At 37.6% G+C, this 288,358-nt stretch overlaps 4 protein-coding genes and 1 pseudogene across 17 annotated transcripts; 3 read left to right on the forward strand and 2 right to left on the reverse strand.

Annotated features, from left to right (window-relative positions):
• Positions 1-3,310: 3,310 nt before the first annotated feature.
• On the forward strand, positions 3,311-9,642 carry LOC127988457 (T-cell acute lymphocytic leukemia protein 1 homolog; annotated as a pseudogene).
• A 3,974-nt stretch (positions 9,643-13,616) lies between these two features.
• On the forward strand, positions 13,617-15,382 carry LOC127987387 (PDZK1-interacting protein 1). Its single transcript, XM_052589679.1, has 4 exons — positions 13,617-13,787; positions 13,943-14,057; positions 14,397-14,462; positions 14,738-15,382. The coding sequence occupies exons 1-4, from the start codon at positions 13,721-13,723 to the stop codon at positions 14,808-14,810; spliced, it is 321 nt and encodes a 106-aa protein (XP_052445639.1). The 5' UTR covers positions 13,617-13,720; the 3' UTR covers positions 14,811-15,382.
• Positions 15,383-15,538: 156 nt separating this feature from the next.
• Positions 15,539-142,332, reverse strand: LOC127987384 (inaD-like protein). Of its 10 annotated transcripts, none has more exons than XM_052589673.1 (49): positions 142,073-142,332; positions 141,696-141,836; positions 119,495-119,549; positions 119,222-119,400; positions 115,235-115,408; positions 114,940-115,079; positions 114,510-114,690; positions 109,263-109,391; positions 107,022-107,264; positions 105,825-105,927; positions 105,645-105,733; positions 105,285-105,426; positions 103,479-103,613; positions 99,459-99,538; positions 99,036-99,092; positions 98,335-98,469; positions 97,173-97,343; positions 96,946-97,014; positions 96,399-96,614; positions 90,116-90,325; positions 89,594-89,695; positions 86,652-86,936; positions 86,344-86,413; positions 86,044-86,140; positions 84,886-84,969; positions 84,705-84,776; positions 82,771-82,948; positions 82,312-82,422; positions 80,758-80,817; positions 72,687-72,813; positions 40,977-41,173; positions 36,719-36,810; positions 34,614-34,686; positions 33,574-33,681; positions 33,020-33,097; positions 32,085-32,150; positions 31,688-31,814; positions 31,307-31,413; positions 29,110-29,193; positions 28,658-28,851; positions 27,699-27,846; positions 26,714-26,800; positions 26,309-26,432; positions 25,066-25,103; positions 24,859-24,981; positions 24,568-24,672; positions 19,827-19,930; positions 19,600-19,723; positions 15,539-17,842 (listed from the first exon to the last, which is right to left on the reverse strand). In XM_052589673.1, exons 3-49 carry the CDS (start codon positions 119,514-119,516, stop codon positions 17,696-17,698), a joined length of 5,787 nt encoding a protein of 1,928 aa, XP_052445633.1. In that variant the 5' UTR covers positions 119,517-119,549; positions 141,696-141,836; positions 142,073-142,332; the 3' UTR covers positions 15,539-17,695. The 10 variants fall into 10 exon arrangements, 9 of the variants coding, with proteins under 9 accessions (XP_052445633.1, XP_052445631.1, XP_052445636.1 ...); XM_052589671.1 differs by having other exon boundaries at positions 72,687-72,816; positions 142,073-142,318; XM_052589676.1 differs by lacking the exon at positions 26,714-26,800.
• On the forward strand, positions 121,154-131,622 carry LOC127987386 (TM2 domain-containing protein 1-like). 2 transcript variants are annotated; one of them, XM_052589678.1, is made up of 7 exons: positions 121,154-121,294; positions 121,719-121,792; positions 123,084-123,192; positions 123,293-123,384; positions 126,218-126,291; positions 129,260-129,379; positions 130,922-131,622. In XM_052589678.1, exons 1-6 carry the CDS (start codon positions 121,161-121,163, stop codon positions 129,368-129,370), a joined length of 594 nt encoding a protein of 197 aa, XP_052445638.1. In that variant the 5' UTR covers positions 121,154-121,160; the 3' UTR covers positions 129,371-129,379; positions 130,922-131,622. The 2 variants fall into 2 exon arrangements, with proteins under 2 accessions (XP_052445638.1, XP_052445637.1); XM_052589677.1 differs by lacking the exon at positions 129,260-129,379.
• Positions 142,333-151,769: 9,437 nt separating the features above from the next.
• LOC127987488 (nuclear factor 1 A-type) lies at positions 151,770-275,767 on the reverse strand. Of its 4 annotated transcripts, none has more exons than XM_052589834.1 (11): positions 274,849-275,767; positions 269,995-270,523; positions 204,563-204,628; positions 197,958-198,032; positions 190,579-190,696; positions 188,791-188,918; positions 179,554-179,682; positions 171,978-172,141; positions 170,435-170,600; positions 170,102-170,193; positions 151,770-159,316 (listed from the first exon to the last, which is right to left on the reverse strand). In XM_052589834.1, exons 1-11 carry the CDS (start codon positions 274,873-274,875, stop codon positions 159,302-159,304), a joined length of 1,509 nt encoding a protein of 502 aa, XP_052445794.1. In that variant the 5' UTR covers positions 274,876-275,767; the 3' UTR covers positions 151,770-159,301. The 4 variants fall into 4 exon arrangements, with proteins under 4 accessions (XP_052445794.1, XP_052445793.1, XP_052445795.1 ...); XM_052589833.1 differs by having other exon boundaries at positions 171,963-172,141; positions 274,849-275,760; XM_052589835.1 differs by lacking the exon at positions 179,554-179,682 and adding an exon at positions 186,939-186,989 and having other exon boundaries at positions 171,963-172,141; positions 274,849-275,758.
• Positions 275,768-288,358: the final 12,591 nt, after the last annotated feature.

Here is a 288,358-nt window from a genome sequence, read left to right on the forward strand (position 1 = left end):
GATGTCACCACTGCTAACATATTAGTGCTATATAATCATAAAGCTATATTAGGAATATCAGATCTGTATAATGTAAAAAAATATACATTGTTTGTAAGAGAACTTCCTCAACCACTCCTTAAATTTTTTTTTTTAACGTTTTAACCCCTTTTTTATTTTTACCAACAAATCGTGGGCTAATCGTAAATGTTTTCCATTTTAAAAGCATATCCTGTAGCATGCGCATAATTACAGTACTGCATTGTTTTCACAGAGCATGAGCAGCTACCATTACAGTAGTGAACAATGAGTGTAATGTCATGCAGTGTCTAACCATAAGAGGGCGATGCTGCATTGAGAACATTTGCGCAGACGCACTTTCTAAAAACTCACGCTGCTGCCAATACCAAACCACACCGTTAGAGGGAGTAGTCACCATTATACATGTTCCTCCAATATTCTCCCATGCCTCAAGTTCTCAGTTTGGTTAAACTTGTTCTGTTTTTGATTGTTTATAATGAGCCGGTTTTATAGTGAATAAAACCCGCGGCATCGCGGTTCCCGATCAAATGAACAAATGGCTCTTACGAGCAGGTTCTTTTCAGTGAGTCATTAAACATTAGGCCTACAGCGCGACTAGTGGCAATCCGATTCCTTAACAAATGATTCTTATGAGCCGGTTCTAATAGTGAATCAAAGCCAAAATGAACATTTGAGACAGTTCATTTTACCCTGTCAAAAAAATAAAAATAAAATAAAATTGCAGAGAAAACAAAATTCATTTTACCCAGTAAAAAAATGTAAACAAAACAAAATTTCGGAGAAAACAAAAACCGGTTCGATTCCCAATGACTCTTTCGAGTCGCCCTTTCTTTTCAGTGAACCAAAAACATTTAATTCACTTACAGCGGCTACTTAATTTATCCAGTTCACTTAGCCAACTGAACTAGCTACAAGTTAGACCACTACTTTTGTCAGTTTAGTCTAATCTAGTCTTTTTGTAATCTAGCCTAGTACTAATTTTGAGTTTTGTTGCGGCCTTTAATAAAAACAAACGAATGACGAAATAAAACAAACATCGTGTTATTGTAGCTACCCAATTTTAAGCCTGATCTGTTCTGGTAAATCTCATCAATAGACTGCTCAAGAGCAAATGCTATTGAAGCCTAAGCGTTTCACATTTATCTTCATCCAGACTGTGTCTAGTTATAATGTATTTAAGATACTGACACGATCTGTCAGTATACTGTTCTGCGCCAAATCGGTAGGACTTTTGTCTCGCGCAAACCCAAATATATTTTTGATTCCTTGCACATTTTACTAACCAGTAGCCGAGCACGTTTTCTTGGGCTATAGCCATACAGTGACTAAAATTATGATTTAACGACGTGATTCGTGCAGTGTCGAACAAACCAAACACCCAGGAGTCTCTCACTCAGTTGTGTTTGTCTGTCAGGGAGGTTTGCAGGAAGCTGCTCGTGACATCGGCGTGTTCAGAGACACGACCAGCTCGTCCTCGAGACCGAGAATCGTGACGAGATCATCACGAGTCTGAACAACAACCCTTTTCCGGTTTATGGGGAACGTTTCCGAACATTAAGTCATTTAAAAGTTTGAAGAACTCCAGAAAAACTTCGCCTATACCTCAAGTGTGAAGGGTCGATTTGAGTCCACCGTGAGAAAGAGAGATTAGGTCTGCATCTTGAAAGGGTGAATTTAATGTTCCCGGGCTTGGTGTTTATTATTAACACCTGGAAATAATGCGAGGATTTATAGTGGATTGCGCAAACGTGGGGAAAAGCTTGTCATAGGAGGAAGCTGTCATGGTGGCAGTGTCTGCCAAACAGCAGTAGTGTCTGCACACCCAGTGGCTCTCACCCCGGTCTGACGGATGAACCCGGGGTCGCTGGCTCACTGATACCGTCTTATCGCACTCCGCAAGGTGCTCCTTTGAGCTTTACACCAAATTCTGGCGAGTCTCGCGGGGGCATCCTTCCCAAATCACTCCAAATCCGTGGCAAGGAACTAACAAAGGCCCGAGATCAAAGGCTCTCCGATGATGGAGCTGATTTCCCACATATTATCCTGCGTGTAGGCTATTTCATACATTCATTCATGAAGACATATTATCAACTGTCTGCCTTCTCCTCTATGGCTACCTGACACCCCTCTCCATTGTTGACAAATACAGTTATCTGTGTTAATACTGGAGTAAATGTGTTAACAACGATGATGATGATGATGAACTAATGGGCTATTATCTTCATCATCATTGAAACATCTTCAGTAGGACACGTAAACATGCACGAAACTGTAGAGAAAAAAACATTGGAGTGACCAAAGTATGATGCAGCTGTAGCATATCTTTTTTCTTTTCTGAAATATATAAAAATAGGGGTACAAATATAGCAGATAACTTACGTTATTTATAGTCTATCATTATATAGCTACTAAAAACGTATGTCGAACATCAAGGATGCACATATATTGACATTTTGGCTCATAAATATTTCTTTGTTAAATCCAGTACTCTACATTGTAGCCTATATATATATATATATATATATATATATATATATATATATATATATATATAATTGAAAGAGCCTACATATAAATATCAGACATTTGCTTACAATATTGCCAAATTCTGCTAGATAAAAAAAAAATGCTGATATTGTTCACACACACACACGCACACACACACCCTTAATTATTACATACAATCTGTAAAGGTGTGTAACTTCAAAAAGGTAAATGAGACAAAATAAAATTGAAGAATCAAGTCCAACCACCCCTAAACTAATTAACATAGGCTATCGGGATTAGCTATTTTGTGCATTTTTGGATTGGCCAGAAATGATATAGAATTCACAATTTGTGCCTGTCTACCTTTCTACCCAGTCTGACATGTTTTACTCAGCGAGGGCGGGTTATGAAGCTCCATGATTTCCAGTTTAATCTGAACGCCCGAAAACGCCGAAATGTGTAAAACAAACTGCCGCTAATGGTACTTTTCAACCCTACATCCCCAGCCGATATCACTGAAAACGTGTTACTTTTGGCCGCATAATTAATTTCTGATCGAGCCCTGAAGCAGTTCAACAATATTACGCATTCGCCCCCCACCCCACCAATCTGCTGAGTTATTTTTTATGCATATCCATTCACAACATAAGTCTATATTTTTTTTCTCTTCGCATTTGCCCTCGATAAAAAGCAAAATAATAATGAATCATTTCATAAATAATGGGTTTAGGGGCTTATCGAGCGCGCAGTGGCCGTCACTGCGCTCTTATCTCGCCTGGCCACATTGCGTCCGTGTTCCGCTCCCCATACAGAGAGGCGCGCGCTGGACGTGATGTGGAATTATATAGACCTCACTTCCAGTTCCACACAGCACTTCAGTGCATCTAAAACCTCAGACATGGATGACCCTCCACAAAATGGCTCCATGCACACACTAACATCCACCGCCCGACGACGGTAAGACGAGAATATCGGTGTTTCTGCGCGCCTTTGATACTTACGCGGCTCATAATTAGGCTTTCTATCGACGACAGATGATTAATATGAGGTCAAGTATTATTTATATAATTTGTATTTGATTGTATTCGGTCTTGGAGCAAATAGGCCTTTGAGCCTGCAGAATGCACACATCGATTTGCCATTTATTTTATAATTAGCGCGCGCTTTAGACGCATCGTTAAATCTAAAGTTACGAAATTCGATTCGATTTTTCACACAAAACCTCCCGCCTGCTCTTTTCCGTTTAGAGCTTAAAACAACAGTCCTCATAACACCATCAATAAATGGACGGGTCTCATCGATATTTCACATTTATAAAACTAAAAAAAAAAAAAAAAAATCACATCTCGGTCGGATTATTTGTTAGCTACTAAATATGGTAAACACGGTTTATTTGTTTCTCAAGTTTGTTGACACTCACGTGTCTTTATTATGAATCTATTTGAGACTGTGCAAATAGCCTGCCTTCATCATCGTCAGATTCTGTTGTTAAATAAAGCTGGTTTTAAAGCAACTCTGAGCATAATAATAATATAAATATAAGATGATACATTATTAAATAGCTACGCAGTAAACGGAAAGAGATGAATGTAAAAGAGCATAATTGGGCACGATATAGGCTATTAATAATGATCATATGGAAAAATAAATTTCGATTGTCTGAGAATGAGAACAACATAAAACGAATATTATCGTGCATCAATCTTTATTTTTATTTATTCTTTTTTTTTTTTTTTTTACAAACGATGAAATGGCATTAAACAAACTTTCAATTTTAGAAAAACTAAAATATGTTTTTATATATCTATGATGGACGCAACTACTCACGTAAAATTGTTCGTTTAAGCTCCATGCCTGGATATTTTTTTTTTAAATGAAAAGAAATAAACAGTGCATTCAAATAAATGAAGCCACCATATTGACAGTTACATCATTCCTACAATAAATAGGTTGATATGAATGAAAATATGGAAATAGGCTATAGGAAATTATATTGATTTAGATTATAGTAACGAGCAATGTTAGAATAATACCACAACAACAACAACATAATAATAACAAAGTCGGTCATTTAAGTATAAGAATATGATTTAACACGCAAATCTATAAAGGTGTTATTGAATATGTCCTGTAATAATTACGCATTTTTTTTTCTGTTAAAAATGTCGAACATGTTAGCAGAAGATAAGCTCTTTCCCAACCAAGACACCGGTTATCTCCAGATACCATGAACAGAATGATGATATGACAGACCAGTGTCAGGTCGAGACAAAAAAAACACCACCACACACACATCATAAAAGAAATTAGATCCAAAACTATTTGAAATGCATCACTTGTCTTTTTTTAGGTTACTAGATTAAGCAATCTAGCTTGGCTAGCCTGTTTACTCTCATAGTGGTGCATTAACAAACGCCTAAAACTGATGAGGCCCTTGCATGTGTCAGTGGGACACACATGACACGAGCTGTTGTGTTACTGTACCCTGTCAGTGTTTCCAATCACGCTCGCGCCCGGCACACAGAAGATGCGCGCGGCGCGTAATAACGCACGCGTTCCATCAGTGTTCCTAAAGGTGTGTTCTTTCACAGGTGACCTCCGCTGAGAAGCCAAACAGCCGCTGGATTGACTGCTCGGGAATTACAATTACCTTTGGATACCACTATATATATAAGATTTTTTGGGAAAAGCGCTTTTTTTGGATTTTCACTCAAGGATGATGGAAAAACTGAAATCCGAGCAGTTTCCGCTCAGCCCGAGCGCGGAGGGCGACGCACGCGAGAAACAGGAAGGCACGACGGCGGACACGGGAGAGCATCATCATCATCATCACCCCCCAGAGGAGCGCGGGGTCCTCAATGGTGTTGCCAAGGAAACCGAGCTAAAAAAGGAGGTGGCGGTGATCGAGCTGTCCAGGAGAGGAGGGAGCGCGGATATAAAAGGCAGAGAGCTCAAGGCAGACATCAGCCTTAAGGTGCAGACCACCGAGCTGTGCAGACCACCGATTCCACTGCCGCTGCCTCCCAGAGAGCCGCTGAGCGACACTCGAATGGTGCAGTTGAGTCCGCCCGCTTTCCCTGTCCCGGCGCGAGCGATGCTCTACAGCAACATGACCCCACCGCTCGCCACGATCAACAGGTAACCGACTCCGTGCCGAGTGGATATCAAAATAAAGATTGGATTTCATTTAACATTTAAAAATGAGTTGCAAAGTTAAGATGCATTTATGAAAAACATTGCTTAATGAATCTGTATTCCACATTTTTTTGCGCTTTTTAATATTTGGAACTATCCATTATTTCTCGCTTTTCTATTTTCTCTGTAATACAATACAACAATCTGTCTTATTGAAAAATACGATTTTATGATAGCGCGACTGAAACGATTGTTAGACTACACTGTAATGCTATGGGAGCCTACACTAACTCGCAATTATTTATTACGCCTTTTAAAATGTAAACGACACAAAAATATAATGTATTAAAATAAACAATTATATAAACGACATATAAAAGGGTAAAAGATTCACCTACTTGTTTTTTTTAATCAGTTTTCGTTTTCTCACATATAGCCTATGTTAAATATAATTTCATTGAAATGTTTTGTGTAAAAACATTCTATCTTGCCCCTACTCTTTTTCACTTCTATTCTATGTTTTTTTCAATATCCAGGCTATATCAAATAGCTGTGTTAACACTTCGTTTTCTCAATGTAATATGTTAAAGATAAATGTAATGCATAAAAATGTATTTTAATGCACTTTCCCAAAGCTTTTTCTGTTCTACATTATAATTTAAGTATCTCAGTGATTTCTTTCTTATTTTTAAAGAAATCTTTACCTTAGAATATGTAATACAATGCATTAAAATCTATTTTCTTATATAAGCTTTGTCTATTGCATTCTAACACCTTAATGTAAGTGCTTTTTATCTTGGAATATGTAAAAGATAAATATAATGCATTAAAATGCTCTTTTTTAATTCTATTCTATTTCTCCATATTTAGGTGCTTTCTTATTTTTAAAGACATTTTATGTGGGAATATGTCAGATAAATATAATTAATTATTTTTTCAAAGCTATTTCTACTCTTTTCTATTCTATTTTCTGTTTTGCTCAATGACATTTGAAGCAGATGAATGGAAACATTTTAGGAAACATCCTTTTTTTTATTTCTAACGGCTTCCATCGCATGTCCTGAATTCCGTGTGTGTCTGTCCTCAGTGGTTTTGCTGGAGAAGCGGATCAGTATGGGATGTATCCCAGCAGTCGAGTGAAACGCAGACCTGCACCGTATGAGGTTGAAATCAGCGATGGTAGGAGCATTTTAGATCTTTCTAAGTATGGTAAGCCACTCTTTGGCTGTGCTTTTCTCCTTCTCATGATTTGCCATCCATCATAGGTCTCATTTTCTCCATTTAAAACAACATCATGTGCCAAACAAGCCAGATTTAGTAAAAAGAGAAAATATATTGTAATTTTGCAAAAAATATGGAAGAGTGCAAACAAGATGAATATGATAAAAATAACAAGATAACTTAATATCTTTATTTGCTTATTTTCTTTACAATTACTTTGTGGCACTTTTTTAATGAATCAGTGATTTTCTAATAAATTATTTGTGAATTAATCATTTAAAAATTTCATGCGCTTTAATATAACGCTTTTTTATTTTTTAGCTAGGACCATCACATTAGTTGCACTTGCAAATAATAATAAAATATATATATATTATTTAGCTAATGTGACAACTTCCATGATGTCAATATCTTTGCATCCCTAAAAATCAGAGTGCGTTGAACAGGGATGTGTGTGTGTGTGTGTGTGTGTGTGTGTGAGAGAGAGAGAGAGAGAGAGAGAGAGAGAGAAAGTGGTTACAGTTGCCAATTGGAAAAAAAAAGAAATCAGTGTATGCACTGGAGAGATAGCTGCGAGTTGCCTATAAAAATGCAAATATGAGTCAATGTGTTTGGCTGCGAGTGCTGAGACAGAAAAGCAGGATTCTAATGAGACGAAAACGGCGAATGTGCAAAACAATATGTTCTTATACGATACAGAAGAGCATCAAAGGTAACACTACCCTCGCCGCCTTTAAATTATTCCTTAACTCAAGAGGTTGGGAATCCATTTAACTAAGTGTAATTATATGAAGTCACTGGTGCATCAGGCAAAGTGAAGCATTGATAGCCCTGTTCCAACAGAGCTGTCTAGGATGAGAAATGGCCCTGAATAATTGAATGTAAAATGCCATAGATAATAGAAAGGTTAATTAATTCTTGGCTAAATAGAGGGAGATAAAGAGCTAATCTATCAGTGAGAAGTGAGTGAACACCTTAGGTGTGTTCACAAGGAAACCACTGTTAAAGCACTCAGCCGCGTCGCAGATTTGTTACGAACAAGAATTTAAAAAAGCCGATTTTGACACCTCAAACCATTGCGAACGAGTATAACCTGACTTACACTTTCTTTGCTCTGCAGGCTCACAGCCCAAAGTCGTGCGACGGATTTTCACGAACAGCCGCGAGCGCTGGCGGCAGCAGAACGTGAACGGTGCCTTCGCCGAGCTGCGCAAGCTCATCCCAACCCACCCTCCAGACAAGAAGCTCAGCAAGAACGAAATCCTCCGCTTGGCCATGAAGTACATCAACTTCTTGGCCAAGCTCCTCAACGACCAGGACGACATGGTGGGCGGCGAAACCCCCGCCCGTGATGCCACCCTAGTGCGGGACGACCTCCTTCAGGAGATGCTGAGCCCAAACTCCAGCTGCGGGAGCCTGCTGGACGGTGACGCCAGTCCGGAGAGCTTAACCGAAGACCAGGACTCTTCGGTGGAATCCAGGTCTTCGGCGAGGGGACTGCATAACTCCAGCCACCCGATAGACGGAAACGCCCAGCGATGACTGATTTGGGATTGACGGACTGAGAAGGCACAATGCTTCATGGACCTCAACTAGCGTATGTTCATGTCGTGTGCAAGCATATTCTTACATATGACTTTCTGTTAAGCTCTTCTCTTCGCGCTTCGACACTAAGGTGCCCTCCGCGGTCAAACGCTGGTACGGGGGAAAACATCAGGTAGATTTTTAAGTCCACACTTAGGCAGGAGTTGTTGATCGCCACCTGGAAACGAAAGAAAACTGATTGAATGGTACCCACATCTCATTAGGTACACCGCTGTGAAGAAGGTCACTGGAAACAGCTGGACTTGTACAACGAAAAAGAGCAGTTGAAGCAAGAATATAAATAGTTCACCCACCCAAAAATGACCATTTTGGCATCATTTACTCACCCTTGTGTCGTTCCAAATGTGGGTTTCTATCTTCATTGGAACCTAGAAGAAAAAACTTGGACCGACAGTCAATGGGGTCCAATTTTACTCGTTTTGGACCCCAGTGACTTCCATTGTACCAATGACTTCTGTTGTTCTTCACTAGATTTAAAGTTCGAAGTCGTAAAAGATAAAAATGATGATGCTCTTGATTACGGACGCCCCGGCTTTGAGTTTGTGCAACATCTTTGAGACGGATGTACATACTGGGTATTGTAACGAGTTATGACTTTTATTTTAAGTATTACTAGCATCAATGGCAATAGCAACAAAATGCTGTTTGGAAAAAAAAATGCCATTTCGTAAATGGTTTTTTGGTATTATATGTCCAATCCCACTTGCATACAAGAAAAATGGTGGCGGAGGTACAAGAACGTGTACATAGACCGGGATAATGTCGTGTGTCTGTAACGATGTTCCTTTAGACTGTTCTTTCGCATTGTGATCATGGTACACTATTAATTCGCATCTCCATTTCACCTTCATACGTTTGTTTCTTTGGCTCAAACACCCCTTCGACCCGACCACCTCGCAATGACGCATTCATGGAGTAACGTTCTGTCACTTTATTTGACTTGTATGAACTTGATCTGCTTTTTAGCAGAGGATTGAGTAACCAGTCTTGGTACCTTTAAGTCTTTTATTGGGTATTAAACAAGGAAGCAAACAAAAATGCTTATTTTAATGTGATATTTAGTAGAAAGACCTTTGTTGTAAGGTGAAAATCTATCTATGAATATATGCAATGTTATATCACACAAATTTTATATAAAAACCCACAAAATTAAAAAAAAAACACAAACCTGAACTTGCGTGCTATTCTTCTGAAAAGGCTGAATGTAATAGAGGATTCATGGTGAGTGTGGACGTCTCTTCTGTTGCCATGACAACTGTAAAGGTAGAGAAGGAAAGAAAAAAAAAAATCCAGTGGAGCGTTTCACGAAGTGTCAAAAAACACAGCAGACAGGGATTAACAGAAAAAAATAAAATAGTGCATTGAAGGGACTGAGGTTTATGAAAAAACTGTCAAATCACTCGTGCTAGTCGGGACTTAAAGGAAAAAATACAATGTATTTTTTTATGTAGGGACTTTTTTTTTTTAATCCCTGACATGAAAAATGAATACAGTGGGATGTGATAACAAGAATTAAGATTCAACATATACTGTAGGTGCTTAACACGACAAAACACAGATATGGCCTGCTCAGAAAAAGCCTATCTAATGTTCAGATTCTGAGGGTGTGAGGACAGTCAGGGTCATAGCAAGGCATACATGGGTGTCTGAACCCTGGGAATATGATTCTGAAGGGCTGATAAGAATCAAAGCCAATGAAAAAGTCATTGGTTGGTCTGCCGGCCCCAAGGGGCCCTACAGGGACTGTGAAAGACTGATCCGAGGGCAGTTCCCAGACCAATCACTGATCCACACCCACACACGCTCTCCATCCAATCAGCTGGAGGACATGAGAAGCATTTCAAGCTAAAGGAATACAGCTACATGTCAAACATCTGCACAGGAATTCCTCTTTTATATCAAGAGCAAAACTGGTGGAAATCATCTTGAAGGACCATACTTGAATTTATGCAAACAAGATTTAAAAGCTATGAGTATTTAGATTTTTATTTTTATTTTAAGCAAAGGGTTTAAAAGGCATGAAATATATGTACAGTATGGATACTTTGACACTGAGCTCCAAAAATAACAAAAATCCCCATAAACAATGTGTAGATTGATTTATTTGTAGTGATATTTAATGAATGGCAGATAAATAAATACATTTATTGTATATATTATTATACAAAACAATATTATATTAATTAATTATAAAAAACAATTTTACTTGGTCACTGAGCTTAAAAAATTACAAAAATACTACTAATCACCTTAAATTAAATGCTTAGATTTATTTGTAGTAATATTTAATGATAGACAGATAAATGAATAAATAAATACATACATAAATATTATGTTTTTATATATTATTAGATAAACAATATATCATTATTTAATATTATATTTAGTAAAATAACACCATAAATGGTGTTTATAAATGTAAACAATTGAAATGTTTGTTAATTCCAAAAATCTGCATAGTAGCTGTGGTACTTAGACATTGTTACAATAAAAAGTACAAAAATGTTCACTGAAACAGCCTTAAATAAAAATGTTAATAAATAAATAATCAAATATAAATGATAATTTTAAAAAATACGCAACTTTATTTATATGTGGAGATTTTTGTCAATTTCGGAGCTCAGTGTTTATATAAATACAGCCAATACAATCTAGAAATATCACTTATGGAATGACATAACCGGTGATAAAGTGATGATAAAACTGTCATTTTATAAAGTGCTAAATAAGCTTCATTGTAGCTCTGAATCAAAATGCACTATTATATTTAACTATGCACATGACCATGTCTCATTTATCTCATTCCTTAAATAAACCACACTCTAAACAATTCCGTTGTGGACTCAACATCAAGTTCTGTGCAGCTCAATTAGAGTTTTATTCGTCCACTGGAGATTAGTCAGATCATCAATCGCATCCGCTTCCCATGAATACTATAGTCATGTGACACACAGGCCCATGTGCATCCCACCAGAGATTCAACACACCATCAAAACACTCTAGTTCTATTAAGCCCATTCATTCATCTCAAATGCCAATGCTTTTGCTCTTGAAACTGTGGGCTTGGTGGTACATATTCAATCAGGGATTTCTGACGGCATCTTTTCCCTTTATAATTAACTGTGGCATAGTCCCTATCCACTTTTTTACCCACCAGTGACCCCAAACCGGAGGATATGGAGCTTCAACCTGGATGCATCTCAAAGGAGCCCCATCACAACAAAAAGACATGATCACTTACTGATAAAGACCACCATTATTCTGAGATAACTAGACAAGGGGGAAGAGTATTCAATTAAAATGCCCCTCCTTCTGGGACAAGGACGTCCCAGTGAACCTCCCAAAGGTCTGGTTCTCAGAGGCAGGACGGGCCAGTGGAAAGAGTCTCCTCTGGGGTCTCTCATGGCTATCTACCACACCATCAGTTGAAGTGGCTCCCCTGGGGAGCGGCCCGGTATTTTACACAAGGTGTTAATGAGTGGGCGGAGCCCTTTTTTCTAGTTATAAAGCGGTGCTAATTTCCTCTGAGCTGTGAGACGCTCATGTGTCCCTTGAGTCCAGAGGGGCGGATCGTGGTCTTCGTCCAACTCCGCCTCTTGTTCTCTGTTTTGGTCTGTTAATCATTTGCTCTGTCACTCTTTAAGAGCGCTCTCTCATGTGCACTCGTCTCTTGTGGTTTAATAAGAGAGGACGAGAACGGTCAGCAATGCCCTCAAGTTCAAACAAACTTGTCATTCATCATCTTTAAGTTGTTTCAGGTTAGTCAAGTGAGCTAAGGAGTAGTTCACCCAAAAATGTACATTTATTGAAAACCGTTGGGTCCTCCAGTTTGTTTTCAATTGGAAAAGATTTGGAGAAAATAAAAATTGCATCACCAATGGATCCTCTGCAGTGAATGGGTGCCGTCAGAACGAGAGTCCAAACACTCATCTACACAACTCCAGTCCATCGATTAACATCTAGTGAAGTGAAATGCTATATGTTTGTAAGAAACAAATCCATCATTAAGATTTTTGTAACCTCAAACCTTTGCTTCTGGCTAAAATATGAGTCCTCCAGTGAAAAAGCAGTGTTGTCTGAATCAGGAGAGAAACACACACATATTAAGCACTGATTACAAGCAAAAACAGTCCAAAACAGTTCTTAATAAATATGAATTTTGAGGTGAGAGGACAACAGTGTATGGCCTTTTACATTGAAGGAAGCATAATTATGGATTACGGACTGGTGTTTTTGACAGAAGTGACAGTTTATGCTTTAAAGTGAACGCCTTGCTGGATTTGTTTCCTACAAACACGCAGCTTTCACTTCACAAGACATTAACGGATGGACTGGAGTCATATATATTAATTTACTGGATTATTATGATGTTTTTAACAGCTCTGTGGACTCTCATTTTGACAGCACCCATTTAGAGGACCCAATGGTGAGCAAGTGATGTAGGCTAATGCTAAACTTCCCCAAATCGGTTTTCAATGAAACATCCACATCTTGAATACGTTGATGGACAAGGGACTCAATTTTCACTAAATGTTTTATTTATTTATTTTTTGTCGTCTGAAATAGTCCATTAAAGGTTCACTTGACTAACCTAGAACAAATTCAGGTTGACGAATGAGGAGTTTGTTTGAACTTGAACCCAAAACACGAATCTGCGTCAATTAATTTAAGCCTAAAGATCTGATATTAAAAAGTTCGTTGTTGATTTTTATCTTATTTTTTACTCTAACTAAACTGTAACTTCCACGGCAGAAAAGTGGCACTGGTGGGTTTAATGTGTCAAACAGCCATTCAGATATCTATTACTAATTGAAAACCATAGAATGCGAACCAGATAAATTCCGTTATCGTTCAAATCTAAAGACTCACGGCTTATGCAGCGTCTTTACTTAAACCTGTGCGGAGATGGGACTTTCTCCACTGGATTAACAACTCTTCCGTCGTCTAACGAACAAAACAAGTATTTATGATAGCAATGAATATTTATAACCGCTATCAGATATCACTCGTCTAACAGGTGAATCAGATGTGATCAGATCAGTCCCAGTCCACCCGTCACATCTTTGTTATTCCTTAGCGATGGCTAAATATCACGCGGTGGGTAAATGATTGACTCGATTTATACAGACCACTGGGTGTTGTCTTTTCTTCCATTGAAATTCAGATAACTGTTTCCTGGTTAGAGAAAGGTTTAAACTTGATCAGTTGTGTACGATTCACCAAATAATCGCGCATCTGAAGAGGAATAAACATGGGGAAATCATTCACTGTGGCTCACTGGCTTCTGCTCACGCTGGGACTAGTAACTGCTCAAGCAGGTAAACTATTAACAGATGTGTGGTTTTTGGAGGGAAATCTAGAAATTTGGAAAACAGCTGAGCACATTACAGTAATTACATTACAGTGCTCATTTGCAATAGATTTATATATTCTAAGTTTTTGTATTATAGCACATGTTTTTTTTTTTTTTTAGAGAAAGCAGAGCAAGCTCTGCCAAACTGGCTCACGGGAATCATCGCCGTTGGTGTGTTCCTCTTTCTGATCTTCGTCGCCTTCCTTGTAAACAAAGCCTGGTGTGAAACTCCAAGGTAAATATCTGCTTCCATTTCAACACCCTACCAAAAACAGTAGCAATTTTAACATTTAAGGTACAAAGTTTAACTGAAAATTAAAAAGCATTTTTTCAAATTATCTTCTTTTTTGTTGTCTGAGTAGAGGCCTATAATATAGGCTAGGCGTACCAGAACTACCTATTTATTAACAAAATCCTTGGTTTTCTTATCAATACTAGGCCTACATGTCTGAATGATGGTTACTGTAAACTACCTAGACTATCTTTATAGTTCATGTAATACACATTTTATTTAGCAACTAGTTTTCGAAATCTGGTCTGTGTAAACATTTTAATCCGTCTTTGTTGACTAAAGCAAACCAGAAGCTGTATCCAATGAATACGCCATGACCAATGGATCAACCCGTCTCGACGCAGTCAGGTAATAATACCTCAATAATACAGCCGTTATAAAGCTTAGAGTGATTCAAGCCTATAAAAAGATACACTATCATCAATGATACCGCTCATGAGAAGTATTTATATGGCCTGAAATGATCTTTAGTAGTCAGAATTAAACGCCTCATCTGACGCTTTCTGCTAAGCATGATGTTCCTGAAATTATTCTCATTGCGAAAGATTGAATGTTTAGAATGTTGAAATTTAATCTCAGTGATTAAAGAATTAATCTCTGGAATTGTGACAATTGTTTTTCAGGAGCATTGATGACTCTAATGCCTACGATGACGTGATTGTTTACAAAACCGATGAAAAGGTGACCGAGATGTAATCAAGGAAACGTCCACAACCAGCAAAGACAGCATGCCATGTTTACCTTATCTTTTTTTTTTTTTTTTGTATCAAGTTATGATTTTAATAGCTTACACAGCTTATCTAGTTCCAAAGGCTAGCAGTTTTTTTTTGATTATACATTAATTGTAGTTGATTTTAAAAGGAATTTGTTGTTGTAACAATTTGTGAACATTTTAATATAATATCAGACATTCAGTATATCACTTGTTGGGCAGATCTCTTTAAATAGTATTTAAAAAAATCAATAATAGACCCTAATATTAATAAAATCATATATACTACCATTCAAAAGTCTTGGGTTGGTAGGATTTTTAAATGTTTTTGTTGGCTACATACATTATAATGCTATTTTAATATGCATTTTAAATGCCTTTTTTTTCTCTCTGTGATGCAACTGGGTTCTGCTTCTGGTTTGCTTTAGTTTCCTTCAATGTCACATATTCTGATTTGCTGTCCAAGAAACATTTGTTTTTTTAATGTTGAAAACAGTAGTGCTGCTTAATATTATAGTGGAAACATTTTTGATGAATGAATTTCAAAAGAAAATCATTTATTTTAAATATAAATTTTGTGTAACATTATAAATGTCTTACACTTTCGATTAAATTTAATGCATGCTGGACAGTTATTCATTTCATGAAAAACATATATGTCTTTTAAATGGTAGTGCATGTAAAACCATCACAGAAATGGCTGTTCTGTATGTTTTTTGTGTGCATTAAAACATTTTAATAAAATTAAAATCTTTAAGAATTTAGAAGTCAAAAGATGCTTCAAATGAAAATAACTTTATTTTCTGACACTTCAGACAGATTCTACTTGTCCAAAATAAAGTCACAGACCATAATGACCACTTTTTTTTTTTGCAGATGTTCATAAATCAGCTTTATCTCAGGCTTAGATCGGTATCTAATGTATGAATTTAGCAAAATGGTTTCTTTGGACTTTAAAAACATTACACTGACAGAAAAATGGCAGATATAAAGGTTTTACTACTCGAGTCATCTGAGTGGAAGCCGGTTTTTGTGGTTCACAGCCCAAATGTAAAGATCTAGCAGAAGGTAGCAGACTGAGGCATTGCATTTCTTTAAGGAGAAAGGGGAAGACAGGCATAGGAGATACAGGCAATCTTTTTAAAGGGAAGTAGCGCTGAACAGTTCAGAACATACTGTGTCCACATGGCAAGGAAATTCAAGAGGCATCGTATGATGATGTGCTTACGAAATCCTAGTGGAAGAGATGGTCTGGACGAGGCTTCCACCCACTGTCTACAACCTGGAGAGCCCCGATAGTCTCCTAAGAGCCTGCTACACTTCCTCTAGGAGAGAGACTGACACAGGATATCCTCATATTGTGACACAGACACACACAGTGTCAAACTAGTTTGTGCGAGACATCTTCATAAAGACAAAAGCAATGCAAAAAAGCCCTAAAAAATAAATTAGATATTTACACTGAAATGATAGACATGTGCAACTGAATAACAAATGGAATTACAAAAATGTAATGTTAAAGTTATGCATTTCTGTGACTCTCAATACACCACAACAAAATAACAGAGTGGAATAGTTCTCCCAAAAATTCTGAACTCATAATTGTCGTTCCAAACTCATATGACTTATTTTCTTCTGTGGAATCTAAAAGGAGACATTCTGATACTTTTCCATACAATGAAAGTGAATGGGGACTGGGCTCCTGCACTCCAAAAATGGCAAAAAAAAAAAAAAAAAAAAAACCCTTCTCGTCTGCTATTTTTTAAGACTTGAAGCCAAATAGTAGCTCTGTGAAAATAATATGAAATTTTAATTTCAGAGATAAATTTGAAGTGAAAACTACTTACAAAATAATAGCAGTGTTTAAAAAACACTTTAAAATGTTCCTCACACAAAACTTTCGTACAACCTCAATCGAAGTGAAATTTTTATTTTAAGGAAAGGAGCAGTGTTTTCAGTAAAACATAATTTTAAATAACACACAAAAAATGACTAACATTATTACTTTTGTGTGAAGAATTTCTTGAAATTTTAGTTTGAGAGAAGACAAGTCATATGACTTGCTTTTGCTATATATTTATGGTTATTTTTGGCATTACTAAATCACACAAACTCACATCCCCATTATCTTCAATTGTAAGGAAGAGAGCAGCGTGGACATTCTGCAAAATATCTTATTTTTAGCTCCACAGAAGAAAAGACTAATACAGATTTCATCATTTCTGGCGAACTATTTCTTTAAGTATTCACAAAGCTAACCTGCAACGTAAAGAACCTTCTTGAAATGATCCTAATATCTAATACTCGCTATACGAAACATCCCAGTACAATCTGATCTGCCAGTTCAAAGGCACATCTGTCATCCCCTTATTATTATCGCTCGTCCATGAATTCATCTACATACAGTTCAACTGATTTCTTAAAAATAAGGGCGAGTTTGTCAGTAGGTTTTAATTGAAAAATGACCAGGACGACCACATTAGAAGTAACTGAAATGTGGACTGAAAGGATAACTACTAACAAATTGTGTGTTAGCATGTGTCGTGCATCTGCTACTTTAATTTTTCCTCCTGGTCTTGAGTTACCAGCACTCATTTCATCAAAATAGCCTTTTTTAAATATTGCCCCATAACTCACCCGCTCACCATCACCAGTGGAGGCTACATATCTGAAGAGGATTAAAACAAAGACGATACAATCATTTCCCTTTGATTTTGATACCAGGTGCACAAACGGTAACAGGGCGGAGTTTAAACGATCGAGTGCAAATCAGGAAGTAGGGTGGCCGAATAATGGCCGCTGCTGATGCAAAGAGTCTCTTAAGACTTGTGTGTGTGTTTTCCAGTGGATGTAGTCCTTAGTGCGTTTGTTAGGAGAGGACGGACAGTGTGACGCTTCCCCGCTGCTTCTTTAGTATGGCCACGGCCTGCTCGTGTGTGACGCCCTCCAAACTCTCTCCGTTGACCGACAGCAGCTGATCTCCGCGCTTCAGACGCCCGTCTACCGCCGCTGCCCCCTGCAGGTAAGAGGAGGACAGCATTATTTATTTATTTACAGAATTAAAGGTGACCAACTGACCAGTATTATGCTCCATAATGCAGATTATTAAAGGGTTGGTTACCCCCAAAATGAAAAATTCTGTCATTAATGACTCATGTCGTTCGAAACCCGCAAGATCTCTGTTCATCTTCGAAACACAAATTAAGATATTTTTGATGAAATCTGAGAGCTCTGTGACCCTGCATAGACCGCAACGCAACTGAAATGTTCCTAGACCCAGAAGCGTGGTAAGAAAAACAACAAAACAGTCCTTGTGACATCAGTAGCTCAACTTAAATTATCAGAAGCTACGAAAACGTTTTGTGAACAAAACCCCCCCAAAAAACTAAATTCCTATTCTTCTCTCTAAGTAACCGTCCTTTTAGGAGAGTAGCATGATGCACATGCGCAATTTTCCCCAGAACGTAAATCAGCTGTGTTTATGTTCAGGAGAAAACGTGTGCATGCTGAACATAAACAATGCTGATTTACGTTCTGGGGAAAATGCATGTATGCGTCATGCTACTCTCCAAAATGTTGGAAGACGGTAACTCGGGGAGAAGAATAGTTGAATAAATAGTTTTTTTTTGTTTTCTGTGTGCACTAAAAGTATTCTCATTAATGTTGAGCCACTGTTGTCACATGGACTGTTTTATCGATGTCCTTAGTACATTTCTGGGTCTGGGAACATTTCAGTTGAGTTGCTGTCTATGCAGGGTCAGAAAGCTCTTGGATTTCATCAAAAATATCTTAATATGTGTTCTGAAGATGAACAAACGTCTTATGGGTTTGGAACGACATGAGGGTTAGTCATTAATGACAGAATTTTCATTTTTGGGTGAACTATCCCTTTAAATGTACCAAATGTGAAAAATATCCTTATATAGTATTATATTTATAATATTACATTTCATGGACTATTATTATCAATAAATATTACTATATATAAATTATATTTAAATCATGTATTACTTTCATATTTTCAAATACATTTTCTTTGAACAATATGTCATTCACAGACCGCCAGTGGAGCTGGAAGAATCATCAGAAGAATAATTTCAGAAACACAAAACGTAATTGTATCTTGGCACTACTCATCTCTGGTTATGTTCTTATGAAACAGAGCTCTATGCTGCAACCTGGTGGTCAGAGCATGACCAGAGATATACAGTCTGCACATAGCAATATGATGGAGGAAAATACATTTCTTGTCTGTTTTACACATCCACCTTTTCATACTGTACAGATTTTATATGCAGGGTTCTGCATATATTTAAGAAAGAATATGCAAGTATGTGAAAGGATTTGATTTTAACATCCTGTCACTAGAAAAGCAATATTACTTAATTTCTATAGATTTACCAGAAGTGTTACTACATATCAGTGTTATCTATTTATTGTTATATTATTTATCATTCTGAATAAGCCTTTGTTTGAAAAAAAAAAAAAAAAAAGCTTTCATTTTAATTTTGTGTTTCTCTATTATTTTTAGTTTTTATATCATTTATATTTATTTTATTTTTTTTAACCCGTTTTAGTAAATTTTGTTTTCAACAAGTCATTTATTTATCCATTTAGCAGGATTCAAAGCTGAGTCGCCCACGAGTAACACGTCTCAGTTTATCAGAGCGTTTAGACCTCGGTTCTATTATGAATGTCTAATTTCATGGCCGATGTCATGTGTCCAAATGTGTTAAGTTTCATTTAATCTGCAAATGAGCCTACAGGAATGACCTTGCTGAAGACTGTTTTGACGTAGATGGGAAGATCTCCATGTGGACTCCCAAAGCCGCCCACGATGCTGAAGCCCAGCCCCTCTGAGCCCTTCTCCAGGGTGATGGTCTTTGGCTTGGGCGTCCTGTCAGTATGACACGCACACAGAAAATAAAATCATATTTAATAAACCCGAGAATTCTGTAACGGAATGTTGAAGGTCAAACAGGAAGTGGGATGTCACTCACTCTGGTTCCACCGGCCGGACCTCTGGATTGGTGCTGGGGGTGGAGCTACAGGACAGATTCTCCACCTGACTGGCTATGGCACTGATGTTGGTGTCGGCAACCACCTGTCAATCACAGACGGACACTGTCAAACATTTAAAGCAAATAAATGACTCAGTCTTGAAAGTGTGTTTTCTTCCATTTAGATGTGTGTGTTTTCACAAATGACTGTGTGCATGTAGATAACAGGAAACTGCTCTCTATGCTGTGTGTGTTTGGCACTGAAATCCTTTAATGTTCTTCTTGGTTAATGTTGGCGACTGATCGCTGTTCATCAAACCTCTGTCTCCCTCACCAGAATCACAAACGCCTTTTTCTGTCACGTTTCATTTCAATTTTCCTCTTCCATCAAACTCTGGGCTGGCTATGAGGGCAGTGGCATATTAATTTGCATATTTAATTACGGAAAAGCAATTACAAGTAAAATACACAACAATAAACAGAAGCTAATTAATGAATGAGTCAACAACAACCGTGAAACACTCCCAAGTCATCACACTCGCTATCTTCAACCACACCTACAGAGAGAAAGAAAGAAAGAGACTGACAGAAAAGAAAAAAAAGGCCAAGAAAAATACAAAGAAAAAGAAGAGAGTGGTAAAAGAAAGAGCGAGAAAAAGAAAGAAGGAAAGAGTCTGAAAAAATAAAGAGATAACAGAAAGTGGAAAAAAAGAAGAGACAAGTGAGTGATAAAAGAGCGGGAAAACAAGAAAAGAGATAAACCGAAATAAAGAAAGAAAAAAAGTGTGTTAAAAGAGAATGACAAAGAAGAAAGGTCAGTAAAGAAAGAAAGAGAGAGTAGGAAGACGAAAAAAAATAAAGGAAGAAAATGGTTGATTTCAAGGGTGTGCTATTAATTGCTAAATAAATGACTAATAAAATCAATTTATCAAACAAGACTTCTTAAAGGCTGCAGTTGCTGTTCTGGCTTTCTGAGGAGTTTTAGTATGTTGTTATGCCACTAATTGGTGAATTGGTTTATAGAAAACTACATTGTGGCTACTAATCTGTTGCTAGGGTCTTCCGAGTAGTTGCCAGGGCACTGAAATGCAATGCAGTTTTTGAATGTTCCAACTTCCAAGCAGTATTTACTATACTGCTATGCCACTGTTAAAAGTGCTGTTGGAGATCTTGGAAAATGCTAACATTAGCCTGATAGCACTGAAAGCGAACATCCCACCCTCCTTGCAATCGCCGTCCAAAGCCACGCCCCCTGAATGCATTTATGCTCATAGACCAGAATACCAGAGACAACATCACTACAATAGGCTACATCAGCAGTTCCCAATTCCAGCCCATGTTCCGAAGTGAAGTAAACCCTTGCTCAGGGAGTAGGGAGCAATGAACACAGTGCAGGGATCATATCGATTGGAACACAGTTCATGCACGTGACGTTAGCTAACTTCTAACGAGTTGGTCATCTGAATCGGGTGTCTTAACTAATAGGGCTGTGCAAAAAATCGAATGCGATTTTCATGCGCATCTTGTCAGTAAAGGCACTCCTGTGATTAGTAGTATATCTCCAGAATGTAGGTTCAGATCAGGATTGTCAGGTTTTCAAAACAAAACCTGCACAATTTACTTCTCAAAACTAGCCCAATCGCGTTTCGTTCCAGGCGATAAAATAAAAATTTTTGGTGGGGTTCACCTTGGTAAAATTTGCATTTTAGGGGCTAAACATCACGTTATTGGTATTGGGGTCACTTCGACCCACGGACATGAAAAACAAACGCAGACTTGGCAACACTGTTTGGCCTTTACTAGACAGAGCCGTAGTTCACAATAATGTGATGTTTAGCCCCTACAATGCAAATTTTACCAAGGCAACCCTGCCAAAAAAGCAATTTTTATCGGGGAACCTCCTGGAAATGCGATTGGGCTAGTTTTGGACTAGTTTTAAGAAGCAAGTGGGCAGGATTTGTTTTGAAAACCTGGCAACCCTGATCTGAACGCACGTGCTGGAGATGTACTTCTAATCACTGGAGCGCCTTTACTGACAAGATGCGCATGAAAATCACATTCGATTTTTTGCACAGCCATATTAACTAAGCAAGACATGCAAAATATGTGCACGAGGACTGGAATTGGGAACCGCTGGGATACTTTAAAAGTACTACAACACCAGGAAGGAAGAACAGGTTGTCGATGTTTGTCTGCCATTATAGCTCTGTCTGCACAGCGTGCGTGAATGTGCTAATGATGTATTCTGTCTGCGCGTACAGGGTGCGCAGAGGAATGCAGATACATACGTTTGACAGGCAGGTAGGAAAGCTATTTAAAACTCACAGACCGAGTGTTTTGATTGCACGTACATTTCTTGGTCCTACGCCTTCCACAGAATATATAGATAAATACATTTAGACCACTTAACTTAATGATTTCTATCGGGATGTGAAAAGACTTTCTACCAGCATAAAAAAAGAGTCTCTGAAGACAATCACCTATTGCACATTTAAGTTGTTGGCACGCTGTTGCTAGGCTGTTCTGAGTTCTGATTGTGAAAATGGAATATGTATGCATGCATGCATGTACAGTATGTGTGTATATAAATATATATACACACAAACAAATTAAATAAAAAATGTTGGAAAGCTAGAGATGAAGTGGGAGTTGGTGAGAGATATACTTCAGACAGGAGGAACAACTAAACTTCTCAATGCACATTATCACAGGCAGATTGACAAAACAATATTAAATTGTCTGATTCCTGTGACATGAGTAATAGCAAAGGGCATTACATATGTCCAATTAAACATATAGCAGCCATTGAGTGAGAGAGAAAGAGAGCTAGAGAGAGAGAGAGAGAGAGACAGAGAGCGCGCTCAAATGAGTGAAGAAGGAATACATGAGAGAGAGAGAGAGAGAGAGAGAGAGAGAGAGAGAGAGAGCTAAACAATAATTGCTCTCTGAGCTGCTGTAATCAGGGCTTCGCAGGCTGGGCTCCCCTGTTTAAAAGCCCTGTGCATTCCTCCTGGAACAGCGCAGATAACGGCACATTTGCATAAAGGACTGGGATTATCTGGCAACCTGCGCGCAACTGCCGCACAGCTGTACGTGGCTGATAACAGCCCAGTGACACAGCACCAACCACTCACACACACACACACACACACACACACTACTGTGAGTCCAAACAAACACACCTACACAGCGCACTGTCCTTCAATACACCGACTCCGCTAACACACACTGATAACCGTACAGAACATATACACACACGACGGCTCTGCATAGCAATAACAGCACACAATACAAGCGTGTATACACACATCACTGAAACCGCAGCTACTACATAAAAAAAATGCCACAATTCGCCACTTACAAAAAAAAACAAAAAAACCCCATTAGTATTCTCAAAATGGCGACCTTTGTATCTGATATTTATCAACAAATGCAAACATATACAAACTCCACGTGCTATATCAAGCTAGCTGTGGATTACGTGAAATTTCTGGGGAATAAAAAACCCAAAATGACTCTTAAAATGTTCGGAATAAATGTGGGGGATATCGCACGCCACACAAGATGAGTCGGAGGGTCTGTTCAGTGCCAACAGATACTTTAAAACTCAAGTTCAACCCACAGACTGTTTGGTGTGATCCTGTTAACAAGTACAGTGTTTTTAAATCACATTAATTAACGTGCATTCCCTCATTAGCTAGCCAGTAAGCGGGAACGCTGTAACTAATTTAAATCGTAGGTTGCACGCTTGGCAGCCTTGGAACTTCAGTAAACTAGTTCATCCAAAATTGTTTTCAGAAAAAGAGTCAGGAATGTACCCGTTTGTAAATTAATACACTTCTAGCTAATAAAGCTAGCTTTCACAAATCGCTCTGTTGCGAAGAATTCACAATGTAACAACAATGGGGCACTGTAGCTACAATAAGCTTTCATAAGGAGTCATATGCGATTTAAATTGATCTGTAAAGATGCAAAGACTAAAGTCTCAAATCCCAGTTTAAGATATTTTAGATTTAGTCCGAGAGCTCTCAGTCCCTCCATTGAAACTGTGTGTACGGTATACTGTCCATGTCCAGAAAGGTAAGAAAAACATCATCACAGTAGTCCATGTGACATCAGAGGGTCCGTTAGAATTTTTTTAAGCATCGAAAATACATTTTGGTCCAAAAATAGTAAAAACTAAGACTTTATTTAGCATTGTCTTCTCTTCTGTGTCTGTTGTGAGACCATTCAAGTGTAGTGATATCCGGTTTGCGAATAAATCATTCGATGTAACTGGATCTTCTTGAACCAGTTCACCAAATCGAACTGAATCATTTTAAATGGTTCGTGTCTCCAATACGCATTAATCCACAAATGACTTAAGCTGTTAACTTTTTTAATGTGGCTGACACTTCCTCTGAGTTCAAACAAACCAATATCCCGGAGTAATTCATTTACTCAAACAGTACACTGACTGAACTGATGTGAAGAGAGAACTGAAGATGAACACCGAGATTTGAGACTTTAGTCTTTGCATCTTTACAGATCTTCTTCCTGCACCAAGAGCTTGTAACACTCCAAAGAGAAAGGAAAAATTGAAATCGCATCATATTACACCTTTAATATATCTCTGATTGTATTCGTCTGAAAGAAGAATGTCATATACACCTAGAATGACGTGAGGGTGAGTAAAGCATGGGGAAATTTTCATTTTTGGGTGAACTATCGAACAAAGAGTGTTATTGAGTTTAACGTGTACCTGGAGGACGATGGTGCCGTAAGCATTCTTCAGCATATTTACGACATCCCCATGAGTCAAGCCATCCAGAGACTGCGAGTTGATGCTCACAATCCTGTCACCTACCTAAGAGAGTTACATTAAAGAAAAAAATAAAATAAAAATCACACTGATAAAAACCCAATCCCCAGCAGTGCCCTTCACACCCACACCTCTGTATGATGCTTAATCAATAACTCTCTGCCTGATTTACACAGCACGAAAGTGGAAAATGACAAACAGAAAGGAACGGAAAAGGCAAGGCCGCAGTACTTTGAGGCGATGTGTCTTGGCAGCCACACCGTTGGCCTGGATCATGGCGATGAAGATGGGGATGTCGCCCAGTGGACTGCCCTTACCACCCGCTATACTGACACCCAAAGCATCGGTGGGACCCTGAGAGAGTGAGACAAGGGTGCAATTAAAACAGAAACGATTGAGCACCATAGCTAAGCCTATACTGCACTGTACTGGTCTTACCCGTGTGATCTCCACTGTCCGAACACCTGGCTCTGTCCCTGAAGGGATATAAAGATCAACACATTAACTTTCGATTTACAAACCTTTAAAAGTTTTAAAGGGATAGTTTGCCAAAAAATGGAAATTCTGTCATTAATTACTCACCCTCCTGCCATTCCAAACCCTTCTATATACACAAATGAAGATATTTTTGATGAAATCGGAGAGCTTTCTTACCCTATACAGACAGAAACACAACTGACACGTTAGCCCAGAAAGGTAGTAAAGACATCGACAAAAAAAAATCCATGTGAAATCTGTGGTTCAACCGTAATATTATGAAGCTACGAGAATACTTTTTGTGCTCAAATAAAATGAAAATAATAGCTTAATTAGACAATTTCTTATCTTCCATGTCAGTCTTCACTGGCATTCATGACAGTTCCACGACGCATAAGTGTGCCTTCCTCTCTGTGCAAGCAAGGCGCTGTGCATGTGTGTTTTATATCAGAATGGCTCCTAAACCAACAGCATCACACACATGCCGGCAAAGACTCACACTGAAGAGAAGATATGTTGAATTAAGTCAGTATTTCTGTTTTCTTTGCACGCAAAAGGTATTATAAGTTTCAAAACATGACGGTTGAACCACGGAAGTCACATGAACTATTTTAATGATACCCTTACTACCTTTTTGGTCCTTGAACGTTGTTGTTGTGTTGCATTCTAAGCTCTCAGATTTCATATTTCAAGAATATCTTAATTTGTGTTCCGAAGAGGAACAAAGGTCTTACAGGTTTGGAAAGACATGAGGGTGAGAAATTAATGACAGAATGTACATTAACTATCCTTTGAATGAGTAAACCATGAGATCCCACTTGCTCAACGGGTTTAAAAGTAGTTGCTGGAAAAAAAAAAACATTTGTAATGTATAAAGCACAACTAACAAAAAAAAGTAACTTTAAAACCAAGCAGATTTCTGACGGTCAACGTGGCAAATAATTGAGACCAACTTCGACCTTTCATGAAGTTCCCGATAGCATGGATTCCTAACGAAATAACTGGAACAAATAAAAAACGACAGCAAATGTGACCGCAACTTTAATCTAATTCAAACAATTGAAGAAAAAGCACACTGTTCACAGAGGCACTTTCTAAACTCTGCCGCTGTCGACCGTGAAGAAATGTGTTGATTTAACGTTGATTTATAGACGTTTTATGGCGGTTTCCTGCTATTTCAGTGCTGGTGTGAAGCAAGAAGTACCTGTGCTTTTGCTATTGGGCTCGGTGATGTTTCGGCTGGTGTTGTTGAGGGTTTGAGAGGGGGGCAGAACAACGGCGGGGGGCGTGGGGGTTGGGGTGCTGTTGTTGGCGCTCACGTGGCTCATCTAAAGGAGAAAGAGTTCGCTGAAGGTGCTATTCCACACATATACACAAAATACTCATGCCGTCGCACATGCATACATCTCGGTTAGTGACTAGTGAGCACATGCTCCCTTTGCTTTTTCAGGCAGTATGGATGAGTAACACACACAGATGCCCACAGCCGTACACTGCTGGTTCGCCCGTCTGCTAACATGCACTAATGACTGGGTTAGAGTTCGGCATGCTGGACCCTTCTGGAAATGCCTGGGAGAGCCCAATGAGGTGTAGGACACGGGCTACACACCTGACTTCCCTGGGAGGTGCGTCTGGAAGAGATCCAGGAGGCGGCCTTCAGTCGGCCCAGTTCCAACAGCACCTTGCCCCTGGCGCACTGCAGGATCACAGCACACACAGCTTTGGCATCGTGGGCCGTGTCTTCTCGCTCGTATTCTCTCCAACACACTTTCACATACTTTCAAGAACCTTTAGACATGTGCAAAGACCTGATGCCACAACATAACACCCTCGCTCTCGTTCAGGGAAGCCAAACCCATTGAACTGAACTCCGCAGGGAGGGTACAGTCAATTGGGCTCAGTGCAACCTTATTCGAGCCAACATTTCCTAGAACTCCAGCAAATGGCACAATACTGCAGCTCCTTTTTGTCCTGTTCAGAACATCACCATGAAGGCCTTTTCACATGCCTCCCAAAGAACTGCAGGGAGTGCCATGAATGGACAATGTTTGATTCATGTGAACACCTGTGTTTTAGAGTGAACATGCATTTGAACTCAATTTAAAACAATGAAACATTCGATTTGACTTGTTGATTTTAACTTGTATGCTGACATCTATCAATCACAGCCCATGCAAAAAATTAAATATGGTGTCTACACCGGCCATTATGATTATAGGGCGTGGAATTCAGTGTTTTTGTCACTTGAGATGAATTAAGTGATCCTACATAAAGCTTTGGACCCCCATGAATTCTTCAAGCTCCATTTAATGGGAATACACATTGCAAATATATATATATATATATATATATATATATATATATATATATATATATATGAAATCTTCTTGAAAACATTACTGTGACTGCAGACAATACAAAATGTTTAAATAAGAAATCCCATAAATGTTTATAAATACCATATAAATACCACAGACCTCAACAGCCACTAAATACACAATCAAACAGTGACACCTAGTGGCAGCATCTTGCAACTCAACTAACTGTTTTGAAACGTTGTAAACTGTGGGTTTCAGGATTCAGGTGGAGCTCACCTTGAGAATGGCAGCGACGGTCTCCTGTGAGGCCTGTCTCATGTCCTCTCCATCCACAGACAGGATCTGATCACCCTGCATCAGTCTGCCGTCCAGATCAGCCGCTCCACCCTTCACCACATCCGAGATGAACACACCCTTACCATTTCTGAAGAGGGAGGAGGAGAAAGAGGACATTTAGTGTCATGTTTGTGTACAACCAAAATAATTGCTGCATTGTGTAGTTTTTTTTTTATGTATTGTGCATTTTGTTTTTACAAATATAAAAATATAAATTATATTGTGCATTTGGTTTCATTACGTTAAAATTATTATTAATTGGAGCATTTTATTTAATTGTATCATTAAAAAATATGACAGTATTAAAGCATAATTTATTTTTATTTTTTCAAAACGATTAATGTGTTAAACTACTAATATTATTTTAAATTTGCTATTTTATTTAATTTTTTAAAACGATTACTAATGCATTGTACATTTGATCTTATTTTGAATTCTTGTGTTGTGCATTTCATTCTATTATTTAATTTCAAAATGATTATTGTACTATGCATTTTATTGTTAAGTGACTTTGGACAATTGTACTGTGCAATTTGGAAATGCAAGCTGCTTTGAATAAAAGTGTCTGCTAAATGAATGCAAATATATTATTTTAAAATATGATATTGTGCACTTTTATAATTATTAGATTTTATTAAGCATTGTCTTATTTATTTGAAAAATACTTTATTGCCAATTAAAATATTATTGCACTGTGCATTTCATTATATTATAAAAAAAAATGACTACTCTGCATTTTATTAAGATACTACTTTAAAATGATATTTTATTGAGCTTTTTATTTCATGATATTATTTTAAAATGATTACTGTTGAATTGTGCATTTTTATTAAAATGATAACTGCATTTCCTGTTTTTTGCCTTTTGTCCTCATAAAAAAAAAACAAGCTTGCACTCGCCTCTTCCCAACGATGCTCAGGCCCAGCCCGCGTCCGGTTCTCTTCTGCAGTTCAACACGGAACATGTCGAGGTTCTCCTCGTCCCTGTATTGCGCCTCGTCGCGCAGGACCGTCAACCGCACTTTGGCCGGTGTTTGCCGTAGAGCAGCTATCGCATCTTCATGATCCACGCTCCGCAGATCTACTCCGTTCACCTGCAGGGGGCGCCAGAGAACACAGTCTCCTTACACGTTTACAATTATGCAAAAGCTCACACTACTCTGTGTCCAGAAGATGGCGCTATTGTCAAAGTTAAACACAGAGAAGCACTGCTCAGCTCTATAAGAATTCACAATAAAGCCGAGCATCGAACAAACATCACATTTCCATTTTGCTCAAGGCAGACCAGCTGTCAGTGACATCACAGAGGCTTTACAGCCTTACAACACACTCTCTCATACACACAAACAGACCTCCAGAATCTGATCTCCGGCCCAGAGACGACCGTCCCGCGCTGCAGCCCCCTCCTCATACACTTCATGAATCACTATGGCATCCTGAAAAGAGGAGAAATGTGTGTGAAGAGGAGAAACATGGTTATTAAAAAAAAATTATACAAAAAAATAAAAAAGTAGATATAAATTCCTATCGCTCCTATCTTAAAGGAACAGCTCACCTATTTACTCAACCTTACATTGTTTCAAATGCGTATGAAACAGAAAAATTACAATGAAACCGAAATCGAAGCTTCAAACCGCCATAAAGGAGACAAAAGTAACGCAAAAGGACTCTTTAGCCATCTTTTAAGTTTGAAATCATACCATACATGTTTGAAAAACAATAAAAGTTCGCTTATTTTCCATTATAGTTAAAGAATTAGTAAATTTTGTTAGTGCTTGTCATTTTTTGATTTCTATCTCTACACAGCTATTTATTTTTTATTTCAGTTTTAATAATTTTATTACTTTTTTAAGTTTTTTTTTTTTACTCAAATTATATTTAGTTGCCAAGGCAAAATCCTTGATAACAATTTTCATGTAATATTTCAATTTTATTGTATTTCAGCCCTATTTTAAATCACTGAAAACTAATTTTAGTTGACAATATCAACACTGGTCATTAATCATTTAAAATCTGGAAATCTTCTTTCTTCTTTCTTAAATCATTCTTTTGAGTCGGATCTTTTTAACAAATCTCTCTCAGTTTACAAAAACTTAATGATTTATGAATTAAACTGATCTCGAGTTCAACTCGCTGATTCATTCGGTTAAGAGCTCACAGGAGGAAAAGATTATTACCGAATAACTTTGTTCCTCGTACAATACAGTGCATGTGTCATACGGATCAATTCTATGAAATTTTATCTGCATCCTTTATTGAAGCTTGAAAGCTTTAGTCACTTTTTTGTAACTGAATGAAAAAGAGCAACCAGCACATTTTCTGAAATATCTTCTTTTGTGCTCCACAGAAGAGAGTATGTCATACATGAGGATTCATCATTTCTGCTCCCCTTCACCTTTAAAAATCTGTTATATAAAAACACGCATCTTTGTTTTTCTGCTGAAAACCTGTGGAGCCCCAGGGCTGGTTTTGTTGACTCATGAAAGCCTTTGACAGCTAAACTAGCCCACAGAGCTGGAGCGCTGCAGAATTATGATGGCGAGGTGGCAGTACACAGATAAAACCCGAGGCGATGTTCGTCTCTGCAGTCGGGCAGGGAAAGTCAGGGCAGACAAAAATCTCCTGCTGTGACCTGCCTGTTCCAATGCAGCCCTGCGGCACACTGGAACGAATGAGCCCTGTGTCTTTTATCTAGCTATTTTTTAACATTAGAAAGCATCCTGGGTGTGTATGCTCCCAAATCTAGGGAAAAATTAGCAATCAAAAACAATAAATGTGCCACTGACTGAAACTGACATTAAAATGGCTCATTCATGCATGTCTCAATCTAAAGAGCTTTATGTGAATACTGCCTTTTTGGAAACTAACACTGAAATCACTGATTTACAAAACTGAAATCATAAAAACTGAAAAATACAAAAAGACATGACAATACAAGAAAAAGAAAAAATACAACAGAAAAAACTAAAGACAAAAACTAAAAGCTGAAAGACAAAAACCACATAAAAAAAAACAGATAATTGTTCTTGAAAAATCTAAATAAAATCTAAAACAAACACAAAAGACGAACTAAAAAACTTAGAAGTAAAACAAAACTGAGAAAAAAAAATAAACAAATACAAGACAAAAGAAAAACATTAAATCAAAATAAAACAAAACTGAGCAAAAAACTAAATCGATCAATAAAAAACAGCAAAAATGGAAACAAAAACAAAAGAATGACAAAACAAAATAAAAAAACAAAAGACAACAAAAATGGAACAGAAAAAAAATCAAATATAAAAGACAAACAAAACAGAAAACAAAAAAGGTAAAATAGCTAAAAAAAAACCTAACAATAAAAAACATTAAAAATACAAAAAACCAACAAAACCAAAAAAAAAGAGGAAAAACTGAAATTCATTTTTTTTAAAGACAAGGCAAAACAGAAGAAAAAAAGAGAAAAAAAAACATAAAACAAACAAAAAAACAATACTGAAAAAAATAATAGTGAAAAACAAACAAAAACGATCAAATAAAGCAAAGACCATTGTATTTCAGGTATCATACCAGCTGCGTATCTTTGCCGCCGACTATACTGAGACCTAGTCCAGATCGGCCTTTAGAAATCTCAATGACCGTCTCTTGTCCTGGAACTATGGGACACGTAGCAGGGTCTGAAACACACAGAAAGAAATAAAGATGATGCAAGTCCTTCATGTTCAGTGTTTTTACTCAGATTGAAAATGGATTCCTCTTGGAAAAAACAACAACTGTCAGTGTTCAAAGAGGCAGAGGCAGATCCACCTGGCAGCGCTGTGTTGTTTTCATTTCAGTCTTGATTAAACATGCACTTGCACCGCTACATTAAAAAAGTCCATATAAACATGAGAATTAAAGTAACACAGTAAAGGGTTTTAAACCAAATCTGTGACACTGAGCGTGTTGCACCTTTGCTGCAGTACTCGGAGTCAGGGCTGGAGCCAGGGACTGGCACGGATGAGCCCGAGGACGGGACCTCCAGAGAACTGGCTGAGGGCCTGGTGGAAGTCCTCTGGATTTTAGGAAGACTGTTGATCTAGAGACGATGCAGGACAAGGGAGAGTTCACAGGAGAGAGACGCACAGAGGTTAGACTGTTTACTAACGGCTGCCATGTTTTGTCTAGGCAGAGCTTTCATGTTTTGGCACCTGTTTAAATGAGTAAAACATCTCATCCAACTCGCATGCAACTCAATTAAAGTCGACAGGAACTCATAATTAATGTATTAATGAGGACTAAGAAAGTTGAATGTGCTGCAAATAGTGTTTTGTGCAGCACAAACATATACTTTAATGAACAAACACACCTGCTCCACAAGAGGCTTGGGTGACGGTTCGCTGGGAGACTCCAGTATCTTCTCTGAGGACTTCAGCTTCAGACAAGATTAATAGACTGTAATTGGGTCTGTCACTCAGTACAACGGGATACACCACCCAAATTTAATGGAGCAATTATGAAACTAACCTTCATGGCACGTTTTGATTCATGAGTACAACGCAAAGGGTGGAAATGCATTACTAGCGATGTGATAAATGTTTGAAACATTTAAAAAAAAAAAAAAAAAAATTTCCATAAATACATTGGTTGCATTAAAAACTCGGTATTAAAAATGTTAAAGCTGAAATTAAAGGAAAAACAAAATGATGTAAAAACAAAGAAGAAAGGAAAAATATATAATATAAATAACACATTTACAAAAATATGGGCATTTTATATATTTATTTATTAATAATAAGTATATCATAGTGCATATTGAAGCATATTCTATATTGAAAAGCATACATAATAATTTTTTTGGTTATTTTGCAATTTTCACCCAAATTTTCTATAAATACAGTGAGGTAAAAAAGCCTGAAAGTGCATGAAAAATCGGGGTTTCTAAAAGAAATATATATATATATATATATATATATATATATATATATATATATATATATATATATATATATATATAGACTGAATTATATTTATATACACATATGTATGTATGCATTTATTTTATAAACAAGCTGAAAATAAGAATACAAAAAGTAAACATTATTTAAACTCAAATATTAAATTATCAAATACATATTACACATACAGAAATATAAAACGACTTATGAATACTAAATAATAAATTATTTATATAGGTATGTTTCATACATAATCAATTGCATCGCACACTGAGCACAGTATATATTTTGTAAATACAGTAGAGGTAGCATATGATCCTGAACATACTTCTTAGGTGTTCCTAACCTTCAGTGCTGACTCTCCATCTCTGAAAGTCTTCTGCGTCTGCGTGGAGCTCACGGGCCGCACCACACTGGGCTGATCCTGTACGAGTCAGACAAACAGGTAAAATAAAGCGCGAGGCCTAGATACTCCCCGCAGAGCCTCAACTAGGTCAAAACCGCGTTCGCTGCCTCCATCTAGAGTTAAGCTAGAAGCAGCCGAGGACCATGAGCAGCTGTTAAGAGCCAAGAGCCCCACGAGACATTTTCAACTGTTTACTGAAACAAATCCACATTTAGGGCAGAAACAGCTGGTCCGAGCTCAGACTGGCAATGAGGGGAGATGGGATAGAGTCGTAAAACGCTGAGTCAAGAGTCATTATTGTTTTTATAATGATGGCAATAGTTGCTACGTTCTTGCATCATATCTGTTGAAAAGCCTGGCTTACAAGCATATCAGACTGAAGTGATTTTTCTTTAAATCCAGTGCATTCCCTTCACTTTTATTAGACTCTATATGAAAGTATTTTTCTAGAATCTTTATGTGTGTATAATGATTAATATCTGTATGATCATTACCTTGATTATCGGCGGCTCAGGGGAGTTTCTGCTCAGAGGGAGGATCTCGGGTAACTGTGGCTTCTCTGCTGGAGCTGGAGCTGGAGCTGCTGTCGTGTTTTGATGCGTCTGAAAAACAGTTCTGAAATCAGCTGAATTCTTCTAACATTTGTTTTTTAGCACTGGAAGAAGGGGCGAGGACCTCTAATTACCTCAATAAATTAAATAAAAGAATTAAGTCAATAAATGAATGGATATAAAATAAATTAAATATTGTCATAGAAATAAAAACAAACAATAATATAACTATTGTTTACAAATATATTAAATATTACATGGGACATTTGCATTTATTTGTACACGTACAATGTTCAATTTAATTAATTAGAATTTTTTTGTTAATTTTATTCATATTTATATTTTTTCCTGAAAGTGAAAATGCTGTAGACTGTGGCACAGCATAATCAATGTGTGTGTTATGCGGACAAAACAGGCAATTTATGCAAAAAACTACAATAGATAGATAAATAAATATAATATTATCATATTAAAACAATATAATATATAATATATAATCTAACAACAGAAAAATAATAATAACAGATTAAATGTTCATATATTAAATATGAAAGGTGTTATTTATATTTTTAAACATTAAATTAACCAATGTATTAATGTGTATTTAAATGAAATATATATTTTTATAGTTAATTTTTAGTTATTTTTTATTTTTCTGAAGGCATAACATCAGCATAATCATGACATTTATATTATGCGGAGCATTATTTTGGACCAATGCATTTTCAAAGTGGTTGACAAAATTTTTAGGACAAAACAGGCAATTTAAGCAATAAATAAATAAAATATTACCAGATTAAAATACTAATATATAATCTAATAATAGTTTCTAAAATCTAGATTTTAAAATATTACATTAACAAATTTATTTTTACTTAAAACTGGTAAAAAGAAAAGAAATAAAAAGACCTGATTTACAGGGAAGAAAAGTAAACTCAGATTCTAATGAAGTCAGATTTGGTTGTTCATAAAATGTACCGTACCTCACTGGACAAGAACGAGGAAGGCTGGGAAAGAAAAGGAGCGACAGCCATTTGATTGATAGCATCTTCATTCCTAACAACCGACAGGAATGATGAAATATTAATAACCATTCACAGCAAATCACATGCAATGACACAAAAGTATAAAGCATTCACACAATTTTACAAAAATAGTGACACGAAGGTTAAATTATTTGTAATTTCACCAGTAAAACACCTGGAAGGGAAAATTCACCTAAAAATAAAAATAAATCTGTCATTATTTACTCTTTACCCTCATTTCGTTCCAAATCTATAAGAGTTTCTTTCTTCTGTTGGACTAACACAAAAAAAGATATTTTGAAAAATGTAAACTTAATGGTATTTTTTTTATACAATGAAAAGTCGATGGCTACCGTCAACTATGGTTACCAACATTATTCAAAATATCTTCTTTTGTGCTCAACAGAAATCGTATATGATAACAGTGTTTTAAGTTTTGGAAGGATTTCCCTTAAAAAAAAACGCATATCCAAGTAAAATGATGCCCATCCTTTTGATGACGCCAAAATTGGTCGGGCTCGCTCTCTACTTCTCATGTCCCAGATTTTTCAGCTCAGATCGATAAGGACCGATGGACCAGATGAATTGAGATGTTACACTATGGATCCTCGTGTAACGAGTAATATATCGCTCTCTATACCCCTCCTTCTGTTCAGCTTGGTGTTATTGTCTTTGCTCGCTAAATGACCCATTTCCAATTACAGCTAATGTGTTTCTGTCCAGGCGAGGTCAACGGAGGTGATCAGAATTTATGAAACGATCAATCCTCGGCTGGTTTCCAAATAACCCCTTTCCGATCGAAACGCCAAATCTGAACTAGTGTCCAGATTTCACATCCAGTTCTGAAACCCCTTTGCTAAACAACAGAGACGTTTTGCCATTGGCGTCACAGATGGACACGCTTTCATCTTGACCACTGGCCAGTTAACGTTGAAGTGCCAACCTGCTTTCCTCTTTTGCATCCCATCATGTGTCGCCAAATGACTTTTGAAACTATGCAAATCATTTAACAAGGGGTTTCCAGCAAACTGGGCATCCATTAAAGTGAATCTATTAACATTCAGTAGCACGTTAGCGCTGTTTCGACAGACGTAAACAGAGCTGCCCGTCATATTTCTCAGACCTCGGATAATTAGCTGTAGATAGCGAGGAGATATTGGGGTCTTTACACAGCCGTTATCGGCAAAACCTGTCGGACCGACAAAACAAGCAGTCAAATAAAGGTTAAGCTATCAAATACTATCACAAAACCACGAAATATGAACAGAAACAGATGATAAGTCGCTGATTACGCCTGGAATGACAAAGCCAGCTCTCGTTTATGATGGACTGAAGGGCTGTGCTGCTTTAAAACCATGCGTTGCATTACAAAAATCCTCTAGGTGATCAAAAAATGCTTTATAGTGATAGCAGTTCCAGTTTATTAAACCATATCACAGCTCACTCTCTGGATGGGAGGACATGACGACTCCAGATATACTGCAATCAAAATACTGTATCAATGTCACATGGCTTTGCTCGTGGAAGCCGGCATGTGTTTGATTTGGTACTTAGGAACAATGACTACACGTTTCAAAGTGACAAGAGACAGAGATAACTTGATATGGATCACGCACAGACTGCAATAGCCTCCTGAAAAAGCCTGTTTTATGGGTTTACAGCTTGATCAAGGAGTTTGGAGAGGAGAAAAAAATGCAATACATTCGACTTTGGGCAAATGAGATTGCGTGGTTTGAGTAGTTGCAAGAAGGGAAGAATGTCAGTTTCTGCACGCTTGTTTGGTTCAAGCTCAAGACTGACAATAATGCACAACATTTTGAGCTGGTTAAAAATATTAGAGCTGTCAACGAGTTAATAAAGTGATCCTAATATTATTCTTGAATTTGTTGCAATTAAATCACACATTTCAAAGCTCCAGAGGTAAAAACTAACACATTATAATGAATGCACGATCTCATTATTTTTAATGAGTTAAAGAATTCATAACAAAGCTGAGAGTCATGTCTTAGAAATGAACAGATGGTAGTGTGTTACTAGAAAACAGCAGGCTGAGGGTCTCTTACCGGACTAGGACGAGTTTGACCTTTGATGCGGCGCTTTTTATTATGGCCGAGGCGTTCTGGTGGCTCCTGCCATACAACACCTGGTTGTTGATCTGATGAAGGCACAAGAAATTCTGTTAGCACAGGACAAAAAACAAGACTTGTCACAGGAAACTGTAAAATAATGTTAACATTGTAGTTTGATCTTATTTTATGATCAATTTATATGCAGTAATCTGGGTAAATCGAAACGATTCACAGTTTTTCCTCCAGAGAAAGCCTTCGTTTATTACCGTGGAACATAATAAAACTAAACAACAACTGAAATATACAGATAATATTTGAAGCAGGATCATGGAAATGAACGGCAACAAAGGTAAAACTGAAAAACTTGGTGGAATTCAAAACAAAACAAAAAACTAAACGGAGAAACTTGGGATAAAACGGCAAAAAAAAAAAGCAATCAAACAAATGTGAAAATGTAATAATAATAAATCTGAGTAAGATAAGGGAATGTTAAAACAAAAACACAAAAAAAAACAAAAAAAAAAAAACCTGAGAAATCGGAGGAAAATGTAAACAAAACAAATCAATGAAACTTAAAATGGCAACAAAACATAAAACAAATGCAATCAAACAAAAAAAGTGAGAAAATAGAAACAACAAATCTGAGAAATGTGGGGGGAGTGTCAAAAACAAAAATATAATAAAACAAGAAAAGTTAAAATGTAAGAGTTGATTTGTTTTGTGTCAAATCAAAACAAAAGAAGAAACAAACAAATAAACAAAAAATAAGAAACTCCGGGGAAAATGGCAAAAAAAAAAACAACAAAAAGAAAGCGTGATGAAAATTTTAAAAGCAAAAATGAGAAACTCGGGGGATAATGAGAACAAAACAAAAAGAACAATACAACGCAAAACACACACATACTGCAACAAAGCTGCTCAAACAGAGAAAGGTGGGAGTAAATGGCAACAAAACAAAATTAAAAGGTAAAACTGAGACACTTAGGGGGGAAAACTGCAACAATTTGCAGCCAAACTTTACTCTCACGCTCCCAACCTGAAATCTAAATGTTGGAAAAAGTTGTGTCTGTCTTTCATGTCCATGTTATTTGTCAACAAGCAATATACAGACAAAACTGCATCTACATTTGAACTCCGAGAACCACATCCCTAAACACCTGTGGTAATACCATGGTATTTTTTGTAAGAGTTTGCTCTGCTGAACTGTTTCCAAATAACTGCGTATCACATCTGAGTTTACGAAGACGTATTTGGGAGCGTTTGACTTGTCTCCAATCACCTGTGACAGAATCATCAGGCAGGAGCACTAGCGGATCGTGACTAATGCCGCAGTGTGTTCACGTCTAATGGAGATGGATATTAGACAAAGGTCAGCGAGCACGGCTCTGAGCCTCGTCTGCTCCAGGCCTCTAATTCCACACCAAAATACGCCATTCGTACGTGTCGACCAAATTGCTAAATCGATAGGCAATTCCGAGGAGGAAACGAATGTGGAAACCAAAATGCCATGTGGACGGGAAAAGATCAGGGACTTTATTGTGGGATCCAGCGACACGGAGGACCAGCTGAGTTCATTCAGGAATGAATTGCGAATGACTTCCTGAATTTGAGCTCAATGTAAATTAAAGTAACAAACAGTCAAGTCAACTAAAAAGTGTACTTTTAATAATACTTAATAATACTAATACTAATATAATATACACTCTGTGCTATTTGCATAAATATTACATGATATTAGTTGTCTGTATAAATTTGCATTTAAATGTACTTTTCATACATAAACATTAATATAATAATATGATTATTAATAAATAATAAACATAATTACTAATTATATGTTGTCTTTTTATCTCACGGTCAAATAAATTAACCAAAATGTTTCATAAATTCTATAATATATTGATTTAATATTAATTTGTAGATTTGCTTTTTTACTGTTTAATAAATCAAAGAAAAAAATATCCCTGATGTCAGTAAAACTGGTTTAAAATATATATATTTTAAATTATTCCCAAGTCACTAAAAAAACAACCATTTAAAATGAACGGAACGTTTTGTTAATAGTCCTTAATTATATATTTAATATGAGTGATTATTTGATTATGTATATTACATAAAAAAAAAAAAAAATCTCCCAAAGTTCCATATATTATATCTACTAATATATAATAAATTATATATATAATAATATATTAATATATTATGTATATTAAATAAATACATAAATAAATTTCCCAAAGTTCCATATATTATATAATCTATTAATTAAATATTAAAATATTATTATTTTTTTCAATAATCTGAGGGAAAATATATTCTTGACATCAGGGAATAAAGGAATTTGTGAAAATTACTGGTTTAAAAAAGATATTTTAATTATTCACATTCTGTCACAAAGTTCACAATTTTAAATGAAAGGACAATTCAGTTCCTTGGAATTTGAATTTAATTCAAAATTCAACTTCCTGTGGGGTGTGGCCAATTCAAATCAAAGTCACACTCATGAATAAAAACATTTAACTTGTACATGTGTAAAAACATAAAAGTGACCTGGCGTTATCAGAGTTTTACATTTAAATTTGGAATTCTGTATCATGGCTGTATCACAAAAGCGAGCAGAAGAGGGAGGCAGAGAAAGTGCTAAGCACAGACACAGAGAGTGAAACTGAGGGCAGGTGGCTTCATTTGAAATTCATCCACCCATCTGAGGCAAAGCCCCACACTCTCGTTTGCACATTAATAGTTGAGGCACAGATACAAACAGGTCGAGACAGAGATAGAGGGACCAGGTGATCATGCCAGGCCACCACGCACGTCCCTCAAGACTCAAGTGATTTTGGCTGAATGAGACTGAGCCAGATGACCCTTGAGCCCCATGCTTCATTCAGCATTAGACCAGAATGAGAATGAAATCGATGGAAACCACCATTTTCCCCTTGGATTACAAGGGGCTCAACAGGAAGAGGCTATTACCTAGAGAAAGAGAAAATGTAACGGAGAGGGACAGATAGCTTCTAAATCCTGAGAACCGACCCATAATTCCTCACTGGAAGCTGTGCTAGAGTCACTTTGTAAAAAAGGGCAGGGACAGCTTGGTTTAATACATATTTTTGTATTATTATGAATAAATTATATTAGCACTATAGTTCACTCATTAATATTAATTATATATAATAGTAAAAATATACCATATTAAATGGTAATTCATAATTTAAAATTAGTCATTTAAATTTTTTATTTATAGTAGGAAGGAAGGAAAGACAGATTAAAATGCATAATAAAATTAATAAAACAATAGAATGACCTAAATGTAATTAATAACTATTTATCTTTAAATAAAATAAATGATTATTATTATTAATATTATTAAGGCTACTAGTGGTGTAACGGTACACAAACATGACGGTTCGGTACGTACCTCGGTTTTGACGTCATGGTTCGGTATGATTTTGGTACAGCAGGAGAAAAAAAACCTACCTTTTTTCCCTTTTTTTCTTTCTTTTTTACAGTTGTTTACTGAAAAAGTTGCTCTCTTTAAATAAATTGAATTAAAACCTTCATATAAAAATGTGAAATAAAAATGTATGTCAGCTTCTGCTCTTAACTATAGGGAGCCCTTCTATAAGATTACAATTAACAACAGAAAACTTCAATTCAACTACTATTTATTTGTAACTATTATGACTAACACTCAAATAAAAAAATTATTTGCAAACATCTTAATAGTTTTTAAATTAGCTTCTAAATTATGCAGCTTCTATTTGTTTTTTAAATGTAGGCTAATAATTTAAAGAGTCATAACCTGTTTCACAAAATATAGATTTAAACATACACATTAAATAATTAAGCCATCACTAACAGGTAAAATAAATATAATGAAGTACAGTCTAATATTTCGCAAATTTCTCTTTTCTAGACTGATGATTTGTGGAGAATGCTGACTCGCCTGAGGTAAATGAAATGCTGCGTGACATTTGGTCTACAAGCTGTTTTGTTGACGTCTTTCTGTGGTTGAAACACTAATTGAGCGATTACATGAGGCATGAGATGTTCATTCGTTATGAATACATGTACCGTTACACCCCTACAGGCTATTCATTAATAAGGCAATTATTATGACTGCTCGTAAACAAATCATTTAATGTGATTTTTCAGTTTTGGTAAAGATACACTGTACGGTAAGCTGAAGATGAAGCCCCGCCTCAACACTTCAACACCCAGCACTCAATCACTGTATGTTTGTGTGTTTCACCTCCAACAGCTCATCGCCCACTTTGATGCGTCCGTCTCGGCTGCCCGGCCCTCCAGGGGTGACCCCCACCACGAAGATGCTCATGCAGGAGCGATCCCTGTTCCCTGCCAGACTGAGTCCCAAGCCATTCCGGTCTTTCTCCAGTTCCACCATCAGCAGCTCTCCCGGCAGGTCGGCGTACCTCTGCCTGATCACCTCTAAGCACAAACATGGAGAAGGGACAAGTCAGGTTATAGGACTGGAAACAAAAGCAATTACTTTCCTTGAGGACAACGATAAAGGTAAAGGTGTTTACACACGCTTCTATACGTCAAGCTGAGTATACTGAACAATCCTGTTCTGTACACACACACGGTTCAGTCACAGCCAAACTGCCACTCTAAATTCTTGCATCAACGCCTCTCGTTTACTTTTAATGGAGGGACATCAAGCATTGCCAAAATGAGTTGTGGGTCCGTTGCGTCGCGTTGGGACAATTGCTCGCGGCAGATGTTGAAAACGTTATAACTTTTCAAGTGTCAACGCAGGTATCAGCCAATCAGATCGCCTTATCCAAATACCCTAGTTCAGACCCTAGATAATCTTGTTCATACAACACCAGAAAACTAATGTGATTGGCTGTTGTCACAATGACGTGTCAACACCAAGCTTCAGTAATGCCCTCAATCAAGCATCGACACAGATGCCCCGCGTGAATGTGCCATAACAGAAATTCAACATGTGTACTGAAAATAACTGAACAGTTAGTTGTTAAAGACATATTGGTCACACTTTAAGGTCCATTTCTTGCTATTAGCAAACTATTAACTTTCACTTTTTTCCGTTATTAATAGCTAATAGGGTAGTTAAGTTAGGATTAGGGATGTCCAATATAGTAATGCAGAAAATGTGCTTTATATGAACTAATAAACAGCCAATATGTTAATAATAGGCATGCTAATAAACAACTAGTTATTATTTTGAATTGGTCCCTATTCTAAAGTGTTACTGACATATTTAAACACCAATCAGAGTTATGTCTTTTATGTATGAAGCAAGAAATAACATGGTACGTTTTGACTCATTAGAGTACAGAACATTTCCCCCCCAAAAAATTGAGCAGATATTTTGAAAACTCTGGGATTTTTGGAAACTTTTCTGGAAGTTTCCACCCCACTGCAACATTAGTTGCCAGATCTTACTAGAAAAAAAGCTTAGCCCATAAATGATAAAAACAAGGCCATAATATTTAGAAAAATTGAAAGAAATTGAAATAAATAAAAACAAGCACATGAAAAACTAAATCTCATCCCAAAATACTCACCTTTATACTTTATTAACTCCATAAATTGGATCTCTTTATAAACCAAGCACAATCAACAAGCTCAAAGACGCTTGATAAGCATCACTTACAATAAGTGTACATGGCAACCCTTCAAAAGGTGGTTCAGATAAAAATCACAAACGTAAGTCTCCAGTCACTGTAATACTAATTCGGTTAAAAGTAGCATATACCAAACGTGTGAGATGGTAGAAAGACGCTATGGTGCCAATCATTGTATTTTCGGAAGTGAGTTCTGTTCTGTACACACACAAAATGACAATTTAGAGAATTCAGCTCCCATATTTAAATGCTATTATCACTCACGAACCTTTAGCTTTATAGTGTGTACTATGTTACTTGGAATCAATCAACATTTCAAAAATGACTTTAGAGCATCCTCTGAACTTTCAAGCTTTGCATTGACAGGAATTTTAAGAGCCCTTATGATTGCCGAGGTCGAGAAGACTAATTTAAATTTCTCTCTGACAAGAATGAAAAAATTAAATGCTGATGTGTTTCAGGCACTAGAGATTTTCCAGCTTGAGTGGAGAATGGAATTGAATTTTATTTTACAGCTCACGGCTCAGTTGATATTACATCTAGACTTACAGAGCTCATGTAATCGATTCACGCTCACACACACCAGTAAACGGCTGAGAGAAAGACAGAGCAGAGCCTGCAGTGCTTAATCACCATGAGCGTTTTTAACCGTGGCATATTAATCTTAACAAAACAACCCTTATTTGACCTGACAAAAGCTCAAATCAAAACTAGGCCTGGTTCATCCTGTGGCACTTCCTGCAAAAGGGACAAAGTGAAAGTCTCGCTTTGCTTTTACCGGTCTCGCATTTCTCCATAGTCTGTATTAAATGGCTGTTATGGAAATGGCATCTGAGCTGGGACTTCAAGGAAAATTAGTGACTGGACTCTTGAACACCGGGAACATTTGACAATCTTCCAAGCCAGCTGCTTCTCATGAACCTCAAAAGATTTTTTTGAGGGTTCTTCAGTTTTCATGCTATTCAGTGTAGGTGCTGCTGGTGGCCAAAAAGAAACAAAGGACTTCAGACGGAGATGATTGGCTGGCACTTTTAAACCACAGTGGACCATAAGTTAGGACTTCACGGATGAGAAACCGTGTGGGAACTTCGCAATACGTAATCAAAGAAAACCAGGCAATTTGTTGACACCGAAACAAAATGAGGCCACTGGCAGATGGCTGGTGAAGATCTTTTACACTTTTAACTACTTTCTCCTATCCTTTAAAGTGCCCCATTATGCCTTTTTTACTGTTCCTAATATTGCTTTAGGAGTCTCCTGCAATAGGATTATATACATGAACAGGATACTGATCCATCTTTCAACAGCAAGCATTTTGTGAATACCGCATTGAATTTCCCGTGATTAGAGAAGCAGTTGTCAGTAGGATGACGTGTTTGTGGGCGGGGTTAAGTTGTTCGCGGCCGGCCAACGTAGAACTGTGACGAGTGGGGCGGGGCCGAGAGACGTGGGAACGAGCGAGACCGCCCCACTCGTCACAAGAACATAGGCGGGAATTAAGCAAATGTGTTACTCCATGACGTGTAGCCATGATGGAAATGTGATTCGAATTACTAACCACTCATTTCAGCTGTTCAAAGTTGATTCTTTATTTTGGGAGATAAAATACTTAATTTATCGTGCACTTTCAGCTTTACAGTTTTGCAGATTGTTTACATTCACATACAGCTACATTACACACTGCATGAAAGTCAAAAATGGCATAATAGGGGAACTTCAAAGTCTTTTCAAATATTTAACAATCCCTTGTGACCCTTACCATGGATCTTTAAGTTTCAGTAGTCTTTTCGATTAAAACCACAGCTGTCGCATTTATGGGAGTTCAGAAATGCGTATATCAGTGACCTTTCGCATTATGAAAGCCCATCACTGTGGTATAGCTCTTCAGGGGCACATCGAGAGAGCACCATGTGAGAGGCCTAATTAAAAGCTTCAGGAATGTAGGAGTGACATAAAACTTTGGCAAATGGATGAAGCGAGAGTGTCGTACCTCCTGTGTTAGGAAAGAGAGGAGAGATGCAAGGGAGGTCAAAAATAGACAGGGTCTGCCGGTGTCTGATAACTGGTCTAGTCCATTAAAAGATGATTTTATGCCTACTCTGCGAAACAGCAAATATATTAGCGGGTTTATGGCTACTGGCTTGTTTTTTTTATGAAGGGGCTCCAAAAAAAAAAATTCTTGTTGATGCAATCAGAAGAACATTTAAAGTCAGGGGAGGTGATTTAGGAAAGACATGCTAGCTTTGAAAGCATAAGATCCCACCCCCTCTACAAATCTCTCTCCAAAAAAGCCACGGCTCCTTTAAAACACACGAACACAGCTTCAGCAGATGAGAGGCTAACTATCGACATGATGAGAGAAAAAAAATTCACATTAGTTAATATAATGCGAATTAGCACAAAGCATATTACTTTGCAGATCTAGAATGGACAGATTGTTGGGGGGGAATAAACTCTAATATAATTTGTGTAATGAAAAAAAAATGCAATATAATCCTTTGCTGTTTTAAACAGTATATATGTTGATGTAAATGTGTCAATTTGTGTGGATTATAGGACAACATCTAGAGTTCGAACGATACTCAGACAGACTCAGGGATTTTTGTAGGTCCGTGGTTCAACAATTACTACTAAATAATCAAAGTTATCTAACATACGGTTGAAACATTTCTGCTTTGAGTATGAAGGATTCTGGGTTCTAATCTATCTTAATACAATTATATCAATACAATATCTTAATACAGTTTAACATCCATGTTGACCCGAGGTCAGAGGTTCAACTATCATTGGAAACCCTGAAAGCACAATCATTTAACTGGTCTCATTACACATTAACTTAAACCCTTCCATTTCAATGATCTTGGAAAAACCTTGGAGTTGTAATTTGATAAGACTCCAGGGAGGATGAGGAACTGAAAGATCAATGGCGGCATATTTGAGACGGACAGCGAGAGATGACTACCGTGAAAGAGAGGAAAGCTGTAAAAGGAAAAATGAAACGGAAGCAAATAGTGTACTAACATTTGACTGATCTTGAGGCAACCACACAATCTACTGAAGGAGAAATGAGAAAATCTCTTCTCAATGATTGTGAAGTTCACCTTCAAGGCTCTTATTCTGATTGAGAGGTGTCGGAGGACAGCGAACCCATCATTGATTAGATTATGAATATTAGAGGTTAGACAGCCATTCAGCAGAGAATGGAGACCTGGTTTTGACCTTTCGTTTTGACTGTTGGATGCCATGTTCATGGGGTGGGGTGGGGGTTGTTGTTGGGGGCTTGAGCACCTGCCCCTTTGCCCCTTGGTGCCCAAAGTGCCCTTTTGTCAAAGCAGTTTCCTCTAATTGTTTTGTAATAACATACCCTTTTGTTAATGCCCCATGCCCAATCTAAATATTAGCAAAATATATATAATAATTTAGCCGTAAATAAAATGACCCACATGATGACCTTTCACCTGACGACGACGACCTCATCCGGCCGGGACGATTCCTCACACAACACGTGCATTTTTTAATTGTTAGAGAATATTTTCACCACCCTGGCAGCTGGTAAGTGGTGTTTCATTCTCAGTGAAGGGATTTTGAGGTTTATTTACAAGAAGGATGTGATGTGAGAACATGCAGATATGTTGTTTATATTGCTGTGTGTAGCCTGTAGTGTACAAGTAACACTAGCGTGCTGTTTGAGGGAGAAAAGTTCCACAGGCATCGAAGGGTCTGGTCTTTTTTATGTTATTTGACTAAACTATTATTATATTACAGTATTTATTTATTTATTTTTAACGTAGAGTGCCTAAAAAATGATCACAACAACACTGGTAAGGCTTATTCAGATTCTCATTCTCTGAATTATCATTATAAAAATAAAAACAATTCAGAAATGAATTAAAATATAATGATATTTTAAATGTGACAAATATTTTTTTCTACAATAGCAACAGTGTTTACAACAGCAAGACCACTTTAGCCTGTAATCTCTATAATATCTCTCTTTATTATTTAAAAATATCAATGTTAGTATAAAATGAATAATATACCTGAGCTGACATCAAAGTGCAGTGTGAAGGAGATGGGACTAGTGTTGTCAAAAGACCCGGTACTTCGGTACCAAGTCGGTAAAAAAAAGAAAGAAAATGTGACGGTACCAGGTTTCTTTAAGAGACGTACCGGTGGTACCGAGTACCCGCTCAACCCGGTTCTTGACGCACACAGCACTATGACTTCCACGAAGCAGAAAACGCAGACGGAATCCAGAAATCCAGTCATGATAATGAAACTTACATTTTAAAATGGACAGTCAAGAAACTGTCAAAGTTAGCATAAACAAATTAAATCAAATCTCCGTATGGACTAGGGCTGTCACTTTTGAGAAAAATCTAATTCGAACGGATATCGAATATCATGCAATGTATTCAAATATATTTGAATATCTACGTGCCCCCCCCCCCACCCACAACATTAGGCTAAATGAAAAAAGAAAGAAAGAAAAAAAAAAACGATTCAGAACAGGCACAAACAATAACCTGACAACTTAAACAGCAGCAGGAGTAAGGCATATAGTCTAGCCAAATACATTTCATAATATTGTTTGGAAGAAACACCAGTCTATCAACTTGATCTGGATTAAGTGCGGCTCTCTTTTTATTTACAATGTTCCCCGTGGTGGAGAACATAGTTCGGAGCCCACAGACGTGCCTGGTTACTAGCTATTATTCGCTTGATTTGGTCATGGGACTATGCTACAATACGACTGGAGTGCCCTCTACTGGATAAGATGGCAAAGAAAAAAAACAAAAAAAAACTAATCATGAATTGTAAAAAATGCGCTACACATGGCATTTTAAAAAACTGATATTTTATTTATATTTCGATTACGGATATTTCACGTCATGTTCGAATGTATATTCGAATATCGAATAAAAAGTGAAAGCCCTAGTATGGACCATTATCTTTAAATGTTAAGCCGCAAAAGTTGCTTGCAATATGAATCCTGCATGTTCTGTGCGTCTCCATGTGAATGAATGAATGGCAGAGATGTGCAGGTTTGTTTACTGCATAGACTGAAGCGCGTGAAGCTTACAGTAATTTCAGCATCTACTGTCACAATGAGGACATAAATACATAAACAACATCACCAGAACTGTTCCGAGTCACTTTACAAGCATTTTACCATTTCATCGGAGTAAAACCAGTGTCAAAATAAAAGTTCATTTTTAGAAGGCATGAAATGTCCTTTTGTGTTTGTGTTCTGCAGTGCAAAGATGCCTCGCAAAGAGAGGAAAAAAAATGTAGCCTGTCATTTGTTTACACTGCAAAGGTGTTCAATTTTAGACAACAACAACTACAACAGTAATAATAATATTAATCACCATATTCCAGTGTATCCGGTTTTTATGTTTTGTATCAATCAGCAAGAGTAGTAGTGATGGTTAACATGATTGATTAATGCTGAAATAGTAAAATGTGCCTTGTTCCTAGATCGAAAGAGAGTGGAAATTAATAGATCAGATAAGGAGATGGAGATAGAGGAAGAAAAAAGAGGGAGATGTAGAGGCACAAGTGACAGAAAGAGAGCAGGGAACAGCAAGCCAGGAGACAGAGGTTGGCGAGAAAGAGGGAAAAGTAGAGGCTCAAGCAACAGAAACAGTGCAGAAAAAAGCAAGCATGGAGAAAGAGGCTGGTACATAATCATCCATTCCATATTGATAGGCGACTCAGCAAGGAATGCATCACAATATATTGTTGTATTGATATTTTGAGCATCGCTATTTAAAGCCTTGTTCCATGTGCCCCTTTTTATACTTTGAGCACCTGCCCCTCCAAAGGTCTCTGTACGGCCCTGATATTCAGTAGCAGGAACTCAGAATGAGCAGGTGCTCAGACTGGCATCTTGACATCATTCAGAGAAAGGGAGGGACAAATAGAGAGTGGTTTGCTAATGCTGGCCCTTCATCATCGTCCAGACCCTCACCACGGGTCGCCCTCCATCTTCGGTGAGGTGGAGGACGTGCCAGAGGGATACTGGCTAAAGCTCAAGGATTTTGCATGCCAGACGGTGTACACAAACTACAGTAATGAGAAGGGAACATGGCCTTATTCAACAGTTTTACTCCATTGCACAAATGCAGCACAGAAACTCAATAGCACAGTTGCTCCCTATAGAGCTATTTGTTAAAAAAGACTCTTTTGTATGGGATTGACCCCAACTATGTCACTAAAATGTGACTTTACTGTGGTTCCTGTAGTGTGTGTGGTCATTCTCTATATCAGCAGTTCCCAACATTTATTTATTCATCTAAATTATTCATTTAGCAGATGCTTTTATCCAAAGGGACTACAACAAAGAGGCAATACAAAGTTTTAAATTTGTTCAGAAAATTACAGGCTAGAAGAAAAGAAATGAAAGTTAGGCACAAGTGAACGTGAATTAATAACTATATAACAATATGGTTTTTGCTGATAAACTGTTAACTAATTAAATTCTAATAATAAAAAAAAGACTAAAAATTAAAAATCAATACAGGAATTTAGGTATTAAAATATTATAAATCTTATAAATATTACAACAGTATAAAAATTGATTTGCTTAAGATTACAATTAACAGGATTAAAAAAAATAAGTGTTCTTAAAGATGAATTAAATGTAACAATAGAGAAAATACGAATAAAAATTGAATAACCATAAATAATCATTAACCATTTTTTTAAATAAATTAAATATAAATTATAAAAAATAAAAAATAGAAATTACCTGCTGCAGACAACATGCAAAAATTTATTTGACATGTGTCAGACAATGTTTTGTAAACTAACAGATATGAAATAATTATAGAGATTAAGTGGCAATAAATGTTTTATTTTAATTTAAAAATACTTTTATTTTAACATATACAATTCTATATATATATATATATATATATATATATATATATATATATATATAATTTTTTTTTTATATATATATACACATTTTTTATATATATATATATATATATATATATATATATATATATATATATATATATATATATATATATATATATATATATATATATATATATATATATATATATATATATATATATATATATATATATAGTACTGTATCACCCCTTCTGCCTCTTGGTTATCTGATGTTCTACGCAAACATCGTTCTAAGCTCAGAGCTGCTGAAAGGGTGTGGCTTAAATCCAAAAATACTACTGACCTTAATGTGTATCAGTCACTCCTCTCTTCCTTCTCAGCTAATGTCTCCACTGCTAAAAGGACATACTACTGCATCAACTCTAATAGATGAGACTTTGCCACATTTATCATTAATAAAAATAAAAACATCAGTGCCCAATTTCCCACACCACAATCCGTCAAGCACATCTCACCAGCAAACATACACTCATTTGCATCCTTCTCTTTACTCTCTGAGGCAGAAAACTCATCCATTCTAATCATCCTACTTGTCCACTTGATCTTATTCCATCTCATCTCCTTCAAGCCATTTCTCCTGCAGTTATACCTGCACTCACGTCATTAACACATCCCTCCACACTGGTGTTTTTCCCTCAGCACTTAAACAGTCTTGTATAACTCCCCTAATTAAGAAAACCACCCTCAACCTATTTCTTTTAGAGAACTACAGACCAGTTTCCCTTCTTCCTTTCATTGAAAAAACACTGGAACGAGTTGCATTCAACCTCCTTGACAGCAACAAATTCTGATTTCAGAAGTGGACATTCAACTGAAACTGCCTTGTTTTCAGTTTTTGAAGGCCTAAGACTGGCAAGAGTGGAATCCAAATCTTCAGTACTTATTTTGCTGGATCTATTCACTGCTTTTGACGTGGTTAACCACCAGATCCTCCTATCAACCCTATTGGCAAATGGCATCTCAGGAACCACACTCCAGTGGTTTGAGTCTTACCTATCAGATAGGTCCTTCAAAGGATCTTGGAGAGGTGCGGTGTCCAAGTCACCAACATCTAACTACTGGGGTGCCTCAGGGCTCAGTTCTTGGACCACTTCTCTTCTCTGTCTACATGGCATCATTCTGTCATTCAGAAACGAAACATGGCTTTTCATATCACTGCTATGCTCATGACACTCAGCTCTACCTCTCATTCCATCCTGGTGATCCGACGGTAGCTGCTCACATCTCAGTTTATCTAAGAGACATTTCTTTCTTGATGAAGGACCATCACCTTCAACTCAACCTTGCCAAGACAGAACTGCTTGTGATTCCAGCAAAACCCATCGTTTCATCACAATTTCACCATAAAGTTAGGCACATTAACCATAACCCCTTCAAAAACAGCTAGAAGCCTTGGAGTTATGATTGATGATCAGCTAACTTTCTTAGACCACATTGCTAAAACTGTCCAGCCCTGCAGTTTTGCTTTATTCAACATCAAGAAGATCAGGCTCTTTATTTTGGAACATGCTTCACAACTCCTTGTTCAAGCTCTTATTCTGTCCAGACTGCACTACTGCAATGCCCTCTTGGCAGGTCTTCCAGCCAGTTCAACCAAACCTTTACAATTAATCCAGAACGCGGCAGCAAGATTAATTTTTAATGAGCCGACAAGAATACGCGTCACACCTCTGTTTATCAATTTGCACTGGCTTCCAATAGCTGCTCGCATAAAATTCAAGGCATTGATGTTTGCCTACGAAACCATCACTGGCTCTGCACCCCTTTACCTAAATTCATTACTTCAGACTTATGTGCCCTCTAGAAGCTTGCGTTCTGCAGGTGAACGTTGCTTGATTGTGTCATCCCAAAGAAGCACAATGTCCCTTTTAAGGACTTTTAAATTAAATGTTCCCTCCTGGTGGAATGACCTGCCCAACTCAATCAGAGCAGCTGAGTCCTTAGCTATCTTCAAGAATTGGCTTAAAACACATCTCTTCCATCTTTATTTGACGCTCTAACTTATAAGACCTAACACTAGCTTGCTATATTCTTTTTTTTATTCTATCTGTTTTCTTTGTATTTATTTTATTATTTAAAAGCCCTTGCTACGTGAACTGCATTTAAGCTAACTGAGACGTGTTATAGCACTTGTGTATCATTGCTATTTGGAGATTTTGATTGCTTCCATTGTACTCATTTATAAGTCGCTTTGGATAAAAGCATCTGCTAAATTACTAAATGTGTGTGTATATATATATATATATATATATATATATATATATATATATATATATATATATATATATATATATATATATATATATGAAATAATAATAATAATAAAAATTATACAAAATATATTGCATTGCATAAAATAAAGATAATGATATTCGAAAATATCAACATGCCAAAGATGAGAAAACAGGGTTTACAGATAGAACAGTTTAGGACGTTTTGAAACCAGTTTTCCATGTAGTCATGTCGTTTTTTGCCCAATTACGTAGATACCATCTAGTAAAGCAATATATTCACGTCCAAGGTTTCATAAGTAGTCATAGTCTCTGAAAACCGTCTCTGTCTGCATTGGTATGATTGGTAAAGCAGACTACTGTATCTAAACTACATACCTTCACAGCCATCCAAGACTAGTCTTTTATCAAAGCCTCAGGAGATCACAGCACTCCTTACTTTCCTCTTTCTCGGCTGACGCCTTCAAATCGATCTGCTTGCTCAAACCAAGGCTATATATTGCGTGGCTGCATCTGCACAGATCATAACAGTTGTTAACTCATCTCTCTCAAAGGGCCGCTGATGAGCTGCAATGCTCTGAGTGCAGTTTACTCGCTTACAAACTGCATGGGTGGAAGAAACCCTTCAAGGACTTTCACAGGTATGCTTCTGAATGGAAAGTGCCAACTTCCAAGCTTGCCTTGACTGGCACATTATTTTTAGGATAGCTAAAGATGTGTGAAGTGAATCCAGACACATCTGTAAGGGGGGCAGGCCAGCTGCTGCTGTTTTAATTAGAAAGTGCTGAGGATTAAGGCTGATTAGCCGTACTGTGGGAAGAGTAAAACGTGAACGAGGGGCTGGGAAGTATTTGATTTCCATTTTCAACCAAACAGCAGGGAAGGATGATGTCGCCTAACATCATTTTATATCTTTTTGACCCCCTTCTTAAAATAAAAAATATTTTGGAAAACACACACACACATTAACTCTATTACATTCCAAACATTTCTATTGCTGAATAGAAAAAGCATGTTGAAGCTTGTTTAAAGTTTCCTGCACGACATTTAGACAAGCCTTTGAAATACTGGGAGAATATAGTCTGGTCAGACGAGAGCAAAATTAAACTCTTTGGTTGCCATGTTTGGAGATCAAATGACACTGCACATCACCCCAAAACATCATGGTATGGCACTGGAAAAATGAATATAATTGAAGCAAGGATGAATGGAAAAATGTCCCAAGACATCCTTGATAGAAATCTGCTGCCATCTACCAGAATGATGAAGATGAAACAAGGGTGGACATTTCAGCAAGACAATGATCCCAAACATCTCCTAAATATCTCACACCCTTCTAGAGCTTGACGGTATGATCATAGTCTCTGACAGGTCCCTTTGCTCTGAGCACTCAATCCCCTTCTGTGTTTCTTTCCATTGTAAAAATATACACCCATTTATAGTATTATTTTTAGATGCACCAAAACCACCTTCAAAGAGTGTCCCTGTAATTTTCCCAGACAAACACGCTGAGGAACAACACCTGCACACCCTAGAGATGGGCAGTACAAGTCATTTTATGTCACAGTAACAGCAGTATAGTTATATTTGTGGTAAATCTGACAGTATGTACAATAAAAGGTTTTCCTTAACTCCAAACAACATAATTACAAGGTAAACATGCTTGTTGCATATTGTGCACCAATACAACTAATCTATTTTTCATTTGGCTCCATCAAAGCTGTGTTATGAATGGACAGAGATGAATGGCAAGGCCATGTGGAGGCAATTAAATAATATAATGCAAACACAGGGGCTGCGTTGCTTTTGAAGTCTACTACTACAAACATCTTAGACCGAAAAATAATAATAATCACCATTAATTATTCAAACCGGAAGCAAAACAGGCCTGGTAAACAGGTAAGATTGGTTTTTGATGTTGATAAGGCAGCAGCGTGCACAGAGAGGGTTATAATCAAGAGGGACGTGCATGTGCAGCTTGGTATAATTCAATATTTGCCCCACGGATTGAATTCTGCTGGAGGGAGGTGAGATAATCTGATGGGCCTTCCCTGAGTCGGGGAACATGACGCAGATGTGCGTGAGATGCACACATGCTTACAAACACACCTATGAAAACATTGAACGTGCTATTTTGGCAACATAATAAAGACTATGATTGGTTGGGTAAATGTGTGTACAATCCAAGGTAGTATGCAGAAACAACCAAGTAAACCATGCGTAAGTTGTTCCATGTGGAAATGTAAACACTGCTGCTCTGTTTGTCAAAACAAATTTCAACCTGGCAAAGCAACTGCAGCTCAACAAATGGTGTGATTTTGGGACGGGGCTATCTGTACGTCAAATCAATAAAGGGACAGAAACTTGTTTGAAAACAGTCATTATGGTTAAAATTCCAATTGATGAGCCTTGTGATGAAGAGGCTACATACTTCTGTTCATTACAGATATGCAGTAAGAAAGCTTGTGACTGGTTAAAAAGTGATTTCTGTATGTTTATTTTTTCATCATTAAGAAATTATACACAAAGTAAATCGTGTATAGGCTGATTCAATTGATAGTAACTGCTTGTCAAAATACTGATTGTTGTTCGAAAATTCCAACATGCCTGGTATAGCAACATGCTCAACCAATGGTGTGTGTTAGGGGCAGGGCTATCTGCCTGTCACACCAACAAAGGGAAAGAAACTTGTTTGAAAACAATCATTACGGTTAAAATTCCAATTGATGAGCCTTGTGATGAAGAAACAACAGACTTTACATGTAAGTAATTGACAGAAAAAGAAAGCCTTTGAATGGTTAAAATGTGTACATTTTCCATTTGTTGAAATAATTCTGGATAGACCTCTGTAAGTAGACCATGTGAAGGTTGATTCACTTGAAAGTGATTCTGTTTGTCAAAATATCGATTTGTTTGTATGAAAATTCTCACCAGCCTGGCATAGCAACAGAGCCTAAACCAATGGTGTGAGTTTGGGGCGGGGCTATCTGTCAGACCAAACAGAGATAGAAACCTAATTGTAAACTAACTGTCATTATGGTTTATAATTATAACTACAGAAACTACACTCTTTCACTTGAAAGTGACTCCGTTTGTCAAAATATAGGTTTAGGTCTAAGAAATCCTGTGTAAATTTACCTGATGAAGGAATAAGGAAAGATTGGTTCATCTAAGACATGCTGCTGAAACAACACAAGCAAAAACAATGTCGAAACATATACGGATTTTAATACATCTAGTCCTGGATGATAAATGAGAAAACATTTCTGCAGAGTTGTTGATATCCTACTGTTCTCATGCAGTGCAACCTTTCACTTTTCTGCAGTAAGAATAAGCTGCTTTCTCTCAAGGCTGTAATGCTTGATGCTGAGATTAAAAAAAAGAAGATTTTTAACAGGAAAGAAAAATATCTTCAGGCATATGATCAATTCATGGTGAGTCACAATTTTAAAGCATTTTTTTTTTTACATTTTTTGTAATTACCTGTAAATCAAAAAAAAAAAAAAACAAATTTCAGGCCCATTAGTTAGCCGTACGGGATTGTTATGTGACCACAGATGCACATTGGCTACATGCTCATTTTTTTTTATCTTAACTACATTTATATACAATAGGGATGGGTCTCAATTTTGTAATATTCTATTAGTTGATTTAATTTTAGAATATCGAATATGTTGTGCGATTATTGTATAAAAAAATGTCCCCACATTTTCCCTGCTGATGCAGTGATGACGCATTCATGTAAGCAGAGGAGGGCACTGCCAAAAACGTACCTAAAAGCTGTAAAAGACAACAGAAGAACACACTGTCTCACGCGCACAATGTAGACTTGGCATAGACGTGGCATAAAAAAAGACATGCGTAGCATATAACGGTTACAGTAACTTAAGTAAATAAGAGTTTTGTGCAGACCACAAAAAACCCAGACTGGATTAAAGGTTTGGCCGAATCAGTGTTCAAAAAGGTGCGGAGAACAAATTATGCCTTCTACAGGGCCATTAAAGGGACATGTTTAGCTGCTTGCTAACGGTAGCCGGTAATAATACAGTAAATAACATTTCACTTATCACATAAACAGAGTAAGGAGAGATGACTGATAGGATGATGGCGAATGATTTACAGATCCCGAGCAGCACTGACAAACATCTAATCTAGTAAAATGTGTGATAAGAACTTCTTAGTGCTTGCCCGACGTGATCGCGAATCTTGAATCTCATGAAAGTAAAAAAACAATCGCACATTCAAAATAATAATAATGGCTTCCTGATTCCCGCAATTTATATACAGTATAAATGCCTAACAATATACCGTTATTTTCGGACTATAAGTCGCACCTGAGTATAAGTCGCATCGGTCCAAAAAAGTGTGACTTCTAATCCGGAAAAAATATGGTAATTGTGACAGAAGATACTGAAGTAACATAGTTTTCCTCCCCTCTTTTATTTATTCTCTTTAGGGTTAAATTTTTTGAAACGGAAATATATTGGCCTCATGAGAAGTTGATTTCTGCTATTTGACAGACCGTTATGTTAATAAGTGCCATAATTTGGTTATGTTTATTATATTTAAATGTTTCAGCACATTACAATCATAATATGGCTTGAGTTAAAGTAGCCTTTCATCTTCTAAATCAAACAGTTTATCATACAAATTGAAAGCATAAATAACATCTCTCTCCCTCGGTCTCGGTTAATGGGTATTTGTGCATGCTTGTGGGGGTGGGGTATGATTTTTGAATATTATTATTGCTTGGAATGCACCTCCCTAGTGTGTGTGTGTGTGTGTATATACACACACACACACACACTATCTATCTACATATAACAAAAAAATGATGTCTAAAATATATTAAAAAAAAATATATATATATATATATATATATATATAAAATATTCTAATATATACAGTGGGTGAATTATCCTTTTTCTGTGACCAAAGAGGATAAAACAAATGCAAACAAGAGGAGGATGGTGAATGAATAAAGGGGAAAAAAGCTGTGGAAAGCAGATGGAAAAAGCGAGAGAGAAAGTCTAGTTCCTCAGATGGCTGCTGTGGTTAAAGTCCTTTCTGTCTATATAGCAATTCTTAATGTGTGTGAAATCTCTGCATTGTGCCTGCAGCGCCACATACTCTTAGACAGCACTTTCATAAATGGAGCATTTTCATCTGTCAGTGTTCACAGTGTGTGTGTGTGTGTGTGCACCAGCACAGCGGTGTCTGCCGTTCTTTCTGCAGCCTCGTTTGTTCACACACACGTTTTACTGGTCACTGTCTATATGTTACCAGCTGAGATGCACCATTACTGCAGTGTGTCAAATCAGCAGTCAAATCAGTGCACACACACTCCAAACCACTCACCCCTACTAAACAATCAACAAGCCAGCACATTTCCCAAGTGAGTCTGAAAATAAAAACATATACAATTGTTACAATTTGACATGTTTGTAGTCCATGTCTACTAGTTTTGAGCTCATCTAGGTGTTAATGTACTTCTAAAAGTGGAGTAAAGTCACTTTTAGCAGTTCAAATTCACAGAGAAAACAGACCAAAATAATTGATGACTCATCCTGCACTATGGAGATTTTTGTCCAATCAAATGCTCTCTAGAACGATGATGCCCCTCCCCCACTACCACAGGTAACTGACAAGCAAATACTACAGCAAATTGTTCTGCCTAAATTTCTTCTTCCAATACAAATTCAAACAAGAAGAAAGCTCAAACTATTTGTAACTGCCATTTCTGCTAAAAAATGCTTATGATAGTTTACATAACATTTAGTTAGCGAAAAGTGTAAAGCTGCCAAAGATGAAACATTTAGTTAAACATTATTACACTATCTTTATTAGGCTCTCTGTGCTGAGCCACATGAGATGAACACTTCAGAATCACGTGATGTCTGGGTTAGATGATTTTGATAATGTCTCAAAGGGGGACGGCAAAAGATCAGTCTGTGGCAAGACCTGGGAGACCTGTCTACAACGTGACAGGATTGCTTTGTTCCAAAAACTAGTGAGCTGCCTATTTAGGAAGCATTCTAAGGGTGGGAAGGCCGTTTTAAAATGCCAGTAAAATAATTAAGATGCATTTTTTAAAAACAAGCACCACATTTATCCGGTTCACCATTCCAGGGTGCTGAAAAATTTGAAAAATAAGATTTTAAATAATTACATTTATTCAGTACTTACTGGTACTGAAAAAATAAGTTAATTAATGATTATTTGATTAAAATTACCATTTCATCATTTAGCGCAGCATTTTAATGCATAGTGTATCATGTCATTAGCTTAGACACATGCTAACATCAAATCAATTGAAAGTGATTCTCTGTGTGTGGCTACTGTAAGATCTTAAATGGGGGCAGTGCTCAGACACAACTGATCTTTAAACTGTCACAAACAGCAGGATTATATTTATGGTCTGAATAATGAACCATATAAACCTAAGCATACACGCCTACTCTTAATGTGCAGTGTGGGTTTGATTTACACCCAGCCCTTGTATGCACATTTGTTTTTCCTATTATAGAGGGGACTTTTCTTTGACTCACCCTACCCTACTTTAAACGTGCACACAGACCTTTCTGCTCTGCCACATTTTCATTAACATTTAGTACTGTGTTAATTAAGCTTTTTCTCAAGTTCTCCCCGTTGAGACTGTTGGCTGGTCCTTAAAATGTACATGCTTTCAGGTGAGAGAGAGAGAGAGAGAGAGAGAGAGAGAGAGAGAGAGAGAGAGAGAGAGAGAGGTCAATATCTCAATCATGGCACACTCATATTTCAAAATGACACTTTCATGAGTATGCAGTGAGAAACAATAGCCAATAGCGTAACACTGAATGAATTATAGTACTCTGAGGTACAGAAAGAAAAGGTTGAGCGAAAATGAGCAGGAAAGAGAGAGAGAGAGAGAGACCTTTGCTCAAGGTGTTTACCTTGAGAAAATGCTATGTAAAGGTTTCTGAAACAGATAGGACTGTGTTTTACACATGAGACTCAGATTAACACAGTGCTGCCCTATGCAACACATAAGAGAGAGAGATAGAGACAGGCAGAGAGAAAGAGAGACAGGCTTAAAGAGGGAGGAAAATGGATAGCGAGAGACAAACAGAACAAGAACGGGGGAGACAGCAAGACAGGCAGAGGGGGAGATAGGTAAAGGGAGAGTATGAAACTGGAACCGAGAGAGAAAGAGGTAGAGGAAAAGACAAAAGAGGGAGACAGGTAAAGGGAGATTGGAAAACTGGTACAGAGAGAGACAGACAAAGAGATACACAGGTATGGGTTAGTTTGATAAACTAGTACAAAGTGAGACAGGCAAAGAAAGAGACACACACAAGAAGAGAGACAAACAGGAAGAGCAAGAAAGGTACTGAGAAAGACATGCAGGATGAGGGAGAGAGAGAGACGGGCAGAAAAAGACAAACGGGAAAGCAAGAGAGGTAAAGAGAAGACAGGATGACGGAGAGACAGACAGGCAGATACAGAGAGATGGGCATAGAAGAAGATACAGGACACGGAGAGGCAGGCAAGTAGATATAGAGTAAGACAGGTACATAAGAAGAGATAAATGGGAAGAAGAACAGACAGGTACACAGAGAAACAGAAAGATAGCAAGACAGACAGATTGGCAGAAAGAAAACGAGCCAGAGAAGCAGAAAGAGTCACGGTTGCCTTGTAAAACTGCAGAGGCACTTTTCACGAAACCCAACCAAGAGCACAAAGTGTGTGCGTCCAAACCATCCTGTTTGTGCACTGCTCCCTTCTGACTTCAACCCTGCTGTGCTTCGGTAAGCATGAAAACACGTACAGACACAGGTGCATGCACAACACAGAGGTTAACCACTGCCACACACACACACTGTCCCTCGTGTTGCACAACAGCGGAGGACGAATCGGACACTGACCTGGCACCATGATCCATCCTTTAGAACACCCCCACACCAGAGCTAACAGTATCCATACGTCCTTGTGTCTGTCAACGGCGTGCGGCCATTAGCCAAGCTGACCGGAGGTGAGAAGTCATGGTGTTGTGTGAACCGGCATGGGTGCTCGTTCTGAACACACTGAGCGGTGAGAAGAGCAGCGCTGTGTGCGCGTGTGTGTGTGTGTGTGTGTGTACTGCGCGTTCAGTTTCTCACACAATCTTTCACGCTTCAGCGTCTCTAACCCTCCCCTTCCCTTGTCATTTTCTCCCTGAAACCTTTCTATATACACAAATAAAGGAAAGATAAACCGGTTTTATTTTTTAATGGCTACCCTAAATTGTCTGTTTCCTCCCCATCATGATCTGTCAAACCTTTTTTCGATCACTGCACATAAATTATGCAAAATGCTTGTAGTCATTAGGAGACAAAACACATGGTATGCAAATGCTATTGTGCAAAGAAAGTGGTGACTAAATGCAAATTCCCGTACGACAACATTTACTCGATCACACAATTGATAGGGGAGGGAGTCAGGGGTTGATCCTTGGACCTCTTGCGTTTTTGCACATAATAGCATATTGATCAAAGCGTCGCTTGCCAATCCTTGGCATTTTCCTAATGCTCCTGCCACCATACACACACACACACACAAACACTAGCTCTCCGGTTAATGCCACCGCTAGAGCGTTATTCTTTCCCACATGTGAACAGCCTGAGGGTTGAGCAGTAGACAATTTGTCACAAAATCAGACTTGCGAATTGCCAATTCAAGTTCAGTGGAAAGTGTCTTCACTCTCTTCTAGTGTGCCTAATATGCGTCTGTATCACTCTCTGGGGCAAATCGAACTGGCAGACGGCAACAAACCTGTTTGTCTGCATCCTGTTGACAAATTTCGAATTGCGAAAACGCTTCCGTTCGTTAAAGATTTGTCAAGTTTTCTTTAATGCATCAGGCAGCTTGCTCATTTCAGGAAAGTTCTTTCTTGATGAAACTTCGCTCTCAGTGTCTTCCTTATGGTACTAAATTAGCTGGGCACTAAAGAGGAAACAGGCATCTTAATAACCAATCACGATGGAGCAGACTGGTTTTCAAGTCCATTACACTTGCACTGAAGTGCGGTTTCAACAAAAGAGCATAAAACTGTGCCATGCAAGTACATGAGCTATTTCCCCTCTACTTTAGGGGTGGGTAAATTTAAGTGCACAGTACAAAATAAAGCTAGTTGACCTTTTATGCATAATAATAATAATAATAATAATAATAATAATAATAAAAAACTTTGATTATAGCCAGTCTACAGAGTGAAACTGCTGTAATGAATTTCAAACAAACCAAATATCATACTAAAACTAAAGTTGGACTAGTGGACAGCAAGTCCTACAACAGGTTTATAGCAGTAGAAGACATGTATGCCATCGGCCTAATAAATACTGCAAACCTGCAGCTGCAACAACAAGTATTGGCATCTTGGTCACTATTACAAACTGCTCACATACCACAGGTTTGTTTTTCTTTGATGGATAGCAACAGAGGCAACTGTTCAACCTCGTTGGGACCATTATGACGCCTTCAATACCATTTGCGGGGTTGAAGATCACATTAGTCAAAAGACTCAAGACGTCCCTGCTGACGCCAAACAGTGACCGTGGAAAAAAGATCCAGGCTCCGTCTTCCATGACGCAGAAAAAGACAGCAGAGCAAGATGGGAGGGGTAAACAAGTGAATCAAATGGACTGATCAGGCTTGAGCTGTAGAGGATGGGGAGTCGAAACTGAATGAGTGTTGGTTGATTCATTACCACAGAGACCGAGACTGCTCACTCAACCCTGCGTGAAGCTTCTGAACAGACAAGATCAGAATAAAACACACACACTTAAAGGGATTCTCTGCTACAAAACTGACAATTATGTCATGTTATGACTTTCCTTTTCTCTGCTGAACACAAAATAAAATATTCTGAAGCACAACACTCAATGGCTTTCACTGTACGGAACAAAATTAAAGATGGACCGAATATGAATTTCTGATTTGTACCACTTTGATTACCCAAGGTCGCTTTGGTGCCGCCTACATCTCACGCTGGAAGACAAATCGAGAAACAGAGCAATGCTTGAGAGAAAGTTTTCCTCTCGTCTCTTTTATTACTTTGCTTTCAGGCAGATGGGGAATTTTATAGTGCCGTAAGGGAGAACTGTGAAGTTCTGGACCTTAATTGGCGTTTTAAGGAATACAGAAATCTTTGTTCTTTAAACTAGGACACTAGTGGGGAGAAAAAAAAAAGTCTTTACTCAAGGACAATCAAATCACCAGGAGCTGTTTTATGTTGTATACACATTTTATTTTAAGTTCTGGTAAACAGAACACAGCGGTAGTTGTGTGTGTGTGTGTGCATGTTTCAGGCACCCGAACACAACCATTACAGATCAAAAGAAAGTACTGACAGCATACAGTCCTTTTACACACAATGGCCCATCTATGATCAGTCAGCATTCCATTTCTAAGGCAGTTGCTCAACTAGCGCAGGAAGTGCATCTTTTGTTTTTGAGCCAATAATCATATGGTCAATACTATGTGGAAAAAGATGTCAAGGCAACAAAGACTGGTCGACGGCAATACAAGAATGTGCACAGCCCCAAACACTCCACTAGAGACAAGTGGAAATCACCTTCACAACATTATCCAAATGGTGAATCTGGCGAATCACTGTGCACTTAAACAAAATCAAAGCCGGTTACAGTTTTTACCCAGGTAAGTTCATGTTTAGTTTGGGCGAACTCCGCTCAAAAAGATGGCTTGGTTTTGAGCTGGTTTCGTCACCATGGTGGCTTGGTGACCTGCTCCATGGGTTAAAATTTTGAGTTGACCGAAATAGTTTATATCGAGCTTTGTGAGCCTGCGGAATCTGATCTAAACCAGGTTTTATTATTTATTATTGTCAACTATAAACTATAAACCTACTCTGAAACTCTGAGTTTGTTCGTCTTGCTTTGTGCTACAGGCCATAGGTATAAACAAGACCCAACATCCACAAAACAATCTTAGAAGTAGTCACCCATTGGTAAAAAAAAGAAAAGAAAAATGGAAATAATAGTGAAAAAAAGTCTTGATTTGGATTCTGATGATTCTACATGACTACTTATTTAACAAACCATTTAATAACATCCGAGTCAATGAAAAATTCATACCGGTGCAGATAAAACCAACAAGAGTGTTTCCATTGTTATCTAGAGAGAAAGAAGTGATTGTTTAGATGCTCAGGTAAGTGTGTGATGGGAGCGAGATGAGGGCTGAGGAAACTGGGACAGCGCCAGAGACTGTGACTGCTCCAATAAACAGTGCTGGGGGATTCACTCCAAAACACTGGAATAACTGACCTTGACCCGCTCGCTCGAGGGAGCCGTCCTAAATACACAACTACACCGACAAAAACCACAGAGCAAGAGGAAGAAACTAAATTTGGTTTCTCAACTTGCAATGCAAACAATACAAAACGTAGGAAAGGCAATATGACGAAGTTAAGGACAGGAAATCATATCAAGAGAGAGTCGGATTTGATCCCTGGATTCCAAAACAAGCACCACGGTATCAGCAATATCTGTAGCGGACTACGGTTTCGACAAAGAATCAAGTAACTGGGATGCTGCCAGAGCTATCAGGGCTAGTGTTCACACTGCTGGCGGCACACTGAAGACATAAGTGTGTGTGTGTGTGTGTGTGTGTGTGTGATATTAATGGCTGACAGGAGCAGCTTCATAACTCTGGCATTAGGGAGAAGCCGGTGGTAATTACGACCCTATCTCTAGTCCCAGATCAGAATGTCCCGCTCCAGATAAACGAGGGGCCGGCTCTGAGCCAGCGCTGATGGATCGAGGAGCGTTTTCTTCTGGCCAGAGAGCAGCGGGAATGGCACTGCATCACAAAAGGCGTTCCTGACACATCTCTTTCTGTGCCGCTGCTTCTAAGGAGGCACTCGATCTACAAGACAAAGGGTGCAAGGCCACAATAATCTGGTTTTGCTTCCAGCAGAATCATTGGCTCGTAGTTCCATCCAGCCTTTCACAGAAAAGTGCTACAGGGCAACCGAATCCGTTCAATACAAGTTAACGCTCAAACAACAGCGTTTGTTGTCAATTACCACAGAAAATAACTGTGTTATGTACTTCATTCTATTTAAATCTAAAACTAATGCATAATTAATACAATTATGAAATAACATAATACATGAATTATACATTAGCGATGAAAATTCATCTACTGTTAAGTCTAAATTTAAATTACAAATCACACTAAATAAATGTTTTATTGATGTATTCATTTCATAATTATATTTATTTTTTATTTTTTATTATTTAATAATGTTAGTGCTAAAAATGATCATTTAGAAAAAATGTAAGAAATAATTTTATTTTGTTGCTTTGTGTAAAAAAAAGAAAAAAGAAAAAAAAAGAAATGTTCAAAATTGTGACACTGCTGTCGATTAAGCTTAACATAATGAATTATATTAAGGGCCTATATGTTTTGACTACTTGACGGTAAATACCAATGACTTTCTAAAATGAAACGGTTATCTTTTGTATTTTTAAGCGAAGGTGTATTGTGTAAATGATGGATGGGCTATGATGATTGACAGGCCCTTTGAATGTGAGAGTCCCGCGTGTAAACTCTCATCTGGGACTCTTCAGAGGATCCTGCCAGTCCTCTTTCTTACTTCCCCGATCACATTGGGAAGAGGCCTGTCACTCACAAGTCACCTTGAAGGGAACGGGAGAGTGGTGCGCGTGGCATACACAAGTAGGTGCTCGGAAAGTAAAGCGACAAACACTGGATTCAAACCAGCCTCCCCCATATAAGAACCACAGCTCAATGTGTTTGGACTCTCTTGAAGAACTTTTAGACACCACAAACTATCGTGAGGTAAAAAGGTTTATTAAATTCAGTGCTTTGCAAACAAAAGCAAATATGAGTCCTTGATACTATGAAAATACATTAAATTACATCTTATTCAACATGTATATATATTTTATTATTTGTGTATATTAATAATAGAACAACATTTATATTACTTTATAAAAATAAAATCAATCGATTAGTCAATCCAAAAATCTATATTTCCCCTGATTTCCCTAAAAGTTATTTGAGCATATCCAGATGTTCAATAAATGCAACAAAAAATAAATATATAAATAAGCATACTTCCAAACAAAGAAGTTTAATTGGGAAAAGAGAAAACAAAAAGAAAGTTAATCCAAGAAGTAGTAATGTGTAGAAATACTGGATAAGCCAATCAAAATATTAGTGATGACTTTTGCTAATTTTATCTTAAAGATAGGATTCCCTGTTGAAACTACCAGCACTGGTGTTTTAGCTTTACTAAATTTAACATACAATTATATTATAATAATATTAAAATTGATAGAAATTGAATACAATTCTATTTAATATGTAATAAAAAAATTTAAGTAAAATGTTATATAACATTGTATAGAATTTAATTGAATGATTAAATAAAATGTAATAATTTTTTATTGAATTTCTGTAGGTATTCTGGTGCCCATCCTGAGCTTCTTAACTTGATTAACCAGCAAGTGACCAGCAACAACCAGCAGAAGCAAGCTGGTCCATGCTGATCTTCTCAAGTGTACGGATGATGATCATCTATACCGAAAAACAGAAGAAAGAGACCAACCTGAGCCAAATGAAAAGACGGCAAGACACCCCCGAAAACCCAAGAAGCCACACCAGGAAACCCTTGACGGAAACACACTATGAACCTGACGCAACCAACCTTGATCACCAAGCAAGAAGGCTTCCAAGCCCCTTGAGACCGCACCACATCCCACAACCTCTCGCCCACAAAAGACACAGAACAGAAGCAATGAGGGCATGACGGAAAAGAGGAGTCCTTGAGGCTTTCGCGATGAGATTACAGATTTCTATTGGGGAATCCCTGGCCATACAACAGTCAGCTTCTCTAGCCTGCAAAAGAAAAACACAAATTATTTTCACCTTCTTTAATATTGCATGTCTAATGAGTTCTGCATTGGCTTATGAAGCTGCACTGATGTTAGGAGATCCCAATATTGTTCAATCATTTTCACACTGGGGGATTTTCTTCACATTAGTAGTCGACGCTTATGGGCTTTTCATTGGTTATTGCGAGTAACTAGTGAGCCGGTATAAAATAAAATACACACACACACTCACACACTTTTTATTTGCAATTAAAATCACATTAGGTTGATCATAAGTCCTTAGCCAATAAAAATTATTTATTAATGCATGGTAAGTCTATTTCTCACAATATTTATTAACATTGTGTACTCGCTTATTATATACATTTTGAACACACAAAAAATGACGGACTGCAGCTTTAAGTTAAATTGAAGTTGATCAGCATGCAAACGAAAAATGTCCGATTTCTCCGGTTGAAGACGGTTTGGGAATATAATCTTCTAGTTGTTTCTACGAGACGCCATGCGGGTCTCTCTTGTGCCTCTGGCACGGTTTCAATCGCGGTCCAATTATGATATCGTGATGAAACATCTGCCGAAACGGCTTCCCCTCCACAGTCACTAATGCTGTCCTGCTCATCAATCTGCTTTAGAGACATTGTTTGTCACAATACACCGCCGCTGCAGATAAACACTGCTGAAGAAAGGCATTCAGCCTTAAATATGTGCAGAAAAGCTGTCAAGCATTCAGCGGCTGTCTGATAAATGACCATATTCAGTGCATCAGACCCAATCCTCCAGCACTGAACACATGAAGAAGAGCCACTCACGGTCTGCTACCCAACAAACCCAGGAAAAGAAAAACGGCCACTGACAGAATACTTCTCATTAGCTCTGCTTCATTATGGCTCTCAATTAAGGTCAGGCTGCAGATAAACAGGCCATGCTTCTTGTACGTATATTTTGTTGATCATTGGCCTGGCTAAAACTGCTCTTTCACGTGTGTCAAAATAAAGCTCTTTCCAGATCTAGGAGTGGATTTATTTGTGAGGCTGTGAGGCCGGTGTACTGATCCCAAAGCTTTTTTTGCCACATAACAGTGGAAAGTTTCTGAGCAGCTTTGAGAAAAGAAAAACTCAAGCATGATTCCAACTTTCCTTATGGAGGATTTATAGATCTGGCAAAAGCGCTCAGCGATACGCAGACATCAGAGGCTGACTGATTTCATCTGGACGTGAGAACTGGAGCTGCCAATGAAATATTCAGGGCAAGTCTGAGCGAATCTGTGGAGGCCTTTCTGAAACCCTTCTTTCCCAACTCATCATTTCTGAATGTTTCAGATAGACATCACATTAAAACAGATTAGTATCAAAAGAACCAAAGAGAGAAATACATACGGGTTTAACCCATAAAATATAGCATGGCTATTCTTAAAAAATAAAACATCATGGATGTAAGAAAAAAGAATATTCTGGTAAATAAATGAACACAGTTTATAACAGAGATAATTTTACAGATTCACATTATTTTATATTATATTTGTGTGCCCTATTTTGCATTACTCTCTTTACATTTGTGTTGTTATTAATTTTATAAATTCAATAATTAATCAATTATATGTTTTTAATCATATTTGTTCTATATTAAAATGTGTTATAAAACTTATTTGCTATAAAATATCAAAATAAATGATCAAAATAAGAATGGTACTACAATGATTTTTTTGATTTGCCTACTAAAAGTTTTTATGTATACTTTTCGATTATATGTTTATATGTATTTATTTAGTGGACCCTGAAACAACATACAGAACTAACAAATATTAATACAAGTGTGATTGAATCATATAATAATTATTATTAATAGTGTTCATCGTCTGGTTGACTACATCTTGAATTAATTTTTCAGAAAATTCCTGCCATATGCACATAAACTGACAATCACCAGCTACTACTAAATATTGTAGAAACTTAATTTTCTGTAAAGTTGCTTTGCAATGATTTGTATCGTAAAAAGTGCTATACAAATAAACAAATAAACTTGAATTGAATGTTAATTTATTATCATTTATCATTTTTTTAATGCTTTTTTGTATAAAATTGTAATATTTATAAACTTTTATTATATATATATATATATATATATATATATATATATATATATATATATATATATATATATATATATATATATATATATATATATATATACACACACACACACACACACACACACACATACACTTTATTTTATTTATAATTTTTGTTATACATTAATATTTGTTATTTTTATATAATATTTTAATAATATTTTAAAATAATTTAGAAAATATTTTTTTAAAGTGGAGTTATGATTTTTTTTTGACATGCTAAATAAAAATATAACTTGTTACATACTAATATATATATATATTGTTTGCAATAAAATTGTAAGATTTCTTGACCAGAAAAACACCCTCAAGTGATGACAGGAAGTGATGTTGTCACAGTCAAATGACACTCAAAGTAAGGCAAGTGTAGAGGAGAGGTTTCATCCGAACAGGAAGTGAACTGATTGAGCCGTAGGGGTGCTGAGGGAGGAAGATGGCTCTGACAGTGATGCTTGTATAGTTAGCTGCTGTTTGGCAGCAATCCATTTGAATCCAGCGCATTAAAGCAGTGACGTGCCGTCCTTGGACACACTCGGTACAGGCTTCACACCACATACTGGAGCTCACTGACACAAGCGCGCATGCGTGAGAACAAACACAGCGGGATGAGCGGTGGCCTGCCAAACTCCTGCAATCACTGGAGTTATTAATCTTTCAGCAGTAATTCCAGCCGGCAGGTGTAGTGGCCACTCATATAGGCACACATCAAGCACACTAGAGGAGAAACACTGGACTGAACAGAGATCTTGAAGATCGTGAGCTGAGCTGCTGATTAAAAGAAAGAGATTAAAAGAGAGCTTTGGCTCTTGTTTGCCCTCTTTGTCTTCTCAAAGTAATAACCCTTGGTTTCTTCTGCAGTTGACAAACAGAAAACAAAGTGTTTTTTGACAAAAATACACTTTATATACTTTAGTATTATTAGTTTTTAATGTATAATAGTGCGGCGTCTCCAAATCTCTGGCGGAATGTATAATAAAATGTAATTTTATTTATAGTTTGTATGTACTACGTCAAAAAAAAAAAAATCATTTGAATACCGGTTTGATATTTATTTTTAGATTTTATCCCAAATAATTAAAAAAAAAAAAAAAAAAAAATTATATATATATATATATATATATATATATATATATATATATATATATATATATATATATATATATATAAAATTATAGTAATCATTTGCTAAGTTTTATCAATCCAATTTATAGTGATAATCCTCAATAAAAAATACTAATAAAAATAATAAAGTGGTACTGAAATAATTTTTGATATGCAAAATATAATATTATTTGATTTATCATTAAAAAAAATTGTAAAGCGCTTTGGGTGTAAAGCAATACACAATAAAGTACTATATAAATGCTTCACTCATTCATTCATTTTTATATTATTTTATTGGTGCCAGACTTACTACAAATAATTCATCAGTACTAATAAAGATTAAAAGTAAAAAAGATTCACTTATTATGCTACTTAAACAATTTAAACAATACTATATAACAATTGTTGTACTTAAAATATTATACAAAAACTACCAAACTAAATCTACAATTATACAAATGTATGTAATAATATCCATCCTTCATGTGATTAAACACTGTAGGCTTGCAACATTTTAAAAATAACAAAGGTGAGAGAGATAAAAGGCCTAGAATTTCCTAGAAGTCTGTTGTCTGTTGTATTTTGCTTTGAACACTGATGGTAAACCTTTTAGCCAATCACTTTAAAAGAGATTCGATCTCCCAAGGCACCCCAAGTAACACCGTCTGCCAAGTTGGAAAGATGCCCTGCAGGTGCTCCTGTTTTTCAGGCTGCAAAACTATGTGGACGTGACTTTTGACAATCAGCATTCAGTCTGGTCCACAATGGAGCTCAATTTGGCCACAAAGAATCTTTTGTTTATATGAAATAGCATCTAAACAACAAACATCATCATCAAATGACCTACTACTATTAAACATTGGATGCAACTTTATAAGCAAGATAAAGTATTTCTAGTCTACCTCACCAAGTGTGATCCATCAAGTCCAGATGATGGACGAAGACTAGAAGATCCCAGACCACAAAACAAAGCCATTCCTCCAAGGAAATTGTTAAAACCAATTTTGCCAACAACGGACTTGAACAGAAAATATGCCTTTTGGCTTTATTGTGGCATTTATCCATTGACCATCCTGCGAGTCTTTTATAATTCATCAAGCTGAATGATGCTCTTGAACTGAGATAAATAGCTGCTTCAAGGTCCCGTTTCAACATCAAACAACAGACGGCCTTCTCCCCTGCCTTTGCCGAAAATGCGAACAGATGGCGGCATTCACTCATTCCTAAACTCGTATAAATCTGGTGTGGAAGCAACGCTACATCCAGAATACAAGATATCCTAATTGCTTACAGAGAGCAAATATTAGTTACGCAATAACTGTTTGGTAATCGCGTGCATTTTAAAATGCGCATCAGCAAATTCTGACATAAGAGGTCGTCTTATCGCACGCCCTACATTGCAAGGCAAATGCCCCGTAATCCTATTGCGACAAGTTTTAGGCAAAGTTTCTTGATTGTGTTTATTCAACATTCAATAAATCTGACACAATAGTACTCTTATCTTAATCCGCGAGCAGAGGTTTTCTTATGGCGAGGGATTATGTAAACTGCTGACTAAGTTTGTTCTGAACGCGCTGGAGTGGAAAAAGAAAAACCCCTCTAACTTAAGCAGTTCGGGATGTTGATGCCTTCAGCAAAGCTGACGTCTTGAGTTCCATCAATCCATTCAGAGAATTCTTTGACTGGACTGACAGAAGCCAGATGAGGTAACCTGAAATAATTTATCACTGACTGACGGGATGGAAGCTTCACAGGGAGAACCATTGAGGCTGCAGATAGTGAGCTAGAGTGACTAGAGCCATAAATGGTTAAATGGTGGCTAGTTGTAGAGAGCTAGATAAACTACAAAAACACATAATTTAAGAGTTCCACATTCATATTTTAAAGATCAAGATGTCACATCAACATAAATGTCTAATTCAAGAGCTTAAAAATCAAGTTTATATTTCAGAGCCTTTAAAATTTGAAAATCACTTTAAAAAGAACAACATCTAACCAGCATATGCTGTTTTTTTCCAGCAGGGATTTTCACATTGAAAATACAAGTGCAGAAAATGGAGAAGCTAAATGCTAACAGAAGCCAAAAGCAACGCATTCACAGTGTATACATGCTTTGTACCCATTCTCCATTATATTGTTGTCAGAATGGTAGAGATTGTAGGAAATAATGAGCTAAAATGAGCAAGTAGCAACCTGAGAAGTAGCACTTTGTGGAAAATGTACATTTAGTCCTGCTAGCTAAATGGTAGCAACAACAAACAACAAAAGTGTCTAAATCAAGAGTTTAAGTTCCAAGTTCTTATTTTAAAGCCTCAAGATATGTATTTCAAGAAAATAGCACACACTGAAGATACAGTATGTGGTAAAAAAAAAGATTTAGTCAAGATTAGTGAGAGATTTTCCCTCTTTTGTTGTTTGATTAACATGAATGACAGACAGCAGGATTATTAGACTGCTGTCACTTTAAGAGCTACCCAGATCCGATACACTGTTGCATGTTTTCTTTCTCAGCTGTTCACTTTCACTTAAGACCTTAATTACTGTGTTTAAGAAAGTTCCTCGCAAATACTGACATTTTGACACATGCTTGTACGTATTTAACCGTTCTTGAGTTCTCTTTCACGGCTGATTGTGTTTCAATGGCTTAAAGTCACTTGTTTCAAACCACAGTGGTTACAAATGTGTGTAAACAATATTTTTTCGTGACCACATAACACAGTGATGTCATGTGAGTGTGTAAAATACTGGACAAATAATTTCCTTTATTGATTTAATGTACAGTTCTTTTCAATGTAATTTATATTTCTTTTTTGATATGACATACTTAGGTACATATTGCAAAAGCATTGTTTATTCTCTTATGGGATGATTCTGTGTTATACGTGAAGATCAGCAGCCTAACTTTGACCAACCTGAAGTTAAGGACACAATACTGAAATCGCCTGTATTTTCGCCTGTAGGCCTCAAACCTTACTCAATTCAGTTTCCAATCTGGATACTACACCACACCACCGAAAGTTTAACTGGACGTAACCACTTCCCTGGTCCTATCCGGCTCACCATCTCCTAAATACCGCATACCTCAACAAAGGCTCAATTTCACACTACAAGATTTTACAAGAAGTGCTCGCCGGATGGCATCCGGGAACAGAGCCAGTCACAGGGCCTGTGGCGGACAAGAATGAAAAAGAGATTTGGAGACACTGCACTGCCTGCGTGGCATATTGAGGACCATCAAAGTGGAAAGAGATTAGAGCAACGGTGTAACGTGGAGAATGTCTGCCAGCTCAGACTGAGTGAATGAGATCTGGTACTGGGACGCTGCAGTTGGGATGCCTTATTTGACGGCTTCAGAATTGTTTTGGCATGCCACTTCCCAAGACACTGGCTATGTTCAGAATAAAATAACAGTGTACTGCTTACTGCATAATATGAGAAATGATAAATGGTTCAAACTGAATATAGCTGTCACATGACCTCTCTATGCTGCATGCTTAATATTGAACTTAGCAGATGCAGCCCAGTTATTTTAATGGCAATTAATCCATGTCATCTTCAGTGCATTGCATTCTGGGACATACTGCCCAGCGCAGTGCTCCATTATATAATACACATTACAAATGTTTAAATGATAAATATTGTAGATCATTTAAAATCAGTTGATTCAAATATATACTAAACTATGCATAATGCAAACTGTATTCCATGCATACAAAATATCATCCTTTATATTTTATTGCAATAAAATGTACTCTATAATAGATAAGGCTGTCAAATGATTTAAAAAATATATGTAAATTAAATAAAATGCATTGCAATTAAATCACTAATACGCTTTTCTCCTTTATACAAATGTTCATTTCAACCACTATTGACTCTTATATATTTTTTATTATTATTATTATTCAAAATAAAAACTATTTCTGAATAAAATATTATGCTAATTCAATATATATTTAGGTAATAACTATTATTATTATTTTTAACTTTTTTGTAATTAATCTGAATAATGGAAAGGGCTGTCAGTATATTACATAGGCTCTATTCACAGACTCTCACCTTTAGCTTGCTCCTCATCGTCATCCTCCCTCTCTTCCTCCTGTTGCTCCTCCTCCTGCACTTGGCTGGGGGGTCTGTAAGGTGGGGGGAGGCGCATGGGTAGAGGGCCACCAATCTGTCCTGCTTTCTGCTTAAAGAGAAAAGCAAAGAGACTGTGTGAGAGAGAGTCTAATGCAGCCCAGTGTGGAAAGACACTATAAAGGATTCTGACAAACAAGTAAACAGTGAGAGATGAATATGAATGAATGCTGCTGGGAAAACTCTAAGCTTAGAAACCCCAACAAATCAGGAATAAGAGAGACAGATATAGAAGGAGAGAGAAAGAGATGTGAATGATAAGAGCAAGAAGAAAGCTGTAACTGATAGTGAAATTAAGCAATGAGCTATTACAAGAAGTGGTAAAAGTCCCAGGAGATGGAAATGGGAATAATTTGCTGGAAAGCCACCATTCAAGTTGTTATCAACATCTCAATACAAGGCACTTCAACACTGTTCTACAAATTCATAACAACTATTTTTCCGTTTGTGCTTTTATTAGACTCCCAAGTTCTTTAAATGTACTTGGATCCAAATGGTCAATGGTCCTTCCTTGTGAACAGATTTGTTGCTATACTTTTAAATATGGCCTCTCAGATGTGCAGAGGAGCTTTTAGCATGTTGCTATGCCATCTCTAGTGTGTTCTGAGCTATTATCTAGAGTAATTTTTATAATATAATATATGTGTTTGGAGTAGTTTTTATAATATAAATGTGATTTCAAGAGTGTTCTGAGTAGTTTTTATAATATCAATATTTGCTTTAAATTCAAAGTTTTCGATCAATATTCAAAGTAACTTTTTGCTTGTCTCCGTGCAATTTCTAGAATTTTCAGAGTAGTTTTCAGCATGTTGATATGGGATTTCTGGAGTGTTGTAATTAGTTTTAAGCATGGCACTATGTAATTTTCAGGGTGTTTTGATTTGTTTTCAAAACATCAATATGTGATATCTAGAGTGTTCGGAGTAGTTTTTAGAATTACATATGATTACTATTGTGTTCGGAGTAGTTTTTTTAAATGTTACTATGGGATTTCTAAAGTGTTCTGAGCAGTTTTTAGAACGTTGTCATGCGATTACTAAAATGTTCTAGTTTTAATAGTTTTTAAGAAGAGTAATATGCGTTTTCTAGAGCTTTCAGAGTACTTTTCAGCATGTCTATATGGGATTTCTGGAGTGTTGTATGTAGTTTTTAGCACGTTTCCACACAATTTCTAGTGTTTTCAGAGTAGTTTTTAGAATATAGATATGTGAATTCTAAAGTGTCTGGAGTAGTTTTTAGAATATAAATACTGTATTTTTCGGACTATAAGTTGCATCAGTCCAAAAATTCGTCATGACGAGTAAAAAAAACATAAGTCGCACTGGACTATAAGTCGCATTTATTTAGAACCAAGAAAAAAGATTACCGTCTACAGCCGGGAGAGGGCACGGTATGTTTTCTCGGGTAGGCTACAGGAGCTCTGAACAGCATAGAGCGCCCTCTCGTGGCTGGAGACGGTAATGTTTTCCCTTGGTTCATGTCAAATAAATTTTTATAAATAAGTCGCACTTGACTATAAGTCGCAGGACCAGCCAAACTATGAAAAGACATGTGACTTATAGTCCAGAAAATACGGTATGTGATTTCTAGTGTGTTCCGAGTAGTTTTTAGAACATCATTATGTATGTTCTACATTTTTCAGAGTACTTTTTAGAATATCAATGTTCGATTTCTAGAGTGTTCGGAGCAGTTTTTAGAACATCAATGTGAGTTCTAGAGTGTTCAGAGTAGTTTATAGAGCATCAATATGGAAGTTCTAGAGTGTTCAGAGTAGTTTATAGAACATCAATATGCGATTTCTAGAGTGTTCAGAAGCAGTTTTTAGAAAATCAATCAATAGTAATTTTCAGCACATTGTAATGGGATTTCTACAGTAGAGCCCGACCGATATATCGGCCGGCCGATATTATTGCATTAAAATCGGCATCGGCGTTTATAACGGCCGATGAAACATGAGAAACAGAGTCTCATGCTTCACTCATGTTATGAGTGTTGCATAGTTTGCCCACCAGAGGGAGCTCCGCAGTTGCAGAGAGTCTGCAACTCCACGATAGAAGAAAGCGATCAGCCAAGCCACAGAGATGTACTGTTTTGACGGTAAGTCTGTCGTTCGTCATGTGAGATGATTTAGTTTATACACTGTATATAAAAACGGTGTGGTAGTTCTAGCTAACGGTCCTATCACTATCAGTTCTAAATATTCTGTAACATCACTTACAGCCGCTAATGCATTGCTATATTAGATTAGCCACAAAGCTAATACCATGTTTAACAGTGGAAGAGCGCTAACGTTAATAAGAGGTCAAACTATAACTTTAGCGTTTATCTTATTCTAAATATATCTGCAGTGTTTCCCACATAATGACCGCGTAAGGGGCTGTTCACATATCGCGCCTTAAACGCGTGGAAAACGCTAGGCGCGCCGCTATTTCCTTCTCCAAAGCGCTCGGGCAGAAGCACTCCTGAGGCATCTGCCTTTGCTAAGCAACCATGACGTGCTCTCTGCATGAAGACGGGGAAATTTCAGCAAAGGATAAATGGATTTGCAGCACTAAAAATCGCACGCAGTAGCTCTGCTACTAAATTTATTTTAAAATGGCAATCCATATACAGCTATGAACAGCTGTTCCTTCATCTTGGCTCAGTTTTCAACATTGTTACGGGAAAGGATGAACCTGATTGGTTAGTTTTTGTCACATGACCCGCGGTGCGCTTGCAGCATTCTGAAAAGTTGAGATGTTTTTAACTCAATGCGGTGCGGATGCGCCTGGAAAATCATATTTATTAATATGTAAATAAATATGAGTTGAACACGCGCTTTTTTCTTTTTTTTTTCTTTTTCACAGATTGTTTCAAAGCAGCTTTACAGACATAACAGGAAAATGTTGTAATAATATGGTTAAATATAAGTAGGTAATATGTCATACCTATATATATATTTCTAATTTTTGCCTATGTAGGAGATCCCTGTCTATTATAATTATAATTCTAATGATGACATGAGTAATGATACATGGTGATATTATTAATACACATGCTTATTCTTTCTCTGTCTCTCTTTCTGCCCTACAGATACCTGAAAAAGGTGAATGCTGTAGCATCAAAGTGTGGGACTACTTCTGCAAATACTTTAACTTTAGTATTATAATTTATTTACAGTACACACACAGACTGTTAAAACCAGCTTCAACTGGAAGAAAGTAAAAGTGTTAAATGTTTAAAATCAGACTGTTTTTTGATCATTAAAAAATATATACTTTTGATGTGCAATTGTTTGTCATTGAGACCGTAATCTAAGGCTTTTTTTTTTTTTAACATAAATCCCTTCTGGAAAATGGTTTATACAGCCCACATACATAGAACAGGCAGATATTTTGCTATTGAATGTTGTGTAAGTGCAGTTTATAGGAAATGGGTCTAATATCCAGTTTATTTTCAAAATCAAAATATTGGCTTATAAATCGGCTCTTTTTGAGTTAATATCGGCATCGGCCCCCAAAAATCCATATCGGTCGGGCTCTATTCTACAGTTCTTAGTTTTTAGATACAGTATGTGATTTCTTGGGTGCTCTGAGTAGAATTCGAAGGTGTTCTTGACTTATTGCACACGTTGCGGTGTAATGTTTCTGGTGTTCCAATTCTGAGTAGTTTAACACAAAGCTGAACATTGAATAACACATGGTAAACACACTTGACCAGCAACAACAGTGTCTAATCAAGGCTAACCATCTGTGAACAGAGTTGCAGCTATAGTAGCTCATGCTAGCTTCCTCTATCGGGTCTATTATCATTAAATCAGATATCAGCAGCGCTTACAGAAGGATGCCATAATGTTTCACCTGAAAACTGCACTTGTTGCTGATTAATAGCTAATTAATGATGAAAGAAAGATACATAAAAATAAAGACCACTAATGAGTGCAAAAGAAGGGAATATAGGAATTAGCAGGCAAAGCTAATTTTCCTATGTTAGCAAACAAACTATTTTGCACACAATAGGTGGGGGAAAAAATGTTTATAACTCACTATAAAACAGTAAACTCTTTATTTTGTCAGTTTCTGTTCCCTTTTCAAAGCTTAATTTCCATTTTCTTTCTGAACCTACCACCAGAAATAGAAAGCAGAGCGAGTTTGTCTTCAGACTCGAGCTGAAATGTTAATTAAATTTGCAGGGTGTAATTAGAGGGCCCCATATTCTGATTGCGGTGAATAATCACGTAGCCTCGGGAGCCGAATGCAACTAATGGATGAAGGAGCAATTAGGCAAATACCATGATTTCAAATTAATTGCTAGATAAAACAGTTTTAATCAAAATAGTGTGACACCAGAGGTATCTAGATTTAAAATCAGGGTTCTTCCCCAGGTCTCTTGGGAAGAGACACCATTTCTCAGAAACATGGGCTTACATGTGAACATTTGTCCTCTTTCATTTTCTCTTTTGATTCTGGCACGGGGCAAGAGATATAAAAGATTGAGATGGGTTGTGCTTTGATGTGAGTGGAATTCTGCCTCAGACACTTACACTAGTGGACATCTTGAAACAGACCCATAATAAATACAGCATTCAGCTTCTTTGCAAAGAGACCCAGATTGTTATCATTACAGGCAGCTGGGACCTAATAACAGATCATTACGGACACTGCAGTTCCAGTGAGAATCATATTGCAGTGAATGCTGCCGATTTGAGCTCTGGCACAGACAGCCAATATTATGTCTTCAGATACAAAATATGGTCCAGAAATCTGATATTAATGAAAAATATTGTTTTTGTATTATTTTATTGTAATAATTCAAATAAAAATGGCAAATAAAAATAACAGGACTAGCAAGATTGATTTTTTTTTAATTTTACACGCTGTATATATACATAATAAATATGCGGGTGTGGAGCAAATCAAATAATCCTACTAACCTTAATGTGTATCAGTCACTCCTCTCACCCTTCTCTGCTAATGTCTCTACTGCTAAAAGGATATACTATCATAAAAAAATTAACAATTTGTCTAACTCTCGAATGCTCTTTAAAACATTTTCCTCGCTCCTTTGTCCTCCTCCTTCTTCATCACCTCTAACAGCTGATGACTTTGCCACATTCTTCATTAAGAAAATTAAAACCATCAGTTCACAATTTTCCACACTACAATCCGTCAAGCACATCTCACCAGCAAACATACACTCATTCACATCCTTCTCTTCCCTGCCCGAGGTAGAAAGTCCCCAAACTGATCCTTTCTAATCATCCTACTACTTGTCTGCTTGATCCTATTCAAATCTCACCTCCTTCAAGCCATTTCTCAAGCAGTTGTACCTGAACTCACATCATTAACACATCCCTTCACACTATTGTTTTTCCCTCAGCACTTCAGACAGGCTTGTATAACACAACTACTTAAGAAACCCACCTTTAACCTATCTCTTTTAGAGAACAACAGACCAGTTTCCCTTCTTCCTTTCATTGCAAAAACACTTGAACGAGCTGTGTTCAACCAAGTTTCTGCCTTTCTCACATGTAACAACCTCCTCAACAGCAACCAATCTGGTTTCAGAAGTAGACATTCAACCAAGACCATCTTGCTCTCATTTCTTGAAGCCCTAAGACCGGCAAGAGCGGAAACCAAATCTCCAGTACTTATCTTGCTGGATCTGTCCTCTGATTTTGACACGTTTAACCACCAGACCCTGTCAACCCTACTGGCAAAGGGCATCTCAGGAACAGCATTCCAGTGGTTTGAGTCTTACCTCTCAGATAGGTCCTTCAAAGTATCTTGGAGAGGTGAGGTGTCCAAGTCGCAAAATATAACTACTGGGGTGCATCAGGGCTCAGTTCTTGGACCACTTCTATTCTCTGTCTACATGGCATCACTAGATCCTGTCATTCAAAAAGATGGCTTTTCATACCACTGCTATGCTGATGACACATCTCTATTCCATCCTGATGATTCAATGATGCTCGCATCTCAGCTTGTCTAACAGACATTTCTTGCTGGATAAAGGATCATCACCTTCCTTTCAACCTGGCTTAGACAGAACTGCTTGTGGTTCCATCAAACCCATTGTTTCATCACAATTTCACCATCCAGTTAGGCACATCAACCACAACCCCTTCAAAAACGGCCAGAAACCTTGGAGTTATGATTGATGATCAGCTGACTTTGTCAGACCACATTGCTAAAATTGCCCTGCAGATTCGCTTTATTCATCGCTTTATTGTGTCATCCAAAAGAGGCACAAAATCACTCTCACAGACTTTTAAATTAAATGTTTCCTCCTGGTGGAATGACCTGCCCAACTCAATCCAAGCAGCCATCCTTAGCCATCTTAAAGAACTGGCTAAAAACACATCTCTTGCATATTTTTTTTTTATCCTCTAAATCTAGCACTCTCTATTCTAATTCTATTCTTAAAATATATTTTTAGACTAGCACTCTATTCATTTACTGCTTGTTTTCTTAAAAACCTCTACCTTTTCTAATCTTTTTGTATTCCATCTATAAGTTTTCTTATTATACAATTAACAAAACCAAAAAAGGCCTCTAACACTAGCTTGCTCTATTCTTTTTCTATTTTATGTTTTCTTTTTATTATATAATATAAAAAAAACTTGCTATGTATGCAGTGTTAAGCTAACTAAAACTTTTTGTTGATTTTGATTGCATCCATTGCGCTCATTTGTAAATTGTATGGATAAAAGCATCAGCTAAATGTAAATGTATGTATATATTAACAGTACAGTCATATGTTATGTAAACAAAAACTTATTTTGGTTTAGTGCTTGAAAACGGAAAAAAAAATTCAATCGGTTCACTCGGAGTATAATTGATATGTTAACGTTTCTGTTCTGCGTTCCTCTGATATTATTATCATTCCAAAACCGGTTCGGGTGGAAGAAATACCGGTTAATAACGTTATTGTTTTTAAAACAATATTCGTTGCCTATAATTTGCCTAATAATAATAATAATAATATAATAATAATATTAAAGTATAGCGTTTTCTTTACTCAAAAAGAAAAGGAAAAAATAGAGATCTTACGTTTAGTCACAGCAAAACAGCATCATCTTCTCTAGATTTTTCTTAATAAATAAATCTACCAACACTCTAAAGACATCAAAGTATTTTTAAGATATTTAAAAATGTATGCTGCATTGTTAATAAAAAAAAACACTCGTAAAAGATTGTGTTTTGTGAGTGAAGAAAAAAAAAAAGTCGCGGCTCACATCACATTTTATTAGCCCTATTACTTTCAGAAATAATGAAGGGTAAAAAGGGTTTCTGTTTCTGGTTCTGTTCCTGTCAAAATTTTGTTTGTTTCTGGATTTCATTTTCGTTCCTTGAACCGGTTCAGAGCCCTGTTTTGGTTGCAATTAATCGTTTGACAGCACTGATAAATAAATATACATATATACTATAATATAATTCAAATTAAAACAATGAAAAATAACAATCTTTCTAGTCCTGTTATTTTTATTTAGCTCATTATTTTAAATAATTACACAATAAATCAACAGCCGTAGTTGCAATAACTGTCAGTTTATGCACTGATATAAAATGGGTTCCAGAAGTCTATGATCACACTGAAAATCAAAAAATAAGGTTTTTGAACTTCTGATACAATTCATAAAAAAAAAAAAAAAAAAAAAAAAAAAAAAAAGAGTACTGTCAAATCGATTAATCGCGATCAATCACACCCAAAATAAACGTTTGTGTTTACATGTGTTTTTACTTTGCATATTTATATGTATACTGTACACACACACACACACACACACACACACACACACAAACAACTTAAGAAATTACATTTTATTATGTAAACACAAACTTTAATTTTGGATGTGATTAAATCACAATTAATTGATTTGGCAGTACAACAAAAAAAAATCTGTTATTAAAAATGTTATTAAAATAATGATAAAATAAAATTAAGAGATTAATTGTTTTTTTTCCATCACTTTTAAATAATGAAAAGTGCAGAGCACAGGCTAGCAACTCACCTGGGCGGCTTTCCTCTTAGCCTTGTGCTGTCTAATGCTGGGGGCCGTCACTGAAACAGGCTGTGAACACACACACACACACAGTCAACCTCACGGTTAACAAACCCGGACACATCAGCTCAAGAGATTTGTGCATTCCCAGACTGGGGCTTAGAGCTAACTAAATCAATTATCCCAGACAGAGAAAGGCATCAATCATAGACATCCCGTTAGTGTCACTATTACTACTGAAAGCATCCAATCAGGAGAGATTAGCACATGGCATGTGACATCCTCCATGTGTATGGAGGTACCTAACCTGCAATGCATTCGAATGAAGACCAGACAAATCATTAAGTTATATGAAACAACAGCTCTGCTCGCCTGCGCACAAGATGCAACTGCAGCCTTGGTGTTGACACAGACAGCTTCAAGAAGAGCTTCTACTCTTAAATCACTCAGAACCTTAATAAGGACACTGCTGGAGGCCTGTATGCTGCTCTCTAACCAAAATATCGTTAGGCAAAAATCATCTAGGAGGTCTCTAGTAATGCAGTAATCCAACTCACTTCCTAGATTTAACTGCTTTTTTTCATTTAAACATTACGCTATAGAATAGGCCAAGCCACATAATTGGCTGCCAATTAGCCAATGATTTTGTTAATGGATAATAAACAAATTTTGTGAATAAAGTAATTTGAGAACATATGTAAAATGAATGTACGTTTTTATTTATACACTAATATAATTGAATTACAAAATGAAAATATTACTATTAAGGTTTAAAAAAATTGTATAACAATGGATGAACATTTTTGTTGAACAAGCAACAGCACAAATAAATAAAATAGAGTAAAGATACAAACAATAAACAGCGATTTTCTTTTCGCAGAAGTTTTTAGAAATTTAATAAAGTAATCAAATGTAAAACAGTATTGCATATTGGACTGTATAAATTAAAGATTATTCTTTATTAAAGTTACAAAAGCTTTTTAAATCAAGAGCAATGAGTGATTTCTTTGTTGTTGCGGTTCGATTAATATAAAGACTGTCACTTTAAGAGAATGCACTGACACAGTAGGCATACATTCATCCGGCTATGTCTGCTGTAGGATACTTACCAAGACGGGTTTTTTGACATAATTTTTGTCAGAATTTGTCCATTTAAACACAATACTCCAGAGAGAGCTTAATATCTGATTATTTATCATGAATACTAATGTATTATTATAGAATAATAAAAAATGTATTACAGTATCTAACTATCACTATAATATCTAAAAGATGCAAAAACTACAATACAGATGCACATTATGGAAAAATACCAGCGGCCACAAGCAATCGAATGAGTGCTAGACCTTTAACGGCAGAGCATCGTCAGGAAGAGTGCAGCGTCATTTACCAACCCTGAGTGGATTTAATATTGTTAAACTGGAAGTGAATTGGCCCCATTTTCATAAGTGAGAGCATTCAAGCATGAACGGGGGGGGGGGGGGGGGGGGGGTCATATCTGAGGTGCACAGAGGCAGGAGGAGATGATGGCGTTTTAAATGGAGTTTGAAATGGCAGATTTACCCGTGGAGTGAAGGACAGGCTCTGCACCACGAAGACCACGGGACTGGGCGCTGCTTTGATAGCCTGTACTGCCTCCTCATGGTTGGCGTTCTGCAAATCCACTCCACAAACCTATTCACCACAGAGGGAGCAGAAGAAGATAAGAGAGGATTTAAAGGGGACTTGCATTTAAATGCAGGATTAAAAAAACAACAACAAAAAAAACAGGTTATTTGAGACCATGATGTCACCATGTGCACATAATAATAAGTTCATTTATATAAGGTATATAAGAAACTCAATTAGAGACATTTTTGGTGCATGAAAACTGTCTAAGCAGATTCATGGATAAATAAAAGCTACAAAACACTGAATATGGCCGCTTTACAATGGTTAGTAAGCAGTAATGAGCAGAATATTATTGTAACCAGATAAAGCTGCTATATTAAGAGTAAAGGTGTCTGTGTGTGGCTCTCAGACCTGTAAGATCTTGTCTCCTGTTTTAAAGGCACCCGTGCGTCCAGCTGGGCTGTCTGGCAGCACCTGTTTGATGAAAATGCCCTTCAGCTCCTCTCCGTTCTTCAGCCTCTTTATAACCGTGCGGCCGCCCACTATGCTGATACCCAGAGACTCCTGCGGCTCTGGCCACACCTCCACCCTGAGACACAGATCATGACATGAACCCATGAAGAAATCAAATCAGAGCAATACCTTTATTCTTAACTGTTACTCATTTACTGTTACTTTAATATAAGATTACTAAAGATTACATAAAATTATAATATAACGTAGAATTATTGAAAAAGAAGAGCAGAGGCTTATCTGATTCACTAATACAAAAACATCAAATCAGCCCATCACTTCCAACGGAGCGACTTTAGCAGAGGAAATAAAATGAAATCATTAATTATTTTGTTAATGTGTATAAATGGTAATCTACAGTAATATTAATAATAATAATAATATGATTCTTGTGGTTTGAACAATCTGTCGATAAACAAGCATTTGATTCATCATTTACTTATTAGCAGCCTTATCACCTTCCTTTATGAACTATATACAGAACTAGATCAAACTTTGAAGTTTACTTGCAAAAGCCAGACCAGAAAATTTGAGAAGGTTTTAAACGCCGAAGTCTGAATTGTCAAGTAGTTTTAAAGATTAAAGTTTTTATGTTTTAAAGTTAATACAGTCATAGAAAAAGAGATAAACACAGACAGACAGACAACAGATAGATAGATAGATAGATAGATAGATAGATAGATAGATAGATAGATAGACAGACAGATAGCATATAGAAAGATAGACAGATAGAACGATAGACAAACAGACAGATGAAAGTGAAAGAAAGTGAAAGTGACGTGACATTCAGCCAAGTATGGTGACCCATACTCAGAATGTGTGCTCTGCATTTAACCCATCCAAAGTGCACACACACAGAGCAGTGAACACACACACACACACACTGTGAACACACACTCGGAGCAGTGGGCAGCCATTTATGCTGCGGCACCCGGGGAGCAGTTGGGGGTTCAGTGCCTTGCTCAAGGACACCTCAGTCGTGGTATTGAAGGTGGAGAGAGAACTGTTCATGCACTAACCCCACCCACAATTCCTGCCGACCCAAGACTCGAACTCACAACCCTTCGATTGGGAGTCCGGCTCTCTAACCATTAGGCCACCCATAGACAGACAGATAGATAGATGGTCAATAGATAGATAGATAGATAGATAGATAGATAGATAGATAGATAGATAGATAGACAGAGGGATGGATGGATAGATGGATAGATAGATGGATGATGGATAGATAGATGGATGATGGATGGATAGATGGATGATGGATAGATAGATGGATGATGGATAGATAGATGGATGATGGATGGATAGATGGATGATGGATAGATAGATGGATGATGGATAGATAGATGATGGATAGATAGACAGATGGATGATGGATAGATGGAGAGATGGATAGATGGATGATGGATAGATGGATGGATAGATGGATGGATGGATGATGGATAGATGGATGATAGATGGATGGATAGATGGATAGATGGATGGATAGATGGATGATGGATAGATGGATAAATAGATGGATGATGGATAGATGGATAGAGTACACAGATAGAAAGATGACAGATAAAATAATAATTTCAATATTATAAAAATATCAAAATACTTTAACATGAAAAATCAATAAATAAATTGAAATGGATATATAACCTCGGCAAAATGACATAATATCACATTCCCACGAGTTAATATGTGCTGGCCACGGCAAAACTAAGTGAACCAAACACGTGTCCCCTCCGGTCACTGTATATTCTTATCTAACTTCCATTCCAATTTTAATTGATTAATTTTTTACTTCCTTTCTACAGAATTCTCTTGCTTTCATTGTGTTTTACCTGCGTGCGGGACCCCAGTGACTGATCGCAGGCGTCTCCTCACCTTCTCCCGCCTCTCTTTCAGGCAGATCACTGCAGATAACACATTTACTGTATAGTTAAAACAATAAGCATCTTACTTAAATTTACCATCAAATGATAAAATATCAATGATTAGTAATGCTAAAAAGTTGACTTCTACCTGTTGCCTTCTCTGATTGGACCGGCAGCGGCAGCCCCCTGGTTTCTTCTCTTCCTGCTGTGAGAGGAAGTGCGCTGTGCAGATCTGTATAAAATAATGTATAAAGGACAGGAGAAATTTACAGTTTTTTTATTTAAAATCTCTGATGCAAAAAAATTAAAATCAACACATTATTTTCTGTTCCTATTAAAATCAATTGAGCTACATAAACAGAGTTAGAGCACACAACTAAAACATATTTTTTCATTTGTTTTATTTGCACAAATTGAATCGAAAATGTCCTATAATACAAATAAAACAATAGTAAATGATTGTTTATTATACAATATACATTATTATTTAACATTTCCTTATGTACATATTATGTAACATTATATTGATGTCATTTAACCGATGTTGTGAACTGATTCACATTAAATATTTTTCATAATGTATATTGTCATAAAATATTTTCCCAGTAAATAAAATAATTAATTTGTTATTAATTTCCTAAAATGTCCCCCAAAAAAACAAAACAAAAAGTCACACACACACACACTCTCTCTCTCTCTCTATTACACTGTTGTCATCAGCTGCATTTCACACCAGTTTGACACCTTTCATTGTGTAGTTTAAAAAATGTTTTATATCCATTTCTCACTTTTCGTCAATTTCTCTACCACATCTGGGTCATAGTGTCATGTAAGCACAGATTATCATAATTAACTCATTTTCATAAAAGGAAAGCATGATCATTTTCTAATACCTGTAGCATATCAAATGGCATAAATCTCTAAATTATGATTAACACCACAAACTTTGTAAGTAAAATATCTTAATTTTTTTACATCTTAAATGATTATTATTTTTTTTAACAGCCCTTGTTAATAATTACTTTAGCACCACCTTTGTCCAGCAGGTGGCGTTATAGTTCTATTAGAAAACATCATCATATTAATAAAAATTTCACACAGGGCACCAATCTTCATGAACACGCACACCAAAAATTTCATTTAAGTCATAATGACTGTGTTAACTGTGTTAGTGTCTTAAAACGTTAACCTGCTATCTGCAAGTGTATTTTAAAATAATAAACCAATGACAACATTTATTCATAAATAGAAGTTAGTTGAGTGATGGATCCAGACGTGTGTGTGTTTATTATAGAAGGAAACTCACTCAGAGTCTGTGCCAGTCGGAGTACGTTCTGAGGCTTTGTTTCTGGAGTCAGAGTCTGCCTCGCTGTCTGATGCCTCTATCCATGTGGCCGACTGACCTGAGAACAGATGTGTAAATTAACTTCTGTATACTGACGTAAGCCTTGTTTTAAAGGGATAGTTCACCCAAAAATGACAACTCTGTCATTAATTACTCACCCTCATGTCGTTCCAAAACCCTAAGACCTTCACCCATGGGTGAGTAATTAATGACAGAGTTTTCATTTTTGGGTGAACTAACCCTTTAATGACAAACACTCACTGAGGGGAATTTGCGGGAGCTGCAGCTGAATCTTCTCGAAGCTTGTGCAAAGCTCACTGTCCTCTGTGAACTAAAACAACAAGAGAGTTCAACATACACCAAAATAAAAATAAATTCGATCTTGAATGCGTTTAATAACGAACACTAATCCAATTTTCAGAACTTTTCGGATGTTAAGCATTGTGACAAGTTAAAATTCTCATTAATTGAATGCATTCATTTGTTTGTAATTTTGTCAGTGTATGGTATTATTTGTTCTAATGGATTTCATTTAATGTATGTTAATAAAAAATATTTTGGTTTAAAACCTGTTCTCGTGTATCAGGTTGAGTGTTGAACTGATAGGGGCTGTTGGAACTAATAAATGGTGTTGGTTCTTCCCAGGAGCGAGACTTCTCAATGAAGTATGAAGGCAGACTGTCGACCTTAGGGCTCTCTTGATCATTTATGGTGTCCTTCTCTTCATCATCTTCATCTACAGCCATCTCTTGCTCCAGGCCGGGCAGGAGGTCAATGGTGGTGAGGGGAGAGGTGTAGCGGGGCTCAGCATCCAGAATAAGCTCTGGCTCCTCGTCCGAGCTGTTTCCAAAGTCCTTCCCAATCAAGAAAAACAAATTTTCCACTTAAATTTCAACATGTTTCTATCACAAGGCTAAGAAAATGTCAGAAGAGTTGTGTGAACCATTTTTATGGTGCATTTTTCAGACTTGGTAGAATAAATCTACTTATGAATATGAGATGAATGTGGAAAAGAGCAGGTTGAACATTCTCCTAAACATCTACTTTAGTGTTCCACAGAGGAAAGTAAATCAGAATTTGACCGAATTAAAGCAGAAATAGACCAGAGTTTGCATTTTTAGGTAAAATAAAATAAAAGCTCTAACACATTGATAATAGTACATAAACCAATTTTTGTGAAATTTGACCCTGAATCCGAAAATCGACAGGCCATATCAACCAAATACAAAAAAAAAAAAAATCATAATTGTATCAAACGTGCTAAAAATGAATTATTTGAAAGGTACTAAACTCAGTCTAAGTCTGTTAAAATGTTCATATTTACATAATTTTTGTTACATAAATTTCACTTTTAGTCAATTCTTAAACTAGCCGAATAATTTTTTTTGTTTGCATAGTATGTGTGTTTTTGTCTTCTGTGTATATTTATAATGTATACATAAATACACACACATACAGTATATATTTTCAAAACATTTACATCTACAGTTATATGAATATAATTAACGTTATAAATAAATATATTTAATATATAAACGTAACCTATTTTTCTGAAATATATACATGCATGTGTTTGTATTTATATATACATAATATATGTGTGGGTGCTGTGTATATTTATTATGTACACAAAAACTGTTATTTTGGATGCGATAAATTGTGACCGCACTAATATTGACATAATTTGTGCACAAAAATATCACCACCAGTTGATTTTTGGCAAACTTATCCAAGAGTGCAACTAAACTCAGTCTAAAATATTCATATTAATTTAATTTGTGCTCAAAATTATATACACTTTAGTTGATTCTTAGCAAACTAGTCCAAGAGTTTAACTACACTCAGTCCAAACCTGTATAACTTTACATTACTTTCTGAGGAGATCATTTTCGGTTGAAAAATCTCTTTAAATCGCACTTTGCTATTAACTTAGAAATTGATTCTTAAGGGATTTAAACCTACAAACTTTTGGCAACCAACCTAAATCTTGAACCACAAGGCCACATCTACCAAATACAAACTAAAATTATTTCATAAGCTCCCCCAAAAAAAGTGCTGTATTACAGTAAACACAGCCCAAACCTGCCCAACTTTGTTTCGTTTTTCGAGCCAATTCCCCCTCTACTCAAACTCTTGCGAACGAAACCCTATGCTACTTAATATCCCTTTTTAGCATTCCTCCCCCCTAAATCATCCGCTAACAGAAATGTCTGATGTTGGAGTGGGTGTGGAGGGCACAGACATCTCACCTCCTGTCCGTCTGCTGCATACAAAGCAGCTCTTTCTATCCCTGCAACAGGGTGCCGGAGCTTGTCCTCCTCTCCCTCTACCACACACTTACGGATCATAAGAGCTGAAAGCGCACTTTTCCCCTGCGTCGCTCCAACAAGCCGACTCAGCGCCTTTCTCACTCATCCCCCCACCCTTGCAGCGAGCAGAACCAATTTGCCATGAAAAATGTGCCGAGTCTAAAATCTTAATGGCGCAATTAGTCTCATTTTGAGTAGATTTACGGCAGCACTTGACTTGGCCGCCTCAATTACATCTTTGCTAAAATTCAAGGATAATACGGTACATTTCAAAGGCCCATAGAGGGGGTCATGCATCACCTCCAAAAAAGATCCCTCTGGTGAGGCTCGCTCATTTGTTCCTCTTTTTCCTCGCTCATCTTCTATTGCTCGAGCTCTTTTTCTTTCTGGCTTCAGCATATGCTCTCTTTGTTAATAATACCTGGGTTCCTTTGCTACATATTGATGGACATAAGTGTGTTTTCGGATGATAGACCAGGGGTTTTAAACTTTTTCTCATGACAACAACAAAACATTTAGCCTAACTTTAACTTACTAACTTCTGCTTTTTTAAAAACTAGTTTAATATTGTAAAACAGATCAATCTATAATTGGCTATATATATATATATATATATATATATATATGTGTGTGTGTGTGTGTGTGTGTGTGTGTGTGTGTGTGTCTATTGGATTTTTGATTAAAGTTTACATTTCAAAAGTTCATAAAGTTCATATTTTTGTACGTTGTTCAAAAGTTTTACATCGGTAAGATTTGTAATTTTTTTTTTAAAGAAGTCAAGCTTATCAAAAATACAGTAAAAACCGTAAAATTGTAAAATATTAAATCACATTTTTTGAGTAACCATTTTCTGTTAAAATGATATTAAAATGATATTTCCTGTGATGCAAGCAGAATTTTCAGCATCATTTCTTCAGTCTTCAATGTAAAATGATCCTTCAGAAATCATTCTAATATGCTGATTTTCTGCTTAAGAAACATTGTGATTATCAATGCTGAAAACAGTTACAAGCGTAACATTTTTATGGAAACCATTATGTATTTTTTTCAGGATTCTTTGATGATTAGAAAATTTAAAATAACAGCATTTATTTAAAGTCTTTAGTAAATGTCTCTAACTTTTGATAAAATTTAATGCATCACTGCTGAATAAAATTATTAACTGCTTTCGAAAAAGTGAGCTAAAGGTGTATTCGGGATACCTCTTGCATTGCTGGGAGAGTGACATCCTGCTTTGCCTCTGGTTGCTCATCAGCGCCCTCGACAGGCCAAGAGGACTGCTGCCCACTACCTCTGTCCTCTGGCTGTTCAGTTCACAGACACAAAACAATGCAAAATAAACTTGACTAAATGGACAAATCACATGTAGCACTGTGTCAATAGCAGGATGAACCAACTATTTTACTACAAGCTAAACAAGCTTTTATTACGTTTACCTGAAAGTGTTACAGTAACCTTATTCGTATTTATTATAAACATCTGATTTACATGGCACTCTGCTTTAGGGGAAAACTAATTAAGCGGATAATAGAGAGAAATAAGATATAATCATATTATGAGAGATACAATCACATTGTGGAGGAAAAAAAGACATCGTAAACACTATAAAGATCCACAAATCAAAGTAATACTATGATGAAATACCCAACAATTTCAGATAGTTTCCCAAATAAACATCTCCAGCACTGAATGTTAAGAAGTCACTATTACATATTGGCTCTTACCACCAGTTGTTTCCTGATTCCAAGGTAGACTCTCCCAGGTGGAGCAGATTTGAGGACCTCTACGGCCTGGGCCAGAGAGCATGTGTCTAGTTGAGTGTCATTGACGAAAACCAGCTGGTCACCAGGGAGGAGCCCGCCGTGATTGTCCGCCACCCCTCCAGGCACCACAGAGCGGATGATGGTCACAGAACGAGTAACATCCAGAGGGTCCTGCAGAGGGCAATGCAGACCACAGCAAACACACAAATAAAATAAAAAACACGGAGGGGGAAAAAAATCCTGAGAGCAATGCTGACCCTTATTTAACTTATACATCACAGTCATATCAAAAAGCAGATCAAGAAGACTGCCTTTTGAAGTTTAATTTATTTATGTTTAAATTTTAATACAAACATTTAATTAAAACAGCACCTGTGTAAGCAGAGAAAAGAAATTAGCAAACAAGCAGGGCTGCTGGGTCATTCCTGTTATGTGGTACCTTTTGAACCCAACATGGCAGGAAGAAAATATATAAATGTATAATAGTAGGAGTGTGTGTGTGTGTGTGTGTGTGTGTGTGTGTGTGTGTGTGTGTGTGTGTGTGTGTATGTGTGTATGTATGTATGTATGTATGTATATATATATATAGGGTTTAAAATTAAGATGTGATGGTGACATGAAAACATGCTTCATAACAGGAATGACCTGGCAACCCTTGCATTAAAATCTGCTTCCAAAAGAGCACGACTAACTTGCTGGAAGGCCAAATGAGGCCAACTTCCCCACTCCGACATCCCAAGTGCTACGGTATCAATCACATCTCTTGGGAGCTCTGCCGTAAAACTGCAATTCAACCGATTTGATGTCTCCAACAATATATTTCATGACCCATATGGGCGGCTTTTATGTGGCGAATGACAATATAAAAGTGATTAACAAGTAGTTATTTGAGAGTAAAAACTGAAGCCGGAGCGCAGTCATTAGTAATCTCATCTATCTGCCCATGAACATTTATGACCAACCGTGTCAAAGGACCTGACGAACGGACGATCCTTGCATTTTTTTGAGATTTCTGATATGAATCTCTTCTTCTGCGATGATAAAAAATTTTAAGTATGTTGTTTTGAGGCATTACAGCATCTGCAGTTGACACCACTTTCGGACAAGGCCACAAAAGACATCAAATGTCAAGGTTCAGACCACAATGACCACTCAGAAAAGGAGATAACATATTATTTACACTTTTTTTTTTTTTTTTTACAGCACAGGCCCTGAGTGAAACCGTGGACAACAGACCAGTAAATTTCACCCAGCCCAACCATAAAAAGTGGGTCAGCAAGCCCAGCAATTACTGCCCCCTGATTACCCAGTGAGCCACTGCTGCACGGTAAGCAGACGAGAAGAGAAAAGCAATTTCAGAGTGAGAGGAACGGAGGCCTGCTAGAAGGGAAAGAAAGAGGAAAAAAAGACAGGAAAAAGTTGGAGAGAGGATTTGAAGTTCCACTCCAGCTGGCGCTTTAGGGGGACACAGGCTGCATTGTCCGGCTCCCGGGTTCCAGCCAAACGTGCATTGCTTTCCAAGCCCTGCTCTCATCCCACATGGCCAGTGATGTCAGTAGAGTAGCTTTTATATGGGGAAAAAAACCAAGGGGAACGGGCCTGCCATGGGGCTCCTAATATGACAATACGTCACCTGCTACGGAATAAAGATACCGATCAGAATGGATGTTCACATGAGAAATTGAAAGATAGTAAACTAGGTTGCCCCATTTCTTATTCATGTTTCCATCCAAGTGCACATATGATTTAGATGGCGTAAAGGTACATGGCTCATTGGGGGAGCAGCTGTCTTCCATGTTACAGGTGTGAAGAACATCTCCGGATCCAAAGAAAATGACAATCCCAGAAGTCCCTGGCAGGTGGTGAGTTACCACACAACCACTGACCGCTAAAAATAGCCAGTCAAAACTGGATTAAATTGGTTTAGGTCAAAGCCAACGGACCCATCATGATGGCTTCCTGTGGTCTGCGTAACCTTAGTCATGGTTAGGGGTGCTCCGATCACGATCGGCCGATCGTTAATGCGCATCTCGTCAGTAAAGCCGGTTTTCTAATCAGCGGTTAATTCCATCAGGTGCGTGATTTCTCATAGAGCAGCTGTTACTACACAGAGCCGTTGTTAACTGAGAAGATGGGCCAATAAACGCTGAAAATCAACGTGATTTGCGCATCTTCTCTATTAACAACGGCTCTGTGTAGTAACAGCTGCTCTATGAGAAATCACGCACCTGATGGAATTAACCGCTGATTAGAAAACCGGCTTTACTGACGAGATGCGCATAACGATCGGCCGATCGTGATCGGAGCACCCCTAGTCATGGTTAAATCTGTCAGCAAGCTAACGGATGGGTATGAGCATTGGTGGTCGGAATGGATCTGCCATATTTCTTTCTGGGTTAAGGTTCTCTACTGTCATCTCCGAGTGCCGAGCGTTCTCTTGGCTGGCCCTGCTTGTCGAACGGGTTGAAATTCTTCAGAGTGGAGTCAGGTGGACAGTAAATCTGCTGTTTCGCAGGAATCAATGGCAGGCCAAGTCATCTGTTTTGCTCCTGCGCTCTGCCTCACCTTCAATCTTGCTGAACAGAATACCAGGAACTCCAGCACATCTGTCTTTTGCTTTCTTTTCTCTTTTAAGCCTTCTTTTGGTTATTCTCACTGTAGTTGCCTTGAGAAAAGAACAGAGATTGCCCTCTTTCTACAGCAAGTATGAGAAAACTGTACAATTATATAAATTCCTTGAAACTACACTTAAAAAAAAAAAAGATTCTGGCATCTATGGTTCCATGAAGAACCTTCAAAATCCATGGAATCTTTCCATTGCACAAAGATTCTTTATAGTGGGAGAAGGTCTTTCGCTCACACCAAGAAAAAAATGGTTCAAGATCTGTTTATTGACTCTCGAACCATCAGGCCACATCTGCCCAAATGTTGCCATTCTAGTTTCGAAGTTAAATAAACGGATGGCAGAATGGTACCCACATTGTTTGCTTTGACAATTATTCACTGCTTTCTTGCTACTAGTTATGACACTAATATTGACAAGTGCATTGAAGTCTTAAGGCAAGCCAAGTGAAAGCACGGAGAAAAAATGCATAAGCTGTTTTTTTATTTTAGAGCTTACAGCTTTTGGCATAACAACAGGTGGCACACACAGTGCAAGCATGACAAGAGTAGTAAAACCAGACACATCTTTCTTTGGATCTACCACAAACTGGATCCTTATATTGAAAGACACTATTTCGAAAGGACAACACAATGTTATAACAATTGTTCATGGCTGCAAAGTGCAATGCGCAACCTTCTTTAACATATTAACATTCAGGACAGTGTCCTGTAGTTGATTTGGTAGCTTATTTTCCTGCAACGGTAATAAAATAGCCCTCGGTCAGTTTTGCAGATTTAGGCCACAGAATAAATAAATAACAATAAATAAATAAAAACACTCTGGGATGATTTATGACTCCCCTTTAAAACATTCACTGGATGAGACTAAATGCTGTATTGAAGTGCAGGTTAGACGCTTTGAACCACCTAAATGATTCAAAAATGCATTCTCCCAGATCTCTTCTCCTTGGATGGCATGAATTATTGGAGCCATACATTCACTACCGATGTATCAAATACATTTGTTTTGCACGCCGAGAGTTCACAGCCCACTTGCAAAAGGCCTTTCAAATAAATGTATACAATTTCATGGAAAATGGCATTTGTAATTGCAAAAGAACCTTCGGAGAACATGTTGCAGATCAAATTCTTCTTGATCTTCATCCCATAATTTCACTCAGCAAGTATTTTGTTTTTGTGAACTGAGATATTTCTCTTTTTGAGGCTGGTGTAGGGCCGACATCCTACCCAAACAGAAAGTTATGTTAAGCTACGTTCCCTATGGGCAGCTTACATCTACCCTAAACTCTTTGTGGGAGAGCTGCTCAATCATATTTCAGTTGAGCCTGGCTGCACTGTGACTTCATATGCACACTTTAATTGATAAAGAAAACTCATAGTAATGACCTTTAAATGGCCATGAGAGTACAATCCTACTTAAAAACTAAACCACCACAGCCCGACCCTTCAGATCAGTTGTTTGGCTTCAAGATGACCTTCATTAATCTCCATTACCAGGATGGCTAGTACTACCAAGGGGGTCCTTCTCATGTTGCCATGTAGCTTTTCTTACTTCGAGATCTCTTTCTTGTCAGAGCAAAAACTGAGGCATGACTCCAAATGATTTTGCTGTCGCCACTTCACGTCACTCACGCAGTTAGGGGTGTCATTTAGGGAAGAAAAACTCCCTGGTTTCCAGTCATCAGTATGACCGTGGGCTCCCATCAATCTAGCTGTGGTTACAAGGTCTCCTTGCGTTGGGGGTAACAATAGTGGTTGAGACAAGAAAAAGGGAATGAGGGCGGTAGAAAGAGGGGGAGATTGAAGGTTCTGTAAGGCTTCGAGCATGTCTGCAGGTCTCGAGGTTGCCTACTCGGCCTTATCAGCTCAGGCCTCTTACTGGAAAGAACGGCAAAATCAATTTCCCCCTTGCAGACTGAAGAAACCCTGGCCCATGTGCCGCAGGAAACAGAAAAGAAGTCAAAAAGAAAGGTTGAGAGATTCCTCCTCCATTAGAAGACGGTAGAAGACCGTACCCATCATTGCATTGTGGGAGTTGCTCACTTTTGTCTTTTTGGAAATTCCTTACAGCTCATACATTTATGGTCATTTTAACACTTTTTTTTTCACAACTCTGCAAATGCCTACACCCCCTCCTCCACTGAATCAATTCCCACCCATCATGCATCAGGCCCTCAGGTTGAAAAGCGTTGTTTCGGTGTAGATAAGCAAGCAGACGGGGCTAGGTGGAGGGGGCTCAGCTGGTGCATAGCACGAAGACTGTGAGTTCGACCGAGGGGAAGCTGCACAGGTCAATATGGCTTCCAATAAACCCCAGGGTGCACCAGCAACTCCTCCAGAAGATCTGCAAAGTAAGCTTTAGCATTCTTCACGACAATGATCTATGATCCAAGTTGCAGGACTGCGAAATTCTTCTCTTCTTGGCTTAGTGGGGATGAGATGATCTCAAATTCAGTGCGCAGATGCAGTATTGATGCAATTCGTTTGTACTTGTTCATGCTCCAAAAACAAACAGAAACCCCTGCGTAGCTTCATACGATCAAGAAAAAAATAAAACAAAGGACTTTTTGAGTCAGCAAAACATTTTTTTTTTCATCATAGCACAGAGTCTATGGACTCTCTCCCGAGTTTCCTCATCCCTCCTCCATCTTCATTCCTTAATTTATCAGAGAGATGAAGAGAAAGGAAGAATTTAAGGGATCACTGCTCAGGTTACTGCCATTAAGCAGCAATGTAATTCTGTCCATGTCGCCATGGCCCCCATCACTCACTGACGAAGAAAGAAGCATATCTTACCATTAAAACATGATCTCCGTTCAGTTTCTACACGATGCGGCGGCTATTTATTACAGTCATGATGAAGTTGCGAAAGCATAGGCATGCTTTTCTCCTGCCAATACCGTTTCCCTGCATGAAATCAATTGGAACCCGTGGCTGGATAATATAAAACACGAGGCGTCCCACAGGACCAGTGGAGTGTAGGTCTGCGGGAGAGGTTCTGCATTCTAAGTGGCCTCATTACATGATCACTTCTGATTCAGGATCAACATGCAGTTATGTACTAGCCCTGATTAGAGGGCTAATGAAGGAAGGAAGAAAGCAGCTTTTCGTACTAAGTGAGCAGAGCAAAGGGTTTGACGGCTGGCGCAGGGCCAGATAAACAGCGGCAGCCCTATTTAGAAAGGTTTCACTGCTTTCTTTTGTTCAGTGTCCAATGACTTGACATCAACGAACGTTTCCTGTGATCACACTTTTGGAAAGTCAAGGGGGATTAATTGAGTCCAGTCTCCTTTTTCCCCCCATTTAAAGGACAGTTGACAGAAAACCGTAAATGTCATTACTTTACTTGGCTTTGGAGTATTTATTGATAATTGGTACCGGTTTTGAACAAATTGATTTGATTTGTTATTTTATCTATTTTTATTACAGTTTTTGCAAGACAACATTATTCCTATGTTCTAAATGGCATATAACTACTGGTATTCCTTAAACCTAAGCTTAACATACAGTTCCATACAAACTTTAATTATTTTGTAGATATATTCAGCTGTTCGCATGCTAAAATGGTTTGAAAAAAGAAAGAAAAAAACAACAACAAGAAAATGAGTTAATTCCCCACCTGGTAGTCTAGTATGCTGAAACCGAGACCTCGTTCTCCTTTCTCTAGTTCTAGCACCTGGACATTCGGAGACCATAGATCCAATTCCACTTCATCCTCCTCCTCTTCTTCTTCATCATTGTTCTCCTCATCCATCTGCACTTTCTCAGGGCTGCTTGGCTCTTGGGGCTCTTCTTCATCGTTAACCTCCTGCTCCTCTGCTGTAGCCTGACTGGCCTGAAAAGTAAAACACAAATCACAATGAGATAGTAGTGGTTCTCAATTGGTGGGCAGTGACCCGAAAATGGGTTGCAGGTCTGTTCTGTTGGGGTTACTTATTCAATCATAAATTAGGACTTCACAAGACAAGTCTATATAAATGTTAAAACATTTTCATATTTTAATTAAACTTTCTGAGATTTTATCTACTTTTTTATTTATTCGTTTTTTAATTTTTTATAATAAACTATTTTGGTGCCACATGTAAAATCTAGAATCTGAAGCAAATCCAGTAGAGAACAACTGAGCTAAAATCCAGTTGTAAATTTTTATTACAGGATGAACAAACCTGAAACGCTTCCCTCATGCTGTTGCGTAGACTTGTATCTTTGGCAAACATGGAAAGGTTATTCTCAATCTGTAAAATTATTACAAAATAAGCAGGCATATATTATTTTTCAGTTTCGTTTAAAATTATCGGCCAATGCAGAGTAACTTGTTCATGCCAATTTTTACTTGCATTTGGCAGTTGTTGAGTGTTAATTTTGGACTCTCTTGCGTGTATGTACTTGGTACCTGCTCCTGAAGGCTGGCTGAGGGGCTGGATGAGTTCCACTCTTCGGATTCAGGGTGGTATTCACTGCCCTGCAGGCGTCTGCAGCAAACCAAAGTAAAGGGAGGAGGAACCTCTCGGAGGAACGCAACAGCCTCTCGTCTGGATTTCCCATACAACTGCACGCCATTCACCTGCGAATACAACAAGCATTTTATTGGGAGAATCTTCACCCACAAACATACAGAAAATCTTTCACTGCACTGTTTCCACAATCAAACATTAAGGGTACAAAAACAAGGTCACTTGAAGTGTAACTTTCTTTGACAAGGATGTGAGAAATTATATTAAAATCCTATGGGGTGCTTATTAGGTTGGTGACTATATTACACTGTCTCTGTGGCATTCAACTGGCCATCTTTGATTGGCATTTCATGGAGCGGGCAAGCTTGAAGCTGCTATGGTGAGTTGGTGCGGCACTGTGCCATCTGCCCAAAACAGGAGGAAACCAAGGTCTCCACACACCATTTCCCTTATACACACACATACACACACACACACACACAAACACCATCACTGTACCACTCAGCTTCTTAGCATCTAGCAAGGCCAAAAGGAGTACATTAGGATGTTTAGGTTACACTGAAAAATGGGATTTTCATAAACGATTCATCAAATGCACTGGCCCCAGGACGTAGCCTTGAGGTATGCCACATCCCTCTATAAGCTACTTTCCCTGCAGCCCTGCAAATCTCCCCTGCTTTAACCACCCAGGCTCCTGCCAACAGCAACAGGCTGAAGGCACAGCGGACCACGGCCACCAGACCAGGTGGGAGGGGGAAGTTTAGAGCGAAGGGGGCAGGAAGCAAGGCCAGTGGGGAGGTTAGGGCAGGGGACAGTCATGCAGATGGCCTCGGTCAGACTCAGGAGCCCTCCTGCCAGAACATCCATGAGCCAGCAGCAACAGCAGCAGCAAGCCTTCCTGGAGGCTTGGTGCTGGCAGGATGCAAAGGTCAATGTTATTAAAGCAACCGAGAAGAGGCTCACCAAAGCTAGCCAAGAGCAAAACTGCAGGCTGTCCGAACCCTGAGAGCCCACGTAACCATAATGCCAAATAGTGATGGTGCAGGAAAGACACACATTGGCAGTGCAGATGCTGTTTAACACATTTTAAAATGACTTTACCTCCAGAATTTCATCTTCTGGTCGAAGCAGCCCATGTTTTGCCACTGGACCATCAGGAGCCACTGTAGAAATGTAGTGATGTCCATCAAAAGAGTCAAGTTCCACACCCAAGCGCATCGTGTGTATTGGGAGAAGCTGTAGAAACATAATTTTATGGCAAGACTCACTAATTTTAGTCACTACTGAGCATGACTGGGTGAGATTTAATGTATACAGTATCTTGATATTTAACAGTTTGCTCAAAAAGTGTTTCTTCAGAATGTTAAAACAAATCAAATCAAAATTCCATATAGTTTTTCTCTAAGTTCTCAAGGATTAAATATTTTTTTCTTCATATTTACTAATATTATGCTTTTTTTTTACCAAAACACTTGAAAATATAAAAAGCTAGATGGGGTCTTAATAATAAAAAATTTTATGCGATCATTAAAACAAACCATTCAGGAATTTTAATTGATTAATTGTAATAAATTGATTCACAGCAATTAATTAAACTTATTAACTTGTGAGGAGCTATCTGAAACCATCCCTGATATCTTAATGTTCTCATACTTGCAAGTCATGAGACAAAGAAGGATTATATTTAATCAACTCGCTACAATCTCCACTATATTTTATGAATAATTGATACATCGCTCGGCCCTACTATAGAGATGAATGAACAAATTAATGAATCATAAAATATGCCATTTTCACGTTACCTTAGAGTACTTCTGCAGCTCAATATCATCATCTATGACTGGGTCAAGCTGTACAACCTGTACAAAATGCAAATAAAATGTGAATAAAACATGAAAAACTGTGAAAAACAAACCAAAAGTGAAAAACAAACCAAAAAAAATATATAATAATAATAATAATTTTCCAAAGTGGTTACCTCAAACCAGTCAGCTTACTCCCTTAATGGTGAATAAACCCAAACAACAGTGTGTCAGCACATGAACTCACATCCAACAGGAGTCAACCGAGGCAATCTACAGCCAGATTTAGCTGGTCGATCGAACATCTCTTATCACAGCATGCATAAGTGCTGGCGGTTCTTGCTGATGTGCAGTTTGCTTCATGTTTAATTGAGAGCCGCACTTAGCATCTGTTAACATTACTTCCCCTACATTTTTGCTTACCATAACATCGTAATGTGGACCGAGAGCCTGCTCCCATTTAGCACGAAGCTCCATCTCTGTCAGCGGGCCCGGCTCTTGCACTACAACACACACAATAATGAGAGCAGCGTTTAAAGTCAATTACCGCCATTTGGGTGCCCACTGTCCGTGACCGAGTGAGTGGAAACGTATGACATTAATGTCAGGTGCTGCATACTAGCATGGGATTGATGTCAGGCTGACGGATGAATATAATCAGAGGGCCAAGAGTGCGCCGAGGGCAAAAGTTGAGAGAGGAGTCAGCAAAGATACTGCAGAAAAAGACAACGGGACTTCTGGGAACAGTATCGGCTGGAAGCCCAAAGGGCAATAGAGGCAAATAAATGGGTGGAACAGCTTTTATGGGCGCTTGTGACCCTTAACTATGATATGGGGCAGAAGTAGTAGGGGGTTGCAGAGAAATATGTTCTGGCTAAGAAAAAAAAGTTATTCTGTAACCTAAGCTGTAAATTTAACAAGACACTTGCCATGAATGAAAAAGCTTCTGATCTCCCGCTACTACAAACAACAGAGTCACATTAAATATGTTGAATATTAAATAATAACATAAATAGTACCTAGTTACAAAAAACATCACATTTCGGGTACATACCTTTAAAGTTTTGCCTTTTTTGGCTGCGTGCAACAAATCAAAATCATACAATGTCATAATGACATTCAAATTATTACAGTAAAAGTATTCATTTTAATATGAACTACTTAAATTCATAAAAACAATTTAAAAGTTTGGAATCTGTAAGGTTTCTTAAATGTTTTTAAAAAGTGTCAAATGGGCACCAAGGCTGCATTTAGTCAACCAAAAATGCAGTAAAAACTGAAATATTATGAAATAATATTACAATCCAAAATAACTGTTTAATATATTTTAAAATGTAATTTATTTCTGCTGTATTTTCAGCATCATTTCTCCAGTCTTCAGTGTCATATGATTCATTATTATATGTTGATTAGCTGCTCAAAAAACATTTATTATTGGGCTTCATTTGCTACTTTATTATTTTTGTGGATTTTCTTTACTTTTTGTCCACATTTAATCAATTCCATGGCTCTTTGCTGAATAAAATCATGTATTTCTCAATTTAAAAAAACAAACAAAAAAACATCAGTAATAATCATAACAGTACCCACCACCCCAAACTTTTAAATAGTAATGTATATTTTATTAAAAACAAAAGCAGCAAATGAATGTAAAATAAACTGCTTTTACTGACCACATGTAAAAAAAAAACATTTAAAAAAGCTTTTTCAAGAGTTTCAGTCCCTGCTGCGGAGCACATTACAGTAAAAAGTAAAGTCAGTGAGTGAGTGAGTGAGAGCGAGGGATGTAGACCTGATTAAATTAGCATTTCCAACGCCTCACTCACAACACCATTCATCACGAATGTTTGACTACATTAATACAGCAATGCATCGCTTCTACACGTGGGATGTCAAACCCCAGCCAACATCTGCGGCCCAGGTGCGGCACAATGGAAAATATGGAGAACAGGGGAAATGTTGATCATGGCAATGGCTTGTTATGTTTATGTATCAGGAAAAACTCCGCTGACATTGAGAATAAATGTCCAACCCCTATCCAAACGTCAGTCAACATTTAATAGAGGGCATCACATGGGAAAACTTACTACAAACTCACAAAAAGTTGAGTAAATGAGGTTTTACATAGTCCTTCCTGTGGTTTTTAACTGCTGTGGGCATTTCTGGAGCAAATGCAGACTGTAATTATACCAACGTGGACCGATTGTCACCACTTCTTTGTGATGGAGCGCTCTCGCCGTCAACTTTCACATTGATTTTAATGGGTCGAAACCACTGGTGTGACAGAACTTGGAAAAAGCGCAGAAAACCCGGCAGCAACTAGTCCGTGTTGTCCACATTTTTTTAACACTAGGGCTGAAACACATCTGTTACCAGAGAGTTTCAACTTTACATGACACAAAAGAAACCATATAATGGCACTTCCAGGGTAGTTATCTTTAAAATCGACGGGTGAAATTTAGCGAAACCTCTCAGTTCGCTCTTATCAAATGTCACGTCAATGTACCAAAATAGTCGCGCATTATCCGTAAAGAAAATATTCAAGCATCTACACGCTCACATGGCAATATCATTTCTTAAGACCACAGGGTAAAAAAAGACGGGAGGTGAAAGCATGATTAAAGCGGTGTGTTTTTTGACTCGAGGGTGGCTATCGTTTTACACGTGCTATGATTCCAGCTTTGGGAAATGAGTCCCTGACAACCAATCATTGTTATCCTGGGCATGTATTGGCCCAGTGCAACAGAACGCTTTATTTAGGAGTTTGGCAGGTACTGGGTCTTGTCCGGATTAATTAGGGCAGAATGTAACCAGAGCTCCGAGCTGCTTCAGCTTCAGCCAAGGCCCGCTCTTCCGCTTCCAGGCCACATATCTCCATATTTATATCTGCCGGCTAACATGACTGAAACAATGCCTGCTAAGCTCAGTGTAGAAGCTGGCCTGAATCTGACCTCCATCCAGAGGGGAGCGGTAAGTATCAGATTCGTCAGTATTAAGCTTAAAGTATACTTGGGTTTTATTTGTTTGCTTGGGCATGCGCACAGTGTAGGCATCACTGTAGTATGTATTGTACGTGTGTAGTGCATTTTTTGTCAGTATGCTCGGTTTCTGTGAAATTTTTTTTTTTGCCAATTTGTTTTGTCCAAAAGGAAGCAATGCTGCCCTGGCTAGTTTTTTCACAGAAAACGTCAAACTACTAGAGACTATATTTATGAAACTCAAGAATTTATGATAAAAAATAAATAAATAAATAAATAAATTTTATTCATCTTAATAAACTATATTTATTTTTGTTTTTTAATCATAAACTGATTTAAATGTAAATTTCCTAAAAAAAAGTATTTGTCTCTCAAGCTAATTTCTCTTGACTAAAAAATATTAGATTAACATTTTATTTGTCATGTAATACAATTAATTAATTTATCAGAAACTAGATTTGGCTGGGAAAAATGGGAAAAGTATCAAGTAGTAATCCCAGAAAATGTAGCTTTAGACAGAAATATTTTTATTTGATTTACATAAAATGTATTACACATAACCATTTAGGCTAGGTAAATGGCTCTCTTCTTATTTACTGAACTGTCGTATAAAATCACATCTGCACTCGTGTGATCCTGCTCTTACTGCTTATATGACAAACATTAGACAAAAACTCATACGGGGCAGTGAGTTGTTGCCCTGCATCATGTGTGTCAACAGTCAACTTTATGCAGTGTAAGATGTCATACAGGTCTGGGACAGTGCATTAATTGCGTTAAAATATTTTAATTATATTATTTTCCTATGACTAATTAATTCGCAAAAAACGACAGCACTAGTTTAGAATTTGAAAAAGACAAAAATACTGAGGAAGATATTCATTTTTGCAGTGCACGCAACATTTAATACTATGACTTCATAAATGTAAGACTTTCAGTTCTGATGTAAGACCTTCTAGGTTTTCATGAGCTGGAAACAAAACTTGGTTCTCAGGAGACGTTCTCACCGGAGCTTAAGCTATGCCTACGTCATACGACACTCTCTTGTAAACACAAAAGTTAGCAGACGCTAGAGATTAGTTTATGAAGTTTTAAGTATGGATATTTTCCTTACACAGACTCATTAATTTGCTTCAGAAGGCCTGTATTAACTCCCCGGAGCTGTGTGGAGCACTTTTCATGATGGATGGATGCACTTATTTGGGCTTCAAAATCTTGATCCCCATTCACTGCCATTATAAAGCTTACCAGTAAACCTACTAGCAATGATATAAACTCAAAGTTTCATTTCCTGCATGAGCACCAAGCTCAACATATTAATAAAAAGCCAATCGAAACAAAGTGATGGATGTTTTAACAAGAGCAGACCAACAGAGGGCTGGTCTGTGTAAAGCCTTTGATATCGGCCACATTGTTGAGCACCTGTATGTGAGTGAACAGACGTGTTTGTGTTGTCTGAACTCACTTTTCCCCTGCAGCTGTTGTGTGATCCCACTCAGAGCAGGGTCCGTAGACTCCACCACAGAGCCCCTCTGAACATCCGCCCGTGCCTTGATCTCAGACGATCTCTTCAGAGACACACGCGACGACTCTCTCTGGACTGTATACACAAACATATACACTTAAAGGGATAGTTATTAAAACCCAAATATTAAAATACTGTCATTAATAACACACCCTCATGTCGTTCCAAACATGTAAGACCTCCGTTCATCTTCAGAACACAGTTTAAGATGTTTTTATTTAGTCTGAGAGCTCTCAGTCCCTCCATTGAAAATGTATTTTTGATGCTTTAAAAAATTCTAACTCTGATGTCACATGGACTACTTTGATGGTGTTTTTCTTACCTTTCTGGACATGGACAGTAGACCGTACACACAGCTTCAATGGAGGCACTGAGAGCTCTTGGACTAAATCTAAAATATCTAGAACTCTGTTCTGAAGATGAACGAAGGTCTTACGGGTTTGGAACGACATGAGGGTGAGTTATTAATGACATAATTTTCATTTTTGGGTGAACTATTCCTTTAATTCTGAATCAACATGTATTTTTAACCAGACAAAAACAATCATTTATAAAAATGTAAATATATAAATCAGTACACACCACACACACACACACACACACACACACACACACACACACACACAAGTCTGTCCAAGACTACTGAGGACCATAAAACTGTCTAATGTCAATTTGTCATAGAGAAAGCTAATAATGTCAAGTAGGCCTCAAACTTGTATTTTTACAGCAATAAAATCTCCAATAAAATTGACTTGAAATTCAAACACTCTCACACGTCAACAACATGTCTGTCTTGACCACCACAGGCAGATTTTTCCTATATCCTGTTCATTACAGGAGCTCCCATACAACCATTTTTCCGGCATTTGCCAAAAGCCTGTGGTTTTCCTGATCAAATACTGTCAATTCATATCTACATATATATTTCCTTTAACTTAAAAAAGGAAAGGAATGCGATAACTTAAAATACATTTTAGAATCTAACATTCAAAGTATCTCTTATCTATTAAATAGAAATATTTGATATTAAACTTAATATACATTTTTATTTGTAACATGTTTACATTGATTGTCAGCCCTAAAAAGTCAACACTGTATTTAGTGATTTAAAGACTTTAATATTTATTTCTTTACTTTACATATATAATGTTGTTTTGAAAATTAACAAAAGTAAAAAGTTTTACTACTGTAGGTCCCAACAGGCAAGTGCCCTAAACACTTCATGGATGAAGAGTACATCCATAAAGTGTACGGAAAGTTTTATGATTTTTTAATTTATTGCAGATATGCATTGCTTTCTGTGTTTGAATTTCCTGTTTTGATATAGTTGAAAGCCCAACAATTTCACATATTATTTATATATTTCTCAAAAATGGAACAGATAATTAATTTTACATACATAATATTAAATGTAAATAAAATATTTGTGTTTGAATTTCCTGTTTTGATGCAGTTTAAAAACCAATAATTTCACATATTATTTATTTAGTTAATAACAAATGTATTTAATATAAAATGAAAATATAATTATTTAGTGTTTGCATTTACGGTTTAGATGCAGTATAATATCACATAATGTTTTTTTTTTTTTAAAGTAACAATGCATTCAAACGAAAATACTTTAAATATTTACTATTATTATTATTATATTTGATAAAATCTTAAAAATTTTATTTTAAAAGATTTTAAATCGAATGACAGCTCTATATGTACAGCTCTGATCCTAACATAATACATGCACTTTACCTTTATCTAGCGATTTCTCTACAGCTGTCCTCTTGGGCGAGTTGATCTTCCTAATGACGGTAAGGTGTACGATATCGCCCGTCCGCTTCATTACCTCCAGGACTTCCTGGTTGGTGAATCCCTGGAGGTTCACGCCATCCAACTGTTCACACAGACACAAAGACAACCAAGAAGTCACTTCAGGCCAAGCGAACCCACTGATTAGCCTAGCATGAGGCTCAAACCCATTCTTATTAAACTGTGAATCGATGTGAAATGAAAGAGACATCTCGCTTAGTTGGCGTTCTGTTCATTCAGAGCGCTCGTATGGACACAAGGCTAATTAAGGTAGAGCTCATTAAAAAGTGATTAGGAACCCACTGCTATTATCCTGTCGTGGACAAGGATTTTCCCGCTCTGCTCAGCGGCGCTGCCTGGAACCACGTTCTTCACGAAGACCCCCATCGCATCTGACATGCAACAGAGACCAGAGATCATAATTAACAGCGTACTGATTAATCGTCGGGTTTCTGGTAAAACTAGGCAAAATATGTTTCTTACCCTTAGTGGTCAAAGCGTTGCGTCCGATTATGGTGACCCCGAGGCTCTGGCCTTCCTTCTTTTTTAACGCAACTTCATGGATTTCGTAGCCATCCAAATTTGGCTGCAACATAATCAAACATAAACATACAGATCAAACACTGACATTTGATTTGTTGTTTCTAAACACTGCTTTTTGTTACAGGATGAGTCTACAAAAACATGTTTGAGCTCTATATTAATCCAAAATCAATAGAAATAAAAAAAAACGGTGTACTTTTGGTGTACATTTAGAAAAAGTCGTAGTAACTCTAATTGGATTCCCACTTCTGTAAGACAGTAAGATTTTTTATTTTTTTTAATCAGCCTAAAAGGCAAACATTTGTAAATATGCTTTTTTAATTATGTATACTTTTTGCATTATAGTTAACATTTTCGGGGGATAATTAAACATTTAAATAACCCATTAATAATTATTTCATTCATTTATTTCAATATTTTTTTATGATTATTTTATTTGAATATTACAGATTTTATTTGTGTATTAATGCTAAGCCACTTAAAAAAAAAAAGGTGATAACACAAATCAAAACACTACAATGCCATATAAACAATTACAATTCAAACATCTTATTTGATTTTTGACAATGACAATTTTGGTGACCAAAGTACTTTTTAATTGTTAAAATAATATCTTGTACAAAAAATACGATCACAGAATTTGCCTATAAAAGTTATGTTTTTAAATGAACATTTTAACTTTACATGTAAACACACACAAATTTTTTTTGTTGTTGAATTTTTAAACAAAATTGTAAGTAAATTAATTGAATTAAATGAATTTCTTGTAATTAATTTTAAAATGTTTTATATATATATATACACATACACACATACATATATACATATACATACACATACACATACACACACACACACACACACACACACACACACACACACACACACACATATATATCATTATTTAATTTGTACACTTTAAATGTAATTATTATATTATATATTATTATTGTAGAATTATATTATGTTGTTATTATTATATTTATTGATATTTAAAAACATTTAAAATATAATTGTAAACAAAATTTTTATTTCTTATTATTAATATCTTGTGATTTTGGAATGAAATATTAACTGGCTAGGTTTATTTTCAAAAGATGATAGTGCATCATTCATTCAAGGTTGTGTATTCTGTACCGTTTTGCTGCCCCTGCGGGATGGCACATGAGGTGGAGGAGGCAGAGAGGTGACAGGAGCCGTGGCGGGGGCAGGTGGAGGTGGAGGCGGAGGCTGGGGCGCTACCAGAGGGTCTCGTGCAATCAGCATCTTCACATGGGTACCGCAGGCCTGCAGCACCTGCACCACCTGGTCACTGACCAGACCTCGAGTGGACGTCTCACCGATCCGCAGGATGTGGTCACCTGTCCTTAGCCTCCCGTCCTGGAAGTGAATGAGCGAAAGGAGAAAGTTGACATCATTGAGGATGAGGTGAATCTGTCTGTCCATCTTTCTATATTAGATCCATCCATCCAGAAAAAAAAAAAGTTCACCTTACATGTACTTACTATTATAATAACAATTAATTGCATAATTACATGCAATTACATAAAATTACAATTACAAGTAACCCTTAGCCAAACCATACAGTAAGTACATGTAGTTAACAAAAATGACTCGGTACGTAAATGAATAACTACACTTACACCTTAGAAAAACAGTGTAATCCTTTATTTTATTGAATTTGTTAGTATATGTTTGTTTACATTTGATATTTTTTTTTATTATGCCTGCATCAAAACATACATTTATTATGTAATTTGTTAGATTGTTAAACACACAATAAACGTTTATATTAAAATTTAGTTTATTACTCGTATTTGCTAAAAAAAATATATATATATTATATATATATATATATATATATATATATATATATATATATATATATATATATATTCCCATATTATATATACACATATACATACATACATACACACACACACACACACATATATGTATAAATAAATTAAATAGATCATTTTATAATATTTTTTTGTTAATAGTATTTTAGTAATTTTATGTCAATTACTATTGGTACCAGCAGAGATACAAACAGATTTTACCTGTTAACAATTGCAGGCCGTATTATAAGTCATTTTTCCCGGCCTCCAAAGTGTCATTTACCTCCCAATTGCAGGCCTGAGCCAAATCTCACATTTACAACCTAATTTGTTCCTATCATCCACAGGTGCAAGAGCCAAAAGTCTAACATCCACAAAAACCATGTCACTCTTACGTGGCCTTTCCTCACGGCCCTTTCCGGGTGGCTTGAGCCGTGAGATGTATTCTTCTTTCTAGGACTCAGGCAGACGGGCCAAACAACGGCGAGAGGAAGGGGAGGACTAAAGACTGATTACACAAAGCACGGAGAATAGAACAGCCGTCTTTGTGAAGCGCGAGACATGAAAGGCGTTTGATACATCAACTTGTGCAGGGAAAATGTCGGCAGCTTGTTCCTGCCACTGTGCCGGGGACAGCGGGGGTGCATTGAAGCCCGCCGCAGCCATTAAAGGTTGAAATGGGAAACGCCAGGGATAACAAAGCCCTGATTTTGACAGCTTTTTTGGAGCATAAGATCCACTGATGTGTGAAATGCAAGCAATGTGCCTTTTGAACAAGAAGGGGTTTGTTGCCTGAGCTCTGGACACTGGGTGGGAGAGAGGAGGAGGTGCGTGTGTGTGTGTGTGTGTGTGAGAGAGAGAGGGGTCTAAACCAGGACAGGTTGTTTTCCAGTCTCTGTCCCTCCCGGCTAAGCACTGAAGAGAGTAAAGCTGACATCACTTGGTGTGTATGGAACAATCTGCTTTTCAAATTCCCACCTCGAATGCTTTCCAGCAGCGCTGAAGATACGGACTGAGTAAAGTCATCTAAATGGGATTACTGCAAATACATTCATGCTCTGTGTGCCGTCCTACATGATAACTACAGTATAACTGTTCTCCTAATGATGACATTTAGTTAAACATCTAAATGTCAACTTTATAGTTTTTGTATACTGTAAAAAAACAAAACAATATAACCCTTTTTTGGGGTTGTATAGAAGTAATAAATTATATATAAATATATCTATAAAATTACTAATTTATAGAACCCCTAAATAGTCACGATTAGGCACGTGCACAGGTTTTTGTAGGGCACAACCTGCCCTTTTCCCCTTGCACTCCAAAGTGGCCTTTAGTTTTAGGGGGCGTTCTAAAATAGTCACATTGCTGGTTAACATCTTCCATTTATCGCGGTCTCCTTTGTATTTGGCCAGTTTGGAGAAAGCCTTATCAAACCCGACCAGCCAGGCATTTGCGATTAATTAGAGAATCAAAAATTACCCATAATTCTTAGCAAAATGTGTTGAGGAAAGGTGTAGGAGACGCAAAGACAAACCTTATCAGCCACACTGCCTGGCACCACGGTCCTGACCACCATTCCTGTTGCCTTGCCTCCAACAATCCCAAATCCCAAGCCAGATCCATCGTTCACCAGCTCGATCTCCTCCACGTGTCCCCACTGATCCTGCAAAAGACACACACAGGAGACCGTTTTCAATCTCTCGTCTTGTCTTATACATTATAGGTCAGTGGGCATTGGTCATAATTTACTTTAAGCCACAAAACTGTCTACTTCAAGAATAAAGATCCATTCAATCACCTTTGATTGTCTAAATAGGGAGCAATTGACGACCCAAGACCTATGACTACATCCTGCGGCAGAGTCATTATAGGGCACGAAATGCTAATGAACGTGTTAACTGTGTGATCCCACAGTGGCTGATCAATGTCAGGGTCAGGAAAGCCCACGAGAGTCTTTGTGATCTCCTGTCATTGGTGCTCCTAATCACCCAAGTCTCCTTGGGCTCATATAAATGACCTGCAATCAGAACATTTCTGTTCTCTTATTACCAGGCTGTTATCTGCCGGGTGACTACCTCTGCAATTTTGTCACTATCTAATGAAACCCCTCCTCTGCCGTTCGCCCAGTCGCTCTTTCGAAACAAAGCTTTACACTAACGCTAACCCCTCTGTGAGGAGAAAAGAACCATTTCGGAGATAAGAAGTCTCTTTCGGAGTCCACAAAGAAAAACTCAAGTACTTTTTGAGACTTACTTACCCAGGTCGAAATTCACAGCTGTCACGATCCATCAGTGTACATTAGGGTATAAAATTGCCATTCTTTAATCTTATGCAATTTGTATGATGTTGCATAATAGATGCATATGAATTTGGTTAGGATTGGTTTAAAAAAAAAAACTAATCTAAAACGAAAAAAAAAACATAAAAAAAAAAAAAAACATGACATCAACAAACTTTAAAACACTAAAAATGCAAAAAACGCAAACCAAAAACGTACAAAACCATTAAAATGATTATGCTTCCGCAAAAAGACAATTTCAAAAGATGTGATTTCTGAGTTTGCTTTTTCCTTTGAACATGCCTGGAATCCTATAATAAATCTGTTAAGAGGATTCAAACACAGCAAACAGTCGTATTTTCTTCAGGCCGCAGCTTCAATAAACATATATACATAAGCGATGGTTAATGACAATAACATTGTGGGAGGCAGAAAACATTTCCGTTGGGAAAAGGCTTGGATGTTATTCCTCCAGGAGTGGGAATCCCAACACAAGTCTTGCCTGCATGAAACTTTCCAATGGAGTATAATTAGGATTCAAGATATTTTCAAGGGCTTCGGATGTCTGGGTCTACAGAGAGATAGAAGGGCAGGGGAAGTGAGGAAAAACATACCTCGGCTACATTTGCTCTCGCTCTCCTCCATTTAAGGAAGGGAGCTGTGATCCCTTTGGGGTCCTAACAATCTTAAATAGATAAATATTTTCTCAGCTTTAAACGATAAGAGAATAGATTGAAATGGAAGGGAAAGTGGGGGTCTGTTTGAATATGGGGTTAGCAGAAGGACATAACGCATGCTTGCAGAGTGACGTCTTCATTGCTAAGCTTTTAAGCCGACATATGATGATTGATATTAGTAATTCCCAAGTCTCAGATTGACAGGTATTTAAACGCAATAAGGAAACAATGCGTTTGGAGTTTTAAGTAACAAGAGCTTAAATTTAACATGATCAACAAGGCAGAATAACAGGAAAACATGTCCAGTGGTCTCAATTATAAACGCTGCGTACGCACAAAATGGGCATAGAAACCTGCGTAGGCAATTTTCAACGCACATATTGTGATTTAGAAAAAAACAAACGGCGTAAATATGTACGCACCGTACAGACATTCTAGACCATGTGTACAGACTCTTTTTCATAGAGTGAGAAAAGTAATGAAGTAAACAATGATTTTTAAACTATTTTCATGTCAATATACACATTTACATTAAATACGCCATTCGCATTGATGGAGATAAACAATGAAATTACATAATTTTACAAAAAAACAATTACCGGTACATAATTTTATTAACAATATGCTACATAATTTTCCTGTGGTATGCTATGTTTTAATAACGGCGAGGAGTGCTATAGGTGCACAATAATTCATCTTTAAACTAAACTACAGATCACATGTTATTGAGAAATATTTTAACGGGAACGAATTGGGAATTGATGTGAATGCCAGCAAGCAGGAATAATGCTCAGAATGCTTGTGGATTAAACATCTCAGATTGACGTTCATCACCATGGATTGATTTTATCGGGTTACAAGAAAAGGTAGGATATGGATTTACTTGTGAACTGTTAATAGGCTACTGATTTTATGATTGATCATGCTTGCTACAGCATTCGACTCCACAAGTGTCCAACTAGAAATGACAGCCTGATGAATAACCTGCATTACAAAAACTAGTCTTTAAAGGTTATTCACAATTGCGTATTGCTGCCAAGATATCTAGTCTTTACAGTGCTTTGTAATATGGAGCCGTTTGGTAGATCGCGATCTATCCAATTTGTTTGTCTACACTGTAATTAAAACGCGGCAAACTTTAATGGACAGTAAAACAAAGGCCAAACCGGCACCGCAACTTCATATTGACACGCAGCTAAACAAAGTCAGAACATCGTAACTCAATCTGAGCATTCAAAACAAAGTGAAAGAGCGGTAACTGTGTTAACAGTGTCCTGTCTTGGTTTCTCCTGGGCTTTTCGAAATTACTTGTTTTTAAAAATAAGATAAAATAGGGCTGACATTTTAAAAATGTAAATTAAAAAAAAGATGATTAGAATGAATCATATTAAAATCACACTAATTCTAAATATTTGTCTAAAACACAAATCAAATAAATGTATAAAAACAAGCATATTTAAATATTACATTAAAAACTAAATTAGCATTTTGTATTATTTTAAAATTAAATGGGTTAAAACAGACTTGTAGTATTTGTTGTTTCTATGTGTATAAATTACGGCTGACAATTGATTACATTTTTTTTTTATATTTACAGAACTTAATCATTATCTGTCTGCAAGAATTAATCGCAATTATTTGAAATACTAAATAATATTACCTTAAGTAAATATTAATATAATGCGTTTTATTATTATATAACTATTAAAGAAGGTCATATGATGTGATTTTATTTTTTTCCTTTCTCTTTGGAGTGTTACAAGCTCTTGGTGCATGAAGAAGATCTGTAAAGTTACAAAGACTAAAGTCTCAAATCCAAAGAAATATTTTTTTATCTAAGTTAAGACTCAGCCACGCCCCCTAAAACGGCTCATTCAAACACGCCCCACATGTCTACGTCACGTAATCCCGCCCAAATGTTCACTCAAAGAAAGAAGGCGTGGTTTCAGTGACCGCACACAGTTAGTGTCAAAGAAGTCATGTCAGGGAGATGCTGTGTGTTTCTAGGTGTAAGCAAAAGCACTTTATTTGGATTTCCGAAAGTAGATGCATTTAGAAATCTTTAAGATTACTCACAACAGAAAAGCAACACATTTTATGGACGACCGTTTTGTGAACCTAGGAGAGAAGGTAATTTTGGCTTTGCTACGACAATCTGTCACGTGACTCTGCTTCCCTTTCAGGCTTGTACTGATGGCAAAACTAAGGACATTATTAACTCCCTTTAAATTTATTGTGAAAGTAGAAGCTCACGATTATGGAAAGGGGCGTTACATCCGACGAGTGCTTGTGATGTTCGACCAATCACAATGCACTGGGTCAGTTGGCCAATCAGAGCAGACTGTGCTTGTCAGAAGGAGGGACTTTGTAGAAAACGATGCGTTTGAGAGAGGCGGGGCATAGAGGACCTACAATAATGTACAGTATTTGAAAAACAATGTGTTTTTTGAACATTAAAGCATGTCAACATATTCTGTTACACCAAATATACAAATAAATGATCTTTTTAAAAAAAAAAGCATCATATGACCCCTTTAATTATTACAGCAAAAAAACTACTAATGTGTCTAAATTAGGGCTGAAAATCTTAAATGATTTGCAAAACTTGAGAATTATTTGAGGTAAACTGACAACCCAGGTATAAATACTACTAAAATTATTATTATGATTATGATGATTATTATTATTATTATCATCATCATTTCTAACTATTAATATTATTATTATTATTGTTATTATTATTATTATTATTATTATTATATGGTGTAAAAATAGGTTGTGTTTCCTTAAAGAATTTGTTTTCCCTTATAAAAAATTATTTTATTTTTTGACATCACAATCATCACCACATCTTGGCAAAGCCTTGTGTAGACTATTGCCTTCTGCGTTTGTGGTGTGGAGTCATGTTTACAATAAAATCTATTTTATTTTATAGAGCGCAACAAACAGACACTTAATCTGATTTATAAACAAGTTCAGCGGCACTGACTACTTTGTTGACATCTGGTGACAGAGTTTGGCTGGGCAACAAACAATCAAATGAAAACCAGACTTTTGCTCCATTAAACACAAAACTCTGAAATGGAACAGCAGATAATTTAAACCAAAGTCTGGCGATGATATGCAGGACATAGTCCCGAATTAAGGATATTAAACATTTCGAATCGAAAAAAAATACGCATCAACAGAGCAGAAATACACAACCTTCCTTGCGATGTAAAGACTAAATCAAAACGACTGTCATTTTTTCCAGCAAGAGGAACCTGCTGTGTGTATTCGCCGGTAATTTGCGAGCGGTTAGGTTTCGGGAACTTAATTAAAGTAGCGTTGTGTTTATTGTTGGAGGCTTAGGTTAATGCAGTTCATCTACTGGCTGTTGGTCTTTCCACAGCCTCATTTTCTTCCCCTTCCAAGATTATTTCTTTCGGTGGTACAAAGGTCTTTTGGATGAACCTGAGAAAGTTGTGCGCATTTTGATCTCCTTCTGTCTTTGGTTTAGACACGTTCAGAATATAACAGGATGATTTAAAGCCTTTATTTTCCCGAGGATCACATTTTAACAATGGGAACAAGATAAATAAATATGCTCTTAGTTGAAGCTGTTTGTAGCTCAGGCAGGTTAAACCAAGATCCTTAAACTATTTGTTATGATTTCTGTCACTGGATTTGATCATTTGCATAATTGTGTATCTGGTCAAAATTAAAACATCAATATAAACTAAGCTCAGTCAGCCGTACCATGCAGTGGAAAAGCGCCATAAGAGATACAAAGTCCAAGTTAAACACTGTGGGCAACACAATGCAGTGACATTTCAAACAGCCGTACCGTCTCAAAGGGTCCAGATGTGGAGAGTCTAGGTTTAGCCGCAGTGTCTCTGGCCACCACCAGCTCCACTCGGTCTCTCTGCTGCTGGAGAAGAGCGATGGCCTGCTGCTGCGTCACGCTCGGATCCAGAGGAATCCCGTTAATCGCCAGAATCTGGTCGTTCTCCTGCAATCTCCCATCCCTGAAGATAAGAAATATCATTATTATCCCCCACGTGATTCATTTAGTTGCAAATAAATCTATAAATATCATGCTGAAATGCGTTTAATATTAACATTTTAGCTTTGTAAACAAATAGGTACAATACATATCCGTCGACAAACATTTGTTTTAAACAAATAGATTGATTCCAGTATGTCCTAACAAAGAAACGGACCTAAAACAACATGAAGATATTTGACGTGTACAGCAAAAGCGAGGGATTTCTCACCTGTCTGCGACACTCCCTGGCTGCACCTGTCTGACGAACACACCGTGACCGCCGACCCCCTCTGGTCTCAGACCGACCACACTGAAACCCAGACCACCAGACAATGGCTTCTGCAGGCTGACGAGCTCCGTCTTTCTTCCCTGAGTTAAAAAACATCCAGTGAAGATGCATCATTCATACTAACCGTTTAAACGACGCAAGCTGAACCAACACATAGTAGAACATATGTTCAATATTTGGCACGTTAAATAAAACAGTGTTTATCCAGAGGAAAATGACATAAAATGCATGCCACCTTTGCTGCTGCTTGTATCCATCTCTGAAGCTGCTCAGAAGGTGCGTTAGCTGAAGCTGTACCGCTGGACACCACAGATCCCAGGGTGCTGGACGGACGACTCGCACTGACGATCAGCTGACCCTTCCTGGAGAAACTGAACTCGGTGCATGTGTCCGGAGGCAAGCTGTTTAACTGCAAAGTACAGAGAACAAAGTCAATTCTAAAGCTATACAGAAAATAAAATATACTACTAATAATAGTCATTATTATTACTACAGTTATAAGGCTGATTGATTAATAATAATAACCAAATGTCATTGTTATGTTAGACCAAATAATGAATCGTTTCATATTCATTACTTAGACAAACATAAATTGAATTAATTAGTTTGAATTAGTTTGATATATAGGCCTATTTATAAATTAGTTTGAAATGAAGTTTAATAATAATAATAATAATAATAATAATTTAATGCATGAGTTAAATGTTTAAAATCTGTTTAGACAAATAAAATCTTAAATAATAATTATAACAACTTACAAACTTGTTAGAACATTTTAAAGGGTTCATTTCTCCTTGGGGTGTTACAAGCTGTTTGTGCACAGATAAGATCCCTACAGTTGCAAAGACTCGACCCAAAGAGATATTCTTTATAAAAGTTAAGACTCGTCCACGACATCCTAAAACGCCTCATTTAAACACGCCCCCACACATTTACTTTATATTTAAATGTCTACGTCACTGTGCAGGAAGATTTGCATAACGCCGCCCAAAATGTTCACACAAAGAAAGAAGCCATAACTTTGATTCTCGTTGAATATATATATATATATATATATATATACTGTAGGGGTGTAACGGTTCACAAAATTCACGGTTCGGTTCGATACGATACACTGATGTCACGGTTCGGTTCGGTTCGGTTCGATACGTTTTAGATACAGCAAAATGTAAAAACATCTCAACTTTTCAGAATGCCGCAAGCGCACCGCGGGTCATGTGACAAGAACTAACCAATCAGCTTCATCCTTTCCCGTAACAAGGTTGAGAGCTCAGCCAAGATGAAGGATCAGCTGATCGTAGTTGTATATGGATTGCAATTTTGAAATAAATTTAGTAGCAGAGCTACTGCAAGCGATTTTTAGAGCTGCAAATCCATTTATCCTTCGCTGAAATTTCCGCGTCTCATGGAGAGAGCACGTCATTGTTGCTTAGCAAAGACAGACGCCTCATGAGCGCTTCTGCCCAAGCGCTTTGGAAAGGAGGAGAAAGACGTGCTTAGCGTTTTCCACGCGTTTTTAGGAGCGATATGCGATATGTTTCTAGTCTGTTAAACGCATTGGCTATTTTGCAACGAGCCTTCAGCGCGTACTGAGTGAGTGAGCGCCTGCTGAGTAGCCTAACATAAACATATAAGATGGTGTTTTTTTCTTCTTCGGGAGTGTCAGGGGCGTTGCCTGTTACGTTGTTTGGGTTATTGGGCTACCTTGTTGAACGCATATCATTATATTTCTATCTCTCTCTCTCTTTTTTTTTTTTTTTTCAAATATAATTAATTACTCCAACGAACCGTTCGGTATACATAATGCGTACCGCGTACCGAACCGAAAGCGTCGTACCGAACGGTTCAATACGAATACGCGTATCGTTACACCCCTAATATACTGTATATGTATATATATGTATGTATATATATATATATATATATATGTATATATATATATATATGTATATGTATATATATATGTATATATGTGTATATATATGTGTATGTGTATATATATGTGTATATATATATATATATATATATATATATATATATATATATGTATATATATGTATATATGTGTATATATGTGTATATATGTGTATATATATATGTGTATATATGTGTGTATATGTGTGTATATATATATATATATATATATATACACATATACACATATATACACATATATATACATATATATATATATATATATACATATATATATATATATATATATATATATATATATATATATATATATATATATATATATATATATATATATATATCATTCAAACATCTTGTCCAAATAATTGCAACATAATGCGGATAGACTTGAATATTTAAGTTAGTTGTGCAGACAAATATAAATTGTGCCCATTTACGAATTTCTATTAAAAAACCTGACAGACGCAAGTACACAAATAAATACATAAATAAACAAAGAAACTGTTTATCCACCCTTAACTCATTCTTCTTGTCCAGATAATCTGGGATAAACCATGTGCTGTAAATCTAAAAGATAAAACAGCCCACAGAGGAACAGCCATGTCCTACAGGCAGAGGAAAGGAAGGAAAAAAATAAAAGGGGAAAAAAAATCAATACATTCCTCTGCAGTATTCGCTAGTCCCCAGCAGGTAATGTATTAATGACCTTTAGACTCTTACTGTGGGAACTTATCAGTCTTGTGCTTATTTAGTCCGGGCTGACAGAGCAGGTTCCAGCCCGTTTCATCGATACATCTCCGACAAGGCAGTTACTCAAACTCAGACAGTAGATATTAAGGCTTGATAGAAACTCCGGCTATTGCCCGCCTCGACATTCTTGATAGGTTTTTCACCTGACGCATTCATAGGCGCATGTCTGACCTTCCCAGCACTTAGAATATGAAGGCGAGCTTCCGTTATTGCCATTATCTTAATTTGGTGCGCGGATTGTTTTTTGTAAAGAGGTTTCTTGTGTCAATAAAAACTCAGACTGAATACAAATAGGGATGAGGGTCTTTTAGCACTGCGAGTCTATGGATAAGAAATACATGCTCACTGGCCTGCATACTGGGATGGGATGCAAACAAACAAGTACATTCTTAAAGTTATTTTGGTTTAAATAAAAGTGATTTTTATGCTGATCTGACATTATGAATACCTGATTCTTGGTAGACTGGAGATTCTTTATCATTTTAATGCGCTGAAACATAAATAGTGGATTTAACTTTCAACATCAATGACATTTACAAAAAAATCTACCATTAAATGATCATTAGTTAATTAAAAACGGTAGTAGTGAAAAAAACGTAACCTTGTGTATATTATGCATTTTTGTGTACAGTTGTAGTAACAACTACCCAGAACACCCTAACACTATGGTATCAAGTATTTCCAGTGCAACAATCCCTTTTTGTCAACATTGTCACCATTTTTTGACAGTAGCAACATCAATCAACGTTGTTTAGGTTCAGCACGTGCGCGCTGTTTACTGAACGTAAACAACGCTGATTACGTTCTGGGGTACTCTCCAAAATGGCAGTAACTGGGATTGCTGAATAAATTATGTTATTATTGTTTTCTTCGCGCACAAAGAGTATTCTGGTAGCTACGTAAAATTACGGTTGAACCCCTGATGATGACACATGGACTATTTTACCAATGTCCTTGCTACGTTTCTGTGCGCTGATTTCTGTGGTAATATCACTGCTGTCTACGGAGGATAAGAGAGCTCTCAGATTTCATCAAAAATATATTAAGTTTCTAAAGGGTTTGGAACGTCATGAGGGTAATCAATGACAGAATTTTATTTTTTTGAGTGAACTAACTCTTCAAGGTCCTTTTATTTTTTACATTAATAGTAATAAGAAATGTTCCTTGAGCAGCTATTCAGCATATCAGAACGACTTCTGAAGGATCATGTGACACTGAAGACTGCAGTAATGATGCTGACAATTCAGCTTTTTTAAAGCTATTTTAAAATATATTCAAACAGAAACCAGTTCTTTTGAATTGTAGTAATATTTCACAATATTACTGATTTTACTGTATTTCAATCAAACAAATGCAGCCTTGGTTAGCATAAGAGACTTATTTCTTTTAACCCCAAACTTTTGAGAGGTATAGTGTATTAATCTTAATATAAACCTATATAATTTTAACTTTAAAGCTCACAATAAGACTGTCTTTAAAGGTGTATGTGTTATCACTAAAGAGTATTTCCATTGATCTGCTTTAGAGGAAGTCTCACCTGGTCTTTGAGCTGTTTGACGGAGTGCTGCAGGGTGAGGATGTGGCCGAACAGAGGGCTCTGCAGGGCTTCCTTCAGCGTGCCGAGCCTGTCGCTGTGGGTCCACTCTTCCCTCTGCACGAGCTTGGACTGAAGTCTTTCCAAGGCCTGGAGCACCTGCTGCCGCTCGGAAGCAGACACTGAGAGCACACACAATCCAGATATTAAGCATGCAAAGACGGATTAAAGACATAGTATGCTTGCTTAGATGAAAATCACAAAAACGAGTGAGACCTGTCGGTACGCTCTCAAACATTATCCTTATCTTGAAAATTCAGTGGAGATTGACCTGTGAAAGAAGTAGTACACAGGAAGAACATATTTAAGCTTCAATTCGATTTTTAGACTTGACTAGTCAATAAAGACAAGTTAATAGTATTCATTTTTTTTTTTATATATATAATTCAAAGGAAAATGTATACATTAAAATTGTTCTTGTTGAGTGTAATTTCCATTAAAAATACTATATAAATTTCAGAAATACTAATAATTATACTATTATTATTATTATTACTACTACTGCTATCATTATAATTTAATTGAATTTTTAAAAGAAGTAGTTTCTTATGCTGATCAAGGGGCATCTATTCTATTTGATCAAAAAATGTTTTAACTAATTTTGTGGAGGGAAAAAAGTATTGCAATTTTAAAATAAAAGATTTCTATTTTAATATACTTTAAAATGTAATTTATTTATTTATTTATTTATAAGTAAATCTGTATCTGATTTTCATGATTTTTTTGATAAATAAAAAGTTAAAAGAACAGTGTTTATTCAAAATATATATATATATTTTTTGAATATAGACTACTATTAAAAAGTTTGGGGTCAGTAAGAATTGTTTTTCTTCTTTTTTTTCTTTAAAGAAATTAATACTTTTATTCAGTAAGTATGTGTGAAATGGATAAAAAGTGATTTTAAATTTTACATTTCTCCAAAAGATGGTAGTAAATCTTAGTTTTACTAGTTTTAGATGAATGCTGAAATCGTGCATTTGTTTTCATATAACTAAACAGAAATTAGCCAAAGTCTCAAGTATCGATTTCTATAACCTGTAACCATATCTTACAAAAGATCTTTTGGTAGTTTCTGTTCACGTAAGCAGCAAACGAAATAAAAGTGAGTGTATCTACCTTACATACCCAAGAAATTTATGTCCGTACACTTGTTCTTGAGGTTAAATCAAAACTTTGAATCCCTCATAAAACACAATCCAGCATTTCAAGACTTGCTTTGGGCTGAGACTGAGACCTGTTTTGTCTGTTTACACCTGCGCGAGCCTCACCTGAAACCAGGAAGTGATCGTTCGCGTTTCGGCGAACTTTATTTTCGTTTAAACACAACGAAACCATTACGCAACTGAAGACGAAAGAGGTGTTTGTATTCCTACTCCTTAAATAAAGCATTATTTATAGATTGTCATATCATATAAATTAAATAAACGCAAACAAACAGGTGCGTACCCGTGAAACAAAGTGAAATCAGTGCTCTTAAAACTGACAGTCTAAAAAAGACACTACAGAATCATTTTATCAATCGAAACGTGGTTTATTTTTAAATATCATCAATAAACCATATCTTTGAGACTGAAAGAATAAAAATACAACCTCATACACAAACGTGCTGCTGCTCCCCAGTCATACAAACGCTATGGGACATAAGCTAGCGCATTTAGCCGGTTATAAAGTTGATTATCAGCATCAAACACCGCGAATAAGTTGAACCGACACTTGGTTTTAAGAGCGAACTTTCTCTAACCAAACAATCTGGCTTTATTACGTATATGAATAAAATTAAAGGCGACAAATAACAGAATTACGAGAGACTTACATGTTATGTGTGCGGCGAATCTAGTGCACTGTTTCTTTAAGATCCCCGGCAGTCACGTGACAGTTCAACATGGCGTTACGCTGGAGGAGTTTGTTGTGCTTTCGGTCAACAACACGGCCGCTGATCGTCTTCACCTTCTGCCTGACTGTCATCCACAGTCTGGGGGACGAGGTGGACAGCTGTGATAAACTGCGACTGGGACAATATCCTTTCAAAAACGCCTAAATGGATTGAGGTCGTTAAAATAGTATCGGGCTAGCTAGCATTTCCGCTGTTACTGGTGCTTGTTTTGAATATAAATGCACTGATTTAACTTACAAGTCACTATTTACATAATTACGGTAGAAATATTAGGTGTTGTGTTCTAGATTCGCGATTCTATCTTATATGGAGTGATGCAAAAGGCTATACACAATATGCCCTACATTGCATGATATTAGATTAGGTTTAACGTTAGACCTGTTTGAACATTTCAGATGTGTTTTTATTAACGTTACAATGTAAGTGTCAAGCTGATGTCTTCTGATGGCTCGTGTCTGTCATTCATCCAGCATTAGTGGAAATCAGTATCAGTTAATGTTGCTTTGTGATATAAATACCACTTGATTCCTCCTTGACAGAGCTCAGGTATGAGTGTAAAGAGCCCAAAATAGATGATGCTACTCAAGAACCAGAAAACTGCAAGGACCGGTTGGCTTGGGGTGGGTCGGCCGCCGGCTGCGTACATATGTTTCACTATTTAAAATGCTGCTGTTGTAGTGTGTGAATATCTATTTATAAATATTACAATTATAATACAACAAAATTAATATAATTTATAATAAATAGTTTTTATTATATATAATTTTTTATTATATTATAATGTAATGCATTAATATAAAATGTGTATTTTATGTATAATTTATTAGAATTTCAAATTTTTATACATTTTATAATATAATCAGGTAATACAATATTATAATGTATACTATTTTATTTATTTTTATGTATTTCTATTCATAATTTATATTATACAGTATTATTAATTAATTGTGTATTATTAAATAGATATTTATTAAATTAAAGTATTAATATTTAATAAGTGTAATGTGTACATTTATATAATGTAAATAAAATATAATGCAAAATATTAATTATTAATTATTATTAATACTTAGTGTGTGTGTGTGTGTATATTATATGAACAGTAGTGTAAAATACATATAATTTTATAAATATATTTTTTTATATAACTAAATTAAATTGTGTGTAATAAATTATATGAAATTATATTATTAATTTATTTTAAATATATTATACATTTATATTAAATGACACATTTTTTGTGAATAATGATTCTTTTTTACTTTTATATTTATTATGTAATGTAATATTTTATGTTTTATATATAACAATATACTGTAACACTGTAATATACTGTAATTATTAACTATAATCATATATTTTAGACTAGAATTTAATAATTCTGTTATAATGTTATGTTTTATAATTTCTTATAATTGTTATATACAATATTTTAAATGATACTTTGAATATTTTTTGTGATAACATGATTTTTATTTAGGATAAGAATTATATTAATATGTATGTATATATATATATATATATATATATATATATATATATATATATATACACATACATACACATACATACATACATACATATACACACACACTTTATTATTTTATTCATAAACTTTTTTTATATTAAAATGTCTGTATATTTATGATAAGAATTATATTAATATGTATATATTCTTCGTCTTTATCCATATATATATATATATATATATATACACATATATATACACACACACTTTATTACTTTGTTCATAAACTTTTTTATATTAAAATGTCTGTATATTTCATTCTTATTTATGTTTCATAAAAATACAAAAAAAATGTCTCTAATGCCAGAATATGCCTGATACTAGCTACATGTCACTACATGCTTGTTGAATCAGGAGTCTAAGGCTGTGTTTCATTGCAGTGGAATGTCTACCTGCTCCGAACATCAGCTGCCGGCTGTCAAATGGAACGCAGCTCAAATTCAGCGGTAAAGAGGTCGGGTTTAACAAAAGCATCCCGTGTCGAAATGTGTAAGACAAACTTACTATGAATTTGAGTACAGATTATTTGTATTTGTGAATGATCTGTAAATATATTTGAATAACATGGATGCGCTTTGTTTTACATTAGGAGTGGTTACTCATACAAGGTAGCTGTTGCCCTGTCACTCTTCCTGGGATGGATCGGTGCGGATCGGTTCTACTTGGGATATCCAGCCTTGGGTAAGACCGTACTACTTGACTTTTATTGTTGGTCTTTTTGGTCCATTCTTTATAGACACTGTGAGATTTCATGATAGGAAAGTGAAATCTGCAAATGTTGCAAACCAGATTCAAACTTGTCTAAATATGTAGGCTGCTAGGCCATGGATCCAACGGTGGATTTTTTCCTCTTTGGATGTGTGCCGTAACCCGAAATCTCCTTTCTGGCACCCATTTACTCATCAATAACTCATGAAAATATCTCCTGCTTGTGCTGCGTTGAAACACAGGGGACCTTTAGAAAAGACCGAATCAGTCCTGGATTTTCTGCTGTTGACATCATCATCTCATTTCCTCTCCAAGGACACACCTTTTCACCAGATGTTCTCAGGATAAGAATCACATTTTTCTTGCCCTTGTTGATTTGAAAAGTCAGATATGGATATTTCAGCACTGACATGAAAATTTGATCTGATGCCAATAATTATTATGATTATGATATGACAGTAACCGATATAATTGTAGATTAGTGTTTTTTTCTTAATGCCCAGATTTGATAAAATAATCTAGGGAGTGTGGAGTGTGGCATATTTAATCTCGATTATTATTTTATTTTGTAGTTTAACAATAGCAAATAAATAAAAGTACATAAAAGTACAGACTTTAAGCAAGCACTTATTTTACAAAATTCTCTAAAACAAGCTGTTATTTTAGGATTATTTATATACTATACTATACTATTATTTTTATTTTATATTACCTTTTATTTTATTTTTTGCAATTTAATTTGCTAAATTTTTAGTATTTTTTTGTGCTTTTGTCATTTTTATTAGGTTTTTTTTTCTAAATTGATTCAATTTTTAGTTTTAATTTTATTTCAGCTAGTAATTATAGTACTTAATCAGTTATTTGCCAAGGCTGCTTTTCTATACTAAACTTTTAGCTTACATTTTTAATCTAATATTTTGTTTTATTTCAGCTTTATTTTAATTAACACAATATTTATTTCTAAATATAGTTAATAATTACAACACTGATCTTTTTTTTATTTCTTTTTTTTTTTTACTACAATGCAATTAATAATTACCATATTATATTAGTGACAATCATCTTAGGGAATAATGTAAAAAAATATATATAAACAACTAAATTAAACAAACTAAAACATACATAAATTAGGGGGGATTTTCAGGAGACAATCTGTTTAATTTTAATAAAAATTCATGCCTAAAAGAAGAGAGACTTTGTGAGCCATATAAAATGTAAAAAAAAAAAATAATAATAATAATGCTCTTGAATTTAAATAGACATTTGACCAGGGTTCTGTTTCATAAAACAAGTTTACCAGGTTTATTTCAGTTAGTCTGATTAATTGTCAGTTGATTTGGTTCAAAATAAGTCAGAATAACTGAAATAAGCCTGGCTTATTTGTTAAGCTTGTTTAAAGAAACGGCTGCTGGTCATGTTTTAAACAGGTTTTGTGGGATTCCCTCCATCAGCCATGGATTTAAAGACTAATAAACTTTGATTAAAGACTTGCTATTAAAGTGTTTTTCTGGCCTTTCCGTTAGTTCGAAGAGCTCTAGACCTTCCCCTTTGACAACAATATTAACAGTCCCCACCAGATCCACGCCTGTTTAAAAAATATCCCCATGAAGAAAAATCACAGCACACACTGATGTCATGAAATGGTTTTGTAGAGCTTTTAAGTAAAGGTACATGCTGTTCACACGTGAGGCCAACAGTATCAGTCCTTACAGAGCTGTAGATCACGTGCTGCTTTCAGAACAAGGGAGAAACCCCTTTGATGAACACCTTGCTCTTTTTTTGGCACCAGCTGTTTTAACAAAACGAATCAGCGTGCGACAACTAATTAACTAAAACAGTTCTCTCCTTTACCATCAGATCTCATGGTGTTCGCCTATCCCATAGTGCAATTATTGTCATCGCATGCAGATGAGTTCAAGCTGTACATCGAAATCCCAAGGCGGGATACAGCGGGAAGCTCCGTTTTTCTGCCTCTCTACACGTTTTAAGGACTTCCTGATCAATTAAGCACCTGCTTTAGGACAAAAGGGCCTGGCCGTTTGAAGGTCCCCCTTGTTCCCGGCGTCTTTGTGAAAGGCGGGCTCACACCACGCTGGAGTCAGTTGTATAGACGTGTTCATTGAGAGCGTAATGGCCCAGCAGCTCTGAGGTCAGTCCAGACCAGGTGTGACTCAAAGGAAGGCCTGGACTTGTTGAGAAGACATTCTGCAGGTGGCTTTTTTGATATCCGTCCTGGAATCAACACGCCTAAACCCCTCAATGACCAATTATAAGAAATATTAGAGATGATTAGCAGCAATTATGTTTGAATCGCAGAATGGAAGGGGGTTTTTAATTGACTGCGGACCTCATGGGCTCCGGATGCTTTTTTCAAATGGACATCCAAAGCAGGCCTACTTAAATTTAAACCAAAATTGTTTATTTTGTGGCAATTAAGTGCGGATATTATAAAACTTGACTTGGCTCGTGAATATTAATTGAGTGACAATCTACCGAAGTCTTAAATGCACAAAATCTTCTAAATTCTTCACACGGAAAGAAGCCAGCTGTACGGATTTGGCTGACACTTGTAATTTGACCTTACAGCCTTGCACAGTGGTTTGAAAACTTCAACAGCAGTCTGCACTACTGCAAGCATGAACAAACAACAACACAACGAATAGCTTTGCCCTCCAAATTGTTTTTCTTTGTGGTCATACAGAGAAGCCAGAGGAAAGTGTTTTTGGACACAGACTGGTAGTGATGGGAGGCTTTCAGTACAGTATGTTCTTGGTTATCATGTGGATCACTTTTTGTTTGTTTTCAGGCCTACTGAAATTCTGCACTGTGGGATTCTGTGGAATTGGAAGCTTAGTGGACTTCATGTTGATCTCCATGCAGGTATGGCTTTTGACCCATTTACTGATGCATGCATTTACTTCTGCTTCGTTCTTGAAGGTTGATCCATTTTATTCCTTTTATTTTGGTTACTGATGCCTAACATATTAGTTATTTAGATTTTTGTATTTGTGTTGTTTTATGCCCCATGTTTTCTTTCAGATTGGCTGTAATTGTGTCACTTCACATTGTATTTTGCTTTTACCAATTTATTTATTCACATTTACATTTATTCATTTAGCTGACGCTCTTACAGCTGCTATATATGTCAGAGGTCGCACGCCTCTGGAGCAACTAGGGGTTAAGTGTCTTGCTCAGGGACACATTGGTGTCTCACAGTGGATTCGAACCCAGGTCTCTCCGACCAATGGCATGCGTCTTATCCACTGCGCCATCACCACCCAAAGAGCCCTTATTTATTTGTGTTTTAATATATTCCTTATTACGATTATCTACCAATACTGAGATTTTGGGGTAAGGTTGTTTAAATGACATATAAATAATGTCACAATGGGGGTGGGTGATAGGATAGTGGAGATATACAGGAAGCAAGTGGAAGAAAGCGGGAATGGGATCAGGAAAGATCCACGAGGTGGGATTCAAACCCGGGACACCTGAAGCACAACGGTGCGCAATTCTCCATCTCAACTAACTATTATCTACGCCTTTTCCCTAAAACTCCTGATTTGCTTCTTATGAATAGTTATTAAGGAGGATGAAGATATCTTAAATATGGTAATGTAGAATAAGGCATTAATATATGCTTTATTCAGACATTCCTTTACGAGTGCTGTAAATCTGCCATTCATGAGCTATCACCATCGTGCCATTTTTATCAAGACCTTTAATAAATACACAGTAAGTCACTTTGGTAAAAAGTGTGTGCTAAATGACTACATATAACATATTAGGGCAGTAACCAAGGGAGGCACTCTACCCACAATCCCCTAAATGAGCTGCAGATACAGAGACTCTGCATTGACTTGTACTTGAATGCTTGTGTTTGTATTCAGTGGCACCTGTGTCTCTCCTCCGGTGCCTCCAGCACTGTGAAAGGAGCTAATGAGAGCATGGTTTGTTTACGCCTCCTCCTCCTCCTATCCCGAGTCGCACGCTCCCACAGGACTCCCCTAACCCCTATTAAAGGCCCCATACACCTGACAAGAGAAAAAAAAGCCACTCCATTTGTCATCTTGTTAGGCCTAACCTCACCCACTCCACTCTCATTAGGCCTCGCGGGTCTGAATGAAGCTATACATGAGAGACGTTTGCTCACCGCTACCACTTCCACACACCACTGATGACAGATATTTATGGAAAGCTCTTATGGGTGTTGAAGGATAGTTCCAGGAATGATTATTACACATACTTTAGAAATCCGCCGACTGCTGCGTCATATGTTGGAAATGTTTGCGTCCCCCGCTGCTAGTGAAAACAAACATTTTTTTTGAGATTTGCTCAGATGTGTCTGAGCTACTGAACACTAAGGGAACAATGAGATGATGTCTTTCAACATGTTTCGGCATGTTGGGAAAGATCAGGACAGGACAGTTACGATAGCTCAGTTGTCGTTTGTCTCAAGAATCATACGTCATTATTAAGCTCTAGCCTTTCAATCACTTTAAAATTTACTGACTTCCATCAACATAGTGTGCCTCAAATCCAATGCATTGTTGCCTTCAGCACACTACCTCAAAACAATACCTGTCCATTCATTGACAATTTCACTCTCCAGCCAGTTTATCATCCCTCCTTCAGTCGTTTTGTGTTCCTTCTTGGAAAAATCCGCTCCTTCTAGCCGCAGTGGATAAATAAAGCAAGCCTTTATTTTTTGAAATGGCCGTGGCGGCTTTGATTAACAGGGCCACTGCAGTGTTTATTGTTCTCTTAATGTCTTATTGAAGGCCCTGGGAGAGCAATGCTTTTAAGAAGTGCCTCTGGCAGCCAAAGCTGTCACGCGCTAACATTCTCAATTAGCTGTCGACTGTCGGGCCCCTTCGTTTTTAAATTGTGACACTTTTGATAAAGAGTATCCCCTTCCCTCGGGACCCCATTTGCACACATAGCTCCTCTCTAAAACCCCATATTTTATACACTTAACTACCTTCGCTAAGAGCCACGTCGTCTGGGAAATGCATCGTTGAGAACTAATGAATAAACACCTGGGACATGTTGCTGTTATTTATATTCATCGATATTCCCTCCCGCCAGTCGCGCCACGTTTTGGCCTTTTGGAAGTAATGATGCAAGATTAATGGCCGCCGCAAAACTATGGGTTTGAGAGTGGAGGCATCGAGTGAGTTTGATGGATCGAATGTTAATGGTATGAGAGAACATGAAACTCTAGTTGACCACCACCCCAATCTAGACAACTCTCGGCCGATACCATTGCGAAAGGAAATAGCTTGTATTGGGCCGCTGCCAGATGAATGCTAATCTCGATATGGTAGAACACAGTATCTGTGTTTGGTGGGCGCCTTTCTCCCTCTACCAGATGTGTGTTCTCATTATCATCCTGTCCCAAAGCGGAGCGGAGCAGAGCCGGCAGGGCCAGGTGTTGGACAAGTATGCCTGCAGGAAGCCATTACACCGTCTTTGTGCGTCAGTCAGTAGTAGTAGCTGATCTCAGAACTGGCACAGGCCCCAGTTTGGGCTCTAGGCTCATTGCTGAAGCTCTGATCTGGGGACTGTCCTTCGGGACACTCCTCCTCACCAGGACTCCAAAAGCAACCTCAATTACAACACTGCCTGGGGTTAAACTTAAATTGCCTCCAATTCGGCATTACTGTCTTATAATTCAATTGTACGAGCATGAGCCATCTGAGGAGGACGATAGACCCTACCAGCCCACCTGGTAATCATCATTGTGTAATGTGGAATCATGTAATTGTCTGGTGAAAGATTACATTGTTATGTAGGTCTCCCTACGCTGCTCAGACATTTGAGACTCATTCTGTTTGCTCCGGTGTAGATCGTGGGTCCATCAGATGGGTCGGATTACATTGTGGACTACTACGGGGCACGCCTCACCCGTCTTTCGATAACAAACGAGACCTACAGAAGAACGCAGCTCTCTCTGTGAAGACACCAGGTGAGGATCTCTTTGTCAAAGCAGTGAGAACCTAATACAAGGGTGGATGGGATAGTTGTGAACCCCGTCACACAAAACCAGCAGTGTTGAGAGAGCAAGACAAAGGGGTGTATTGGTAAGTGGCATATTTTGAAAGCCCTTCAAAGGTTTCTCAATAATGCGATGAGTCAAGGTCAGTGGTGCTCTCGAGTGACCTCCTGGGGTATCAAAGCAAACTGGCAGACCAAGGACACCTTCAGCTGTGCTTTAAGACCCCGTCCACTGCCCCTCACTCTCCTGTTCCCCAGAAGAGGCTCCCTGCTCTGGGGAGAAAGAGCGATTAAATGTCAGACGTGCCGAGAGGACATGGGGAAAACACGGCAGGGTCGTGAGATTGCACTTATTATGGCTGGCACCAGGGCTGCATCTGTTGGATTTTGTCCTGGTACTCCACACACACACACACTTGCAGACATCCCCCAGATCCAAAAGAAAATAGTGGCCACATTCTAGACGATTCCTAATATCTGTGTCTGTACCCTATCAGTTTCTGTTTCCTGCCAGTTCGGCTCTCTGGTTAACATTTGCTGCCGCAGTGGTAATGGCGGTGACATGGGTGTAATGTGGAATGGGACCCATGTGGAGACCATTACTTGCTTTCCCGTGTTTCCATTGTTCCAGCATAAGCCTCCGAAGAGACGAGGTCTCCATCCCTGATTCACTCAGCCACATTCACCTCATCTCCTTGTCTATTTGCTCCTCTTTTCTTTCATCTCTCTCTTGCTCTCACACAACAGAAGCATTTTCAGTAGAGAATTTTGACAGAAACTAAGAACAAGACTAGGTTTATCTGTTGGCCACACTCTCAAACCATAATCCTTGCTATTTCCTTGAAGCCTGATACAGATTAACATTATATCTAGTGCTATTTCAAGACAATCAGCCCATATTTAAATAAATATCCCAAGGTAGATCTAGATAAAGTACCACAGACATAGGTGATCTACACCTAGATCTAAACCAAAAAACCTAAATTTAGATGACCTACACCATTAGACAAAGCAACCTGAGTGTCAAATGGTCCAGTCCTTGGATATAAAAAGTTCAAAAATTGTATCCTATGGATTCAATACCTTATTTGGGGCAAAACAAAACTTATCCACCCCTAAAAGGCGAATTACTACCATTAAACTCTCAGGGGTAAATAAGTTTAAAAAATGTTTCTTTAAGGGGTTCTGCCCAGCAACAAGCTATTTGACAATACACAGGGCATGAAACCCCCTGATATATGTCCTACAACCAACCTAATCCTCCCTCTGTTTTTCTACGTTTCATCCTTATAAATAGGTTTCTCATGTTTACATCAGCTCTGGAATGAATCCAGAAACGCAAATGATGTTCTTTCTCGTATAGGAAAAATGACACTGATCCATTTTCAGAATTGGAAACGTTCCCCACCACATGTGTCTTCTCCAGTGTGGGAAGAGACTGATTTATCTTCTGCTTGTGTTATCCTGGACCTGCTCCCAAACCGAACTAACTCTTTCCATTCTGCCGTTTCAGGTGGATCCCAATGAGATGACCCACCAAATGTACAGGATCGTGTTATGTAAATCCCATCTTTTCTTTGGACATGCCTTTGCCGTTTCCAAACACAAAATCACATGGATATGCCAAACTACGCTCTGGGAAAAACTAGCCCATGTCTGGAGTTGCAAACATGGCTCATGTATGTGCTGAGCTAGCTTTGATCTCACCGCTCCGAAGTTCTGCTAGGATCCTTGTATAGCTGTTTTTTTTCCACTGGACCACTCATGTCCTCTATCACTCTGTCTCCATCTCTCCATCAATCAGTCTCTTTCTTTGAGCCATGCTGGTGGAATGTCATACATCTTTTATTTCTTTTCATTCCTGTCCTCACTAGCTTCACCTTGTTTTACACTGTGTGATGTTTTGATGTTATTTAAACACTGTAAATAAAGTATTATTATAATTGTTTTGCTTACACGTTTTGTACTTTGCATTGTTAGTAGAAATACGCAACTAATGGGTTTCCATGTTGGTTCTGACAAGTATTAGCAGATGTTAAGTTTTGTAGTCAACCTGTAATGGCCAATATATGATTTTTTTTTTTTTTTTTTTTTTTGCATCAGCCATCATTTAACAACATCTGGTATTGGTCAGAATAATCTCTATTTGTAAGATATCGTATATTATTGTGTTGTTACAAATTTCAGGTGTCTAATAAAAGTGGTACACCGTAATCCCCTCTGATCTTAAAACGGTCTGTGTCAGACCAATGTCAAGTGCTCCTTCAATTTTACTTGAGTGTGTCTGCTTGTCACATCGCCATTAATACAGACTCCTGTAGAGGCTCTTTATCACGCTGAAGTGATGGCGAAGCAAACCTGACTATGCCAATGTGTGTGCGTTTACGTGCGTACGAGCATGCTTCCTTATGAACTGCAGTGTCCTTGCTACAACACGTACGACTCTGCTTGGATATGTAAAAACAGATTTAGCACGTTCCCCAGCGTCTGTGATGACGGGTGACCAGTGCTGCTTTGGGACTCTGCCCAAGCTCTCCAGAGCCTGCTTTAGGCATCTCTATAAATCTCCATGAAACAATAGTTTGGACAGCGAAGGATTCGCACAGGTTTAAGATGTTCAGTCGCTTTGAAAGGCAACCGCATGGTTCAATTCGAAGCATCATTCATGTGAGTTAGGCCCTGAAGTTTGCTACGTAGGATTAGGGATTTGAAAACCTTAACTGTAAGAATGAGCAATAATAACAGTGCACCGCTAAGACTTTGAATAGGTTTAGATTAAGTATATCATGTCATGCAGCTGTCAGAGTTGTTAAATGTCTCCTTAAAAATGGAGAACAAGATAACTTTGATCTTTTAATATAAAAGAAAAAATTGATTCATGTGCAAAATGTTTTCCTAACCCCCTCTGTCCCTTTCTTGTTCCTCTTTTTCTCCTCCTCTCTCGAGCTCTTTTCTTGTTCCCCAGCAGTGCAGGGCTTATCAATAGACCAGCCGGATAAGAGACTAGAGATTTATAGTGCACTTCCCACAAGAGAGAGCAGCAGGTCTGGCAGCAGCAGCTCTGGGACTGCACCCTCCCTCAGTGCGGAGGAGGCCATTCCTCATCCGGCCCTGGTGTTTTATAGGTGCAACCTCTCCCGCTCTCGGGCCTTTTGAGATGGAGAAAAATTAAGAGGAGGAAACAGCTCGGAGGAGGCGTGGGGTGCTCCCTTTCTTTTACCCATCCAAAAACAACAAACTCCCAGAGGAGGGGTGAAATAATACTGCATTGCAGACCACATTGATTCCTTATGCAGCTGCATCAGGTGGGGAAAAGGGTCCAAAATCATTTATTCCTTCTCTCGTTCACTATTTCCAGTATGGTGCATGCCACGTAGTGCATTTTATGGGGAAAGAAGAGAACAAAATGAGTGAGTGACGTTTTTAGTACCCTTAAAATTGCGCAAATTGAAAATAACGCCTAATGGAAGCGCTAAAATTGCGCAAAAACTCCCATATATCGCAAAAAAGTTTTTACACTTGGATCAGCCAATTTGACATAAGGAATATTTCACAAAGAAAAAATTTCCGCGTTTGCAGGTCACCTGAGTTACGCAAAAGTCACATTATCATTCTTTAATGCACTATAACCTCCGAGAAACACCTCATATGTTTCTACTCTCAAGTATAAAGGTCTTTTCCTGCCATTAATGCTTGGATAACCCCTTATTTACACTATTTTTTTTATTTGTGGTTGTGTTTATAGCAGCTGCACCGCGGCACGTTTCAGAAGCAGCTTTCCGCACTGCTTCACTAAAGATACACGTCTACATCTCCTTCGATTAAAAATAATGGCTAGTGTGGTAGCTGCCATGTTAACCCTCTGGAGTCTAAGGGTATTTTTGGGGCCTGGAGAAGTTTTGTCATGCCCTGACATTGGTGCTTTTTTCAGTTTCTTATAAACATCTAAATGGCTAAAGTCTAATCTCACTGTAATCAGCACAAACTGGGCTATAATAATATGTGAGCAGCATGTATGTACATGATTGTGTTTTTGAGAAAAAAAATGTTATGCGTGGTTAGTGAAAAACTAAAAATGTTAAATCACTTGAATAAGGCCATAAAACACATACAGAACCAAAATCTGTAACCATGACTTATCGCGGGATAAAAATCGGTTAATGGAAATGCCGTTATTTCGCAATAGTTTTTTATTAACATTTATAAAATATCACAAAAGTTTTGTGCAAATTTGTAATGTGGCGTCTGAAAATGGCTGACACTCCATGCAGTGCATTACACAAGTGATTTAGTAGCTAATTTGTTTGGTAGATGGTCATGTTAGCAAAAAATTGACTTGAAATGTCAAAGGCCTGTGGCTAAACTTTGAGTCTTTGCCTTCTGTCTACCTGAGAGATTTGATACGCAGAGACTCTCAAGACAAGATGACACTAAACAGTGCTAACAGGAAATGGCTGAGATCATGGGGCCTGTAAGGTTCAGTGTCAGTCTAAATGGATGTTTCTGAGGTAATTTAATGGCCCCAAAAAGTATCTTAACATTTAAGAAACACTTGAGTTCAAAATGACAACAATGATTAAAATCCAATGGCATTCAGACATTTTTAAGTGTGGTTTAAATGTCCAAATACTTTTCGGGACCACTAGCCGTAATGTTATATGTATTTGACATGACAGGATGTGGACAGGTCCACAGCTGCGAAATCCCACAGTGAGTGCAGCATCTCTGATCCTTTCCCAGAATTCAACAGTCTTGATATGTGATCACCAAGAAACCCCTGCCCTCCAATCACCACTTCTCTCTGTCTCTCTCTCTCGTTTCTAAACGTGTGGTGCATTGAAGTGCAGATGCAATCATGAATGGAGCTCTCATACACTCGTGATATTGACAAGCATTTCTGGTTGACACTTTGCCAAGCAAGCTGTCCTTGTCACTCTCGACATCCTGTAAAGAAAATGATGAAGAATTTCTTTCTTTAACAGAGCTCTGTTATACAGCCGATTTCTGGCCTCCTTGAGAAACGCTTTCTGATCAAAGCTTTACATGTGCTAATAAAAATAAACGAAGGCCTGTTTCTGCCTAAGATTTTTTTTTATGTTTACGTTATTTTAAATCATTACTTTAAATGTCACATGTATAATCAATTTTGGTAATTGCTAGTTTTACCTTTTATTTAGCTGCTTAATAATATAAATTTCTCGCAATTGTTTTTGTTTAGTTTGTTTGTTTGTTTTTCCCATAATTTCTAGTTTATTCTCTTAGATTGCAACTTTATCTGCCAAAATTGCAAGGACTGTTTTCTCGTAACTGCTTTTTTTCTTTCTTTCTTTTTTTTGTTGCCATTTCTACATTAATCATAATTTCAACTCTTCCCTGACTATTTTCCTCAAGTTTGCAGTTAATTTTCATAATAGCTACTTTAATAAATACTTTATATTTCACAAATTCACAATTATTTATCTTATTTGTGACCTTATTTCTCCAAATTGTAACTCTTTTCGCACAAAAGTGACGTTATCGTCTTAATTACAACTGTATGTGTTTTAGCTAAGACATTATTTTTCATAATTGTGAATTTATATTTGAAAATTGCTACTTTTTGTCATTTATAAATGATTTATCATAATGCAACTCTGTTATTAAATTTTTTCTCAAAACGGACTTATTTTTTGTTCCCTGATCAATGTGACTCTATATGTTACGTATGTGATTTTATCTCACAATTCTGACTTCATTTCTTATTTTAAATGTTCTCTCAAAATTAAATGCATTTTTTTTTTTTTGCTCTAAATTTGGCAACGGGAATCCAAGATAAAAATTTAAAACATGAGGTTAAATTTCTCATGAGAACAAAAGCAATCAGTTGAAATTACGTTCTTCTTCAACGGTGTCAAATTGCACGCATAACATCTTGCGTTACAGAGACATCTGCCTCATTTGGATGGATTGATGGTGTCAAAACAGTCTTAGTTTTTGATTATTGTGCAAAAGCAAGTGCAGGTCACACGAATAGGCCAGACTCCCAGTCGTCACCGTTTACGAAGACGGTGTGTGTGACCTTCAGTCCAAGCGTGGTCTTGTAAGCTAATCTGCTTAGCTCCACACTGTGTGTGTGCATTGTCCTGCTAGAAACGAGTCGAGTAGCGTGTTGTGGCTCTCGACGCAGTCTATGACTCAGCAGAAACGCAGTCAGTCATCGTCTCCCGTCACCCGCACAGCCCCACTGCAATGAAGCTGTGGACGCAGCACATCGGCGGAGAAGATTCATGGCGCTGGCGTACCGCGCTGTCACCTCTGAGTCAAACACCCGGCGGCGTGGGCAGAGCTCATCCTCGCGGATGGAGACGCCACAGCAGCATAGAGAAATCTTTGTTCGCCAGCTGTCCCTGATTTTACAAACATTTTACACTCCTCCCTCCACCTTTCCCCATTTCTAAAGGACATCCTGTTTTTTTGGCCAAGTTCTTGGCTGGGAGAACCCGCGCAAACTCAGGTCCGACGCTTGCTATAGGTATTCAGGGTCACGCGCCATGTGTGTTTAATCAAAATTCAATTACTGTGCCGCACCACGCTCCAAAACCCCACAGTCCAGGTTATGAAGTATGATGAAACAGGCCCCGGCTCTAATTGGTTCAGTATGTAGCCAATATCTCCCTAGCATGTTATGATAAATAGCTTCCTGTGCTGGAGGTATGCAATTCCAGCGTCCCCTCCTCACCTTCTCCTGGTCTCCTTCTTTCTTTTTATCTCTTGTTTTCTATCTTTCCACACGTTTCATATATGACTCTGATCAGTCCGGTGGGATGCAGGTCAAGGTTGTGGTGTTTTTTAGAGTCAGGCCTGTTGCGAGCGCAGCAGTACTGCTGTCAGAACTCATTGCTGTTCAGTTTACATTTTGATTGGTTTAGAATTTAAACAACAACAAAAAAAAAGTATTACAAGTGCTTCAGGGTTTTATTGAGCTCTAAACATAAGTAGGAACATTTATTTTGTTTTGGACAAGTTCAAGGTTTGTTGTCTAAAGAGAAAACTGCGGAAAGACATTATTTGTACACACACACATACATCGTTTTCTGAGGTAAATGTAACATAAGCCGTTTTATTGATGTCTTTCTTTCTGAAACTTTGGGTGATTACAATAGACATGATACACTTCAGTAAGTTGTACTGTTTCATGCTATAACTAGTAGTAAAGCGGAAGAGAGAATAGGTTCATGTGCGTGAACATGGTGTGTGTACACCAAAAGTGAAGCACATTTTCACATTGCGTCACATTTAGATATAAACTCACAATTGCGAGAAATACAGTCAGAATTGTGACCTATAAACTTGCAATTTTGAGAAATAAAGTCAGTTTATATCGCGCGATTATGTTTTCTCAATTGCGAGTTTTCATCTCACAATTCAGATTTTTTTTGTGAAGATATAAACTCACATTTGCGAGAAATGCCGTCAGAATTGTGAGATATGAACTGCCAATTCGGACTTTTATGTCAGAATTGCATGATATAAACTAATTAAAAAACAAAAAAAATTGTGATTTATAAACTCGAAATAAAGTTTATGTCTCTCAGTTGTGACTTTTTTACTCAGAATTGCGAGTTTATTTCTTGCAATTTATTTATATCCCGCAATTCTGACTTTATAACTTGCAGTTGTGAAGAAGTCTGAATTGCGAGTTTGTTCCATGCAATTCTGATAAAATAAGTCAGAATTGTAAGATAAAAATGCGTAATTAGCCTTTTTTTTTCAATCAGTGATGGAAATGGGGTGCCATAGTTTTTCACATCTCTTGCATATTAAAGAGTGTCTTCATACATATCGACAACAACATTTTCTTCTGCAGTTATTTTCGTCATTAACCGTGTTGGAGATAACTACTATTGTACCTGTTAGGAAACCCAAACGCTCGGAAATTTGTGTAAATTCATGTCTTTGCATTGACTTTGTATTGAATGCACTCTCACATATAATTAAATTCTGGTGTGCACACACCAAGGCTGTGTGCAGCAAAATCTGTCAGTCAGCATTTAAGAGCGTCAAAACAACATTCACTGAAACCGACAGAATTTTGACAAAAATGACAGAATATTTATGTATGTTTTTTTCAGTTTGTTGTCCAAATGGAAATCAAAGACGTCTATAAAACAGCTTGTAAATAATGTCACATACCATACTGTATACCTCAGAAAAGCTGTGTGTGTGTCTGTATGTATCCTAGCTTTTCTGAGGTAAACGTGTGACGTCTTTCTGTGGTTTGGCCTATAAGCCTAGGTTTATAAATTAAAGTATGATGGTATTACCATGCTAATGCCACAGTATTTTTTTTACAAGGCTTAGCTGCCTCTTACATTTATTTCAAACTAAACAGTGATGTTAATGCAATCTGATATTCAGAGTAATCCACTTTATCATGATGAATATCCCAAGACCTCATCCAGACTACATTGGTCATCCTTAAAAGTCGATATGAAATCAAAAATGAGCCTATTTGTTTTGTTAATTCAGTCCCTGGTCTAACTGTGTATGATTCATCAGTGCACATTATTCTACAGAGAGGAATGTTTGTCTTTGTGATCTTTTAACAAAGTGTAATCAGTGTCATGTGACTAATGACTGTAGCTGGCTTATATGTTTTTATCTTGAAATATCCTTTTCGTGTCAGATTACGAATGTTAAATGGTTTCATGTTGGCTTTAAAAGATTTGAAACAACTATAAGTTGATATTTAATTATTCGAATACATCCACGTTGTCATCCTGAGCATGTTTGGTAGTGAAAGTGACGCCCACTCCCTCTGATTTTGGCAGAGGAAGGGCTTTATTCGCACGCGCACACATCTACAGCCACCATCCCACCCCCAGCATGCCTGCCCAGGTTACACAAGCCCATGAAATTACAGTTGTGTCGCTTGGAACCGAAAGTGTCAAGAGGCATTAATGATAAGGTGACAGGCTTCACGAAATGGTGATTGAGAAATAAATAAATATTAAGGCCAGACCTTTCCAGCCCCCCTCCTCTAATCCTTTATTTTAATTTTCACGTTTGGCGCTGGCGTGTCACCAGATAAGCCGGTCCAATATTCTCATGCTGGCTCAGCCGTGAGGTTCTCAGCTGATGCTCTGCTTCCCTTCCAGGGAGGACGGGCCCCGTCTGGGATTCGGAGACCTCAGGGGGTACCAGAAGGGTTGAGTGTGTGTGGGACAGGTTTGGCCTGTATTAGCCTTAAAACCTGAAAAAAGCTACTTTTTTAGGAGCTCACAATAAAATGGGTTAATGGATTTATAAAGGATTTATTGTTCTGAATGATCGCTATTTTGGGATTGCATTTTAATACTTACTTTTTTGGCAGTTCACTTAGGCCTGCAGCCTGACAAATATGCAGATATAATATTAATAATATCATTTCTATATTTAAACCATAAAAATAAATATTTAACTTCTAAACATTATACTTTAATTTTAATTAAAAGTGTAATTTTTTTAATTATATACGTGGAAAAATTAAGAGACCTCTTGAAAATTCTCAGTTTCTCTGGATTTACTCGGTATGGGTTAGAGTAAAATGTTAATATTTTTAAATCTGATACATTTGTAAAAAAAAAAAAAGAAAAAAAAAAAAACATGGTCTTTTCGAGTTATTTATTTATTTTCAGAAAATGACAATTGGTCAAAATAACAGATTTTCATCAGGGTTATTCCACCAATTATTGATTTCTTAAGTCTTCTAAACTAAAGTAATTGGTATTGTGTTGTCTAAAATGGATAGAAATATATGTCTGAAAATCTTATTTCAGTCAAATTAGGAAAGAAAATGCCATCAGTAGTTTACAGAATAAAACAAAAATTATGTTTTACTCAAACACATAACTATAAATTAAAAATCCAAATATTTTTTCCATAGCTGTATCTAATATTTATATTACTAACATGATCTATCTAAAATCTATTTAAAAATGTATATTTTTGCAATAATTTTATTTAAAATATAATTGTAATATTCTGTAATTATATTACTATTTTATAATATTTAATATATATTTTATGTAAAATTTTAAACATTGAAAAATATTTGTGGGGCTTAGTTTGATTAGTCACTCTTTCTTTGACGTTTTGATGTTTAATTACTTTTTTGCTTCCGGCCATTTACTTAAGTAGTCTTACAGCATAGTAAATATTTGTTTAAATAATTCTAATATAAAAAATTATGTATATATATATATATATATATATATATATATATATATATATATATATATATATATATATAGTTATACATTTTATTTTACTATTTTGTAAATGTAAATATGGCTAAATATAAATCTCTCAATTCAGGAAAGACTCGAGCACAGAAAAGCGCCTTTGAAAACAACCTTAACATCATGCTGGTATGTTAATATGTGCAAACACCGCATATTTTCTTTAGAAAATATAAATATCTATTAATTTATTGTGTTGCATGGATTTCAGCACGTGACACCGCAGCTCACGGCTGTCAGCGCTGTGATATGTCATGTGAACCGCCCATATCTGTGCTGTACAGTCTCAGAATAATGTCTGCCAGCATAATCAGTCGTACAACTGTAATGGCTCACCGCGAGGCCTCCGTACACGCACACAGAGAGAAAGCCTGCATGTAAGACCCTAACTCAAGTCGACGAGGAAAGAGTCTTATCTAGGTGTTGGATGTAATCCGCTCCGTGACTGCCAGTCCACTTTAAAACAGGGCAGTCTGCGTGAAATGAACAGCACCTCTTCCTGTGAGTTTACACGCGGGTTTGGGGTTCAAGAGTTTGTACATGTGTGGCTTGTGTCTCTCTAATCTCTCTCAGATATCCGTCCTCGTAGATGCAGCTCACAGAGAGCCGCGAGTCACTGCAAACGTTAATGATTTGTGTTTTAAAGCATTTGGAATCCGTCTGATGAAATGCAATGAAGAGACAAGAAACGCTGAGTAAGGCTGAAAAGATGTGAATGGCTCCTGTTAATAAGATAAATGTTGAAATGAGTCCCGGGGATCACAGTAGGCTCATTGCGAAGATGACTTGGCCGGTGAAGAGGCGTTAAATGCAGGTTCGTGCGGCTCCAACACAAATATCAGGAAACATTGGAGGCCAGTCATGAACCAGTTCCAGTCTCAGATGTAGATATTTCAGTTCGTTCATTTGCTGATGAGGAAAACAGAGTGTTTTCTACTAGTCTCCTCTGAATAAAAATATTTCAGGGGTGCTTTATTGAGTAAAACTCTCTGCCATGATGCCAGAGGGTTGCTATGTGGTTGAATGTTGGTCCAAAAGAGCCAACAAATGTGTCTCTATGATGTACTGGCCTCTAAATATGGCTCAGTTCCTTCTTTCTCTTTCTGCGTAAATCTAGAGGAATTACAATGCTTAAAAAAGAAAAGGAAACATAAATAAGCCAAATGATTTGAAGAATCAATCATGTTCAAAATTATGAATTTTCTATTTAATTGCATGTAATTTGTCAGTTCTTTTCTTCACTTGACCATTTCTATAATATGTGTGTGTGTGTGTGTGTGTTTTATATAAATGTTTTTTATTACAAGTGGAAAATTTAGGAATATGTACTAATTCTATACCCTTTCTATAAAAGATATATCTATCTATCTATCTATCTATCTATCTATCTTTTTATCAATTTTATATATTGAGCAGACAACATACTGTTTCTCATATGACCTATAGGAGGCGGTGTTTCTACATTATGTCAAAAGTAAAAGGTCTCTTGGCCTCGGTCCTGCTTTGTTCCAGCATCCCGTCGCATGTCACCCAAAGGGGATTTATGGAGTGCTGTGAGGAAGACAAGTCCAATATACGAGACACCTCATATAACAACATCCTCCATTTGAACAATTAAGGGCACAATGGCAAAAGCCGATGGACTAAAAAGGATGCACTTGGTATACGACAAGCACGCTCACACACGCTGCCACTATCTCCAACTGGAATGATACTGCACAAAAGCTCGAACACTGACTCTATTGACTGCTCATCGGTGGCGTAACTCAATCGGGGTAAGAATGCAAACGGGCGGTGGGATGGGGGCGAGATATGAAGAGACGGGTAGGGCTCTCATTTGTCAGGCCGCAGTGCATCAGTGGAGCGTGAACGGCACACACAAACCATGAGGGCTCGGCCCCGACACCCTGCACCCGCTGTCAGGGTGCCATCACTGTCCCGGCCCCAGGCATGGGGGAGGGTTAAGAGCCAAGGCCACTGGGAGAGTTAATGATGCCTGACCGGTGGGACACACACACACACACACACCTGCTTGGTGTCCTCCACCGCTGTGCGTCGCTCCTTCAGATGGAAAGATCCTGCTTGGGATACTGCTGATTTGGACTGTGCTGAGTTTTGGGGTTTTGCTGCAATGTCTCAAGTTTTGCTCGATGAGAGGGATCTGTGAGACTGCAAAAAAAAAAAAGGCAATAAGAAAGAACAGGAAGTTTAGCAGACAGGCAAGATCACCTGAAATGATTGCAAATATGTAGAACGATAATACGTTAAGGTAAAAATAAGGCCTGTTTCTTGCATAAACAGGCTACAGTTCAGCAAATTTTAATGAAATGCTCTGTAAACATATTCATGAACACATCCTTTGGGCTTTTATAAAGAATTATAAAACAATAATGTGAACTACTCACCCTTTGTTTTAAAAAAGATGTCAGTTTGGCTTGATGCAAATGCTACATGCAAACAAACACCTATCCAGACAATTTACGTAATTTAATGTTTGATGTTACAGTAGATACTTGATGTTGTAATCCATGTTCTGTATATTTTGATACTGAAGTGTGAAATTAGAACATGAGAAGCTTAAAAAAAGGCTAATAAATAAAAATAAAGGTGCTGTTAGCAATTTAGCTATTTTGCTAACTTCAACCTCACACCATTTGCCGACGAATCCCCGCCCTCTAAGCACAGCTGACCTGATATCAGCTCACGAAATGATTGACAGACAGAGAATGTTTCTGATTTGATAGTTTTCTGACAAGATTTAAAAAAAAAAAAAATACATTGCAGCAAAGAAGTCTTTAGGAGAAAGCTATCTGTTAGCTTTCCTATTCATCTCAATAGGAGAAGCTCCAACCTCACAGCGAATTCGTATGAAATACTTTATAACTTCTGAAAAGAGAAAGATGTTTTTCCCAACTGTTAATAATAGCAACATGGCTGACAGTATCATGATAACCTGCCAAACATTGACTTTTTGGTCTATAGAGACCTCTGTGGTCTCTCAGGAGACCAATTTCTGACATTTTAGGCATGTTATTTTCTTAAGCTATCTTAAGATTGGTGGCATAAGGGAGTAGACATTCAGAAAGATGGACATCTTGAGCTCTTCTGCTGTGTTTACAGTGGACTGGATTCAGGTTGGATCCAGACTGACCGCAGCAGGGATCCCTTCTCGCTGGAATATCACCCAAAGCGGACATAATTATTGGCCAGCTGGGTTTTTTTTTTTTAAGCATGCATAAATATACAGCATCTCGGTAAAATTGACGTTCTGTGGGACATCCACATATAAATCAAGGGAAACTTACTCACATACACAAACCGCCAGTGGCTCACGCTGGAGTGAGTTTTTTTGAGGGATTCTGTTGGGAGTAAACAAAGATGATGTGTAGTGTGCCACACATTTTCAGCCCAGGCAACACAGTTCAATTAAACAGCGAGAAAATGACTAAAAAGCAACTAAAGGAACTAACGTATCCTGCACAGTTTGGAAGCAGTGCTCATATTTACATGTTCAACCAATTTTCAGCGCAGAAATCTAGTCATTTCAATATGCATTCAAGACTTTGTCACACGAAGCTGTGCTCCATGCATTGCTACACCATTGAAAAATAGACCACAAATTGCCCATTAATATCGCTTAAAGGGATAGTTCACCCAAAAATGAAAATTTGATGTTTATCTGCTTACCCTAGGGCATCCAAGATGTAGGTGACTTTGTTTCTTCAGTAGGACACAAACAAAGATCTTTAACACAAACTGTTGCAGTTTATCAGTCTTATAATGGAAGTGTATGGGAATCATGGCTAAAACATACAACAATAAAAAATAAAAACATACACAAACAAAACCAAATGAAACCCTGTGGCTCTTGATGACGCATTGGTGTGTAAAGACACAAAATGATCGAGTGTCAATGGTCCACTTGAGAGATAGATGGTGGTAATGCACGTATAAGTCTGTGATCCGCCATCAAGCAAGAAGAAGAAGTAGCCTCATGCACCTGCCGCTGAGAACGTGCATAGAAGGATGTGCGAAAGTTTGGACATTGCGTGTATCAGAGGTAAAAAACTATATTAATACTGTTCAGTCTCTTGCACAGACCGATCGTTTTGTGTCTTTACACATCAGTTTGCAACAAAGCCTTAATTGCCGTGTTGATTCATAAAACAGCTGCCAAAACATTGAGAAATTTATTTCCAAACTCGGTGGCCACTGGATGGAAATTGCCTCACAGATTACCACCAATGGGTTTACATAAGGACACTTCGAAGGGATTTTTCGGCATGTCAACTCACAGATGAATTCTGTTACGTGCCAAAGGCGAGCATGAGACAGAATAATAATCACCGAAAGGTTCCAGCCGTGGTCATGCCTCAAATATAAACCTCACGCAAATAACCGGCCTCATTATTCACCAAACGCACAGCACATGGAGAACCGAGTGAGATCATGTTTCCCTGAAGTCCGTACGCTGGGCCTGAGCACCTGCCAGAATTCACACTTTCCCCTCTCTCCCCATCTAAGCACCATTAAGCAATGGGAAGCCATTGATTGTCGTCCCGGTTCTAAAACACTGGTGGCAATTAAAGGGTCTCGTGCTGCGTCCGTGCCTTAGGCGACTCATTGCCATTCAGGATCCAGCAGGACCATCAGAGCCCGGTGTGACCAATACTTCTCTCCTCCTGACCAACTCTTTGATTAATGCTAATTTCTCGGTGGACGGCAGGGCTGTAATCCCGCTCACTAATTACCCGCTCGTTATGGGGCCAGGCGTGGCTCGGGCCTTCCATCACCCTGGGCTTTGTTACCTCCGCTTTAGCCGTGGCCAGGGGAGGTGTGGATGCCTGCATGCCTATTCATGTATCACATTAGTGGGCTGGACTCAATACGGACTCCTCTGAGGGGTATTGTTCAAGTAATGTGTGATACACTGACCAGAAACCGGGTAATTTATCCAATGAGGGACTGCGAAATCCAAAAGCCAGCCATTTGGCAAAGGGGTATGGAAGTATGTGACGGGCCACATACGATATAAATCACTGTTTGGATGAAATATAGATGTGCTTTTCAGAAGTAAATAATGAAAACTAGTTAAGTTGCATTGCAGCAAATCCTCAGTTAAGAGAAAACAGTTCGCTAGTCATAATATATAAAATAAACAAAGCTCTAATTTCAGCAGATATTAAAATATTAGAGTTTGAAGTGTTATTATTTGAGACAAGTGTGATAAAAGTTTGTATTGTAAATCAGAATGATCTCAAAATAAAAATGAATACTAAAGTCTGATTTTGTGGTAGCTGTGCTTTAAAATGAAATCATTATAATCTTAATTCAAGTGTGCACTGTTAAATGTGCTAATTATTTAAGACGTGTCTTTTCAATACAGCTAATATGAATTTTATCAGTATAGTATTTTGTAGGCTATATATTAATGAATAAATTGAATTAATAAATGAATGAATTCATTTGAGTATTGAGCACTTTTTCTGCTGAGAGTTTAACACTTTTTAACTTTTGATATGAGACAGCTGGAGAAGCTGTTATGGCAGAAGTGCTCTTTTATTTTAGGATTTGGCCAGAGTGCTGACCCGCTGTTATGCCAGACAGCACATCTAATTCTTCCAACTGACAGAACTGACGCGAGCCAAAGACACAGACGATGAGAGTTCAAGAAAATCAAAGAAAGAGACGCAACAAAAAAAATAAATAAAAAACGTTTAAACTAAGTGGCGGCAAAGCAAAGGAGGAATAGACAAAACATAGGAAAACGTGGACAAGAGAGGCCTGAAGTGGCTACAAGCTGTTCCACTGATCTCCACATGAATGTCCCTTTTTTTAAAAACCCTGGTCTGCAATTTCCAGTTTAATAGCAGTGCCTGAGGCGATAATATGATAATAGGCTTGCTATCACCCAGGGCGAACTTTTCTTTGCCACGGAGGGGCCTGCCCCGTCCTGCCGGGAGCCCTTTGATTAACGAGCCACGGTAATCCCAGACACACAGTACGGACTTGGGACAGGGGCTTTCATTTGTGTGGTGAACACAAAAGGCACAGGTGTAATTGTTGCTTTGCCGCCAATGATTAATACTTTTCATAGCCGAAATGAACTTAACCATTTTATATAACACCCCAGTGAAATTTAAACAAACAAATGGGAAGAGGAAAAATAAGCTTTGAGTGCTCTTGCCTCCCTTAGGGTTTGTGTTTTTGCCAAACCTCAAGACTTTACTGATGGATTTAATTAAACTTCAGGTCGCCCTCGAATCTGGCCATTTTAATGAACTCCATCTCCTGTCTTTAAGAAAAACAACACTTGTTTGAACACGTTTTTGTTGCTGTCGGTAAAAACAGCTCGTCTTGTCGTGAGGCGACATCTGCTTTGGATTTCAAGATGACCAGTCCTGCAGTTCACACTCAAGGTTTGTGTTTCACTCGTTCCTTCGGAACGTTCGAGAGAGAAATATTTGTGTCCAGTTGCTTTTAAACTACTCCTTTCTGAACATCTGACCGATCTTTGTACTTGTTAATTGTCTTCAATTCTTCTCTCCTTTATGCTATGTCCGCATTGCACAGTGGACTTTTTTCACATGCAATATTGTCATACCTGCTGAGTTTCTTGTATTATTATTATTGCTCAGATATATATATATATATATATATATATATATATATATATATATATATATATATATATATATATATATATATATATATTTTAAATGCTCCTTTCCATAATTGCGGTCATACAATCCATGCACTTAAATGATATATCGGTTAGATAGATTTTTAGTAAGATACACCTTATTTATTCAGTAAAATTATTTATTTGTTTTTTAATCTTAAAATATTTTCGCTATGTCCTAATATGTCTTAATTATGTTGCTTAACAGACTCACATATATCTTATCCTGTTTTTTGATACCCGGTATTGCCTTCTTGTGTTTTACTGTAATTTTATAAATTTGCACTCCTGTGTTCTGTGTATTTATTATGTAACACTATGTTGTCTTGCACATGTTTCGCCTTATCTTGGCCAGGTCGCCGTTGTAAATGAGAATTTGTTCTCAATCGGCCTACCTGGTAAAATAAAGGTACAATAAAAAAAATAAAAAAAAGTGTCGTCAATACTAAACTGACACCAGATTTTGATGCCACACCCAATGAGACATTTTTAAATTTGAAATGTACACTGACATTTTCAGTTGACATTTTTGCCTGAGATAGTTAAGTACGTTAGTGTTTAAAATTATAATTTTTCTTAATATTTTTATCCTTCAAAACTGAGTTGTGAGCCACAGTGCAAAAACAGGGCTTTTTGAAAGTAAGAAATAAAATAATACAATAAAATAAATGGTAATAAAGTGACAAGCGATAAATTATATCTTCTTATCTATCTGAAGTTTCTCTTAACCTAACATCTTACTAAGAAATACATTATTATTGCAGTGACAACTCATATTTTTATTTATTTCGCTAGTGCTATAAAGATCTCATTGATTTTCATTACAAGCTATGAGATTTTTTTTTTTTTTTACTCTGAGAATACGAATATCAGCAACTGAATTTTGTGTGTATGTTTCAGTTTGGGCCTTTAAATAAAATTATAGTGTGTTTTCTTCCTGGCATATGAGCTATAGTTCTCATATCTTACTACATGATACTATATGATACAAAATACACATATGCAAAACATTTTTAAGAATATTTTGTCTAAAAGTTCAATAAACTGTTATATTGCAAAAACGTCTATTTTTCTCCCCAGAAATATACCATTTCCCACGACTAAGATGAGCCACAAAACATTTTGTTGACCTGTTTCTAATCCCCGCCCACACTGCAATCTCATTGGTCCAAAATCCTCAGAATAGTTTCTGATTAGCTGTGACTGTCATGTTGCAAAACTTTTTCATGTTCATTGTGGAGAGACAAACTACTTAAAATATAACTGGATCTTATTACATCATATGCATTAAAACAAGAAACCATCAAATAATAGTACAAGACAATAATAAAACAGATAAGTACTATGATATTCTAATTTAACTCATTTGAGGAGTGTTTAAATACTAGGAAACGAAATAAATATTTCTTACAAATAACCTGCAAACAACAAAACTGTCGGCACTCAGGGGTCCTATTCTTTCAGAATATAGTGCCATAAAAAATAATATGACTGTATGGTTTCGCATTGTTGCAAAATGCTATGTTTTTACCCTGTTCCATCACATTTAGTTTATTGTTGTTATGAATGTTTTTTCTCTACCAGCATACCTCACTGAAAACATTGCTGCTTGTTCATGATTGTTACGGATGTAGCTTCAGCTTAGCACGGGGCAGTGGATTGTTATTTTTTTTCAATATGCCTCTTTTTTACGCTGTGTTCAGTTCATTCACGGCATTAATGTGTGTGAAGCGGTCCTGCTCGGAGGCCGCAGTCAACCATGTCAACAACACCGTTCCCAAAGTCGTTTTGCACAGGATTACCTAGAACTTTCTAAAGACTTGCTCTAATTCATGTGCATCTTCACTAAGCTCTTCACCCAGTGTGTGGTCGGCGAATGTGAGTGAAATTAATTATCTTTTTTCACTGAATGGCTTCTAAATCCCAGATTAGCCCCTCTAAGTCAGTGTTCAATTTATGATCTATGGTTTTAATGAGGCGCTGGGCTGCACACCCTGCAAAATATGAGAGGAGTAGGAGAGAGGGGAAAGGAATCGTAGTCGATGCATTCATAAAGTTTGTCCGCTGTGTCAGTATGGACATGACCAGACTTAACAATTTTCCAGGTAAAATTCTGGTTTCTGGTGGTTGAAGCTGTTTGCATACAGCCATATACAGTAACATTATTTATTTATGTGTTCATATTTATTTTATTTGTTATTTTTATTTTATTTTATATTTTTTATTTGTGTGTATCCTGTTGCAAAATGCAGCAAATAGTCTTACTCAACGGTAATAATGTGATTAAGGTGTGTACATATCCATACAGCACTTCAATAATGTGGCTAAAATAGAAATACTCCACGTGTCTTAATTTGATTTGTAGTTTCTTTCGAGTATGACTTTAGCCAGATTAAGGTAATCAAACATCTCTGTTTACATGGTAGATTCTTAATCGGAGTATTGTCTTTATCGCGTTAAAATCTGAATATTGTTGTCCATGTAAACGTCCTGACTTTGTCGTTCCTCACTGAATAGGCCGTTTGAACGAATTGGTAGATGAACTATGACTTCAAGGCAGCTTTTGTTTTGTTTCTTAATGATCAGTGTTTTGAACGAATCATGTGAATGAATGATTCCTTGAGTCGCTAACAGTGCGTTTCCACTACAGCTTCAAATCTGCGCTCAGTGTCACTTCCAACGCTACAACACGACTGTTTTGGGGCATGTCAAATTTAGGGCAGAGCATGCCTCTAAAAATTGTGTTCATACGCGGTTTGCGTTTCTTCCTCTCCTTTTTTGCTCAATATTTGAATAAATTTGAAGAATGCACAACCCTTTTGCCACACTCTCAACGCTTTCGCCATGCCACATTCAATCCTATAATGCACCGCATGAGCGTTTAAGCTCAACTTCCATAGGAATGAATTGAAAATGCACATACTCACGTAATTTTTAGAATGACAGAGTTATAATTCATCGCTACATTAACCGTAGAAAAAACACGCTTTTAAATTAAGAAATAAAAAACATTAGAAATGTCACACTTACGGAAATGAACCATAGTATTAATATAGCAAAAGTTTAATAACCATGTCTTTTTGGTGTATTTATTACCATTTTATTTTATAACTACAGATTTACTACAAATAGCATGGTTGATTTGTCACTCAACTCAGTTGAAGCGTCTGTCTGGCCGGTGAGAGTGTAATACAAGTATGCATGCTAGAAAGTGATTACATACATATCTGATCACCTGAGGTGTTCCTGTAGCAGTGACTTTCACACTGAAGGCCTTGACCTCTTGACCTTTTGCCCCTCGTGGGATCAGGTGTGTGCGCGTCTCGCACAACGGGCCGATCCCGGCAAGGAAACCCGAAGCCCTGTGTTGCTTGTGCATTATTCACTGGGCCTCTTGCGGTTTCGTCTCGGGATTGTCTCTCGCCCTGTAACACTATCCTTCGCTTGCACCGTTCCCCTGAGGGAATCCAAGTTCACTGTCACACCACTTCTCAGGGAAAGAGAGCGAGAGGTAGAGGTACGGTCAGCAGCTCCACCGGGGTGTGGGCGGCATCAAAAACCTCCATTGATTAAGGCGCTTGTGACGGCAAGTGAAAGTCAGTTCATGTCAGTCATGTGTCAGCAGTGCTGTAAAAGAGCGGGAATTCTTTCTTTGGAAGCCATTACATTTTCTTCTTACATATACTGTGTTTTCAAAACATATGTATGTGGTAAAACACATTGTTGGGTATTAGCAGTGTTTACTAAGGAAAGCATCACTGTTAGAGTTGCTCATTACATATTAAACTGTGTTGCATAACTTTTGTACTACAAATACCTCGAATTGTGAGTTTAGAAGTATTGTGTTACATTTCTAAGAGGTCTGACTGAAGTTGTTTAAAGCAAGATGAAGAAGAAAAAGAAAGACGGGATCTGAGAAACCAAGTCTTCTTCAATCTTCTTCATATCCAATTGAGACGCTTTACAAACCTTATTCAAACCACATCTGTAATATATGTGCCGTGTTCATTTTCTATAAATACTTTTTTTTGCTGTTGTCATTGTTCTATATAAATATGCTCTTTACTGTAAATATTTTTTGTGTCATTAATTTTAGCCTCTTTTAAAATTAATAACCCCCCTCCCCCTTTAAAACCATAATCTAGTGCATTGTTTGTAATATCTTGGATTTTTTTTTATTTATTTTTTTACAAATATATATTGGGGGGGGGGGGGGGGGGGGGTTTGGTTCAGTAACAGTTTTAACCTAAATACTCAGATTTAGTTAAATTATTTTAAAAAAGTTTATTATATTATAAAAAGCATTATATTATTTATATACTACAACAGTTGTTATTAATATTTAAAATTAGCTTTAGTTTTCATTTTAGTTTTAAGCTTTAGTCATGTTATGTGCTTTTGTCATTTTTATTCGTTGTTTTTTCTTCTTTCTATTTTTAATATTCTCGTTTTTTTATTTTATTTATTTTTAGTAATTCTAATACTTCAAAGTAAACTAGTTGCTGAGGCAGCATTTCTATTTAGATTTTAATTTTCAATACTTTTTTTTCACCTTATCGTTGCAATACTTATTAAACTTATTACATTTTTATTCCATTCATAAAATTTGAATGGCTTTATTTTAGCTTTATTTTAAATACAAAAATATGTTTTGGTTACGAAATAGTTACTAATAAATAAACAATAGTACTGGAAATGAACACTGGAAACAGTTGTAAATTTATAGTAAACCAGTATTTGTAATATAGTAGTGAATTTGATTGATTGATTTATTTTAAATAGTTACCTTTACCCTGATCCTCCCATGACTTTATTGATGCTGTTACTATGATTCCACTGATGCAGATATAACAGATATCATCTCAGAACAACACATAAACTCTGGCAACCATTTAGGACATGGTAGCATAAAGGCGGCTTGTTTGAAACCACTCCCATTTGAATCGCCTCTTTGCGAGAGTTCATTTGCGATAAATTCTCTCAGAGTAAACGTTTTCATCACTTCCTGATTAAAACACAGTGTTATATGTTATTTCGTTCTCAAGGTATCGATGAGCTCGTGTGCTGAGCGTGCTTTCATTCCACTTCCTCGAGCCGTAACCAGCTCTCAGAGAGCAGGCCACGGGGCACTTCAACATCAAACGAGGCATGAACACGAGACACCGGCATATGAGAGAGAACGCCGGCAGTGCGGCCCAGGCCTCCATCTGCACTCAGACAGCTGGCATCAGCAAACTAACCACAAAGTGCCTGGATTACACACAACATCTCTTAAAGCCTCCCAACACACTGCGCACTTTGTACTCATCAAACCATCCACATCAGTAACTCATTCTGGACGCCTCGTATAAAGAGAAGCCAGGCGGTTTTGACGGCGATGAGTTGGAACCTGCGAAGGAATGAAGCCAGACACAGAGGTGTACAGCATTAGCGTCTTTTATTTCGGTTTCTTTTTTTTCTCTCATTTCTCTTTGCATAGGAAATGCACATCTTGCTTTTAGTAATTGAGTCGATGGAGGTGGACACTAATGGCTCCAAGAGAAAGGGGCAATGTCACTACACACAGTAAAAACAAGGAGAAAAAGTTCAGAGTAAGAACCGAAAAGCAAAGTCATTCACAGCTCAAATACAGAAGCTCCGTGGAACTAGTTATGGAGCTGGTACCAATACAACGTGAAGTTTTCTTCTGGAAATGTATTATAGGCACAAGGTTTATTTATTTTTTTTGTATTTTACTTTTTATTTTTTTGATTGTATTTAAAACTTAAGTATGTATACGGCGATTCTGCGATGTGAGATGGAGTCGTATGAGATAACAATTCGTAACTATTTTACGCTTCGGGGAATTGGTACGGTTGTACATTTGCGCACAACCTGCCTACTTGCTCAGCTGAACCGTCTTGCGTACTTTTTCATAAAATTTCATAAAATAGTTCTGTTTTGTCAGAAGATGGGGTTAGATGTATGAAGGATGATGATGGACATGAAGATTTGGGGTGGTGGAGCTGGTTGAAGGGGTCTTGTAACATCACGCCAGAGATTCATGTGTAATCTTTCACGCTATCCACCGCGATTGTCTTCTTTACGATTAGGGCCGCAGTGCTGGTTCATTTTCAACAGAAGGGGTCTAGCAGAACTTTGTTGAACATCCTAAGACTATACGCACAAGCACATCTATTTCCAAAAATATGTGGTACAACATGTCCTTAAGATATTTAATAATCAGTATAAACAAAGAGGAAACACTTTAATCATAACCATTTGCTGTATGATTTGGTTTATGGATATTACTGATTACTAGAAGACCTCTTTTCCTTGGGGTTGGATTTGATCCTGGTATGCAAACTATTATTTTCGAGTCCCTCGAGTCCACACTCGATATTTGAATCCTACCCTTTAGTTAGCTTGAAGTCAAACAACTCTTTAGAGGACCTCTTAAAACTCTGTAAACGGTTCTCACGCATACATTCTTCTGCCAACAAAGAATTGTATTTCTACAGTTTCCTGCAATACTTATTCGGTGACACCGTAACACCACTACTAAACTCTAAATGTAAGTTGATTCTTTTTAGTGAATCAAAAACATAGCTCAACTAGTGGAATTTGATTCACGAACAAATGATTTTTCAAACCGGGGCTTGAATCAAAAATATTTAGCACGACCAGTGTAGTCCGATTCCCAAAAGATACTTTTTTGAATCAGTTCTTCTTAGTAAAGCCCAAAAAGTGTACTCTGATAATCGAATGAACGAATCTATGAGTCAAGTCTGTTAATGAATCAAAAATATAGAGTTCAACATCAGTGTAGTTCGATTCCTAAAAGATGAACTCCAATGAGTCGGATCCCATCAGTGAACCGAAACAGCGCAAATAGTGTACAATGACTATGGGCTACAGTAGTTGCTGACCGGTTGTTTCAATGATAATTTGTGGTTAAAAACAAACATTATGCATTTTATCAGTAACATTTTATAAAAAAAATTTTTTTTAAATCAGACTTACATTTTTTTAGTATTATTGTGTTGTTTGTAACTAAGCGCAATTATTAGATTGCATTTATTTATTAAATAATACATTCAATTTCAAAATGATATCAGTTGGTAATGGAATTGCATTTCTTTTCCTTTCTTCCAAATATCTATTCCCTAGAACCAGTAACAGAATCTTTAAAGGAACCATTACGGAATCGGATTCGTTCTTCACGATTCTCGTCCCCATCAAAGAGCCTTTTGTATTAAACTTGAGAACTCCAGAGATACTGTGGATTGCATCTACAGCAAGAAGACGCCAGTTCCAGTGAGTATCGATTGTGGAGTGTTAGAACATGAGGAAACACAGACCTTCGTGATTGTTGTTGGAGATAATGGAGATACTGAGGGCTACAGCAGGACATGGGCCAGAATTTAGGTGGACGCCATGCTTTTGTAGACGTATATCACGTCCTTGACTTCACTACGGTGAAACTGGTTGGGGACAAGTAAATGGAGAAGCATCTTGGAGGATTTTGACTGGTGGCAGAGCTATGTTAGATCATCTAGTCGTGTTTATATCAGTTCATTATGGAGGCGCATGCAGTTTATAGAGTGTGGTTACTGAACAGCTATAATCAGAAAAAGGCTAGTGGTGTTGAGAAAACAAACGATTATAAACTGTTAACTGGTTTGATATTCAGAGAGTGATATAATACAGTTTTTAACAGGCACTACATTTGATCTTCTTAAATACATCAAGTAAAATGCTGGTTTGCTTTTATAGTCCAGTTATTCCTTTGATTTCGATACAAGTTCTTAAAAAAGAGGAAGGCAAAGGTGCAAGTACCAGACTCTGATTAGATTAGCGTGTCGTCAGTGCATAGTTTTCATGCAGATTACGCTGCTATGCTATCAGAAAGCAGGGTCGTTTCCAGTTAGCCTCCACTTTATCAGCAAAATTTAGCACCTTGTAATGATACTGTTTGGTGCAGTTAAGCCCCCCGCCACTGGTGCATGATGGGGTTAAATTCATGGTATAGTGAAGTTGACAACACGTTTATCCATACGATGGGCCCTGAATCCTCATCAGGCCCAGTTTTGCAAATCGACTCCCGAAAGTGAAACATGGGTGTTGAGCGTAACAAACAAATGTGTACCTGTAGTCAAATCTGTAGTTCTTTATTTCAATGAATGGCCGCATACTTGATTCAATTATAGTGTTTTTGGTTTTTAGACTTTAAAATGTCTCACGATTGAATCGTACCCTGATATAAGCCGTATTTCTGCCTTAAACCATCCAATGCTTTGTTCCCGCCTCAAATTAATTTAAGTGATACAATAAGAAAGGCCCACAAAAGTGGGGACATAAAAACGGTCAAGGCCTGCGGGACCTTTATTCAACCCTGTTTTAGGACTAGTATGAAACCGATGTTATGGTGAATGGAAGTATTAAAGGGATAGTTCACCCAAAAATAAAAATCTGGTCATAATTTATGAACAGCCGATGGTAGCCATTGACTATTTTTTTTTCTAAACTATGGAAGTCAATGGGTAACATCAACATTTTTATCACAATTTCCATTTCTGGGTGAACTATCCCTTTAAAATAACACTAAAGTTGTAGAATGGTCAGATTTTGATAAAATGCCACAAATTATTTGTAATATTTTATGTAATCCATGTGAACGAAAAAAAGACAGTTTAACCTAAGCCAAACTGAAATATGACAAAAATGGGATGGGAACGCTGACGACACGTAGGACTCAAAATGTACGTATTTTTGAACATTTTGTGTAATTGAGTAATTTCTAGCATTGAGTAATTGTATGTCTTTTTTTAGTGTTTTAAACCACCATAAAGCGATCTCCGTTTGAGTTATGTAACCTGAGGGCCTCGCTTTCACATGAAATGTAGAACTGAGTGAGGAATGGCTTTATCGACGGCCCATCGTGACTGACCTTTCCGTCATTTAATGTCACTCGAGTGTCTCTGTGTGTGCTGGTGGGCGGTGGAAGAAAGATGAAGAAGTTGAAAAGAAAAAAGAATCATGTTGCATATCAAGCGGTTTATTTTCCTGCATGGAATGGTGAACACAAAAAGATGCCTAGATGCATTTATAATAGGGGCATCCTTTGGCCGTCTATGTCATTGTCTTCTGCCTAAAACTAAATTTAAAATGCATAAAAACGCTCTCTTCTTACCAACATCCTCAGAATTGTCTAGATTTAGCTTCATCAACACTGATGCAACAAATAACCTTCAAAACATACAGCATACTTGTAACATCCATTTACAATGGGGGTTTCACCTCGGCATCCTACACTTTTCAAGTATAGGAGTACTTCTATACCATCGAAAGAAGAAATAAGTCCTTAAATACATACAAAAAGGAAAGCAAAAAGCAAAAAAAAAAAAAGAAGAAAAACAGGAAACAGGACGTTTTCAACTTAAATCCAGTTCCCCAGAGGACAAACAAAACCAGTTCTATTTATGTGGCCTTAATACAAACGATCAGAAGATTCACAACACTAGTTTTTCCTCATTTAATCAATGTTACAAAAGTCCTGCATTATAAAATAGGGCAGCTTTAAAATCAGTGTAATTAATAAAACTATACAATATACAAACATCAAATCTCCCATACTCAGGTGCGTCCGCACTAACTCTCGTATCTAATCCATTCGGTTTGTTCGCTTCTCCCGCGTCTTCTCCAACATTGTACCAAAAAACTAAATTACACACACACAACACGAGAACAAAACAGACTGCCCAAACTATTGCTTGTAATTCTTTTTCTCTTTTTTTCTTTCTTTAAAAAGGGTGCAATTTTGTCATTATCTTACACATACAGCCAATCTCACTGATTAGATGCCAGGCTGCTCGAAACAAGGTTTTTGTGACATAAAAAAAAAAAAAATCCGTGCAATCGTGTTTCCCTTCGCTCTTTTAAGCCCTGGAAGCTATTTTTTTTTCTTTTTTTTTTTTTCAATTATCACAATTGTCATTATTTTATATTTAGTGCAGACAATTAAGAAAGTAATGCCCAACTCATTTCTAAAGGGTAGGCAAGAACAATGACAAAAAAATCACGCTAAAAAAAACAAACCCCACACAAGTGTAACTACTAAACCATCACATCATATGTCTGGGAAATTTGTCCCCATAATTAGATTTGTTTTTTCTTAAATGATATATGCAATAGAAAATAAACAGGTAAACAATTAATATAACATGGAACTTTTCAAAATGTACAAAACCTGGGCATAATTTTTTGTCCTGGACGTGTTCGATTTTGAGTGTTTGTGATGGAAAGGAAGTTTCTTCGTTTTTAAGGCTTGATTGATTGATCGATAAAACACAAAGTATGCGAAAACAATGATGATTGTTTGTGTGAAACCCAAGTGTGGCTGATCAATGGCGTTTTCTCGTGTCATGGGCATAAAAAAAACACACTGAAGTTCAGCCGCTTGACCTGTCAAGTGCTCACTTTGGTGAAAAAAAATAAATTGACTACATGAGTACAAGCAAGTATTGCATATTAATCTTTTCCTCATTATCCATCTCTTGGAACGAAAAAAAAATACAGGAAGACCGAAAAAAAAAAGTAGTCGTCATTTAGAAATCGCAGCAACATTCATAAATATCAATACACTATTGTTAAATCAGAGAAAACTGGGCATGATGACACTACAACCTTCGTGTTACGCATTTTCTTGGGCAAATGATTGACTTTCAACTGACTGAAGTGTGAACGATGGGATTTTCGAAGCAACGGACGGCCGAAAGTGGCGATATGTAGTTAAATGGAGAGTAATACTGTGTATTATCAATTAGCACTAATTTCACTCTCTCCGAATGACCACATGTGGGAGGTGGGGTGAAACGGGAAAAAAATTGTCTCCACATTGCAGCTTGTGCAATAACTCAGAACTAGACCATCGCTCAAGGCACATTGATGTGGAATCGTTCGTGCAGTTGGGAAAGGGACGATGAAGTGCGTACGTATGAAAGTGATTGTTCTGACGAGAATAAAGGAGGAAGGGAGACTTTATAGAAATGACGACAAGCTAAGAAGAGTCAGAGAGATGTTTAGCTGGTTGATTGTGAGAACAGCAGTAAAAATACCCTCTTTTTAAAGGACCAAACAAATACTTGATCGGCAAGTGCCTGATGTTGGGATTACAATATTTTTCACACTACTTTAACTCTACGTAATCTATGTAAAAATTTGTCACTAACACTAGAACATGCAGATTATTTTCTTACATTTTTTAAAAAACTTTACTGAGCTTTGATGACGGTGGATGAGACTGCAAGTGTGTATGTATATATATATATATATATATATATATATATATATATATGTGTGTGTGTGTGTGTGTGTGTGTGTGTGTTTCGTACAGAAAATGAATAAAAACGCAAAAAAAAACAAAAAATAATTGCATGCAAGGGAAGCTGGATCTTCACATTTTTGCGCGACACTTTCAAAAGTGTTCACGAGGAAGTTAGTTCAGTATTTCGCCTCTTGCGTTAACTTTTTTCATTCATGATTTCACAAACGGCTAATTCTCTTACATATTTAATTATGTGTTCGGTTAAATTTAAACATTTGCTTTAGCATTTCGGAAATGTACTAAATTGATTGTTTAAATGTTGATATTTCTTAAAGGGATATTTGTTCTACAATGCTAACAATCGATGAACAAACAAACAAACACATAAAAAACAACAACAGAAAAATCAATTACAGATCCCCTTATTTCTCACAAGGCTATTTGTTCTATTTTTACGTGTTTTTTTTTTCTTTTTTTGTACCCCGATATTTTAGAGTCCTGGAGGTGTGAATGGACTAGGAAGAAAAATATATATATATTTATATATATACTTTTCAACAATCGCTTCAACGATCTATCTTACAAAGATATTTAACAATCCAACATCTACCCAACAAAATTGCACTTTCCTCAATTCAGTATTCACGGTTAACCTTTTCTTGAAGTTTATGGAAGATCGAAACTTCACTTGGCCCTTGGCGTGCGACAGACCTTCCGCTGGGGTTTAGTAGAAAGAATCGCAAAGATTTTTGTACGAAAAACACAAAATATAAACATGCCTCCAAATGGGGAGGGAGATCTCCCATTAGCATACCGTAAAATGACCTGGTATCAAACATCACCGTTCATGACTTCTTCATCGCCTGCCCCAAAATGACAAAAAACAACTGAAAACAATGGGTTTGGTTGAGTCCTTGAAAGTTCTTGATCTGACATGGTATTGATGGTGGTGGTGATGATGGTGGAAAGGGGAGGAAATGGTCCTGGCCAGCAGACGCAATAGAGGTTTTTAGCTGGTGGCATATCTGACCCAGGCAAAACCTCCAACGTTCACCGATACGAAAACCGGATTGATCCATCAAAACACGAGTTATTGAAAGGCAGAGCTCCGACCTCCGGGTGGTTGTGGGTTTGCGACCCTTGGCCATAGGCTGCGTTGGAAAAGCCTTAGAAATTCACTTTAAGACCACAGGCACAGAAGCGGGAAGCTCTTTGAGTGCGTCATGTTACGTTTTCCTCGTCTATCTGTGAGGGTGAACAAAAAACACAACAAAACCAAACTAAAGGGGAAAAAAAAACGTGCACGTTTCCGAGAAAACAAAGCTCTTCATTTTTTTTTTGAGCTCCACCCTCAGAAGAGCTGGACAGCTACTATATATGAATATAGGCATGTAAACCATACATATGGAAGAATACATATGGACTATATAGATATATAGTAAGTGGGTGTAAGCGCGTTGAGTCGGTTCCTCTTGTTCCAGGGCTTGGCGGGGTTCTGCTGGAGCCATGCTGTGGGTCTGTCCGGTACTGGGGCAGCAAGTGGCTTCTCTCTGTTCAGACTGGTGTACATGTTTGCGGGTCGTACTCAGGGGAGACAGAGGGGGTGGTCGTGTGACCTCGGGAGCGGCCGGTCCGTGTCGGGAGTCTTTAGCCCAGGTACCACTGCAACAACACAGAGAGGAACAGATCTGTGAGCTCTGGAGTGCAACTTCAATGATATCAATGAACAATCAGTGTCATATACTCTTTTGGAATATATAAATATATAATGTTACCAAAGGTCTTACTAATGTTACTAATAATGTTACTAAAACATTGTTTACAAATGCTGCTTGATAATATGTAAAATAATATTCATCTTACTGTTTACCTTACTTGCCTTCTTCATACGTTTCTGATGTTACTTTGCAAGATTCACAGTGCATGTTAATTCAAAACAAATGTTTTATAATCAAAATCTATTTTTAAGCCCTCCTCTCCAACCACCTGTCATACAAAGACAACTTTTCATGATTCAATCAATTCTCAAAGGATAACATCGTGTCTTGTCGTATGTTTCTTTTCCGGCTGAATACACACTTTCGAAACTACACCACAATGCAAAACCCACCCAAAACAAAACATAAAAATAAAATAAATATCTAAAAGTTGTGACTGCAGTTTTATGTCAACTATGACCCCCAATCCTTTTGTTTTTACCCCCATATTCATATAGTATCAGTATTATAATAGCAGACAGAAAAGCATCCACCGCTTGCTGTTTTCTTATGGGGTCACTTTAGTATCAGCGTGATGTCTTAAGCTGGTGCTTGACTCTGTGAGGGCTCAGCTCCACAACATTGTTTCTCTTCCTGTTCCTGTCCATCTGTTCTCTCTCTCTGAATGCCTCTGCAGCTCTTTCCGCCACACGGCCATCTGTGGACTGGAGTGGTGAGGTTAGTGCGCTGCACCCCTGTAATCCTTCACTCAAATGGGCTTATTGATTGCTTTGCTCCATTGTTCACGTTTTCAGCAAGTGAGCAAGTGCTGTTTGGTCAACGCCCACTTTTTCCCTCCGTTCTTCCCTCCCCTTTCCAGCTTCCCTCCTCTCACCAAGTTCAAGTTCATCCTGGTGTTACATCATGTCTGGTTGCCTGGGACAACCAGACAGCCGTATACGTGACTATCATTAACAAGGCCCTTATCCCTCTTTCTTTCTGTCCCTCTCTGTTCCCTCTTTCCTTGCTCCCTTTCTTGCTATTCTCTCTCTGGCCGGCGTTCTGTTCGTGCGATGCGATGCGATCCGCCCCGCGCTGCAAATACACAAGCTATTGATTCAATGCGTTCAGTGATTCACTGGCTCCTCCCACTGATGGCCACCAATCAGCAGCCGTGATTAATTAAGCCCATGGGGTTTCCAGCCAGTCAGAGTGAAATGCTGAAGGACTGCCTTCTGATAACGACACAAGACTGCACACCACTCACAGGTTTTTTTGTTTTCTATTATTATTGCACACTTTATAAAACTAACTTTAAATGACTTTATAGAACTAAACTTCAATTCAATTAAAATAATTTTGCATTAAATTAAGTTAATTAGAATTTTTAATGCATTATATATAATAGTTCTATTTTTTACCTTTCTGTAATGATTTTATATGAATACATTATCATAATATACAGAGATAACATACTTAATATATATAACATAATGAAGACATGCTAAATATTTACTTATTTTAAATAATTGTTTTAATATTTTTTATTATTTTATAATTTTGTTTATAATGTCACATAAAGGTGTGTAAATATTTGTAAATATTTATTATTTTTATAGTGTCATATAAATGTGTGTAAATAGACATGCCAAATATTTACCTTTTGTAACCTATTTTAATATTGTATTATTTTATATAAATAAATTAATATATAAATAAATATATATATATATATATATATATATATAGCTCATATGAAAATATTTATTATAATTTACAATATATATATATATATATATATATATATATATATATATGCATACACCTTACACTAAATGTATATTTTAATTTGAGTTATTTACATATATATTTCTATTTTTTTATAATGTACAATATGATACCTTTTACTAAAGGTATACTTGAATACTATATAATTAATATTAATTTACAATATTTTTATGATGCACTACACTTACATAGCTCCATATTCAGTGTTATTTTTAGGCCTATGAGGTATTTTTAATTGAATATTATATACTATACCTCCAAACACACTTCATATAAAGTCTGTAAACAAATGATACATTATTTTAAAATATTCAAAAGACCTAATAAATCTATTGTAATGTCTTATAATACTTAATAAACATTACTGTTACTGCATTTATGCATTCATGTATAAATCCATACACACACATGCATACATACGTATCACATATTATATCTATGTATTACAACTGCGGTTATTTTTGAATATATGTAAACATAATAATGTGCAATATTAATGAATACATGAATAGTTTATTATAGCATCTACGCTTCATATAATGCCCCAGCAGGTTAATCCAGTAGATGATCTAATGTAGTTAAGAGGAATGAAATGATATGTGAGATTGAGTGGCTTCACTCCGGTTGGAAATGTCCCAGACATGGGCTCTAGCGTACGGCTCGTTTAAATTCTATTGCTCACCGCAAGCGCAGCGGAGAAACTGGAAGGTTAGTTTTTAATCAATAGAAGCTGCTGACTCTGGACTTCTGCGCTCCGGTGCAGTGCAGCTTCCTTGTGTCTTTGTCTATCGACTCGACCGCTCTCTCAAACTTTTCCTCCCCTCCCACCTCTCCTGTCCTGAGAAGACTTTTGGAGACTCAGAGAGCAGGATTGTGTCGTGTTGGGTTCTCTGCGATAGTCCCGTAACTCTGTGGACAGTGGGCTTATGTTACAGCAGAGGCAGTGCTGACAGCTGTGATTTAGTCTGCAGATACGCGGCACGCAGGAGCACAGAGGGGAACCAGACAGACAGACAATAAAACGTGTGAAATTACATGCTGTCATTCTTACGTTTGCAACACGGCCGGCCTTTCAGAACCAGAACGAACGCAGCTAAATAAAGAGAAAACAATCTTGTATCAATCAGTTAAGAACTTCACTTTGATATATTCTGTGGAACATTAGAGAGGTGCTTGCTGGAGATCAACTAACATTTACATATTCATAAGATGGAATGATACGACATACAGATCATTTAACTGTTAAAGCAACAAAAAACAAACATGCAAAAAGTAATTAATTAATGCTCAATTTCTGACACAATACACCAAGCTAAACAAGTTTACAATCATTACACTGCTACAATAAAAATACAAATTCGAAGTATTGTCAATAATAAAAGTTTAGTAAATAATTAAGTAAATAATTAACAGTAAAAATAATTGCTAAACACATTAAAATAGCGATTAAACAACAGACTTCAACCAACTCACATTGTGGATATTATTATTATTATTAGCAGTAGTAGTAGTTTAGGAAAATTATAAATAATTGAAAAGAAAAACACAATATAAATTTAACAAAAATTACAAACCTGACCTGTGAATAAAATATTAATATAATATTAATATTTTGTAATAATAAGAATAAATAATAAATTATTAATACTAGTGGTGAAAAAATATAAAAATCTTAAATAATTTAAATAAACAATAATATATGTTAACTTAATAAAACAATGGACTACAACAAAATTGTATTATTATTATTATTATTAAAACAATATTAATGATATTTTTTAAACCGTAAACATTTAAATAAATCAATAAAATGTATTGTGAATAATAACAATAATAATATTAATAAATTATTATCATTATTATTATTATTTAGTGGTAAAACAAATATATAAAAATACATTAACAAATGACTACAATAAAATGTATTTTGATTATTATATTATTATTTTATGACCAATATCAATAATTTGCTAGTAAAAACCATAAACATATTTAAGTAAAACAATAAAATGCACTGTGAATATAATAATACTAATAATAAAACTACAACTACTACTAATAATAATGTATTAGTAAAATCATTCAATAATTGTGAACAATTAATGCAAAAACATTAAAATATCAAATTATTTTAACTATGACAAAAACAACATTCAAATCATTTTTCTTTTCCTGTTGAACATTCAGTGGTGTAGTAGGTGCTACTCTTTAGATACCTTTAGATTTATGTATAAAAGTGTAAAAAAAAAAAAAAGTTAGAACAAACGAGATGTGCGGGATGATCTATGATTTATGGCTTTGTTCAAATCCCTAACCCTAAGTATTATCAATAATAATGATGATTTTGCCTTAGAGAGCAGCACTAATGAATCTTTTCATTGGCTCTCAGCTCCGAAAAGTCCTCAAATGTCCTCTGCGGTGAAGTGGAACGCCGTGCCAGAAAAATTTCACACACATCCGGATCAGTTTTATAGACTCTCCACTAATGGATGATGTTAAGATTTAATTAGGGGTGACAGAACCTAGAACAGTGTAAAAATGTACCGGGAATAAAACATCTAGTGTAAAAGGATCACTCCCTAACAAGAACAGATGCATTTTGGGATAGTTCATCTGGAAGAGCGAAAAACTACGACAAATCCAAAACTGTGGGATTCAACCTCCTTCATCTGTCACGAGACCGAATCACACTCAAAGCCCAGGAAGAGAGCGAAAACGGGAGAGAAAAGTACGATTCAGCAGAAAAACGAATGAAACGGTGGTGCGAGAGAGAGCCAGATGTCCCGCGGGCCACACGCGAGATGATCCATGATCACTGACTCCCTTCATACGACTCTACGACACATCGGCCTGTTCAAACAACCACACAAACATCGTCTCAGAGCGGCATCTTAATGGACCGTTTCTTTTTCCTGAAGGCTCTGTTTGGATGGAGCTTCAAGCCACCCACACAGAGTCAACACACTTGGCCGTTTGTGTTCGTTTTGGCGGGAAGGATGTGTACGGGATTAAGTCATTTCCATACAACTACAATGACGTTGTACCCTGCGGTTAGCATTAGCCACGTGAAGTCACAGAGGGCTGTTGTAGGGGCTTTGAGACGTTCGTTTCCCAAATGAATTTTGAACCGGCTCTTTTTAACGATTCATTTGGGCGTTTGTGATTCAGTCGGCTGTAGGGGACAACCACACTTACACACAAGAGAATGGGAAACCACTTTGAATCAGTTCATTTGAATTCTGGTAGTGATGCAAGGATGTAAAAGGTTTTGATACTACTTTGTAACTAAAAACGTATACAATTTTGAAAATGTAATATAATGAATCATATGCAGGATTTTACACAATGTATATATTTAACTTGGAAAAAGATTTGTTTTGTATGCATTATATTTATTTTAAATATTTATAATGTCTATTTATTATTTATATAGATAGATTGGTTAAAATGAATGGGAGCTCTCGACGCGAGTGGGCTGGGTTTTAAAGGACGTACGTCAGCGGTTGTAATAGATAGATAGATAGCTGTAGTCTACCCCTCAATAGCCTTAGTGTCCTGTTTGAAAGCCTTCAAGGTGAACGCTGTATTAATGTAGTGAGAGGAGGGGAAGAACCTAATGCAAATAATACACGCCACACACAGTGCAGCACATCTGCTGGAGGCATACAAGGTAAGACACGCAGAAAAAGACTTCAGAGGGAGGAAAAGGAAGGAGAAAGGAAATGAAATGCAACGGTAACGGTTAATAGACTGAGAGACAGATTGAAACTCAGTTAAAGGGATAGTTCACCCAAACATCTAAATGCTGTTTGATTCACTCATATCATTTCAAACCTGTATGACTGACTTTATATTTGGTGGAACACAAAAGTTTACACCTATATATAGAGGAGGATATTAATGTTTTAATAAAATATTTAATTCATTATTTTTTTTTAAGTTCACAAAACTGTACTGAATGATAAACTGAATTACTTTTTATTGAATCACTTGATTCAGTTCAATAAACCAGTGAATAATTCACTTAACTAAACTAGAAGTGAAGATGGAGTGAAAGATTGTTAGTGAATAACAATCTGATTCTCTTCACAAAAGTATCGCAAAACTTTAGAAAACTTGATGACTCGTATGGACCACTTTTAGGAAAATCTCAGTCCTCGTTCATTCACATGCAACCAGCACATTCTTCAAAATATCTCTTTTAAATCACACAGGTTTGATTTAACAGTGACATGCCAGAGCTCTACCCTTTAAAACCAAATGGGAGTAAAACAAGTCGGAGCGATTGCGTAGAGGAATGAGAAAGTCAGGTGGTAGAGATAAAGGAAGGACGATCAGAAAGCGACAGAAGCGGGGGCCTGGGAATCTTGGTCTGGTCCTTTAACTGGCTGTCAATGGCAGGAGTAATCTCATCAGGACGGAGGAGTGCTGAGTCAGCAGCTGCGCTAAAGTGCCTGAGGATGAGTGTCATCTCAGAGGAATTCAGCCTCATGTAATGCAAACCAGCCTGGGCCTGGAGAGCAGTGCTTATAAAAGCCAACTCAAACCCAAACCGCCCAGCCACGTATTACAGATCCCTGTGGGACCCCGCAGACATTTACTACATTATTTATTTACATTTTGCCATCAGACGCTACGGGGGAAAAAAGAAAACGGAGCGCAGCAGTCCATTAGACGACCCCAAACAAACAGCTCACACCTGAGGGGGATATAAACATATTCATGTTGTTTATTATCACAGCGGTGGAGAAGCGGCGATGTTCACAGGTGTGCGGGAAATGGTCGCTCGTCCCGTTCCCGTTTCAGATTTGTGGAAGTGTGTATGTGCTCTGACAGAAACAGCAGCCTGTGATTTCTGGGGTGTGACACGGAGCATAGAGCTGAAATCAATCTTGGGTAATTAATTTGTGTGTCCGGCAGTCTGGCACGGTGCCCTCTTCTGGCTTCAGGAGGAAACGCACGTGGGCGAAAATTTGTTTAAACAACACTATTAAGGAGGCATCGTCTTCCCTGCAGGCTTTTGAGGTTTCTTTGTCTCTGGAATGAACATTTTTTTATGAATTCGAGTAATAATCGTTAGGCATGTTTGTGGGGACGTCTCCGCAGATGCTTAACTACGGCAAATTGACGTGGAGGACAAGAGTCAATTACTGATGTTATCTCTCCTGCATGCTAACGTTTATAGGAAGCGAATAAAAGCCAAGGGTGCCGGCGTTCTCATCTTGGCCTCTATGAGACCGATTTACTGCGTGTGTGTGTGTGTGTGTCACATTGCGGTGCCTATCTGCTCTTCCCATCACACTCAGTTCCTCCCAGCGTGTTCTGATTAAAAACGCTGTTTATGAATCACTGCTTTATCTGCACCGCTCCGGGACTGGGGTCAGGCTACAGTCCCTATGTGCTGCGCAATTAAACACATATTACAGACCTGTGTGACTGTGTGTGTAGTTTTTCTGTTTTATTGATCAGAATTGATTGAGTCTGTTTTTTCAGGGTTTAAATCAGGGTTTAAATATATAATCATGAAAACATATACTTATCGCTCTTGCAGTACTTGATGTCATACACTGATTATTCTGTATAGAGGTGCTTCAAGTCGAAGACGCCTAATGTATGCTGCCATGACAAAGCACGTATTCGACAAATGACGTCGGAAAAGCATCAGCACATTATAATCAGTTATGGTCTACTACTGTACCGATACAAAATCGTCCTCGTCTGCATCGTGATGCATCAAAGAAATAATTAATTTCGACACCCCTAAGAATTTTTTGATCTTTTAATTAACTAAGCTTATCATTTTTTGATAATTAAACACTAATTCTAAAGAAAAAAAGAAAAGAAAAAAAATATATATATACACACATACACCTTTTTTTTTTTTAGTTGCCTTCTAAATCTTTTAGGCTTAAAAATGGCCCCTCTGTTTGTACAGGCATGACACTCGTGGTCCCAGCCTCGCATCCGTATATCACTGCATGTGGTGCCAACCTCTCCATCTGAGAGGGCGAGCGCCAACAGCTCCCATGGCAGCAAACCCTGGAGGGCGCTGCCAACCTCCCACCCCCCTTCTCTTTCATTCCCTTCCCCTCCGCCCATGGCAGACCCCTCCATCATACTGTCCCGTCTCTCGCTCTCTGCCTGGTTACCATGGCCGGGCCGCTAGGAATGTTTACAGTTAGGGTCACATCATTCTCGTCTGCCCGTCACTTTCGCTCTCTTTTGTACCCCACCCCCTGAAACACGTCGGCCACCACGGGTAACTTTTGTCCTGCCCGCCCCGGGGTGGTCCGCACCAGCTTATGAGGCCAATGAAATGGTGCGACCGAACCCTGCCGTGGGGTCACAGGCTTGTCAATATGGCCAGTCTGAGACTCATACAGTGCTTTAATATAAACTCACAGTCCTATCACTGTCTGGCTAGACAGAGCCTCAAAGAGTTCACTGACACAGTGGGTGATGGGAGATGTCTCTCGCAGCTGATCTACCCTGGCTTTCACAGAATGACAAAAAATTGTTCGCAAAAACCCTAAGAGTTTTTTAAAACTTCAGATATATAGTAAAATTATTAGGTTACTGTGTATCGAATTAAAATAAGTACTGTGCAAAGCAACAAAAAGCACAAAACAAGTGTTTTTCTTTGCACCTGCTTGCAACGATTAAGGTGTTCAAAGGCTGATTGTTTGTTTGAGAACATTGTTTTGTGATGTTAAAACGAAATGGCTTGAACATCACATGAAAGAAGAACAGAACAAAAGAATACTGAAACAACTGATTTGTGAGCAGTGATCGTTTGAGAGTACTGAAACAAGTAGAATAAAAATAAAATAAAAATAAAAATAGTATGACAAAAAAAAAAAACTATATATATATATATATATATATATATATATATTTGTTATTCTAAAAAAAAGTTTACAAAACAATAACAAAAATCAACTACAAATAAACTAAAGCATAAAAAATGTACACAGGCACACAATATGGATATATTATACTTATTACATTATATTATTAATATAAGTATACATTATGTAATAAATATTGTATTAAATATTATTAAATATTGATAGTTTACAAATGTTTTCACTCAAAAACATAAAAAATAATTAAATCTTTTAATTAAATTAAATGTATGCATTTAGCAGATGCTTTTATCCAAAGCGACTTACAGTGCATTCAGGCTAACAATTTTTACCTATCATGTGTTCCCGGGGAATCGAACCCCCAACCTTTCGCTTGACAATGCAATGCTCTACCAATTGAGCTACAGGAACATTAAATGATAAAAATAAATGTATTAATATATTTAATTATGATACAGTACAGCTATGTATGAAAAAATATATAATTATTTTTTTAAACTATTAACTATTTAACTATTTTTTTAACAACAGACCAATAGAAACTCAAGTTTCCAAAAATGAAAGTGCAACTATGTGTGCTAGACTACAAATTGAAAACTAAAAATGAATATTAATATATAAATCAATATAAACACACACACACACACACACACACAAAGCTAGCTAGTTTTAATAATAAATATATATATATATATATATATATATATATATATATATATATAGATATATAATTTTTTTTTTTTTTTTACTATAACAACTCCAGTTGTCAACCCCTAAATAGGCAACAAGCATAAGAACAGATAAGCAGTGAAAGCAATCATAAGTATAGATATATAAATAAATAGAAAGCCTGAACCTTAGGCACCACCTGAGCTCTAAAGAAAAAAGGGAGGGAGAGAGGAAAAGGTGATAAGAGTGAAGGATAGAGAGAGAGAAAGAGAGAGAGAAAGGGAGGCAGAGACGGGCAGGAGTAATAAATAAATACAAACAATAAATAATAACAACCCCACCCCCCCGCTCCCCTCCCAACCAGCCTGACAAACACCTGCCTCCTTTCTACTGGGGGATGTGTGTCTTGCGGCCTGCGACACAGTCAATAAATCGATGGGAGGCTGCTGCAGGCCTCCGGACATATCACACACACACACACACAATCTGATCCAATCCAGTCTTGAGTGTTTCTCTACGAGCATGGTATTTTCTCAGCTGTGTGTGAGTGTGTTGTTGGTGTGTTATAGCTGCATTTACAGAGGTAACATGCTCTTTTTTTGCAGGTGGCAGTACAGGCTGTATTTGTCACTGTAGATATGTGTGTGTGACGATTAAGGTTACAGGCGGCATTTACACGACTGCAAAAAACAAACACAAGTTCATTTACATTAACAGGGTGATCCTGATGTCCATTTATGAATATATTATTGGTAGCGGTTGTGTGATATGAGTTTTAAATGCCTTATACCCCACCTGATAACTACAGACTAGCATAATATTTATTGTTTGATCACTTGATACCTACTTTATATTAAAATGTCTCTTGAAATTTGTGTTCATGTTGTTTTAGTTTTAAAATAAATGCGAGCTGGTTTGCAATTATCTAATGCAATTACACTTTAGGTAAAGCTGAAGTGGCTAAATATTTTTTCTGACATGACACTTACTTGGGAAATTACTTTGGCGATTACAAGTAACCCTATTTAAAATGGTGTGGATTCGCTGATGTGATGTGTGACGTCATTACAAATCGTTTCTGCTTGAGTAAAAGTTGAATAACGTTTTAACAGTTATTGGCTGATCTGGACAACCTCAAAGTGGCCAAATGTTGTATTTGGCCGCTAAATTATAAACTGTACCATATGACGACTAATCTGTAGCACGCAAGCGATTGTACACGTGTGTGACGGGTATAAATAAATCAAGGCTGTGGCCACCGTGCCGTTGAATCCGAGTCTGAACATGCCAATTACACACAATAAATCAGCTAGGAGCTCTCACAGCGAGCGAGGGGAGTTATATGAGCTGAAAGGCCTATTATGACAGACAACAAGCACTCTTGATGGACTTTCAGGGATTCGGCAGATCTGTGCATGTGTACTCACCTGAGGCTGCTGAGGGATATTTACAAAGCTGGGGTCTCTGGGGCCCACGCTGACAAAGCGCTGAGCGGGAGACGTGCTCGGTGTGGAGTAGGCTGTGGTGAATTAAACACACACACACACACACACAAAATGAATATCAATATTGTATCGGGAGCCGTACAGCTGTTGAGAGGAAAGCTTGATACGGACACTGCGCATGTTTGATGGGAAATTCTATTCATTATGAAAAACACTGAAGATAAGCTTTCACATGCTTGGGAAACCGGAGATACTTTACGTTTGGGATCAAGTGTTGAGTGTGTGTGAAGGCAGGTGATGGGCCGAAGTACTCACTTGGCGAGGTGGGGGAGTTGCCGCCTCCCTCGGTGGAGGTGGAGGGAGGTTTGGAGTCTGGCACGGGCAGGGGCACGGGTCGCGCCATTGGGGGAGGCGGAGGAGGAGGCAACATGGGGGTGGGCAGGAACGGGTTGTGCACCTTCCCTTGACTGCTCCCGTTGGGCTGGGTAGAAAAAGGACAGAAAAAAGAGAGAGAGAAAAAAATATCAACTTCCGGACACGTATGACCAGCAGGCACAACAGAGGTATCGCACGCGTGAACGTCAGGAGAACGTGCTCAGCAATTTTTCCCTGCTCCTAGCCATAAAGAAATCTGCTGCTGTGTGCACTTCACCGTTCATAATCTATGACCCAGAGCTGGGTCAAACACTCAAAAGGACTGGGATTTCTAGATCACATTTTCACATTTACAGTTTTGAGAATATATATACATATTATGTATACTGACACACACACAGACACACACACACACGCACACAAACACACATATATAAAAACATATAGTGCAGGCTAATCGATTAATCGTAATTAATTGCATCCAAAATAAAAGTTTGTGTTTACATAATACGTATTTGTGCTGTGTGTGTTTGTGTGTGTGTATGTATATATATATATATATATATATATATATATATATATATATATATATATATATATATATATATATATATATATATATATATATATATATATATATATATATATATATTCTTCATTTATAAACAAACTGTTATTTTGGATGCAATTAATCGCAATATATATATATATATATATATATATATATATATATATATATACATATATATATATATATATACATATACATATATATATATATATATATATATATATATATATATATATATATATATATATATATATATATATATATATATATGTATATATATGTATATATATATATATATATTTATAGTGTTTTCAAGTAATTTTTAGTTTAAAGGGCTAAACGTTAAATATTGTTAACATACTGTATACAAGTTTTTGGTTTTGTTTTGAGACTTCAAAAATCACTTTTATAATATATACATAATATTTATTTATAATATGGTAATAAATACAATTAAATATATAATTAATTAAATTTTTTTTGCTGTATTTAAGCATCTTAATGTCCAGTAAAAACGTCAGTACAGGGAACACTATTGTTAACTTCCCTCGTCTACATTAACTACTTCAATTACTTTAAAATACTAGATACTGTCTGCCATTACAGTAATTTACCTAAACAATATATAATGCCCTGAATGAACTGAAGTTATTTAGGACCATGTGTAGCTAGAAATGTACATATTTGTGAGAAGTAAGTTTAGGGTATACATGCTATTCTCGTATAATAATCTTTCTTTCCATTCTGTTGTACGTACGTTTCTAGCTTCAACTGCACAAATGAGCAAAACAAATCACTACAAACAAGACAATCCAGCCAACTAGGTATCTATATGGATACAATACATTATAAGAAAGTAGTGGAAGTGTGTATGTAAACAAAAATGCTCCTTCTTACATTAAGGAAGCCCACCTGTCCAGCTTGCTGACCACTGTCAGGGCAGACAAGTTGGACAAACTCCTTGAGCGTCTCCTGGGGGTGGTAGCGGATGGCGTGGTGGGAGAAGTACGAGCCAGGCTGCTGGATGATTGGCGACGTCGGGAAATGAAGACTTGACGGCGTGGCGTGAGGACTCGCTGCAAAGAGACAAACAGAGGAGATTGGTCAGAAAACGACAGACAGGAAGGATGGAGAAGAGGGATTGCAGGAAGAAATGGTTTGGATGTTGTGGTGGTTTTGTATTCGGTTGGACTTCTCATGCAGATGGGGATGGACACAGAAAGGTGGAGAGTTTTTATGGGCTTACTGGTTCAAAATAGCCACACACACACACGCTCACAAGGGGACGCAGAGGGATTTTAGTGAGGATGGGCGCTGTTTTGAAACTTTGTCTGTGATGGACAAAAATAAAGTCTATCAACGTCATGTCGTTCCAAACCTGTATGACTGACTGACTTTCACAGATATTGAAGAACAGCAGTGAAACAACATAGACTTTAATTGTGAGGACGGAAGGGGTTTCCTTTGGATTTCTCAGAAATGAATGACATTAGGGTTAGATGATATTTTGAAGATGTTTCAACTGTTTTTGCACATATAATGGAAAAAAAAATAATGGGGTCCAAAACAACAACACTGGAACAATGCTGAGTTTAAAGGGGTTTGTGAGGTGCCGCCACTTTGCTAGCGCCTTGGCCACCTGTGTGAAGAGCTTTTTCTTTTTTTTTTCTAATTAATTGTAAGGATGAAAGGTTTATTTTGGGTTTTTCAGAAATTAAGGCATATACAGTTTTGAGAAGACACTCTGAAGATGTTCCAACTTTTTTGTCCATATAATGAAAGTCAATGGGGACCAAAAATACAAGATTGTAGCAACATTGACTTTAATTGTAAGGATGAGAGGTTTCTTTTGGGTTTCTCCAACATGGAACAACATATGGGTGAGTAAATAATGGACACTTTTCACATTTCCAAAACTCTGAGAAGCAGAAGCCATCATAGTTATGTAAACTTCTATAGTGGTGAACAAACTACAACATATATATACTGTATGCTTTCCCATGATAGCATTTCTATGACTTTCCAAAGGAAGAAAACAATATTGAGGAAATATGCTGGTCCCTCAGCTGTTGGACTAGAAATATTTGCTACAGCATTAATGCCAATGTAATAAAATACAAAGTATGGTGTGTGTGCATTAAATGTGTTACTACATGTTTATAAAGCTAAAAAAATATAAAAACGTAACTGTGGTTTCAAGATCAAATACTCATTTTCTGAATGAATTTATTACTTAAAGCCATTCCGCCTTATTTCACAGGCCATACTCTTATCCCACACGGCCATGCCGTTGTTCAAATCAAATTAAAAATGGCACCTACTCCATCTCAGATGGTCCGTGATAGCACACACTCACACACAATGCATGCACCTGTTCGTAACAATGGGTAGGCACCGCAACAACCAGCTGTTCAGTCAACAACACTCGAAAACCGCAAGAGCACCGACGGAGAGCAAAAGAGCGTGGCACTTGGTACTATAACGGTTGCCAGATCCTTCTTTCCTCCAGCGTCATTATGCTCTCTCACACCTTGCTGGCAGGCCTTCGGAGCGCTCTGGGACTGACAGTCCTTTAATGGATCGAACCTTATCAAGTATTTAATTGTAACCGGCACAATCTAATTAGGCGGCTCTTAATAGAGGTAATATTCGGTTATTGGTTATTAGTATAATGCCTGGGATGTGCGGCAGCGCAGGGTCTTTAAGCCATGATGTATCGCAGTGGAGTTAATAAGACTCTGCACTCACCCTCTCCAATCTCTCGCTCTCTTTCAGGAGAGATGGTAAGCTGATACTACATAAACATTGTTAAAACCACAGCCCCCTGCTGCAGTAATTCACTTAGCTCTTGCCTTGATTTATGGCTCTGTCAATAGAGGGTGACTGGAAACTCTGGACGCTGGGGCTGCGATGTAGCCATTGTATTTACAGTAATAATGGAATGGACGACTCCCTCTTGCCCTTCTTTTGGTGTCGTTCTCTGTCTTACCTTCCCCGACGTGTCTTTTCACTGCCCGGCTCTTTCTGTTGGGGGTAGGACGGAAACTTTTATGAAGGAGATGCGAAGACACGCACGCGGTGTCTTTACCGTCCCTGGCGGATTGGTTTAGCCCGAGGCGCTGCCGCAGAGACCGAACCCCACTGAGACACACCCTTTACAAGGCTGAGTCAGGATTTGAGTGGACGACACTCTCGCACTTAGCACAAACGCTAACAAACACACGCACATTCAGAACCGGCACACACAAAAACTGCCAGCCAAGTCATTTAGTCAACGCAATTACCAATAAAAGTTTTCTAAAGTTTTTCTTTTTTACTTTGTCAATAATAATGGAGTTGAAAAATGTGAAGGGATAAAAAAGAAAAAGAAAAAAATTTGCATACACTGAAAATAAAGATCCAAAAGCACATCAGTTTTAACTAATACTGACCAAAATTCGAAGAGAATATGCTAATACATCGATTTAATAGAATATGAGTCATCATTTTTATGAAAATGTGACCGAGAGAAAAGATAACACAGCATGATATAAAAGGTGCAGGAGGAGACCTTGGAAAACATCCATCCATCCATCCATATTTAAATTTTCATCTACTGAAATGTAATTTTTGTTGACTAGAATCAAACAAATTTAAAAAATACTTTCATAAAATAACGCCTCAAATGTAACCAGAGCAGCTCTTGGAAACCCACTGGCCCAGAGATGGCAATAATCAGCCTTTTCCATGAAATTCACGGATGCTAGCTGCAATCCAAGAGCTGACTTAATGAAACACTTGAGCAGCATATGGTTTCTGCTCCGTTATTCTAAGAAGCGGATCCAACTGGCATCGCCGCATCTATCTGGAGGCAACATGTTGAGACTGGACGGCTTTCGTGACATTTCTCCTCGCCAAACAAAACAATTTTTCAAATATCGTCAATCATTCGCCCTCGCACATACCTGTCCTGCTTTTAAATCATCACGGGGTCGGTTCTCCAGAGCCAAACGAACCGTAGATTAGCGTTACAGGTTTGGTAACCAGTTTACATCAGCTAGAGTGAAACCTACCGTCTCAATTATGCAAACTGCCCCAGTCAATTAGCGAGGAGGAAGAAAAACACATTTTTTCTTCTTCACTCGCTGACAGAATCTAAGTGTTGTGGAACGATGGCCAATTACTTAAATGGCTTGCTCCCTTGTCATGTTCTTAATCATTTAATGGTGGTTATTTGGACGGAAAATTGCAAGTAAACAAAGTTTGACCGTGTCTCGAGTTGTCAAAGCCGCTGGACGACATAATTCACTCTCAAGGCCTGTCAACTCTCAACCGTCTTCAATGTTTCCCGTTCCGCTAAATGCAAGACACGGTCTCCTGTGCTTTAATATTCATGTAGTGCATAGGGAAAACCCCACTGATGTGCTAAAAGAGGCTTCATGAATTCAAAAGGGGTGGTAAAGAGGCTAATACCAGAACACAAGCGTGAGAGCGAGAACAGAGGCTTCGAGAGCAGCCTTGTCTTCACTACAGACACCAGGAGATCATGGGAGCCCCAGGAGAAGAGTCTGATCCTTAGAAATGACTTTGAGCACTCTTTGTGCTTTATTAACCAGCGGACCGTTCTCACAAGTGTGGCGCCACCATGTTCGAGAACATGCGGCATCAAATGGTGTTAACGGTCAAAGAGAATCTGAGTCTTGTTGTGGCGAAATGTTTAAGCTCTGCACCATTAAACTTAGCTGAAACATCACCCTATGTGTAAAGTAAATATTTATAGAAGTCTCCGACTATGAGTAAAAGCAGAAAAAAAAATAGTAGGACAAATCTGTCAGGAATTCAATACAAAAAATGTCAAATGTTAAAATATAATAGTTTGTACTTGTTTTAATTATTTTATTATATATTATGTTTAATTCTTCATTTTTTTATTATTATTACTTATAGTTATTTATTGTATTGTTTATTATTAAGAATACATATTTTATTACACATTTAATACAGTAATTTATATGTATAAATGTATTTAAATATTTACATATGTATAATCACATATTTAAATATACTGATTATTTTATTTCAATGTTTCATACAGCTGACCATGAAGCAATATTTTAGTTATACAGTTACATTGATATAGTTACATGAGGCCAAAAAATGTACAGTATAAAGCAAAACTAAATTATTAATAATAAACAAATAAAGCCAAGTGCAACAAGATAATTAAAAAAGTATATATTTCCTAATGTGTTCTGTAAACTTTTGTAGTCTATAGTAATATTTAATTATAAATTATACCATTTGTTTTATTATTTATCATGTATTATTACTATTCATTAATAATAAATACTTATACCTATGTATTTAATTATTAACAACTAATATTTACAAAATGTAATTTAATATTTATTACATTTATTACCACTGACAGTTACATGAGGCATGAATGAATGAATAGATAGACACAGACAGACAGACAGACAGACAGACAGACAGATAGATAGATAGATAGATAGATAGATAGATAGATAGATAGATAGATAGATAGATAGATCGATCGATAGATAGATAGATAGATAGAAAGAAAGAAAGAAAGATAGATATATAGAAAGATATGTTACTTATGGCATAAGAGGCATGGGCCGGTTGCAGAGGTAGTGTAGTGGGTGGCCCTAAAAGTTAGTCTGAGGGGGGTCCAGTGGACACATACCTCCCAAAGCAAATATGGAAATGATAATGATGCGCTGAAAAGGAGGCAGACTCCAGCAGCTGGTTGAGTGCGGCTCATCTGTTGCCATTGTGCCGCCACCCGCGCGTAATAGAAAAGGCTCCGGATTAGTTCCACTTTGCAAATCGTGTTGGTTCACTGATCTTTTTTTTTTTTTTTTTTGCTTTCCGCAACATTTTTTTTCCACACAGGCCCATTGCTGGCAACTTTCATTGAACGCTGGATTATCAAAATAATAACTAAGTTGATAATAAAGGCTTTTTTTGGGAAGAGCAAGTGTTACGAAGTGGCACGGTCAATTGAAAGGGAGGACAGATTTAGGCGGTTTTAAATATTCTTTAATAGTTTTAGAAAAATACGTTTTCCAGCCACCCCACCTAACCGAGTTTGACTAACGTCTCGAAAAAGAGGGAGGTCATTTAAATCAATCATACTGTAGATTCATGGATTTAGCTTTTAACAAGTACTCTTAAAGGGGCAACAAGCCTCACCGTGTGTGCATATGAAATGTATTTTGTGCCTCGTGCCCACGTGGGCATAAAATATTCACATGACAGCGATACCACTTCCAAGCATGATTTAATACTAATAGCCTCACAAATTAAGTTGTGGTTTTTACTTCAACATACTCAAAGTAACTGATGCTGGAAACAGGCCCTTTGGAATAACTCTGTGAGCTTTTGGCTTTACATCCAGAAAAATGAAGAATATTAATAACTGAGAAAAAGCAAAAACAGGTACATTTCCACACAAAACTAGGTTTTTTGTGGAAATGTACCTGTAAATGTACCTGTAAATGTAAAGGTTGTCGAACACTACACAAAATGTGTTTTGAATATACACTGAAAAACCACGAACAAGCCAACAGGCCACCAGGCCGTAAATCCAGGAGTTTATTTTCCTCACAATAACTCACAAGCACGTGAAGACAACAATATGTAGCCACTCACTGCGTGTCTTTGGGTTTGATTAAAAACCGTCCTTATCTATGACAAAACCATTCACAGCCAGTGACAATACGGTCATGATAACCTGATCCAGACCTCTGTCTGATAAAGCCTCGTTCGCTGGGAAATCCAAGCCATGTGTAAGTCACACTCAGAGATCCGGTTAAGTGTTTACATTAAACGCATGTAAATAAATCAGCCGGACGAGGCGATACACACTGTGGGTTAAACACGTAAAGTGACTGCTCTCACATCATTAGCGTATGTCATATCTCTTCCTCGCTTTTACCTGCACTGCCTCAAGCCCTGAAAACACTTAAAACAAATCTAAATACACACAAAAACTAATTCTATTTTAAACTAGCTCTTTGTAGTAAATCAAAAACATACAGCGCAACCAGTGTAGTCGAATTCACAAACAAATAATCATTATTAAACTACTACTGTAAGTGAATCGCTCACTGAATTATTGTTAGTTACTTTTAGTTACTTTACTTTAGGTACTTTAAGTCAGTAAGCAAATAATTATACAAATAAACATATAAAAATAAAAATAAATCGAAATAATTTGTGAACCAATTGATGTACATTTTAAAATACACTGTTTATGCTGACATTGTAATGTATTGTAATGATATATATAATAAATATGTAAGCTTCATGTCATTTTTTTAATAATTACACATTAATAAAATACTAATAAGTAGGGTGGGGTGACATAAAAAAAAATGATATCTCGATATTGTAAAAATAAAATTGCAATATTTAATATACTGTATATCTCTATATGTTTGCATTTGCATTTAAATAATAAAAAAACTGAGGGAAATAATTAAACTGGGATAAGTATTTTATTTTAAGTTTTTAGCTAAGAACACAAGTCACCAAAACACCAGTGTTTGTATCTGTAACAGCGAAGCTCTGATTCGACGATCTGAACTCTTAAATTATGTGATATCTGGCAACTGCACTCGTGAGAGTTCGCATAGTAGAGGAGTGTAGAGCAGTCCGAAATAACATGTTCCCTTTTTTGGACATTTGGCACGTTCTTTTGGAAAGGATGTTTGAGTATGAAATATTTGATATTCATGATATTTTCTAATTTTACACCGTCATCAAAATTATTCCGGTATTTTCACTAATATTCGATATATCGCCCAGCCCTAGTAGTAAGCAAGAAATACATTTAGAAGTTTACTTAAAACTTCACAGAGTAGTTTTTGGTTGTGATGATTATAAAAGTTCAAATAAAAAAAGAAATTAAATTAATTAAATTAAAATGGCAACTGAACCGCCCATTTTGTGCTTTGTTGTTCATTTTTAAAATTGAGCATTTTGTAATGTTTCAGGATCACTGTATAATTTACAGTATTAGTTGAGAGACACTCCAACTGAAATAAATATACCTAAATAAATCGTAACTTAATGTGAATCTAACTGAATCGTAACTGAATTTGAACTGAAACAGAATCTAATGAGAATCAAATCGAATCAAGAGCTTGTGAATTTAAAAAAAAGAATCCCAGTCCATATCCACATCGTGTTCCTTCTCATTTGCATAAAGTTAAACTCTGCTCCAATTGGCTGCATCTCCAACTTATAAAAACATCTGGATCGTTTGATGCTACAAATCGCTGTCAGTGTGAACGCCACTACACACAGAGTCAATTCAGCCTTCATGTTCCTGCTCGCCCGGTCTAGTGTTACAAGGGGATAGTGTGGGGTGTGAAGGAAACTGTGATTTGAAGGATTGTGGGAGAACTGCTGGCTGGGATAAGGAGCTTGGGGAAGAAGAGTGGTGCAGTTGGAGGAGGGTGGGGTGTTGGGACCTCACCTCTGGGTCCTGTAATGACAGGTCGATGATGGTGTGTGAATGCCGTTCGAGGGGAAGCGATCTGCGAAGGCACAGGGCTGCTGAAACCAGACTTCTCTGACTTCTTTAATGTGGTAGGCGATGGCATCCCTGGCAAGAATGATTGATAAGTGCAATTTAATAACGCAAGGTCATGGAGATACAGGCTGGTGCAAAGGAGAGAGAGTGGATAGGAGGGTTGAGGTGGTTTGTTTGGGTGGGTGGTTGAGTAGATGGGGGTCAAGACAGCAGGGGAGACTGTGAGGCCCAGCGGGTGGCACAGAATACACTACATGGGGCCGTACAGTGACTCTCTCCAAGTGCAGCGCAGGGTCACATGAGTATGTAGTGTACTGATGTCTTGATGTCAAAAGACATGCATACTAGGCATGACCTTTCTCAGAATAAAAGTAAGTGTTATTCATCTTCTGTTTAAGTTTGTGCATGTAAAAACAAGTCCAGTCAGACTTTCAAGGGCGAGCTTAAAGGAATATTCCGAGTTCAAGATCATTTGATAGCATAGTATTATATGAGCTACAGTGAGGCACTTATGGAAGTAAATGGGGCCAAATTGTAATTAAGATACTCAATGTTTACAGATGTGACAATTTGTTAAACCCATAAAACACAGGTAAAAATGATTGAAAGAGCTTTAGAGCTGAAATAATAAACTAGTTTTAACAGATGAATTAATGTAGGTGAATTTTCTTTTTGTTTGTTTTAATGAAAACAAGGGATGAGTCGAAATATTTATTATGGCAATCAACATTATGCCACAAATCCCAACAAATGCTACGAACCCCTAAAGAGGCATGGTGATGTGGAAAAAATATAGTTGAATTGTTATGCTTTTGTGTTCTCTCACCCTGAGAAACCTTGAGGTAATACGCGAAACCTTTGTTCTGTGAGAAACTTTGTATTTACTTGAAAACTTTAGCGTCCCCCCCAAAAAGTTTGTGTTCACTCGCAAAACTTTTGTGTCCCTCCAAGAAACTTTGTGTTCGCTTAGAAAAAACTTTGCATTTCCCAGGAAGACTTATTTGTTTGCAAAACTTTGCCATTTCCCTGAGAAACTGCTCGCTCGCAAAACTTTTGCATTCTCCCATGAAATATTGCGCTCACTTGCAAAACTTTTGGGTTCCCCAAAAAACTTTCAAGGTTGCTCGCAAAACTTTACCATTTCCCCAAAAAACTACATTTGTTCGCAAAACTTTGCCATTTCCCAGAGAAAATTTGGGTTTATTCACAAAACGTATGCTTTCATCCAAGCAACTTTGCATCCATTCCCAAAATGTCATGTTGATGAAAATAGGTGGGAGGACTATATTCCTATATATCGAGCGAATGCTACGTTTTTTAAAGGAATTTCAATACTTGCGAAATAATGCAAAATGCGAGCACAAAGTTTCTTTGGGGAATGCAATACTTTTGTGAGAATGCAAAAGGACTGAAATATAATTTTTCTTTCCCTGTCATTTTTTTTCATCACCATGTCCCCTTAGGGGATGTGTAGTTGAGCGTTGCTCTGAACCCGTACTATTCCTTTAAAGGACTAAAAGTTTTGCAGTTGGTTTCTAATTAGCGGCGATGAGTGTGAGGTTAGTTGTTAATGGTAAAAATGGTGCCTAAAATGTGAAAACAAAACCATTTTTAAAGTATCTTATGCACCTTACCCGTGGGCTAGCGGGATGAGATGAAGTAATGATGATAGAAACAGAATGTGGTGGAGAAAAAGAAAGAGAAAGCTGAGCAGACATCAAGGGAAGAGGAGTTAGGGATGCAAAGCACACAGTATTCACATTCACAGTCTGCCAGGCGGCTGTGCTTTGGCAGGGGTTAATGCGAGCAACAGTTCAGATGCACAGGCTAACATGAGCTAACTGAGAATGACTGAAGTCTGTTAGTGCATGCTCAGCCACGTTAGTTCGACTCCTCCCTCCGGCATTAGCGCTCCCATACTGCCTCACTTCACTCTACCTCTCGATCCGGGGGAAAAAAAGATAGACGTGAGGGGAAACCCATGGCCGATTAGCCGCTTGAGGTTAGGAATGCAAATTGATAAGAATGAACTGCAAATAGAAGGGGCAATTAGGAGACACTGCTGGCCCATTTGTCACCCGGTCAAAACGTTTAGTCCATTCTTCGGTACTGGGACAGGATATAAGCGCTGCTCTTATGTCTCATTTCTCCCCGAGAGCACTTCACTCACACCCCCACCACCCCCGAAGGAACAAGTTCATCCAGACACTAGCAAATGACTTTAACCAGTGCAATTCAATCATGTGTGGCTAAAGCTGTATTAATGGTTTTAGCCGGCGGCCCTCACTCTCCTCGCTCTGTCCACACATCTCATTCTGATTACATAGCAGCACTGGTGTGTGTGGGACGCCCCCCACAGTCTCCCATCCTATACGGAGGCCATCACACTTATTATGAGCCAATTATAGTTAAACGAGTCAACATAGAGAGATATTACGTCAAATATTTAGTTTATACAGTGTACTTGATGGTGCATGGTTTTAAGTAGGGATTTCATTTCCAAATTAATTTCTAAACAAGATATAATGCCATTATCTGCCTTATATCTACCTAGTTTTTAGATATGGGGAGGTAAATGTGCAGGTGCATGTGTTTTGGTGCATTTCTGTGTACATGTGAGTGATTAGAGGTCATCAAGCCCTCGCAGACTCCTTCCCCTTCAGTCGCAAGAAAGACAGAGAAAACGAGATAGAAAATAAGACAGCATCTCTTCTCAGCATCAATGACCATTGGAGACTGGATCTGATATTTAAAGGGGGCACTTCAGGCACAGAAAGGTCAACAAAGAGGTCAATAAAACCAGGAAGAGATGGTTGCTACTTCAATACGAATATGGTAAAAGATTTTAAGGAAGAAGCCATCAAGCACATTTAGCACAGAATACCAATATTTTCCAGTCTTCATTTATCACACACATGACACATACACACCGAATGCAAAAAATGCACCATTCAGCTGTTCTCATTTTCTCCTCACTCTCACAAGTTCAGCACAGAATGCTTCAGAAGATCAATTTCAATGAGTACGCTGACAGCGGTGGAAGACAGAGCGGAGAGGAAACATACGGTGGCATTGGGACGGACTCATCAGATGAACGTGGAGCCCAGAGTAACCCAAACACTACTCACCCAAGACCATGACATAGACGAGAAAGAGTCGATGACAGAATAAACTGACAGAAAGTAGTGGAAAAGGGAAGGGAGCGAAGGATAATGGGATGAGAAGACAAACATGGAGTTAAGTCACACACATACATTCACTCACTGTCACAGGCCACTGGAAAGCATCAAAAAAACATTAGCTATCTCTAATGCTTCTTAAGTACATCAACACTTTAGACTTTAACTTATCAGTATTTTACCTTATCTAAAGTCACACTGATTGCCTGTCTATATAAGGCAAATCATTCAAGTTTAGCACCAAATTTGGCTTTATTAGCAATTAGCTTGTCGCACGAGAATTATATTTTTTTAGTGTTAATTTGGACTTGTTGACATTTTTACTTATCTGGAGTCACTTTCCTTGCCAGTCCAACATTTTGCATATTCAGAGGGCAGTTAAAGTCAATAGATTAAGTTTAACGCCAAATTAAATTTCATTAGCAGTTAGCTTGTCGCGAAAGAATGCTATTTTGTTAGCGTTCATTTTGACACTGATATTTTAGTTAATCTGAAGTCGCTTTGATTGCCTGTCCGTAGTTTTTTCATGTCCACAAGGCAGTTTAAGCCAATCGTTCAAGTTTAACACCAAATTCAACATATCACCAGCAAAGTCGCTAAATTCACTTTCATTATCAGGTAGCTTGTTGTCAGAATGCTATTTTGTTAGCGTTTGTTTTATTTAATTTCAGATGACGTGTTGCTGGTCTCTTGCTCCATCTTTCACAAGTTTCAACAGATTTTTTGTAGAGTTTTTTTGAGAGGGGCGTGACTTAATTCATGTGGAATTATTAAACAATTATAACAAAATTTATTTTTAATAATGCATTTCCCTAATATAATTATCATATTTACATTTAAATATGATGTGATAATTTGCAACATCCAGCCCTAGATAGTAAGTTTGTTGCTGGTCTAAGGTGGTCTGCCAAATCTATCCAACCAACATGGTCTATCAGGTCAAAATGAGGTCCATCAGCCAATGGTCCACCTGGACCAGCTAATGACCACGTTTGGACCAGCTAGACACCATGTGCGTCCTTCGATTGAGCTCTGGATGTGGTTTTGAAGGGGAACATTTTGGTGCCTGTATAATGGGGAGGTCCAAAGAGAATACAGAATGAAACCTGTGGGCTGGCGGACAGTTGGCTTTGATTGTGTGTCTGCAAGTGTCTGTGTTTGCTGTGGACGGGGTCTGATGTCTCGGAGTGAGTAATGAACACTTGAAAAGGTTCTGTCAGTTGGAATCAAAGCCTGGCTGTAGTCAGCACTTTCCCTTCCGAGGCGTTATTACACGCTGGGTACCAGTCCTGGCCCGATTCTCCTCTTCCCTCCCTTCCTGAAGTCTGAGAAATTGAGGAAACCCAGACGGGCGAGGAGGCAGTTCTGTATTGAGTGTGTCTCTCTGCTGCTCTCCATCGCTCTCGTCCTGTAGGGCTCCCTCCGTCCCCTCTGGCACATCAATCAGTGCTGGCCCGACTGAAGTCGGCAGTGAATCTACCCAAACTAGTCTCAACACACACAGGTGGACTTCTAACTATTCAAAAAATAGATAAAATTACTGCTGTCTTGACTGTTCTTTTATGATGTAAGTAATTACAACATAGAATATAAAGACACAAAGTTCTATTAATCTCGATGTTCTACCTTAATCTGTTTAAAATTCTTACGTTTAATTTTTGAAAAAATATTTTATATATTTTATAATTATAATTATGAGTGTATGTGTGTTTATATATATATATATATATATATATATATATATATATATTTGTTTTTGCAAATTAACTGTTAATATGTATATATACACATAAATACATACATACAAACACTCTTAATAATACTAATATTACGTGTTCATATGAATCTTATGAATTACTTTGCTAATTTATACATTATAGTAGAAAAAATTATATAAAGTATTCCAATAATGTATTTATTATTATTTTATATATATATATATATATATATATATATATATATATATATATATATATACACACATATATATATATAATTATAAAATATAATATATGATGTATACTTTTCATATATATATATATATATATATATATATATATATATATATATATATATATATATATATATATATATATATATATATATATATATATATATATATACATATATACTAGTGAACAATTTTATTTCTATATATTTCATTTAATTATATAGAGGTCACTGGAGTCTGACTGTAGTTCCCTTACGTGCGGTGAGCAGAATGAGGGGTAGACGTCACCCCGTAGCCCTTACAGCGGCCTCTCACCTAACACCCGCTACCTGAGCCACGACAAGCACGCTGCTCCCGCGGACATACTTTCGAAAGGCTGGCTAATTTTAAACACATAGCAAAGGTCTCTGCTATCAAATAAAGATAGGAGCGACCCACTCACACACATAAACAAACACGTATCCAACACACTCAGGGGAGATTCATAGAGAGGGACACAAATCAGACAGATGGCAGGCATAACAAGAGCTTGAGATGTCACAGTTGTTTTGTCGTCTAATACCACTGCTGAAGAATGGATGAAAGTCACCGATTGGACGAGAAATGTGATCCTGTCATGGCCGAGCAAGTGATGGGGAGGTCAAATCGCACTCACTTTCTCTCTCACCCTCTTCGTTTACTCACACGTTCCCTCTCACACTCGAGCAAACACACACTGGAACAGACTCTCACTTGCTTAGTGCCGATGCAACTGTGAAAAGCACTTAATAGTGAGACACCGCTCTAAATCAATAGCATCCCTCCGTATTCCCAATTTGTATAGCCTTTTTCCACCTTTAAATATATTAGGGATGTGCCAGAAATACAGACTAATCACCTAATCATCCAATAACAAAGTATTTAATTAGTGAGCTAAATTAAGTGAGTTAATCTAGAATCTTTTTAATATATATATATTTTTGTTTTAGATTTAATATACAGTGCAAGAGATTTAATGTGGATGAATTTAGAGGTTAGTTATTTATTAATATAAAAATAAATATATAAAAAGTTAAAATAAAATAAATGAAATTCTATATGTACAAAACACTATTTACTATTTATTTAAATACTATTTAAAATATTATAAATATATATACTTACATACATACATACATACATACATATATATATATATATATATATATATATATATATATATATATATATATATATATATATATATATATATATATATATATGTTTGTTTGTGTCTGTTTGTGTGTAAATATGAAAAATTATAAAAAAATTAGACAAAAACTAATTTATACACACACACACACACATGCATTTATGTGTGTGTATATATATATATATATATATATACATATACATATATACACACACACAAGATATTTAAAATAGAAAAAAAAATGATGTTACAGTAAATATACAAAAAATTATACACACACACACACAATATATAAAAAAATATTTATGTATATTAATATTTTCAATAACTTATTTAAAATAAATTAGAATAATTAAATATGTAGTATATAAATAAGAATACATATATATAATAAAATACATGATATAATAGAAATATAAATTATTATTTGTAAATTACTAAAATATTTACAAAATACATTAAATAAGAATTAATATAATATCAGTTATTATATAGAAATGATACCAAATGAATATCAAATGTGAAATCAAATGTAAAAAATTAATTAGAATTTTTTAAATAAATAAACCAGATCCAGATAAAATGATCCAGGCCTTCTGTCCAAACAGACAATACATACTTTTGCACATCCCTAATATAATTATCACCATTTTTCCAAACATTGCGTCCTCAAAAAACACAAAGACAGATCACTTTAACGCAAACATTTCCAGATGCACCGTTTATGGATGTGGATGACATCATGCACACATACAAGTCGTAGGGATATCATGGGAGAGGGGTGCATGTCGTTTCAAGGGGGACAAAAACATTCTCCAGGTTTTTTCTGTTGCTTTTTTTGGTGGTTGTGGGGGGAATAGCAGGTGGGGGAAAGAACATCGTTTGAACAAAATAACAACAAAAAAATAAGGTACGAAACAACAACGACGACGACAACAAAACAAGACGGCACAAAGGACGAGCTCCTTTTTTTGGGTGGGGTGGGGAGGTGAGGTGCGGATGGGTGACAACATTGATGTAGTTTTACCTTGTCTTGAGATGAACGAACTAGCTAGCGAGCCACGCAGTTTATATCCAGCTTTGAAAGACAAGGAAGGAGGAGAAAGAAACAAGGAGGGACAAAAGAACAAAAAAGGCAGGGTGAGTAAGAGGTGTAGAAGCAAATGTGCAACAAGTCAGCAGTTCAACCATTCATGTCAGATCTGTTGTGTCCAGAACCTGCCGGACAGCCACACGCTCAGATTACACACACACACACACAAACACACACACACCACATCCTCACTTCCGTCTTCTACAGGTCTGTAACCGAAACCACACGTCTGTTGTTATCGATGGACAAAGGATCTAGGGATATTCCCATTATGATGTCAAAGAGTGAGGCGGGATTACAGGACCGAAATCTGCTTATTCACTGGGAGAATAAACACTAACGATTAAAACAAATTATTAACATAAATAAATGTATTTCTTCATAACTATGTTAATAAAATACATCAAATAATAAAGAGTGCTGTCAAATGATTAATCGCGATTAATCGCATACAAAATAAAAGTTTTTGTTTGCATACTATATGTGTCTGTTCCGAGTATATTTATTATGTACATATAAATACGAACACATACAGGATATATTTAGAAAATATTTACATCTATATTTATATTCAAATGATTTATGTTATAAAGAAATATATTTAATATATAAACAACATATTCTTCAGAAATACGTACATACCGTATTTTCCGGACTATAAGTCTCACTTTTTTTCATAGTTTGGCTGGACCGACTTATAGTCAGGTGCGACTTATTTATCAAAATTAATTTGACATGAACCAAGAGAAAACATTCTGTCTCCAGCCGCCAGAGGGCGCTCTATGCTGCTCAGTGCTCCTGTAGCCTACCACTGAAAACATAGAGCGCCCTCTCGCGGCTGTAGACGGTAATGTTTTCTCTTGGTTCCTGGTTCTAAATAAATGTGACTTATAGTCCAGTGCGATTTATATATGTTTTCTTCCTCATCATGACGTGTTTTTGGACTGATGCGACTTATACTCAGGTGCGACTTATAGTCCCAAAAATACGGTATATATTTATATATACATAATAAATATACACAGCACACACATATTAAACAAAAACCTATTTTGGATGTGATTAATTGCGATTAAACGTTTGACAGCACTAATAATAAACTATATATATATATATATATATATATATTTGCATCTATGGAATTTCACATATTTTTTCAAGAAATCTATACTCTATGTCACTCTATGTCTGTCTATTATGCGGGGTCTATTTCTAATATCGAGGGCATGCGAGACGTGATTGAAGACGCTTGGTAGCGGGACAGATTTACAGTCCTCTGTGCTCTGTGGCAATGCGGCGAGGTTCACAGGACACACGTACACACTCCAGGATGATTCAGCACTCAAACACACACACACATACTGGCCCCTTCGTGTATTGTTAGCATCATTAGTAGACACATGGATGTGGAGTTAAATGAGTCTGTATCTACAAGCCATCTACGGTTAACGTCTGAGATGGACTGAGGGGGGAGAAATCTTTCGAAAAGAAAAACAAATGAGGTGCCATTTGAGTTAGAGGGTGCCATCTCCGAAATGTCATACCCGGAGAGACGGATCAGAGATGCTGAAACCCCACCCCCCAAAAACAGAAGAAAAAGAAGAAACAGAAATAATCCCCACACAGCTGTTGCCGTCCCACAACCAGCGCACAGCACAGGATGCACACACACACACAGCAGATCCAATCACTCGCTCTCCATCCGCCACCCCACTGTGTGTTAGTGTGTGTGTGTGAGTGTGTGTGTGAGCGCCAGGGGAGGCTGGCTTTCAGGGTGGACGGTTACCTGGCTCTACTTCATGCCAGCTGCTGGCTTGGCTGCCGCTTCCAGGCGAGCGTCCCTGACCTGGGTAGTAGGACTCCTCTCCCGGGCTGTCCACCTCATCCTCCATGCATTTGATACGCTTTGCAGAACTTGGTGAGACAAAAGACAGATAGAAAGAAGGTGGATGAGTAAAATCAAACACATTTCATTCTGCAAATGTAGGTTTTTTTCTCCCAGCATGCTTTGTTTGGCCAATGTGCTCATTCAGACTGAGATAACTGCTTTAGGCAGAATTAAATTGCATTCAGAAAGCATTTAATGTCTTAATGTGATGTGTTTTAGGGGCGAGGCTTGATTTTATCTTAGGATTTGATTGGATAATGAATGATAAGTGTGCTATGATATCATTTATTAATATTTTTTTCCTATGGAGGACACAAGTGTGATACATTAAAAACCACTATCTATCTATCTATCTATCTATCTATCTATCTATCTATCTATCTATCTATCTATCTATCTATCTATCTATCTATCTATCTATGTACACACACAGTGTATGTACTGTACAGTATATAGATAGATAGATAGATACAATTAAAAAAATCAATAATTAATTAAACTAATTAACTGGACTTTATATAAATATCATATACAATAAGGTTGATATACATGAAAATGTAATGAATTATTTATTTACTTGTCTTTATCAGTGGAAAAGTTATTTCAGAGGACAAGAAAGTTATTATATTTCTGTACAAGATGATGAAAAACTTATTTTTAGAGTAATTAAAGACATTCTAACAAGTTAAATAGTAAAATTTAAATAATACGATTTTCATATTGACTATACAGCCTATTTATTCAAGTCAAAAAGATGGACAGCTAAGACGTGCAAGCTTATTCAAACACACACACACACACACAGAAACATACTACAATCTAACACACACCCTGAAGAAGTGAGGAGTCATTGGCGGCTGGCGATCATGTGTGTGTGACTTATCTGCTGTAAGCTGAGCTCTGACATTTATTTGTTAATGTAAGGCCTACTGGTGTTTTTCACTCATAATCGCTTAATTAGTTTCTTGCATGCAGCCACACACAGGGTCCTTATTCCAGATGTTTGCTTTGGCAGGCCTGGCTGAAGAGGCCACTGAAGCATGTGGGCAATGCACACATGTACACACACATACACACACAGATGTATTTGACCGCACACACATGCGCTCCAAAGCTAGTGCTCTAAACTACATTTTTGTGCATCAAAAGCACCTGTGATGTCCAAAAATACTCTAACGCGCACATTCTGCCACATTCAACAAATGTGTTTAACGGAAATGACTAAAATGAACATACACATGATGCATGCTGTATTTTCAAAAGCACATATTAGTGCAAATGTTTAAGTATGTTTGTATGCGTGTGGATTTTAGGTAAGCTGCATTATGTAAAAGTGACAGCGAAAATTTGGCCCATCAGTGAAATCACAGCGACCATTCATATGTTGAGTTTCAGCTGTGCACACACACACACACACACACACATCTGTCCACACACACGGGGCGCCACGTAGTGCGGTTGTACATCAGGGAGCAGTATGTGTGTGCGACTGGCCTGTAGGCTGAGCGGGTGGCAGGGGGAGAAGGTTCCAGGTGGACACACATATGCTGGAAGCTTGTGTAGCTCAGACTCCTGCAGCCTCTTCGAACGCTCAGCCAACACATCAATCTCTGCCTCGGCTGATTAATTAAGACTCAGAGTGAAGGAGAGAGAGAGTGTGTGCCTGTGTTTCTATCCAGTGCATACCTGCTTGAAGAAGTGCTGGGTAGGGGGCGCCTCATGGCCCCAGGGCTCATACTGTAGTAGGAAGAGCTGTCCAAGTCTGCCAACGAAAAGTTGGGCCCTGTCCCTGCCGCGATGGGGGCTGCCACACACAGAAAAGAGAACAAATATCAATACCTGAGAACAAAAACGGTCCTAAGCATCACATTTTGAAGCAGTTCATCTTCATTTCTATGGGTGAAGTCCAAGTAAAGTTTGAGTTGGTTCACTTGACCGCCATTTTGGCTGTGTAAGAAGTTCACTTTTTAATTTGAAAACAGTTATAAAAGCTGACAACTGTATCATTAACATTGCTGATTTAGCTCACACTAAACACATTTTCATGTTAGTCCAGCTTTGAAAAAATAGAAAAATAGAATGATAAATTAAAATATAAAACAATAGACCGATAGAACGATAGAATGATAGATAGATAGATAGATAGATAGAATGACAGATAGATTCAAATAGAAAGACAGAACGATAGATGGATAGATAGATAGTAGACAAACAGAGCGATAGAACAATAGATACTGTAGATAGATAGATATATAGATAGTAGCAAAACAAAGCGATAGACCAATAGATAGAACGATAGATAGAATGATAGATAGTAGTCAAACAGAGGGATAGATAGATAGATAGATAGATAGATAGATAGATAGATAGATAGATAGATAGACAGAATGATATATAGAATGATAGATAGATAGATAGACAGAATGATATATAGAATGATAGATAGATAGATAGATAGATAGATAGATAGATAGATAGATAGATAGATAGATAGATAGATAGTAGCAAAACAAAGTGATAAAACAATAGATAGAATGATAGATAGAATGATAGATAGAACAATATAGATAGAATGGTAGAATGAAACAATGATAGATAGAACTATACAACGATAGATAGATAGATAATAGAACGACAGATAAATTCAAATAGAAAGACAGAACGATAGATGGATAGTCAAACAGAATGACAAAACAACAGAATGATAGATAGATAGTAGTCAAACAGAGTGACAGAAGGATAGATAGAATGATAGATAGTAGTCAAACAGATGATAGATAGATAGATAGATAGGTAGATAGATAGATAGAATGATAGATAGAACGATATAGATAGAATGGTAGAATGAAACAATGATAGATAGAACTATACGATAGATAGATAGATAGATAGATAGATATAGATAGATAAAATGATAGATAGAACTATATAACAATAGAGAAATAGAAATAGTTAATATTCTGTACGATAAATGAGACTAAAATGAGTTAACATTCTGTACAATTCTTCTTTCTGTCATTTAAATGTTACTTCCAGTTGGGTGTGTCCAATTCGATTAAAATCAAACTTTTAATTTTTTCAACAAAAGGAAAAAATAAGTTAACTGACATGTTCTTATCTTACTGAACCACTTGTGCTGGTTACAAGACTTTCGTCCCTGAGCGAGTCACCTCGAGCTGCAAATCCCCCCGTGCCCCTTTCTGTAGGTCATCGGTGAGCAGTGCTCTATCAAACGCCTTTGTCATACACTACATAAAGCCGTGATGCCTCTTTATATTCATGGTGACTGAGACCACTATTTTTTGATGAGGACAGCATGAATGTGTAAGAGAGCGGCCCTGGTCCTGCATACCTAATAGGCCTGGCCCAAGCGGAGACAGAGAGAGATGTATGTATGTGGGGGGGTGGGGGGACGACAGCGTGGAAGATTGTGATAGACACGGAAATGGGCTGCCTAATTAACATTGGAAGAGGACACGACTAAAGGGGCAAGCTGGACCAAGGGAGGGAGAGAGAGCCAGTGCACCAGCCAACAGCTAAAAGTTGAACACGTAGGAAGTGAGAAAGGAAATGCTATAATTTCTGAGTCATCTCTTTATGTTAACTTTTTTTTTTGGAGGGGGGGTGGGCGGTCCTTCGCTCTAAAAGAAGTGGCAGCATGGATTATTTATTACGAGCAGTAAAGCCAGCTGCATTTGCATGGCTAATAGTAGGATGTGAAGTAATTTGTGTGAGAGCTAACCTGGGCACCGGGCTGCAGTAACTCAGCCGGCCCTCGATGCGCACACACATACACAGAAAGTGCGCCCTCGCACTGAGAGCGGCCGGCCCTGCTGCTGCAGTTTGGGTAGAAAAATGACCACACTGCAGTCTGTCTGACTGGAATGGAAATCAATCATAAAGGTAATCCGCAGTCTCTACCTCTTAAAGGCTTTATCAAGTGCTTTCGCTTGGAGGATTCCAAATGAAGCCTGTGGCTATCAGGCCGGCATTGATCTCTCTCTCTCTCTCTCTTCTCTCCTTCCCCTTCTGTTCTCTCTTTCTCTCTCTCTCTGATCTTTACTGCTTTACCTTTCAAGATGCTGGGCGCAAAGTACATTAGCAAAATGTTTCAATCTATCTATTTACTTAGTGCAGAGGAATGGCAGTGCAGCCAGTGGGTTTACTTAGCTGTGCATCTGGGACAAAAAATGGACCACATTTCAAGTTAGCTAAACCTGACAAAAGTGGTTATTTTAAACTTAATTAGTTTACAGCAAAAAACATCTGACAAAAAATGGTCAAATGGTTTTAATTATAAAAAAAAAACAATGTATATCTCCAATCGTGACAGTTAACTGATGTAGTAACGATATATCGTCCATCGCTACGATTTAACCCTCGGGGGTCAAAGACCGCATTGGTGTTTTGTCACTTTCTTTTCTTGACGAATGCGAAATTAACTAAAAATACTCAGTCATCTTCTAAGCATATAGTAGGTTATGTAGAAAGCAAGGTAAAAGTATTGTAAAAGAGAACGAGGTGAACTGGAGGCTGGCAGTTACGGAAAGTTTGTTGTTGGACAAAGTCTACTGGATGTGTTGGAGGTTTTCTGGTGTAGTCTCTTGTCTCAAGGGTTGACTATCCCTCTTAACATACACACAGACATACTTCTCCCCTTCACCCAAACACTGGCCGCTAAAGCATCTACAAAAGCTGGGGAGGCTATTCATTTGAAAAGAGCAGGGGGAGGAGGAAGAGAAAGAGAGGATGAAAAAAAATCGGCTTTTGTTCAGGCCGGATTTTCAAATTGAAGCATTTGACAACAAAGGCAGCAGCAATCAACTTCAAAACCCTGGACGTCTGTTCACCCCATCTCCCCCCCCCACCTTACTCCTCATCGCTTTATTGAGCGAGAGGGCCGTGGCATGATGGGATCTCATCTAGCGCTGGTCTGAAGTTGGTGAGCTTTGACAGGTCTTCGTTGGTTTTTTTTGCTGGATCAGCTCCTGTGTGCATAGGTCCAGAGTTCTCAGTCTGGAGAAGAGGGTTCACATGGGGCTAGACCTAACACCTTCACTTTGTAGTTTCCCATCAAGTCAAATGAGAAGAGAAGGCAGTTGATGAAGGTCAAGAAGTAGTCATGGACTCAGCATATTACTTATCCTGGTAAAATACTGTAAAGAAGGTTGCTGGTTTACCACCATGCTCGTTTGACTTGAAGAATTAGTTCCCCCCAAAATCACATTATTTCCTCACCTTTCATTCAAGTCATTCCAAACCCGTGGTTGGTAAAAAATGAGATATTTCTTCACCATATCTTTTTTGGTGTTCTACAGAAGGAACAACATTTTGGAATGACACAAGCGTGAGGACATTTGAACAACATATTGGTGCATTCCTACTTTTACAGCATACATGTATGTATTTTTATTATAGTGAAAATGTAGAGCATTTTACGATGATCTATTGTTGATAAGATTCTTAGCATCATGTATGCATTTCACTGCAGATGGCACTGCCCACTGGCAGGCTTTGGCCTAGTGTTGGCACAGTGCTGACAAGACTGGTGGGTGTATCCCCACCAGTGCTGCTCGGCAGTGTCTTTGCCATAGCGGCCTGCTCTCCTACTCCATAATTCATCCGCTCCCCCTGTTCGGTCATATGGCTAAATGGTGCGTGCCAGCACCCGGCCTTCATCCAGGGATTTCCAGGTGTCCATGCCCCTGGATCACACTGCCTTGCTGCTTGCCAACATTTCTGTGAGGCTCTTGCTGGCGGACTAATAACAATAACCTCATCCTAATCCCGTATCCTCTCCTGTCTCTTCTGTAGCCCTCGCAATCTACTCTGGAGAGGCTCTGAGTGGGCGGCAGCAACAGTAAAACTGGCTCAAGTACAAGTCCTCTTGCTCACCTGAGCTTGATGGCATGCCAAGCTGTGGTGTGACAGTGACCGACTGCATACGGGGGCCAGCTGTAGGGCTCTTCCTGTGAACGTTTAAGAACCCTGCAAGACTCGAGAAGGTAGAATGGAATAGCTGATGAAGGAGGAGCAGGGGAGGGAGGAGGATATGGAAAAGGCGGACCCAATCTCCGAAATTACCCCAGCTTGGTATCGACTGGCCAATTATGTGGAGTTCCATTTACAAAAACATAGCTGTAGCGGCTAACTTTATGGAGACTTTCATTTCGCTCTCCCCCACTACCGACAGCCCCTCCTTCTCTCTCTCGTTCTCTTCCTCTCCTTTTTTGTGTGGTGCTTTAATAGGATATTGATCGACAGAAGCAGATTCGATTGGGCTGCCACTGAATTGTGTAATGGGTGCACAAAGCCAAGGTCATAGTGTATAGTCAGGGAAGAGCTAAGGCAGCCTGTTGTCCATTCAATATCACGACCTTTCATCTTCCGAACCGGCACGAGCCTGCACTCAACCCCTAAAATAAATCTGCCAGACGCTCCCCCACAAAAACCCCATTGGAACTCCTCTGGGCAATTCATACACCACTTCAGTACACCAGATTACCCTCTTCTACCCATCTTCCAATCTGGTGCACTTACCCTCTTCACTTCAATCAACGGCATCATCTCGATGCCTTCCACAAAAAGCTGCCAAAGTCATGAGTGTGCATGCATACAGCACTTTAATTCACAGTCACTCCATAGGGAGCAATCCTGTTAGAGGACTTATGCTAACTGTGGGCTTTGCTGACTGCTGAGCTTCTTAGATGGTATTGCCCATTAAGGAAGGAAACCGGTTGACGCAGGAGGGTGAGATTCTGTCAAGTCTCCAACCATTCCGTAGAGAGTGGAAGACGAGGTGAACGAGTTTTTAAGATGCCCCATCCAGGTGATCAGTGGACTATTGTTGTGGATTATTGCAAAATTCAGAATTGAAGAACTGGCTCAATTTAAATTCAAGAGTGCATTTGAATGAATTGGCCAGAAACTTGAATTGGCGATTTACAGAATTAGAAGATATTTAACAAAGGAGATGCATTCTGGAAAATCCCTCTATCTAGGCATTTACAAAACTTCCAAATTTGTGTTGAGAACTTTTGCAGAAAGGGTAAACGTCACTAAAATGCTCTTCCTGTTCAACTTCCGTTGGGTCTCAAGAATAATATGCTCTACAGACCAACATCGGCAACCCCCTGCTGACTTAGAGCCACTGGACTGTGGAGAAGAAAGGAGAATAAAGAGAATGATAGAAAAAAGAGCAGAACACTTTGATTTGAATTGAACATCCAGCATATGCCACCCAGCATTTGCTTTTCTTCTCAGTGTGTCACAGATGTTAGGATAAAAGCCGATCTCTCCGCAGAGCTGGATCAATTATGCATATTCCTTAATCTTATTACCATCATACGCCAGGAGTTCTGATGCAGCACAGTACTGCCTGAGTTTTAATATCTCTGTCTTCCTCTCTCCTAAAACCTTTCATCATTTTCCGCATCCTTTTGCATCGCATCACACATGCATGCTGGACTCACGTTGACCCGTAAGTTTCCTTCCACCCGTTTGTTGTCAGGTCGCCAGAATGTGGTGGCACCCAAATGTTTGTTCTCTCCAGACGCTGTCTTTGCATTGGCAGGCACTTTGAGGGTTTTTGAAGGCAGACTGCGAGGTGAGACCACAGTGGGCTCTTTGCCCAGGCCCCATGACACCCTCTTCTCCTCTCCTTCGCCCGGGATTAGGTCACGAAGGCGTGTGATCAATGCACCTTTGATCAGAAGGCTCCAGCGAGTGCTGACAGGCGCTTTGGATTGGCTATTGTTAGCGGGTATCGACAGGCACGTATGGATCGTGCAGCTCTCTGTCACTCTCCACCGTGAACGTCTGCAATTTTTAAAGGTCACGTTTTTTACTCCCGTCCCATCCTCCCTGCCTCCTCTGGAAAGTCTACTTTTCTTCTTCTAGATTCTGTCTTATTGCTCTATCAATCCGGGAATGACTCGATTGTTTCGTCAAGTTCCGAAAATTCTCACTATCTTCTCGTTCTTAATAAATTAAAACGCCAAACAATTAACTTCTGTAAAACTGCATCTGCAATAAAAGTACAACTTATTTAGGGAAAACAGCTTATAAAAGAAGCACCGTCTAAAAAAGACTGCACAAAAAAAAACTTAGTTTGTACTTTTGAGAGTCCGAGTACTGTTGAACCGCACTGCAATGAAGCACTTTCAGCTGACTGCTGCATTTTGCTGGTGTTTCGATTTCTAATGAGTGGAGGGATAGTGGATTCAGCCCATTGTTCTGAAAACAGTGCTGAGAAACCAGAGAAGCTTTCCTCCAGCACACTGGTTAATCACTAGTTTCATCCTACCTTTGGGCTGAATTTAAGGTGCTTGAACTAGGATGCTTCAGATGTTGCGTCTTTTTTTTTTTCTTTTTAGCTGCTGGCCTTCATATACTAGGGTGTAACAGATTTAAGGAAACTTACAGTACTAAATCATTAAAGATCATTTATATACCATCATATAAAATAATTTACGATTGTGACCCTTACACAACACCTCTCATGAGCTTGACATATTATTAGATTCATTATGAAAGCTCAATTGATTTTACTGCTAAAAGTTTTTTTTTTACTTGTTTTTCGGTTAAAATTTTCAAAAGATTACAATTTTAAGAAATCTTTAAATGTCTTTTGTCTTAAAAGTCTTTTTTCAAAAAATGTATCACTAATATATATATATATATATCTATATTGGCAAGTGACACTATTATTTTTTGTTAATAAAAAAAGTTATGTAATATTAAGTTAATGTTAAGTTATTTAATGAAATATTATTATTTTATAAATACATATTTTTGGGGGGAGTTGCACCACATTACGTTTATTTTCAGAATTTAAATATGTGTTGGTCATGAAATATGTTCATCATTTATTAACTGCATTTTGAATGTATTTTTGAAAAACATAAAATATTTTATAAAACTACACACATATTAAAAGACACACTGAATGGAAAAAAGTCTTAATATCTAATGCATTGTTGCTTCTTTTTCCTGTTTTAAGGACTTCCTGATAACTGTAAAATAAGCCCAACAAGTTTTTTTGAAGTGAGTTGTAGAGATCTTACTCTGTGAGACTCGCACAAGCTCAGAGACGGTGAAGACACCTGATGTGACGAAACTGTCCTGGAAGCCAAGGTGCCCTAAAAGAAAAAAAAAAAACAAAGAGTAGAAAAACTGTTATTGGAATGAACATGACAAAATACAGAGGAATGGCAGCGTTTATGTCAACAACACACTCACGCACACACAGTCCCAGTGGGGAAGAGAATAGGGAGTATTTAGAGTGACACTGAGGGTAGAGAACATCTGGATTTGGTCCCATGAGTGTCTGCAGTACTGTGGGGCAGAGGCTCTTTGCAGTGCGGCGCGCACTCACATAAACAAGGAGCTGCATGGGAAAGCATGATTATATATGCGTTTACATATGATATGTGGTGAAATCTCAGTCTAACACATTCTTTGTGCGGAAGGCAGAAATCTGTTGTCTCTTCCATCAGACAGACAGACCACAATTACTGTGTTCATTGTGCTGACTACGGCTGACCCAGGACCTGCCACACATCCTGTGGGCTGCTGCTGTGCTGGAGGAGCCCATTTCAGCCTCAGATTCAACCACAGACATCCCTAAACCTTCTACCATCCAACACCACAGAATCAAAACATGCAGTCAGTGTGGACTGCATTTCCCAGAATGACCTGCTCTTTCATATTGTTTTGAAAACTGCTGACATGGCAAGATTAATCACCACAAATTAGACATGATCTTATGATATGGTACATATGGTAGAAGTTAATAAATTGCAAAAGAAAAAGGGAAACTGCAAAAGTGAGAACTATAAGATAATATTGTGCAAACAAACAAATAAATAACGTTAAATAAATTGCACTCAAAAGTCCTTGTTGAGAAAAAACTAAGAATTTGTATAGGTGTGTAGACACACCAAAAAAATACATTAAATACTAGTAAAGAAAATGTTTTTCACAAACTGTATTTTATTTTTTATGTATTAATTCTTTTTACTGGTATTCATAACAGGAATAAAAAAATAAGCATAAAACAAACAAATTAGTGCATTATTCATTATAAACAATTAAAAAATAAATAAATGGCAAGCCTAAACAAATTTATTTGAAGTTAAACTGAAACTACATATATATATATATATATATATATATATATATATATATATATATATATATATATATATATATATATATATATATATATATATATATATATATAAACCAAAATAACATATATATGCTAATTATATATTAATTTTTGAATAATTAACAAAATGCTCTTGATAATTTCTACTGTGACAAAAAAAGCTAGTTTTTATTTAAACTTATTCCATCCTAATGACGAAAACAAGAACTCGGCAAATTATCAAACTCAACACCAGCTCACATTATGTAAATCGATGCAATACATAATAATCTTAAAAGTTTTATTTACAAGACACTGCATTGCATGCCTAAGTTCCTTCTCCAGAGAAAAAACAAATACGTATAGAGGGGGGTGACAAGACGAATCTCAAGAAGAAGTGATGTAGCTATTAAACGACTTCCTGCGCTGCTCGCTGGCTGGCGAGCTATAAAACCAACAATAGAAATGAGTTTAGTCTTGAATGGCTGGATGAGGAGACGTATAGCATGTGGACAGGCAGAATAATAAATAATAAAAACAGAAAGAGAAGGAGAGAGAGGGACAGAGCGAGGGGGTAATATCTACGGCTCATTGCAAGAGAAAGTGCTGACATGAGCTAAAAGACTGCAGACCCGGAGAGCATTCCTGCACAGATGCCCCTGAGATTGAGAAGAAGTGAGATAGAGTTTGTTCGGGGAGGCATCAGAAGGAGGGGAGACGTATGTTAGAGGGCATGTGGCAGGAAGTCAAGGTAGATTGCAAAACGACAAAGCGAGGACGACAGTGGACTACAGGGTCGAGAGACGAGAAAGGCAAAAAGTCAAAGTTTCCACACAGCTGTGCATACTGTGAAACAACAATTATACAGAGCACAAGTGAGGCGCACCATTACTTGGAAAACAGAGGGATGACGCAATGGAGCTGAGGAGGGAGAGAGCGGGCGAGCGAGTGAGCGAGCGAAGGAACCTTCGTCACTAGAATTCCAGTATAGGGAGCATATGCACCCGGAGTTCACTGAGGGCATTTCCATGAGCGCCTCATATAGGGAGACAGGGGCGAGGGAAGGGGTAGGGCTTCTATATCTCAACACAGATAATCACTCCCAGCTGTGTCCACTGTAGAGCTGCACACACATGTAGGGAGGGGCCAGGGTTCGCCTTTCACAGCAGAACCGGGACCTCAACAAGCCTCCTGCGCAGCAGCAAGAGCGCCGTGTGGAACTACGCTGGGCCTCGGGACAAGCAAACCTGTACTGGGTCTGGGTAGCTGACAAAAAACAACTTTTTATATTCAACATCAAGGAAACTGTGTTTATTTTAGGTGCTTTGGTCATCATCCCACTTTTTAACGAACTTTTTGCTTCTTTAAATGAGTAAACAAAAGTATACAAAGAGGTCTTTTTTTGTTTTTAGTTGATTAGTAAGTGAAAACTGATAATAATAATAGCTAAATTACTATTTGTGTAACTGCCATTGGTGGCCTTGGTGATGTCATCAGAGATGGAAAGTCGTTTAAGAGGCGGAGCAAGTTACTTAATTCTGATTAATTATCACGAAGAATGCCCCCCCGCCCCCAGAATAACTTACACTGATGAGTATTAAGAAATCAGGAATGAGTAAAACATGATATTAGTAAATGATTGTGTTAAGTACCAGAGTGGAGTCATGAATGAGGATAGCACAAACAACAGCTAATTGGCCTTGATGATGTCATCAGAGATGGAAAGTCGTTTAAGGCGAGACACTGCAGGTGAATAGGGAAAAAAAAATATCTAATAGTTATCACCTTACTTACCCAGTTGATTGATTACATTGATTATTGCAAACATTTTTTGTATTACAAGTTTTCAAAAATGTTATGTTTAAATATGCAAATGAGGCATTCTTTAATGAAATATGTGCTAATTTGCATACATTTCTAGTACAAAAATCTGAACACTAGATGAAGTCAGTTTCAAATTTTTTGTTTAATTTTTTTGACATATTAGAGTCAAATGTTTTTACAGAGGGAATTCTGGTTATCTTTTTTTGTCACTCCATAATTCAGAAAATACTTTGAACAGCCAGAAAACAATATATTTTCACAATTTTGGGGGGAATAAAATGTTGTATATAATCAAGGACAATATATATGAACAAATCCCTCTGTAAAAATCTTCAGAATATAGACAGGAATAAAAATGTCAAGTTTGGTGTGTGTACGTGCTACTGAAGTTGAGATTTATGGCTCAGTGTTGAAGAAAAAACTCATTTTGAGAAAACGGCCTTTAAAAATATGTATTGTAATTGAAATCTATTGACACAAACAGATAAAGTGCTATAAAAGAAACACTTAACAGTGTCTTTTGGATGTTTTCCTTCCACTAGTTTGAAAAAGCACTTTATGAAAAACCAAAAAGCCCAAAATCTCAAAATTGACAGGTGCTTGAAAAAACATTGTTTTTGCCTGCAGTGTCTCGCCTTAAGAGGCGGAGCAAGTTATTTAATTCTGATTAAATCCCCCTCAGAATAACATGCACTGATCAGTGTGAATGTGGATAAAGAAATCAGGAATTATGAATCAGAATGAAGCCAGATGTGAAACTTAGCTTATTACGTTAGATAATTTATATATTATCTAATATAAAGCATGGCCTTGGGGATGTCTGAGATAAAAAGTTGTTTGAGAGGCGGGAAAAAATATTTTATTTTTTATTAAAAATTATGAAGATTGTTTATTTCTCAGATAAACATCAGATTAACACCGATCAGGAATCAGTATTAGGAAATCAGGAATGAGTAAAAAAAGATGTTCAATGGGAAAATATTATTTCTTTTTTTTTTCGGTCAGGAAGTAGGATAGAACAATGATTTTCTAAAACAATGGCTGCACTGCTATCTGTTTACATTATCTAACACAACACGTGGCCTTGGTGATCAGAGACTAGAAGTTGTTTAAGAGGCTGAGCACGTTGATGACTGGATAGTGATTGTGAAATGTTCACTTCATACCAGAGGTACTGTAAGTAAAAAGAGTCAAATTCGATTTTTATTGTCTTTAAATCGAAGCACAGACATTTCAAATGGACCGTCAATTACTCATTTTATCACCAGCAACATCTATAACCCACAATAACAAGAAAAATCTCTTTTCAAATGGTCTTAGATGAAGTATCCACAGGATGACATTTGACAGCTACCCATAAACAAGCCTCACAAGAGGCAGTAAACAACTGTTTAACCGTTTTTACTAGCTTCTTATCAAATGCCTCTCACATTCTTTTCCATTTTCTTGCGCTCTCCATTATGTATTCTCACCTCCCCTCTCTCTTTCTCTAGGGCTTGTAAAGGAGAGGATATCCTCTGGCCTTATCTAATAGTCTGCGGATTGTGCAACGGCTGCCCCGTCCCAGAAAGGCAGCAGCCCGCTTTGTGAAAGTGCACGTAGCATGGAGCACAAGGGTCAAGGTTTACCAGCAAAAACAAACCATGGAAAAAAAAAAATTGGTCATGTTTTCCTGCATCGTGGGATGAGAGGGAGACAGAAATAAGGGAGAAACAGAGGTGGTGACAGGGAAAAGGTGGAAGTGTGTGATACCTTCAGGCTATGTCTGACAGTATTTAACAGGCAGTGAAAGGAGTCAGTGGTCTTTAAAGGGATAGCTCACTCTAAATAAAAAATCTGTCATCATTTACTCATCCTCATGTCATTTCAAACCCGTATGACTCTCCTTCTTCCATGCAAGCAAATATATGATATTCTTCCTGGCTGCTATTTTTCATTTTGCAATGTGTTTATATTTGGAAGATTATATTAAGAATAATTTCAGCAAATAACAACATAAATTTCTGCTACCATATATATGATTAAATGATTATATCATTTTATAAAAGAAAATATATATATTAAAAGGAATAAAATATTTAAATATAGCTTATAAATGAATATATCTTAATATTTATTTAGTTTGTAAATAATTTATTAAATTAAAAAAAAAAAAAAAAAAAAATATATATATATATATATATATATATAACAAAAAACTGTTATCATATATCTAATTTCATAAAATGGAAAAGAACGATGTAAGTATTGTGCAATTTCTCCTGTATTAATTTTTTGGGTGAACTATCCCTTTAAGAATCAGCAAACTAAAGTCTCAGGTCTTCAAGTAAAGTTAGGAAACATTGTTTTTAGAACCAGCGTGTCAAAAGCTGCTGATCTGAGACCAGTTTTGTATATCAAAAAGAATGAAACTGCTTCGGATCAAAACTGAAAATAATCTGAAGATTGTGGACGACAGCTACAGATACCAGATGGAGGGAGTTTGTAGGGGAGAGAAAATATATATAAAAAAAAGACATTAGCGGAGTGATTATGTGCAGCCTATATCGGCACAACTCAGGGGTGATCTTCAGTTCACACCGAGAGAGAGAGAGAGATGAAAAGATAATATCAGCTACATGCAGGATGAGAAAGATGAACATGCTCATCTGTCTGTATCCTCTAATCTGAGTAAATAGGGTGATGGTGGTGTCACACACAAGGGCGTGGAAATAATAGCTCAAGCTTCGCAGCGCACATCTGCGATAATCTTTAAGTGAGGAGGAAAATATGCCTTATAATCCAGTGTTGAGGGACGCACACGTAACAGAGCTCCAGCGGGGTTGAGGGAGGATAAAGCGGGACTTTTCAACATCATTCTCTGTTTAAACTCAAGCAAACAAGGGACCGTTTCCATTCAATCATGGTGTTTATGTTTTCTCAAACTGTAAATCAGTCGGCACAGACTGTTTCATTGTCCGCTAATAATTTGTAAACACACACAAAATCAGCGGAATTGCTGCTCTGTGTTTGTTTTAAAAGAGCCCGTTTAGAACAATTCTCCGTCTGCCCTGGAAACACGCCACTTTTCGCACAAGTTTACGCTGACGCAATCCTCTTAAGAGTAATCACCCACCTCTGGCTTATACTAACACACTCACGCTAATCTTCTTAGAGAGAGAGCGAGGCCCAGAGCTTCGACGACGTGAAAAATTCGCAAACTAGTTCTTACTATAGCTCTAACGGCTAAAAAGAACTAGCTATATTTTGGGGACAAAATAATGCAGGCCAGATTCAAACTTGCATTTCACATACACTATTAAAAAACAAAGGTTGGTGTCAATTGTGCTGCAGTCTACATAGGGTCAGAAAGCTGCCGGATTTCATCAAAAAGATCTGTGTTCCGAAGATGAACGAAGATCTTACGTGTTTGGAATCAATGACTTAATTAATGACAGAATTTTTATTTTTGGGTGAACTATCCTTTTAATAATTTAAAGAATAATAAAATTTCTTTCCTCCAGTAAAGAACCTTTTCCACCAATGAAAAGGCTCCATGGATTTTAATAGTTCTTCATGGAATCATATACAATCTTTATTTTAAAGAATGTATGAGCTTCAAGTTCGTCTGGAGCATATGTGCTAATGCTAGGCCATGGCTCCAGAAACCTGGATAACGTTTGAGATTTGTATATGCATATTTTTGGATACACTCACCATTTTCTGGCTGGTCCTTGATGTCGCCTTCACTGGGCTGGTTCGGACTATCAGACTGCCCTGCTTCTGTAGAAAGACACACAAAGAAAAAGAAAGTGAGATTTTGTTTCATGACCAAAATGAAATCATGCACTTGAGAGCCTCTCGAAAACAGTTTCTTCAGTCTAAACACTAAAGATACAAAGCGTCTAGTCCAGAGTACCAAGGAATCACCATGCTGACCGTGCAGTCTGGCAGCCAACCACACACTGGCCGCGCAGGTGAAACCCTATGCTTATGTGTGTACACAGGAGACCAGCGTGTTGCCGATTCAATAGAGTTGACTGCTGCCACAGTATAGGCCAAGACACAACTGCATGCATCGTAAAAATACTCCATCTTTCTAGGCTATAATTAACTGTGGATGCAATTTAACAGGTTAAGTAATGTGGTTTATGAATGTGTATATATATATATATATATATATATATATATATATATATATATATATATATATATATGTGTGTGTGTGTGTGTGTGTGTGTGTGTGTGTGTGTGTGTGTGTGTGTGTGTGTGAACAATAAGGTAATATAATTACAATAAAATATAAATAATTCCAATTTACAAAATAAAATAAAAGTGAATTCTGTGATTATATAAATCAATTGACAGGCCTAACCGTAAATCTCAGACTGTATTTATTAGCATTCAGACGCAAAGGGAAGTTATCGGAATAGAAGGTCTGACTGTACTCTAGCCAATGTCCTTTTGGCACGCGGCTCGGTAGGTCAGACCGACAGTGGGGTCTGGGCTGTGAATTCACACTGAGTGTGCTATTTGCAGCTCAGGCACTTATGGAAATAAGTCTAGAGAGAGAGAGAAAGCCTTCAGACCTGGGTGTACTGCATAAAAAAGGCCCTATAAATTTGATGGGCTCCGATTTCTCCCAAGAAGTGCTCCTTAACGGTGCCATTAGCTGTGATAGCAATGATTCGTGCCGTGACGTTAAGGGAACTTTCGCAAAGATTCACCTGGGTCCCTTTAACTCTTCTACGACAGCCAAAAATTGCAAAGAAACACCCTTTGAGATGATTTAGAAGCTGGGGTGAGTATTGATTTCCCACTCGAGATAAAATAGTCATGCTGGGAGAAATATTACCTATGTCGCGCTAGCAAGCACAGGAAAGAAAATGGCTGGTGAGGTTAGGATCGGAATCTAATTCGTGACTTTTTACATTTCATTTTTTGGTAGAATACATGTTAAAAATAGCTATATGCTCAGTGAAATATATGCTCATTGAAAACAAACTTAATAAAAGAAAAAAACATTCAGCCGAAATCTCACAAACATTTGTATATAAAAATGCTTCAATTGCAGCTTATCACACAAAAATAATTTTTAATAAAGGATGAAGATAAAGACTTTTTTTCACTTTAGTTTTTGGAAAAATAACCATTAAAACAATACTTTGGAACACAAATGTAACAAATAGGCTAAATTGCACAAGAATTTAAATACGACGATAAATACGTAAAGAAACTTTCGATAAAAGAAGAAAAAGATTTATGACTTCTTCCACTTGAATACATGTATTTTTGGAGCACAAATGCAACCCATAGGCTAAATTGTGCAATAGTTCGCATACAAATTTTTTTTAATTTTTAGTTTATGATAAATCACGGAAAGTAACTTTTGATAAAAGAAGAAAAGCAAAACCCAGCCCATTCATCTGCTCCTAGACAAAGTTAACAATTTAGGGCCTTGTTTGCATTCAGCTCAGCATTGCCATCTGCATCAACAGTTTAAAACAAAGGCAATCTAAAGAGTGGGCCGAAAAAACAGAAAAAAATAAAAAAAAAATACAGCAACATCCCCCGCCCCAGTAACAGCCCAGAGATATGTGAAAACCAACCAAAGGGGCCGGGAAGCCGGGTGTCGGGTGGGTGCCTGTGTGCGGGGACTTTCACACACTCCCCCAGTTGCCCTCCGTGGACCAAGTGCTCTCTCACACAGTGCCCATTGCTAATTAAATATGCAAATGAGGCGTGAGACCCAGACTCAGTGTGTCACATCTGCATTTACCCCCTGTCGAGGGCCCTCAGAGAGCGAGGGGGGAAACAAAAAACCCCCTCTCGCCGAAATAAACAAAAAAAAAGACACTAAACAACAAACAACTAAATACCGTGCACAAACAGGCCCATTCAGAAGGCCTAAATCCTCTATACAAGAGCATAACAAGCCACTCTATGGGCCGCGGATTGAAAGACAGAGGAGGGATGGTTCCTGTGTATCTCTAATTTTGTTCTCACACCATCAAAAAGATGGGAATGCCGCTCGGGTTTGGGAGAAGAAAAGCAACCTGGAGCGACTCAGTCGACGTGTTCTTCCGCCTCAATTCGACAACGGTATTCATTATGGTAAAACGGCGTAGTTTAGCGTCCGATAACAAGCCTGGGATAATTGAGACGGGCTCAGGTTGCTTGGACGTGGCCGAATTAGTCGGCGAGGTGATTCCCTAATTAGATCATTAGGACCGGCTTGCGGCGGCAGGCAGGTTGGGCAGGAGCGTTATGCCCCCTGGTCTGCCTCAGACTCTGACTGCCTCCTTCCTCCTTCCTCTCCCAGGCCAGGCTGAGGGCTTTAAGGGGGCGTGCGCATACACTCACACACACACACACACACACACACCGCCTGGTCTGTTTCATTATGCATGCACTAAACCATCTGTACTTCTCGCAGGTCTGCTCGTCCCAACCCGCCGCTTTCTCACCAAGTGCTTTGCTGTAATCCAATTGTGTGTTAAAACCCCGCTTTCAAAAGGCCCTTTACACAGTGGGCTCAGGAACACGAAGGCCCATAAAAGGAGGCAGAAACTTAATTTAGAAATACAAACGGGCCTTTCTAGAGTATCAATGGAAGGTGAAGCTCCAGGGATTGAAGCATTGTTTCCACAAGTATCGTCTCCCAGATTTTCTTTTTCTTTCGGGCCGCCACAGACATTATGAGATTGTGGGTGCCGGATTCCTGCGTGGTCGCACTCGAGACTATACGGACTATCCGAGGTACTCGGAAGGAACGTGTTTTAGAATGATCGCCAGAGCAACACAAATATGCATTTTTTTTTTGGAGCAGCATAGTTGGGCCATGATGCACATTACATAGAAATGACTTGGGGGAGAAAAAAAAAAAGAAATAATTTCTGGGAACTAGAAATGGGTCACAGATGGGGGAACGTGTCGATGAAACCTGAAATTGTGAGCGACGTGAGGAAAAAAAAAAGGAGTAAAGGCAAGAGAAAACGAGTAAATCAAGTGGAATATGCGAAATGAAACAATCAATAATAATTTAACGCTTTAAAAAAATGAGCAAACGTTAATATAAAACAATTTTTCACCAAATTTTTGGAAACTAAAATATTATTCATATTTTCACCTGAAATCGAATGCCTTTTAAAGGGGGCATAAGATGCGATTTCCTTTTTTCCTTTCTCTTTAGAGTGTTACAAGCTCTTGGTGCATGAAGAAGATCTGTAAAGTTGCAAAGACTAAAGTCTCAAATCCAAAGAGATATTCTTTATCAAAGTTAAGACTCTGCCACGCCCCCCTAAAACGGCTCGTTCTAACACGCCCCACGTGTCTCTGTCACTATATGGCAAGATTTGTGTAACGCCGCCCAAATGTTCACTCAAAGAAAGAAGGCCTCGTTTCAGTGACCACAGTTAGAGTCGAAGTCGTCATGTCAGGGAGATGCTGTGTATCTAGGTGAAACTAAAGCACTTTATTTGGCTTTCTGAAAGTAGATGCATTTAGGAATCAACATCAACGCATTTTATGGATGACCGGACAAACTCTATTAATGTTATTTGATTTATTTAATGCATCCTTGATTAATAAAATAAAATAAAAAACCTTACCCCAAACTTTTGAATGCTAGTATATATGTATTATCACCATTTCATACCACAACAGGTTGTCATTCTTCTGCATGGGGAACTGGAGACATACGTTTGTTTCCGTCAGGCCGCTGCCCGTGTTCAGTGTTTGAGTAACCCTGACCTCTCCCCCGGCGCTTTTACGTCACACCGTATTTAATAAGAGGCAGTGTTTAGACAGGACCCTTCTGCTTCTCCTCTATAGATCAGCTCGTTGCCGAGGCTTGCGCTGTTTTTCTTCTCTCATGGAGCGTCGCTTGTTTACACTGCTGTTTTTGGAGGACCGAGAAGCGAGACGGGAGAGGATAGTGTTACAGGCCGTGTTTACAGATCCTGTCTGGATTTTGAATAGTAATACTGGTGTGTTTTCTTTCTTTCTTCTGTAACTTTTGAAAAATACAGAATGCACTTTTAAGGACAGGGACCAAAGAAAGGAGCCCTAGCGGCTTTGATGTGCTTCACTCGAGCTCATACACAAGAGCACGGTGTGTAAAAATGAGCAGAATCCACTCTGCGGTCTCCCAGCGATGACATTATGGGATCATTGTGGTACAGTAAACCAACTATTGCAATCCGGCAAAAAGCAATAAAAACTACCCGAGTCTCAATTATTCTTTAGTCAGTGTGACTTGAGCTATTCCCTCCTGTAGAAACCAGACTATAAGGGAGAGCCATCAATAAGTGCTAGCGCGGTAAAGGAATGCCATGTTTCCTTACTTGAACTTGTAAATCAGCTCTTGTGCTAGCGGTGTAAGACAAGCTGTCTGGATTGCCAAGCTACCGTTACCAAGACACAAAAGCGGGACATTCCTGACTTATTTGAATCCTTGTTCCCCCTGTACTGGTAGGGGCACTGGGAACAAGATATCATTATTAGCTAATGCAAGATGGAAGGTGGAGTAATGAAGAGCTAGCATAGAAAAGTCAATAGCTCGGTTTTATAATCTAGTTACCTGTCCTGCAGTCTACATAGGTAACATAACCTTGTACAGTGAGTGACCGATTTGTAAAATTCATGGGTATGCAAAAGTGTGTTAGCATGTTGCTAAGAGAAAAATTTGATACTTTTTGTATTATTCTGGAGTTATCTTAGACAAACTTAAAGACACACACAAAAAATAAAAATAATAATAAATACCCTAAGCACGCAAAATGGTCATAAATTCCCAGGGAACACGTTAGGTAAAAAATGTTCGCTTGAATGCACTGTAAGTCACTTTGAATAAATACGTCTGCTAAATGCATACATTTATTTAATTTTTATTTAAGACTGTTGTGAATTTTGTAATAACAAATTATTTGGTTAATTTTGATCATGTTACTTAAATTTTAGCATGTTGCTAAGCTAACAAAAGAAGAATGAGTGATTGTTATTTTATATAATCCACATATAATAAACAGTGTTGGGGGTGAGGCATTATACGTAATATTACACAAATAACTAGTGAAGTGTTTTTTTCAAAATTCACAAGAAAATATCTGAGTTACTTTTCAAATAAGTAACGCAACCATTTATTCGCTGACAGTTCTCCTGTGCCCATGTTGAGTGCAGAGGCACTTCCTTCAGGCTGAGGCTGAATAATTTCACCTTTGGTGAGAAAGGGACTTTACAGTTGCCCAAAATCCGTATTTTTAAAAATTAAAAATTATTAAACAAACCCAGATCAGGTGATAAAAAGTAACGCAAAAGTAAAGTAACGCATTCCTTTCCATAAAAAGTAACTTACTTATCGAGTAACGTATCGAGTGGGTAAATTTTCCTCTTCACTTCCTGTGATATTTCAATGTATACCTGTTCCCTATGCTGCAGTGCCCTCTGGACTGAACATATACAGTATGTTTCCTACACTACGCAGGGCACTGGAACATAACCTTACTCTCTCTCTGGCTGGGCGAAATGTTCCAGAGGGAGAGAAGGAAAAAGTGTAGCATCCGCAATGCTAGCAGCTCCTCTTCGGGAAAAGATATATTCCCCTGGCCTGTAGGCAAACCCTTTCTTTCTTCCTGAGCGCTGTGCTTCTCGACCCCCCTGATATGAACTACAGTTTCTAGGAAAAGGCAGGAAAGGCGAGCAGAGTAGAAGGAGGAGGAGGAGGAGGAGAAAAAGTTCTTGGCCTTTTCCCAGGAAGGGAGAGCGAGAGAGAATCAGAATCCCAGAATTCCCCTGGGATATGGTGAAATATACAGCCCTGGGGCCACATTCAATTTACTCTCCGCAGTTCGCTTTCCCTCTCTCCCTCTCTAAATAGCCAGGCTGTGAGAGAGAAGTCGAAGCTGTCAGGGATCTAATGTGTACCGCGACCTCCTGTAGCCCTGATGTGGAGAAATAGAAAGATCGCGAGTGGGTCAAGTGTCTGTGTGAGCACGGATTCCTCAAAGGGAGTGCGAGGAGAGGGGAATATTTGCAACACCAAACAAGAAAAGAAAGAAAAACCAAACCGAAATACATTAGACTTCGACAGTGAGATTGAATTTAAAATATCACAACGAAGTGATTAGGCAAAAATGAGACCTTTGGAAACAGCCGGGCCAAAAGCAGCATACACTACTCCAAACAAATAGCCATATTGTTTGAGATGCCTACTTCCGCAAGCTCCAGACACATCCTGTCTTTGTCTTCAGAGTGCCTCTTGCTTGCCCTAGTTGAATGCACATGGTGACACAGGTAGAGGAGTTTGTCCTTGTTCTGACAGCGAGGATCTTTCAACAAATATAGTTTGGAAAATAAATAACCAGGCTCTCCATGTGGCCCCTGGGGTCCAGGAGAACAACACAATAGGCAGTACTGGCATTGTTATTCCTGACTCTGAGCCTATGTGTGCTGTAAGGAGAGAAGAATGCTTGCGTTTGACCTCTGTCAGGCCTGATTTCCTGCCCGAAGCGGAGTTGTGTCCGAGGACGCGGTACTGAATTCAGAAAAAAAGTGTTGTCAGTTTGATTGTCATTTGCCAGAGATATAATCTCAGTGAGTACCGTGAGACCCTTCATTTGTGGCACGGGAGTCTATGTGTGTATGTACGTGTGCGCCGTAATTCATCGTTCTCCAAGAGCCTGGCTGACAGACTCCAGCTGCAGATGTGCAATGTACATGGTGGGTGTTCATCGCTGTCAGGATCTCCGACACACCTGTCTCCACACAACAACCAGCGCCTGTAGCCAGGTAGTCCGTCTCCAACTGACACTGAGGTGTCCATGCTTGCTACAGTCATCATGCGGGCAGTGAGGTGAAAGATGAGACTTTTTTTGACATGCAATATTCCTTTATACTAAAATAGAAATGAATGATTCCATGAAATGGGGAAACCCTTTTCATGTAATCTACCAAACATGGACTAGAAGCAACAAAATAGTTTATTTCAGTACAGATTTTCCTATTTATTGGGCCACAAACTGTCAACATCACCCATAAACATGACTGTAAGTAAACCCACAGAGCATCAATACGTGGCGGGCGACATTTGCACCATTCATGGCACAGAAGGGTGTGCTTGGCTGGCCACTGACACCAGCTTTAACGCTGTGGGCGGAGAAGCCTGGTCTCAAACCCCCCTTTCCCATCTCTCTCAGAATGAGTGAAAATAGAAAGTCTCCATGATCTTGGCAGTAGGACGTTTGGAGAAAAAAGATGGGGTGATTCAATTTGGCAGCCAACTTTTTCACTCCCTCCTTTCTATGTCTTCCTCTCTCTCTCTGTGTAAGTCTCTCTCTCTACAGCTCGCTCTCTTCCTTAGAGAGTGGCTGGCCGTAGCCTGTGTTTGGAACAAACTGGAAGACACTTGCCAAGGCTGAAGCGTAACACCGCCAGGGATGCACTACCCAGCCCGCAACTTCCCCTGCAACGCACTTGTCTCCAGCCGCTTCTCACTGAGAAAACCCCCCAGGAGCTTGGCTGCTTGGAAAAGTGACCACCCACAAATCCATACATAAAAAATAAAAAAAGACATAAAAACATTTTAGGCAAAACAAAAAATAATAATTTTGAGAATTAAATAAGAAAATAAAACAACTATATTTAATGTAAATAAAAAGTAGAAAGTATCAATATATAAATATTTATATATATATTTCGTATATTATTTATCAAGCTACATTTTAATAATAATAATAATAAATAAATTTCTATATGATCATATTTAATTATCATTGATATCAAAATCAATGATCATATTATATGTGAATGTGGCCTTGATAAATATTACATAAATATAAAAACATTATGAAAAAACCCCAGAAATAAATGGATTTAGAATTAATGTTTTTATATTTAAACCACAATAATTAATATTAAAAAGTATTAAGTATACTCTATATATATATATATATATATATATATATATATATATATATATATATATATATATATATATATATATATATATATATATATATATATATAATGTATATATATATTTAATATATTATTTATCAAGGTTCATTTTAATAATGATAATAATAATAATATAATTATATTTTACTATCATATATTAAATATAAAAATACTACATATGATTCTCTCTCTCACTCAATTTTATATGAATTTGTCCTTAATATTACGTAAATATAAAACAATAACGACAAAATATAAAACATAAATAAATAAACGATAAAATGATATTGCTTCATATAAATACTATTGCAATTAACCGTATAATATGTTTATTTATATTCATCTTATAATATTGTTGCTGGTTTATAGTGAGGGTTACACTATGACTGAAACAGCCAGCCTACATAAAATAAAGACAAATGACATAATTTTTCAAGAAATACAATCCTTATTGATTTTTCATTTTATATTGATTTGATTTAATTCACCCGATGAATGGAAACGATAAAAACCAATCTCAAAATGTAGCCGGTCGATACTTCTTCGTTCTTGTGCACTTTCTAAATTTCACGTAAATGACCCATGTCCATATTTCACATACAGTAAGCGTTGCATAAACAACCTCCCCACAGCCCACAAACAAGGCACCACGTTCAAAGCCCTGACACGAGCTCTATATTGTCTAGACGAGTCATTTTTATTTATGCTGCGCAATTGTGTCGTCAAATTAGAATTCAAAAGCGACCGTTTCGAGAGGCTGGGGAAGGAAAAGCCTTTGGACAAATGCTCAGTTGTGAACGGCGACTCAGTCCAAGTCCCTGGCGTACACCCGAGGCATTCATAGAGATGCCAGCCAAAGCTCTAGGTTGTCATTTCAACCCTTCCAGGCCCTTAAACTAACAGTGAAATCGGTAGAAGAACAGGGAGGGTGTCTGTCTACAAACAAAACCGTCGCGTGCTGTCTCAATCGTGGCTGAAGGACAAGAAAGCGCTACAGCGTCCAACACGCGTCAAGACACACAGGCCAACGAGAACTGACAATTTCATGTAGGATGTTGAATTTCATTTTCACCCCACGTGTGGAAATATAATGCCATCACGCTCTACTCCCACACCGTCGCTCCTCCCCTCCGCCTCCATTTTGTCCCGATCAGTCTGCCACCATTTTAAGACGGTGGCTTCTCGACAAGAACACAAAAAACGAAACAATTGGGCCTGTCAGGTGAGAAGCCCATCCTCTTTTTTCCGCAATTGTACTTCAGACTATTCAAACACAATCGTTCTAATAATTAAAAATGCAATCGTGTACGTAAACAAAAGAGCGGGAAAACGTGCCAAAAGCAACTCGTTGGCGCTCTTCATCGTCCTTTTTTTTTTTTTTCTCCGCCACACAAGCTTATCCAAAGCATAGCTGCTAAATCGTCATGCCAGACACAGCAATGCTGAGAGAATCACGTTAGCTGCTCCTATTGTTGGATGACACAGAAAACGCCGTTGCCAAGAAGTTTAGTGCCAAGTTCAACAACATCCTGATTTGAAAAAAAGGAGGGAAAAAAGACAAAGTCTGATCCCACACACGCAGGCGCGTATAACCATTACTTTGGGGAGATTCATTAATAACGCAGAGTTGCAGATGTTACCATTTATCTCTAATACACACTCACTCCTCTTAATACTTCAAACCCTGGCAGCCATCTTAAAAGCTCTGGCAACCATTTTAAATGTGCCCTCTCTTTATTTGAGCACATGCCATCCCCCAGTGCCGAACAATGGGCTACTCGGGGTTTAGCAACTGCGGTGGCCAAATCCATGATTCGCCATATTTTATGGCAAATAATATTGGGAAAACTGATATAAATGAGATAGAAACTGAGTGACGATGCCTAATGCTGTGTTTTGCAGTTCTACCAACAATAAAACATTCAATCTATGTAAAATTTGGTCTAAAAATGTGGGGGGAAAAAAATAAAAATTTATTAATTGTATGTAAAATGTAAAATTTTGTCAGTGTTAAAACAATTCTTACATTAAATTAGAAAAAAATGCAATAAGATTATTGATTAAGAAAATATTAATTTAAAACCCAATCACAAAAATACTTTGTGTTTATATGCTTTATAGAAATGAATATTTGTATTCAAGGATGCACACAATCGATCAAAAGTGACAGTTCATTCATAATGTTACAAAAGATTTACTACAATATTTAAGATCTATTGCAAATAAATGATAATTTTTTAACTTTCTAGTCATAAAATAAATGTTTCTTTTTACATTTTTAATAATAATAATAAAAAACGATTTCATTGACATGCCAAAAGTTACAATTATATTTAAGATTTTTGCTTTTTCATAAGTAAATCACCCCATTTTTAATAATAAATAAAACAGTAAAATAATTGTCTTTACAATGTCATAATTTCTTACCCCCCAAAAACTACTGAGTGTTGCAAAAATGCATCTTTTGAAGAATTCTGGTGGTTTGCATAAAGGAGGAATTACTCCACAGTTCACATTACAAAGCACCGCTGGACAGTAAATATTTGCTTGTCTGCCATAACACAGAATTCACAACAGCCGCTACTGTATATAACCTTTTCTATTCTGCAGCGGTGTGTGCATGTGTGTGTGTGTGGACCTCTGCCCAGGCCTGGAGGCCCGAGTCTCATTTATAATGCCTGTTGTTCTGTTAAGATGCTCAAGGAATCACTCACCCACGGCAATTCCAGCAGCGACGGCGGATCAATTAACGAAAGCATGATTAACATTACAGCAGAGCGCCGTGGAATAATGGACATCTCGGGAAAGTGGATTAGGACGAGAGGAACCTTGACGTGCGGCCCGAGATACTGCGCCAGTGAAGGACGCCATCAGCAGCGGCATGACATAAGCCAGACCGAAATAGTTTGGGAATGCAATTGATGAATTGCCATATTGATTTGGTTCCGCCTCACTTACCATAATTATAGCGCTGTAATGGATAGCATTACCGCTGCTGCTTTTTGTTTTATCCTTTCTTTTCCTTTTTCATCAACTCTCCACTTCTGAACTTGTTTGGGAACTGTACGAACATGCATACTGTACGGTTATACGCTCTGATCGGGAAACCAGAGATGCAAATGACATACTTCTGAAGGCCTGAACTTGTCAGAGTCAACTCTGAACTGGGAGCCTTGTATAATTATGCTGACTTTGGATTCATCTGAACCTGACTGCATGAGTTTCTTAGGAAGAGAATTCATAGCATTTTTTTGCATTCTAAAGCAGCTACACTAAGCGCAAGAAGTGAACATGGTGTATCTAAGCATATTTATCAAAGTTGGACTACTTTTAAATTAAAAACACACTATTTGATGTATTGCAAAAGTGTTGGAATGAAACAGAAATTAAGTGCATGACATGTGACGTAAGTTCCAAAAAACGTCTTAATGTAAAAGAAATACTAATATTTTATATATATATATATATATATATATATATATATATATATATATATATATATATATATATATATAGTATGAAAAATATAATAAATAATAAAAACAACATCAAAAATAAAAATGCATTAAAATAAAAATGCAAAAAATATAATACGTAATATCTAATAACAAAACCAAAAATTTAAAATGCATGCACTGTCGCTTTGGATAAAAACGTCTGCTAAATGCATAAATTTTATTTAATTTAAATTTGCAAAAATGATATATTTTATATAATATTAATTTTATTATATTATTATTATTATAAAAAAGTATATAAATATGAGTAGAAAAAAATTAATTAATAAAATTAATAAAATATTTTATATATATATATATATATATATATATATATATATATATATATATATATATATATATATATATATATGTGCGTATTTATACACAATATATATATATATGTGCGTATTTATACACAATAAATAAATACATATATACTGTAAATATATTTATAGTTAGAATAATATCATATATAAAAATGTTATATCAACAGACTACTTCAATGTTTTATATATATATATATATATATATATATATATATATGTATATAAGATTATACAAACATCAGCCCCCCCAAGAAATTACATAAATGTTTATATTCATAATTTTTATAAATATAATTTTATAAATATTTGTATAATTTAATGACCTGATCCAACAAGCAATTAGTGGTTCCTAGCTGCTGTACAACTTTGATGCTTTGGTCCATGTCACTACTGTAGCGTGTCCCTCTCTGGGTCGCTCTGATCTGATGAAGAATGCCAGCGTGGGGAGCCAGTGTCAGTCCCACATAGACACAAAGTGCCGACTCATAGCAGGCCTCCTCCTCTCTCTGCGTCTCAGTCATTGATAACTAGAAAATGTTACCAGAGAAAGGTTACTATGAGCCACACAATGGGCTTCTTGTATTGTTGCAACCCCCTGGGTCGAGGAGAGAGGGAGAGAGGGGACTCCTGGCACGTCTCCTTTCAGAATACTCTGTTACACACTGACTCAAGCCTTTATAGTGCTAGTATGATCATGTAGAGACGTTTCTGCAAGTTTGTTTGTTTGTACGTCAAACCATAGTTTATAAAGTAGTAAAACGCCACTATATAAAATTGAAAAGTGAAAACGTTCCTGGATGAAAGATCAGTTTGGATGAACAGTCATTTTCGATTCAAATATCTTTGAGGAGATTCTGTTCTAAAGGCACTGGATGACAGTCCAGAAAAAGAGTGTATGGGTGTCTGAGTAAGGGTGGTGTGGAGAGATCGATGGGGCTGTAAGGGACTGCCGTCTCTCAGGTTACTGTGTGTGTGTTGCCCACGAGCCCTTTTGGAGCTCTGCCCTGACCACACACACACGTCCCAATAGCTGAGTCCTGCAGCGCCCACTCTGATGCAGTAAAACAGTTTTACTACATTTTATTTATACGCAGATTAAAACTAACAAGTTTACAATAAAATATAATAACAATAATTATTATTATTATTTTTATTACACATTGAATACATTATTGCAATTGTTATAAATAATAATTATTATTATTTAAATGATGTAACAGCAACAACAACATCATCAAATACATGTTAAATATAAATGAATAAATAAATATAAATAGATGTTATTTATATTTGTATTATCATCATTATTATTATTTTTTAAATAACATTTTAACTTTTTATTTGTATTTTTATTAAAAAAAAAATATATGAATGTACAAAAATTTATTTATTGAACATGACCTCAAGTGGTATACAAAAAGCTGTAGTCTATCCAAACACCACCAATAAATATTAATAATATTACAGTGGTAACACAAAGTGTTTTTTTAATAATAATAACAATAACAACACTACTACTACTACTACTAATAATAATAATAACAAAAACAACAACATCAACAATAACAATAATTATTATTTAACATTTTTAAACATCATTTTAAACAACATAATTTTAAAAATATATTAAAAAAAATATATAAATGTACAAAAACTTCAATCCAAACACTTCCAATGAATATTCATAATAATATTAATTACTACAAATGTTACAGTAATAAGATCAATTTGTTTATAATAATAATAATTATTATTATTATTTTACATTAAAAAATAACTATCTTATTTAAAAAATAAATATATAGAAATATAAATGTACAAAAAATAAATTATTTATCTTATGTGACCTCAAGTGGTATACAAACAACTGTAGAATAATCATTATTATTTAAATTATATTACATTTGTAATATATAAACTATTTTATTATTATATTATATTATTATATTATTATGTTGTTTTTACAAAAAAAGTCCTCGTAGTGGTTTACAGATGTATGTATAGTATCTCCATAAATATAACATTTAGCATTAAAGCTAATATTCCTAACTTTCAAAATAAAGATTCTACCCCCAAACCCATCTAGTAATATTACAGCAGCAGCAGTAATTGGATTGTAAATGTCATAGTGACTGAATGAACTTGCAGATCTACAGACGTGTGTATTGGCTGGCTATGCTTGTTGAGCTGTGGACAATGTCAGCTCGGCCCATCGACCAACGCATCGATCTCTGCTGGGGGAAATTGAGACCGAATTTGCAGTAGTGCGGCTAGGATTTCTGGGCACCACTCACACTCGCTGCGCACCACTTTTACACTGCTTTCTGGGACTCCCTCTTTTTTTGACGGAGGTTTTTGCTCAAAGATTCAGTGGCTGATATGTAATAACGTACTGTACCTCCATTAATAACAATGTTTTAAAGCAATTTTCACTTCAAAATTAGCATCCATCACCATTTATTTTCATTCATGTCGTTCCAACCCTATATTTACTAGTTTCTTTAGCTGAACACAAAAGCAGATGTTTGCTCTGTTTAATGCAATAAATGAGTTGCTTGGATCACTTTTGTCATTTTGGAGCACAACTATGCATGCTCAGTTGGGAAAAGCATTTTTAAGAGTAAACTTGGGTGAAAAACACCAAATAAATGCGTGAGCATGTTTGTGAGCAGACCCCTGACCCTTGTGTATGGCCACTTTTAGAGCTGTCAAATATCCCGACCTGGTTTCATGGCTAGATCCGACTTCAGCACCCTGTCACCCGTATGGATTACACTCCTCGGACCAGGTTGCAAAACAGCAGAGGCAACATCTCAATGTCAGGCCAGTTTCTTTACAATCATTCCTTCTATCCCTCCCTTTCTCTCGATCACTCTCCACTTCACTTCTACTAGAATATCCTCAGTTGGCCTTTTGGACAATGTCTCTGGAGGGAGGCAATGCATCAGGCTATTTATCACCCAGCAGTTCCCGCAGTAATCAATTAGTCTTTCAGTGGGCGTACCTGGCCCCTCCGGCCTGGCACTACCTGTTACAAGCCTGCCTTCCTGGAATCGCAAAGCCTGAACTTCTCTCTTTTTGCTCTTTATCCTACCTTTCCTCTCACGTGGTCGGCACACTGAACCGGTGCTCGGGGTAAAATGGGTCTGTTATCAGCAGATGGTAGGGTCAACAATGGACCAGCATAACATACATGAATGATAGCTCAAATCAAGTCAGGAGAGGTGTGCTATTACTGCTCTAACTGTTCGGAAATGTTTGCCTTGTGGATGATAGAAAGGGCAAAATAAAAATGTTATACTAATAGATATCCCTCTAGAGTCCAGAACATCAAAGAGGCTTCAACTAGTAAACAGCCACTTTGCAAAGAGTGTTATTAGTTACGAAAACTAAAACAAAAACTAAAATGAAAACGAGAACTAAAACGACAAATAGAAAATAAAACTAAAATGAAAACAAAAACTGAAAACAAGAATGAAAATAAAAAGTAGAATAAAACTAAAAGGAAAATTAAAATGAAAATGAGAACTAAACTAAATTTGAAACAAAAGCTAAAATGAAAACTGAATTAAAATATTTTCATTTACTGAAATAAACAAATAAATACAAAAATACAAAACAAATGGGGAAAAACTACCCCCTCACCCACACAAAAAAACATTACAAATAACAAAAAACATTATTCCGAAGCTTACGTCAATTAAAAATAGTCACATATTTGGTTTTGTGATAAATGGTATATTACTGTTATTAAATATTTAGGCAGCTCTAAAGTACTAAAACTTAAATAAAATATAAGAATCTGAAACTCAGAAACTCAAAAACACAAAAACCAAAATAAATTGAAATGACATGAAAGTCAATAAAATACAAATAATAATAATAATAATAATATGCGGTTGCAAGGGGGGTTAATATAGTTTTGAATTTTAGTATTTATTTTTATATTTATGTGTTTATTTTCATTTGTCTTTTCAATTACTTTTTAAATTTTCTGGTTTTATATATATATTTTTTTAATAATTTTTTTTTATTTTAGTTTTCATATTATATAATAAGTATATGAAGTATATGTATATACTTAATAATAAAACATATATACATATATAAGTATATGTATATACTTATACATATGAAAACTAAAATAAAAAATTACAATTAAAATAAAATTAAAAATTAAACTAGAAAATTAAAAAGGTAATTGAAAACACAAAAGAAAATAAAAACATAAGTATAAAATATGTAAAATAAATTAAAAAAATCTTAACTAAATTAACCCTCCTAGCAACCACATAGCAACACCTTGCTAAGCACCAACTCCTATTTTCCTAATTTGTGTCGCTTTCTGTAACGCAACTCCCTTTCCACAGATTCATCCTGTGTGGGAACCAACCGTTCGCAACCCTTCTCAGACGCGTACATAATCAGGTCTGAAACGAAACAGGTTTTAATTCTGGATTCATTAATATAAACCGCAATACCTCCTAATCCCATTTCCTCTCGGTATCGATTCGCCGCGTACATAATTTCAAAGTGCGCTTCGGTAATTGCCAACGAGCATTTACATAAATCTGTCAGCGCTGACTAAATGTTTGGTGAATAAACGACACAAGTGCGCACTCATTGATATTCAAGCGCAGACAAACAGAACAAAGGCAGAAGCGGGCAGCGGAGCCAGTGTTTGCGGCCCTCGAGTGCCACTCAGAATCACTGGTTCCCAGGGTTGTCAGGGAGCCCATGCCAAGGCTGGAGGGGGGCGCATGCGGGCACGGGTGTCACACAACAAAACACAACCGTGGTGATGTTGAGAAAATATCCACCCCCCACCCCCAAAACGCGCACCAAAACAGCACCAAGTCACACAAAGACGAGGGTATGTGTGCGTTTTGGGGGTGGGGAAGGTCCTGAAAGGGGGCACTGTTTACTGTCTGGTCTCCCCCAGCACCGCACAGCCTGTCTCACTTCAAACAAAGCTACTGGCAAGGGAGCGGCAGCAGGCCCTGTTTCCAGGGCCACTGGAGTTTCAAAGAAGTGAAAGAGGGCAGCAGTCTGGAGGCTACAGGGCCCAGGCTGGCATACTTGGCTAGCGTTGTGGCCAGGTGGTCTGGGCACATTGGCAAGACACTGGCACACCGCCCTATGCAGATGGCTCCCGTCGCCGCCTTTTTAGGTGTCGATCTCTCTCTCTCCGTCTCCCTTTCTTTCTCCCAATGCAAAGTCGGACATATGCCCTCCCTCAAGGTTCGAAGGATGCATGTGAAAAAGGAAAGCGAACGCTTGTTGTTTTTGAATTTGGACCTTGCCGAAAAAGCGAAAGGGAGATGCCAGCTGTGCCCGGCTGTCTTTATGCGTGTGCCCGCGCCATGCTGGGACACCATCACCATGGCATCCGAAAGTCCCCGGCGGACCCTCTGCTCCGCTCGGCAAAGACGTGGATGTATCGATGGCAAATGCATCGGAGAACGCGGAAAAACGTGAAGTTGTACGATCTTTTAAAAGAGAGAGAAAGAGAGAAAAATACGAAATCCCCTGCTGTTGTGTTCCAGGTTTATGGGGGCCCGAAATCAGGTTCTGTGGTTGTGTGAAACGCTCCCAGAACATATGGAGGAGGATTCGCCAAGCCCCGCTTCACAGCTGTCTGCACCCAGCGAAGACATACCCTCCCTCTCCCTGCTCCATTGATGTACTGTACCCACACACACACCGACACACAAGACCTCCAGAAACGCACATGCACACACACACACACACATATTTATGTAGACTTAACTATGGATTGCATGATAGAATAGTATGTAGTAATATGATGATGAAAAAGAAACAATATCCCGCACATTCTCCTGAAGCTTCAACTCTTGCGAGCGATATCTCTCTCCAAATATCAAAAGGAACATTCTGGGTTAAGTACAAGTTAAGCTCAGGCAAAGTCAAGATTATGATAAAAAAAACAAACACCACTTCTCCCATCTTTTTATCAAAAATTTAGTCTGGGTTATGGTGAAGCACTTACAATGGAAGTGATTGAGGCCAGTCTATAATGTTAAAATAAAGTTAAAATACTCACAGTTTCAATAGTACAGCTGTAAAATATAAACAATAAACATGATTATCTGTGTAAAGTTATATCCAATGTGACATTTTAGTCTGCAAATATGCCAATACCATAAACCCGAAACGACTTTCTGCTTTCTGGCTGTTTTTAAAATGTAAGTACTTTTTAATATGATAAAATTCACATGTCTGGTTTTAAATCCTCTGACGATTTTCCCCATACACTTCCACTGTTAGCGTCTCACCTCCATTTTTTCTTTTTTTTAACAAAAAAGTCGCAATTATTTTTTGTGGTGATCATGGTGCAAATGCTGCCAACTTTGAAAGATATCTTTATCTAAGATAACTTTTTAAGGTTCTTCGGATGGCTCCTTGAAGAACCTGAGAACCTTCTTCTTAATTTATTTTTCTTTTGCTTGATTTGAGCTAAACGGTTCTTTGGAACCATTTAAAATATAAAATATGCTGAAAAACGTTTGAATTGTATCATCTCGCCGAAAAAAATGAAAAATAAAAAGTCTTCCCCCGTTCTCCCTCCTGTGGCCCCGTGTGTCTAAGGTATGTACAATACGCCCTCACCTCATTACCGACACATTATCTGGTTTTAGCGCTGACGGTGGAATTGAGTGGCTTCTGAAAGTCTGCTTTTGTATGCTGATGAGCCTCCTGAAATTTCCACCGGTTCCTGATTCCTGTGCTTCCACATGCTGCTGATAATTAGAGCACCACTGTGAACCGTATACGTCCATTTTTGACCGTACCATTGATAAATTGAGCAAAAATGGGCAAAAAGTCTGTAGACAAGGAGGGACAAGAGGCCCTTTAAAGGGGTCAAGCGGCTCCCTCTCTGGGCGACCCAGACGTCCTCCTCCTCCCCCGGTGAGCGAGGGGCAGGTTGGCTCTTTCAAGCCTCAGCTCAATGTTTGGCCATTATCCTTTTGAGGCGAACCCTTCTCCCTGTCTGAGTCTTACAGCTTGTAAATGGAGCTAATCTCACTGCGAAACTCCACTGTGTGCGTCTGTCTGGACTTCCAGTGTAGATGATAGCTCTGTTCTCAACTGAGTGGATAGACTGTAGTGAATTTGCCTTAATTCTACTGCAAATCAGATGAAAAAATAGTAATGAATAAATAAATAAATTACAATACGAATCAAAACGGAATTTGTGATGATTCGCTTTATTCACTAATATTCAAATATGCTGATTATTATTGGTGCTTTAGTAATTTATTAAAATGACTGAGCAGTATTTATTTGAAAAAGAAACCTTTCGTAACATTACAGATGCCTTTACTGTCACTTTTGATCCATTTTGATACATTAAAAAGTATTTTTAACACATGTTCCACAAATTTATTAGGCAGCACAGGTGTCTTCAACATTGATAAGAAGAAATTTTTCTTGAGCAGTAAATCAGCACATTAGAATGATTTCTGAAGGATCATAAAGTGTGGAGTAATTCAGCTTTAAATTACATTTAAAAACATATTCAAATGCAAAATAGTTATACTATAAATCACAATAATATTGTACAGTATGACTATTTTTACTGGATTTTTCAGCAGATAATTGCAGCTTTGGTGAGCATAAGAGACTTAAATTATTCACAGATTTTGAACGGAAGTGTAAATTTTAGTGCATTTATATTACGTTTATTTATTTGTGTTTACGTCTGTTAGCCTTACAATTTTAATATCCGTTTGAGTTAATAATTACTTTAAAATCCTCACTTTATCATTTTAACTCACAAACAACTTCAGTGATTTACAAAACAGCTTGAGAATCATAAAAAAAAAAAAAAACGAAATCGTCTCTTGAGCGAATCAAAGGACGCTCAAACGAACAGAATCATTTGGCAGATCGACGTTTGTGCTCAGCTTGAATGAAACAATGACGGATGCTCTTTTGATATCAGACGCGTGCTTTCTTCTACCATATCTCTTCCAAATACTGCTGTGTAGCACCCCGATGATTTCCCTCTCCATCTTGAGCAGCGTTTATTCCTCTGATCATTCAATCCACTCCAATCTGCTAAATTCCTTCTCTGATCCTCCGCGGGCCTCTCGCGCTCTCGTTCTCATTCGCACACACACACAGATTGCTCTCTAAAGCTTGTGTTTGGTATTGTATCACACTCATCCAAATCACCAGCCTCCGTTCTGAAGTTTCTGTGCAATAAACACGGAAATAAATAAATAAATAACTAAAAATCACGTTCTGTAAAAAAGTGGAACCACATCAAAAGAGATTTTAATCCTGTCTGGATTCATAGCTGTCCTCTTTACTATTAATAGCGAGTAAGGGGGAAGGAACATTATGGATTGATTTATTTATTGTGTCATGTATTAAGATGCATGCTACTGCGAGGTCCCTCTCGAGAAAAAACATAAATAAAAATTACAAACAAAATAAAAAGCCGCTATTTCTGATAACCTATTTTGGAGTGTGTGAAAAAGAAAATGTAGCTTTTGCACCCCAATTAACAGCGTGAATGAAAACGATGCACTAAGCTGGCCGTGCAAAAGTTGATCCTCTTTTGGCTTCTTTCGGCATGTCGTTTTTTAATCAAGAATTAAAAACAACACGTAATTCTGTCTTTAGTCTATTGCAGAGCATGCTGGCTTGAGAGGTGAGCTGAGCATGGTAGTTTTTTGCTCATCTGCTTCTCTGTATCACCAACAAGCAGAATTTAAAAGAATTTAAAATATCATTTAATAAAATTAAATGGCATTTTTACATCGCTTTTCCAACAGATATAAGAAAGAAACGTGACCCCCATTTAAATGTTTGGAGTTGGTAAGATGTTTCTGAAACCCTATCCTGCTTATAAAGGCTGCATTTATTTAATCAAAAATACAGTGAAATCTGCAATACTGTGAAATATTATTAAAATTTAAAATAACTGCTTTGTATTTGAATAGATTTTAAAATTTTATTTATTTCTGTGATGCGAAGCTGAATTTTCATCATCATTGCTCCAGTCTTCAGTGCCACATGATCCTTCAGAAATCATCCTAATATGCCGATTTGCTGCTCAAGAAACATTTCTTACTATTGTAAATGTTGAAAACGGTCATATTTTTTATTCTTTGATGAATAGAAAGGACAGCATTTATTTAAAAAGAGATCTTTTGTAACATTATAAATGTCTTAACTGTTACTTTTGATCAGTGTAAAGCATCGTTGCCGAATAAAAGTGTTTGTTTGTTTTTTATCTTGCCAACCCTAAAATTTTGAATAGTAGCGTAATCCAGATTCAAACCAGCATAGTGTGCATGAGCACTAACTGCTGGGCCACAGCTCCAATACAAGTGTTATAATGTTAATACATGCAAAATAAAACAATAAACACAGTATATATACAGTAAGCAATCACAAATAAAAATATATATATTAGTGCTTATTAATCGCATCCAAAATAAGTTTTTGTTTACATAGTATGTGTGTGTACTGTCTTTATTTACTATGTATATATAAATACACATCAATTTATGTATATAGTTAAGAAAAATATATAAATTATATGGACATAACTGTACTGCTGTTAAACGATTAATCGCGATTAATCGCATCCAAAATAAGTATTTGTTTACAGAATATGTGTGTGTGCTGTGTATATTTTTTATAGCACAAACACACATGCATACATTTAAAGAAAATGTTATGTTAATATATTAAATATATTTATATATAACAAATTATATGAATATAAATATATACATCTAAATGCACGTAAATATTTTCAAAATATATACTGTATGTGTGTGTATATATAAATACATCATAAATATACACAGTACACACATATATTTTGGATGCCAGTAATTAATAATTTGTCAGCACTAAAATATATCCTACAAATATATATGTGTGTGTGTGACCCTGGACCACAAAAACGGTCTTAAGTGTAAATTATTGCTACAAAAGAAAAGTCAATAATTGACCCATACAATGTTTTTTTTCTTCTTTTTTTTTTGGCTATTGCTAAAAATATACTCCAGTGATTAAGACCGGTTTTGTGCTCCAGGGTCACACATATATATTGTTTTAGACAGTTTAAGAACCACTGATGTAAAACCAAAGAATTCAGTTTAGTGAGTTTTTTCGAACAAATTTCGAACTACCCTGATTATTCAAACAAGCCTCTCTTCTATTGCTTTTACCTGAACCTACAGAGAAGCTCTCAAACTCTGCTAGATGTTGCTCTCTCTCTTTCTCTCTACCTTCCCTGCTGTTTTTGTTTGAAAAGAGTGGTTACGTGCTCCCGATCTGCGCCGTCCTCTCCTGACCGCAGGCCTCGTGGAGCGCAGCATTTTATAAACACTCGGGGAGCACGTCTAATCCTCCAGCCCGTATTAATCAGGAACGCTCTTTTTCAGAGTCCCTCGTCTGTGTTTCCTTCTGCAAGCCTGAGCTAAATGAATTAAAGAGGAGGTTTAAGGATCTGCGGTTTGGCTTGAAAAAAAATGAAATAATCAGAGGAGAACAAAAAAAAAAACTAAAACATGACAGACCCTCAAAAGGCAGAAAGCCTATTTTGGAAAAGCTTGAAATACCAAGGTACAACACTTCGGCTTCACCCAAAACCAAAGATAAACACACGCTATCACTGTGATTATACATATATATTAAAAAAACAAACAAAAACAAAACATGCCCCGCCTGCTGTGATTTGGGGTTGCTGTTGCCAACAAGCGTGTACATGTGTTTCTCATTTACGTGCAGGATTTTAATTCCTTGCAGCAGTTTTACAGATCTCTCATTATCCAGCTATGTCGAAAAGGGGAAAACGGCGATAGTAAAAGTCGGCAGAAATGAAAAGGAACGCCTAGCAGGCTTGAAGCCCACCGCAAAACTTTCTCCTCGACACTCCTTAATCCCTCATGAATGAGAGCCGTATTCGCAAGACACGCGGGAGGTCAAGCTGTGTTTGTCCAGTGGGGCTAATGAAACCCAACGAGCGTGCGCAGATCAGGTTTTGACCTACACTATGTGCTGATTATGGCTTACATTGAGCTTTTATTGCTCTAAGTTACCCTTTTATAGCTAAAGAGAGTTCGATTTCTTTGAGAATCAATGTTGTCTCAGATACTTCTCCTCAAATGCTTTAGAAGAAATCAAATCTTGTGTACAAATCAGGCTGTCATGTGTACAATTCATCTGGATAGTATCGTTCACGAGAGACTGACATTTCTCAAATTCGGCTCAGGTTTGCCAGGATGCCAAAGATGGAAACTAAACATTAAATTTCCAAGACAAAATTATCTGAGAGATGATTTTTACAACAAAGATCTCAAGGATGGCAATAAAAAGATTTCAACATGAGCTCGAAACATATCTCTTAATTACTAAATTACCTCGGCAATGCTTTTAACAGTAGGGTTCTCAAAAAAACTATGCTCAAATGAACCAAGATACCAAAGTCTGCAGTCAAAATCAGATAAATAATTGCTCATTTAAACTTCCACGACAAAGCAATACCTTTCTCAGTAGAGGTCTCAAACCGTGCTCAGATTCTGCAATCCACATCCGAAATTTCAGCATAAACTCAAACTTTGCTCTTTAAAACGTTCAAGACAAAATTATCTGAAAAGCTTTTTACACCACAGATCATCGAAATGCCTTAAAATGTGCTCAAATTTACAAGGACACCAACATCTGCGATCAAAATTGGCCGGAAGCTGCCAAAACAACAATCTTGAGGCCTCTGCCGTGTTGAATTTGCTGTAAAATATTCGAGCTTGTATTGAAGTCTCACTTTTTTTAATTTATCTTGGCAAATCTGAGCCCAGTCTAAGGCATTTCTGAGATCTTGTACTCAAGAAAAGACGCATGAGCTTATCGACTTTTATAGCTCTGGAGAGTTCTTCTACATCGATTATAAATCACACAAATCAGAATAATAATTTCCTCGGAATAACGTCACTCAGATGTTTTGGTCTTGGGAGAATTCGATAAGAAATCAGTGAGATCATACTGAATTCTGCCGAATTTTCACGGACTAGAAGAGAAGAGATATTTGCTCTCTTACGAGTTGGAAAGTGTTTTTCAGACTGTGACCAGCACATGTAGCTGGGTGTGCGTGTGGTCAATGATAAGGAGAATGTGGTCAGTCTGAGGACCCCAATCATTATCGTACTGAAGAGGCCCAGGGCCTCAATGAAGTCATTACCCTGTCTGCCATTTCACAAATAAATCAGCAAATATGCAGCACCTCCATCCATAATAGGGTCCAGCCCTCCCTCTCATTTGCGCCCAATAATAGCTTTCCACAATCATTACTTACTTAAGTGTGCGAGCTTGAGACTCTTAAACTTTTTCCTTTAATTAATATTTTATTTAAGATGCATCGGGTGGACAAAAATCTATATTTGGTCCAGGATAATCTACATCACCTGAAGCTTCTCTCTTTGTCTGCAGGGAGAGAAAAATAGAGCGGCCCTTTTGTTTGTCTGTTTTTGGATGGCTCCAGCGCTTGCCAAAAAAGCTGTGGTTTTCTTCCGCCACCGTGTTGCTATTAGACATGGTTATGGATGGAGCTGTGGGGAATGACAGTAACCCAAGCCATCCGCACACGCAGGCGGCATGTTCATGTTCAGGCTGGCCAGGCCTGGCTTCTGTTTCCACAGTTTTGGCCCCAGCAGCTCAGCCTCTAAACTCAAGAGTTTGGGCATGTTTAGACCACAGATCACTCCCGCTCTCTTCCCTCTTTTCCTCACCCTCCTCCTCGTTTTAATCCTGGGAACCACATTTTGCGTGGGAATACAGACTGAGAATGAAACGGTCCAGATGTGAAGTGAGAGGAAAGACCTATGAGCAGTGTTTCATGGCCTCCACTGACACGTACAGTATGTATAATGTTGACATTTTTGTCAATCCTTGATTGATTTTCATGTTAATCAAGATTTTAATTTCAATGGCCCCAATATAGTCATAAAAGCACAGAAGTTTAATGACTCATTTGATTTTAATGATTACATAGATATAAATTTTTCTATTTTTTGTTTGAAAAAAAAGAGCTGTTCTATACTCCTTTAAAATATTTTTTGTTATTATTAAAAAAAAAATTCAGTAAACACTTTTTAGCCCTACACAGTTTTTTTTTTATTTTTTATACATTTTCGTATAGGCAGCAATCTACTTTTTATTACTTTTTTTTTTCAAGTATAAATTTGGTATATAGACTCATTCAGAATCATTCCATACTCTTTTATAGAAGTTTACATTTTTATAGAAATTTATACATTTTTTATTTCCTGTGTGATTTGCAAAATTGGCTGAGAGAATTTCTTTTACACATAATCAAAATGGAAATTTGAGCTGAAATACATGTAATAAATAAGTGAATCAAATGAAATTGCTTTATAATCTGAATCAAATCTGATCCAGATAGGTTGTGAAAATTAGGAGATTTTGTGAATTGGAACTATGCTGTATTAGAATCAGAATAAAACCCAAACCAAACTGAATCAAAACTGGAAACAAAACAAACCAAGAGCTTGCGAATCGGAAACAAAACAATCAAAATCAGATTCAAATAGGAAGAAACTTTGTGAATCTGAATCAAAATCGAATCAAAATCAAAACAAATAAATGAATCGAATCAAATCAATGTTTGTGAATCAGAATCAAACTGAACTGGAGTAACTTCATGTCATTCTGTTCCCAACCCTACATAACTACATATTTGCCACAAACGATACACAAAGTATGAAGTGCACGAATTTTGTTAGTTCAATAAAAATGATGTAAATTCAGATAATAACAAAAACAAAAAACTTGTTTTTATTCCCGTCATATAAAATATGGCTTTTACAACAAATCAGATCTATCAAAAACATTCAAACAGTAAAATCAGCTTAGCGATGAAATCACTTTATCGTACTACTGCGCTACAGTTATCCGAGGCGCTCCTCGCTGACAGGTGCTCATCACTGGCTTATCCATCAATCCCTGAATTCGATCATATTAATGAGTGGCTTTGTAATCCTCTTAAAGCAGCTCCACAGTTAAAGCACTTCAGGCATCTGCAGACGGGCCACTCCTCCGTACGCGACCCAAGAGGACTCCGGCCATAAGCTCGGAGGTAAAACGAACAGATCAAAGCAGATGATCATCCGCTAGCTGCTATCAGGCTGGAGCAGGATTGCAGGGATGGTCACTGCAGAGGCCGATTATCCATCAGAGAGGATCATGGGAGATCATATTGGTATTTCTAGTTAAGCTTTTCTTATAAAGGTAAGCATAGCAGGGAGAGACCAGAAACGCTGCCAAAATTTCATCTGGTGCATCAGATTTGTAATCTCCTCACCTCCGTTTTTCTTCGCCATGAAAAATGGTAGGAAGACGGCGGGTTTGGAAAAGTTCCCAGTTTGTGTTTTTTAGGCAAGCGGATGCCGAATGACGGAAAGCCTCTCCCAATGTGTAAAGTGGCCAACAACAAGGTTGGCTGGTTTTATTTTCATTTAAAATGCATCTGCGTGTGCCGTCGCCTGGAGACAGAGCTGGTTGGGAAAAGCGGAATACAATTCGTCGCATAAACAAAAACAACCACAAAGCCTTTTGTTGTCCCCGCCGGAGATCAGCGATTGAACCGGCGGTCTGCCAGCCGTACGCAACAATGCAACAGACTCAAAATTGTAAACGGGAAGTAAATGAGAGTAAGCTAAAATTGATAAGAGACGCAGAGGAAACGGAGAGCAGACAGTTCCACTTCAGTCCGATTCCGTACTCCATTAAAAATCAATCCTAATGCCTTTTCGCCACACAATACTTCATTGAACATTAGAGAGAGATTAAAGCAAATTGGACTAGAGATGATCAGATATTGAAGCAAAACATCTGCAGGCCCAGTGTATCATTTTCCCTTTTTTTCTCTCTCAAGGGGAATACTAGAGTGCCCCGTCTGACTTCTTAACCCTGTGTTATCTTCACCTCCCAGCCAAAGACAGAGCCAATTTGTTTCCCAAACAATTCCGTAGCCATCCTGGTGATGGGGCTTGGCAGGCAAACAAAGAGGAAGAAATAAAGGAAGAAAGTTGAGGAAAAGAGATTGTGTGTTCAACCCTCAGGTCTAGGTGGATGCGCGTGCACTTTAAGAAGGTATTGTTTGTGAATCAGACCAAACTGCTCGTGCTGCATGGTTTTGATTAACCCAAAAATCAGGATCATGAGAATCAATCGTTTGGGACTTTAAAATGCAATGGTCTCAAAGTATCTGATTCAGTAAAAAAACAACTTTCTCTTAAGAGTCATTCAATCAGGAATTTGGACTGCATTGATTACAATTCATGTTTGATTCAGTAAAACGAACCAGCTCATAAGAGTCATTTGTTTTTGTTTTTAAGCACATTTCACTGATCAGGCTGTACGTTTTTGACTCATTTTTAAAATAAAGCCTCTAAGAGTCATGTATTTTAGCAATCAGGCTGAACTGATCATAACCAGCATGAACCAACTCATAAGAGTCAATCATTCAGGAATCAGAATACACTGATGTATGTTCTTGATGAACTAAAAAGAACCAGTTTATAAGAGACATTCATTCAAGAATCAGAACGGACTGGTTGATATTTATGTTTTAAATTTTCAAAAGAAAAAATTGCTCATAAGATTCATTCATTTGGTAATCAGACCACACTGATTGTGCTCTCATAAGAGTCATTTATTCAGGAATTGAACAACGCTGATTCAAACGCAATCACGCTTTTGATTGATCAAAAGGAACTCATAACAGCCATTTTTTTGAAGATTCACAGCTGAAGATATATAAATAAATGGTGTCTCAAGGCCTCTGAAGTTGTCCCGTTGAGGATTACTCTCTCTCTCTCTCGTACTCATCCCTCCACCTTAGCCCCATCCCTTGCTTTCTGGACGCAGGCCAAGAAGGGAAATCCATGAAACATGAAGAATGCGAACGGCACAAGAGCTGCGCGGCTGCACTGAACTTTTCCACTGAATCCCTACAACTGGACAAAATTTTCGCCCGTCTCATGGGAAGTATCGCTACCAACCTCTAGGTGAGAACTAGCTTATCTAATTGCGCTGTGACAAGAGTAATGAGTGGGTTGAGTGTGTTTAAAAAAGAGAAGCAAAGCGAGAGAGAAAAAGAGAGGAGGGGAGACACATGGGACAGAGCCCAAGTGCTAGATGGAGACTCTCTCTCCTTGCTATCGTGGCAGATCACATGATCAAGACCATATCCGATTGGTCAGGAAGCAGAGCAAATTCGTCCGCCATGTAAGGAGGGCTGGTAGTGACATTCTCTCTTCCCTCCCTCCCTTCTCCGCTTCTCTCTTACTCCAATCTTAAAATGGCGGCTGGGGGGGGAAGTCTGCCAAAAAGGGAGCAAACCTGATGCTCTTTTTTCTTTTAAATGCTTCTTTAAGACTTTTTTCTTATTCCAAAAAAAAAAGACGGCAAAGAGGAGAATGGGGCAGCTTTGAGTAGAAACAGATGAAGCGGGCTTGTTTTTTCGCCGAGCACTGGCTGGTACAGGCAGTTAAGGGGGAACTTTGACAGTGGGCCAGGAAAAAACATTAACTGTGCTGTGTCCGGCAGACTGCCGAGGGGAAGGAAGACACTTTCCTTTGGCTGGCATTAGTACAGCGCTAGCGTTAACAGGCTTAGACCCCCTCCAGAGGGGTTGACTTGGGGACGGACACTGCGTCAACTTCTAGACCAAAACAGACACACTAACATGCACAGAGACAAAAGAAACACACTAACAGGTGGCTCTGAAACATGTTTGTGGGGTCAGGTATCGACTGCACAAGCTCTCGATTCCTATTTTGATTCAGTTTGATTTGGTTATATGTCATGAGAGATGGCAACCCGTCTCTTTGAGATATTCATTAAAGAATTGATTCATATAGCTCATTTGTTCGGGATCAGACTTCACTGGTTGTGCTATGTGGTTTTGATTCACTAAAATAAACTGAGATTATTCATTGGACTTCATTGGTTGTGCTGTATGGTTTCGATTCACTCAAAATAATAATTTCGTAGGTGTCTTTTGTTTGTGAATCAGGCTGCACTGGACGCGCTGTATGTTTTTGATTCATTAAAACTTTAGAGTGATTTCTTTTGACAATCGGACCACCGATCATACTGTATTTTTGTGTTTCGCTAAAACAAACCACTTCATGACAGTCATTTGTTTGGGAATCGGGCTACATTGGTAGCCCTCTATGTTTTTGTTTCACTAAAAGAACCGGCTCATACGAGTAGTTTGTTCATAAATCAGTCTCCCCTGAAGGCACTAAAAAGAACCATTAGAATTATTTGTTAGTGAACTAGACAACGCTAAAAACAAACTCGTTTAAAAAAAGTAAATCACTGGTTGAACTCTATATTTTAATTAATTAAACTGGCTAATAGGATCAGGAATTGGACTTGGTTGAACTCTATGTTTTTGATTCACAAAAGAAAAAGAACCGATTTATGCTAACGTGAATCAGACTTTGGTCACGCCATATGCTTTTGAATTACTAAAACAAAACGATTCACAAACAAATGACAACTATTAACTGGTTCTTTTTAGTGAATCAAAAACATAGATCACAACCAGTGAAGTCCAATTCAAGACCCCAGTGTTTTGTGAATCAAAACCATATTGCATGACCAGTGAAGTCTGATCCCCAAAAACAATTAGCCTTATGAATCAATTATTAAATGATTATTTCAAAAAGACGAGTCCCACTAGATATACCCAAATCTTACTGTATGTTTCTGAATCAATAAAATAAACCAGTTCATAAGAGTCACCTTTATGTGAAATCAGACTTGCTCTGTACTGTATCTTTGTGTTCAGTAGAAAGACATCAACACTAAGTGTTATGAAATACGATTTATTTTACATTGGCACGACCATGGCAATATCGACTTTAAAATCGCGTTTTAATTGCATGAAACTTTATTGTAGGTAAACAATGGCGAATCGATTTAGGAAAGCCGATGCATCCTCAAACAATGGACAAAGTTTGGATACAATCCTCTGAGCACATGACAGGCCGAAGCGAATGCCCTTGCGAGGTTTCCTAAAAGCTTGACACAATCTACCTGCTGGAAGATTAGGGTTTTGGAAAAGTCTGATTACGTCTTATAGCGACTTAATTTGATTTGCAATCTGTACGGCAACTTTTAGGACCAGCTGGAGGAATTAGCCCGGGTCAGGTGAGCTGGACGAGAGACGCCAGCTGGGAGGGCACTTTTTTTTTCGGTGTTTGTTTTGTTGTTGGGCGAGTGGCACTGGCATTAAGAGGTGCAGGGGCTAATCGCATCATGTCTTCTGGCTTCCCAGGCATCAGTGACTCATATGAAAGAGGATCAAGGTGGAATGTTCTTTTCCCAGAGGCCTGTGCCTGATGGAATTAACCCTGCCATAGATCCCTTCCACCAACCGCAGGGGCCGGGTCAAACTGATTATCTTTCAGAGCGGCCTCGCGACAGGACCACGGCTATTAAAAGAGACGCTTATAAAACCATCTCGCACCTCTGCTCTTTTACTTTTGCCAGGCCAGGTTTGACAGTAAACAGGTAAACACTTGTGAATGAAGATGCAGATGCCAGAGCTCTGTTCGGTCAAGTCGTAATCAGTGCCGTTCCACAAAGGACATCAGTGTCATCTTCCCCTGCGGCAGACGTAATGGCATCTGATCGAGGGATCTCTGTCTTCCTTCTCATGCCCTCAGTTCAGACGGAATACTCAAAGCGTGACGGAGACGGGATGCAGTCTGTCTCCCCGTCCACAATGCATTCCCTCTGATGAATTTTTCAAGCTATTACGGATTTTTTCCTGTTGTTCTTGAGCACTAAGTTGCTAATACACAGTGGCATGCTGTTAATGACCCAAACAATTGCTGTTTCACACATACATATTTCATTACAACAGCTGAACAAATTACATATTTATGCTTTATAAGGGGGAATGCCATTCGGATTCATTAGCTATGCAGGCAGGTACAGGAATCCCATCTGTAGCCGCATCTGTACAATAGGAGCTGACAATAACAGGCTGTGCCGAGCTATGACCAGCTTCGGTTGTGCAAACGTGCACCCAAGCTAGAATAATAACATGCTCGAGACCCTGCTACTGAAGATGTAAGGTGGCATGCAAATTATGATTACTATGATTTTATTATCGTCCATTTAGAATTCACAAAATTGTAGACTTTCAGAATCATCGGGCTTCGATAATATGCCAGTATTGATTTAAATAATTTGTAATTTAATACATACTATAAATAATAAACGTATAAATACTTACTACTACATAATTGTCCGGAAATCATAAATCATCGATCACTGGTCTTTAATAATAGTCATTTTTATTATTGATTCCACATAATTGAGTTCCAGAAAGATTATAATTTGAATAAACATGTAAATTAGTGATAAACATTATTATAATTAATTAAAATTAGTGATATGTAATTGAGACCAAATGAGATGCCAGAATATCGGTTTGAATAAATTTATAATTTAGTAATTAAAATAATAATTAATTAGAGCTATAATGTAAATAATGTAATTATTGTAAAATTAATTTGAAATAACTCAATTAATTTGAGTTATAGAAAAGTCTGAATATCTATTTGACTTAATAAATTATTACTAATAACAATCATTGAGTTCCAGAGAGAATATTAATAAAAAAAGTTTTTTTTTTAAAAAGTAATTTAATAAAATTAATACTATTAATTAAAAATAATAAAACGCATTATAAAAATTAAGTGAGAAGCCAGAATATCAATGACTAAAAATATTTTTTATTTAATAAAATATAAATAATTAACATTTTAATCATTATTAGCTATATTTTTTTCTAGTGTAACAAAACATTTTTGTAATAATTATCAGTAAGTTATTTCATTTAAAAGACTTGCACTGTATTCAAACTATGAAAGAAGCGGCCACATACTGTAACTACTCATCCGATTAAACATTACACTCATTCCAAGTTCAAAGTCATTCCAGATTTAATTAATACGACTATTAAGTGCTGAACACAGAGTAATAAAGCACTGTAAATTATCTGTAAAAATTCACAATCAGCATCATTCTGTTCGCTATCTTTTTTTCTCTTCTCTTCTTGAACCTCCACAAAGCACGTCCGGCTGCACTATCAGCCCTTAAGCAAGGTTACGGTTTCGTCTCTTCTTTTGCCAGTGCACTCCTTTGGGTTAGCGCTAACTCATTATTGCAAGCAGAGGAAATAGGCAAACGTATGCTAACCATCTTTAAGGTCAGAACTGGCCAGTCTGGCTAGATTACGCCAAGTTACGGGATAGCAGAAACGTGTTTACTAAAAATATGAAATCACAGCAAGCGACTGCCTTCTTAGGGTGGAGAACCAAATTTGGAGAGCCTGTCGGACACAGATGTGAATGACGCAGTACTGCTAGGAAAATGATGGCAATTAGCTATTAATTGCGGATATTACGGGGCCTCCTTTATCCATCAAATATCTTATTTAAGTACAGACCTACGACAGAAATACTTTCAACGATTTGTCAAACAGCTGCTCTCCCTTGTAAAGTACTTACAGCGCAGAGAACGACTTGTTCCGGCACGCTAATGACCTTAGCTGGGATAAGGCGGCTGATCCGCCAGTGTTAGGCTCATTATTGTTGGAGGGGATTTGAAACTGCTTTTCCTGTCTGGGCTGAGAACGGAGAGAGTATTCCCTGCATTATATATGTTTGCGACGGCGTCCAATCGTGCTGGAAACGCGAAGGGGGGCTGTTTGTATTTGGCTCTGGCTCGGGCTGCGGTGACGGGGGAAATGTGTGGTCAGGGAGGCAGCCGCGAGAGGGAAAGGGAAAGTGGGAGACGAGGGAAAACCACAGCTTGTGTTCGACACATTTCCAGAGCCCTTTGTCTCTGCGCTGGCCCGATGCCTTCTACCATGTGCGCACACACACAAACACAAGCTAATTCAAACCATATCGGAATCTGCCACGTTTCTCCAGCTCGGCAATTTGCAAAGGCAGAGTGCGCTTTAAGTCTTTTCATTAAATAAAAAGTAAACATCGACATTAAACATTGACATCGCACTCTCTGACTCTTAAAAGGCTCTTAATAAAAAGACAAAAGGCAATCTATTATTGAAAGCCAAACAATGGCTCATGCGCAAAAAACGCAAGACGAGGATCCAACCGAAACGAGTATTGTTCTAGAAACTTTGCTCGGTCCAGATATCCGTAAAACTATTAATCAAAAGGAGTAAAAGAAAAAGTAGCTAGTCAGCTTCATCTGATCTGGAGAGGAAGGGAGGGAGAGCGAGGGGTAAAGAGACAAGGCGGTCCAGGCTGTGGGCAGGCTGCTTATTAAGATTCACATGGTGTGGTGACTCAGCCCATTTTGGTAATGGAGAGCCCCGGCCACCTAAAGATGGAAATGGCAATTTTTCAAACACCACATTTTATATATAAATTATCCCAGGCACTCTCACGAGTAACTCTGCAAGGTCATCCTCAAATATTTTGGATGCTTTGGGTTTGGAGAGCGAGCGCCGAGGATGGTGGGGTGAAGAGAACATCGTGGGACCGACGGTTGAAAGCGCTCATGTGGGTGGAAACCGCTGATGTGCACTTCTGAGCCACTTGATGTAAGAAAACATCGTCTTGGTGCGAATCGGTTTCAAGATAGGAAACGGCTACGCTTATGGGACCTGTGTGGAAGTTCAGGCTGGTTTCTACATTTAGACAAATATTGGCTGCAAAATGACATTTTTTGGTTTCTGGCATGAAGAGAAAAAAGACGAATGCTGAATTGCTTGTATGACAATGTAAACAGACACCATTAAAACTTTAAAAACAGATAACATTTACATGGAAAAATGCAGAAAATAGAGAATTTTTTTTTTTTATGGATCACAGATTTTTATAGATCATGGCTGTAATTACATTTCATGCGAACAGTGACCAAAAGGTTCAACCTAAAAGCTTTTTTTATGTTATTTTTTAAATGTTTACATTTTAAAATTTGACAGGGTCGTTAAAAAAATTCCATCATAATCACATAATCTGTCATTTTAATTTTCATATTTTAATTATATTAACACATTTAATTGCTTTTATTTTCGTTTTATTTTTTAATAACGAACATTCAGGCTTATGCATTTACTTATTCATGAAGAGAACAGATGAACAGAGACTGTGCGTCACTTTTCATGTTCAACATTAGCCCTGCAGTCAGGGCTGTGTAAAAAAAAACAACAATAATAATTTCTTTATTTTATTAGATTATAATTTTTATGAACCAATATCTATTCTTAAATCCCAATCGATGCTGTTTTCACTTGATGAATGCACAGTACATATAGTGCGGTCACATCAGTGATTACACTTCCCATCCAAAAATCGTACTAGGCTAAGGTTTGTGCTTTTTTAATTTTGAATTGAAACAAAGTCTCAGATTTCAAATTCTGTCAATTTTATCAGGAAATTCAAGCAATGAATATCATTTGCCGTTGTCTAGGGGAAGTCGTGGCCTACTGGTTAGAGAGTTTGACTCTTAACCCTAAGGTTGTGGGTTCGAGTCTTGGGCTGGCAATACCACAACTTAGGTTTCCTTGAGCAAGGCACTGAACCCCAAACTGCTCCCTGGGTGCCGCAGCATAAATGGCTGTTCACTGCTGTGTGTGTCCACTTTGGATGGGTTCAATGCAGAGCTCAAATTCTGTGTATGGGTCACCATACTTGGCTGTATCTCACCTCACTAATGTTGTGTGATAGATCAATGTAGACAATTCAGATCAAGTGCAGCGGCAATAAACTGATCATATTTTTCGCTTTACTAGTGGTTACTAACTTATGCGCAAAGACTCATGACAGTTTTATTTTTGTTCTGGAGGCTGATGATCCCGCGCTCTGCTGCCACACTGGATGCCACTCGCCACCAACTGGACAGGAGTGGGAATTATAGTCATAAATTACAATAGCTCTCCCTCAGTGTAATCTGTCAAAGTGACGGACGGTCATTATTGGAAAAAAATTCCAATAGTGACAGAGAATTTTTGGTTAATACGACCTCTGATATGCATTGGGAAACACGAAAGACTTACTGCAAATGCACCAAGTTTGATATATTGCTCCACTTTTTCTGTACTGAGAACTAAGCTCCTTTAAAAACAGCAAGAACTATGGTTGAGGCCAGTGTTGTGACCATGAGACTAGGCTAAAGGCGTTTAAACGGTCTATAAACTTGACCATGGCACACTTGTGAACTCTGTAAGTAAGGCCACTTAACTTTATCCCAGAGAGAGAAAACGAGCGAAAGAGAGTCCCCGACCCGCTCGCCCCCCATGGACAGTCCACTATCTGAGATTCCACAAGACCTGCCCTCTTAGAGACAGCTGACCCGCTATTAATCACTTGACCGACGGACCATATGATTGAGAACTAATAGGAGGGGGTGCTGCAGGGTAGGACAATCGGGGGGCGAGGGAACGCTGCTTTGTGCCCACTAATCCAAGTGTGAGCGAGGTCACCGCGACCAGATGGGGTCAGGCGTGCCACCCGAGCCGACCGCCCTTTGGTGCCCCTTCACACAGAAGCGTGCGGGGTTAGGGTTGGGGGACAAAGTTGGGCCTCTCCATCTTGTCCTGTCTCAGGAAGTCAGGCTAATAGCTTTAATCAGATGGGATTGCTGGATTACCCATGGATTTCCTTTAGTAAAACGCACCTGTGTACTTCCTCTCCATCTCAAAGTGGGTAATCGTGGATAGAGGGAGCAGCAGGACAGGTCCAGCTGGGCAGGACGTGGACGGTGTTTAACTCGGGGATTAATCAAGGACCACAGCCTGCCAGGGTCCATCAGGGCTGGTCCTCTGAGGAACGTAATGCAATTAAACAACCCAGTTGATAACGCGAGGTCCAAACATGCAGATCCGGGGTACAAAGAGGTTTTTGTATTGCCTTGAAAGTTTAACATGCGTCTCTGACTGAACAGTCGTATCAAAGCAACACACTTCTGCGTGGATTTAGTCACAGTTACATTAGTTGAAATTTGTGCATTTAATCCACTGGTTTTCTATCGTTTCTTCTCCAGCTCTTAAATCGTTCAGACAGCGAGTGTGACAGACCAGAGTTTTAAGCTTCTCTGTGCTACTTGGGAGACATTTAAAGCTCAATGTTAATCTCCACCTCCTCCATTCTATTTAAACACTTTTATTCTTCGCCTTCCTTCTCTGTGCTCTCAAAACATCCCTCTTCCTCTTGGAATTCACACGTGCAAAGCGAGCGAGGAGGATGTCATGCGGTAAGCGGTGCTGGTTGGCACAGGAGTCTACTTTTCTGATGCGCTATGGCTTTACGCACTGGGCACGTAGCCTCGGCTGACCTCAGCTCGGTTTGGAAATCAGATCAGAGAGTCATGACAGACAGTAAACCCTTGCTCCGCTCCATCTGGGTTTACAGACTGAGCAGGAGCAGCTTGGATTAGAGATGGGAGTGATTTGAGGCTCCACAGGTGATGCAGCTGTCCTTGCGTTTCACACTGTGGCCTCTGGGACACTGGGTCAATAAGATATAAAAGCGAAAAATATTGACAGTGTGCCGACATATAGCACTGTTGCACTTTGGGCATGCCGAGTTCGAATCCCAGCTTGCGGACCTTTGCGGATCCAGTCCCCCTCTCTCTCCCACTTTGCTTCCTGTCTAATAATTCATAATAAAGAAAAAAATGCCAAACATATATATGTATCTAGTAAAAAACATGCTACGTTTTAAAGGTAGTTTTAAAAATATGCACAAATTTTCAAGTAAGGTTGCATTTTACTTCCAGAGTTGAGCTTTTATTTATGTATATACATGCTGGCTGCCTCACATGACATTTAGTGAAATATATGTTTATATATATATGTAATATAAATGTAAATTTAAATGTAAAATTTTTTATAAAAATATATAATGTATTTAATTCACTACATTTAATTTAACACAAAATGTATAAAAATTACTAAAAAAAAAATTATTTATTTTTTCAATTCAGTTCATGAAATGCATAATAAATAATTACTACCTTTTATATTTACATTTTAGGCATAAAAAGCCTCAAAATGTATGCAACACAAAAAACTAACTCAAAGAAGAGGTCTTTAGACATCATCGTCTAAATCAATTGCCTTTTTACTGCAATTTTGAATAAATAAATGAAAAGCAGCTCACGTCACTGACCATCCTACTTTAGCTCTCTTTTCCAAACCGTATCGATTCAGCAAGGGAAAGGCGCTGGATGCGGCTCTTCCAGTCTCCTTTCGGCAAGAGCAAATGCTTATGTTCACAAGATGTTATTGATTACGTTATCAGAGAAACACGGCGGCCAGGGACATTTTTTGAACAGCGTTGACTTGGCCCTCCCTTCCACCGCGTCTTATTGTCATGCATGCTGGAAGCCTCTTTCTTTCATATCTATCTTAAGAGTTGACAATGTTTTGGAGCAATTAAAGCAATCGATACAGGCCTGAGAGGAGCCTCTTATCCACAGTAATAGCTCTCACTGAATAATAAATAACATGCTGGCCGAAAGCTGGGAAGGGGGACGACCTCACATTAACGATCACAGCCTATGGAAAGGGGCTTCCTCACAGCTCAAGAAGCTTTCAAATTCTCACTGCGCCAGAATGCAGCTCCTTCAGGAACAGGCAAACTAATCCCAAACAAAAACTTTGGCTAGGGAAGGAGCTGAAACTACACCAGCAGCACAAGTTCTTCTCCTACGCAGCTCCCTGAATGGGCCATTGTTCTGTATACCTTATTAACAAGCAAAAACCAGGCCCAAAAATAAACCTGAGCATTAATTGAGAAAAGTGAGTCCATAAGATGCAGAGGAGCTCAGGTTTCAGATGGAAGGAACAGCCATCTTAATATCTCTCAGCAGAGCAAAAGAGGTTAATGACAGTCTATTGACTGATCCTCCGCTGTCAGCCATGAGAGTGCAACATCTCTTCCTTACCAAGAGGAATCGGCGCTCAGAGTCCGGAGTATGAGGCACATTAACTGATAAAGACTATATTACATTATTGAGACATTGCCAACTATAGAGATACACAACTCTTATGAGTTTTCGATTCTTTTAAGTGAATCTCAAACACATATGGTTGAATGACCAGATATTTTGAGCTGATTCACTTCATTGAACCCACAACAGACAAGGTGAGCCGTGTAGCACTCACAAGCATGTTTTGTATAATTTACAGAACTAGAAGTTTATAAATCAAATCTTTTAAATCAAATTCATCGAACTTGTGAGTCCGAATCGATACAGAGCCACAATGAGATGTAATTTATGAAAATGAATCTGAACTGAAATCGGAATCAAGGGTTTGTTGAATCAGAATCAAATTAAATTGATTCGGTCTTGTGAATCTGAATCAAATTTCTGTATTAAAAATGAACTGTAATGAAGCAAAATTAGAATCTATTCATAACTGGAATCGAGCGTTTTGAATCCGAATCAATTCAAAGGCCTGTGAATCTGAATTAAATATAAATCAATCAACAGAGTCAAAAACAATCAGCCAATGCTTAGATGAAATATACCTGATACATCTGAATCATCTAAATTGCACCTGAAAGTTTATGAATCAGAAACCAATTTGAGTCAAATATGATTTAGCCATACTGAATGGCGCACAGAGGAGTTTGGGTCAGCTCTTTCCTTCTCCCTCTCATTTCCTACAGTCTTCTTAAGTTGACTGCCAGCGCCAGGCATGGCTTTGCTCCCAGTCTCCCTATCAAATATTCCACGGCCCGACGTGCAGAGCCAACCACAACTCTTCACTGCGGACAGTGGCTCGCTCCAAGATTTGGTTTGTTGTTAATCTGCAAGCCAAAGCGGACTCCTGCGAGCATCCCCCACCCCCAAACACTTCCCAACACACTCTGATCTCCCTCGGTGAATAATAATAGCTCCAGGCAAAGACACTAGCTACACAGCTTGTGATAAAGGCTAAACAGCTACATGAGCCGGTCGAGCTAAAGGCCAGGCGAGCTGGAAAACGACCTGCTGCTGGATAAAATAGCTGTCCCGAACTGAAGCTTTGTCATAAACTCCGGTTCCCCCAGCCCCGCTCTAAACTGAGCGCGGTGTCAAAGAGGGCCACCTGTTCCTGTGACATACAACCTCTCCGGCTCTTTCTGTCACTGCAGTGCTGACCCAGATTGCTCCACAGCAGGCGCATTTGACCCCTGTGACCTGGGTGTTGTGACCCCAACACAGAGAAAGCACTTTCACCGGGAGGCCCCACGCGAAGTCAAAAGTGCCGACACGTGCATCCATGCACACGCGCTTGTGAATAAGTGTCAGGCCTCATGAGATATTTTAAGGCCCATGGACTTTGTAGCCTATATACTAAATAAACCAAGAGGTGGAGATTAGATTTATAGTTTGGATCTTGAAATAATCAAGCTTTGAAAAACTAAAGAAGAATAGCTAAAAACAGCTTCTCGTTCTTCCAGCTGAAACTGCTAAACAACTAAGAAGTAAAATGCTAATTACTAGAGGAAAAGCTCCATTTAATTATTTTTAGAGATATTTAGAAAATCTAGATTTAGAAAGAAAATATACAGGAAAAGCATTCTGGGAAATTAAGTGCTTTTCCATTAAGTTGTTAAATGTAAAATAATTAATAAAGTACCCCCTCTCTCTACATGTATAACATTTGCCATATATAATAAAATGTATGTTCATATTAAATGAAAAATGAAAAGTATACAGATAAAAAAAACTGAAATAAATAGAATAAAACAATACATAAAATAAAATTAATAAAATTACTGATAAAATATAAAATAAATTATTAAATAAAAATACAAACTAAAAAGTGATAGAAAAAAGTACATGACTTTATATAAATCAATCACATTTCTACACACATTGTTTAGCTGTCTGTAAGACTTTTTAAAAAACATTTAAAACTTATTCAGACTTCAAAACATGTCTTTGTCAAAACACTGGCCTTGACAGTCCTTCTTGATGTAGTTAAAACAGCTATTTTGTTCAATCAAAAACTATTAATTGATTCAAATTTTCATTTTACTTGCTTAAATCTGAATTGTGATCCTACACAAATTCCAAATCATCAATTAATACACTCAACATTTAGCACATAAAATAAATAAACTAGATGAAACCTACAAGCACAATGCTAGAAACCAAATAAAGCGTCTAACTGTGTGAGTAGCTTTTCTTCGCCTCTTTTGTTCTTCATAAAGGTATGTTTGACATACACACTAACATCATCTGAGACAATGATGCCCGCTGTTGTGTTTTGGATTTCCTCGACTGAACCCCCCGCCTCCCTCATCACATCAGAGTGGAGATCACAAGGCACAAACCACGCTGAGAAGTTCCCAAAGTGGGCTGGGGGCGATACAAGGGAGGGGGGAACGTTGGGGGGTCTTCGCTAGGTTTGACTGTGATGTACTTCCTGTGTGGCTGTCAGCCTGTGGCGTATCCTTCATCTTCCCTCAGCGCTGCCCTCGCACTGACCCCCCTCTCCACCAACACAACACCCCCACAAAAAAGTGTGTTCCTCTTGTCTGCTCCGCCGCGACCCCTCTGTCCCTGTGGGCCAACAGCAGCCTCTTTCTTTCTCTCCCTCATCCATTCCACCTCTTTCTTGGTAGAACAATCCCTGCCCACAGGCTGAGCAATCAGGGATGTACAGTACTACTGTATATTTGACAACTGCAACAACTGCTCTGTTATCGCCGCCTGGGTTAAAGCGCGGTAGAAAAACTCCAGTGTTTTTGCTGCTGCAAAAGGAGCAGTGCGCTAAAGCCTTGGCCTAATTGGAAAGTCCAGAGCGATTAAGCTCTAAGTATCATTAGACAGAGGAAGGCCGCAGAGTGGAAGGGGTTCACTCCGGGACAGCCGACCCACTGACCACGGTGGGAAGTAGGCCACGTTAGCAGTGGAGCGCAGGCTGTGTGACACACTAACCTGGGCTGCGCTTTCATGTGTGCCCGAAACAGTCCGGTGCCCCTTTGCCTAACAACAAACTAATTCTTTATAGCAGGGCTGTGGGCTGTTTGGTAATGAACTGACAGTGGCTTTTAAATACCAGTCCAGCCGCTTAACTGAACTGAACTGAGGTAGCAAACATCATGCAGAACTTCAAAACTTAAAAATTTGAATTTTAATGTAAGGACATAGAATTAAAATAGGTGATTTTTCACTAGAAAAGCAACTTTTGTTGAGTTTTACATAAAAATCAAAACTTTACGCCCGGATGGAACAATGGAACGACAGACAGAAATACATGTAGACAGAAAGACATACAGAATGATGGAACGAATGATAGATAGATAGATAGATAGATAGATAGATAGATAGATAGATAGATAGATAGATAGATAGATAGATAGATAGACAGATAGACAGATGGATAGATATCAAAGACCGAACAAACCAGTTGTCTAATAAAAGCAGCATAATGACTGTTTAACAGAAATTCGGCAGTATTTTTCCGATCTTGTCAGGCAAGTTGTTGTCAAGGTGTCTGGGGGTCAGGCTGAAGGGTCTGCAGGCGACTGAAAGAGCCCCGTAATTACAGGCCGGCGTGTCTCGCCGTGACCAAAGAATGGAGACCGAAAGCGGCTGCTGTGCGGCTTTTTGCGGAGCACTTGTGCTCGCAACTCAGACGCAATTGTGCTGCTGGGAAAAGTGCACAAAGGGAACAGGAGGAGTCCACTTAATCCTGGCGGGACGCAGTCAGTCAGAGTCACCGTGGCCCTCACACTTCTCATTTATCTGTTTTAACCGTTTCATTAGTCCCTTGCCCCGCCGAACCTTGATTTCTTTGTCTTTTTAACCCTAGCGATAAAAAAGGGTTGCCAAACACGTCTTCCCTCCCTATCTTGGATTACACCAAAAATATAACCCCTCCCCCCCAAAAAAAATGGTACAAATGTACAAATACATAAATAAATATATGCTCAGATCCGGGATGAACCGCTAAAATATATATATATATATTTTTAATAACAAACCCCTTCAAAAAAATGTTTCATTCTTTCTATCTGACAGAAAAAGGCCCAGTAGGCCTTCTGACTGCTGGAAGCTTAGTGTTGTTATCCTAGCAACTGGAGATAAAATGGTCTCCCGGAGTCCGTGGGAGACTGGCTGTGCGAAAGAGCAGATCCCTAGAGCATTTCCTGGTGCAGAGGTCCTCAGCTCCTGACGCTCTGGCCCCGGGCTCAGTGCACATGAAGCCTCCTTATTGCAGCAGTCGAGGCGGTGAATACGACCACAGTGATGCGGGGAGGTCAGGGGCACACCTCAAAGGATACGGCTTGCATTTATTTCTTTGCTTCTTATCCTCGTTTTTGCACAACACCCTGATCCTACTGAAAGTTCTTAAATTACTATACCTCCATTTTCAGCCGCTATTTATTTTTTAAAACCATGTTCGTGCGCGAGAGAACAGCGTGCACTTGTTGAGCAGGGTGCTCTGAAAGATTCATGAGTTGTAATGCAAGCTTAACCTGGCCTTCTCTCGCAGCTCCGTGCTCCCTGCCACCCACCTGCGCTATGTGGCAGGGAGCACGGAGGCACGCACACATGCACACACACACTGCCCGGGCCCTTTGTGTTCGCCTCTGTTTAATTACACATCCCATAGCTTTATTGGCCGTGTGTTACGCCGCTTCAAGGCTTAGTAAGACTCTCTGTACGTTCTGGTGAGCCGAGAAGCAGAGAACTGGGAGATTTACGCAATTTACGCGACCAGTCGATCAGCAGGTGAAGGTGGGACTGCAAGCCTCCTCAATAATGGAAGGTGCGTGACACTATCATTTATGAGACGCAGAGGGACGCTGTCATTTCAAAGTAATGCGCAGCGGTATTATTTACAGACGCAGTGACTGTGTGAGGTCATCACAGCGGGGCGGCAGTGAAGGGCAGTGACATTCAGGTTCAGCGTGAGGAGCAGGGCTGTGCGCTTCCAACTCAACTGAAAGAAGGATTTAGACTGAAATTCTTAACTTTTTTTAGTTTGAAAGTTTAAAAAACCTTGAAGTTTAAATGTCTACAGGCCTTACAGAATGACAGACCACAGATGGGCGGAACATAAGATATACAGAATGACAGAGAGTATGACCAAACAATAGGACGATAAAAATATAGAAAGACAGAAACAGACACAACAATGAACAAACAGAACGACAGAATGATAAAATGATAGATAGATAGATAGATAGATAGATAGATAGATGGACAGATTGTGGGGGGCAGTTTAAAGGAGAGCAGGCCATCTGTGGGCAGGATCAAACCCTGTGATCAAGCAGGTCTGTGACAACAGCAGCAGCAGGTGGGACGCCACTGATCTGTACGCCACACATCAGAGCTCTGCTCTCTCTCCAAACCCCCACCAATCCTCACATAGGGCCGAGATATCATATCCATCACCCCCCGAGATACCCTTCCAGTGCTGCTTCACACCATCCAAACACACCCTATAAAAATAGCCACCGCGAGATGGGAGCGAGACACAGCTGGACGGAGTTGTACGTTGTTTTTTTTTGTGGTCGCCGATGCCTTTGTTTTTCATTTCAGTTGCATTTTTTTAATTGTTTACTCCAGGGCTTTGCTCCTCGTCATTTGTTTGAACGGATGTTGTGATTACGACAAATAAAAAAAGAGGGCCTTCTGTGGAAGCGCCGCATCTCAGCCCGCAATATGTGCACAGCATCTGTTGATGTTTAATGTCACCCAGCAGACGCTGGCAGACTTGCGCTGATCTTCTCTCTCTCTCTCTCTCTCTCTCTATCTCTCTCTCTCTCGGTTGAGGGTCCAGGCAAGCCGCCCCGCTGCCCCTCTCTCTCTCTCTACCCCACGTCTCCCTGGATGCGGGAGGCAGAGGGCACTGGAGCAGAATGCGTCCTAATTAAAGAACCCAGATGAGGAGCTCCAACTGTACCATCCTCTGGCTCCAAACGCTCTTAAATATTTATCAGCTTACCGGGTGGATCAGCTACACCCCTCCACCACCCGCACCAGCCAGCATGCTGATCCCCAGGCCAATGATAACAAACTATCAAATAGCTTTGCTTTTCCCCCTCCCTCTCTCACTGTGTACAGTCTCGGACTAACTCGCTGGTCTCACTTCCTGTCCACAGAGGTCTGGACCCTGAGCTTAAGGTTACGGGGCGACCGGACGGCCACTAATCACAGGTGTGAGAAGAGCAGTGTTGTGGGGTTTAATATCGGCCAGCCAGCTGTTGCAGTGCACGGCTTTCACACATGCAGCTCCAGAACCTTACCTGTTCCTGTAGGACACAGACTCACACTAGAAATATTATAATAAAAGCCCAATGTCACAGTCACCTCATAAACAAAGGCAACAACTCGATTAAACTAGTAAAATAAATTCTTCACTGCAAGTAAATTTGTTTCCCTTTGGTTTGGTTAAGCAGATGTCCGTATAATGATAATTATAATTAATAAAAAAAATCAAGCTCAAAAATCGATGTTTGAATGAAGTATAAATTACTATAACCACTTGATAAACTATAAAACTAGAAACAATTGAACAAATGAATAATTATATAATTTATTTATATATAATAATAGCTTATATTTAGTCAATTCAAACCTGATAAATAATAATAATAAACTATAAAAATATGTAAAATGAATAAATATAAATTAATTAAAAAGTAGATCAATTAGAGATCTGCAAATAAACAAACAAACAGATGTATGTGTTATATTTAAGCCCTCAAAATATATAATTATCTAAAAACATAAAAAATATAAAACATTAACTTATAAAATATAAAGGCCTATAACTTGCCAAAGTAAACATATATTATATAGTACAGTATGATTATAATTTTTAGAATTATAATTAAAATGCATAGAAAATCATATAAATTAACATAACATTTGAATAAATAAAATCAAAAAGTAAATAAACTATGGAAGTAAGAATGTAAGAATAATAATGTATTTTTGTGCACATAAAATGAAATGTATATTTAAGCTACTGGATTAAAAGTGCTTATATTTTGCTAACTAAAATGGGAAACAAATAAAAATGTAAGTTATGTAAATTAATAAAATAAATAAATTAAACCAAAATAATAAGTAGACCCACATTAAAAAAAAAAAAAAAAAAAAGATTTCCCCCCGTTCAATAAACACTAAAAATAATAATAAAAAAAAATTATATTTAGTTTTAGTGCCAATAGTAATAAGGTCAGGTTGAACCTGTAGGTTTTAGACGAGAACAGTTTTCCAGCATATGCAGTCAGTAGGGAGTCACGTCAGGGCACAGGGTTGACCCCGCGCCTCGTCTGGGATCCCATGAGCTACTGTGACCGCCATCTACTGTTACCAGGCAACCCTTCTGTTGATCCCGCTTTTATGTTTCCACCCCCCACCACGGGCGAGCATTCTTAAAGTGCTTAGGATTTACAGTGAGCGATGGGTGTCTGAGTGTGTGTCTAAAGTGCATCATCTTGACTCCAAATGTCTCCACGTTTGGCCACTGAATGGGGAACTTCCCAATAGGGACGGGTCACGCTGGTCCAAAAACCGACTAGTCAATTACCCACAGTAGTTTGTGTAGATTTAGTTTAGTTTTTAATTAGCATTCTAACTATCTCTGAAAAGCCAAATCTTAAGTCTTAACATACACATTCAAACGAGATTAAAAACAGCACAACGTAAAGACAAGAGACCCTCAGACCTTGTTTTACAAATGCAACGTGTCTCGAATAAATCCATGTTACGAGCCTCGATTTGATTGGGTATTTTTCATAAACATTCACTGTTTGCGTGAAGGTTGTTTTGCTAATTGAGTCCGGGTTTCACAAACTAACTGTGGATGTGGGATTTGTAGAAGAACATGAAAGTTTTTTTAAAAATGTTAAACGTCATGTTAAAAATAGCGCAATGTACAAACGAGAGACCCTGAGACCTTGTTTTTTAATGCAACATTATGTCGGATAAAAGTTGGTTGAACCCAAATAAAAGCCTTCATTGGACTATATATTAACGGTAGGCTAAATGTGAGTTAAAGTCTGCGCACTTCAAAACAAACTTTGCAAACACAGCATATGTTTGCAAAGTTGGTTTTGAACTGCGCACGCTTTAACTCAAATTTAGCCTACCATTCACAAATTAACTGTAGACATGGGATGTGTAGAATAACTTGTACAAATGTTTTTATCATGCATCAAGTAAAAAATTACCGCAACGCAAAAACTACATAGCTTCTTTTTTAACGCAATGTGTCCTCCTAGTAAATGCATCCAATAAGGGTTGGTTGAACCCAAATACAAGCCTTGTTTCAACTAAATGTTCTTTGTAAATGTTAATTGTGTTTGTGAAGGTTATTTTGGAGTGTGCAATGATATTTAAGCAAAGGCTTCTGGACACGTATGGATTATTTTAAGATTGTGTGTTAAGGTAAAATAACGCAATGTAAAAAAACTGGGCCATTACGAAAAGCATTGGGCGTATTTGCTTTATCCAGCTTCTTCAAGCAACGTTTCAATGCATTTAAAGGTTTAGTCATATTTACTGTTGTTCTGCAAATTTACACACACAAACTCCATTCAGTCCAATACAAATCCACCCAATTAGGAATTACGAAAAATTCCACTCATGATTTTTCCACGTTGCCCAACAAAAAGCAACTTGTTTTTAAAGTGTATCTGTGTGAGCTGTACTTTATACTTCACTACACTATTGACAAGAGACACTGTATTTTGTTCCCCTGAAAATGTTGCACCTTAAGAGCGAAAAAAAATAACAGGAATACACAGCGATAAAGAAAGAGAAGGATGGGAAAAAGCTTTCCTGGTGGGGCAGGCTAAACCGGTCTGGCTCTCATCAGAGACTTATCCCCTCTTAGGGTGAAAGAGTGCAGCGAAGGAAAAGGAGGGGCGTGAGACAAGGGGGAGGATGGTTGGGGGATTTGTCACGTATGCCTCTAAAGTTTCACAGCCCTGCAGGACTCTTCACCGTAGCGTCCACTACTTCACGCGCCTCTTTTATAGGATGAACTGAACTGAACGAGACTCAGAAGAACAAACGCAAGTCAATAAAACAACACCCTAGACATAGCGGCATAAAAATGAGAGCTACATATGGTTCTTTTTTCACTGTGAGACTCAAGCTGGCACCTTCACAACCGATTACTGATAAATAAAGCAGAAATACACTCTAATAAATAGCTGCGATGCTTATTACAGCTAAAGAACAGGCTCAGCTGCGTGGAGATACAGTTTAATGACCTGGCAACGCCAGAAGGCCCAGGACAGAAACACAGAGATAACACTATGATGCAGATGGGTTAACTTGGCATAGCACGCTACAAGAACAAAAGTAGCTTGAGCCCCAAGGCAGAGAAAAATGTAACACATGATGGGTATTTCTTGCACCTAATGGAAAGCGTAGAAACAGCAGACCAGCAGCCAAGAAATGAATCCATGGACACCCTTTAAAGATATAAAATAAAATAAAAAAGAATGTTAAACTTAACTTTTTCCCTCAAAAATAATTTTCTTTAACATTCAGGGTTTTTGTCATTATTTATGTCTTTTGATTTGAATATATTTTTGATCTAATTATATTTTATTTAATTATAAGATTGAATTATATTTTATTTAATTATAAGATTGAAATACTTATTTAATATTTCATAAATTTATGTTCTAGAATAGGTTCAACATATATAACATTAATACAATAATAATTTAATACAATAAACAATTAGTTGACAATTGTAAAAAATGCTAAATTAAACTAAATATTATTTATTATTTATATCAAATCTATATTTAGTATATAATATAATAAATTATATTTTTATTTAAATAAATGTAGACAAAACTGCTTAAAAAAAGCTAAATTAAACTAAACATTTCCTTTTTAATTTTTTTATTCATTCATTCCATCAATCAGTCAATCAATCACTATTTAACAAAAAAACATTTTTTTATTAAAGATTTTTTTATTATGAGTGAAATAATCCTAAACTAAAAAAGCTTTTTTTTTTTGCTCAAAAGATTTTAATACTGTGTTAATTTTCTCATTTATATATTTTTACATTTTTGTACATTTTCGAATTTCTTTATATTTATAGATTCTTATATATATATATATATATATATATATATATATATATATATATATATATATATATATATATATATATATGTTTACTGTATATTGTAAAATGAAATCAAATATTTTTGTCAGTAATTTCATTGCTGAGATTAACTTCTGCATTATGTAGCTGTCAGAACGGAGATTATAAATCGTCTAATAGGCACTAACAGCATTTCTCTCGTAATAAGGTAAGAAATCTAGTTACAATCAAAACCTCATTGGTAACAGATGTTCAAATAAACCTTTATAATCTTTCTCTCTCGCTCTCGGATTAAACCGTGAGAATCAAGCTCCATATTTATTTGCACACCGAGTCGCGATGCTTCTAATTCCAATCAATTTCAACAAATCAAAAGCTAATCCTTTGAATCCGAATTAAAGCCCGGACTTCAAGAGCCCACCGTCAGCATGTTCTATCGATTTAATCCTGATACAGTTTGAGAAACATTAAGCGCTGCTGCTGATCGAGTCATGGGAACGGCTACAGCTGCGTTACCGGTGCGAGCGCATTCGTCACGACCCGTCGCGGTAATTGCAGGTGCGCGAGGACAGGGACGAAAATCCTACTTTAAACAAAGACATTTTAGCTTCAACATATATTGAGAACGAGAAATCAGGGGATTCCCTTGCCATCCCTCTCTATTGAAAACTGGTAAGCCCGACACAATACGACGTGGCCAACGTCAACAAACAAAAACAAAAGGCTGCAGCCTCTACATAACCAAACCCACCAACCCTTTGCATCAATTATACATTGCAGACTGGAAATAGGGGTGGAGAGAAGCCACTGCGATGCCAACAGGCCAAGGTACCGCACTGTTATCAGGCTTTCCCAAGCAAACCCCTACTTAAATTCCCCTCTAATTCCCCTGCACACGGCCCGCTTTCCAGATGGGCCCTGAGCCTCATGGCCTGCCAGCAACAGCTTGCGCCGTGTTTGTTGAAAACAAAGATGACGGATTAAATATCATGTGCTGCGCAGGGGGATGGAGGAGGAAAAGGAGATAATTCTGTGTTTCCCGAGCAAATAAGGTGAGAGCTGAGAGGATACAGACCTCTGTACAGTGCAAATATCGAGCGGGACAACGGCGGCATCTTCTCAAACAGCGGCCTGTACTCCAGAGAGGTGTCTTTCTCTCTCTCTCTCTCTCTCTCTCGCCATTGTTTGTTGCGGATCTGTCCTCTGTGACGTCCCCGACGAGCTCGACTGCTACACTCGGTTTAATTATGGAGTTTAATCTAATGACATCGCACCGACTCAAATCATGTCCTCATGTTTCACTTTATGGGCTTTCCTATACAAACGCTTTTATTTTTAGACAAAAAATGCCAGGCACAATGGAAGATGGCTAGTGAGCTGGTACTCTAAAACTTTATATGATTTAGATGGTGGACTAGTATATAATTTGTGAACCACATGACACCTCAAACTAATGAGGAAATCAAAAAGTACCTAAATAATAATAATAATATGCGGATGATGATTAGTAGTAGAAGTATTTAATACTATCATGATAAAAACAAAAACAAAAACATAATAATTATTGTCATTACAATAATTTTACATGTGTTTAAGTGTGTAAGAAAAGTAATATATACATTAAAAATATAAATAACTTAAAGTAAAGTAATAAGTACACATAAACATAATAATTGTAATTTTGCAGTCTGTATACATGTATAAATGTAAACAAATAACATTGCATTTAGATTATATGTATTGGATGTTATAACTTATTTAATGTTGGTTTTTATAGATCATTTATATTTGTAATTAACAAATCTAAATACCTAATATACCTAAATAAATAATTAGACAGTTTTATTAAATACTAATTGAATAAATAATTAAAAAAGAACTAGCAATAAATTAATCGACATCGGGGATGACAAATGACCTGGATTATATATATAAAAAAAAGAAAAAAAGTTTAAGATAAAATAAATAAAAAGGGTTTATTTTTGAGAATATATTTACTGATATAAAATGCAGTAGTATCAAAAATAAAGTACTTTACAAAATAAATTAATAATAAACAATAAAATAAATAATATGAATTCATACAAAATAAAGAAAAATTAGTGAAGGTTTGAATCTGGCTTTCAACTCACCTATCCTTATTTCAAATCTCTCTCTACTGTCTCTGTATAACAAAAGTGGTAAAAAAAACAGAAAGATCCATTGCTAAGTCACAAACTATGGCGGGTTGACATCAAAAGCTACCAATTATGTTTCAAACAAGCAAACTATCCTCTGTTTGTATGCATTCTTCAACACTCCAGGGTGAACCGGTCATCCCGGTGCCACGTCCATCTCACCAGCTGTGCATAAACAGAGTCAAGTCTCAGGCCGGACTCCTGAGGGGGGAAGAGCGCATTTGCCTCGGATATTCCCATCTGAGCTGACAGATATTTACAGTACAATCCTCTCTCGCCAGGACGAAAGTCCCGAATCATATAGCCATAAACAGATCAATGACTCACGCTGTTCTGATAACTGAATACATGAATTCACATTACACAAAGACTCAGTCATTCCATTGACTGCTCTGAACAGACCCCACATATCACATTAATCCAAAGAGAAAGTCTCGTATCGCGGCCTGGCACAGTGGAAGCCATCAAGCTAATGCATCTTATCTTGAAACGAAAGCGAGTTGCGACGCAAAATGCGAATTTAAGACGTTTGCGTAAAACGAATCCTGAGCTGTTGAAGTTGTAACTGAATGGAGAGTCATGGCGAAAAACATCACAACACTGAGCTGCTTGTGTTGAGGTTTGATTAGCGCTACAAAAACAACGCTGCTGGACCCAAGAAAGGCTTTCAGAGGTTTACGTAAGCTATTCTTGAAAGACTGCTAAATTGGTCTTACTGCACCTAAAGCGTCTTCTCCTGCAACCCTTGAAGCGGACACCGCAAAGCTCGACTGCTTAGCTCAGCTTCTAGCATGCAATAACTTTCGGTGTCTTGAAAGCACGCCGTGGAATCAAAGCTATCTCTGCACAGACGAAAACAAACAGGGAGGAAGCTGAATTAGGGTTGTCATGACTGGCCAGTCCGCGTGGTTGTCTTCCTTTCTCTCCTGTGGCCTGAGAAGATAAACCTAGAGGCCTATCATTTGATCCTCAAACTATTAAACTTGGTTCCTTCTCCAAACGGCCCTCATGCTGAATCACTGTGGAAATGTCAGGAGCTGGAAAGGCGGGGGGCGAGGAACCAAGCACTTGTCTTCATGTGTTTTGCGGTAGCACCGAGAAGCAAAGCGGTCCACGTGCAGAAGGCCTGCGAAAATATACAGGCCTGACCAAAACACTCCCCTCTCATTTCCCTTTCATTTCCAAAACCTCAAGCAACCACCAGTCTTTGTGCAACACTCGTAAAGAGAAGCCAGAGGAACAAATGTATCTGCTCCCAGTTTCTGGGGTATAAATATTACTGTGGCATTCGCCCCAGGGCAACCGCAGTGGTGGGATAGGGAAAAAAAGTGAGCCCAAAATTTCAATGCAAGAGAAGACAAACACGTTGAAGCGATGCTCTGCGCTTTGTGATTGATGAAACATGCATGCACGAACATGACCTCAAGTGCTCAGAAGCCTAAGCCTCGAAAGACGTCATCCAAAAACAAGTTTTCTTGAGTATGCACATTTCAATTTTTTGAGGATTATCTGATCGTTAAATTAAAGGAGTCAGAAGCACTGTGGTCCCGTCGCATCATTGTGGAATATGATAGCACGCCAGCAATGAAGGGGCTTCGCATATGGTTCGAATCACAAGAACGTTCAAAGTTCTTATACATTCCATACTTATCGCAGCCAAACAGGCATTTGGAACTAAACAGATAGAACAGCGCTGTTTTCTTTTCTTCTTTTTTTCGCCTTTTCGCATGTTTCACACCCAAGATAAGTTTAAATATAGAAGCCAGGGCTCCACAAGGAGTTTTGTATCTTGCAAACTTCAGCATTTGGATGCAATTATTCCTGTCAACATTTTAGCTAGTAAAATGGCAAAGTTCTGGTCAAAACTGCAGAAAAACTTGTCTTGATAGCATCAGTAAAAATGGGTTGACAATTATCCAGTAAGTGGTAAGTAATGTTTTGGCATGTAACGCAATTTTCAAGCAAAATAATTAATAAATTATATATATATATATATATATATATATATATATATATATATATATATATATATATATATATATATATATATATATATTTACTTATATTTTATATATATATATTCCTGTAAAATTCTAATAACATTTTCAGATCTTGTAATTAGTAAAGAAAACTTGTAAAAAAAATTATCTATTTTAAATAATTTAAAGTATTTGTAATAAAAAAAAAGTTTAAAACAGAAAATACAATGTAAAACAAAACAAACAACAATTAAAGCACCAAACACAAAACAAAGCCTTAAACAAATTATCTGTTTTAAATCATTTAAAATATTTGTATTTATAAAAAATAAATAAATTAAAGTTTAAAACAGAAAAATACAATGTAAAACAAACAAACAAACAAAAAATAAAAATAAAGCACCAAACACAAAACAAAGCACGAAAAAAACTAGTACAACACACAACAAAACTTAATACAAAGCACCAAACACAAAACAAAGCCTTAAACAAAGCACACACACACACACACAAAAAAAAAAAAAAAAAAAAAAAACAGAAGAAAACAAAACAAACACCAAACAACACAAAAACATTTTGGGGGCCAATGCTCACAGAGCAACTAGAAATCTGAACTACTGGTCCAACTAGGAAAAATCTCTCCAATGTTGAGCAATGAAAGGTACGAATGGGGGGGGGGGGGGGGGCTAGGAAAGCACTTTTAAAGAGAGACTGTCTAATTGTATGACAGTCAAGGTAAAGCGTTCCACATCGAGTATGACATTTGAAATTATGTCATGACGTTCAGTTAGTACACATTATGTTATATAATGTAGAGGAGTCGTAAGCATTTCCTAACGAATAACTCAAGGCTGTTTTTGATGGGCCGCTTTAATTGCGGCGCAGAAGAGGGCTGTTAAAATTGCAGATTGCTTTTATCTTGACGAGAAATGCTCAGGATTAGGTCTCTTCAGTCGGCCCGGCATTGTTTTGGAAAAGTGGTGGGGGATGCAACAAGTTATGCAAATGAGATGTTAATTAGGCAAATGGTGAATTAGAATACACCAGTACAAACCAGCCCATTGGAATGGGAGTGTGGGAATGGGGAGGCCAGGGGAGCCAGCTGTATCCCTCCCTCTTCAATCACAGCCGAACCCCCCTGACTTCACTTGTGCCCTGCGCCTCCCTGCAGGGCACTGACATATTGTGGCTTTTGCCTGAGCGATAGCCTGACGCATAATGTCACCTCGGCCTGACCGATGCAGAAGGGAGAAAAAGGTGTGCACGGAAAAAGACACTTTTTTTTCGCTTGACACTAAATCTTCGCCAAAGCTTTAGTGTGCAACCCTCGCTGGGCCGGCCCCATAGAAACGGCCACTCATGAGGTTATAATGGAACATAAATGAATGAATGGCAATTCACATGCTAATGCGAAAAGAGGAGGAAAAGGAAAGGTTTGTTGTTTTTTTTAATTTTTCGATGTTTCTTGCCCGCTCAACCAGCGTTTTGTTCAATGCGGCGTTCCTGTTTAACTCTTTCACGGAGATGCGTAAATGCAGATTGAGTGCAAAAGAAACAGAACGAATACTCTGCGTCAGTAAAAAGAATACGTTACTGGTTAAGGTAAAAAGTTTAAGTGCGTAAATCAATCAAAAACTAAGGCTGCAACTAACAACTGTTCAAAGTATAAGCAGCAACATATTACTGAAATCAAATGACTTTCTAGTAAAAGTTAAGTGTCCATTTAAAATAGGATTTCAATTAGGTACGGTTTATTAAAACACTAAATTTAACTGAAAATCAATTGCTATGTTTTATTTTAGAGCATGAGATCGCTGATGATTTATACACTCACTCGTAAATAGGTGTAAACTGAACTAAATTAGGTTAATTAAAAATAATAATACATTTAGAAATACAATAAATCGCGATAAAAGAAAAGCATGTTTCTGGAATTAGAAGAGGGTGATATTTCAAGCTTTAGCTGAAACACTCCTGTTGACATGAAAGTGTGTAAAGGTGTATGACATATCGACAGCCCTGCCTCCACGCCTGGCGTAGTATCTGGCTCCGCATCCAACCAAGTCAGTCTGGGACTCCATCCAAACTCTGACCGACCAAATTACAGACGCTCGCTCCCTTACTGGTCACAGGCTTTTTCATTTAAGCCCTTTCGATGACCTCCTCCTGGCTAATCCAGTAGAGGAAAGTTAAAACGTCCGTTTTCAGCCTGCAAACCCCAAATGATCATTTTTTTAAAGCTGGTATTATGTTCGATTAAACGTTTAGCAGCGTTTAACGTCAAACACCAACAATGCCGTACACTGCTGACCACACAAATACAAGCAAAGGCGTTTCCGACCTCGGCGTGTTTTAGAGGACACAGCCTTGCTGTTTCTGAATTAAAGCATTTGGAAGACATTAGCTTATGTGCCTCTCTCCGCTCCGTCTCTTCACTCCCTCCACCCTTGAAAGCATGTGGTGACCCAGGGATGTGTAAAATGGGGTCCAAATGAATTGCTTGGGCACTTGAGCTCCTCTTCCCATTACATCGCGCTGCTCTACCTGTGTTGAGTCAGCAGCGCGCTCACTCTATCCATCTAATGGACAGCGTTGGAATTTAATTAGCGGGAAGCTGCAGAGCGGCGGCCTGAAGAATCCCCAGGACAGAGGAAACGGTGGAGCAGCGTGTGTCCCTGTGTGTGTGTGTGTGTGTGTGTGTGTTGGCCACTGACATACGGCGGATATGACAACAGGACACTCTCAGGCCCTTGGCTTACACTGGACAAAGTATCATTCAAAGATAACTGTGCAAAAAAATCTTAATTATTTAGCCATATCAAAAGAATAATTACAGCTGATCATTCCAGATTCGTATTTATAACTTGTGCCATCATTTTGAGGGATTTTAGCAGGTTCGCATGTCACACTGAAAATGTACATTTAACTGTCTATTCTTCACGATATAAAAAGAAGGATTACAGCTGATAATTTTAGATGGAGATTGTTGTTTATGGGATCATTTTGAATGTTTTTGGCATGATAGCATGTTACTCTGTGAAGATTATTTCACAGTCTACACACCAACTGTGGTGGACACTACATTATTCACAGATAACTGTGAAAAAAAAATCATTATTAACAATATCAAAAGCGACATAACAACTGATCACTGTAGGTTAATGCTTGCATATGGCATCATGTTGAGTGTTTTTAGCAATATAGCATGTTCCTCTGAAGATTTTTTCACAGTCTACACACAAACTGTGGTAGTCACTGCATTATTCTCAAATGATTGTAAAATAATAATAATTATTATTGTTATTAACAATATCAAAAAGGGGAATTACAGCTGATAATCCTAGTCAATGAATTCTTGCCTTGACCATTATTTTAAACGATTTTAGCATGTTAGCATGTTGCTCTGTAACACTGTTTTCAAGATCTACACTCCAGCTGGGCTGGTTGATATATTATTCACAGATAAATGCAAAAAAATATATTATCTCACAGTCTACTCAATGTATATCATTCACAGATAATTGTGGGGGGGAAAAACACATGCACGTGATGGAAATGCCTTTAATCAAAGTTCCTGATGATAAAAATGTTTATTTTACTTTATGTGACTGAATAATATGCTCAGATTATGTAATTTAATATGTAATTTACGTTTCATCATATAACTTGTCTGCTATAAGGAATGAAAGGGCATTTAATAATATCTGTTGCATTAAAGATGTGATTTCAGGTATAATGCATTGGCTTCTTCCAATCCAACAATGGGGCAAATCCTGGCCTGCAGCAAATGTGGGCCCATGTCTGGCATCTCCCACAGGAAGTGCTCCATACCTGTACCATTTCTTAAAATATTGACTTTTATCTGCTGAAATGTGTATTTAACAAGCGTGGCAGACAGTGATAGCCTTTACCACAGATAATGCAATCCCAGCCCTGGGTTTGTTTTGCACTTTTATGTACACATGAGGTTGAAGCAAAAACATTTAACATTTAATTAGATATAAAAAATATTCTGTATGAATACACTAAGGTTTCCCAATTTTGAGCAAAAAAATAAATACAAATATTTTTTCGCCATTAAAAGACGTGTTACTGATTTTTTTTTCTCAGATCGTGATTGATTAATATTAAAGTTGAAACTAAAATGGTAATAAAAATAAGAATTTCCAAAATGCAGGGAGACGTGACTGGATAGATTGCTTAGATGATTGACTTATATTAAAGTTGCTTCAAAACTGTAGTAAAAAAAATAAAATAAATAAAAACGATTTAAAAAAATAAAAAATTAGGGAAATGCTTTTTTATACTTTTTATTTGGTAAAAAAAGACATGAGCATAATCTACAATGGTTTTATCTTTACCAAATTAATTCATGTGACTGAATTAATCACTCAGATGATTGACTATTATTTATTAAGATGACTTAAACACACAATATACTACTAAATATTGCTTTTTTTGCGAATAATTTTGATATGAAATTCAAAACTTGTCTGCCTAACAACATCTCATAAATGGCGGTAAAATCACTGTAACACACCGAGTAAGACCACAGACAACAGGTGGCACTGCGATTTGAACCCTCCACTTAACAACACTTGCCTTCAGCTACCGTCGGCCCATTTCCCACTCTGTGAACTTTCGACTAGCACTGACAAAAGAATCTCTAAACAATATTCTGGATTTCACAACACAGTGCCACATTCTCCCGCGCCAGCTGTTTCCCAACTGTGAAGTAACACAAACCCCAGGAGCGGGAGGTTTCCCAGCGCCGACGCACCAGACCGGAGCTCATCACTGGGAACGTAAAACAAAAAGTGACGGGGGAGGGGTGAGGAACGCAACTTGTGGTTAAGGGGGGACTCATTCAAACACGCATGCGACGAGAGGGATGTGTCCTACTCTTTTTCAAATCGAACCAATTAGCTTGGTCACACAGCTCCCCGCTCCCAGATGGTTCACAGCTAATCAAGTGGTGCTTTTGTTTCGTCTGTGAAAACTGTTTTGGAAGTGTGGGTGAATATGCGCTCCGTGATCAATTTAACGAATCCCGGGCAATCCCTCGTTGGTGCGGAAACAAAAACTTCTGTGTTAGTGTAATTCAGACGTGTGACTAATGGATCGATGCCCCTAAAACTCTTTCTTAATGAGTGATACTCTCTCATACGGCGAGTTCGGGAGCGACTAGACGGAAGGGAATGATTTCGATATCCTGTTTTAATCACTGCTAATTAAACAGTATCTTTGGTATTCGACTGAAGACAAATCATTTCAAGTGCATTATTTAAATCGCAAAACACATGGTGGGGGCGAAAATATCTTTGCCCATGTCGGCCTGGGAGTCGAAGGACTGCTGCCTGATGAAAGGGGCAGGCTGGAGGGTACAATTTGTGACATTCTTTCATTACGGCATTTGAATTTCCTCCAAATATGATCGTTCGTGATGAACCCCTAAAAGAACGATGTTTGCATTCAATCCAAATCCAAGGCAGGCTAATTGGGAGTGTGTTCGGAGGTCTTTTTCTGAACAGGCTCTGCAAAAAATAAGGAACAGAATTGTGCCAGAACTCAGGGTCTGGCTAGGAGTGTGCCTTAGCCTTATTATCTTTATTTGCTTATTTATTTATATTTCTGCAAAGCAGACAGATGGAGGGACCGAGGGCAGTTCTGGGGATAAATAGTTCAATAATTTAAAGTCAATTCCATACTTAGCCCAACACCCTCCCCCGCATTCAATAATTAAAAACAACATCTGACGATTTGAACACAAAAACACAACAAATACCAAACATAACCTTGCTTGGAGAGAATAAGCCTTGCTGGCTAATGTGCTGTAAATCTCAGACAAATACTAGAAAGTTTTGTTTGATATAAATACATAGAGAGAGATCTTGACAAACTTTCAAAAGTTCTCAAAAGTATATTTTCACAAATATTTCTACGTATTTGGTTCTTCTATACCGAGAAAAAAAAACTGAAAAATGCCATCTAGTACATCGCTAAATGAAAAACAATGAAATAAATAAATAAATGACAATAACAAATAAATAAATATATTATACTAGTGTTACAATGATAAATAATAATACTAAATATGAAAACTTTTTAAAAACTTTTCAAAAAAATAAATATTCAACCTTTAGCCATACATGCTAAATATTTTATTTTTTTATATAAATATTGCTGGACCTGCTAGTACTACCACTAATAATAATCATAATAACAGACAGGATTCATTTTACATTAATAATAATAATATACTATTTTTATTATTATTTAATTATTATTTTCATCCTTATTAATAACAATTATCATCATCCTCATAATATATTTTTCAAATATTCGTAATGCAAATTATTATTGGAGTTTAAGTTCCTGTATGAAAATGCAGAAATAAAAAAAATTTAAAGTTGTCACATGCTTTTATTGCTGGAGTTTTAGTAACTGTGCAAAAAAGAAATAAATTAATTTAAAATCATATTGGTATTGCCAAAATCATTTTGGCATTATTTGTATAATTTTATTATGAGACATTGCTGCACGAAACAGCAGAAACAAATTACTTTTTTTGCAGATAAGTTATGAAGCACTTAAAAATAATAGGTATTGGTGAAACAATATCGGTTGATCTTTACCTTACTACATTTGATATTTATTTTCTGGACATTATAGGCCAAATTTTTAACTGCTAATAATTCCTTAAGGTTTTCAACATACCGGTCAAATTTGTCTTACTTGTCAAATGGTGATACATTAGAAAGATTTTCACATCAGCCTCAATGCTTAAATGTGACAAAAATAGGATAAACCCATTTCCCATTAAACCCATTATAAAACGGAAAGTCCAATTGTTGCATGATCGCATCCTACAATATTCAGAAATACCACAAATATTGCACTGAAAACCAGCCTTGACGTCTAGATTTAGTCAAATACTCCAGTATAATCTTCAGATCCACTAGAACTCTGCTAATATCCCTAATCCAAATCTAATGTAATGAAATTCCATGAAAACAGGGATTTTGCACGACTAGCACATGCCAGTCACAGACCAAATCTGTGCATTGCTCAGCAGCAGATGGGCATAACGGGTATTGGGACAGACGAGCAATTGAAATAACATATTCCCTTTAACACGGACACGCATAAAATCCCAGAAACATGCACAGAGCAACGACATGAGAGGATCCTGTAGAGCAGCAGCGCACCCCCAGCCTTTCTTCTATATTTTACCAGCCATACGGTAGTTTATTTTCCACTTCTTTTACCATCTGTAGAAACTTTCCCCCACAGACATTCACAGCTGTCCTGTTTCATGTCTGTGCTCTCCTTTATATTCCGGCGTACAATGCCGCCCCGTGCCTCAATCACCGGCCTGCATTCTTTTCTTGGCAGTGGGAGTGGGCCTTTCATGATACCAGTGCGCCAGCTATGGCAAACAGTAGAATTTGTGTTTATTAGGAAACGGTTTGGGAACATAAAGCGTGCTGGTTTGTGAGATCCAGACGTGTGTTGCTCAACACTGCAAACACAGTGATCAATAGGCAGTGACGTACCGATCGGCCACTATAATGCAGATCAATCTCCACGTGATGAGGATCCAGTTTGAGCAGAGATTTAGTGATGAAGCAGACTCAGTCTGTCAGTTTAAACCCAGTTTAAGAGGCTTTTGCTTGCTGGGATTCATTTTATGACGTTTGAATCTGAATGGACATTTCTGGCTTCTATTGTAAAAGCAGCTTGCTAAACATAAGCTCTTAATTCAAATGTATTGCAAAGAGCCTAGTTGACAAAGTGTTGTTCTTGAGTAATAATGGGGGAAAAAAACACATTTCCTAGTCTCCTCGAGACGCACATGAGCTGTCTGCTCACCATTCACATGAAGTCCTCATCAAGACCTAATACAATCAAAGTTTCTCCTGGCAAGGGCCTCGCAATGCCTCGTTTGCTGCCGGCTGGGGCTTGAGACAATGGCACTCTTGTTGAATGGCATGCGCGCACAAAGGCTCCATTATCAGAAGTTAGTCAAAGTTGCTGTTCTGTAATGAACGAGATGTCTGCTCTCGGGAAGTCTAAAACAGACTGATCCGTTAGAAGACACTGCGTACCGGTCCCCAACACGGCTAAGCTCGCTGCAGTCCATGAGTTCTCAAAAAAAGGTGGACAAAAGGAAATGGTAGACACGGTTAAACTTGCAGTAACAAACAACAAAACCTGAGCCTTTATTTGGACGTTCAAACTCTAACATCATAAGATAAATGACATGGAGGGACTGTGTCATCATCTTCAAAACTTCCCAATTGGCTTAAAGGGATAGTTCATCCAAAAATGGAAATTACCCCATGATTCACTCACCCTCAAGCCTTCCTATATGCATATGACTTTTTTCTTTCAGATGAATAAAATCTAAGCTTCACAAAAAAAAAAAAAAAAAAAGTGCTGAGATTTTGAAGTCCAATAAAGTGCATCCATCCATAATGAAAATACGCTGCATGGCTCTGAAGCCATTCTGAAGCAAAGGGCTGCATTTGTTTCAGACACAATCGATATTTAAGGTGGCGTTCCAGTGCATAGCGTAAACTCCGGTGAAAATATGCGAGTTTTGTTTACAGCAAAAGAAAACCAGTCACCTTTTGGATTATATCAAAATCCTCTGATATTTTTCTTTACAAATCCTTGTTTTGCACTTGACCAGTGTTTTGTTTTACTCTCTCTTCCATGTTCGTCAGAACTGAGGCCAAATAGCTTTTTGTCCCCATTGACTTCCACAGTATTTTTTTATTACTATGGATGTCAATGGAGACCAGCAACCGCATTCTTCAAAACATCTTCTTTTATGGTCAGTAGAAGAAACAATCTTTTGGAACAACTTGACTGTGAAAATTTAGAATTTTGGGGCAAACTATTCTTTAAAATAGTAAACAATGAAAGCAATGCATATATTTTGTTTTTTTTTTTACATTTACCTTTCTTTTACTATTAATACTCAAATCTTTCATGTCATTCTAAAGTCATACCCATCCTCCAACATTTGTGTGTTTATTTAGTAAGTATTTGAGCTAACTTGACAATATAAACACATTTTAAGATATTTAAATCCAAAAGTATGCACAAAAAGTGTGTATTCCTTACAGGCCTACTTAACACATTTCCACACAGCAAAGTCATCTGTACCAACTCCAACACAAGAAGCATTAAATAAATGTGTGAAGAAAGGAGGATAAAAATAAAAATAGCTGAGCTCCCATCACGGGGCCCATTTCTCTCACAGTGGCCATGCGCTGGGACGACTGAGGAGTTAATACAAAACTAATTAGCAAAAATTGACTGGTGCCAACCCCCCTCATTCCTTTTCCTGCCTCACTACGCAGGGGGACAGCGGTAAACCCAGAGCACAGGTGTACCGCTCACGCCGGCTCTAGATTACTGCCCACTGCCACAGCGCTCGAAACCCTTCCCCACGCTCCCCAGGCCGCGCTTATGTCAGCGAGGAAATGGAGTGTGATGAGCTGCATTTTAAACAAACTGTCAGAAATGAAAGAAACACAATTGTTTTTGAACCACTACAATGAAAGCGACGCATTAATGCGCGGCCGAGACGCTACTTTTGGCGTCAACTAACGTGGTCCAAATCTGCGAGGAAAGATCGGTGCTGACAATGCACATTAAACGGATTACACGAATTTGCCTCGCAATCAGGTTTAGGAGAAATTCACCCACTAAAAACAAGTGGCTGCGCAACAAAACATCTTACAGTGTTTCCTCGTCCCAGAACCATCTGCTTCGTTTAATCCAATCACATTGCAGCAGGAAAAAAACGGTTCAAAAGGAGGTCAAATGCAATGATATTAAAACTGACTCTGCTGTATCCCATCATTGGATCCGAGCTGGTCCTTCAGGACTGGGTCCGTGCCAAAGCGGCATTTGCACAAGATAACTTGTTGCACAATGTATTTTTATGAATGGCCGACAACCTCGTTTTTAATGAATGGTACTGTGTGAAAGAGCACAGTGGCATGGTCATTGTTGCAGTAACGGGGCCGGTCGGTGGGATTTAGCGAGCAGAAAGCAGGGGAGGATGGGTACGAGGGGGTGGGGAGGTCCCAGCCCACAATGTGTACTGCAGTAACCACAACAAAGGCTGTGGTTTATCCCACAATCGCCTTAAATAGATCCAAATTATTGTTATTCCTCAGCCTGTGGAAAGGAAGAGGAATATAAAACGGCTGTAACACAAGATGAGCCAAAAGTCAGCCTGAAGATATCAGCGGATTCGGTTACTGGTGTTAAAAACACGAATCGACGGCTTGCTGTAGCCTTTGACCGGCTTTTGCAAAACTTTTAGCCTGCTTCCTAGAACTTAATACGAATTTACAAAAACTTATGACAGGGCGCCCGGAGCATGCGTCATCAAAGCTAACTAGTTTTGAAAGACACACTGTACAGTAAATCTGTTTAAGAGCTCACATGGAAGTGGGTCAGACGTCTTTACAAACATTACACACACAAACGGTTTGTTCGCCGCGGCTCCAGGTCAATTAAGGTAAGTCCAGTATAAATATCTATCAGCCTGGCTAGAAATGTACACACAGGCCCGGTTGAGCGTTTGTTATCTATCTGCACCAGCGGTATCCTTCCATTGTGTAGTGAGTCTGAAAACACAACTCCAGTTCTCAACAAGTGCAATTGCATTCAGTAGACTTTTATAATGACAGGAACTTCAAAGAATTCTAATTGAGTATTTCATCTTATTAATGCAACTTTTCAATTTTATATGACAACACAATATCCTTTTTTCCTCATGAAGTAATCATTTAGACTTGAGCTTGAAAGGGAACTAAATGTTACATCTAGGAATCATTTCCTACATCTAGGAAAAATATTTTAAAAGTAACGTGTATGTTAAAATACCAAAAATAAAATAGTGCGAGGGAAGAATTATGACTTGATTTGAGAAAAATAAATTAATTAATAAATAACATTCAGTCTTAAATGTAACATAACTATTTAAAACTACTTAAAAGGGTCACTGGTGTAACGCTAGTCTGGGTCTCCGTGGATATTAGCCTCTTTTGGCTGGTTTAAACACCACACCACTCTGTGGCCCAAACAAAACCACCTGTTTTAACAGGAGGTCAAGGGGACAACCCAAAACCAAAGCTTGCCCTCCGCTTGACTGGCTGCTAATAGGAGTGGATGTTTATCTAGGAGGTCAAATGCCTTGAAGATGGGGTCACGACCCTTACATCTTAAGCCGTGACCTCTCCCACGTGTGGAGTGCTCCTGTCGTAAATTAGCCGCGGTTACACGTCCTCAGGCCTAAGCGAACACTACATTTGTGTCTTTTTCTAGTTCTCACGTTACTTTCTGTTAAGAGATTTATGGCATCTGACTAAAATTATGAACTGCGTGACTGCTGAGATTTGAAAAAGGGGTTTTTAAAATACATGGTCTCAGAAATACATTTACAAGCACAAACTTGAACTTTTACAAATTTTTATAAATCTATCTTTTTTTCTATCTATTAAATTGAATAGAAAAATAATTTATAGTGCAAAAACATTGACAAAATATTAAGAAATGCAAACGTAACCTTGCAAATTATTTAAAAAAAAATCCAAATATATTAAATATTCGTGAAAATATTGAAGAAATATGTAAACTATTGAGAAATACAAACTTAAACTTACATATTCTATAAAAAATATAATAGACAATACTGAAAATTTTGAAATTTAAACTTATAAGTTAAAAGTTGAACATTACTGCACATATATTGATAAACAGTGATACAAACAAAATCACATAAAAATATTGAAACACAAACGGAAAAGGAAAACTCTTGGCTTATTTATATTGTTCCTCTAGTATATTTGAGTTTCTGTTTACCTAGACTGAACTGAAACCCCTCTTCCAGTAATTTCCCCTAATATCGATAGGTAGTCATATTATTGTCAAGATGAAGTGGGTGTGTTTGCTGGCCTGCGCCCCTTTGCCCTGGCAAGACTGTGGGATAAATTTAATTACTGACTTTAGCTCCTCTCAGAAGCCCCACTTTCGCCATCTGTGTATGAGGTCAGGCTCTCTTCGGATGGCTTTTAATCAAGGGGGCTCCAGCAATGCTCCGCTGCTTTAAATAAGACAGAGGACGAAACTTGATCGGCCCGAATGCAGGTCAGAGACGAGGAAAGAGAGAGAGAGAGAGAGAGAGAGAGGCTCCTGCGTCTTTCTTCCTCTTGTTCTCTCGCTGACGTCTTTTATTCACCATAGAATCAAAAAGAAACGGTAACTTCCCCCGATTAGGATGTTAGCAGGACGCTCCCCACTGAAAAGGCTTTCAGAACATCAAAACTAAGGATTTCAGCAGGCCACAGGGAAACGCGTTTCAGCGACGGTGTCGCGCTTATCCTCACAAAAAGCTCAAAGGCTTTGGGCCTTTGTGTTCCCACCAAGTCAAAGTAATTCACACGCTCCCGTTTTGCAACCTGCTGTCAGCCAGATAGCCAGGTTTTCCTACGCGGCGCTAATACTCATGTTTTACGGCTTTATCTCCGCCGTCTTCGGGTTCCACAGCATTCTCACTCTTTTATCGATCGATGCGCGAGTCTGTACGGGATGCTGGGAACGGCGGAAACGCACGCTGCCAACTCGCCCGGTGCGAGAGGAAACGAATGTAATTAAGGTGCTCAGTTTGCCTTGCGAAACAAAGTGTGCTTCTTGTCTTGCAAGTGAAAGCCTGTGTTTGTGCCGCTGTCAGTGCAAGACGGATCCCCTGCCACCTTCTGCCAATTAACAGTCGCTCCGTCAGATATTTGTGCCGGACTTTTCCGCGTTAGCTTCTTGCAGATAGCGATTAAAAGGAAAATTCACTCTTATTTACATATTCAGCTAAAAGTATGCGTTTATCTGCCATTTCTTTGGGCATAAAGGAAGCAGCGGATTCGAATCCGACAGCTTCCTCCTTGACTGTTGATGGATAGTAAACAGTAAAATCCTTAAAAAAAGCAATCCATTACATTCAACAGAATTACTCGATTCAAAACGGGACTTACCTGCATGCACGAAGTAGGCCAAGTACAGGTCGAGCTCCTTTACGGAAACTCCTATGTGATGCGGCTGCACGCACAGTCCCGGATTCGAGCACTGCGGAGACTTAACCAGCCTTTCGCCGTCAGTACTTTCAAGCGGAATACCTTTGAATAAAATCACCATGACCAGGTCCAAGCGCCACACTTTGTCCGCCTGACGCAGGCAGTCGATTCTCCTCATCTTGCCCTTCTGGTCGGGGTTGGAGAGCACACAGCAAGGGGGCTTCTTCCCGGTGACAGTGAGCACAAAATCCTCGCGGAACTCCGGCCGGATGTCCTTGCGGAGTTTGGCCAGCAGCCGCGATGCCCACTTCTGCTTGACCTCCGGCTTCTCGCTGAGCAGCTCGTCCTTTACGGCGCGCTCCTCTTCCTTAGACATGCGCTTCTCGTGCTTCTTAAAGTATTTTCTTTTGCGGGCCTGCAAGTTGAACCAAGTGTAGGCAAACGCTCTCACATGGGGCAGCAGTGCTTCAATGAAAGGATGGAATTCATCCTGCGAAGAAGGACAAGGGAGTGGAAATTAGACTGAATGACTTTTAGAAACATCCTTATATATATATATATAAAAATCTGTGTGTTTTTTAATAAAGCAACTGCAAAAAATGTAACTAGCTAAAGTACACATTTTTCACAGAAGTAGCCATGAAAGCGAAACAAGCACGTCTACATAAAATCCCTTCTGATTATTTTGAAAAACGGCCCTCAACAGCAGGACTCTATCTGTGAACCGAGCAGTGTGTGTGTGTGTGTGTGTGAAGCTCGTCTAGGACATATCTTGGCTCTCTGGCAAGAATGCTAGTCTGTAGGGGTCTGCCAGGGCCGAGAAAAAGCAACAACCGACCAGGAAAATTGGAGTGGCTATTTTTATCTGTTCTCCGTAAAAATGCACACACGATTCCAAAAAACCGAGCTACTTCATTCGCTATCAGCGAGGAGTGTGTTGTTTTCACACAGGAGTGTGTGCGGGGCAGATTGTGCCGGATCCCTTCACCTGCCGCTGGCACACAACTTGGCAGAAAATCTATTTTTTTTATATAATGACAAAACGATCACGACATTAAAACATATTTTTGTACGTGGTCAAAACCTCGCTGGATACATTCATGCAGGGATTTGTTTTTTGTTTTGTTTTTTATCTACAATAGAATTTAATATTAACATAATGTTGCTGTATAACCAGAAATGTGGCAAGCATGCAGCAATAACAGGATTTTTTATTATAGAAACTACAAGCATTTTCTATATTGTACATGTGCATAATTATTAAAATAATAAATAAAAAAAATTCTGTATTTGTAGGCCTGCATGTCCATTTCTCTATTGCTTAAAAAAAACAAAAACAATATGCACTAATTTAATAAATAAATAAGGTGCGGTTCAAACATGAAATAATTTGGGATTTTACACAGAAAATAACTCGGGTTTTTATTACATCGAGAGAATAATGGCAGACTGCCAATCACTAGAATAACATTTCCACAAACAGCAATAGCCCTGCATCGTGTCCCAAAACCGACCGTGCGAGAGCACGAGAGGCCTGCCAGCAAGCAAGCAAAGTGCACTATGTGCTGAGCGCAGATTTCATTTGAATAAGCTCAGATATGAATATAACGCGCTGGGCCTCGGACCGCTGCCTTTAGAAATTTAACAATTAATTCGGCGTCATTTAGGAACGTTAATTAAATTAATTTATCAGGCCAATTTCAAGCACTGCTGATAATGTTTGTTTCGTAATTAAAAATAATCACAACATGCCATCGAGCAAAAATAAATAAATATTTATTACAAAAAAAACAAATTTAATAATGATGGAGGTTTATGATTTAAATAAATGCATTGTTTGTGAAAGATTTCTGCATGTTATCTTATTAATTAAAGCAACAACAGACTTCATAAAGATACATATTGCCATATCTCTTTAGTTACACCACAGGAAATCAAGGATTTGCATAAGCATATATCATTATTATAGTGTGCGGTGTGTGTGTGTCTCCTGTGAGAACATATATGTTTAATCATATTGTTTCCTTTCTGTCTTGTTCAAGAATCAAACTCTCTTGCCTCCAAGGCATAAAAACTGTATTGTTTCATCCTGCATTTAAAAGAGTGAATGAATTCCCTTATCTTCCTTCACTGGCTCTCAAAGTAACTTAATCCAAAGTCTGTGAAATATTGTTCATCTTCTGCTGTGGCTTTTTATACATGTATATTATGTGCTTTTTTTATATATATATATATAAAAAAAGGAACTGTTGCAGACTTGTCTACACTCAGACTTCTTGTAAAATTGCTTGGAGAAAAGAAATCAATATGGAAAATCTCCAGACGAGAATCGAGCTCTCTACTGTAAAATCAGGATGGTAACTTTCAGCAGTTTTCCTAGCGATGATTCTAAACAAATCAGCCGTCTGCTAGAATTATTTGGCAGATGATACACAACACAGTGTAATCTAACATGCAAATTATAATTATGAGAACATCCAGAAAGCTTGTTTTCCTCTTTTGGTATAATTCTAGCAATTCATGAAAACCAAATTCTACGCGCTCGTGGCGGCAGAACAAATAGCACTTCACATTCTGGAGCGTGCCTGAGTGTCAATATAGGGTCTGGTTAGCATGTCCGGTTTTTCCAGACTCCTGAAGTGTTTCAAGCTGAACCTCGCTGTCCTATAGGAAGGCCTCAGCAGGGAACAATAGTGCCTCGTGCAAGAGGCGAGAGAGTTTTAACACATACAAAAATATTACCAAGAAAAGATCATGGGAAAGCACAGTTTACATAATATGAAGTTAACACACTGAAAGATGTTCAATAACTAACGCAAGACAAATGTATGCTTTTTTTATTTAGGCTACAGGATATAAAATATGTGAAAGATTTGAAAATGCATTATTTGGATTTTAAGGTTTTTAATATAAATTGAAAGCAGTGTACAGACGTGATTTTTGGCACTCTGAACACTATTTGAGTATTTCAATACGACACACACACACACACACACACACACACAGAGAGAGAGAAAATAGACCACTGCCTTAACACCGCAACAGAGAGGAAATCAATTGCCCGTCTCAATTATCTTCAATTCACGATTTTTAGATGCTTAATAATATTACTGTCAACTTACTAATTTGAAAGGAAACAGTGCTTACTTTTTTTTTTTTTTTTTACATTGCGAGCTGGTTTTCACAAAGTGCATTATTGCTTTAAATTCTGAGTATCAAATATTTTTAATAAGTACATTTTTTGCATCAAATATTTGTACTCAAGTAAAAGAATTATGTTAGATGTATATATAAGTTCTTATGTGAGGTTTGAAGTGATCATATTTTACGTTTACTGTGATTGATAAATTATCAAAACCTTCCTCGTGGTTTGGCATGGATGTAACAAAAATAAATAATTATAAAACAACTTTTGTAAACTTATTCAAGTCAAACTTCATCGAAGCAAAGAAAAGACGACTTAGAAGTCAGAGAGCTCTCTCAGCTCGTCTTTCTCCACACATTACACATAATTTGTCTTTTTTCGCATGAATCGTTTCCAGTATCTCCAAACAGGCTGTAACTGACACGATTAAAAGAACGTCCCTGTACGCAACACAATACTGAGGCCTTTTCCTTTGTTTTGAGAATTCAATAAAACACATTTATGCTAACAGTTTCAAATCACATCGAGCCTAAAACGCTACAGCTTTTCCAGACCTGTCACCTCACTTCACCTGCCACCACGAGTCACACAATGATTGGTTTTGTTTTTTTAAAACTCCTTTAACCCTCTCAGTTACTGCAACTTTACTTTTATTCTGTGTTAATTACAAAAGTATGAGATAAACAACAAATAACACTGTGCATACACATACACACACACACACACACACACAAATATATATATATATATATATATATATATATATATATATATATATATATATATATATATATATAAGCACATTATAAACTAAGCTATAATGCATGAATGCATCAAATCTAACAGTCTTAATTTTTAACAGTTAAAACACAAAACTTGCTCAACATCAATATTTAAAACTGCTGCTAAATATGCACAAATATAGATGCATTGGAGCTTCCAAAAATATCAGTCAAAGAGTTTCTGCTGCCTTGAAGAAAAAGTCTCATAAACAGCAGAAAAGCTTTTTTTTTATTGCCGGCAGCTGGTTCAAACTAAAGTTAACATAGAAAACCGCATAGATGTTTTGATATTTAATAACAAAGTGCACCCAAATAAGACTATTATGAGCTTAAATGTGTGTTTAAAGGTGAAGACGTGTATGTGAAGTGTTAAACTCCAAACTTAAAACAGTTTGGTGTCACAGCACTCATGCAAAGCGTTTTTATTTTGTATTCCACGAGTGGTCCTGCTTTAAAAGAACCCTGAGTGCTGTGAAAAGCCTACATCGAGAACTCTTTAATCTTTAAATATCCATGCAGGAACCTAATTAGAATGCCGAATCGTTAAATAACTTTATTTTAAAGAGTGCAACCGGATCAAATGTGCATTAGGTTGATTCGGTGTAACGTTTTCTTTCATGCACCGCGCTAATAATCAACGTCCGTGCCTATGCAAAAAGCGGCTAGAATAGAACTGTAGATAAATGTGCACGAGAAACATTAATGTGTGTAAGGTGGGCGCCATCCGCCATGTGGTAGTTCAGTTGGCTCTGTCAGAGCAGAAATGTCTTAGTGCACACTAAGTTACTTGTCTTATGCAAAGGTTAGTCCCTATCCGCGCTGTCCCGGTCAAAGACACCGCTCAAACACAACAAACAAGAGTTAATAATAGACCAAAATGTCACTTACCTGTGTTAGGCATAGCGGAGAATACATATCTGTCGGTTTTAACTCTTGAATTGACGATGTTGTGTGTGTGTGCGTGAGGGTGTGTATGTGTGAATGTATGGGGTGTGTATGTATATGTGTGTATGAAAAGAGAAAAAAAAGAGAGACAGAGAAGAAGGGAGAGAGGGAAAATAAAGCCTCGCTTCTTGCTTTCACATTTCCAACTCTGCGAAGTGCGCGCGACGCTTCAGCGCTCCATAGAGCTGAACTTTAACCCCGCCTCGAGTTACACACATCTACTGTACTGTACTGTTAAAGCCGTATATCCAAACTCTCGGCATTATCATCAAGTGCAGCCTTAGAGAAAAGTCCCGACGACGGGTGGCTGGAGGAAGTACAGTACGCGGAGATTTCACAGAGCCATGAGTGAAACTGTGGTGATGAAGCGCCGAGGGGAGCGATTGTTTCGTCTTGCGGTCTTCTGAATAGAAAACAAACGATAGGAAAAGTCGTCCGGATGCGTTACAAAACTCGCGTTTGATTCATTGTCCGCTGTCTCTTGTAGCACCGCGCCGTGCCGCGCGCTTTCATCCGCCGTGAGGCATGTGGCGGTGCGGAGCACAACTGAGGCGGATTTACGAGCAGCGAGCAGGGCTCGGCATGCTTAGGAAGATTGTAATATCCTTAAAAACCCCCTGTTGCAAAAGCTGCCACTTGTGTCGCGGTTAGTTTCGACCTGAGAGAGGGGGAGAGAGAGAGAGAGAAGAGAGAGAGAGAGAAAGAGAGGCAGAGAAAAAAAAAAGTGAAGCAAGCGCGCGACTCGAGTCCGCTGAGACGAAGCTCCCGTTCACTTTTGCCGTTCAAACTCTTGGGCTCTTCCATCAGCACAGCGCCATCAATATCGGCACGAGAGCCGCACACACGCGGGACAAGGGGGAATGTGCACACTCCCAATGCCGCTGCGCTTCGTGTTCACCAACTACTGTAAAGCAGAAAGCGTGATCATGAATTTAACTCGCGTCTCTTAGCGTGCAGTTGATATCTTATGCACCGAATTTTGAGGATTTTCTTCTCATTTTATTTTTTACAAAAAAAAGAAAGAAAGGAGTAGGATACTTTTGAGAAATAAATGTTTGGGAAAATAAGGCATTCGTATTGCATTCACTGCCTTCAGAAGACTAGTGTGTTGTCAAATGATAGGCTACAATAATTTAAGCAATACATTTAATGCAGCTCTTGTAAAAGGTCAGTTTAGAAAAAGCATAAGTGCAACTGCTTTTAGATGCATAATAAATAAAATCATATTTAATACTTAAACATAACAAAAAACACTGATTATAGAACAAATTGCTGCGTATCTTTAAATAACCTACACCTTGGCATGTCAGCAAACAATCAGCTGATTTAAAGTTCACCAGCGTATAGGCTATGCCATCTAAAACATAACACAACAATTCTTGCTTCATATCGAGAAAGTACGCCAGGTTCATATTTACAGCTAATTATTTTAGCCTAACTAAAAGAACCAGTTCAAAAGATTCAGTCGCCTGGGAACCGGACAATCCTGGTCACGCCATGGGCAGTTGATTCACTAAAAGAATCGACTCAAAAGAGTCATCCGTGTGAGAATCGGACTACCCTTTTTGCGTTGTGTGTTTGAAATTCAGTAAAAAGAGCGTGATTCATGTGGTAATCGGACTATACTGCTCGCGCTATGTTTTTAACCCACTAAAAGAAAACTGACTGCAATGCATGTTCAAAAACATTTAACGTCCTTAAATAAAAGCGTTGCTTTACGAATTATCGTGGGATAAATGGCTTAGAACTGAACTTTTCAATAGCAAGACATAAATGAATGCTTGCTCTTTATGCTCACGTAGCATATGTCTATCCAAATCCACTAATCTATATGCAGTAATTTCTTTTCTTGTGTGTTTTCTTTCATTGTTTAAGAATATTTTGAAACGGCCAGTTATAATTAAGCACCAGCGTTTTCAGTATCATCTTTCATTCTGTGAGGTCCGTCTCTGACATGTCCCTTAACAACACGTCTTTTAATATTCATTTCAGTGATTCTGATATTTCAAAGAGCCCATGAAATAGACCACAAAATGAAACGGAATGTTCTGTCCCACCAAAAAAAAACTCCACCTGAATAACTTTTGTGATTTAAAAGTACGAAATGGACACTGATGGATAGGAAAGCGATTGGCAAATGCAATGTTATGTTTCTAATCACGTGCACCGAGCGTGCAAACATTAATAAGCAAACCTAGTTCATGTATTTAATTAGTTTGGATGGCACTCAACAGAGTTTTATTATTAACCAGCTCTCGTCTGTAAGTCAATCGGGCGCCCCCTAGAAAACGTGCAATGTGCAAGCTTCACTTCAGTGCACACAGAAAAGTGCTTTCCAGAAACGCAGGATGACATTTTAAATGAAATAGCAGTCTGTTGGAGAGAAAATAAACACTAGGACAGGCCTATATTCAATAAACTCAAGCATTTGAGGGGCATCAAAATTAGTACGATCATCAATCTCTGGAAAAAAAAAAAGAAAAAAACCCACCAAGGTGAGATTCTAAGATAGCTAATGATTAACAAAACACTAGGATAGTGTTTTTATAGGAAACTGGATATTAATTATGCTCACAGCTCTCAGTCACACTAACTTGCTGCAGGTGCACGTCAGTCCCTCTGGTGTTTTCCTGAGCTACTCTGTGATTGGGCACAACAGTGCGTTTCAAAGCTCGCGACGTCGCTATTGGGCAAGTTTCACGCGCATGTGACTCCTGCACGCCGCAAGACAAACTCCCTCAGACACTCGGTTTGTCGGTAAACAACCTCGCGGAAACACAAATAAATTAGACTGGGAATAGAGAGAGCGCTTATCTTCATAACATCAGACTTCCGTTTTGTTTTGACAGCCTGACGGGAATATACGCGGTCTTTCAGATCTAGCGTTGAAGTGTGGCACCTCAAACTTTATGACGTACTATAAAACAGACACATTTTGAGTACACTAGAATAATGGAAATAAAAGCTGTTATTTTGTATTTTTGATATTTCCAAATTTCTTACATTGCCTTGACCTTGAGGTAAATGGAAGTAGCACACATTAATTTTATTAGGCTCCTGTCAACCTTGTGCCATCTAAACAGCTTATATGAGATAAGTTGTTCTTAAATTTTAACTTGAGATGGCACAATCAAATTTATTAACACTTAAATATAATCTTTTGATAGAATAAGTTCAATTATGTTAAGACATTTGCTTTATAAATGTGTTTTGTTGAAATGCACCAATTTCTTAGAGTAGCCCAATCCTTCATAAACGTACACACACACTAGGCTAGTTTTTGGAGTAAAGCAAAAGAAAAAGAATAGCTTTTGTCGTTCTCAAAACACAAAAACCTTCTTTTGCACTGCTGGATTTTTTAAAAACGTGAGTCGCGTGGCATCGTTCATTTCCCCACATCAACTGTGAGTCGATAGATCAGTCACCTGTAGCCTATTCATGCAGCTTTTACAAAACTTAAAAGCAGCCTAGAAAAAAAATCACGAGAATTGGATATCAGTTGTTAAAGTATTCAATTTTTTACTTTGGAAGGTCATCAGAAATGCGAAACTAAATGTATATTAATACACACAGGATATTATTTGACTTGTGGCGCTTTTTCAAGTGCCTACCCAGGCCTAAGAAAGTGCTGAGGACTGAATTCAGAACTCCCGTCAGAGATGTTTAAATATTTACAATCACAGATCGTCATTTCATTTACATTTACGCACTGATTTCAGCACTGATTGGCTGAACAGCGCCTTTAGGCCTGATGACGCACTGTACATTGAAGAAGTTCGCGGGAAAAAAACAACAACAACACAGAAGCTATTTAGGATGTATTTTTCTAGACTGACCAGTGAATAGTTCAGCGAAAATTTTAACAGAAATTGACATGATTATTTAAACTTTGAAAATGTAAAAATCGATGCCATTGTACGTGCATGACCCTGCTTTTTTAGACTTGACTTAGGCTTAAACATGATATTTAAATAGCTAGGCTACATCTATTCAGACTCTAGACTAATTCAAATCGTGGTATTATAAAATAAAAACGTTATTAAAAATGAAATATCGCCTACTGTATGTAGTGTGCTGTCTAACACAACAATTAATGAGCTAAAACCTACACCGTTTATTCAGGATTATTTTTTCTTCTGTCGGCCCTTTATGAAGCAAGACGAATGTTATCAAGCGCACAATCTCGGATAACATGAAACCAAATCATTACATTTATAATAAAAAATCACATAATTATGTCTCGTCTAATAGTGGCAGACATTAGAGACGCCTTTATAGTATTTTCTGCCAAGTTCGAGAAGAAGGCAGTGAATGCCAAGGCGCCTGTGCCAAGGCTTTTGGAGGAAGAGTGGCAAAGACGAAGCAAAAACTGCAGTGTGTAAAGAGCGTCGGACCGAACTACAGGGACTGATCTCCTCGAAACCAATTATAATTTGGGTTTTATTGTGCATTTTCAGCTCCTTTTTAAATGTGGCAAAAGTCACGGGACCAAATCAGGTAAGACACTGGATGGATTTTCAACTTAACGTGTTAGATGGACGTGAGTACAAATCACTTTTTCCCCATTATTAGCACAAAAGAAAAAAAAAACTGAATAGGCTACATCTGCAAGGTTTTATTTGAGAATCCGTTCGGGCTTTTAGCACATCGATGCCAGACGAGTCCGCGTGTGTAAATCTATCAGTGTGTGTGTGTGTGTGTGTGTGTGTGTGTGTGTGTGTGTGTGTGTGTGTGTGGAGGGAAAAAAAAGTTTCACTGAACATCTCGATAGTCTTCAGAGGTAAAAAAGGCATAAAACTCAGAGATAGATCGCCATCTAATGAAAAACTATCCTCAATGTGACTAAAACGTATTGTTTAAGACGTAAATTTTTTGTTTTTTTTAATAAATCACTTCAACATTCATGAAATTGAACTGATTATTTCTTTAAACTGGCACTCTATAAATTCGCTCCAATGGCAATTTCCATCATATTTAAATAATAATAATAATAATAATAATAATAATAATAATAAAATAGATTTTTTTAATATTACGCAAGAATTCCTTATAAGGAAAATTATTTGGAATATATATTTGGAGTGCCAACGTTGCTTTTAAAAGCGTATATTGTCATGCAGTTCTCATGATGAAGCACGTATCTTTATTTATATGCGAATAAATTAAAGCAGGAACTCGAAATATTGACATATTTAAATGACTGTAGTTTGCATGAAGGCGTTCTTGTCAAATTCACCCGTTCTGTTTATACAGGCTGAAAATTAACTGATGAGTTCCAGCTCAGATCACACTCAACAAAATAACAAAAACAAAAAATAAACACCCTAAAAATACATACATATAGGCAATGAAAGAAACACGAAGCAATCAAGAGATAAATTATTCTGATGTGAAGAAGAAAAAAACGGACGCTTTCACTTTCACTGCAGTCGTGTCTAATGATTAATTCAAACCCATACAAAGAGAAATAAAGTTTTGTAAAGGTGACAGAAAAAAAAACCTCCAATGAGCAGAACTAATTAAAATGTAAAATAAACCCAAATGTGAAAATATTACTCAAAATCAAGTAAAACCATTATATTAACAACAACATCACTGTTATTTTTATTAAGCTATTATATTGAAGATTCATAAACGTATTACCTCATGCATATAATCCCAAAACCTAGTGTGATGTTAATAGTGTCACACAAATAATTAAGGATTTCATTATTTTTTATAATAGCTCTTGTTATAATTATTAATATGATTTAGAATATAAATGATTATTTATAATCGACTCAATGCTCATCATAAATCATTAATTTAGCCCGAAGTCGAACGGGTCAGCCATCAAATATAGGTAGAGACTCCACCTAGAGGCTGCAATCCGAACTGAACTTCAACAAGATTATACATAATATAGTATATAATTCAGTAGAGAGAGAGAGAGATTATATTAATGCAAATTATAAGGGGATACGTAATTTAAAATGACAAATACTCTGCATAAGTGTGTTTTTAATAGTAAAAAAACATACATTTTGTGTGGTGAAGCATAAATAAAGGCAATAATTCTGATTATTTGTAACAGAACTACTGTATTATTTTGTACAGCTATTTATGAGAATATGTTAAGCCGTGTTCAACAATGGTGTGCAAAATATACATGATATTTAGTTTTATTAATACGCTACTATATGACAAGGTAATGCTGCTTGATGATTTTTCTGAATGGACTGGAGATGTGTAACTAATTCCCCTTTTCCCTTCATTCCATTAAAAGCCACAAGAGGGTGGTCTTTCTATACAGAGGCCCAGTTCAGCAAGAGTGCTTTGTCCATCAGTGTTGTAAAATGTCACATGCACTGCAATAAAGAAAAGCTGGAAATGAAGGCTGATCTGATTCTTCCTTATTTGAACCAAGGCAGAGTGAGGATTTAAAGATGAGTGTTTGGGAGTGATAAACGCGGCCCTGTCCAGGTGGCAATGTAAATACCACCCAAGCTCGGGAGTCCCACGCTCAGACGGCACACACCTGGAGGGGCAGGGGTTTTGCGGGATGGGGGCAGACGAGGGGATCCAGGGCTACAGTTCTGCTCAGGCAGCCGGAGGGTAATAACATTATCCAGAGCCATAGCAGCTTGCCTTCGGGGCCTTATGAATAAACAACAAGAAACAGGACAGAGGATCTCTCCTTACTCTACCTCTATTGTGCTTTTAAACAGGCCCAAGCTTTAATACACTGGATCCTGACAGGTGACTTTTGAAGGGAGGCCGAAACGTTTATAAAGTGTATTTTAAAGGTATATTCCAGGTTTAGTAGCTCATGTATAATGGTGATTATTTTTTTTAAATGTGGGTTATCGAGACACTTGATGCAAATGAATGGGGACCGTTTTTAATCATTAAAATACTCCTGGTTTCAAGATGTGCAAGATGTAAACAGTGCATTTTTTTTGATGGTAGAATAAAATATAAATCACTAATAGTTCATATTGATTTCTTCCACACAAAAAAAAAAAAAAAAATCTGTTATAGTGAGGCACTATTTCAAAACACTGTACAGCCTACAACGACTATAAAAGCCATGATTGAAATAGCTTTATAACTTAAATAATACAGAAGAGTTTTAGTAAAGTAGTTTTATAAAATAAGATTCATATTCTGCTTTTAACCGCTCAAAAAAAGGGCCACATTTACTTCCATTGCAAGTCCCTTGAATACCTAAAAAGATATATTATTATTATTATTATAGAGATTACAGGAAAATACTATTTCAGATTTTCACTTCAAAATGTTGCTTACCATTTCTTTGTAATTTTGTACATTTAATAGAAATATCTGAGTAAAAATAGTTTCTACACCAATTATTTTTTCAGTATAACCTCCATTTTTGCTTTTTTTAATGAAACAAACACCAGAATACATTTTTGTAGTTATCAACGTTGCCACCAGTGTTATTTTAGTATTATTTATGTGCTATTTATTAGCATTTCGACATTTTATTTGACATTGTTTCATTTTAATTTTAGTATGCATTTTAGAAAATCTTGTGCTTTGTCATTTTTTTATTACCTTAATATTAATTACTACTATAACTAATAGTTTTAATATGTTAATATTAGTTGAGCTTTTTTTAAACTCAGTTTTATTTGCAGTAATGTTAGTACTGCTACTTTATTTCAGTTAGCTTCCAAACTTCAAGTTGAATTTTTCATCAAATAATTTTTCGCATGTTTATTTTTGTTGAGATTTGGTAATTGTTATTTTTATATTATAAAACAGGACAGGGCATAATTTTAGTGTTATTTTTATACTAATATATTATTTATTAGTATTTTGAATATGTATTTTTATGTTCCGTTTTCATTCTAATTTTAGCGTATTTTTTTGAAAAGGATGTGCTTTTGTCATTTTTATTAGCTTTAATTGTAAAAAAAAATGTAGTTTTATTTTTAATTGAGTTTTAGCTTTAGTCATTTTATTGCTACGACTTACAGGTAGCTGTCAACTTTTCACATTTTCGTGTGATCTTTTAAATTGAATTGTTATTCTAACAATTATTCGTGTTACGATTTTCGATTTTTAAATTATTTTAGTTATCAATAACAATGCATTCCATAAATGCACTCATTAACTTGCAACAAACCTAGAATGTCCCTTAAAAAACAATCTCATAAATCATTCAAATAAACCCATTTTCTGCATTCTTCGACCTGTCCAACATCAGAATCAGGATGTTATAGTTTAATCAGCGTTGAGAGAATGCCGTGTGTGTGTGTGTGTGTGTGTGTGTGTAAGGGTGAGACGGGCTGGGGGAGGAGTGCTGGTGCTGGTTTGGAAGCAGTGGGCTCCACCTGCTGCCACTGAGATGCCAGCGCTGGAATACGGCCAGGATTGGCCCACAGTATTACCCCCTCACACACACACACACACACACACACACACGTGCGTGATGTGTGAGTCAGGCCTGCACAGCGCTCTCTCTCCATTCACAAACACAAAGCTAACAGGCACTGCTCCGCTCGCATTCGCTGCGTGTTGTTTGATAAATAAGAGAGCTTTTTTTCCCAAGCACCACAAATGCTGTGAACAATAGGACTGATGTGGTGTTTAAAGGCCTGTTTTCACTCCGACAGATTGGGCGTAGATTAATGAAGAGCGGCGCTTACGCCGGTTCTAATGAGTGTGCTGCGCTGCAGACAGAGGCCTTGATAAGACGAGAGGCAGTTGTGAGAATAAAGAGGAGTGAAAGGAGACAGATGGGCCTCACGACGGTGTGAGGAGACAGGAAACACACACATGAGGAGTCATGAAGGGTAACTCCGTGACTGTGTACAGTACAGTATGTGTGCGTGCAGCCGTCTCCTGGAAAGCCGCATTGGGTTTATGATTAATTAGGAATTCTAATAAAATGTCCTTATTTTTGCTAGCAGATGAGGTCGACATTAGAAGCAAATGTTGTCCATTTGATCAATTTAATCAGTAAAACTCTACTTTTAATACAAACTGTACTTAAAAAGCAATGCAATTTTCACCAGTTACATTACTGTTTAAAAAGAAATCATTAAATAATATATCATTAAATAAAAGAATCATTTAATACTAAAATAAATATTTTTTTTAAACTGATCAAGTGACAGCGAACACATTTAAAATATTAAAGATTTCTACTCAAATAAACAAAAGATATTATTTTGAATGTTATTTAAAAAAAAAAAAAAACACAAACATACACACACACATACACACACACACACGTACTGTGTCTGTGTATATATTTATGTGTGTGTGTGTGTGTGTGTGTGTGTGTGTGTGTGTGACCCTGGCCAACAAAGCCAGTCTTAAGTCACTGAAGTATATTTGTAGTATTGAAACTTAATTTTTAGATTAGTAATACGCATTGCTAAGAACTTCCTTTGGACAACTTTAAAGGAGATTTTCTCAATATTTAGATTTTTTTTTGCACCCTCAAATTCCAGATTCATATATATACTGTACTCTAAGACATTCTCTAACTAAAATAAATTATGTATTTTTTATATATTTTTTCCATAAATGTGGAAACCATGAATTGCCTGCCATTTTCACAGAAACAATAAAATGTCTGTATTTAATATCAAAGTTAATAACTGTGTCTCTTTTTTTAGATTCATTATTTTAACTGACTTTTTATGCCATATTCTGTGATATTTCCAGGTCTCTGTGACAACTACTGTGCAACAAAAATGTTTCGATTATTTAATTATTTAATTAAAATTCTCAACAAGTCAAACAGAATGAAATAAACACAAGTTAATAATATTGGCATTTTCAGCCATTAAAAAAAGAAAAATTCTGAATATGTGGGAATTCCTGAAAAATCAGTTCTAAGAAATCATGCCCCACATGTCCGCTAATGTCCAGAACTCACGGAGAGTCTTTCTTAAAAACAAGCCTCCAGGCAAGTACGGTCCATATGCAAGCTGTTGCAATAGCCAGGCATATGCTGGGTATATATAACACGTTTTCACCCTCCCCCTCATTCCTTCTGTTTGATCGCGCCACAGACCGCCAGGAGCACACCAGACCGCATGCTCACTGTTCATCGCATACGTGCGCTCATTCAGCACAGATACGGCCGCATAAAGGACATGAACATCAATGGAGAGAGTCACGGTGAGAATGCAAAAGCATCAGGCGCGCGCACAAACAGCCTCACCGTACACAGACAAACAGATGTGCATGCAACCTACCCACCCTAAACACTTTAAAAAACACTACCAGACACCTGACAGCTGTTCCTGGCTAGAGGAAGAAAAAAAAAAACAATGGAGAGGGAACGTTTTGCAGCTCGGAGCACACAGCTGGATATGGAAACAAGTCCCTCTCCCGACATACACACGCTCGGCTCGCAGCATGCAGGAACCGACAGGTGACGGAGATGAAAATTAACTACAAGGATGATCCCAAGCGACTTTCCTTATCACGCCACTGAAAATCCGTCAATATAAGCCCACTCTAATAATCACGGTAGTGGATAAGTGTAGAAATGGATTACGCCGGTTCAAAACTGCCCTTTTTCTACAATAACTTCCTGTCTTTCTCCTTTATCTTGGTCTAATGAGGCAAAAGTGCACTTTAGGTACATTTAAGGTGGGATATCGCACATGAATAGGAATGGCTGCTTTGACACGACTGGACTCTCACATTGTATCATTTTTGTAAAGCACCAAAACTGGAGAAAAAAACAAAAAACGTAACAAATGACGTGAGAATGACCTAACTTTCAACTCGTCTCCCAGCTTAAGCTGTAGACACAGCGCCAACGAGATGCCATCCATCATTTGGATGAGGCGCATGAAAAGACTCCTCAGTCAATGATTTCGGAGGGTAAGGCAGCTGATGCGCGATCATTAGGCTTTCTTGTGTACGATCTGAGGTGTGTGGCAGTGCCAGGTCTATTGTGCCCATCTGCGGCAGACAGAGACAGACAGGCCATTCGGGGGCCTCTCCTGCGGTGTGACTAACTCATGACGACAGTGCCAGGGATGAAGAGGGCCCGACCCTGCCAGGGGAACCACCGCTGCTCGCCTCCACTCCAGGCCGCCTTTGTTGTGGCTTCACTATCTTCCCACAACATACGCTTCTATCAAACCCACACTGGCAATATCCGACTGAAAAAAGAGAGAAACGTGAAATCCGCTTTTCGCAGCTATGGGTGTAATGTCTTCATTTACCATGTGGATCTGTCTATCTCTATTTACTGGAGGAGAGGGATTTATTTCTGTTTGATATGAGTTGTTCATACTGCAATGGACTAATACAGTGAGAGAGAGAAATGGGGGAAAAGGATAGGGATGTTACATGGGGGGGGGCACGTTTTAAAGGATTGAGTCTGAAAATTGAGAGAGAGAGAAAAAAAACTAAACCTGTTTGCTACGTGTGACATAAAGACACATTTTTATATATACATGTATATTTGACTTTCAAATTTCTTTAAAAAAAATGTGTAATGAAGCATTTTAATAAGTAAATAAAACATAATAAATGAAATTAATAATATTGTGAATCATATTGATTTGATCAGTATATATTGCCCATATTTTTATTTTATAGCTGATGAGATGTATATCAGTCTCTTATTTGGCAAGTTAAAAAAAAAGACTTCAAATAAGCACAAAACTAGAGTTATTACAACTATATCCATTATTAAATTCCACAATTTCACACATTATATTTTTTATGTCTTATTTTGTATATTATAATTATTATGAAGTAAAACAAAAACATACACAAATAAATGTTTTTCCATTCCTAAAAAATCCGCTAGAAAGGCCTTGACTTCTGTTTTAGTGCAATGTCTCCCTCTATTGGTCAATTATGGTAATTGCACTTAAACGGTGCAATTGAATTCGACTAATATTTTCTTAAGGCCTGCGAAACGCATAGTTTCTGTGCAAAAGCGAAAAGTTATTAAATGTCAGTATTAAACTTTGCAATACTCTCTCTCTCTCTCTCTATTTTTCTTCTAGTTCTCCTTCAATCTATTCCTTAGGTCAAGACAGGATTGTGTGGCTTCCAGAATAAAGCCCACAGATTACACTCCCAGCGAGCGCTTTGAACGCACAAGCTCTGTGCTCTGTGAACAGATGCTCATATGGAAGGAGGAATTCCAGTCTCCTATATACATACCTTCTTTCCCTTCTCTTTCCCTTAGCTTTTTATTATTATTCTTACACATACACACAGACAACACATGCAACATACGCAAACCTTACTGTCAAGTTTTCACTGTGACATAGTAGTCAGAGTAGAGGTTATATTTAAATGTGAGTTAGATACCTGTAAGTTTATCCACATCACTTTTATTGTCTTCTGACGTCTCCCGAGGAGCAGTGGTGGATGGGCAGGTTAATGAACGAGGTGCCTTGCCAGAGCAGGGCTAAAATGAATGAACATGGCAGGGGGAAAAACTTACAAAGACTTCAACTCTGGATGAAGGATACAGGTGGAGAATTGGGACAACATCATTTACTTCGCCCAGCCCAGTGAGGGGTGCGAGAGGAGCAACAGGACATCTCAAATCAACACATCTTCAATCTCACACCAGTCTTAGTCGAAGTTTCATATTCGTCTTTGGATTGGCCCAGCAAGAGCTTAAATACTGTATCAAAGCATCTGTAGGACAAGCTAAGCTGCTTCAGACTAATTAGGAAGATCTGCATATCTTACTTAATTAGTGAGGATAGATTTACAGACTTAAGTGTCCTAAACAGTTAAACTGAGCACTGCTCTTCAGAAAATTCCTTCTGGTCCCACAAATTTTTGTGTATTCGAGCCCTTTCCAACGATGACTGTATGATTTTGAAATCCATCTTTTTTACACTGAGGATAACTTAGGGACTCACATGCAACTAGTACAGAAGGGTTTAACACACACTGATGCTCCAGAAGAAACAAAACCATGCATTAAGAGCCGGGGGGTGAAAACTTTTGTACAGAATAAATACTGTAACATTTTGCCTAAATATCATATTGTTTCATTTAGTACTGCCCTTCAGAAGATACAGAAGATACTTGCATGTTTCCCAAAAGACAAAATAAGTTACATTTACCCTAATTTTTTTAATTTGGAGCATCAGTAAGCATTTGAACCGTCTGTAATGGTTGCAACTGAGTCCCTCAGTGTGAAAAAATGGAACTCCAAAATGAGATGGAAAGGGTTCAAATAAACAACGCTGGAAAACCAAAGGATTAGTGGAAAACACACAGCTGTGGATCATCCAGGTACCAACACAGTATTAAGAATCAATGGGATGTAAACTTTTGAACGGGGTCATTTTTATAAATTCAACTACTATTTTCTCCTGTGGACTACAGTATCTGCAAACATCTTTTTTGTGAAATATCTTAATCTGGTCAGTACTAAATAAACAATAACATGCATTTTGTACGATCCCTCTTATTTTGTTAAAATGATTACATTTCT

The sequence above is a fragment of the Carassius gibelio genome, chromosome B22 (genome assembly GCF_023724105.1).
Source record: "Carassius gibelio isolate Cgi1373 ecotype wild population from Czech Republic chromosome B22, carGib1.2-hapl.c, whole genome shotgun sequence".
NCBI lineage: Eukaryota > Metazoa > Chordata > Actinopteri > Cypriniformes > Cyprinidae > Carassius > Carassius gibelio.

Bases quoted from the DNA above. Each gene is read 5' to 3' on its own strand.
- LOC127987387 (XM_052589679.1), top strand. From the start codon at position 13,721: ATGGGGAAATCATTCACTGTGGCTCACTGGCTTCTGCTCACGCTGGGA. The intron at 14,058-14,396 runs GTAAATATCTGC...TGTTGACTAAAG, and splicing joins GCCTGGTGTGAAACTCCAAG to CAAACCAGAAGCTGTATCCA. The intron at 14,463-14,737 runs GTAATAATACCT...ATTGTTTTTCAG, and splicing joins ACCCGTCTCGACGCAGTCAG to GAGCATTGATGACTCTAATG.
- LOC127987384 (XM_052589671.1), bottom strand. From the start codon at position 119,516: ATGTTTGAGAGCGTACCGACAG. The intron at 97,015-97,172 runs GTACCAAGTACA...ATAATTTTACAG, and splicing joins CAGCCAGCCTTCAGGAGCAG to ATTGAGAATAACCTTTCCAT. The intron at 24,673-24,858 runs GTACTGCGGCCT...TAACTCTCTTAG, and splicing joins CCAAGACACATCGCCTCAAA to GTAGGTGACAGGATTGTGAG.
- LOC127987386 (XM_052589677.1), top strand. From the start codon at position 121,161: ATGGCGTTACGCTGGAGGAGTTTGTTGTGCTTTCGGTCAACAACACGG. The intron at 121,793-123,083 runs GTGGGTCGGCCG...GTTTCATTGCAG, and splicing joins CAAGGACCGGTTGGCTTGGG to TGGAATGTCTACCTGCTCCG. The intron at 126,292-130,921 runs GTATGGCTTTTG...CTGCCGTTTCAG, and splicing joins TCATGTTGATCTCCATGCAG to GTGGATCCCAATGAGATGAC.
- LOC127987488 (XM_052589833.1), bottom strand. From the start codon at position 274,875: ATGTATTCTCCGCTATGCCTAACACAG. The intron at 188,919-190,578 runs GTATGCACTGGA...TGTCTCACCAAG, and splicing joins CCCAGCACTTCTTCAAGCAG to TTCTGCAAAGCGTATCAAAT. The intron at 172,142-179,553 runs GTGAGGTCCCAA...GTCTCTTTGCAG, and splicing joins TGTCATTACAGGACCCAGAG to CGAGTCCTCACGCCACGCCG.